Source organism: Elephas maximus, chromosome 20, assembly GCF_024166365.1.
Source record: "Elephas maximus indicus isolate mEleMax1 chromosome 20, mEleMax1 primary haplotype, whole genome shotgun sequence".
NCBI lineage: Eukaryota > Metazoa > Chordata > Mammalia > Proboscidea > Elephantidae > Elephas > Elephas maximus.
In genome coordinates this window covers 20256143-20467991 of record NC_064838.1, presented here as the reverse complement: position 1 = coordinate 20467991, position 211849 = coordinate 20256143, and the positions used below count along the sequence as shown (strand labels likewise).

General features: G+C 41.5%; 1 protein-coding gene across 1 annotated transcript; it reads left to right on the top strand.

Annotated features, from left to right (window-relative positions):
• Positions 1-45795: 45795 nt before the first annotated feature.
• Positions 45796-181416, top strand: SHQ1 (SHQ1, H/ACA ribonucleoprotein assembly factor). The gene is made up of 11 exons (XM_049862428.1): positions 45796-46065; positions 49616-49680; positions 51386-51508; positions 52262-52422; positions 61082-61194; positions 66724-66851; positions 77790-77944; positions 80387-80440; positions 82763-82886; positions 104553-104673; positions 180104-181416. The coding sequence occupies exons 1-11, from the start codon at positions 45923-45925 to the stop codon at positions 180648-180650; spliced, it is 1734 nt and encodes a 577-aa protein (XP_049718385.1). The 5' UTR covers positions 45796-45922; the 3' UTR covers positions 180651-181416.
• Positions 181417-211849: the final 30433 nt, after the last annotated feature.

Below are 211849 nucleotides of genomic sequence, written 5' to 3'. Positions count from 1 at the left end.
GCTCATGCCATCATTCACTCTTAAAACCCATAAACCAAACCCCTTGCAGTCGATTCTGACCCACAGTGACCCTATAGGACAGAGTAGAACTGCCGTCTTAGGGTTTCCAAGGAGCGCCTGCTGGATTCAAACTGCCGACCTTTTGGTTAGCATTCACTAATACATTCAATTATTCCATGCATCTCCCGCTTAGGTTATTTTATCCGTCTGTCTAGGTACTCATGTACGTGGCCTGCACGTGGACCACACATTCACTCAGACAGGAATATTCTGTCCTCTTCGTCCTTTGTTGGGCCCTGCACATGACGGTGCCCTTTGAAATATCTGTTGAATAAAATCACTCCAGATACAGATGTAGTTTAAAGAAATTACAGAATTAATTTCAAAGTCCAGATTTGAAATCTGACTCTGCTATTTATTGGCTTGGTGACTTTGAGCAAGTTGCAAAAATTCCATAAGCCTTAATTTTCTTACCTACCAAATGGGAGTGATAATACTGCCCAATACCCAGGAGTTTTGTGGATATTAAAGTAAATAATGCATTCAAAGAAGCTAGCACAGTGTCCGGCTCCCAGTAGGTGCTCTGTGATAATTAGTGCATTAAAACACAGTTAATCATATATGATAAATGCAAATTCTATTTTTTCTTTTTGACATAGATTTGAGGTAGAGTAATAACTTCACAACCCAGGGTAGGAATAAATTCTTGCACCACCAGAACAAGGTTCCAGAATGTCCCAGCTCTTCTTCCAAGGTGTCCGCATTCACAAATCGGAAGCATTAGGGCAGCTCTCTTACTCTTTACCATGAAGTGTCAGCCAGCATTCTATTAACCAGAGAAGCCATTCTCTTCTCTTTTCAGCATGGCCACAGAAAAAGAACACCGGTTATAACAATGTCCCCCGAGCTTCCACAAGATTCCATGTCACCTTATAAATGATCTGAAATTCAATTACATTCAAAATAGTTCTTGTATTAGCAATGTATTTTACATCTTTGAGAACCCATTGTAGTTAAAGCTCTAGAAATGAAAATATTTAATAACATGGGACATCTTGCCAAGTAGGCATCTAGGAAATGGCAAGGTGCAAGCCCCAAGTGTGGCTGAGTAGATGTTGCAGGTGAGCAACCACAAACAATCCATCGGTTCTCAACTCAGGGAGGAAGCATCTGGAATTGTGGGAAGGCTGTTTGGGTTGTCACATGGCTGGCAGGTTCTACTGGCATCTTGCTAACCCCCCTGCAATGCTCCGGACACTCCAGCATGACACCAAATTATCCTGGGCCAAACGCCAACATGGGGGTCCTTTTGAGAAACACTGTGTTTAGATCTGTCAGTTTAGAAATATGTACTGCTGTACTACAGTTATATTGGTATATGGCCCAGCAAAGCAAGAATTCTAGAACTCTGTCTTGCCAAGAAGGACATATGCAATGTGGATAAAATAAGGCAAAGTAAGGCAAAATAATGTCTAGTTAGTAGCTGGGTTTTGGCCTTAAATACCAAAGTAGAACTCAGGACAGCCAGGCAGGACCAAGCAGAGGGCACAGTTGTCCCAAATCCCCTTGAAGCAAAAGGAAAGGCCTAGTTTACCTCCCTCCCCTGAGTCTAAACTCAAGTTTTGGATTTCACTGCTCTGATTTGTGGAACAGTACAACCATGGAAAAGGGGCTCCAGACTCCTGAATCCACAGCTTACTCAACATCTCACTGAAGCTCCAACAGACAAAATGCTTATTTATCCAACCTCCATTCTCCCCACCCCAGAAATCTCTCTCTCCCTGGAATTTGGACACTCCCAGTCACACAGTTGCCCAAGCCACAAATTGGATGGGAACCATCTTTGGTTTCTGTCTTTCCTTTACCTTCTGTGTTAGTTATCTATTGCTACATAACAAACTACCCCAAGACTTACTGGCTTAAAACAATACACATACAACCTCACAGTTTCTGTGGGTCAGGAACTTGGGCCTGGCTTAGCTGGGCCCTCTGCTTCATGATCTCTCACAAAGCTGCAGTCAAGGTGTCAGCCGAGGGTCTGTGGTCTCATCTGAAGGCTCGATTAGGGAAGCATCCACTTCCAAGCTCACTCACATAGTTGTTGGCAGGATCCAGTGTCTTTCAGGTTGTTGGACTGAGGGCCTCAGCTCCCCATTGAGTGTTACCAGAGTTCCTCCCAGGTAGCCCTCTCCATCAGGACAAGCACACAAGAAGAACCAGAAAGAGAGTGCCAACAAGGTGGAAGTCACAATCTTTTGTAACCTAACCTTGGAAAGGATATCCCATCACTATTTGTCATGTTCTATTTGTTAGAAGTCCACCACCCATGTTTCAGTTTGTCATACCGTGGTAGCTTACATATTACTGTGATCATGGAAGCTATGCCACCAGTATTTCAGTTTGTTTGTGTCTTTGAGTCTGAGCTGAATCTTTTGTAGGCAGCATATAGATGGAGTGTGTTTTTTTAATCCATTCTGCCACTGCCTGTCTCATTATTGGTGCATTCAGCGTAATTATTGATAGGCATGAGTTTAGTGCTGTCATGTTGATGTGTTTGTATGTGTGTGTTGACAGTTTCTTTGTTCCACTTAATTTTCTGTCCTGAGTCATTTATCTTTATGTATTTTCTTTTCATCTTTTTCATTGTTGATTCTGTTTTTGCAGAGTCTTTATGTTTTTATTGTTTTTTATTTTGATGTGTAGGATTGTTAGTCTCCTTTGTGGTTACCTTAATATTTACCTCTATTTTTCTAAGTTTAAACCAATCTTTTATTTCATGATACCGCCTTGACTTCTTCTCCATATGGAAGTTCTATGACTACATTATTTAGTCCCTTTGTTTAGTTTTTTTTTTTTAATTTTTATTGTGCTTTAAGTGAAAGTTTACAAATCAAGTCAGTCTCTAACACAAAAACTTATATACATCCTGCTGCGTACTCCCAATTGCTCTCCCCCTAATGAGACAACCCTCTCCCTCCCCCTCTGTTTTGTTTTAACGGTGTCATCTTTTACATATTAATGTCTCTGTTTCCCTATTTTCAGTGTTTTAGCTTTGATTTATTTTTGTGACTTCCCTATCTGGGTTAATACTTGTTTGTTCTGTCCTGTGCTCTAGTCTTGGGTTGTTATCTGATGTTATTGATTCTCTAACCAGAGGACCCCCTTTAGTATTTCTTGTAATTTTGGTTTGCTTTTTACACATTCCCTAAACTTCTGTTTATCTGGAAATGCCCTAATTTCACCATCATATTTGAGAGACAGTTTTGCTGAATATAGAATTCTTGGCTGGCAATTTTTTTCCTTAAAGGCTTTATATATGTCAGCCCATTGCCTTCTTGGCTGCTTGATTTCTGCTGAATAATCAGAGCTTAGTCTTATTGTTTCTCCTCTGTATGTGACTTTTTGTTTTTCTCGAGCCGCTCTCAGGATTTTTGTCTTTGTCTTTGGTTCTAGCTAGTATGATTATGATATGTCTTGGTGATTTTCTTTCGCAGTCTATCCTATACGGGGTTCATTGAGCTTCTGGGATGGTCAGCTTTTCATCTTTCTTGGTATCAGGGAAGTTTTCTGTCAGCAATCCTTCAATGATCTTCTCTGTGTTTTCCATTTTCTCCTGCTATTCTGGAACTCCAATCACTTGCAGATTTTTACTTTTGATTGTAGCCCACATAATTCTCAGGGTTTCTTCATTCTTTTTACTGATTTTTCCTCAAATAGAGTTGTAGCCAAATGTTTGTCTTTAATTTCACTGATCTTGTCTTCCATCATTTCAAACCTGCTCCTCAGCCCTTCTATGACACTGTCCATTTCTGAAATCTTGTTGTTTATCTTTTGGATTTCTAATTGTTGTTTTTTATGATTTCTAGTTGTGAATTTATTTTGGCAGTTTTGTTCCTGTATTATTTTCCTGAATTCTTCAATTTTTTTGTCTGTATTTTCCATGAATTTGTTTTTTCCTCATTTTTGTCTGCTTTTTGCTTCAACTCATGGATAACTCTGGATATTAGAGATTTGAATTCCCTGTCAGGTAGTTCTAGTGCCTTTTCTTCTACTAGAAAGTCATCTGATATTTTATTTTGGATGCCTACTGGAACCATCCTGTCTTTTTTTTTTTTTATGTTTTGATATTATCTGCTGTCTTCAGGACATTCAGTAGTTATACATATATATAATATTTTAATTGAAATTACTTATACACAGTAAGGTGCATAATTTTTTGAACATCTTACTGTGGTTTAGGTGAAAGTTTATAGGACAAATTAGTTTCCAATCTACACTTCATACACAGCTTGTTTTGTAACATTGATTGCACACCTCTGAATATGTCAGCACTCTCCCCTCTCTCTCCTTGGGTTCCCCGTGTCCATTCACCCAGCTTTCCTGCCCCTACTTTCCTTCTGAACTTTGCTTTTGGGCAATGCTGCCCTTTAGGTCTCTATAGTTGATTGTTCTAAGGTGCACGTTCCTCACTAGTGTTATTGTTCTTCGTATAGGCCTGTCTATTGTATGGCTATGATGTGACCTCCGGGAGTTATCTCAGTTCCAAGTCTGAAGGGTGTCTAAAGGCCATAGTCTTTTGTTGTTGTTCTGTAGGTGAAAATTCACAACTCAAGTTAATTTCTCATTCAACAGTTTATACACATATTGTTTTGTGACATTAGTTGCAATCCCCATGATTTGACAGTGCACTCCCTCCTTCCATCCCAGGTTCCCTGTGTTCATTCAACCAGTTCCCGTCCCTTCCTGCCTTCCCATCCTGCTTTTGGACAGGAGCTGCCAATTTGGTCCCATATATCTGATTGAATAAGAAGCACATTCCTTATGTGTATTATTTTTTGTTTTATAGTACTGTCTAATCTTTGTCTGAAGAGTGGGCTTCATGAATGGTTTCAGTTCTTGGTTAACAGTGCATCCAGGACCCATAGTTTCTGGGTTCCTCCAGCCTCTGTCAGACCATTAAGTCTGGTCTTTTTACATGAATTTGAGTTTTCTTCCTGCTCTGTCCGGGACTCTCTGTTGTGTTTCCTGTCAGGGCAGTCATTGGTAGTAGACAGGTACCATCTAGTCCTTCTGGTCTCAGGTGGAGTCTTTGGTTCATTTGTCCCTTCAGTCTTTTGGGCTAGTATTTTCCTTGTGTCTTTAGTTTTCTTCATTCTCATTTGCTCCAAGTAGGATAGGACCAAGTGATGTATCTTAGATGGCTGCCCACAAGCTTTTAAGACTCCGGACAAACACTCACCAAAGCGGGATGTAGAACATTTTCTTAATAAACTATGTTATGCCAGTTGACCTAGATGTCCCCTGAAGCTATGGTCCCTAGGCCCCAACCCCAGCTACTCTGTCCCTCAAAGTGTTTGAATGTCTCTGGGAAACTGCTTTGCTTTGCTTTGGTCTAGTTGTGCTGACTTCCCATGTATTGTGTGTTGCCCTTCCCTTCACTGAAGTTGACCCTTGTCTACTATCTAGTTAGTGATTTCCCATCCCTCTCCCTCCCCACCCTCGTAACCATCAAAGAATGCTTTTTTTTCTGTATTTAAATCTTTTCTTGAGTTCTTATAGTAGTGGTCTCATACAATATTTGTCTAAAGGCCATTGTCTTGGGGGTTCCACCAGTGTCTATGAGACCAGTAAGTCTGGTCCTATATATGAGTTTGAATTTTGTTTTATATTTCTCTCCCACTCTGTCCGTCACCTACAATTGTGGTCCTGGTCAGAGCAGCAGGTAGTGGTAGCTGGGCACCAGCTAGTTCTTCTGGTCTCGGGCTCTCAGAGGCTGTGGTTCATGTGGTCCATTAGTCCTTTAGACTGATTGTTTCCTTGGGTCTTTGATTTTCTTCACTCTTCTTTGCTCCACAGGAAGACACCAATTGTTGTGTCTTAGATGGCTGCTCGAAAACTTTTAAGACTCCAGTTACTACTTGCCAGGGTAGGATATAGAACATTGCCTTTATGGATTATGATATTCCAATTGACCTAGATGACCCCCAAGACTATGGTCCCTAGCCCTCAAGGCAGTATCTCAGTCCTAGGAGATGTATGGTTGTGGCTAAGAAGTTTTCATGACTGGGTTCCTTGTGCACACAATTGCATACATGGGTTGCTATGAGTCAGAATCAACCTGATGGACACAAGTTTGGATTTTTGGTTTACACACGTATATGTACGTGGATGTACTTCCATATACCCTTCTACCCATGTTCAGCTTACATATCTACCTATGTATCCACTTGTACATTATTTTTATTACTGTTTGTTATGGATTGAATTGTGTCCCCCTAAACTATCTGTTAACTTGGGTAGTCCATGATTCTCAGTATTGTGCATTTGTCCACCATTTTGTCAGCTGATGTGATTTTCCTATGTGCTGTACATCCTACCTCTTTGATGTTAATCAGGTGAAATTAGCGGCAGTTATGTAAATGAGGCAGGACTCAATCTATAAGATTAGGTTGTATTTTAAGTCAATCTCTTTTGAGATATAAAAGAGAGAAGTGAGCATAGAGACAGGGGGACCACATACCACCAAGAAACAAGAGCTGGGAAAATAATGCACGCTTTGGACCCGGGGCCCCTGCGCTGAAAGGCTCCTGGACCAGGGAAGACTGATGACAAGGACCTACCCTCAGAGCCAACAGAGAGAAAAAGCTTTCTGCTGGAGTTGGCACCCTGAATTCAGACTTCTAGCACCCTAGACTGTGAGAGAATAAATTTCTGTTTGTTACAGCTATCCACTTGTGGTATTTCTGTTATAGCAGCTGCTATTGGGGGGTTGCAAGATTGTATATATATTAGTATTTACCATTGTTTCCTTTTACTCTTGCATATCTTTCAGTGTCTTCCTTTACCTTGATTGTGTTGTGCTGACTTCCCTCATGTTGTGTATTATCTCTCCCTTCATCAAAGTTAGTATGTGTTTACTATCTAGTTAGTGGTTTTCCCTTCCCCCCTCCATCCCTGGTAACCATCAAAGAATGTTAAGGTGTACAGTTTTTAAGGGCACAGCTTGATATACCACAAAAATCAAGATCTAGAACATTTCCAGCATCTCGGAAGATTTACAATGCTCTCTCCCAGTGGTTACCTCCAAGTGCAGTCACTTCTCTTTTCTGTAACCGTAGGTTAATTTTGCCTGCCTTTGAACTTTATGTATTAAAAAAAAAAAAAAAAAAAAAATTTCTTTTTTGAACTTTATGTATATAGAACCGTAGAATACATACTCTTTCATTCAACATTTTGTCTGTGAGGATTCATTCATGTTTTTCCATGTATCGGCATTTTTGTTAATTTGTTTTGTTTTTCTAGATAGTGTTCTATTGTATGAATAAACCAGAGTTTATTGTCTATTAATATGTTTTACTGTTGAAGACATCTCCATTGAGATCATTTCCAGCTATTATGAATATGCAGCTATGAACATTCTTGTACAAGTCATGTGGTGAATGTCTTTGGTTATGTGCCTAGGATTAAAATTTCTGGGTGATAATGTAGGCATATGTTTAGTTTTAGATACTGCCAAACAGTTTTTGAAAATAGTCGTACCAATCTTTGATGGTTACAAGGGAGGGGAGAGGTGGGGATGTACCAGTTTACACTTCCACCAGAAGTTGTAAGCATTCAGTTTGCTTCACGTCCTCAAAAATGCTTGGTCTTGTGTGTTGATTTAACTTTAGCCATTCTGGTTAGGTGTGTAGTAGTATCTTGTTATAATTTTAATTCTCATTTCCCTGATGTTCAGTACCTTTTATATAGTGAAGCCTGTGAGAACTGGAACCCGATGGGACTTACTTATTTTGACAAGTCTTGTGAGTTTTCTGCCTTTGACAGGGTGTGGTACCACTTTTCCATCACTCTCTATTTAGTAGAAAATATTTGAGATTCCCTGGCTCTCTGGCAGGTTTCTACCTTACACAGGACCCGGCTTTCACAGGCTTTACTATATTTATTGACCATTTGGATATCTTCTTTTGTGAAGTGCTTCTTCAGATCTTTTGCCCATTTTGGAGTGGGGTATCTGGCTTTTCCTTATTAATTTGTAGGAATTCTTTGTACATGTGAATATGAGTCCTTTGTTTGATGTATGTTTTGAAAATAGCTTCTCTCAGTCTGGAGCTTATCTTTTCACTCCCACTCCATTAATAGCATCTTTTGATGAACAGAACTTAATTTTATGAGGTCCAACCTATCAACCTTTTCTTTTACGGTTAGTATATTCAGTGTTTTGTCTAAGAAATCTTTGCCTACTTTTTAGTCACAAAGAAATTCTCTTATTTTTTTGTAAATAGAGCCGTCCAATAGACCTTTCTGTGACAATGGAAATGTTTTATGCCTGTACTGCCCAATACAGTAGCCAGTGGCACAGGTGGTGATTGAGTGCTTAAAATGTGACTAGTGTGGTTGAGGAACTGAATTTTTAATTTAATTTAAATAGCTCATGTGGCTAGTGGTTGCTGTATTGAACAGTACAGTTCTAGACACTTTATTGTTTTAGTTTTCACAGGTATACCTACAATCCATCATGAATTATTGTTGTGAAAGTCAGAAGATAGAAATCAGGATTTATATTTTTCTAAGTGAGTATTTAGTTGACCCCTTTTATTGAAAGGGTAATCTTTCCTCCACTGAACTGTAGTAGTATCTTGGTCATAAATCAGGTGACCATCTGTGCTTTTTGGAATATTCTACAGCTTTTAAAACTTAATTTATTAGAAGGCAGCAAAGTAGTTAAGAAATGTATGTTCTGGAGTAAAATTTCCTGGTGTCAAATATCAGCTCCATTACATGCTATCTGCACAGCCTTGGACAAGTTACTTCATCTTTCTAAGCTTCGTTTCCTCATCTGCAACATATATTTTGCATGTGAATTGAATAAAATTATTCCTTATAAAACTAGTGGTTAGAGCATAGAACATTCAACATATGTCAACTATTAGGTGTTACCTATATGTACTGACCTGGAGCATTCCAAAATCACCAAACCCACTGCTGTCGAGTTGACGCTGACTCATAGTGACCCGATAGGACAGAGTAGAACTGCCCCATAGAGTTTCCAAGGAGTGCCTGGTGGATATGAACTGCTGACCTCTTGGTTAGCAGCTGTAGTACTTAACCACTATGCCACCAGGGTTTCCTTCTGGAGCATTAGCCAGCTTAAATTGGTTCAATAAAGCATCACCTGAGGAGTAACGTGTTTTTACTGAGCATTTATAATCTATAATTTCTATTTTTTAAATGAAATCATAAATACATAATTAATAATAGTTAACATTTGTTATGTCTTAAAAACCAAACCCATTGCTGTCGAGTTGATTCTGACTCATAGAGACCCTGTAGGACAGAGTAGAACTGCCCCATAGGGTTTCCATGGCTGTAATCTCTTTTCTGTGTGTGTGTGTGTGTGTGTGTGTGTGTGTGCGTGCACGCGCGCTTTAGATGAAGGTTTACAGAGCAAATTAGTTTCTCATGAAAAAAATTAGTACATTGTTGTTACATTGGTTGCCAACCGACGATGTGTCAACACTCTCCCCTTCTAAACCTTGAGTTCCCTATTTCCATTCATCCAGCTTTCCTGTCGCCTCCTGCCTTCTCATCCTTGCCCCTGGGCTGGTGTGCCCATGCAATCTCGTATACATGATTAAGCTACGTGTGTTATTGTTTCTTTTGTTGTCCTGCCTAATCTTTGGCTGAAAGGTGGACCTCAGGAGTGACTTCAGTACTGAGTTAAAAGGGTGTCCTGGAGCCATGCTCTTGGGGTTTCTCCAGAGTCTGTCAGACCAGTAAGTCTGGTCCTTTTTTGTGTGAGTTTGAATTTTGGTCTATATTTTTATCCCACTCTGTCCGGGACTGTCAATTGTGATCCCTTTCACAGCAGTCCATGATGGTAGCCTGTCAGTGTGGTGCAGACCCGGAGAGGCCATGTACCAGAGGCTTTACAGCTCAGCAGTATAGAAAGGTGCACCAAGAAGTTGGGAGCAGTGCATGGGGCTGGGTAGGTGGGAGACAGGAAATGAAGGAAGGGAGAGAGAGAAGAAACAGAAAGAAAAAAAAGAACAAGAACAAAACAAACCAAAATTCACAGCCTGTAAAGGAGAGGGAATGACACACTGGGTTAATTGGGCAGGAGAAAGAAAAGGTGGCTATAGTCCAAGACAGCGAATCTGGCCACATTACCTGGTAGGGGACCTCCACTCTGTAGGTCTCCTTGTTCTCTTTTTTCTGTCAGTTTCATATTCCATTCAGTGCTTGATGGAGTTCCTTATTCCGTCATTTGGTACTTAGAGTTCCAGGATCAACACTTGTATTTGTCTTACTTAGTTTTTTGGGTCTTTGCTGCAGAGGGACGGCATGGTGTTTCTGTCTATAGCACCATATTGGCTCCGCCTCCTGCAGTCCATACTCTTAACCACTGCTCAAGGGTATATATATGTACATGTGTTTGTTTGAGCAAAGAAAAGGGCATAAACAGACATATGCAAGGCAGTAGTCAATGAATGGAGTCCCTAGGTGGTGCAAATGGTTAACACTTGGCAGCTAACTGAAACGTTGGAGGTGGAGGTTCAAGTCCACCCAAAGGTGTATCAGAAGAAAGGCCTGGAGATCTCCTTTCAAAAAATCAGCCACTGAAAACTCTATGGAGCACAGTTCTACTCTCACACGTGGGGTTACCATGAGTTGGAATTGATTTCAGTGGCAACTGGTAGCCAGGGGGATGGGAGAGGAGGTTTTGGGCTATGTCTGTATCAGAATGTTTTCAACTGTACAAAAGTACAGTTGAAATACCTGACTAATTGGTTTAAACTAGGGCTTTTCAAACTTTAATGTGTGGATAAATCATCTTGGGCTCTTGTTAAAATGCAAATATTGATATAGTACATTCGGCCATGATCTGGAAACCCTGGTGGCGTAGTGGTTAAGTGCTACAGCTGCTAACCAAGAGGTTGGCAGTTCAAATCCACCATAGGGTCACTATGAGTTGGAATCAACTTGACGGCAGTGGGTTTTGGTTTGGGGCCATGATCTGAAATGCTGCTTTTCTAACAAGCTCTCGGGTGATGCTGCTGCTGCTGATCTGTGGAGTACACTTTGCGTAGCAAGAACTTAAATGATAATGACACTTTACTCTTTTATAGTAAGAAGCCCAGAGCAGATGGAGGACCAAAACCAATAAAACCCAAACCCATTGCCGTTGAGTCAATTCCAACTCATGGCGACCCTATAGGACAAAGTGGAACTGCCCCATTGAGTTTCCAAGGAGCGCCTGGTGGATTCAAACTGCTGATCTTTTGGTTAGCAGCCTGAGCTCTTAACCACTGTGCCACCAGGGCTCCAGGATGGAGGACAGGATGAAATCTTTCCACTGGCTACAGCTATTAGTGTTCTTGTATCTATCTTTTGGTGAACATATGAATGCATTTCTATTGGATGTATACATACACAGTGTCTGAAAGCCCCGGTTGCTCAATGTCCTCCTCAACACTTGGTATTGTCAGTCTTTTTCGTTTTAGCCATTCTTGTATATATGTAGTGGTATCTCATTGTAAGTTTAATTTGCATTTCCCTGATGGCTAATGAAATTAAGCATCTTTTCATACATTTATTGGCCAATTGAACGTCTTCTTTTATGAAGTATCTGTTCAAGTCTTCTGTGTATTAATTGATTTGTAGGATTACCCAGAATATGTAAAGAACCTCTATCAATAAATACAGTTTCATTTTAAAATTTACAGTCTACATCAAGTTTATCCTTCTTGTGATATGGATCCAACTTTGTTTTTTTTCTAGATGGTTACTTAGTTTGTCTCAACACCAGCACTGAAAGTTCCATCCTTCCTATACCAACTGTAGATGCCACCTTGGTCAGATAACCCATTCCCATGTGTATTTTGGACTATTTCTGGGTTTTCTATTCTGTTCTGTTAGCCTGTCACTCATGTGAGGGTGCAATTTTATTTACTTAGCATTTATGTTTCTATTTCTAATAGGATGCATCCCATCGTTTCAGAGTTTTCCAGGCTATTCTTATTTATTTTTCCATATGAACTCAGAACTAGTTTGTCTCATTCCAAAAGAAGGAAAAAAGTTTATTGGTACTGAGACAAATTTATAAATTAACTTGCAGAGAATTGACATTTTCATGATGCTGAGCTTTTCTATCCCAGAAGATTACTTCTCTCTTATTTGGTGTCCTTCAACAGTGCATAAGTTTCTTTGGATAAGCATGACTGAGCCGGTGGGAAAGTGAGGAAAATTTCTGTGTCCAAGAAACTACAAGGACATTAGAAACCAGAGAGGTTATTCAGTACCGAAGCCAAACTTTTCTTTGAACTGGAAAAAATCTACAGCCCGAGCAAGATGTCACATCAGATTGGAGAACCTCGAATAATGTTGGGTCTTCCCTGCCCCCTCATAAGTGGCAATTAGAATACGAACACAGAAAACAACCTACCTCACAGAGTAAAAAAATGGGAAAGATATTGTCTATGTCAACTGTGTTACTCAGAGGAGGGAAGGATTTGATTGAGCATTCTTAGCAATGCACTTTCACATGGGTTTGTCCCCTGTAGGTCAAAAAAATTCAAGCAGAAATTTTAGTTAACCTAAACAGTCCGTACTTGGTAGTTCCTCCGGGAGCTGGAAGCAAAAGCAAATTCTCTTTGTTGAACAATTTTTAATCCTAGGTGAAGTGGGTTCCTGGTGGTGTAGTGGTTAAGTGCTACGGCTGCTAACCAAAAGGTCGGCAGTTCAAATCCACCAGGCACTCGCTGGAAACTCTATGGGGCAGTTCTACTCTGTCCTATAGGATCGCTATGAGTCGGAATCGACGGCACTGGGTTTGGATTTTTTTTTTTTTGAAGTGGGTTGAATAGTGCTCCTCCCCTAAAAGTTCAGGTCCACTTGGAACCACAGAATGTGACCATATTTGGAAATATAGCCTTTGCAGATGTAATTAGTTAAGAATTTTGAGATGAAATCATCCTAATTTAAGGCCCACCTAATATCCTTATCCATAATAATAATCATCATCATCTAGATTTAGGTGGACCATAAATCCAATGATTGGTGTTCTTATAAGAAGCAGCAGCAATGCAGAGACAGACACACAGGTAAGTAGGCCAGAGGAGGCAGAGATTGGAGTGATGCTGACACAAGCCAGGGAATTCCAGGAGCTACCAGGAGCTGGAAGAGTCAAGGAAGGATTCCCCCCTAGAGCCTTTGGGGGTAGAATGGCCTGTAAGCACCTTGATTTTGGACTTTTGGCCTTCTGAACTGTGAGAGAATATATTTCTGTTGTTTTAAGTTACCCAGTTTGTGGTAATTTGTTACGGCAGTCCCGGGAAACCAATGCACTAGTTTTCAAAAAGTTAACATAGAAAAAATTCCAAGGAATGTGATTTTATAACCCAAAACCATAAAACACACAAAGAAGTGAATTATGATAAGCAATGGTCACATGAATAACAAACTACAGAAAACAACATGAAATGATTACAGGTATTGGAATGGTCAGTACAGAATATAAAATAAGTATTCTCGATAGTTTTAAAGAAATAAGAGAGGTTGTGGAAAATATGGTGTAGGAAAAAAAGACTATCAAAAGTTACAGGGTAGACTTGAAAGGAATATATACCTTCTAAAAATACAAAATATTTAGTGATTAAATTGAGAAACTCAATTTATGGTTTAAATAGCATGTAAAATGTTGCTGAAGAGAAAACTGGAAAAACTGGAAAATGGATCAAAGTAAGGTGCTGAAAATGTTAGCACAAAAAGAAAAGAAAATGTAAAAAATTAAGAGTTTAAAAGACAGCATAGAGTGAGAAGACTTAATATTCCTCTAAAAAATAGAGTTGCAAAAGGAAAAGACTTGTGGTTGGGAAAGGCAATATTAAAAATGAAAATGGGTGAGATTTTACAGAACTGAAAAAAGATACAAATCTTTACATTGAAAAAAGATAAAGCTTATATCATCTAGAGAATACCTATATCTTCATAAACTGGATGTTGTTTGAAACATGAACACTAAAAGTACTGATAGTGAGGGTCTAGAAGAAAATGAGGAACATGTTATTGGAAACTGAAGGAAAGAGGATCCTTGTTATATGGTGTTAGAAACCTGGAATTTCTGTGGTACAAACAGTTAATGCTTGGCTACCAACTGGAAGGTTTGTGGTTCAAATCCACCCAGCAGCACTGAAGTAGAAAGTCCTGGTGATCTATTTCCAAAAGATTATAGAGATTGAAAGTTCTGTGGAGCTCAGTTCCACTTTGACACACAATGAGTCATCACGACTCAGAATCAACTTGGCAGCAACTGGTTTTGTACTTTGGATATTTAGCTGAGAAGATTTCTAAGTAAAGTGTTGAAGGTGAGGTCTGGTTTCTCGTTGCTGTTGTTGTTGTTGCTAGGTACCATCAAGTCAGTTCCAACTCATAGTGACCCTATGTACAGCAGAACGAAACACTGCCAAGTCCTGAGCCATCCTCACAATTGTTGCTGTGCCTGAGCCCATCATTGCAGCCACTGTGTCAGTCCATCTCCTTGAGAGTTTTCCTCTCTTTCACTGATTCTCTACTTTACCAAGCGTGATGTCCTTCTCCAGAGACTAGTCCCTCCTGATAACATGTCCAAAGCTTATGAGGCAAAATCTCACCATCTTCATGTCCAAGGATCATTCTGGCTGTACTTCCTCCAAGACAGATTCGTTCATCCTTCTGGCAACCCATGGTATATTCAATATTCTTTGACAACACCATAACTCAACTACATCAATCCTTCAGCCTTCCTTATTCATCGTCCAGCTTTCGCATGCATATGAGGTCGTTGAAAATATCATGGCTTGGGTCAGGTGCGCCTTAGTCCTCAAAGTGACAGCTTTGCTTTTTAACACTTTAAAGAAGCCTTTTACAGCAGATTTGCCCATTGCAATACATCATTTGATTTCTTGACTGATGCTCCCATGGGCATTGATTGTGGATCCAAGCAAAATGAAATCCTTGACAACTTCAATCTTTTCTCCATTTATCATGATGCTGCTTATTGGGCCAGTTGTGAGGATTTTTCTTTTCTTTATGCTGAGGTGTAATCCATACTGAAGACTTTACTCTTTGATCTCCATCAGTTAAGTGCTTCAGGTCCATTTTGCTTTTAGCAAACAAGGTTGGGTCATCTGCATGTTGCAGGTTAATGAGTCTTCCTCCAATCACGTTGCTGCATTCTTCTTCATATAGTCTGGCTTCTTGGATTATTTGCTCAGCATACAGATTGAATAAGTGGTGAAAGGATGCAACCCTGATGCACTTCTTTACTGATTTCAAGCCACTTAGTACCCCCTTGTTCTGTTCAAACGACTGCCTCTTGGTCTATGCACAGGTTTTGCATGACCACAATTAAGTGTTCTGGAATTCTCATTCTTTGCAATGTTACCCATAATTTGTAATGATCTATATAGTTGAATGCCTTTGCATACTCAATAAAACACAGATAAACATCTTTCTGGTATTATCTGCTTTCAGCCAAGATCCATCTGACATCAGCAATGATATCCCTCATTCCACATTCTCTTCTGAATTTGGGTTGAATTTCTGTCAGTTCTCTGTCAGTGTACTGCTGCAACTGTTACTGGTAGTAAAATACCTGTGAGAGGAAAGAGATAAATTGAGGGAAGAACTGTTAAGCAGAAAGGAACCAGAACTTGATGATTTGGAAAATTCTCAGTCTGCCTGGATTGCAAAAGATGCTAAAATTAGGAGATTCACTGTCAAAAAAGTGTGCTCTGGAAAGAATGCCAAGTATGTGGAGGGACAACCTTTTGCTAGTGCCTCAAAAGGATCAAAAATTCAGAGTATTCAATCACACAGAGGCTCTATGAAGAGATTAGGCATGTGACTCATGGATCCCCTCAACTTTCTCAACAGAAGCGAAGAATAGAGATGAAACTATCTGGAAAAACTTGTGGATGAGCCTCTTGTTTAATGGAGTAAATCCTCATGGTATACATGGGAAACCCACAAGATTTTTGAGAATGCTATAACAGCAGAATCTCTGCCAGCTTGGACTGAGGGGGCAAGAAGAGAAAAAAATGAAAGAAGGCTGTTGGACCCCCAAAATTTGACAAGCAGGAAACAGCCTGTTAAAAACTACTCAGCAGAGAACACATGCTACTCTTCATGAAATAGGAAGAATGACTCAGAGGGCAGAGCTGTGGGCCCAGAGAATGGAGCCAAGAGCTACAGAGTATTATTTTTAGGCCTTGATGTCTAATGGAGTTTGCTCAGTTGGACTTCAACCATGCTTAGGGCCAATGACTCCTTTCTTCTTTCCATTTCTTTTTTCTCTTTTGGAATGGGGATGTCTGTAACTATTATCCTACACCTTTTCCATTGTTGTATTTTGGGAACAGATAACTTGCTTTCTAATTTCACAGGTCCACAGATAAGAATTTTTCCACAGGATGGCTCATACCCAGAGTCTCACCTATACTTTGTTTAGATGATTAAGATAATGGAATTTGGGACTTTTGAGATGATGAGATTTTGTATTCAATGCTGTAACAGGTTGAGATTTTAGGGGATGTTGGCATGGAGTAAGTGCATTTTGAATGTGGGATGGCTGTGAATCTTTGGGGGCCAGAAGTGGACTGTGGTAGGCTGAATGGATAATGCCCCCTCCCAAGGATATTCATGTCCTAATCTTCAGTGAAAGTCACCTTATATGGCAAAAGAGACTTGCAGGTGTGATGAAGTTAAACATCTTGAGATGGGGAGATTATCCTGGATTAGCTGGGTCATCCCTAAATGTAAACACAAGGGTCCTTATAAGAGGGGAGGCAAGAAAATAAAAAAAAAAAGGAAGTAGGAAATATGACGACTAAAGCAAGAGGTTTGAATGATTCAAGGAAGAGGTGACACGCCAAGGAATGTAGGCAGCCTCCAGAAGCTAGAAAAGGCAAGGAGATGGATTCTCCCTTAGAACCTCTTGAAGCAACCATCCCTGCTGACATGTTGACTTTATCCCAGTGAAACTGATTTTGGACTTTGAGCCTTCAGAAGTATAGAAGAATAAATTTGTGGTGTTTCAAGCCATTAAGTTTGTGGTAATTTTTCAGAGCAGCCACAGGAAATTAATACAGAGGGTAAAAGAGACATTTGAAGACATGAAGTCTAAAAGATAACTCCCCACGGAATCTCAGCCAATGAATAGTAAAAGATGTACTTCAACAAGAAAGAAGTTGAGCCCAAGAAGAAGTGGAATGCCAGAAGCAGTGGTGAGTAAATAAATAGATAAAACATATTAACAAATCTAAAAAGATACAAAAAATAACTATTTTGGAGGTTTATAATGAAGATGGGACTACCACTTATATAGCAAAAACGTGGGGGATTACAGAGGATATTTCAGAGGGAAGTTAAAAGGTTATGATCGTTCCTTTGTTTAGAAGGAAGGTAGAAATATCGGTTATATTGTTTTCTTACAAAATCTAAAGTTAGTTTTTTTTTTTTTAAAAACAGAGTCTAAGGCTAATATTAGATGTACAAATTAAAACTTAAGAGTGCGGAGGTGGAGCCAAGATGGCGGAATAGACAGATGCTTCTGGCAAGCCCTCTTTACAACAAAGACCCAAAAAAACAAGTGAAATGAGTATATTTCTGACAAGCTGGGAGCTCTGAGCATCAAAGGCAAGCTTAGACAACGAACTGAGGGGCAAGGGGAGGAAAAGACCGTTCAGAAGCAGAGAGGAGTTTCCGGACCTGAATCGCAGGGAGCCCTCAGGCACCATTCCCTGAGTGGCGGTGGCAGCTGGTACTGGTGTTTGGCCGCAGTTTCCTCAGGGAGAAGCAGCCAGCCACACAGCCTCCTCACACCTCTGGAACCTGAAGAGAATGGCACTCTTGGCAAAAGCTAAGTACTTGTGTATATTTTACCGCTCCCCCCGCCCCAAGCCAGCTTAAGCAGTTGAATCCCTGGGCCTGAGATAGACCCTGGTGAGCACCTACAGCCATCCTCCCGGCCTTGGAGAAGGAAAAAATTTGTAATTGGGGGGAAAAGATAATTTGCTAGCTCCATTAACCAGGGGGGCTCAGGACAGAACAGCTCCTGTCCAGGCATAAACCGTCCATGGACCTTGAGCACCTTTCCCTTCTGCATGGACCTGTATGGGCCTATATTGGGAGAATAGGCCCTTGTTGGCAAACTCCAACCATTTCAGGTGTGCAGTGGAGAAGTAGGTGTTTGATGTTTGACATTGCTTTGCCTATTAAACAAGGTCCTCACCTACCCACATCAGGGACCTAAGGACTGGTAGCTCCACTCAGGTCACCCAGCCACCCATGACAAGGGTCCAAAGATAACTGGTACCTCCCAGTCCTTACACCCAAAAACTTTGGGTGCCCATGGTCCCTTTGCAGAACCCATCTACCAGCACACTTCAGGGAACAGAGATGTGTTTTCCTCAGAGACACTTGGGGGTCAGTTCTCAGCCCCCTGCCTTGTTCAGAGCATGACCCCCTGCTGCAATCAGATACTGGTATATACGCCAATCACCCCTGCCCCTCTAAGACTGTAGGACAGAGCCTGTACCACATACTTGATGATCAGCTACCTGGATACCTGAGCTGAATTCATACAAGAAAACCGAATGTACTTCTAGACTGATATACCTGATAGCAGCTCTAGCCAGCTGGGGACAGGACACCAGAGCTCCAAAGGCGAAAATAATCAAGCTAGCTCACTCAAGCAACCCATAGGGGTATACCAAAGGAAAACAAAGCAAGCAGCTACGACACAGTAAGCAAGCATAAACTAATACAATAACTTATAGATGGCTCAGAGACAACAGTCAATATCAAGTCACATAAAGAAACAAACCATGATCACCTCAACAGGCTCTCAAAACAAAGGACCCAGGGATCTTCTAGATGAAAGTGCATTTCTGGAATTACCAGGTGCAGAATACAGAAGTTTAATGTACAGAACCCTTCAAGACATCAGGAAAGAAATGAGGCAATATGCAGAACAAGCCAAGGAACACACAGATAAAGCAACTGCAGAAATTAGAAAGATTATTCAGGAACATAATGAAAAGTTTAATAAGCTGGAAAAATCCACAGACAGACAGCAATCAGAAATTCAGAGGATTAACAATAAAATTACTGAATTAGACAACTCAATAGAAAGTCAAAGGAGCAGAATTGAGGAAATAGAAGCTAGAATTTCTGAACTCGAAGATAAATCACTTGGCACTAATATATTTGAAGAAAAATCAGATAAAAGAATTAAAAAAAATGAAGAAACCTTAAGAATCATGTGGGACTCCATCAAGAGAAATGACCTACGAGTGATTGGAGTACCAGAACAGGGAGGGATAACAGAAAATACAGAGAAAATTGTTGAAGATTTATTGTCAGAAAACTTCCCTGATATGGTGAAAGGTGAGAAGATTTCTATCCAAGATGCTCATCAAACTCCACATAAGGTAGATGTTAAAAGAAATCCACATAAGGTAGATGTTAAAAGAAAGTCACCAAGACATATTATAATCAAACTTGCCAAAACCAAAGATAAAGAGAGAATTATAAGAGCAGCAAAGGATAAACGAAAAGTCACCTACAAAGGAGAGCCAATAAGAATAAGCTCGGACTACTCGGCAGAAACCATGCAGGCAAGAAGGCAATGGGATGACATACTTAAAAAATTGAAGGAAAAAAATGGCCTGTCAAGAATCATATATCCATCAAAACTGTCTCTTAAATATGAAAGTGAAATTAAGACATTTCCAGATAAACACAAGTTGAGGGAATTCATAAAAACCAAACCAAAACTACAAGAAATACTAAAGGGAATTCTTTGGTTAGAAAAACAATAATATCAGGCATCAACCTAAGACTAGAACCAGAAGTCAACCGAGACAGGGAAATCCAAAAAAACAAAGCAAGATTATTAACAAAAAAAAAAAAAAAAAAAAGCCCAAAACAGGGTAACAGCAATGTTATTATATAAAAGAAGACAACATTAAAATAATAAAGAGGGACTAAGAAATGTAATCATACACCTTCCACGTGGAGAGGAAGATATGGTGATACAAAGAAATAAAAGTTAGTTTTAAATTTAGAAAAATAGGGGTAAATAATAAGGTAACCACAAAGGAGACAAACTATCCTACTCATCAAAATAAAATACAAGAAAAAAAGAGACTCAGCAGAAACAAAATCAACAACAATGAATATGAGGAAAGGACAACATATAAAGAAAATCTACTCAGCACATAAAATCAAGTGGGGAAAAGAAACTGTCAACACACAAAAAAAGACATCAAAATGATAGCACTAAATTCATACCTATCCATAATTACCCTGAATGTAAATGGACTAAATGCACAATAAAGAGACAGAGAGTGGCAGAATGGATTAAAAAACAAGATCCGTCTATCTGCTGCCTACAAGAGACACACCTTAGACTTAGAGACACAAACAAACTAAAACTCAAAAGATGGAAAAAAAATATATCAAGCAAACAACAATCAAAAAAGAGCAGGAGTGGCAATATTAATTTCTGACAAAATAGACTTTAAAGTTAAATCCATCAGAAGGGATAAGGAAGGACACTATTGATTAAAGGGACAATACACCAAGAAGATATAGCCATATTAAATATTTACGCACCCAATGACAGGACTGCAAGATACATAAAACAAACTCTGTCAGCATTGAAAAGTGAGATAGACAGCTCCACAATAATAGTAGGAGACTTCAACATACCACTTTCGGTGAAGGACAAGACATCCAGAAAGAAGCTCAATAAAGACATGGAACATCTAAATGCCACAGTCAACCAGCTTGACCTCATAGACAAATACAGAACACTCCACTCAACAGCAACCAAGTATACTTCCTTTTCTAGCGCACGCGGAACATTCTCTAGAATAGACCACATATTAGGTCATAAAGCAAGCCTTAGCAGAATCCAAAACATTGAAATATTACAAAGCATCTTCTCTGATCATAAGGCCATAAAAGTGGAAATCAATAACAGGAAAAGCAGGGAAAAGAAATCAAACACTTGAAAAAAAAGACTAGATTATAGAAGACATTAAGGATGGAATAAAGAAATTCAGAGAATCCAATGAGAATGAAAACAGTTCCTATGAGAACCTTTGGGACACAGCAAAAGCAGTGCTCGGAGGCCAATTTATATCAATAAATGCACACATCCAAAAAGATGAAAGGGGCAAAATCAAAGAATTATCCCTACAACTTGAACAAATAGAAAGAGAGCAACAAAAGAAACCCACAGGCACCAGAAGAAAACAAATAATAAAAATTTGAGCTGAATTAAATGAAATAGAAAACAGAAAAACAATTGAAAGAATTAATAAGACGAAAGGTTGGTTTTTGAAAAAATCAACAAAATTGATAAACCACTGGCCAAACTGACAAAAGAAAAACAGGAGAGGAAGCAAATAACCCGAATAAGAAATAAGAGGGGCGATACTACAACAGACCCAACTGACATTAAAAGAATCGTATCAGATTACTATGAAAAACCATACTCAAACGAATTTGAAGACCTAGAAGAAATGGATGAATTCCTAGAAACACACTACCTACCTAAACTAACACAAACAGAGGTAGAACAACTAAATAGACCCATAAAAAAAGAAGAGATTGAAAAGGAAATAAAAAAACTCCCAACAAATAAAAGCCCTGGTCGGGAAGGCTTCACTGCAGAGTTCTACCAAACTTTCAGAGAAGAGTTAACACCACTGCTACTAAAGGTATTTCAGAGCATAGAAAAGGACGGAATACTACCAAAGTCATTCTATGAAGCCACCATATCCCTGATACCAAAACCAGGTAAAGACACCACAAGAAAATTATAGACCGATATCCCTCATGAAGGTAGATGCAAAATTCCTCAACAAAATTCTAGCCAATAGAATTCAACAACATATCAAAAAAGTAATTCACCATGACCAAGTGGGATTCATACCAGGTATGCAGGGATGGTTCAACATTAGAAAAACAACATAATCCACCACATAAATAAAACAGAAGACAAGAATCACATGATTTTATCAATTGATGTAGAAAAGGCATTTGACAAAGTTCAACACTCATTCATGATAAAAACTCTCAGCAAAATAGGAATAGAAGGAAAATTCGTCAACATAATAAGGGCATTTATACAAAGCCAACAGCCAACATTATCCTAAATGGAGAGAGCCTGAAAACATTTCCATTGAGATCGGGAACCAGACAAGGATGCCCTTTATCACCACTCTTATTCAACATTGTGCTGGAAGTCCTAGCCAGAGCAATCAGGCTAGATAAAGAAATAAAGGGCATCCAGACTGGCAAGAAGGAAGTAAAAGTATCTCTATTTGCAGATGACATGATCTTATACACAGAAAACCCTAAGGAATCCTCCGGAAAACTACTGAAACTAATAGGAAAGTTCAGCAGAGTATCGGGATACAAGATAAACATACAGAAAATCAGTTGGATTCCTCTACACCAACAAAAAGAACATTGAAGAGGAAGTCACCAAATCAATGCCGTTTACAGTAGCCCCCAAGAAGATAAAATACTTAGGAATAAATCCAACCAGAGTTGTAAAAGACTTATACAAAGAAAACTACAGTACACTTCTGCAAGAAACCAAAAGAGACTTATGTAAGTGGAAGAACATACCTTGCTCGTGGAGAGGAAGACTTAACATTACAAAAATAAATGTCTATTCTACCAAAAGCGATCTATACATTTAATGCAATTCCAATCCAAATCCCAACGACATTCTTTAATGAGATGGAGAAACAAATCACCAACTTCGTATGGAAGGGAAAGGGGCCCCGGATATATAAGGCATTACTGAAACAGAAGAACAAAGTGGGAGGCCTTACTTTACCTGATTTTAGAACCTATTATACCGCCACAGCAGTCAAACCACCTGGTACTAGTACAGCAACAGATACATGGACCAATGGAACAGAATTGAGAATCCAGACATAAATCCATCCACATATGAGAAGTTGATATTTGACAAAGGCCCCAAAACAGTTAAATGGGGAAAAGACAGTCTTTTTAACAAATGGTGCTGGCATAACTGGATATCCATCTGCAAAAAAATGAAACAAGACCCATACCTCACTCCATGCACAAAAACTAACTCAAAATGGATGAAAGACCTAAATATAAAATCTAAAACAATAAAGATCGTGAAAGAAAAAATAGGGACAACATTAGGAGCCCTAATACATGGCATAGGCAGTATACAAAACATTATAAAGAATGTAGAAGAAAAACTAGATAACTGGGAGCTCCTAAACATCAAACACCTATGCTCATCCAAAGACTTCACCAACAGAGTAAAAAGATTACCTACAGTCTGGGAAAAAGTTTTTAGCTATGACATTTTCTGATCAGCTTCTGATCTCTAAAATCTACAGGATACTGCAAAAACTCAACTGCAAAAAGACAAATAACCCAATTAAAAAATGGGCAAAAGATATGAATAGACACTTCACTAAAGAAGACATTCAGGTAGCTAACAGATATATGAGATGTTCACGATCATTAGCCATTAGAGAAATGCAGATCAAAACTACAGTGAGATTTCATCTCGCTCCAACAAGGCTGGCATTAATCTAAAACACACAAAATAATAAATGTTGGAGAGGCTGTGGAGAGATTGGAACACTTATACACTGCTGGTGGGAATGTAAAATGGTACAACCACTTTGGAAATCAATTTGGCGCTTCCTTAAAAAGCTAGAAATAGAACTACCATATGATCCAGCAATCCTGCTCCTGGGAATATATCCTAGAGAAATAAGACCCTTTACACAAACACACACATGCACACCCATGTTTATTGCAGCACTGTTTATAATAGCAAAAAGATGGAAGCAACCATGGTACCCACCAACGGATGAATGGATAAATAAATTATGGTATATTCACAAAATGGAATACTATGCATCGATAAAGAACAGTGAGGAATCTGTGAAACATTTTCTAACATGGAGGAACCTGGAAGGCATTATGCTGAGTGAAATTAGTCAGTTGCAAAAGGACAAATATTGTATAAGACCACTATTATAAGAACTTGAGAAATAGTTTAAACTGAGAAGAAAACATTCTTTCGTGGTTACGAGGGGGGGAGGGGGGGTGGGAGGGGGCATTCACTGCTTAGATAGTAGATAAGAACTACTTTAGGTGAAGGGAAAGACAGCACACAATACAGGGGAGGTCAGCACAATTGGACTAAACCAAAAGCAAAGAAGTTTCCTGAATAAACTGAATGCTTCGAAGGCCAACGTAGCAGGGGCAGGGGTCTGAGGACCATGGTTTCAGGGACATTTAAGTCAATTGGCATAATAAAATCTGTTAAGAAAACATTCTGCATCCCGCTTTGAAGAGTGGCATCTGGAGTCTTAAATGCTGGCAAGCAGCCATCTAAGATGCATCATTTGGTCTCAACCCACCTGGATCAAAGGAGAATGAAGAACACCAAGGACACAAGGCAATTATGAGCCCAAGAGACAGAAAGCGCCACATGAACCAGAGACTACATCATCCTGAGACCAGAAGAACCAGACAGTGCCCAGCTACAACCTATGACTGCCCTGAGAGGGAACACAGCAGAGAACCCCTGAGGGAGCAGAAGAGCAGTGGGATGCAGACCCCAAATTCTCATAAGACCAGATTTAATGGTCTAACTGAGACAAGAAGGACCCCGGTGGTCATGGCCCCCAGATCTTCTGTTGGCCCAGGACAGGAACCATTCCCAAAGCCAACTCTTCAGACATGGATTGGATTGGACAATGGGTTTGTAGAGGGATGCTGGTGAGGATTGAGCTTCTTGGATCAGGTGGACACTTGAGACTATATTGGCATCTCCTCCTTGGAGGGGAGATGAGAGGGTGGAGTGGGCTAGAAGCTGGCAAAATGGACACGAAAAGAGAGAGTGGAGGGAGAGAGCGGGCTGTCTCATTAAAAAAATAAAAAAATTTTATTTTTTTTTATTTTTATTTATTTTTTTTATTAGGGGGAGAGTAATTGGGAGTGTGTAGCAAGGTGTATATGAGTTTTTGTGTGAGACACTGACTTGATTTGTAAACTTTCACTTAAAGCACAATAAAAATTATAAAAAAAAATTAAGAAAACTTAAGAGTGTGGGTGGATATACAGTGTTTACTGTAAAACTTTTTTAAACTTTATGTTTGAAAATTTTTATAATAAAATATTGGGGGGTGGGCCCTCAATGAGATATCCACCAGAATAGCTAAAATTAAAAAGACAGATAGTACCTAGCATTGGTGAGATTGTGAAGCAACTTAAATGCTCCTACAGTACGAGTGGGTGAGTAAATTGTGGTCCAGCCACTTTGGAAAGCTGTTTGGCCGAATCTACTAAAGCTAACCATGTGCATACCCTATGACCAGCCATTCCACTCCTAGATATAATATATATTTAATAGAAATGATACTTAGTTATACCAAAAAACACAGACAAGTAAGTTTGTAGCAGTTTGATTCATAATAGCTAAATACTGGAAGCTACCTAAATGCACAACAGCAGTAGAATGGATACGTGGTGGTATATTCAGGCAGTGAAATACTACCTATCAATAAGATTAAATAGTTTACTGCTACGTGCAACAATATGAGTGACTCTCACTAAGCTAATATTGAAGGAAAGAAAGTAGACACAAAAGACTACGAAGTATCTGCTTCTATTTATATAAAGTTCAAAAACTTAAGCCAAACTAATTGATAGTATTAGAGTTAGGATTGTGGTCTCCTCCAGGGAGGAGGAAGAGGTTTAAAGAAGGGCCTCTGGGAGCAGTAATGCCCTCTTTCTTCAACTGGGTGGTGGTTACATGGGCGGGTTCACTTTGTGAGGATTTGTCAAGCTGTATACTTATGATTTGTGTGCTATCCTAAATTTAAAAAAGATTTCCATTTTTAAAACATTTGAGGATAATTACTGAGTCAAGGAGCTCGTGGTAATTTAAAAAGAAACCTAGCATTATTACCCAAGGTGGGAGGAAAGAACTTCCAGTTATGGAGGGACCTTAGACTAGAGGACACCTGCACTCCACCTTCCTACTGGGACCTTAGGAGGTGGCAGCTTCACAGGTATGCCCTGCACTCCACAGAGCGGGAACAGGAAGTAGAGGTGGACAGCTGAGGACCTCAGAGAGAAGCAGCCCCGAGGCAGCCTCACTGAACTTTCCTTGGCCTCAGAGTGGATCAAAGCACGGTCAACAATGCTATGCCCTCAGGAGAGCACTCAGTTTGCTGAGAGATGGAGCCTATCACATCCACACCCAGTATTCGCAGGGTCCGGGGCAAGAATACAAGTGGAGGTCCACTTTGTGTTTAAATATACATATGTTAAATGTATATACTTTGTATATAAATATAGTTTAAATATTTGGAAGTTATAAATCAAACTAACGACTATCAAATAACATATGTTCTAGCCTCCTACTTGACAAATATGCATTTAGAAGAATCTAGAAGGCCAGAATGAACTGCAGGCATTCTATGCTTGTATGTGGAGGTGGTAAAGAGCCAGTCTTCAGTCCCTGGCCTTGAGCATGTCCCCATTTCCCAAAACCCCTGGCACATGCATGGACAACCCTGCCCACATATCCAAGCTTCATCCGTGCCCTGCTAACAGCTGACCCTGGGCCACCAAGCAGGTCTGAGAGTAGTACATACACCAGAGGTCATCCTGCTAACAGCTGCCCCTGGGCCACCCTGCAGGCCTAAGTATACATACACCAGAGGTCATCCTGCTAACAGCTGCCCCTGGGCCACCAAGCAGGTCTGAGAGTACATACACCAGAGGTCATCCTGCTAACAGCTGCCCCTGGGCCACCCTGCAGTCCTAAGTGTACATACACCAGAGGCAGTTTACCTTTAGGAGGACCACTCAGGGAAGAGGCATGCACCAACCCTGGAAATAGGCTCAGGATCATTTAGCTAGGGAATTATGGAGTCTTGGCTACCCAGAGTGTGTTCTAGAAGGGGGAGGGACATAGGCTATGGGCGAGCACTTTACCTTGGCACCACCTGAGGAGGGCCACAGCCAAAAAAAAAAAAAAACAGTTACCATTGAGTCAATTCTGAGTTATGGTGACCCTGTGTGTGTTAGAGTAGAACTGTGCTCCATAGGGTTTCTAATGGCTGATTTTTGGAAGTAGATTGCCAGGCCTTTCTTCAGAGGTGCCTCTGGGTGGAATTGAACCTCCAACCTTTTGATTAGTAATGAAATGAAGAGCATTAACTGCACTACCCAGGGACTCCAGGGCCAGAGCAGGGCCCTATAAAAACATGAGGTCCAGCAGAGAATCCCCCTCAATAGAGTATAAGGCTAGTATAAGTCCTTGAACTCTTAAGGGAATGCCTCAGCAGAAATTAGAATGAACTATATAGCTACCAGGTCCCTGAGTGGCACAAATGATTTACTTGATTACCAACCAAAAGGTTGATGATTCAAACCCTCCCAGTGGTACTGAGAAAGAAAGTCCTGGCAATTTGCTTACATAAAGATTACAGCCATGAAAACCCTATGAAACTCAGTTCTACTCTGTAACACATGGGGTTGCCATGAGTGGAAATGGACGTGACAGCAATAGGCTTGGTTTTAATAGCTACAGGATGTGAATTTGAATGTCTCTGTAGACACTAACATGCAAAGGTGATCATGTCTGAGGACCACACAGGACAGACATTTCTGCAGGTGCCTGTGTCACAGAGAGGACCCCCAAGGAGCAGATGTCCTATCTGGCTCACTCCATCCTCTTCAATGCCGTGATTCTTTGAAAACTTCCTAAAAGTGAAATGACACCTTGGGGAGAATCAGGGGGGAAGAAACTTAACCTCTTGAAGTTATCCCGAAGAGACTGAAGACAAACTTTGAAGTGACTGAGTTTACCGTGAACCGTCTTGCAAACTGCAACTGGAGAGAGAAATTAAGTTCAGAAGTGGAAAAAATCAAAGTTACTTTTTTTGCACATGAGTTTTGTGGATTGGAAGTTCATACCTAATGTAGATCCTAACTGTACTAGTGAAGTACTCTGTGCTTTCAAGATCCATCTGTGTTGTAGGACTCTGTGACTCACAACTTACGCCCATCTCATCACAGGGATTGGGAGAGAACTCCTGAATTTGGGGCTAAATAGGATATGCTGGTGGAATGGGAGATGGGAAGATGATGGAGAAGGAAAGAAGAAAGTAGACTACAATTCTGTGTACTATAGACAGGTCACCCAAAGCTTACCTTCAGCTAGAAATTCTCCAAGTGTACTAAAATATGATTTTGATATTAAAATATATGAATTCTATCAATTTTTCCAGAACATATATGTTAACTAAAACTAGGCACCCTGAGAATTTTTTATTTGGAAATGAGCAATATGAAACAAGATAATGTTGAAGGAAGACATGCCCTGCTCTGGGTTATAATGCACTAGTTAGCTCTAATAATTAAAACAGTATGGTATTGGCACACTGGAGTAGCTTGATGAAATGCAGTATTAAAACTTGGAAAAGATTCTGGCCAATTTTAGCCTGTTTTGTTCAGTAAAAATGCTTTTCAGATCAGCATGGAACTATAGCTTTGGGGCAAATTTTAGATGGACTGAAAATTGAATTTAAACAAAAAACCATAAGGCAACAGAAAGGTAATACAAGTAAACAGTTTCATAATTTTAGTTTGAAGATTGTTTTTCTAAGCATAGCAACTGTCAATGTTGCTTTTAATGGCAAGTAAATTGGATGTAACTCAATTATCTAATTATTGGGATTAGGTAAGTTATGGTGTTTCGATTCAATAAAATGTTACTGATAAGATTTTTCATGACAACATTAATTTAAAAATAAGCTATCAAAAAAAAAAAAACTTAAAATTTCTACATGTGACCTAAGCAATCCTTACTAATTTTCAAAGTGAAGGGAAACAGGTTTATTCTTAATAGCTAAACAATAGAGCCTGTTGCTGTTGAGTTGATTCCAACTCATAGCAACCCTATAAAATAGGACAAAGTAAATTGCCCTATAGGGTTTAAGGAAGCGGACTGCCACATCTTTCTCTCACGGAGCAGATGGTGGATTCGAACCGCTGACCTTTTGGTTAGCAGCTGAGCACTTAACCACTGTGCCACCGGGGCTCCTTCACTGCTCCATAGAATGAAATACTATTCAGCAATTAAAAAGGAATGAAGCATTGATATGTGGTAAAACATGGATGAATCTCAAAAACATTGTGCTACTGATTTTTTTTTTTTACTGAAAGAAGCCAGACACAAAATACCACATACTGTATGATTCCATTTCCAAATGTTATATGAATCACTGAATGATTCCAGAAAAGGCAAATCAATAGAGAAAGAAAGTAGATTATTGGTTGCCCAAGACTGGGGGTTGGAACAAGAGCTGTAAATGGGCAGAAAAATTTTATTGGGATGATGGAAATGTTCTAAAACTGGATTATGGTGCCAATTGCCCAATTTAAAACTAAAATTCCCTGAATTGTACACATAAAATGGAGTAAATTTTATGAAATGTAAATTATACCACAATAAACCAAACCCAAACCCATTGCTAGCTAGTTGATTTCGACTCATAGTGACCCTATAGGATAGAGTAGAATTGTCCCATAGAGTTTCCAAGGAGTGGCTGGTGGATTCAAACTGCCAGCCTTTTGGCTAGCAGCTGAGCACTTAACTGCTGTGCCACCAGGGCTCCTATATCTCAATAAAGTTGTTTAAAAATTCTTAATGGAGAACTTGGAAGTTCAGGGATTGAAAGTTTTAGAGGAGCTTTTTTTTTTTTAATGAAAGGAGAAAGGGAGGAAAGCGTGATTAATGATTTTAAAACAATAAAAAAATAAAACCGTAGCTATTGAGTCAAATCTGACTCATAGCAACCCTACAGGACAGAGTAGAACTACCCCATAAGACTTCCAAGGAGCAGCTAGAGGATCTGAACTGTCAACCTTCTGATTAGCAGCCAAGTTCTTAACCATTGTACCACCAGCTCCACAACTATAAAATAAGAGAACTGGCTTTAAATCTTACCGTGTCTGTAGGGGTATTTAGCATGGATAGACCATAGTATTTTTGATGCCAGGGGAGGAAATTTATCTAGATTTAAACCCAGAACAGTGATCCTGCTTCAAACCACCCCATAGCCTTGAGTACTAACTTCTGTTACCAACGAGTTGCGTGACTCTCCCCAAATTACTTCATCTCTCTAGGTTTCATTTTATCTGTAAAAGTGGATTGTACTAGATGGTTTTTATAGTTCTGCTCAGCTGTAGAATTATTTTCCTTGGCATTCAACACCCTTAACAATTTACTCCAGACTTCTTTCCAATCCTGTTGCTTGTTTCTTTAGTTCTTTTATCTTTCACATCAGATAAGGTGACCTGGTTCTACCCTGCTTATCTGCATTTTTTTTCCCCAGAGCCTTTGCTCAGGCCCCAGACTTTCTTATCAGAAAGGAGACTTTTTCTGATTGTTCCCACCCCCAAACATCTCTCCATCTCTGGATCTCTCTAACATTTATTTGCATTCTCTTTGTCTTCACTGCTGTTCCACTTATCCATTACCACATGACGAACCTCCCCAAAACCTAGTGTTTTAAAACAGCAACTGTTTTATTATGCTCACAATTTTGTGAGTTAGGAATTAGGGCAGGCATGGTGGGGGTGGCTTGTCTCGCCTTTGACATAACTGAGGCCTCAGATGGGGTGGCCCACATCACTAGAGATGTGTGGGATGGTGCCATGTGTCTGAAGCCTTGGTTCTGTCTGTCAGCCAGATTTCTCTAATCTTCTCAGTGTGGTATGTGGTATCTGCTGGGACTTGAATACCCAAGATGGCTTCCTCACTCACCTGAATGCGCCTGGGCTGGTAGGGCTGGTACAGAAGAGGTTGACTAAGCATCTCTGTCTTTACACACAGCATCTCTATGTGGCTAGGCTGGGCTTCCCACACAGCATGATGGGGTCAGGGGAGGTGGACTTTTTACTTGGTAGCTGGCTTCCCTCAGAGCAAGTATTCAAGAGTCTGCAGTAGAAGCTGCAAGGTCTTTTATGACCTGGCATTCAGAAGTCACACAGCATCACTTCTGCTGCTTTCTACTGGCTTCAGGGGGTCAGCCCAGATCCAATGTGGGAAGGGACTAACCAAGAGTGTGATTACTAAGAGTAATGGCTCATTGTGGGAGGGGACATCATTGGAAACTGGTGATCACACTGCCAATCCTTCTGCGTTTTATTTTCATGACTAATGTCTAAAGTATTTGAAGTTTGTAATTATTTCTTTCTTCTCTTATCTCCACTCTTCTTTCTGTCTTCCACAGCATCAGTGACAGAAACATGCTTTGTAGACAGTGGGCTGGACGCAGAATAAACTCAGGGCGTCCCAATCCTGGCTCTCTCGCTCCATAGCCATGTGACTTGGGGCAATCTCTCAGCCTCTCTAAGTCCAAGTTTCCTCATCTGGAAAACAGGGATAATAGCACTTTCTTCAAAGAATGAATATGGGGATGAAATATTGATTTGGCTTGTGAATCACTCAGCAAAATGTTTCATATACAATAAGCAACCAATAAATAACCAGCTATTAGTGTTGATTGATTGTATGCTGACAGTTTTTGATTTAGGGGAAATGTTGTCCAGAGGAGAGGGAGGGACACAAGCATTATTTTCCAGAATTAAAAAATAAAAGTATTCCTTGGGCTGTTTTGAAAGAGGCAACCAGATCTACAATGTCTGTTCAAGCACAAGGCAGTCTCAAGCTGGAGACTTCTGATGCCATGAAGATACGTTTGAATATTCTCCTTGTCTCTTCATGGTTGTCTAAAGCAAGGATATACCTAAGTGGCAATGAGTAATGGTTTAAAAAAAATCACAATCAAAAGGCTGCTAAATACTGAAATGGCCATGAAAAACAAGATTAAATAAACAAAACTCGTAACAAAAAAATTGATATGAAACAAAATGTCAGTGTTGGAAAAATAAGTATAAGTAGTTGAACGGGCTTCAGCAGAGCTTCCAGACTAAGACAGACCAGAAAGAAAGGTCTAGCGATCTACTTCCAGAAATCAACCACTGAAAACCCTATTGAAGTAGTGAGAATGTTTTTTCTTTAGTGTTTTAATATTAGGGAGAATATATTGTCTCACTTGTTTTAATATATTGTCTCACTTGTTTTAATATACCTGTATAAGCTGTGATTAATCTTTAGTCTTTGGAAAATGGTGCAGGCTCTGTTCAAAATGTAGTTGAGCAGCGTGTTCTGCTCTTAAACATAACGAACACCCTAATACCTTACAACATGTTTTCCCTTATTCAAAATAGGCGATTGAGAGCTTGACATGACTAAAGCCATAATGATGCTCTAAGGAATCTCTAAACGTTTTTTAATTGCACCAGCTGCACTGGTATCCTCCAAAGGGGTGTGGAGCTATCTCAGCTCCTGTGGCCTTGATGTCTCCTTTCTTTGTTCTCTTGAGAAGTGGCCTTCAGCCTGCAAACTGACAAGAAGGTTTGCTTTCTTGCTCTCTATCTCAGCCACAGTGGACTTGGCAAAAGAGCCCCACTAGCCAAGAGATTCTTATGAGAGTTTTTTAGCCTGTTATAAATATACTGATTAGAGTCCAAGGTGCCTGCCATGTTTATCTTTAGTTTAATAAAGAGTTTTTGTAGTTGTTTTGTGATGTATAAGACCATCTGTGGACTACGTGCTCAAAACATTAGGTAACCCTGATCTTTCCTGTATAAAACTCTCCCATCAACCCTTTAGGGCAGACAGAATTTGGGAGAAATTTAACCCCCTCTGTCTCTTGAATACCGGTATTCAATAAAGCCTTCTTACTGCTTACCTCCTCCTGTCTCAGTATTGGCCTTGTGGCAGGCGGCTCCAACCCGCAATTTACGGTAACACTATGGGTCATAATAGTCAGGTCCTGTTGTGCATGGTGTTGCCATGAGTTGGGGGACAACTTGACAGCGGCCAACAACAACAACTCAAAGGATGAATGAACACTTACAAAGAATACACAAAAACCAGATTGGAGAATGGAGCAAAGCAAATGGAAAATATCAAAAGAAGACTCCAAAGCTATGTTTTCATCATGTATGATTGATAATAAGAATGTAATTACTACCTGCATTTTAAACACTAGGGCATCTTATTGAAAGGATTTGTCCTTATTTAGGGAAAAGTGACTGATACCAACTTTTCTGGGAAAACAACATAAAACAAACCAGTTACGCTATTTTAAATTTACAGAGGAGCACTGGTAATGAGTTTATAGTACATATAATCAACAAGAAGTAGCTTTATCTTTCAAATTGCAGCCAGCCTATTTTTTTCCTACTCAGAGCTTATAGAGTTGCAATTCTTGAGCTTTTGTTGAAGTTTTTTTTTACAAGATTGGTTTGCTGCTGGTTGGCTGTCATAATCAGAAGGCATTCAGGAAGACAGAGAGCCCCGGGGATGTGTTTTTAAAATATGGGCAAAATCATGCTTTAAGATGCCTTGGTGAAGACATACCAGGAAATGATGCTGTTGAAAAATCAAGAAGGAGGCTGTAGAGTTAAGTCTGGGAATTTCAATATTGAAAAGAAGGTCAACATTCCAGCCTATTTGAAGGGCAGACCTGTGGAATTTGATGGTACCTTAGATTGGGGTTCCTGAGAACAGAAGCTAAGAAGGAGATCAGACAATTTGGGAAGATGCTCCTGAGAGCATCCTGTAAGAAGAGACGAGGCGGGACTGGGCGGAGGGAGAAGGTGACCCACAATGCAATGGCAACTGAGGCCTCTGTCAATTCTACAGGGAGCTCTGGAGTCGGGGTGGTTGTCAGAGTTATTCCATATTGAGGCAATGGGCCAGGCTTTGGTATCCAGCATTAGACCCCAAGATGGGGGTAACACTGAGCAAGGCAGTTCTCTGTAGCCGAGGGCAATTCTCTGTGGGGAACACACCTGTGGGGCAACAGCACGTGATATCCCCAGCATTGAGGGGTCATCCAGGGCTTCCGATGTTGTCCAGTTATCTGCAGACCTCCTTTTAATTGAGATATACTTTATATACAGCAAAGTGCCCAAATCTTAAATATTACACCTATATAATTTCCTTGGATCAAGATATAGACCAAGATTTTCAGCAACCCAGCAGGATTCCTCATGCCCCTCCCCATCCCTGGTCAATAATCATCCCTATAAAAATCACTATTCTTACATCAATGACCATAGATTGGTTTCACTTATTTTTGACTTTCATATAGATGGAAACATTTAGAGTGTATTCTTTTGGGTGTGGCTCTTTGACTTAATGTGCTTGAGTGATTAATTTATGTTGTTGTATATAGTAGTAGTTCATTCTTTTTATTGCTGTGTAGCATTCATTAAATGAATATACTACAATTAACTTGTCCATTCTATTTGTGATAAGTATTTGGACTGTATCCAGTTTTCGCTATTATGAATAATGTGTCTATGAACATTCTTGTACTTGTCTTTTGGTGGACTTAACCGCTTATTTCTGTTATATATCAAGGAGAGGAATTGCAGGATGTTAGGGCACACATAAGGAGACCTGGTGGTGTAGTGGTTAAGTGCTCAGCTGCTAACCGAAAGGTCAGCAGTTCAAACCCACCAGCTGCTCCATGGGAGAAAGATGTGGCAGTCTGCTCTTATAAAGATTTACAGCCTTAGAAATCCTAGGGGGCAATTTTACTCTGTCTTTTAGGGTCACTATGAGCCAGAATCGACTCAACAGTAATGGGTAAGTAAAAAAATAGGGAATATATATGTTTAGCTTTAGTAGATACTGCCAAACAGTTGTTCGGGGCGGTTGTACCAATGTATAACTCCATCACAATCTCTGAAGATAAGAGTGGGGCGTTTAAATCATTTCTGCAGGAAAGAATAAGAACATGTTCACTCTTAATCAAGAAACTGATTAGTTTGGCTAAGGATGACTAAACTATAAGTCCTTTTAAAAAAGTTACATAAAAAGTTGAGTCAATAAAACAAACTCTAACAGCACTGAAAAGAGAAATAGAGAGTTCCACAAATCCTGGTGGTGTAGTGGTTAAGAGCTATGGCTGCTCACCAAAAGGTCAGCAGTTCAAATCCACCATGTGCTCCTTGGAAACTCTATGGGGCACTTCTACTCAAGTCGACAAATCGACTCAATGGCAACGGGGTAAATGGGGGTGATTTCAATACACCACTCTTGATGAAGGACAGAGCATCTAAAAAGAAACTCAACAAAGATACAGAAGATCTAAAAGCCAGAATCAACCAACTTTGACTTCATAGACATATATAGAACACTCCACCCAACAGTTGCAAAGTATACATTCTTTTCCAACACACACGGGACATTCTCCAGAACAGGCCACATTTTAGGCCACAAAGCAACTCTCAATAAAATCCAAAACACTGAAGTAATAGAAAGCATTCTCTCTGATCACAGCACCATAAAAGGAGAAATCGATAGCAGGGAGAGCAAGAAAAAAAAAAAAATCAAATACATGGAAACTGAATAACACCTTGCTTAAATACGACTGGGTAATAGAAGAAATCGAAGAGGAATCAAAAAATTCCTAGAATCAAATGAAAATGAAAACAGTTCATACCAAAAGCTTTGGGACACAGGAAAGGCAGTGCTCAGAGGTCAATTTATAGCAATAAACACATCAAAAAAGAACAGGCCAAAATCAAAATGCTAGCTTTACAACTCAAACAAATAGGGGACAGCAAAAGAAGCTTGCAGGCACCAGTAGAAAGGAAATAATAAAGATTAAAATAGACATAAATAAAATAGAGAACAGAAAAACAATATGGAGAATTAACAAGACCAAAAGTTGGTTCTTTGGAAAGATCAACAAAATCGACAGAGTATTGGCCAAACTGACAGAAGAAAAACAGGAGAGGAAGCAAATAACCCAAATAAGAAATGAAACAGGGGACATGACTACAGACCCAACTGAAATAAAAAGGATCATAACAAAATACTATGAAAAATTATACTCCAACAAATTTGAGAACCTAGAAGAAACGGACAAATTTCTAGAAACACACTACGTACCTAAACTAACACAAACTGAGATAGAAAATCTGAACAGATGCATAACAAGAGAAGAGATTGACAAGGTAATAAAAATGCTCCCAACAACAACAACAAAAAGCCCTGGCCCAGATGGCTTCACTGGAGAATCTTACCAAACATTCAGAGAAGAGCTCATATCAGTACTATTCAAACTATTTTAGAACATAGAAAAGGAAGGAATACTCCTCCCTATTTGTTCTATGAAGCCAGCATAACCCTGATACCAAAGCCAGGCAAGATACCGAAAAAAAAGGAAAACTACAGGCCAGTATCTCTCATGAATATAGATGCAAAAATTCTCACCAATAGAATTCAGCATCATATTTAAAATATAATACACTGTGAACCAAGTGGGATTCACACAAGGATGGTTCCTTATTAGAAAATCAGTCAACATATTCCATCACATAAATAGAACAAAGGAAAAAAATTACATGATCATCTCAGTGGTTGCACAAAAGGCATTTCATAAAGCCAACACCCATTCCTGGATAAAAACTCTCAATAAAACAGGAATAGAAGGGAAATTCCTCAACATAATAAAGGACGTCTATATTTTTTTATACAAAACCAACTCATAGCGACTCAGTGACTCTATAGGACAGGGTAAAACTGCCCCATAGGGTTTCCAAAGAGCAGCTGGTGGATTCCAGCTGCCAACCTTTTTGGTTAGCAGGGGAGCTTTAACCACTATGTCACTAGGGCTCCAAATGAGTCAGAATCGACTTGACGCAAAGGATTCTGTATACAAAATCGACAGCCAACAGAGAGGCTGAAAGCATTCCCCCTGAAAACACGAATACGACAGATATGCCCTTTATCACTACTCCTATTTAACATTGTGCTGGAAAGTCTTAGCTATAGAAATAAGGCAAGAAAAAGAAATAAATGGCATCTAAGTTTGAAAGGAAGAAGTAAAATTATTCCTATTTGCAGTCTACTGTACCCCAAACGAGTCAGTCATGGTTATAGGCCTGGGGAAGGTGGTAATTATTTCCTGGAGGCACTCATCAACCTAGGGCAGTGGTTCTCAACCCTAGGTGATTTTACCCCCAGGGGACAATTGGCAATGTCTGGGAATATTCATGGTTGTCACAACAGGGGGCTGGTATTGGCTCAAGTGAATAGATGGCAGAGATGTTGTAAACTATTGAATACCCTGCAATGCACAGGACAGCCGCCCACAACCAAGAATTGTTGTTGTTCTTGCTAGGTGCCATTGAGTCACTTCTGACTCATAGTAAAGCTATGTAGGGCAGAACCAAACTGCCCAGTCCCAGCAATTGTCCAGACCAAAATACTGGAGGTGAAAAAACTCTGGGCTAGTGCAATCCTCTGAAGAAGGGGGCAGCAGTGAGCCACCAACAACACTCATTGCATCTGACAATGGTTCCCTGGCTCTGTAAAGGGCATCTAAGAAATATCAAACGGGACCTTCTGCAGATGCCTTGTGAAGTAAGCTTGGAATGCTGTTTGGTTAGCATTACTAGGTAATCCTGCACTTTATCTAATGGAATGGGACTTCCATCTTACAATATATGTGGCTAAGTTCTTAGTTATACCGCACAGTGATGCCGTCATAAACTTTACTGGGGTCAACTGTTGCCATGTTGGATTTTCTTTAGAGCTTTACTGAGCTTGGTTAAAATCGGATATGGACTAAATCCTACCGAAATACCATTACGGCGCTATGTTACTCTCAACACTGTGCTCTTTAAAAAGCTTAGTTCTAACAACTATAATTTGAATGGGCTGAAGGATCGGAGCAAAAAACAAAAATAGCTGTGCTTATATATAACCAGTAATCAGTTGCCATTGAGTTGACTCTGACTCATGGTGACCTCATAAGTGTCAGAGTAGAACTGTGCTCCAGATGGTTTTCAATGGCTGAGTTTTCAGAAATAGGTTGCCAGGCCTTTTTTTTGAAGTGCCTCTGAGTAGACTTGAATCTCCAGCCTTTTAGTTAGCAGCAGAACATGTTAACCATTGCCACCACCCAGGGACTAGGCGCTTAAATATGAAGGGATTTAAAAGACATGGGAGATATCTCTAGTGTAGAACTCACCGTCTACCTAGTCTATATTCTGTTAGGACCATCCTTTAAACCTCTTCTACAATCTAGTGTTGTTGTTGTTAGGTGTTTTCGAGTTGGTTCTGACTCATAGTGACCCTTGCACAACAGAACGAAACACTGCCCGGTCCTGAGCCAACCTTACAATCGTTGTTATGCTTGAGCTCATTGTTGCAGCCACTGTGTCAGTCCACCTCGTTGAGGTTCTTCCTCTTTTCCGCTGACCCCGTACTCTGCCAAGCACAATGTCCTTCTCCAGGGACTGATCCCTCCTGACAACCTGTTCAAAGTATGTAAGACGCTGTCTTGCCATCCTTGCTTCTGAGGAGCATTCTGGTTGTACTTCTAAGACAGATTTGTTCGTTATTTTGGCAGTCCGTGGTATATTCAACATTCTTCACCCCAATTCGAAGGCGTCAATTCTTCTTCGGTCTTCCTTATTCATTGTCCAGCTTTCACATGCATATGATGCGATTGAAAATACCATGGCTTGGGTCAGGCACACCTTAGTCTTCAGGGTGACATCGTTGCTCTTCAAGACTTTAAAGAAGTCCTTTGCATCAGATTTACCCAATGCAACGCGTCTTTTGATTTCTTGACTGCTGCTTCCATGGCTGTTGATTGTGGATCCAAGTAAAATGAAATCCTTGACAACTTCAATCTTTTCTCCGTTTATCATGATGTTGCTCATTGGTCCAGTTGTGAGGATTTTTGTTTTCTTTATGTTGAGGTGCAATCCATACTGAAGGCTGTGGTATTTGATCTTCATCAGTAAGTGCTTCAAGTCCTCTTCACTTACAGCAAGCAAGATTGTGTCATCTGCATAACGCAGGTTGTTAATGAGTCTTCTTTCATCCTGATGCCCCGTTCTTCTTCATATAGTCCAGCTTCTCGTATTATTTGCTCAGCATATAGATAGAGTTGAATAGGTATGGTGAAAGAGTACAACCCTGACACACACCTTTCCTGACTTTAAACCACGCTGTATCCCCTTGTTCTGTCAGAACAACTGCCTCTTGATCTATGTAAACGTTTCTCATGAGCACAATTAAGCGTTCTGGAATTCCCACTCTTTGCAATGTTATCCATAATTTGTTATGATCCACACAGTGGAATGCCTTTGCATAGTCAATAAAACACAGGTAAACATCCTTCTCCTATTCTCTGCTTTTAGCCAGGATCCATCTGACAGCAGCAATGATATCCCTAATTCCGCATCCTCTTCTGAAACCAGCCTGAATTTCTGGTGGTTCCCTGTCGATGTACTGCTGCAGCTGTTTTTGAATGATCTTCAGCAAAATTTCGCTTGTGTGATATTAATGATATTGTTCTATAACTTCCACATTCGGTTGGATCACCTTTCTTGGGAATAGGCATAAATATGGATCTCTTCCAGTCAGTTGGCCAGGAAGCTGTCTTCCATATTTCTTGGCATAGACGAGTAAGCACCTCTGGCGCTGCATCTGTTTGTTGAAACATCTCAATTGATATTCCATCAATTCCTGGAGCCTTGTTTTTTGCCAATGCCTTCAGAGCAGCTTGGACTTCTTCCTTCAGTACCCTCGGTTCCTGATCATATGCCACCTCTTGAAATGGTTGAACATCCACCTCTTGAAATGGTTGAACATCAACTAATTCTTTTTGGTACAATGACTCTGTATATTCCTTCCATCTTCTTTTGATGCTTCCTGCGTTGTTTAACATTTTCCCCACGGAATCCTTCGCTATTGCAACTCGAGGCTTGAATTTTTTCTTCAGTTCTTTCAGCTTGAGAAACGCTGAGCATGTTCTTCCCTTTTGGTTTTCCATCTCCAGCTCTCTGCACATGTCATTATAATACTTTGTTTTCTCGAGCCGCCCTTTTTTGTCTTCCGTTCAGTTCTTTTACTTCATCAATTCTTCCTTTTGCTTTAGCCACTCTACATCTGAGAGCAAGTTTCAGAGTCTCCTCTTTCCTGTCTTTTCAATGACCTCTTGCTTTCTTCATGAATGATGTTCTTGATGTCATTCCACAACTCATCTGATCTTCAGTCACCAGTGCTCAATGCATCAAATCCATTATTGAGATGGTCTCTAAATTCAGGTGGGATATACTCAAGGTCACATTTTGGCCCTCATGGACTTGCTCTAATTTTCTTCAGTTTCAGCTTGAACTTGCATACGAGCAACTTGGTCTGTTCCACAGTCAGCCCCTGGCCTTGTTCCGACTGATGATATTGAGGTTTTCCATCGCCTCTTTCCACGGATGTAGTCAATTTGATTTCTGTGTGTTCCATCTGGCGAGGTCCATGTGTATAGTCGCTGTTTATGTTGGTGAAAGAAGGTATTTGCAATGAAGAAGTTGTTGGTCTTGCAAAATTCTATCGTTCGATCTCCAGCATTGTTTCTATCACCAAGGCCATAATTTCCAACTACTGATCCTTCTTCTTTGTTTCTAACTTTCACATTCCAATCACCAGTAATTATCAATGCATCTTGATTGCATGTTCGATCGATTTCAGACTGCAGCAGCTGATAAAAATCTTCTATTCTTCATCTTTGGCCCTAGTGATTGGTGCATAAATTTGAATAATAGTCGTATTAACTGGTCTTCCTTGTAGGCATATGGATATTATCCTATCACTGACAGCATTGTACTTCACCACAGATCTTGAAACGTTCCTCTTCAAGTTGTCATTCCCAGCATAGTAGACTATATGATTGTCAGATTCAAAATGGCCAATACTAGTCCATCTCAGTTCACTAATGCCTAGGATATCAATGTTTATGTGTTCCATTTTATTTTTGATGATTTCCAATGTTCCTAGATTCATACTTCGTACATTCCAGGTTATGATTATTAACAGATGTTTGCAGCTGTTTCTTCTCATTTTGAGTTGTGCCACATCAGCAAATGAAGGTCCCGAAAGCTTTACTCCATGCACGTCATTAAGGTCGACTCTACTTTGAGGAGGCAGCTCTTCCCCAGTCATCTTTTGAGTGCCTTCCAACCTGGGGGGCTTATCTTCCAGCACTATATCAGACAATGTTCCGCTGCTATTCATAAGGTTTTCACTGGCTAATGCTTTTCAGAAGTAGACTGCTGGTCCTTCTTCCTAGTCTGTCTCAGTCTGGAAGCTCAGCTGAAACCTGTCCTCCATGGGTGACCCTGCTGGTATCTGAATACCGGTGGTATAGCTTCCAGCATCACAGCAACACACAAGCCCCCACAATATGACAAACTGACAGACATGTGGAGGATAATCTAGTACCTCTCTGTAAATTATCCATTAATTCATACAAGCCCTCCTAGAAGCAGTTTATGGCTTGGAATTGTAAAACTGTCAGGGTATCTAGTCCTACTGTATTTACTATTGTCATAATAAAAGGGTAATTTCTTTCAAACTTCAAAACGTGTCATCTAGTTTGTATTCTAACTCCACGTATTTTTATTCTAGTTTTGTGATTTATATCAATGCTTCTACTATTAGTTTTATTTTTTCTCAAAACAAATTATCATCTCATTCAGATTTTTTTTAGTTATGATAGTAATAAGAAGGGTCATCATATGAACCACAGCCTGCACCAGCCTGAGCTCAGAAGAACTAGATGGTACCCGGCTACCACCACCGACTGTTGTGACAGGGATCACAATAGAGTTTCCCAGACAGGGTGGGAGAAAAATGTAGAACAAAATTCAAATACACACAAAAAAGAGCAGACTTACCTGTCTGACAGAGTCTGGAGGAACTCCTGAAACTATGGCCCCCAACACCCTACTAATTCAGAACTGAAGACACTCCCAAAGCCCACTTTTTAGCCAAAGATTAGGCAGGCTTATAAAACAATAACAGACGTGAGGAACATGCTTCTTAGTTCAATCTATTATTCAAGACCAAATGGGCAACTCCTGCCCAAAAGCAAGATGAGAAGGCAGGAGGGGATAGGAAAACTGGATGAATGGACATGGGGATCCTGGAGTAGACAGTGGGAGAGTGCTGTCACATTGCCAGGATTGCAACTGACGCCACAAAACAATATGCATATAAATTTTTTAATGAGAAATAAAAGAAGGGTTAACTTTGGATAAAATACTTATGACAGAGAATGTTATCAGATGGAAATATGGTAATGCTATATTACATGAAAATGAAGAAAATATACAGCATGATTCCATTTGTGCTTAAAAATCTTTCTATATTTTTATGAATAGAATAAAAGCCTGAAAGGATGTACAATAATATAACAATAGTGCTTAAGGTGTAGTCTTTGAACTCTGTGTAAGATCTTAAAAAAAAAAAATCTTAGCACCCCCATAAATGGTTCAGAGAATGAACAGGGCTTAGAAACCGCCAATTCAGCAAGTTACTTCCAACATAGCTTAAAACTGTTGAGATCACACCATTCTAATTGTGTATACGCATGCCACCTTCTGGAAATGAGCAGTATTTCACCATTTAAAACACCAAAAATCCAAACCCGTTGACCCTATTGGATAGAGTAGAACTGCCCCATAGGGTTTCCAAGGACTGGTTGGTAGATTTGAACTGCCTACCTTTTGGTTGGCAGCTGAGCTCTTAACCACTGCTCCACTAGGGCTTCTTTCTAACAATAGAACTCTGAAATAAGGCTGAAATTGAAATGTTTATAAAAGCTAGACTTTTAATTTAACATTTATTTTGAACCTTGAAGGTCACAGTCAAGTTTGCCAGACTGGAAGAGGGGCTAATTTGATATAATATACTCATCATCAATAAGTTGGTGACAGGAAAAACCTATTTTTAAAACACTCAAAGGTCATTCAAAAGTAAACCTTAAGGAAATGGAAGAACAAAAAAATAGTTACTGCAAACTTTGAATGACTCAATCGAAGATGAAAAATTTTGTGAAAGTTTCATTCTGTTCTCCCTCCAAACCAAGATTATCATGAAATGTTGAAATAATATGTTTATTCTAAAGTCATGTCTATATCCAGAAACACGAACGCATTTGGATCTATGAATCAATATAGCTGTGTCTCAAAAAACATACCAAAGTCAAAAAAGCACATTGCAAAATTACATTTATAGTGTGATAATACACCCATGCATGTGAAACCATAAGGTAACAGGGTATATAGAAATGTATGCCTAACTATGAAGAGGCCTGCAAAGATAGAGAAAGGGGTTATTCTTGGGGAAGCAGAAGGGAGGAACAAAGTCGGATGGCAGTCAAAGAAAATTATCATTACCTGTAATATTCAATTTTTTTTAAAGGAGAATGAATTTATAATGTGTTATTTAACATTAATTAAAAATACAAAAATAAAGAGAACTCTTGTTTGCAAGGAGCCCTGGTGGCCCAATGGTTAAGGGCTCGGCTGCTAACTGAAAGTTTGGTGGTTCAAACCCACCAGCCGTTCCATGGGAGAAAGATGTGGGAGTCTGCTTCCATAAAGATTACAGCCTTGGAAACTATGCAGTTCTGCTCTGTCCTATAGGGTTGCTGTGAGTTGGAATGGACTCCATGGCAATGGGTATTGTTTGAAAAAAATTTTAAAAACCAACCCTGTTTTATGGTTGCAACTATCAGTATTTTGTGATGCAGCAGATGCAATATATATTCCTTACAAATAACAGTAGCACTGAACCATGTTGTCTGTTCCAAACACATAATAAAATATCTAAGACGTGCATAGCTCTAGTCTGTAAAGTGCTTTCTGTTTCATTGCTGAGAGTATAACTCCAATCTTAGTTAATTCTCTGGCATTAATAATTTAAAAATATCAAGGCTTGTGACCTATAGGGATGAGGTCCCATGGTAGATGTAAAGGTTCTAGAGAAGCTAATTTGGAATGATTTAGCCAGAGGCCTACCTCAAGGGACCTTTTGAGGGCCTCACTGATTCCGGGTTTGCATAAATTCGTTCTCAGTAGTGGGTTCCATTATTTACAAAGATCTGTATGATCTAAAGCAGGCAGATTTGGGCTGGAATATCTCAGAATGTGAAACAAAGAGGGTAATATTAGAGGGAGTCTACTCCATAGTAGTTCGAACCTTAGCTCGGAATTTTGATTCCCACTGCACTATTACTAGCTTTGTGATCCTATACAAGCCAGGGGGTTATATGATAATACTGTCAGGAGGAGTAAATTAGTTCATTCTAATCAGTTTGGTTTAGTGCTGGCACACACTAAACATTCAATTGATGTCTGTTCCCCTCAATAATTTTTCCACATTCTAATTAATTTCAAGATTGTTTCCTCAGAATCATAAAAAATTGGAAGTTTAAAATGCTTTTACGGTTATCTCATTCACTGTGCTAGGAGATGTTTTCACCCCTTTTCATTGATATTTAAAACCAGGAAACAAGCACAATAACTGGAATATTCTAGTTACTTATTGGGGGAAAGTTGTTGTTAGGTGTGATGGAATAAATTTCAACTGATATCGACCCCATGTGACAGAGCAGAACTGCCCCGTAGGGCTTCCTAGCCAAGTGATCTTCAGGTACGCATCACCAGGTCTTTTCTGCAAAGCCGCTGGACGGGCTTGAACTTCCCACTCTTCAGTTAGCGTCCCAGCACATTGCGCCACTAGGGCTCCACTGGGACAATAACAACAAATTAGAGAGACAGAGGGAGAGAGAGAAGGGGAAAAGTAAGACCAAGCAAAAGGGAATATGTAGCGGGAAAAGAACGTTGAAGAGATGAGTGGGAGAGGAGTTGGAAGAGTACGAGGAGCACAGAGAAAAGGGAGAAAACGCAGGCAAGAGAAGTAAGGAAAATAGAGACAGAAAAGAGGGCCTCTGGCAAAGAGAGAAAACGGACGGGGTGAAGACTACAGAGGGAGTGCAATTCATCGATGCAGGCACTAACGCGGTTTAAGAGTAAAAAGTTCTGGGTTCTGATTATTGTAAAACGCACATAGGTTGCTTAACTTCTCTGAGTCCTGTGCCCCCTCCCCCGGAGTTTCTTGTGCAGATTAAATGCAATCAGTGGGATGAAGGCTTTGTAAAAGAGAAAACTATTTACATAAGGGATTAAGAAGAACAGATGAAGCGACAGATAAAGACAGAGAGGGGTGGAAATAAAAAAAAAGAGTAGGAAGAGAGAACGAAGGGACTGTTGACAAGGCAGGCGAGAACTAAGGAAAACCACAGTAACGACGTTACTGCGGTGGCTGCTCCGCCCCATCGAGCGTTGACAGCTTGCCAGGAACGTTGTTAAAGCTTTACATGCATCGTTTTATACTATCCTCACAGCATTTTCTACTGGGCTGGATTCTAGTATTTTCATTTTATAGAAGAGATAGCTGAAGTATCGAGAGGTTATATAACTTTCCAAAGGTCTTACAGCTGGGAAGTGGCGGAGAAAGCATTTAAATACAGGTCTGTATAACTGCAAAGCTAATACTGTTAAAGTTCATCTCCAAAGCGGACTCTTGTTCTAGTTCCTCCACAAAGTTTACCCTCGGTTCAACTACGGCGCCCAAGTCCCATTCGCCACGCCCTTCTCTTCCGGGCCGTTCTGAAAGCTCCACCTCTTCATTAATAGCGTCCCGTCTCCATGGAGATTGGTGCGCGGTGGGACTTCCTGCCTCACGCGCTAGCACTTCCGCTTCGAGCCGGAAGCGCCTTGAATAACGGGCAACACTCGTGCGCGTAAAGGGTTCTCTTGATTTTGAGTGGCGAGAACGTCGTTGGCAACGGCGGCAGCGTGAGTGTGCCCGACACGGACACCTGCACCCTGAGCAGTGATGCTGACCCCCGCATTCGACCTCAGCCAGGACCCTGACTTCCTGACCGTTGCCATCCGCGTGCCCTATGCTCGGGTCTCCGAGTTTGACGTCTACTTCGAGGGGGTCGACTTCAAGTTCTACGCCAAGCCGTACTTTCTCAGGTGAGTTCTGGGTGTCTGGCCGTAGGGAGAACGAATTGGGGGGCTCATTCGTTCATCATTGGAAAATTGCGTATCGAGGGAGCATGGAAAAGGGAGGGAGGTGTGGGACGTAGCTCTTGGATTATTCCAGGATTTCCGCAGCTGCTTTTGGGGGTGAGGAAGTGGCTTCTTTAAGGCGTGCGTGGTTGTAGATGCTGCAAAATCTCTTTCCCTTCTTAAGTCCCCACATTAAAGAGATTTCGGATCCACTTTAAAACGTGGTATTTGGGACCCTGCCTCCTTTCCAGCTTTGGACCTGTCACCCTAGTTCTCGTCTCTCTCTGCCATGTTCCCTTATCTTCTCTGCCCGTTTGTCCTCCTGCGTCTCCCCTGTATGGCGACGGCGCTCGCTGAGGTGCTCGATGACTTCCCTATCATCTGACCTCGGTCTTTTTGACTTTCTTGAGTCCACGTTCTGTTTACATTTGTCTCCGTGCAGAACCGTAACAATGAGAGTGGTGATAGCTGACACTGATCACCTTCTGTGTGGTGGGCAGGAATGCGCTAAGAGATTTGATGGTGGTACTTGGAGATGGGCACTACTACTAGGCCCATTAACGGAGAGCATGCCAGATTATTATTTCTAAAACATAGTCAATTTCTTGTTCCCCCTTTTCCGACTAGGTAATATCCATTCTCCCAAGCTTTCTCATTCGCGTGTGGCTCTAGCTTACCTTTCCTCCCCAAATAATTGTGTAACACAAATCTTCGCCTCCAGTCAGGCTGGCTCTTTCACTGGTCCTGAACATGTTTGACTCGGTTTTTCACTAGGTCCTAACTTTAATCAGCGTGGTAGCATAGTGGTTAAGTGCTGTGGATGCTAAACAAGAAGTCGGCGGTTTGAATCCACCAGGCGCTCCTTGGGCACTCTATGGGGACAATTCTGCTTTGTCCTATAGGGTCCCTATGAGTTGGAATCAACTCGACGAGAATGAGTTTTTTGTTTTTTTTTTTAACAAGCCTACTTGAATATACCGCACTCGCCTATTTCTTTATTCATTCCTTCAATGTATTTATTGAGCACACAGTATATGACAGGCTGTTCTTGGTATTGGGGATATAGCAGTGAACAAGACAAAGTCCTCCCTCCTGTGATGTAAATTCTAGTTGTGAGAGAAAAACATGTAGCTACAAATTGTGGTAAATGTATGAAGAGAAAGAAGAGAGTGTACCCATAGAGAATAAAAGGGGCCTGTGTTTCCGTAACCACTCCGTGGGAGAAAGGTGTAGCCTATGGGGCAGTTCTGCTCTGTTTTACAGCATGGCTATGAGTCAAAATCGACTCCAGAGCAACAGGTTTGGTTTGGTTTGTTTTTGTTTTTTTTAAAGTGGTCGCCTTTTTCTGAAGAGGTGATATTTAAGCCGAGACATGAAGAAGGGGAAGAAGGTGATGATAGTGGTAGCAAACATTTATTGATATTTTACTCTAGGCTAGTACTTTATGTGGATTATCGCATTTGATTTTAGGACAGTTGTACAAAGTCGGTTCTGTTATTTGTGCTACAGATGAGGGATCAGAGGCTTAGAGAGTTCTTAAGCATAGTCCTTGGTATCATAGAGACTGGATTCCTTCTTTCTGTAAAATAGAATTGTAAAATGAAATAGGATTGTAAAGTTAGATAAAAATTTAAGAATAAATCCACCTGGCTTAAATCTGTGAGTTTTGATAAAGACAAAGATACATGTGAAACAATTCAAAGAGCATTCTTTGTGCGGATTCATCCATCCCTTGGGTAGCAGAGGCTTGGAGGTGGGCACACCTGGGCCTGAGCACACTTAGCAGTTCTGTGACTTTGACCAAGTTGTTGTCATTGTTGGGTGCTGTCCAGTTGATTTTCCACTCCTAGCAACCCCACGGGAAACCCCAGTGGTGTAGTGGTTAAATCCTACAGCTGCTAACCAAAGGGTTGGCAGTTCGAATCCACCAGGCGCTACTTGGAAACTCTATGGGGCAGTGCTACCCTGTCCTATAGGGTCACTATGAGTCGGAATCGACTTGATGGCACTGCGTTTTTTTTTTTTAGCAACCCCACAGAGCCCTGGTGGTGCAGTGGTTAAGAGCTACGGCTGTGACAGAGTAGAACTGCTTCATAGGGTTTCCAAGGCTGTAAATCTTTACCGAAATGGATGGTCACATCTTTCTCCCTCAGAGCCGCTGGGTGGATTCGAACCACCAACCGTTGGTTAGCAGCCGAGTGCTTAACTGTTGCACTACTAGGGTTCCTTTTGGGCAAGTCATTTAGCCACAATTTCTTAATCTGTAAAGTAGGACTTAAGGAGTGTTTTTACATACAAGGAATGTGAATCTTGACGAAGTGAATTAACTTGCCTAGAGAAGGTTACACAGCTGATAAATGGCAGAACTGGGCCTCAGTTCAGATTCTGACTCAGAGTTCCTGCTTGGAGCCATCATCCCAAACTCATTTATCCATAAAATGCTCCCAAATGGATCTTGGTTTAGAACATACATTGTCATTCAAGGAACTGTTAGAATCAAAGGCGGTTAAGTTGGGAAGCACTGGGCCTTTTGGGGTCCGCCATGTTTTGAATTGTTGGGGTAGAAAGCAAGCAGGAGAGGAACAGGAAGAAAGCAGGCTAAAATTCAAAGTTTGGAATGGAATGGAGTGGACCTGATCTGCCGTGCTGGTGAGTTTAAGTTATCTAGTCCACGTCAGGCAGCCATAGAAGCTTTTTGGGGCCTCAGTGGAAGACCGAAAGCAGTAGAATCAGTTCATTTCCTTTTGTATGAAAGGGAAAAATCCCATATGAGTAATAATGAGAATTGAGAAAAAAAAAACTTTTGTTTCTGTTTTTTTTTTTTTCTTTTTTAAACTAATAATTTGCCTGATACAGGCAATTGGTTTTATTTCTTCTTTGTTTCCCATTTTTTCACTTTTTATTTTATTTTTCTATTTTTGAAGCCAGTTAGTAAACTTTTGTTTGAGTATTTGCTGTGTTAGGTGCCAGGTGTACAAGTAAACCTCTTGTTCATTAGAAGGGGTAAAGTACTATAACAATACCGATAACTAACATTTATCGTGTCTTTTCTTTTTAACTATCTGTTTTATTGGTGACTAGGGAGTATTCAAGGTTGCTAGGTGGCAAAAACGGTTTGTGATCGGCTGCTAGCTTAAAAGGTGGCACTTTGCACCTACCCAGTGGTTCCGCAGAGGAAAAGGTGTGGTGATCTGCTTCCATTAAGATTATAGCCAAGAAAACCCTGTGGAGCAGTTCTACTCTGTAACAGGTGGGGTCACTGTGAGTTGGAATTGACTCATCGTCAACTAACAACAGCATGGGAGTATTCAGAGAGAAAGATGGCGCCGTCTCTGATTTCCTTGGCCTGGGAAAGGAATCGGAGTTGTTTAGTTTGTAAAATGTGGAAGGAATACTGAGGAATTTTCTTAAAATGGTTGATAGATTCGCGTAGGTAAATGTATGCTGTCATTGATGATCACTTATGCTGCTTTGTAATTTAAGGACATCATAAGACCTTCCTTTACATCTGCAGATTAACCCTTCCTGGAAGAGTTGTAGAAAATGGAAGTGAGCAAGGATCCTATGATGCAGACAAAGGTATTGTGTTTGGAATGTTTTATGTTTTTTTCTTTGAATTCTTCATGTTGGATGAACTATATCATAATATTTCAGGAAATGATGGGGACCTTTAGATGTATTTCAAGTACAATCTGTCCCTGTCGCATTTTTCTGTTTTTTAATGTTGAGTGTCTGTTATCTGTGGATTTCTTAACAGTTATTATTTCCTCAGGCTTTTAAAATATTTCACAGTATCCTTCAAAGCAAAGTTAAATTAGTTAAATACTCTGGTTCTGTTTTTTCCAGATGTTTTATTTCCTACTTCCCCTACGTTTAGTAGATGTTTAAAAGTAAAAGTTGGAATGTGAAAGGCAATTGATTATAAAATTTGTGGTTGATTTATAAACTATTGAAAGGAATTTTCCTTTTATAATTTCAAACTTAAATTTTCATAACCTGCGAGAGGAACTGTCCGTAGATGGCACTTAAAGGCTGATTGAATTTTCTTCTCATGATTGATAAGCCCCTCATTTTTCCTGGCCATGGAGAAGTTTATTTTGCCTTTATGGAAGCCCTGGATTTTCCATTGCCGCTAGATCCAGAATAAGAATACCTTGCGTACTCTTTCTGGAATTTATTCAGTGAACGTTTATTGACCTCAGTGAACTAGGGTAAGGGAGGGAGGGTGGGAGGAGTTAAATGACAAAGTTCTAACCTGTAATGCAATGTAGTTAATGTGATAGTGAAGTAGAATGAAACTGTCTTGCTGGGTAGTAAATATGCTTTTCATTCAGGTAGGTTGCATACTGAAAGTTATTAAATTTTAAAAGTACACAGGGGCTTAGGAAGATTGAATATGTGGAAATACTTAGGTCGATTTGTGTTTGATATATTAGAATGCACTTCAGTACACTGAGTGAGAGAAAATGTTTTAAAATGTAAGAGTAGTAAATAATGCAGTATGTCCAGAGGGGAGCCTAGGTGAGGTGGATAAACCTAGTCAAGGAAGGAAAAGACAAGCATAGGTAGAATTGGTTTTGAATCTGCCTTAGACAGACTTTGGGAATATATCGCTTGAGATACCGAAGAAATTTTACTAAGCCGTGATTGCTTTGCTTAAGATTTTGTATATTTTTCAAATTGGCTGTTATTCTCTGTTGGATTATTGTGTTGTTGCTGTGTGCTGTCTAGTTGATTCCAATTCATAGTGACCCTATATGACAGAGTAGAACTGCCCCATAAGGTTTCCTAGGCTGTAATCTTTTCAGGGAGTGGCTGGTAGATTCGGACCACCTACCTTTTGGATAGCAGCCTAACCGCTGTGCCACCAAACGTCCTCTCTATTGGGTTAGGTATCCTGATTAGTTTTTTTTTTTGGAGTCCAGAAATATATTTTATTAGTAGTTGTTAGTTCTAAGCTATTACCTTTCAAGCCATTGATTTTTAGAAGTTTTGACTTGGACTCTTAATATTACCAATTGGTTACGGTGATACAACATAAATCATTCCGCAGCCTGAACAGATTAATTTCTTATAGAGGTGGGAGCTGGATCAGTGTTTCTGAAAAACCCAGTTTGAACTTTTTTCTATCTTAATTTTTATTTACTAAATCTGTAATAAACCGATAATTTTGGAGCTTTATGAATTACAATTATGTTTTACCAAAACATGTATTTCTTAGATATATTTGTGAAACCTTTGACTATTTTAATCTATCTGAACATAAAACAAACTTATCTTTAAGGAATTTTTACCATTCAATTGCCCAAAGAAACTCCTGGTCAGCATTTTGAGGGGCTGAACATGCTGACTGCTCTTCTCGCGCCCAGAAAATCTAGGACTGCGAAACCACTTGTGGAAGAAATTGGTATGTTCATTGCAGTTGGGGGGAAATAAAGGTAAAAAGAAATATTTGGAAAGCTATGTGTTTGTAGGGAAAAGGAATACAGTAAATTGGAAATTGGAGAAAATTCTTAATGTGACAAAATCAGGTGGTAGACGCGTGAAAATATTTCATTTGGTGATACATAACTTAAAGGCATAAAGAATCCTATTGAACCAGCAGGTCAATCACATTTTTTGACCAATTGGAACAGCATCTCTGCCTTTGGCAAAATATTAATCTCTCTAGCTAAGATCAGAAATATAACGTCCGATGAGTTAAATAAAGTGACCACCACCTAGATCAAGAAATGCAATGTTTCCAACACACTGGAATTTTGCCCTGTGTCTTCTCCCAGTTATTTCTTCCTTCCTCCTCTCCAAGGGCATCACTTTCCTCAGCTTTGCCTGCTTTTGAATTGTATGTATAATTTTTACATATGTGTTCTTTTTTGTCTTATTTCTCTGAGATTTATCCATATGGTTGCTGAGGTCTAGTTGCTTTCATTGTTATAGAGTATTCCATTGTTCGAATATACCACTTTTATTTATACATCCTACAGCTGATAGACATTTGGGTTTTTTCCATTGTTGGGCTGTTACAGATAGTGGTGCTGTGAATCTTCTTGTTCTTGACCTTTGGTGCTCATGTGCCTGCATTTTTTTTCTACACTACTTCTTAAGTAGTAGCTAGGAAATCTAATACTATTAAAAAAAAATTAGTATTGAACATGTTTAGGTGCTTCTGAGATTTCTGAGGAAGGCGTAGAAGATGATGATGAAGAATTTGACTGGGAGATTGAACAGTCCCCCTATGAGGAGGTATCAGAAGGTGCTTTGAATCCACAGTGCTGCTATGGATTTGGCAACTTACGATCAGGAGTGTTTCAGCGGTTACAGGTACGTTGTCTTTCTAAAAGACCTCGGTCTCTGGCTATTTTAATTTCAGTTCTGCTTACACTTCGAGGTTTGTTACTCTGATCTTTTGTTTTTAACGTTTATCTCTGAACGTCCTTTCCTCTACAGTGAAAATAATGCTAGACACCTCTAATTGTTGTGACTATTTGCTCTTGGTGGAGGTTGAGTAGCATCTCCTGTTAAAACCTGCTTAATTCTCAGTTGGGCTAAAAATGAATGACGTTGCCTTTTCTCTGTTCTTCAGACAGCTTAGGAAATTACAGTACATTTTAGGCTATGTAGGGAGATCGAAATGAATGAAATGGATAGGAGAGATTTTACATTATTTTGTACATATGTCATTTCATCGAAGACACATCCCTTGAAATGTTGTATGAGCAAAGTGTTTGCTCAGCTGCTGACTTGGAGCCTTACCGTTTTTCCCTTCAGAAACAGCGATAAACAGCTCCTTTCACTTCATCCTTAACTGGGTAGGGAGCCCTGGTGGTGCAGTCGGTTTTAGTTTAACTGAATAGAGAATATTAAACTTGTTTCCAAAAGACCTGTTGCCATTGAGTCTATTCCTACCCACAGCAACCCTAAAGGACAGAGTAGAACGGCCCCACCATGGTTTTGAAGGAGCAGCTGGTGGATTTGAACTGCCGACCTTTTGGTTAGCAGCTGAACTCTTAACCACTGTGCTACCAGGGCTCCAATTCAGAATGTGGTATAGTAAGACATTTGTGACTCCACCAAGGAAAAATAAAGGTCCCAAAGCCTGGTCCAACTTCTGCCCCTGTTTAGATTTGTGATGCCAGGTCAATTATTTCACCACTATTAAGTTTCTTCTCATCTTTATAATGGGGATAAATTTACTCATCTACTTCTTAAGATGGTTTTGAAAATTTAATGAGATACTGCATGTAAAAACTCCTGGAAAAGTATAAGATGCTATAAAGACCCCTGCCCTGGAAAAATACAAAGTGCTCTCAAAATTCTTCAAAGGGAACAAAATTGGGATTCCGTAGGAGCAGATAATGCTGATGAAATACTTCCCTCAAAAGCCTTAGATGTTTTTCTGCTGAATTATGGTCTCCCCATATTCTCTCCCGAATCACAGTCCCTGGTGATCTCTGAGGTAGTTAGAATGGAGTCAGCTTTGTCTACAGCAGCCACTTTAGTGAACGGACCTCAGTTGTTTGGCCAAGAGCTCGTTTGTGGTCAGTTCGTTTTGGGCTTGCCGGGTCTAAAGCTGTAAACACAGGACAGTAAATGTCACACAGGCTAAGTATAGATTGTACATTCAGATTAAAAGTGTTTCCTGAGGCAAGGGAATTTGGTTTCTTAATTGCTGCTGGTTTGGGGGGAAGTTCCTTTTGAGGGTTTCTGACTGGTTACTGATAAGATGCACAGTGCCATAAGGTGAGCCAAGCCAAGTTCCTGTTAGGTGGAAAGTTCTTGTATTTCTATGGAAAGTGCTCACTAAATATGTAATATAGCTTTTTAAAAAGGTTATTATGAAATATTCTCTGTATCTTTTTGCATATCTTAACTAATACACCAAATACCTAGATAGCTGTCAGTTGGCTTAAAACCTAAAACGTTACCAGTATAGTCGAAGCCCCCGTGTGTCCTTTCCTGATTGCTTCTGTCTCTTTCCCCATCAGAAACGAACCACTGAATTTAATGTTTGTTATTCCTGAGCATTGAGCTGGATTGTCTAAAATCATTAAACTGTTCTTTAAAATTTAAACGAATGAGGTTTGCCTTTCTAAAACAATCTGAACGCATATTGCCCTTAATGTAGAAAAAAGTAAAGCTGTATCTCTGAGAAACTCTAAGGGGTCGTGCAACTAGTAATACCGGTAGTAAGTAGTGCCGGTTCCCAACCCCATGTGTAATTCCGGGATCACAAAACGTTCTGAAAATGAAAAGTTTTTTTCATATTAATTTGCTGGCCAAACCTGATCTAAACTGATATGGGTCTTTTTTTTTTTTAATCCCACTTAGCTTGCATATTAAAAAATTGTGCTGTGGAAATATTAATATGTTTGAATATGGGGCATTGCCCCAGGCTTCTGAGAGGTTAAATAAAATATGGGTACCACATTACTTTCCTAAACTCTCCAAGGTCTGGATTGTGAAGCTCCTTTGGCTCTAAGGGGTTTGGTTAGTGATGTGGCCCTGCAGGGTTTGCAGCAACAGCAGCTAACAGTTCCCGAGTATAACACCGTGCCGGGCACTGTGCGTGCATCAGCTCGGCCTGCCTATTTCCTTATGGCATCGTTACCGTTACCACTGCACATTTTCCCAGGAGACGAACCAGTACCCATGTCTAGTCTTTGAAGAAAATTGCATTTTTTTGGGATGAATTAAATTTGAGGACTACAGTGTCCTTCGTGACAGCTAGGAAATTATCAGGACTTACGAAACTCATGTGTAAACCAAGATGCTGAGAATGAAAGGGTGCCCTCTTTGGGGTATGAGATATCGCCACAAAAAAAACTTGCATAATTGATATTACTTGTAGAGTTCGTTACAACTACTGTATTGTGACAGTTATACCATGTGACTAGAAACTGGCCATTAACATGACAAGATTAACAATACCATTCTCCTGTGCCCCTGGGTAGTGCAGACGGTTAACGCCCGTGACTGCTAACTGAAAGGCTGGAGGTTTGGAGCCACCCACAGGTGCCTTGGAAGAAAGCCTTGGTGATCTATTTAGAAAAATTCAGCCACTGAAAACCTTATGGAGCACAGTTCCGCTTTGACACGCATGGGGTTGCCATGAGTTGACTCAAAGGCAACTAGTAAGAAGAAATTGTAACAATTACTGTATAAGTAAGAGCTTTGGGAACTGCTCTTCTAATTTAAAATAATGTGTTTAAAAAGCATCAACATTTTCTCAAACTGATGTTTTTCCACAGATATAGGGTTTCTGTAGCTCTGCCTTTGGACAAGATAATATCCATAACGTTTCTTTGACTACTCATACTTCATTAGTATTTTTGTAGCCTCTTTTTTCCCCCAAATGAAAAATAGCTTTAAATTATCTGATGATAAAAGCAATACATAGTCATTATAAAAATATATAGAAAAAAGAAGGTAAAACTCTTTCATAATTCTAATTCATAGTTATCTTAATTAAATAATTTAACTCTTTGTGGCCTTTCATACCTTTTTCAACCTTTTATGCAGGATTTGCTTCAGTAACTTTAGTATTTTATACTGATGATGAGGAGAAAATGAAAGTATTTTTGCGGAAACAAATTCCCTTTCAGCCCCCTTCTTCCCTCCCCCCCCCCCCCCCCCCCGCACACTCTCCTCCTTTCCTTTCTGAAATTGCTGCCAGGGTGCCTCTGGAACCCTGCCGTGGCTGCGCAGAGCAGGGCTTTCCAGCAGAGTCCTGGTGGCCATGGCAGCCAGCAGCAACAGTCCTGGAGCATCTGGGAGCCCAGCCAGCAGGCTCCTGGGACCACTGCCGCCAGCAGCCACAGGACGTCTGGCTTGCTGGCCCTCTGCTCCCTTCATTGCACCAGGAGGCTGTTGTTTCCGGGAGACCCACTGACCAGATACACACAGGGTTCTTCATCTTCTCTCTGGACAGTCACTGCCTTATCTGGGCCTTCTTGTTGTTGTTGCTGCTGTTGCTAGCTGCCGCGAAGTCAGCCTTGTCTCCTGGCAACGCCATGCACAACAGAACATAATGCTGCCTGGTCCTGTGCAGTCCCCATGATTGGTTGTGGATTGGACTGTTGTAATTCATACGGTTTCACTGGCTGGTTTTCAGAAGTCGATCCCCAGGCCTTTCTTCCTGGTCCGTCTTAGTCGGAAAGCTCCGCCGAAACCTGTTCAGCAGCAGAGCAACACACAAGCCTCCACTGACAGACAGATGGTGGCTGTGTATGCGGTGCCTTGTCCAGGAATCGAACTTGGGTCTCCTGCGTGTTGTTGTTGGGTGCCAGTGAGTTGATTCTGACTCACAGTGAGCCTATAGGACAGAGTAGGACTGCCTCATGGGGTTTCCTTGGCTGTAGTCTTTATAGGAACAGATTGCCAGGTCTTTTCTCCTGTGGAGCGGCTGGTGGGTTCGAACCACCAACTTTCTAGTTAGCAGCTCAGCACTTAACCATTTTGCCACCAAGGCTTCTTCTCTTCTGCGTGGGAGGTGAAAATTCTGCTACCAAACCACCGTTGCCTGCCTAAACTTGCGTAAACCTGATTGAAATCCTGCCTGACTTTTACTTGAGGATGCCCATCTTCAAACAGCTCTAATAACTAGTAGCCGAAGCAGTGCTTTAAAAAGAAATCACTCTCTTCTTGCTATGGAAGTTTAGCATTTCTCTTCCTTCCCTTTAGTTAGTTGATGCCTTAGACAGAGTTCTACACCCCAGGCTAGCTTTGCTTTTCAGTTTGTTCCAGTTTCACTTTAGGGTCCACTTTGAACAGGGTGTTTTATATGGCTGTGCCTAGTACAAGCCTGGAGGGTGAGGCGGTACTCCCATTCTGCTTTGTACAAGTTGCACAACTCTACATGAAGGCTCTGAGTGTGGAGGCAGGGAGGGAGAGGAGGCAGAAAGGAAGGATAGCTGCGTTCTTACTGTTTTATTTCTCATTCCTGTAGAGCAGCAGCATTGTCTATGTGTTTAGTATTGGATCTGCAGCTCCCAGAATAGTGCCTAGCACATAGTAGGCCCTCAGCCATTATTTGCTGAGTGAATGATTTAATACTGAAGGCCGGGCACAGTGCTGGGGATGCAATGGGGAAGAAGATGGCGGAGACCCCTGCCCTCATGGAAACCATGTTCTGTTGCGGAGACAGACAGGTGGTAATCGTGTAAACAAAATAATTGAGACAGTGACAAGTGAAGGAAAACGGGGGTGATGTGAGAGACCAGGGGTACCCCTTTGGCTGGGAGGCCCAGAGAAGGTTCTTAGAGGAGGTGGTATTTGCACTGAATCCTAAGCGATGAGAGGGTACTGCCAGTGCAGAGGCTCAGAGTTGGGACTGAATTGGCATGTTCAAGAAATGGAAAGAAGTCTGGTATGTGGTGCGAGTGTATTTGAGCCAGAAGGAGAAGGACAAGGACTAGTTCATGCAGGGCTTTTATTTTGTGTGTGTGTGTTTGTGTGTCTGATTGGTTTTATTAGCATAAACCCCAAACCAAACCCCTTGTCATCGAGTTGATTCCAACTCATAGCGACCCTCTAGGACAGAGTAGAACTGCCCCATAAGGTTTCCAGACTGCCATATTTCTCCTGTGGCGTGGCTGGTGGGTTTGAATTGCCAGCCTTTTGGCTGGCAGCTGAGCGCTTAACCACTGTGTCACCAGGAGTCCTTCACCATCTGCAACCTGTACCAAACCTATTGCCGTTGAGTCAATGCTGACTCATGGCGACCCTCTAGGACAGAGTAGAACTGCCCCATAGGGTTTTCAAGGCTGTAATCTTTAGGGAAGAAGACCAGAGCTCCTTTTTATTAGCATAAAGGTTTTTTTTTTTTTTTTTTTTTAATTGTGGTAAATATTTAGGTAACAAGACATTTGCCATTTCAATAATCTTCACATGTATAGTTCAGTGACATTAAATATGTTCATCATGTTCAGACGTCACCATGAGCAGGTGAGGAAGTGGGGCAAGAAGGGAAGAGTCCAGTTTGCATTGCACAGGGAGGGGATGCTGCTGGTGGACTGTACGGGAACTCTGGAAGTATTTCCCCATGGAAACATGCTGCCTGCTTGTTAAGCTCTTTGTATCATCGATAGCCCATTTCAAGTGTGTTATGGATTGAATACCTTGTGGATTGCCCTGAGACTCTTAACTACTATCAATGGTTGTATTTCAATAGGAAAATACATTCTAAGTCTCTAAAAAGTAAATTGCAAAGGAACTTTTGGAATGCAAATTTTTATGCATCTGGGAACAGACAGTAATCTAGTTTTTGCCCAGAATGTTTGTTCTTAGAAGTGTTAAGATGTTTTGAATGTTTCAGTGACGTCCAAAAAGGCCTCTGGATGCTTTCACTGTATTAGAATGCGCTTAGATGAAATATTGCCAATACAGTAAAACCTGCAAAAGCTGGAACCCATGTAAGGTGGAAACCTGTCAGAAAGGAAAACCAAAATATTTTCCTCTGAAATGAGTGATGCAAAAGTGGTAAGACTGCACCTGTCAAAGATGAGAAACTTGTGAAACCTGGGAAGACAAAGACAGTCCCATCGATTTTGGCTCTCGTAGGTTTCACTGTGTTACTTGATGTCATGGAATGAATTCTGCTTCCCTCTCACCCCGCCAAAAATGTGTGTATCAGTGTCTCAGTTTGCCTGGGCCATGATTCCCGGTATTGTGTGATTTTCCTGTGTGTTGTGAATCCTGCCTCTCTGATGTTAATGAGGGAGGATGGGCAGCGGTTGTGCTAGTGAGGCAGTTCTCAACCTACAAGATTGGATTGTGTCTTGAGGCAATCTCTTGAGATAGAAAAGAGAGAAGCCAGCAGAGAGACAGGGGAGCTCAGATCACCAAGAAAGCAGTGCCGGGAGCAGAGCGTGTCCTTTGGACTCAGGGCCCCTGTGCAGAGAAGCTCCTAGTCCAGGGCAAGACCGATGAGAAGGCCGACAGAGAAAGAAAGGCTTCCCCTGGAGCTGACCCCCTGAATTTGGACTTTTAGCCTACTTTCTCTTTGTTAAAGCCATCCACTTGTGGTATTTCTGTTACAGCCTCACTGGATGCCGAAGACACGTGAACTGTATTGATCCTGGTTGGGATGAGAGGATTTTTTTCATGATGCAGGAATTTTGATTATGTGGAGGAGCATCTGTACCCCAGTGTCTCCCTTCCTAACTCAGCATAGCTCACTTGTAGCGGCCTTGCCTTCAGCAGCCCTGCTGGCATAGTGGTTAAGAGCTCATCTGCTAACCAAGAGGTCGGCAGTTTGAATTCACCAGCTCGAACCCCATGGGGCAGTCCTAGGGCAGTCCTGCTCTGTCCTGTAGGGTCAGTATGAGTCAGAATCGACTTGATGGCAGTCGTTTTTTTTTTTTTTGTTGTTGTTGTTGCTGTTACTAGGCGTGAAACGAGGCAGCGGTGGTTCAGTCGTAGAATTCTCGCCTTCCTTGCCAGAGACCTGGATTCAGTTCCTGGCCGTGCATCTCATGCGCAGCCACCACTCGTCTGTCAGTGGTAGTTTATGTTGCTAGATGCTGAGCGGATTCCACTGGTGCTTCAAGATAGACTAGGAAGAAAGGCCTGGCAATCTACGTCCAAAAATCAGCCAGTGAAAACCCTATGGAAATGAAGTTGTCATGAGTCAGGGCCTACTCTGATGGCAGTTATCAGCAGTTAGACATGAGCTTGAATTCTTTTACAGATCTGTCCTACCAGTTTGTCTCCAAAACTCAACCAAGTTATTCCCCTTGATTTCTTTTCAGTTAATATCCTTTAAGCTTCTTCTAGTTTTTTACTTGCCTTGCTTGGGTGTTGATGGTAGAAGCTGGAGCTGACGAAAGAAAAGAAAAAATAAAAGGTATAGTTTTAGGAATTTTTTTACATTGTGTAAGGCTTCTTTACTTCATAATTCTGATTAAAAAAAGATTATGTAGTTTTCTAGGCAGTTTTCCTAACAGGTATATTGTATATGATTTGGCTTAGGAAACATGGTACATATCAAAATGCATATCCCTTGGTGAACACAGTTTCAGTAGAGTTGAGTATTAAATGCCAAAACCAAAAAACCAAGCCCATTGCCATCGAGTTGATTCCGACTCATAGCGACCCTATAGGACAGAGTAGAACTGCCTCCTAGAGTTTCCGAGGAGCGCCTGGTGGATTTGAACTGCCAACCTTTTGGTCAGCAGTCGTAGCACTTAACCACTATGCCACCAGAGTTTCCGAATATTAAATAGATTGTTTTATAATTTTCAAATGGGAAGTCATATACATCAAAATTGCCCTTGAAAATCCTTAAATCTGCTCATAAAGTAAAATGTACATGGTTTCATATATGTAGTCTTATACGGTAATTCTTATTTGAGGAGCCCTGGTGGTGCAGTGGTTAAGAGCTTGGCTGCTAACCAAAAGGTTTACAGTTCAAATCCACCAGCTGCTCCTTGGAAACCCTCTGGGACAGTTCTCTGTCCCGTGGGGTCTCTATGAGTCAGAATCAACTTGACTGCAAGGAGTTTGGCTTTTTGTTTTTTTTTTGGATAGAAAGAAGAAACAAAAGGAAAGCCTATATATGGATGTCTGATATTCAAACCATTCTGTCTTTAATAACTTTCAAATATCCGGGGGTAAGTGGGAAGTAGATGGAGAATTAGATGCCCCTGCCTGCTGGGTTTTGGGTTTGGGTGGGCCTGCTTGTAGGGGTTTATTCTAGTTTGTCTTTGATGTTAAACTTTTAGAGCCTTAATATGTGCTAATCGGTTTGCTTGTTATACAGATTAAATGAGGTGATTTATCTGAAAGTTTCCAGCAGGGCCTGGCAAGTAATAGGTGCTTACCAAACATTGGCTGGATTTGAATCTAAATGTCCTAGCTAGTATCATGGCTTACTGATCAATTAGATTCTCCCTGTCTTTTTGGCGTTTTGGACAAAATTTGTTTTTTAAATACTAAAGTAGGAGCTAATGATGATTCCCTTTTTTTTTCTGGGTCTTCTCAGGATGAATTGAGTGAAGTTATTGATATTGGGGACCCAGACTCTACTCCTGCAACTGAACGAAGGCAGAAACGCCAGGCTGCTGAGCTGGCCAAATTTGATCCTGACCATTACCTGTGAGTATTGAGTGTTTTCAGGATTAAATAATTGGCTTGAACTTTCTTTTTTAAAAAATTAAGTGTCGTTTTAACTATTCTATGTATGTGCTTTTTGAACTCTAGGAATTAATGATGGCTCAAAGCTCACCTGACATTCTGATGAGCCCATAGCCATTGTATCTGTGTGATATTGCGAACTGTCGCTTCACAGTTGCCCTTCCGAGCAACAGAACTCTTTAAGCATATTTCTTTGAATTTATACTTGCTAGGCTGAAAAACAGAACACTAAGCTCATGAGAGTGTTCGCACTTTTCTTTAGTAGACTTTCTGTCCTGATTAACGATTAAATGAAAATGTTTCAGTTTCTTCAAGAATTTAAATCTGTGTGTACTGTGTTTCCTGGCTGGTCCTGGGTCTTCCTGACACGTAGAATTAACACTAGCACCTGTAATCAAGGATTTGTTTCAAACGTGGTAGAGTTTCAATAAAATCTAAGTTTAAGTTCTGTTGTATTTTCTATATGTTCCTGCATTAATTGTGTCACTAGCGGTGATGCGTCTCTACATAGAGAGAGATTAGTAACTGCTGTCAAGTTGACTCCGACTCATGGCGACCTTACATACAACAGAACAAAACACTGTCTGGTCCTGTATCATCCTTACGATTACCGACGTGTTCGAGTCCATTTTGCTGGCTGTTGCGCCAGTCTATCTCACCAAGGCTTTCCCTCACCCTCACTGGCCCTCTGCTTCACAGACGTGATGTCCTTCTCCAGAGACCGATCCTGCTTGATGATGTGTCCAAAGCCAGCAAGTCGGACAGTGTTCTGTTGTGATCCATAAGGTTCCCACTGGCTAAATATCTGACGTAGATCACCAGGCCTTTCTTCCTAGTCTTCCTTAGTCTGGAAGCTCTGCTGAAACCTGTCCACCATGGGTGACCCTGCTGGTACTTGAAACACTGGTGGCATAGCTTCCAGTATCACAGCAACACTCAAGCCACCACAGTACGACAAACTGACAGATGGGTGGTGTGGAATATATCTCTGCTAGGCTTATATTTGCTTAAGAGGCTTAACTAATTAACGAACAGGTAAATAATCACTTGAGGAGAGACTGTGATGTCTCTCATGGGCCATGATCACATGTTGATGTAGGATCTCAATTATTGTTCTTTCCAAGCTCTGGGCCAACCATTTCTCCTCTGTTAGGTGCAGCCATAACAGTCATATCGCTTCATATTTGTACGGTGCTTTCTGCTTATCAAGCGCTCTCATGTGATTATTTAATTTCGTTTCCACAGCAGAGGAGAAAAGGAAGCTAAGGGACTTGCCCAACTTCACACCACTACTGAGGGGCTTGGCCAGGACTTTGAAAATTTTCCTCATCTGTTATCGTCTGTGTCCTTTCCACTAGTACTGTTTAACTGCAGTTGCTCTTGTGATTAACATGCCGTCTTCTGTGACACAGTAGGATACTAATTGGAATGTCAGCAACATGTCCTGTGATGTGCAGTTGCCTTGAGTGATTGTGGTGATAAATGGTGGGACTGTTGAACATCCTAAGGGAAGCTGGCTAAGAGCAGGGTATGTTATACTTCGGAGGACATCTGAGAGATTCAACTCCATTTATATTGCCATTTCTAATTAGCTTTATCTCTCCAATTGTGGTTTTAAAGGTCCACTGAAGAGTAATTTGAAGAAACCCATTTAAAATCACGCTGAATACTTAAAGTGGAAATTTCCTTGTCAGCAGATTTCTCAGGCAAGCATAAAAACAAAAGGAGCTTTACAAGAGTGAAATTTCAAGTGGGAGGGAGCTTAATTAGGAGAACTACCTATCTCTTCTCTTTTAAAACCAGAAGAATATCTGTATGGCCTGAGAGAATTAGGAAATTGGAATTTATAGTCAGAAGTGTGATATTAGAAGTAGCCTTATTTTTTTCCATCTTCTTTGTTTCGTTATCTAGAACTCATTTTCTTTAATGGTATGTATGACATGTTCTTTCCATTTCTGAAGGATTGGTTTTTCTTACGTGAGGGGTTTACATTTAGTCATGGGCTCCATCGGGAAAGCGGAGTCATGAGGTGCAGGTTCTGAGTGACTTTTTCTGGTAGCCGAAGACTTTGGCTATTTGTAATTTTCGTGTTACTCATTATTTATATTAGCTGACTGACTCACCCAAATGTGTTAATATTAAATGAAGTGCCAGTAAAGTTCTTCTGAATTTTCAATGAAAAAATTTTTTTTAGCTCAAAGCTTTTTTGTTGTTAATGGCTAATACAGTGGAGGAAAAAGGCTTATGTTAAATTCTCTGTAATCTACAATGCATGTGATAAATTGTATGTGTGATATATGTACATATATAAGTGGAATAGCTATATGTAATACATAATACATGATGTATTACATTAATGCAATATATGACATATTTTTAAGTTATTTAATTTCTTACTAGTCAGGATGTCTCCTCATACTGTCAGGTTTTTATTTTTTTTTTTTGGACTTAAAAAAAAACTAATATGAATGTTAGCCTAAGCAGGACACAGTTAGGGAGGTAAATTATATAGAAAATTTATACATTTCAAATGGCCAATGAGAAACATCACAGTCTGCCCTCAAGGATTGTTATTATTATGTTTAAAATCCTCTAATGTAAAATAAATTATTTTTGTTGGGGGGGGCGGCGGCAATATATTCTGCAGCCCAGCAGAGTGCTGCGCATATAATAGATGATTCATAAGCTTTTGTTATTTTTTGATTGTCCATTTCTTGGCTATTTATAATTCCTTTTGGGCATTATTTTTTACACCAGAATATGTTGAAGGGATCTTGAAACATCCCGTAATAATCATTCCTCTTTTGCTTATGATAACCAAGATTTCATATTTCTCTTACTGAGGGTTTTTTTTTTTTTTTCCTTTCCAAGCAAATTGTTTTTTTAAATGGTTGTTGTGTTTTTTTTTTTTTTTAACCCCAGCCATTTCATAAAATCTCACGTATTTCTTTGGGAGGAAATAGGAGAAGAATTTAGTCAATGTTCTAAATTATCTGTGAAGTAAGAAAAGTGACAAAAATGATAATATAACATTGAGGGTACCATTTTAAAATGTGATTTTGCGTTTCTATAAATTCGTAAAAGAAGGTGGTATACTGATAAAGCCTTTGGATTTACCGAGGTGATCATCTCAGGAATGCAAGTAGTAATTAGGGAGATAGGAAGAGGATCATATACTTACATCCAAGGTGACTCTCTATTCAAAACACCAAGCTTAGGAAAAGGCAATAGATAAACTTTCATTTATGCAATTTATTTGTTCAATAAGTATTTCTTTGAATGAATTGTGTGCCAGGCAGTGTTGCGTTGCAGGCACCAAGGATACTGTGGTGAAAACAATAAGGTCTCTTCACTTATGGAGCTTATGTTCTAGTGGGGGAAATAGACCGTATTTCTACTGTGATGATTGCTATGAAGAAAGAGCAGGCGAAGGATGTAGAGAGTGACTGGGCATCCCGCTGACTCCTCTGTTTTGCCATGTCCAGAATTGAACTGAGTCATCTTTCCTGTACAGTCTTCCTGAATTTTCTAATTCGGTTGAATGGCTATTTTTCACTACAGTCACCCAGGTTAGAAGCTGGGGGTTTGTCTTTGACTTCTGCTTTCTTATCCCACACATATGTTATGGATTGAATTGTGTCCCCCAAAATGTGTGTCGACTAGGCCATGATTCCCAGTGTGGTTGTCATCTGTTTTGTGATCTGATTACATATGTGTTATAAGTCCTATTATAAATCCTAGCCTCTGTGATGTTAATGAGGCAGGATTAGAGGAAGTTATGTTAATGAGGCAGGATTAGGTTGTATCTTGAGTCAATCTCTTTTGAGATATAAAAGAGAAGTGAGCAGAGAGGAGAGGGACTTCATGCCATCAAGAAAGAAGTGCCTGGAGCGGAGCACGTCCTTTGGACCCAAGGTCTCTGCACTGAGAAGCTCCTAGACCAAGGGAAGATTGATGATAAGGACCTTCCTCCAGAGCTGACAAAGAAAGCATTCTCTGGGAGCTGGTGTCCTGAATTCAGACTTCTAGCTTCCTAGACTGTGAGAAAATAAACGTTTGTTATAGCCATCCACTTGTGGAATTTCTGTTGTAGCAGCACGAGATAACTAAGACAGCATCCCATCGATCCTGAAGTTGTACCGTTTCTCTCTTTATTATTTCCTTCACTCTGTTTCTCTTCCTTATCTTTGTTTGGCATATTGCAGCTGTCACCTAATTGCCTAATTGGTATCTCTACCTCCAGCCGGGGCTTCTTCAACCCATCAGCCATAAAACTCCTGCTGTGATGTCTTACGTATGGAAAATGAAAATTTGCGTACATCCTTACTTGGTTCTCCTTTTACTTACAGCGTAGCTCCTAACTCCTTAGCATAGCATTGAACGTTTTCTGTGATCTGGACCCTGCTTGCCTCTGTCAACACTCTTCTTTCAGTCTCTGCGTACATTTTATTTTTAATTTACTTATTTTTTTATTGTGCTTTAGGTGAACGTTTACAGCTCAAGTTAGTTTCTCATACAAAAATTTATACACACATTGTTATGTGACCCTAGTTCTTATCCCTATAATGTGACCAAACATTTCTCCTTTCCACCCTGGCTTTCCCGTGTCCATTCAAACAGCTCCTATCCTCCTCTGCCTTCTCATCTTGCCTCTGGACAGGAGCTGCCCATTTAGTCTCACGTATCTGTTTGAACTAAGAAGCACACTCTTCATGACTATTGTTTTATGTTTTATAGTCTGAAGAGTTCGCTTCGGGAATGATTTTAACTGTGGGTTAACAGAGAGTTAGGGGGCCATATCTTCTGGGGTTCCTCTAGTCTCAGTCAGACCATTAAGTCTGGTTCTTTTCCTAGAATTAGAGTTCTGCACCCCACTTTTCACCTGTGCCAGGGATTCTCTGTTGTGTTCCCTGTCAGGGTGATCATTGGTGGCAGCTGGGCACAATCTAGTTCTTCTGGTTTCAGGCTGATGGAGTCTCTGGTTTATGTGGCCCCTTTTGTCTCTTGAGCTAATAGTTTCCTTGTATTTTTGGCGTTTTTCATTGTGCTTTGACAAGGCTTGAATTTTTTCAATTCTTTCAACTTAAATGCCAAGTGTGTTCTTCCCTTTTGGCTGTCTGACTCCAGGTCTTTACACATTTCATTATAATGTTTTACTTTGTCTTCTCGAGCTGCCCTTTGAAATCTTCTCTTTAGCTCCTATACTTCATCATTGCTTCCATTCACTTTAGGTACTCTACTCTCTTATGTATCTTCTATTTAAAGAGATCAGACATGCCAAATATTCCTCTAGTCAGATGCTTAGTTTTTGTTTTATTATGATTAGTAACCATGAAGAAAGTAAATTCAGTGCTCAGCCTTTCCTTGAAATGTACTTTGAATTAAGAGCCTTATTTGTAGTGTTACTGTGATGAGTTGAGGTGAAATTTTAAAAAATGAAAACCAGCCTAGTCCTATATAAGAAGCCCATTCCATTTTTTTCCCCCCCAGAGCTGACTTTTTTGAAGATGAGGCAATTGAACAGGTTTTGAAGTATAAACCTTGGTGGACTGATACATATTCAAAAATGGTGGCTTCTTTGGGAAAGAGCCAGGAGCAAGAAAATCATGCTGCACTAGGTAAGAAATTAAAAATTAGGCTCATTTGTTTAATTCTAAAATCTCACGGACACGGTTACCAAGCTTACCCCTCCCTATTTTGTAAGCATACTTACATGCTTCATCACAATGAGTCAAAACCGACTTGACAGCAACAGGTATTTAGTAAGCATATAGTTGTAATTGCCTCATAAAGTGGTTTGCTAATTTTGGAAATGGGGTCTTCACTCCTGATTGGAAATTGCCACTCAATAATAGACGGATTTTTCCTGGAAAATTCTTTTGAAGTACTTTTTCCTTTTGAATCATTGGGGTCCTTTTTAATTTTTTAGTAAATTTAGGGAAATTAACACATAGACATTTGTAGTTATTGAGTCATCTTCTTGGAAGATCTGAACGTTCCTCTGTGGTAAGGGTGTTTAAGTATTAGTAATGTGGGAAAAGGTCCAGTTCTCTTTGTCTGTTAAATGAATTTGCCTGTTGAATGAATTTGATTTGTCTTCCCCACAAACGGTTTTATGAGGAAGCAGGAATCTTCAGAGCCTTACTTACCTTAGAGAGAACAGGTGGACCAACTTTTACCAATGAAAGCTGAGCTGGGACTTTTATGAGCCACAAGAGATGGCTGAGCCCTGTTTAACGTTAAACCAAATGTTATCCACAAAGAGTCCTTTCTTAGATGGTCGTTTTATTACCACCTTCTCTGAGTGGATGGCTGATGTATTAAGTCTATAAATTAAAAACATAACAGTTTCAGATAGATGAAGAATAGAAGACCTACATTTTCTGTCACACCGATTTAGCTTTATATACTAATAAAACTTTAATGTTTAAGTGAAAGAAATACACACACACTCATGCACACATCTGTACATATACACATATACATACTTTCTGAGGGATATTATGCAGAATATAGGATCTCCTCACCACTGTTGACAACCAGTGTTAACAAATTGGACGTACTTTTTAATGCCTGTTGTTGTTAGCAGCCGTTGAGGTGGCCCCTGACTCGTGGGAATCCCATGGACAACAGAACAAAACGCTGCCTGGTCCTGTGTCATCCCCATGATTGGTTACAAATGGGACCATTGTGATTTGTAGGATTTTTGTTGGCTGATTTTTGGAAGTAAGATACCCACATCTAAATATTTGCTTAAGAAATTTATACACATAAGCTCATATATGTTTTGCCGTTACCTTTTTTCAGTTTGTAGTATATCTTTCAGAGCTTCCATATCAGCACTTACAGACCTCCCCAAGTCTTTCATGGCTGTCTAATATTTTGTTGGATATCTGCATCATAGCCGATGGATATTTGGGCTGTTTACTATTGGTGGACATTTGGATTGCTTACAGTTCTCTGTTACAGGTAATGTCGTGGCCTTTGACCACTCAGTCTGAAGTAACTGCAGGGACTCTATCACATCATACTATTTTGATTCTCTGCATAGCAAGTAATCACTCTTTCAAATTTTTCTTGTTTATTTATTAATTTTTGTTATTTCTCACCATAAGAGGGAAAACATATTTTTTTTCTTGTGCTTTAAGTGAAAGTCTATAATTCAAGTCAGTTTCTCATAGAAAAACTTACACACACATTGTTACATGACCCTAGTTGGTCTCCCTACAACCTGATCACACATTCCTTCTCTCCACCCTGTATTTCCCTTGTCCATTCAACCAGCTCCTGTCCCCCTCTGCCTTCTCATCTTGCCTCCAAACAGGAGCTGCCCACATAGTTGCATGTATCTACGTGAGCTAAGAAGTGCACCCCTCACCAGTATCATTTTATGTCTTATAGTCCAGTTGAATCTTTGTCTGAAGAGTTGGCTTACAGAATGGTTTTAGTATGGGGCTAACAGAGAGTCGGGGGGCCACGACCTCTGGGGTCCCTCCAGTTTCAGTCAGACCATTAAGTCTGGTCTTTTTACTAGAATATGAGGTCTGCATCCCACTTTTCTCCTGCTCCATCAGGGATTCTCCGTTGTGTAAGAGGGAAAACATCTTAAAGGCAGAGAATTTAGCTTGTTATCTGCCATATTTTCAGTGTCTAACATAGTGCCTGTTACATAATAGGTGCTCAATAAATATTTGTAGACCAGATACTGTAGTACACATTTTTGTGGTTACTTTTGAGTAGTCTAGATCATCCAAAATGAATAAATAGATAAATCAACTCTAATGGACAGCAGAAAATCATTTATGATGACTCTTCTTACATTTATGGTTCTCACCAGAATGTGGATTTCATATTTGATTTGTGTTCAAGAATCTTTCAGAGACTTCACACATTATATAGAGAAATTTTCAGGTGTAGGAGGATTGTTAACACAACTTAGAGAGCTGCCTGTTTATGCCATGTGGATCTGCTTAAAAATTTGTTCAAACTTAAGTCATCAAGGATATCAACTGGTCTGAGTGAGTTTCCCGAATTTTAGGACAGTATCTTAACACGGTGGTGTGGGAGGAAATTGGTGGTTGCATAGTTGAGTTTTCCATCCACAAGGGTGAGCTAGTTGCCCTACAAATCAAGAGAAGGCATTACCTTTAATTTAAATTCTACCTTGCTCTACTTGGATAAATTGTAGGTGGTTCTTATTCCTGTTTTTTTTTGTGTTAGCAGCGCTTTCCGTTAGTTCTTCATACATCCCTGTTAACAGGAAATAGAGCCAGTCTGTCGTTTTAAGCACTGGCCCTCCTGACCTTTCATCTGACCTGTGGCATGTATCCAGACTGATGCTTCAGGAGCAGTCGTAGTCTGCTGAGCTATTTTAGTGATTCATTCTAAAAACCAGCTTTAAAAATAGCAGGGGTGTGTGATCTGAGGTAGAATAGAAACTCTTCGAAATATGCCAAATATAGGGGTAAGTATAGGATACTTGGAAAACACTGGTGGCATAGTGGTTTAGAGCTACAGCCGCTAAGCAGAAGCTGGCAGTTCGAATTCACCAGGTGCTCCTTGGGAACTCTATGAGGCAGTTCTGCTGTGTCCTATAGGGTCGCTATGAGTTGGAATCGACTCAGTGGCAACAGGTTTGTTTTGGTTATAGGATACTGGAAACCCTTTTGGCGTAGTAGTTAAGAGCTATGGCTGCTAACCAAAAGGTCAGCAGTTCGAATCTGCCAGGAGCTCCTTGGAAACTCTATGGGGTAGTTCTGCTCTGTCCTATAGGGTCGCTATGAGTTGGAATCGACTTGACGGCAGTGGGTTTGGGTTTTTTTTGGTTTATAGGATACTAGCTAAAAATGGGGCTCCGAGTTTAACTTCCTGCTCCACCACAGACTAGTGTGTGATCTTGAAAGTCCTCTGGGTTGCTGTAGAAGTCCTATAATACCTGTCTTATGGAGTTGTGAGGATTGAATGAGACAATGTACTTAAAATCCTTAGCAGATTGTAAAATCAGCGGTAGGAGAGCCAGGCATCAAATGACTTCCCTGTGAAATTACAATTTTTACATATTTACCAAAGTTTCTAAGTGAAAGTTTTGAATGAGATTTTTCTTTCCTTTTTTTTTTTTCTTTTCTTGTTCAAATATTTGAGACGGTAAGAATTGGAGGAATAAATTAAAGTATGTTGAAGGATAAAATATGTGTTTCCAGGATAAAATATGAGAGAAAAGAAATAAACCTTGAAGTTGGCCATTTAGCCCAGGAGCAGGATACTCCTATTTTTCTTTGTTTTTCCTTGCCTCCCGGGCCCCCTTCTCATCTGTTTCATAGCAGCCGGGCGTTCGCTCATTAATACTCCTTCAGTCAGATGTGGCTAGCCAGATACAGGAGTGCAGGTGAAGGGTGGATTTTGATTCCTCTTCTGTCATAAACTATTAGCCTGGTTTACTTTGAATTCCAGATACTTCTTAGGTGGTGAACTTTTGTCCCTATCTTTGCCTTGGATATGATTCTTGTCATTTTCATTGTAGCCCTGAGTTATAACACTAAGACTTTTATTAACATCTTCAGCTTTATAATGATCCCAACTTTCCTCCCCAGAGGCTTGTAAATGGAAGTGCTAAATGCTCTGTTCCCACTGAGCCCTATCTTCACAAGGATGGGCTCACCACATTTCCCATATTGTCTTTCAGTGGTTAATCTCAGCCCAAGAGTCTTGGCACATTACTACTTGCTCTGACACCACATAGCGTTTATAGTCAGTGAACTTGCAAGCAGGGGCATCCTGTTCAGCACCAATGAGCCCCTCCGTGTTTGTAGAGATAGCTGTCTGTGTCAGCTTTGGAAGTTGTAGCACTGCAGGGCTGCCCATTCAGACTAAAGGCTTGAGTGCCCCGTGCTTTCGTCGGGTTCCTTTGATGTGCATCCAGTAAGGGTACAGTGGAATAGACAGCTTTGCATTATTCTGAGAGGAGCCAGGTTGTGAATGATTTAGTTTTTGCCCTAGAGAAGGCAGGGATGTTTGGGAGTGGAATTTAGAGAGGAAGGGAGAATTTATTTATTTGTTTGAATTTTTTTTTAGTTGTGCTTTAAGTGAAAGTTTACAGTTCACATCAGTTTCTCATACAAAAACTTATACACACATTGTTATGTGACCCTATTGTTCTCCCTGTAACGTGACAGCACGTTCCTCCTCTCCACCCTGTATTTCCCGTGTCCATTCAATCAGCTCCTGTCCCCCTCTGCCTTCTCACCTTGCCACCAAACAGGAGCTGCCCACTTAGTCTCATGTATCTACGTAAGCTACAAAGCACACTCCTCCCCAATATCATTTTATGTCTCATAGTCCAGTCTAATCTTTGTCTGAAGTGTTAGCTTCAGGAATGCTTATAGTTTTGAGCTAACAGAGAGTCCGGGGGCCATGTCCTCTGGGGTCCCTCTACTCTGAGTCAGATCATTACATCTGGTCTTTTTACTAGAATTTGAGTTCTGCACCCTACTTTTCTCCTGCTCCATCAGGGACTCTCTGTCGTGTTCTCTGTCAGGACAGTCATTGCTGGCAGCTGGGTACCATCTAGTTCTTCTGGTCTCAGGCTGATGGGAGGATTTAAAAGTAGCAAAACTAGAAAATAGTCAGGAGAGAAAGAGACCTCTGACTGACATCTTTGCATTCTGATGGGGGCCCCTTTGCAGTTCTCAAAGGTATTGACAGGGTTTTTAATGTTGGGCCATGGTCCTGGGCCAATTGCTTCAACCTGAGGGCAACGGTTTCTTTCCCAAATGAATTGAGTGTTCAGCTGGCTTTTGTTTCACTGTAGATTATTTTTAGAAGTATAATTAACTGAAATGTTGTGAATTACATAGCAAAGCTGCTTTGTAGTGTAGCTAAGTCATACAAATGGTTGACAAATGTTACTTATGGTGGCAATCACCCAAGTATTACTGGCACTGCATCTGTAGCTTTTTCCAGTACTGCTGCTCGGTGAGACCTGGATTGTATGCAGACCTTCCCAAGTCACCCTTTGGGTGCTGTGATTTACGACTCTAATAAAAAAGGCCATGGAGAACTCCGGCATTTGGTTTCTCTAGTGTTTTCCTGGATGGTTGTTGTTTGTCATTCCCTGGTTTCTTTGCTTGAATACAGATTTTAAATATGTTTGTGTATTATGAATGAATGAGGTAGGCCAAAATAGTGCTTAAAAACCCTCAGAAAAAGGTGGTGGTACGTTAAGGACAGGCTGGGGGCACCTTGCCTGCATGAATGCAGAAGAGTACATTCAGGGAGGCTTTCCTGATGTCCACAGTCACTGAACGTTACCTGTAATAGGTGGTGTCACTTACCAGGCGGTAATGTAGCATCAGGACCTGCAGTTCTCAGATCAACCTTTACAAATCATTAAACTTACACAGGTATGATTACTCAGGAATGGAGGCGTAAACATGAGTTGAAGTGTTGTTAAATGGTTATAGGCACACTTACTTGACGACTCACAGTTATGTGGAAGCAGAGATCTTTATTAGTCAACTAGGATGTAAAGCTTTTTCTCTTGTGAGATAATATCATCGTGAACACCTGGCGCTATCCTATTAGCTAAATTAATGAACATCTCAAAAACTATACCTGAGGGAACAGTCTGTCTCTAAACCTTCTTGCTAAATACAAGAGGGTCTTAGAATACTTTGCCAGGTGTACTTTCTTCATGCAATGAATAGGTTCTTGAACAAAAACCCCCCAAAAAAACCCAGACCCATTGCTGTCGAGTTGATTCTGACTCATAGCAACCCTATTAAATGCATTCTTATAGCTATTTGTGGTTTACATAAATATTGTTTGTACAAATACATTTTTTTTACATGGGATTTCTAATGAAAAATGGTTATATAAATATATTTCAAAAACCTGTGTTTTACACTAATATATTCTAATGAAGTAAGGAACATTGCTTCTAGTAATTTAAAATAAGTGTATTTGAGGCTTTTTCCCTGAGGACAGGCAACAAAACTGCTGGAAGCCTTAAAACAAACAGAAGCCACGTTAAATTCAAGGCTTGTAAGAGAGGACAGAAATGAGTTTGGAAAGGGATCCATCATGTGTGAGTAATCATACTCGCTTCCTTCTGGCTTTTGCCAGGTTGTGATGAGCAGAAGGAAACCCTGGTGGCATAGTGGTTAAGTGCTATATCTGCTAACCAAAGGGTCGGCAGTTCGAATCCACCAGGTGCTCCTTGGAAACTCTATGGGGCAGTTCTACGCTGTTCTGTAGGGTCGCTATGAGTCAGAATCGACTTGACGGCACTGGGTTTGGTTTTTATTTTTTTGATGAGCAGAAGGGCAGAGACGGGAAGGAACTGGGTAGCTAGCTATGAAGAGTGGTCTGGGAATGTTCAAAAGGCAGTAGGATACTTTTTGGTCTCTGAAAAGGTGGCAGAGACAGCCTGTTGTCTCCTTTCCTTTTAGTAAGAGGCCTTCCTGCATTATAGCTGGGTATGTGACCACTCTGCTAGTGACCCCAGTTCCTTCCCTTGCTTGTAACTGGGTGTGGTCATGTGACTAAGTCCTGGCTGATGGGCAGTGATACGTACAATTTCTGAATCAGTTCTTTAAGAAAGAAGGTGCTTGTTATCCTCTTCTTATTTTCTGCTTTCCATTTAGTTGGAAAATGGTAAACCCCTTGCTGCAGCTCTCTTGGAGCCAGAGATGGTGGTCATGTGATGGGGATGCTGGTGCCCTACCAGCACTGGGTCATTCCAGGGTCAGGATGGTAGTATGAGAGAGAGACTCATGTCTTACTTAAGTCACTGTATTTTGGGCTCTTTGTGATAGCAGCTTAGCCTGTCATTACCTATATGTGATCAGCAGTTCTAAAAGCTAGAGAGAAAGAGTTGAAAGGTATTTTGACTTTACTTTGATCTGAAGCACCAAAACTGGAAGCTGAATGTTCCTCATACTGTGCTTAAACATTTTTTTAAGTGAATTTGAAAGTACTTCTCTCACGGGGCATGGAAGGAAGATCGTTAGTTTGAGAGGTAATGGATTGAAAACACTTTGACTTAGAGGTAACTTTATATATCTAGATGTTTGTTCCTTTAAAAATTGTGCTAGGTAGTGGGCCATGTTTACTTATAATAGCTAAGAACTAAGCATATTTATGTTTTTAGCTGTTACTTTCTGTAAATCTTCCCCTAAGACAAGATGTATTTAACTTCGTATGTACAAAACCCATTGCCGTCAATTCCGATTCATAGTGACGCTATAGGAGAGCGTAGAACCACTCCATAGGGTTTCCAAGGAGTGGCTGGTGGATTCGAACTGCCCACCTCTTGGTTAGCAGCCGAGCTCTTAACCACTGCGATAATAATGATTATGCTTTGTTAACTAAGATAATACATAATTGAATAAAGCCAGTTGCCATCAAGTTGATTCCCACTCGTGACAGCTCCACGTGTCAGAGTAGAGCTGTGCTCTATGGGGTTTTCCAGTGGCTGATTTTTCGGAAATAGATCATCAGGCCTTTGTTCTGAGGCGTCCCTGGGGGAACTTGAACCACCAGCCTTTCAGCAAACAGCTGAGCACGTTAACCGTTTGGACCACGCACAGACTTGAATAGAAAAACATATCCCATGGTCCTTTATCATCTATAACTCTAAGACTTTATGTGGAGAGAGCAGTTCGTGATGGTGTGTAAATCGTAGGCATCCGTGGAAACCTAGAGGGAACTGCAGTTCTATACTTGCTCGCCTTACCAGTGATGACCTAAAGTGTTCTGTTTTATCACTGGCATTTATTAAGTATTTCAGCTTGTGTTTTAGTCTGAGTAGCCAACATTTGATAAGATGGTTGATAGGAGGAAAAAATAGCTTTTCTCTTTTATATCAGTAAGTACTTGAAAAATGGAAATGGGGAAAATACTATATTTGCAAGAGTGACAAAAACTGAAAATACATCGAAATAATGTTTAATAACAAAAAGCACCAGATCTGTTTGACAAAGGTGGTGGTACAGTCCAGTGGAAAAAGATGGATTACTTAATAAACTGTGCCGGCACAATTAACTATTCATCTGGAATAAACCGAAATCTTAAAACATATGACAAAATTACTTCCAGATGGATTAAAAACCTCATGTAAGAAATGAAACAGTAAATCTTAAAGAGAACCTAACAGACTTCATGTACAATCCAAGGATAGGGGCAACCTTAACCATGGCTATAAAGCCAGACTCTGTAGAATTGTTGTATGTTTGTTGTATATATTGCCACCAAAAAAAAAAAAAGGCCAAGGAGACGGTGGAGGAAGAAAAGTAAAAAAGAAAAGATGGACATGTTTGGCTGCGTAAAAAGTAAATACTTCAATGGCAAAAAATGCTGTAAACGAAGTCAATAGAAAAGTGGTAGATGCGTAGAGACAACTTGGGTTCCTATCTCTAATATACAAAGAGTTCTTACAAATTTGACAAGATAGCCACCCAATAAAAAAGAATGGGCAAAACAAAATGAAAATGGCAATTCACAGGAGAGCAAATCCCCATGGCCAGGAAGCATATGAAATAATGCTGAAGATTTAGCAGTTAGAAAAATATGAATTGAAATAACAATGATGTGTCACTGTGTTAGTTTTCTGTTGTTTCATAACAAATTCCCTTAAATTTAGCACCTTAACACAACATACAGTTATGTTCTGACAGTTTTTGTGGGCCAGGAGTCTAGGCATGGCTTAGCTGGGTCCTCTGTTCAGGGTCTCATCTAATCTAGGTGTTGGCAGCTGTGTTCTCTTCTAGGTTTCTGGGTCCTCTTCCAAGCTCCCATGATTGTAGGCAGAATTCTGTTCGTTGTGGCTATAGAACTAAGGTCTGTGCTTTCTTCCTTAGTCAGCTGGGGGTGCTTAGATCTTAGGGGCCCCACAGTTCCCTACAATGGCCTTCTCACAGGCCCTGTTATAGTAGGACAGCTTATTTCTTCAAAACCAACAGGCCAGTCTCTGGCTCTAGTCAGCTAATAACGTAACGTAATTGTGGGAGTGATGATTCTGTCACCTTTGCCCTATTCTGTTAGAAGCAAGTCACAGGTTCCACCCAACACAATGACATAATGTAACGGGGGCCGTCTTAGAATTCTGCCTGCTACAGCCATGTTACATCCATTGCACTGGGAAACGATTGGAAAAAAAAAAAAAACCTGTTACATTTATTGCTGGAGGGGGTGGAAGGTATGTGTAAGAAGGGGAAGGTCTATGCTGTGAGTTTGGTTTTGGTTTTTTATGCATGACTGTTAGAAGGGAGAGTTACTGCTGCCTTTAAGTAACCCGAAACCAAACCCACTGCTGTTGAGTCGATTCTGGCTCATAGTGACCCTATAGGACAGAGTAGAACTGTCCCATATGGTTTCCAAGGAGCGGGTGGTAGATTTGAACTGCCGACCTATTGGTTAGCAGCCGAGCTCTGGTTACACTGCGCCACCAGGACCCCAGCTTGTAAGTAAAGTATCTTTTAAAAACACATAGACTTTTTGATACAATGAGTCTACTCTTGAGAATCTGTTTTATGGAAATCAAGCCTATAATATCCAAGGGTATAAGACAAAGACATTTATTGCAGCATTATTAGCAGTGGCAGAAAACTGTAAGCAAGGTGAATGCTCATCAGTGGGGGAATGGTTGGATAGAACAAGGTACACCGTGGAATATTATACTCCCTTAGAAAAATTAGCTAAGTACTAATTGACTTGGAGGGATTGGCAAGAGGTATTACTGAGTGAAATAGGCTAGATGCAGAAAAGTGACCTAATTCTTACGGGAGAAAAGGTATCAACTCCCTTATGTGTACATTCGTGTGTCTATATTTGATTACATGAATGTGGCAAAAGTGCGGAATGACGTATACTAAGTTTTTAACGTGGGGGAGGCTGTTGATGAAGATGAAGGTGGGGAGAGGGTGCCAAGGAAAAGCAGGCTGTACTGAAATGTGGGGGAGGCTGCTGATGAAGATGAAGGTGGGGAGAGGGTACCAAGGAAAAGCAGACTGTATTGAAAAGACGCATCTTCTTCCCACTAGTCTAATACGCACAATGTAGCTACTTCATGCATTTATGTGCAACTTTGTGTACATGTATGTAATGTTAAAAGAATAAAGAACATGCCCTTAAAATTGATCAGTATATCAGGACATTCCTGTTTCTTTGTATGGAAATTTTTAAATGGATGATGAGTGTTTTCAGAGTTCTCTACTTAGCTCTTATACTTTTTTTGTTGTCAAAATGTATCATCTTAATTTTAAAGTCAATAACTGGTATTTAGATGTCTTAAATATAAAACGCTAGCAAAAAAAAAAAGGCAGTTGGGAAATAAGGAAAAAATGTTGTTTAGAAATTTTTCCTTTGTACAGCGAGTACATAGTCCTTAACATAACTAAGCGTGAAGTCTAGTTAAAAAGTAGTTTACATATGTAGAGTTAAATAGAAATAACTCTTATTTCAGTTTCTATAATCAAAGTTCAATTTTTGACAAGCTTTTCCACACTGGGGTTTTACAAAACTGAATGAAACATCTAATGTTTATAAGCATTTTCTTCTAGTGTCTTTTTCTGAAGATGAGAAATACCAGCTACGAAAATTTGTCAATAAATCTTACCTGCTGGATAAGAGAGCCCAGCGTCAAGTGTACTACAGTTTGATTGATATCCTTCTGGCCTATTGCTACGAAACTCGTGTCACCGAAGGGGAGAAGAATGTAAGTACATCTGTGTCTGTGCATGTTGGCATGCGTTACAGTGCTAAGGAAACTCTGTTAGAGCACCCGCTGTCTTCCTGAGAGTCCAACCTGTTAGGATTAGTCATTTAGGAGATGCTGCAGGCAGAAGGGTGGGTGTGTGTTGGTGGTGGACAGGACCATGAAAGGATAGTGCTTATTTGGTCGTCTTCTTTTCTCTCTTGACATTAGTCTGTACCAAGTAGCAGAGTGGGGAAGTTTAAGAAATTAAGGCTGAGGGTAGAGAACCAAGATCCTGAACTCTTATCTCTGTTTGTGGGGCACTGGCTAAGCATTTGGCTGCTAACCAAAAGGTTGGCGGATTGAACCCACCAGCTTCTCCGAGGGAGAGAGGCATGGTGGTCTGTTTCTGTAAAGATTGGAAACCCTTCGGGGATAGTTCTGCCCTGTCCTATGAGGTCATTAGGGGTCGAGTTGACTCGATGGCGGTGATTTTCATGTCTTTTAGGAGCTGACTAGCCAAAGAGGAGGGCTGTTGTTACATGACCCCTGTCATTGGCAAGACCGTAAATTTTACCATACCCATCTGTACTCTTTCTTCAAGCTGTCAGTTAGCAAATTCGAGATATACTAGCGTCTTACAAAAAAAGAAATCTTCGCGTTTATCTTCAAGTGAGCTGCTATTCACATAGTGTGTGTGCTTCTGAAAAATTGTATGTAAATCATATTTTTAAAACTACTGAATCACATTTTTTTGCTTTCTAAAGGATTCTTATATAAATCATCTGTAAATTATCATTTTTTAAATAATACAGATTTTGTAATATCCCTTCTTAAACCACACTTGATTTTATAAACCAAGAGCTAAATTTCTTTCTCACCTATATCACGGATCATATATAAACTAAAAACCAAGTCCATTGCTGTTGAGTCAATTCCTACTCATAGCCACCCAGTAGTAAAGAGTAGGACTGCTCCATAGGGTTTCTAAGGCTGTAATCTTTACAGAAGCAGACAACCCCATCTTTCTTCAATGGAGTGGTTGGTGGATTTGAACTACCAAACTTTCAGTTCGCAGCTGAGTTCTTAACCACCGAGCCACCAGGGCTCCTTGATTGTATATAAAAAGGCTGGGAAACCAAGTACTGTATTTTTGTGCAAATAACATGTGCCTACTACATTTGTTTGCCAGCCCTGCCCTCCCCTCACTAAGTATTTTCATAAGTGCCGCTATGCCATTTTTTTTTAACTTGTTGCTATGAAAAATTAGCTTAGTGTGCTTAGAAAATACCTCGTGGGAGGAGGGCATGGTTGACAAACGTAGAAGGCACACATTATTTGTGGAAAAATATGGCAGTCTTTCTAGTTCATGTGTGCCCATACTTGTTTATAATTGTCCTTGCTCAAGAAATTATTTTTTACCTGAGCATATTTTTCCTCTTTTTAAAATTATACAAATAATTAATGTTGTAAAGGAAAATGCACACATGAAGAAAACAATTAAAATTCTTTGAAATGTCAGCCATCAGAAATGACACCTATTATAAGGTGATGTATCTCTTTCCAGTCTTCTTTTAATGGACATATGTATGTGTATATGTGTATTTACATTGGAGCAGGACACATATATATATATATATTAGATAATTTGCTTTCCTCACTCAACATCATAACATTAGCATATCATTAGAATTAGAATTCGATATGTGCCATATTTCTTGTTGTCACGATTCTGAAAATTTCTAAGGTGATTCTTGAGGTTTGCATTTGACTCCAAAATGAATATTAATATCTAATATTATCAAGGGCATAATATAACTGAAAATGCTTTTTTCCACTCATCTTTTAAAGATGCTACAATTGGAGAAAAATTTTTTTTCACAAATAAGATGCTTCATATTATTGCTTGGAGAAAATGGGTGTTCAATTATACTTGATAAAACTTACCATTTGATTCTTGTATTTGCATATTTGAGATCAAGAAGTCTTGCAGCTTTGAGACCATCTCTAGAATTTGCTTATTCTTACAAGCATTTTCTGCAAGACCAAATTTTTGAGCAACGACTTAAGTGCCAGAGACGCACTTCCATACTATCTTTGATTCTTTTGGTAGGTTGCTTACGGAATGTTTGGGAGACACGTAACTTATCTGAGAAGGACAGAAATTGAATAATCTTCACTTTGCTTTAAAAGTTCCACAGCCCCTAGTTATTTGCTCTTTTGTTCTGGCACTCTTATCAGCGAAAAAGCTGTATTTTATGAAATTCCAAGGAGAGTAGGCTGCAACTTGCTTCTGCTAGCCTCTCCATTGGTGAAGCGATTATTTTTCTGCAGTCGTGAACTCCTCTTAGTCCTTACATATGTCAGTACCACTCAGACACTGTTGGAGTAAATAGATATATTTGTTTTCTTTTTAAGTGGCATTACCTCTAATGTGGCGGTACTCTTTTCTCCAAAACAAAGGTTGAATCTGCATGGAATATCAGAAAATTGAGTCCAACACTGTGCTGGTTCGAGGTATGCTTTTCAGTTGCAATTGTTTAGATTTTGTTCACCCAGTTATTCTTCCGTCATTGTTAGTTCATTTTGGGTAGTTCAAGCAATTCCTTGACTTTTTAATTTTTTATGTAGAAGCTTTATTATGTAAGTTTGTTTTATTATGTAAGTTTGTTTTTCGTCTTTTTAATGAAATTCTGATTCCATTTGTTACCCTAATCATAGTGTGCTGATGAAGCCAGGCTGGGTATTTTGGAAGGTGAGGAGAGGGACACAGTTTGTAGAAAGAATGGGGGCGTGGTTTGTTGGGGAGGAGTGGGGGATGGAGTGTGAGGCCTGTTTGTAAGTTGGCCATATATTGGGTCTCAGAGCTCAAAGATGGGAATCAAACCCAAGCAATACTACTACTTGCTGCCACTTATTTGTCTCCAAGGACCGTGCAAAACATTTTGCATATATTGCCTCATCTGTTACCTTTGATACATTCTTGAGGCATTATTGGTATTTTATATGTTAGATCACATAGCTTAAATAACTTGTCCTACATCCTGTGGTTAGTATGGTTAGATCTGATGATGCTCTTCATGTAGTTGTTTTTATATCTGTTTTCTGGAATACAGCTGTGCAGATCTCACCAAAAATATCAAAGGATGGTGTCTTTAAATTTACTAGGTTTGAACAAGCTTGCACATCAAAACAGTAATTGAAAGTTGTTGTTATTAGCTGCTATCAACTTAGCTTCCAACTCATGGTGACCCCACGCACAGTGGAGCAAAGTGCTCCCCAGTCTAGCGCCATCCCCACGATCGATTGCGGATTAGACCATTGTGATCCATTGGGTTTTCACTGGCTTTCATTTTTGAACGTAGATCACCAGGCCTTTCTTCCTAGTCCATCTTAGTCTGGAAGTTCCACTGAAATCTATTTGAAATCATACAACATAAAAACTTAGGAAAAAAAAACCCAATTTAAACAGTTACTAATTGTGTCATCAACTAAGACAACTACTTTTTCTTTCCAATTTAAATTTTGTATACGGTACGTTTTACGTTGTGAAATCGAGGTTGTTTCATGGCATCACTTTGTCCAAATAATAGTAAAATGTAAAGGAACTGAAAGAATTACTTCATCAGTAAGAATCTTGCTGCACTGAAAATGGTCCACGGACCCAACAGCCTGTCCAGCAGCCTTGGCTGAGGGCTTGTTAGAAAGACAGGTTCTGGGTCCCACCCCAGACGCACTGAGTCAGAGTCAGAGTCAGAGTCAGTGGAGACCCCCCGGGAGGGACATAGAGGTGGAGAAGCCTGTTCTCTGGGCCTCATTTGGGTTCTTCAGATTGCTGTGATGAGCACATAATATGTGAACAGGTTTTTGTAATAATCGCATCAATTACTGAGGCTGAACCATAGATCAGTATTTATGATTTTACTTTGAAAAATTTGTATCGCCTTTGAGATAATTTAGAATTACCAGACACGTTAATAGCTCATGTTATACTTGGGTAAATATTTTTTTAAAAAAAGTTTGTAATTCTTTTTGGATATAAACTGTTTTTGGCTAAATATGCAATATTCTTAATCAGATCTCTCATTATGTTAAGGATGAATATACATGGGAATTATGCTGTTCCTTTAGTTTTAATTTTATTTTCAAGGTTTATGTATCAGTTATATTTTTCATACTTTGCTTATCAAAACGCCAATTAAAAACAATTTTGTAGAAGATTGCCTTTCTCTAGGATTTTCAGTAAGTTTTGAATTGGCTATCAGTTTGGTGTACCAGTCAAGATAAAATACTTTTTTTTTTTCCTAAGGAAATCAGTAGGGCAAAAAAAAGAGTCTTTTTGATAAATGAAAGTAAATTACTCAAGTAAATATCATGTATTACTCATGTCCGTAACAAAAAAGGCGGTGACTGTACTTGAGGAAAGAGCTGTACATCCTTCATCTGCAGTGTCTTGAATATTCCTAAACGATACAAACATGAAACATATATCACCTGAAAATGTCCTTTATGTTCATCTGTATTTTGTTAATGCCGTGTTTTAGGTTCCCATTTGTGGTTCTTAAAAGACTTTTTAAAACTTTCTTGCTACATATGTGATATTTTAAGAAGCATTTGTAATATGCTGCTGTAGTTTGAGAAATTACAAAGACTACAATGAATATATTACGGTAAGGTGTACAAGAAGTGTCTCATTTCGTGGTTTTATCTTCTCCGTGGCTTCCTGATGACCCAAATTGATCATTTTTAATTGAAAATAGTTTCATATTTCCTTGTGTGTTTTTTGGTTGTATGATACATTTTGTGGAAATGATTATGTTTTCAAATGGTACTTCACAGGCTTGTACTAACATTCACGAAATCCTGGTGTCCTTTGGAAGAAGAGTTGTGTGCTACCCACTTTATCGCCATTTCAAGCTGGTGTTGAAAGCCCACAGAGATACTGTAAAGATACTACAACTAGGTAAGAGAATGCTGTGCTTACAAACTTGAGAGTGAAAAAGTCGTAAGTTTTTAGGCTGTGAAAATGTAATGATGATTTTTGCTTTTCTTTATATATAAGTGAAAATTTTCCAAAATCCAAGCTCCACCTTGACCTTCAGATATATAATAATCCCTCTGTGTAGATATATGATCACCTAGAGAGGCGTGGTTTTCTTTTCTGAGAGGAGTGGGAAGGATATGTGGTGATGGTACACAGAGTATCTGTAACCATTTTGTAGTGTGGTGTATTGTATCATTCAGTATTTCTTGAATGCCTATAGTTTTCTACGTGCTATACTAGGACTGTCTGGTGGCATAATGGTTACGGCTATGGCTTCTAACAAAAGGCCAGCAGTTCGAATCCACCAGGCAGTCCCTGGAGACCCTATGGTGGAGTTCTCCTCTGTCCTATAGGGTCCCATGGGTTGGAATTGACTCCATGGCAAAGGGTTTGGTTTGCTTTTTTGTTGGTATACTAGGACTGTGGGTATAATAATAAATGAGATAATAAACTCCATGCCCCTATGAAGTTACAGTTTTATGGGGTGGGGGACAGATAATAAGTAAGCAATTCCAACATAGATTGAAAAGTGGAATGCCGGAATTAAGAGATTTCTCAGGGATCATTCAGGAGGAGACACCTAACCTAGGCTTGGGATGTCGGGAAAGGCTTTCCAAAGAAAAGTGCAGCTACGCTCAGAACTTTTGACTCTTGCTAAATCCAACCTGGAATTGCAAAAACTTGCTAACTTTAAAGATGTGGAAAATTCCAGGCTCTGAGAAAAACTCCAAAGTGCACATAACAATGTTACTGGAGTAAGTATATAATTTCCAAGATGATGGCTTTGATGGGGACAACATCCATTTGTATGAATTAGTTCCGGCACATTTATTTAAAAGTCACTTGCAATACTTTCTGGTCATTTCTTATATTCTCCCGTGGGAGAGTCTCATCATTGTTTTGTCCTTAGATAAATGTGCTGCTGGGGCTTAGTTTTTAGATTGCAGGGTAAGAATGGGAAAAAAAGGAAGTTCTTCCTCCTTCTGCATCCAGGTGACTCCTTTGGTTCAAAGTAGAGAATCACATCTCTAATGTTTTGTCCTACCTAAGAGGTACACCTAATTTTGTCCTCTCTGTAACCTGTACAGCCTTCTTGCCCTGGGTGAAAAGTCATGTTTGAAGTAGGTTCTATTAAAGTAAACATTAGTTATGAAAATGAATCATAGTTAAATGAATGATACTATTTTATTCATCAAGCTGGCTGGACTAGCTCTGTTTTATTTCGAAGGAGTGTTGATTATGGGGTAGCGGAACGTCAGCTATTGAGAAATCTGTTGTCTTTAACAGTGGGAAGCAAACTGCTCTGTTTCTTCCCGTGTTATTTCTTCTTGCCTTCCACCAAGATGTTTCTTGGATTGCTAAAATTACCTTGAAAAATCAATCTACTGTAAATGACTGATTGTTGAGCTTGAAGAGTAATCAGTTACACATTACAATTAATTTCTTGTTGAAGTCATGCTGGATTATCTGGGCATTATTCACAGATTTAAAGAGTGAGACCGTAGTTTGCTATTGTCCTGTTACATCATGGCTTCCAGAAGGAAAACTGTGACAGAGCACACGTGCAGGCACGGGCATGTGTACACACATGCACACACATACATGCGTGCGCATGCGTGTACATACCACTACTTGTTACGTTTTATTTTGGGAAGTAATCTAGTCCCCTAGATTTTTATTTGAAGAGTAATCACTTCTGTGATTGCAAAAGTAAATTGGATTGCCTTGATTTACACTGTAATCAGTTACTCAGTTTTATTTAGTAGGTCAGAAATGAATTTAAACTTATTTTTTCATCATTATCAGTCTTACAAGAAATAGTCTTATCAGCTGTGCTGTGATAGCAACAGAAACCTTGAATTACACACTGGAGACCTCTCTGCTGAAGATGAACCTGAGTGCTCTGTCAGGCGTATGCAGTATGTTCTGTGGCTAATTTGGGTTGTGGCGAGTAGGTGCTGAAACAGAGGGCTGGAATTCATGCCATGAGCTATGGGGATGACAAGCTCTGGATGAGGCTTGTAACCTGTGTTTGTGCTGCTGGGTGGTACAGGGATGCCATTTGTGCCACTGAAAAGTCACGTTTGCTTGGGCACCCCATAGTTTTAGTGGGGATAACTCTGATTTGGCATTTAATGTTTTCCAAGAATGAGTTGTGCCTTCTTATAATTCAAAATGCAACTGCAGCGGTCGCACTTTTTATTTTAAAGGTCGGTATAGCGCTTCCATAGTTGAAAGCCATGAATAGCTCTTTCCCCAAAAGAAAGAATTGATCTTACATGGAATCAGCTTCCAAACCAATGTAGGAACGCTTCTGAACCTATGAACTATTTTATTATTACTGATTGACTAAGACTTGAATTTTCAAAAAACCATGAATTTGCTTTACAGTAGCCTTTACAAGGATTGTTTAGTAGGCTTTTGGCTATTTTAAATTTTGTATTCCTTCTCCCACTCTCTCCCTTCTTCCAAAGACTGTGCATTTATCTCTCACTGTTGGTATATCCAAACTCCTTCAAGGCCAGGAAACCCTGCTTGGCCTCCTTAAGTACTGTTTTCATGCTTTTAACCAGGGCCTTGTGCAGGGAGCTGCAGTCCCTGGGTCAGGAATCTTGGGGCACGTGATTGTCCCCCCCTTTTTCCCCAGTCTCTCCTTGTTCTGCTCTCCTGGGAACAGTGGGTAGAATCCTTCATGGAAGCGTCCCTTAGCTGATACTCATTAATTGGGTAGTTAATTAATTAATGAAAAAGGGATAAAGAGAGAGCAGCTTTTCTAGTATGTCTTCAGAAGTTTTATTCTATTTAGAGGTGACATAGTTTAATACTTGATTATACGTTATTTATATGATGTACCAAGTCTTTATTTGTACTAATAGCTACACCACGTTAATCTTTATAAAGGCACTCCACACTCTACTAACATATTCTTACTCTACTAACATATTCTTGCTCTACTGCTGACTGTATTGTAATAATGTAACTATTATAATGAAAGGGCTAAGCATGATGAAGTGGAAGGGAAAAAAGTTAATTTTTCTCCCAGTTCCCCCTTTGAGCTCATTCCGTGGATGCTTTCTTTAACTGCTTCTGGAAAGGGGTAGTAGCCAGGTTTCTATAATTTTATTTATTTTTTCAGATTACAAAAAGTTATCTCACCACTTTTAGTTACAAGCGAACTCTAATTTCAGTACTTTGTGTCCCCTTTGTACATCATTAAAAAAAAAAAAAACAACTTCCATTCTCTAGCTAGGGCGTACCTCAGGTAGGGAAGGCAGCAGTGGGTTGGAGAGAGGGCCCTTTTTGCTGTTGTAGTAAGTACCGCTTGCTTCCAGAGAACTCCCTCCATTTAGCCACCACAGACGGCTCCCTCCAGCTTCTGCAAGGGGGGACTTTTAACAGGTGTGGGCCAGACATCAGTCTCTGTACCCCCGGGTGTGCAGGGTACACTCTCTGAGGGCCTCTAAAACCTGCTTTCTCTTGGTAAGGTGACAGGAGAGTGCCTCGCCCTCCCCGTGGAGGGTGGTAGGAAACCCCACAGCACTCCAACCACTTTATCTAAAGAGATTTCTCTAGACCTCTTGACCCTCAAGCTCCTGGGCTAAGGAATTTTTAGTTACTCTCTCTTGAAGTTCGGTGTGGGGAGCTTAGCGTCACTTCTTAGAAGATGGGATACTTGATACGTATTTTGTTCTTTGTGGACCTCACTGGAAATGGGTCAGAGAGAGTCCTATTATAATAGGCTATCTAGTCACACACAGCTGTCCTGGACTGACCACTTTGTGTGTGTCAGCACTAGGCTCAGTTCTTCAGGCATACCGCCTCATTTCATCCTTACTGCAATCCAGAGAAGTCGGTGTTATTACCTGATTTTACAGATAGCAGGTAGGCTCAAAGAAGCTAATTCTCTTGCCCAGGGTCACACAGTTAGGTAGTTCATGGAGCCTGGATTTGACTGCAAGTCTTTCTGACTTAAAGCCTGTGCCATTTATAGCTATAGAAATAGTTGCAAATGGAATTATAGGAAGCCTGTGATTTGCTTGAAAATAACCTAGAGTAGGCTGGGGGAAAGTGCATAGGGTTCAGATGAAACAAGGTTGGCCATGAGGTGATAGCTGCGGAAGCTGAGTAATGAAAACGTGGGAGAACCATACTGTTCTGTTTTTGTACATGTTGTAAAAACACTGTAAAAAGTTTTACTTAAAAAAATGTTTTTAAAGTCTGGGCTTGTCACAACTGTGCTATATCTCTGTTTTAAATTTCAATTTACTCACCATCTTGGGGAAAACATTGTAATTTTTATTCTGACAATTGTATAAAGCATTTTTTTATGGGGGAATAAAAGCACAGACGTTTGAAGTTAGTTTTTTTGTTTTCCCGTTAAGGCTAATGGGAACCTACCTGTCTATGAACATTCGAAGCCTGTAACCCAAGAAACAGCCTTCTGGAGACTAGTTATTGTCACCAGTTAAAAGCTAGTTTTACTTTAGGTAATTAATAGCCCTACATATCAGGCATTAGCTGACTCAATAATCAATATTTCAGAAATGACTGCTTCACCAACCTCTTCCGTAGATATGACACGATCGATGGGACAGAAGAGAGCCAAGTGCAGGGCTTGGGCTGGTCTTTTTCTTTAAGAAAAATGGCTGTTCAGGAATCTGAGGCATGGCAAGTGTATAGTGTGAGCTCTCAGTTCTGGGGAAACCGTGAAGATGAATTTGTTTTTAGCGTTTGCATTCTTTTTATTGCAGAGTCTGTTCGGCAATTGCGTCGTCTTATTGGATCATAGAGGAGAGTATCCAAAACTTGAAAAGCGAAATCACTAGGATTTTCCAGTGTTGACAAACTAATTTTTATATAAGGAGCCCTGGTGGTGCTAACTGAAAGGTTGACAGTTCAAATCCACCAGCCACTCTGCGGGAGAAAGATGTGGCAGCCTGTTTCCGTAAAGGTTACAGCCTTGGAAACCCTATGGGGGCACTTCTGCTCTGTCCTGCAGGGTTGCTGTGATTCGGAATCAACTCAGGGGCATACGGTTTTGTAGTAGTTTTTGTGTGTTCCTGATTCTGGACATTTTAAAAAAATGTTAGGCTTTTTAATTTCTACTCCTTAAGTACATTATATAAACTATTTTGAGATTTATTCAAGAAGCATCTGTCAAGCACCTGCTATGTCAAAGCTGAGCTGGGCCCTGGAGGCACCATAGTGGATAGGGGAACTGTGACTCATGCTATCAGGGAGCTTACAATTTTAACGGGGGCCACGAGTGTTACACGGTTACCCAGTGTTATTTTACGTTTAAATTGTGGCAAATAGGTAACAAAACATTGCCAGTTCAGCAGTCCTCACATGGACAGTTCAGTGATAATAGATACGTTTACCGTGTTGGTTAATCATCACCATTAACCTTTCTATCCAGGTTATTTTTGTTGTTGTTGCTTTTGTAATAAGCCTCTCAAAGGAGAAATATAGAGAGTGAAAATATGGAACGAGAGAAACTTATGCTTAAGTCATTTGAGGTCTGTAACCTCTTACAGAGGAGAGGTTCTGCCGTATTTGACTTCCCCTTCTCCGCTCCTACTACAGCTCCCAGAGCTCTAAAGTTCACTATTAATTTAGTCAGTCAACAGGTATTTTTTTCAGTACCTACTAAAAAGCTATTATGTGCAAAGCACTCTGTAGCTATCAAGAGCAGTAGAAAGAATTAGACCTGTGTACTCTACTTGGGGAGCGTATACACTTGAAGGGGAGCCAAGATGTCCATCAGTAACACAAAATACGTAGATATTGTAAGTACTGTGCAAGAATGATGGAGCCCTGGTAGTGCTGTGGTTAAGCGTTCAGCTGCTAACCAAAAGGGTTGGCAGTTCGAATTCACCAGCCACTCCTTGGAAACCATATGGGGCAGTTCTGCTCTGTCCTATAGGGTCGCTATAAGTCAGAATCAACTCAACGGCAACGGGTATTTTTCCTTTTTTTGGTGCAAGAATGTACATTGGGTAGTTCAAAAAAGGGAGAGATGATGCTTCACTAGAAGAGGTTCAGGGAAAGCTTCGTGAAGGATGTGATTTGAATTTGGCGTTCAAAGATGGGTGGAGAGCTATGGCTGCTAACAAAAAGGTCAGCAGTTCGAATCCACCAGGTGCTACGTGGAAACCATATGGGGCCGTTCTACTCTGTCCTATAGTGTCACTATGAATTGGAAGCGACTCAACGGCCATCAGCTTTTCTTTAATATTATCAATGAATTCCCTGCTCTCTACCCAGGAGATGAAAGTTCTTACATTCCATTTCCTTCCTTATATTCTAAGTTGTTCTTGAATTCTTTATTTCCTAGTTAATTCCCCATAGCAGTTAAAATGTTTCTAAGAATTGAACAATCGTAGTGCTTTCAGGAATTCAGGTCGACTTTTTTTTTTTTTTTTATTAACTTTCATTGAGCTTCAAGTGAACGTTTACAAATCCAATCAGCCTGTCACATATAAGTTTATATACACCTTACTCCATACTGCCACTTGCTCTCCCCCTAATGAGTCAGCCCTTCCAGTCTCTCCTTTCGTGACAATTTTGCCAGCTTCCAACTCTCTCTATCCTCCCATCTTCCCTCCAGACAGGAGATGCCAACACAGTCTCAAGTGTCCACCTGATATAATTAGCTCACTCTTCATCAGCATCTCTCTCCTACCCACTGTCCAGTCCCTTTCATGTCTGATGGGTTGTCTTCGGGAATGGTTCTTGTCCTGTGCCAACAGAAGGTTTGGGGACCATGACCGCCGGGATTCCTCTAGTCTCAGTCAGGCCATTAAGTCTGGCCTTTTTATGAGAATTTGGGGTCTGCATCCCACTGATCTCCTGCTCCCTCAGGAGTTCTCTGTTGTGCTCCCTGGCAGGGCAGTCATCGATTGTGGCTGGGCACCAACTAGTTCTTCTGGTCTCAGGATGATGTAGGTCTCTGGTTCATGTGGCCCTTTCTGTCTCTTGGGCTCTTAGTTATCGTGTGACCTTGGTGTTCTTCATTCTCCTTTGATCCAGGTGGGTTGAGACCAATTAATGCATCTTAGATGGCCGCTTGTTTCAGGTCGACTTTTGAAGTGCTGTTTGTACCTGTTTTAGCTGATCACTTACATTCCAACCAATCCAGGAAAGGAGAGGGCATCAGAGATAGCAGGAGCTGCTCCTGGAGAGCTCGTGCGGCAGCCAGACTGGGTAGGGAGAGTCAGACACTGCTGAGCCAGGCCTCGGCTGCCCTTTTCCAGCTTCTCCTTCTACGAGGCAAAGCAAATTCTTGCCTGTTCTCTAGAGCCCAAGTCTGTGTTCTTAACGTCTTAAATTGGCACATTCTTCCCATTTATGTGTTTTATTTATCCCCTGAGCATTTGAGATTTATACATATCACTCCATAGGGAAGGATATTGTATATGAGTATAAACATTAAAAAAAAAAAAATTTTTTTTTTTTTTTTAAACATTAAAGGGGAAAAAATCAAGTTCTAATCATCTGTATAGAGTCCCCTTTCCTCCTGGTAATCCTGGTAATCATTAAATATTGTCATTCATTAAAACTTTCCGGTTGCTGTCATGGTAATCTCTAGGTTACCAGTAACCAGTTTACATCGAATTGATCCCGACTCACGGCAACCCCGTGAGTGTCAGAGCAGAACTGTGCTCCACAGGGTTTTCAATACTGATTTTTCAGAAGTAGGTTGCCAGGCCTTTCTTCTGAGGCACCTGTGGGTTGACTTGAACTTCCAACCTTTGGGTTAGCAGCTGAGTGCGTTAACCATTTGCACCACCCAGGCACTCCAATTTTAGGTTGCATTTATGTAAACAATTTGTGTTCTTGAAATTACACTGTAGGGGGCAGCATTTCCTATATGGTTACAAAGAATAAATTGCCTTTTAATACCACAAATGATTAACAGCTACTGCTGCCAGAAAAAAAAAAAATCGCTTAAAATGTTTTTGAAAGTTAGTGTTCTTGGAAGATTTGAGTTATATAACAAGCTTACCTGTAGGTGATATCTCAGCATCAGTGGGCCTTTGAAGTAACTACATGCATATGTAGTTTACGTCTGCATTGCATTTTCCGTACTATTTGTTTTAGAGAGGTTTTGTAAATTTCTGCTGTTTCTGAGCTGAACAACGTAGAAAACCCAGAAGGTTAGTTACATAGTTTGTATTATAGCTTTAAGAGAAAAACAGAAACAAAAGCAGAAAAACTTCTATAGCTAGTGCCTCTTTCAGTGAATTTAGAGTTAGTTTTGAGGTTATTTTTATGAATCTGAATATTTATTTGACCCCAGTGAACCAAGGTCTTGTTGCATATTAATAATGAGACCTGGGTGAAGTACATTGAGTAATAACTTATATGTTGTCTAGAAACTTATGTGGATATTTATTACATTTATGCAATTTAGAGCTGAGGAAATTCATATTGAAAAATAACAAGTGGCAAGCATTTATTCAACAGACATGAATCAGATCCCTTTTCTCCAAGGCATTATAACAGAACTAGTGAGAGTTGTAAGGATAAACATGACTTGGTCTTAGCTCTCAAGGTGTTTATTATGTAACAGGGAAGATGAGACAAAAGACAAAATACAAAAAGAAGGGACAAAAGAGGAAATACCTTACCTTCTGCTCCTGTGCCAGATCCCTTCTGTGTGGATGGCCCAGGAGCTAAGAATGCTTTTTGTTTTTTTAAATGGCTAGAAAAAGAAATCAAAAATATTTGGTGTCACATGAAAATCATATGAAATTTGACTTTTAGTGTCCATAAGTGATATTAGAACACAGTCATGCTCGCTCACGTCTTACTGTCTGTGGCTACTTCTGTGCTGTAATGGCAGAGTTGGGTGGTTCTAACAGAGATCATATGGCCTGCAAAGCTGAAAACATTTACTGTTTTGCTCTTTACAAAAGAAATCTGCTGACCCTTGCCTTAGATGTGAAGGCAGCGGTGGTTCAGTGGTAGAATTCTCGCCTTCCGTGTAGGAGACTCAGGTTTGACTCCTGGCCAGGGCATCTCGTGCACAGCCACCACCCATCTGTCAGTGGAGGCTTGCGTGTTGCCGTGGTGCCAGACAGGTTTCAGAGGAGCCTCCAGACTAAGATGGACTAGGAAGAAAGGCCTGGCAGTCTACTTCCAAAAATCAGCCAGTGAAAACCGTATGGGTCATGATGGTCTGACCCACAATTGACCATGAGGATGGCGTGTGTGTGTGTGTGGTCTTTATGGGTTGGGGGCCAACTTGATGACAGCGAACAACAACGGCCTTAGGTATATGCGCAAGGGTTGGAGGCCCGCTTTCATAGTGGGCCAAGGTGTTTAGCTGCCTTTCATCCCAAATAGTGGCCAGTGTTGAAGTGGGTAATTTCAGCTCTTTTCTCCCTCCTCCCTTCAGGATGAGATGTTGCTAATCTAGTTGATTCACATTACAGTAGGCTCCTCTGCATTAGGAGGAAAAAAACAAAAACCAAACCTTTGCCGGCGAGTCGATTCCGACTCATAGCGACCCAGTAGGACAGAGTAGAGCTGCCCCATAGGGTTTCCAAGGAGAGGCTGGTGGATTTGAACTGCTGACCTTCTGGTTAGCAGTTGAGCTTTTAGCCCCTGTGCCACCAGGAGGAGCAAACTGAAATGCTGACCTGGCCAAGCAGGTAAATGAATGCAGATGGCAGGGTTTAAGGAGCTAGGGAGTAGTAAGGCCTACGTGAACTGAGAGCACAAGTAGCTTGTCACTGCCGTGTGTATATGCAAAATTGCTGATTTAAAGGCCTTTTTAAAATAATGATCTTTAATGTAAAATTTTTCAAAAGTTAAAACATGAACAATGCAGTAAAAGGTTGTAACTAATACAGCAAGAGCCACAGCATGTGAGAGCCCAAGTCAGCCTGTGTGGGCCACCAGTTCTCAGTCTCCATTCTGTAACAAGTAAGTGCCTGTCTTTCGCACACCCTGTTGGACCTGCCAGTTTCTAGCTGCAGTGAGGATTTGCCCCAGACTCTGTTCCTTCTGTCCCAGCCTGAGACCACGGGTCTCAACCCTGTGCAGATTCTAAGATTCAGTTGAGAAAGGAGGTAGGAGATGGCTCTCGATCTCTAATGTAGCTGTGAGCAGAAAGCTTTGACTATGTTTTGAATTTGTGTTGTTGCTCTTCTCGGCCAGACCCTGATCCGGGAGGAGGGAGACGAGCCATAGGATTCTAGCACCCACCTTACTCTGACCCCAGTAGGGTGCTTCTGGGGGGCGGTGAGGGTAGCCTAATGAGTGAGGCAGTAGTAGTTACCATGTAAAGAATGTGTAGGAGTTAGAAAAGGTATGGAGGAAGGGTATTCCCTGAGGAAGTAGAAGGTAGAAAAAATCACAGAGGAAAATAAAAGGGCCATATGTCTAAGAAATGGTAAATACTCTGGTTTTTCTGGAGGCTGGGTATGTGAAGGAGAATCGTAGGAAGCCATGTGGGGATGCCGAACTGTGGAGAACCTGCGGTGGCTTGTTACAAAAATTGAGTCTTATTCAGTTAGGAACCACTTAAGGGCTGGTGTTGAGGTCAGTGATAGGCTCATGAAATCAGATTACCCTGACAGTAGCCAATAGGATAGATTCATCGAAGAGGATGAGATGAGAGGCTGGGAGAAGAGAGAAGTTATTCTTGCCTGGAGCCAAGTGAGGGGACGGGTAATAGTGTGAAGGAGACCAGTAGCTGTGGGTGGCAGAACTTGCCAGGCAGTGGAGCAGGAGCAAGTAAGGGAGTCCTGGTGCCTTTAATGCTGTTAGGCCCTCTTGTCCTCTTTCCTTATAACGAGAACGAGAATCAGATCGTCAGGAACATTTTAGAGTTTATCAAGTGCTTACAGGTTCATTGTCTCATTTAACTCCCACAGCAACTGAAGAACTGCCTCTCATTTTACATGTGTGGACAGATTCAGATTAAGTTCTGACGGACTAAGAAATGACTGGAGGAGCAGGTGGGCTCTGGGCTGCATGACTGGTCCACAGTGGAACACTGATAATTGTTACAGTTTTTGCTTTGTGGAGAAATTGGCGTAGGACAGCAGAAGATTATTTATGTGTAGTTTTTATAGTGATCTTTCCTCGATCGTTTAGAATTTGGGACCAGAATCCCAATATCTTAATTTCATAGTAAAAATTTTCATGTAGCTGTTTATAGAATTCAAACTTGTATTCAGATAAAGATAGCTAATCATTTTTATTAAATTGTATTTACTGTGTATTGATTAAGTCCCTGGGTGGCACAAATGGCTAACCAATTGATTACTAGCCAAAAGGTTGATGGTTCAAAGCCACCCAGAGATGCCTTGAAAGACAGGCCTGGCGATCTGCTTCTAAAAGGTCACAGGCTTGAAAACCGTGTGGAACAGTTCTACTCTGCACACATAGGGTTGCCATGAGTAGGAATCAACTTGATGGCAACTAACAACGGCAACAAGAACACTACCCAAAAGATCGGTGGTTCCAACTTACCCAGCAGTTCCATGGAAGAAAGGCTTGGCAATCTGCTTCCCTAAAGATGACAGCCAAGAAAATCCTAGGGAACAGTTCTACTCTGTAACACATGGGGTCACTGTGAGTCGGAAATGACTTGACGGCAGTGAGTGTACATTGGCTAAAATGTAAAGAAGCACGTTCAGTTCTGTCAGTATGCAAATCCTTTAGCAGTAAGCAAACTCTTTCAGTGTAATACAGTGAGAATTTCAAACGGGTTTGGTTTCTTTCCTTCTGCCTTGACATACTTAATCGGTATTTCCAATCACCAAAAGGGACTCATAAGTCAGGTAGGACTGTTTTATCCTTTTATGAGTCATTTGAGGTATCCACTACCTACTTGTATTTCTTCTTTCTGACTTCATACACAGCTTCAGCCTTCCCAATCAGAAACTAAACTAATTCCAAAGAATCCATCGGCACTCAATATTAAGTGTTATCTGTTGGAGCCCTGGTGGTGCAGAGGCTAAGAGCTCAGCTGCCGACCAAAAGGTCGGCAGTTCGAACCCACCATGTGCTCCTTGGAAACCCTGTGGGACAGTTCTGCTCTATGAGTTGGAATCGACTGGGCGGCAGCCAGTTAGATTTGGTTTTGGTTACTGGAAAACAAAGGAAGGGTCTTAATCAAAACAAAATAAAAAAGCTTTATTTGAAATTGAACTGCCTGACACTGAGACACATGTGTATTCTTAAGGCGGACTATTTGAATTAAAATTTTACCCACAGAATTGAGACTTTTAGATGCTTACAGATGTTAAAAAGTCCCTCAGATTTAGACTGCAGTTGTTTTCAAGAGCTTTTCCCAGGCACCTTCAGCTTCTTAACCTTTCTACTTTTGTACTTACTGTATAGATGAATGATTTTTATGTTCTGCCTTGACCTTGGATGCCTCACTTCTGAACTGTCTAAAGAAATCGAAATTAGTCATGCTGCCATTAAGTAATTTTGATGACATCCGGCCATGTGTTTCTAAACTGAAACAACTACTGTTTTGACAAGTGACTTGAGGAGGAGACAGTTAATGTCAAGGATGTCCTTCCAAACCAGCATATCTTACAGGGATTGTTAGGGCAGAAGAGGCAAAAAGCAGCCTTGGGTTAAACTTATTATTTGACCTTTTGATGAACGATGATGTAAGAAAGTTGGTACAGCTGTGTTCTTGTCAGGGAAGGGATGTAATGAGGGAAGGAGCGAATAAACTGTGTATTCCATGTTTGTCACGACACAATAGCTTCAGGTAAATCTGCAGATCACAGTATTATAACTAGTACATATTAACTGTGCAATTTGGGTGTTTTTTAAAATAATTTTTATTGTGCTTTAAGTGAAAGTTTACAAATCAAGTCAGTCTGTCACATATAAACTCATATACACCTTACTCCATACTCCCACTTACTCTCCCCCTAATGAGTCAGCCCGCTCCCGCCTTCCAGTCTCTCCTTTTGTGACCGTTTTGCCAGTTTCTAACTCTCTCTACCCTCCCATCTCCCCTCCAGACAGGAGATGCCAACACAGTCTCAAGTGTCCACCTGATACAAGTAGCTCACTCCTCATCAGCATCTCTCTCCAACCCACTGTCCAGTCCCTTCCATGTCTGATGAGTTGTCTTTGGGCATGGTTCCTGTCCTGGGCCAACAGAAGGTTTGGGGACCATGACTGCCGGGATTCCTCTAGTCTCAGTCAGACCATTAAGTCTTCTGGTCTTATGAGAATTTGGGGTGTGCATCCCACTGTTCTCCTGCTCCCTCAGGGGTTCTCTGTTGTGCTCCCTGTCAGGACAGTCATCGGTTGTGGCCGGGCACCATCTAGTTCTTCTGGTCTCAGGATGATGTAAGTCTCTAGTTCATGTGGCCCTTTCTGTCTCTTGGGCTCATAATTATCGTGTGACCTTGGTGTTCTTCATTCTCCTTTGCTCCAGGTGGGTTGAGACCAATTGATGCATCTTAGATGGCCGCTTGTTAACATTTAAGACCCCGGACGCCACCCTTCAAAGTGGGATGCAGAATGTTTTCTTAATAGAATTTATTTTGCCAATTGACGTAGATGTCCCCTGAAGCCATAGTCCCCAAGCCCCTACCCTTGCTCCGCTGACCTTTGAAGCATTCAGTTTATCCAGGAAACTCTTTGCTTTTGGTCCTGACTGGGTGTTTTTAAAGTTAGGTTCTGTGTACTCCGGATTGTACATTAACAGCCAGACTTTATTGAATGGGACCACACGATTTGCTAGACATTGTTCTAGACCAGAGAAAAAAGATGAAAAGTCATGTCCTTCCCCTCCACGTTCACCACACAGGTGATAAATACTGACACTGTATTTATTGCGTAGTGACTAAGAGTCAGACATGCTTGCTTTCAGGTCCTGACTGTTGCTTACTAGCTGTGATCTTGGCCATGTTCTTCATATCCCTCAGTTTCCCTTAGTTTCTTCATTTATGAAGTGAGGAATAGAATAAGTAATGCATCGGGTTAAATTATGTAATGTACATAAAGCCCTTGGTGCAGAGTAAGAGGGCAGCTACTAACTGCCATAATGGAAGGGTGTGGCAGGCAGATGAAGGAACCCTAAACCAGCTTGGGGGAAAGTTGGGGTCTGGCCGCTAGAGGAAGTAATGCCTGATTTGAGATTTGGATGGTCAATTAGGGGTTGGATTGAGGGTCGTGCATTGCAGGCAGTGGGAACATCTACAAAATATGTTTGCTTTGTGTTAATTTTATTTTGACTATGTAGATAATTACATATATGGAAAAACAAGAAAGAATATTTTAAAAATTGGTATAGTGCTATAAATTTGGGCTCAAAATAGTAACTCTTACTGCTTCAAGTGTGTGTTTCTTATTACAGCTCAGAAATGTAAAAGGTTAAATGGCATCTGAGAAATGTGAGAGTGAGAAAATTACATGGATTGAGAAACTTCCATGATGATAAATTTAATGTATATGTTTGTGCTGATTGTTAGGGGCTTGTCTTTATGCTACTTCTTAACCGGCCCTTGTATTGATGCAAACTACCACACTTTGATTCTCTAAATTTTGGTTAATTTGACACAGTTTTTCTATCTTATCCTCTTTTATGGACAAATGATCTGTGGAAAATTAATGTTAAAATAATTCATAAGCTATCCCTCCTGATAATATGATCTCATCAAAGTTCTAGAATTCTAGCCAGATATCTGCTAAATTGTGTATTTTAAGATAGCAGTGTTGGCTTATATTTTGAGATGATTTTACAAGGGCAAGTAGTGCTGTCTTTCAGGTATTTTGAAAAACAGCCTCTTTTCACTTTACCTGTTTTTGACTTCTCTTGTGTAGCTCAGAACTCTAAAGGGCAGAACTAGACACCCAGAGAACCACAGCGATGTAGCAGCTATAATGAACCAGTAGTTGAATAGGAATTTAGCTCCTGTAGTATAGAATTAGCAACTTATATTATTTTCCTATACTGGCTTTTAGCCAGCAAAAACTTCCAATATCCTGATAATCTCCTAGAGATGGGAGCCATTTCTTAAGTTCTTCCAACCATGATTTGGTCTGTCAGTGAGAGATTGTTGCCAAACTTGGCTTGCTAATAGGAAAATTTCAAATACAGCAAGTCACCAGGTTATGGACGTCACACTTACAGACAATTCGCACTTGCTCTTTAATGTTACATAAATTTGCGCTCACTTTCAAACGATCGAACCAGCCCCTACTTGCAACATACTCTTCATCTCAATCACCTTCACTTGCTGAACATGCAGGTTTTAAATGATCGAAAATGCTTCCAGCCTTTTCTTGTGCTAAACAGAACCCACTGCCATCAAGTCAATTCTGACTCAGAGTGACTCTATAGGATAGAGCAGGACTGCCTCCATAGAGTTTCCAAGGCTGCAAATCTTGACAGAAGCAGACTGCTACATCTTTCTTCCACGGAGTGGGCTGGTGTGTTCAAACCATTGACCTTTCGGTTAGCAGCCGAGTGCTTTAACCACTGTACCACCAGGGCTTCTCTTGCACTAAAGTAAGCCTAAATAATGAACCATATGCACCTGTTCCGATTTACCTACAAATTCAACTTAAAGGCATACTTAGGAACAGATCTTATTCCTAACCTGGGGACTCCCTGTAGCCAGTTGATGCTAATTTAGAACAGCTCAATCTTGTCTTTGTTTTAGGATATATTAACCCACGATGACACATCTGTCCAGAAGAGGAAAGCACATTGTTCTTAGTTTACCTTCCCTTTAAAGGAAAGCTAGGTCCCTGGTTGGTGCAAGTGGTTTATGATCAGATGCTAACCTTAAAAGTTAGTGGTTTGAACCCACCCAGCAGCACAGCACAAGAAAGCCCTGGTGATCCGCTTCCATAAAGATTATAGCCAAGAAAACCGTGGAGCAGTTCTACTCTTTAACACACGGGGTCGCCGCGAGTTGGAATCAACTCAGTGGCAGCAGAATTAAAGGGAAGCTGGAGAATGAGTAGGTATCTGAGCAACCAGAGGTTGTGTTAAATATTGTTTACTGTCCACTTACTTGTTCCTGTCATTTATATTTTCTTTATGTTGTCATTAGACAGTCATTTTCCCTGAGGTGAAGTATTCATGGCACTTGTCATTTAGAATGCCAGGATACTTATACTGCCTTCATGAGTGAATGAGAGAGCTTGGTCTCAGAAGCCTTTCCTCCACGGATAGGGTTGGCTAAGTGAGGACCAAGTAGATCATAGAGAATCCCTAACTCTTTGAGGGCTGAATGTCTTGGAGAGGCTCTAACCTGTTAGTGCATTCTTGCAGTGAAATAGTTACCGTGGTTACTGTGGAAGGTGCCTTCTTTTTTCCCCTACTTTGGACCAGGCAGTGAAATGCTTGAAATTGGTCATTTTCCTGCAGTGCCTTTGAGCAGAAATAATTTTCTTGGATTTAGACTGTAGTAGTGTTTTATGCCCCTATGATGTGTGAAGAGCCCTCAGCTGGATGCAGCCTCACAGGAGCTGGGTCCGTTGAGTGCTCAGAGGCTTCCGGCCACTGGCCGTGTACCAGCCTGGAAGAGGGCCAGCTTTCTCCTTCACTGATGGCTGCAGATGAGTGGTTGACAACCTGATAGAAAGAGCAGTCAGTTCAAAAGAGACTGGGGAAAAAAATTCATGCTTCATGAGTGTCTTGGCTGTGATGTTGTAGTCATCTATGGTGGTTCACTCAGAACAAAAGAGATCAGATACGACCTCAGGGTAACAATACATATTGTTGGGGAGGGATAGTTTTAATGTACTTTTTGTTGTAGCTTCTTAGCTGCGAGTAACCTGGTTATCGTTTTCCTTATTGGTCACACAGCATACGGTGAAAACAGTTGGAATAAGATGTATAATTAAATCATAGCTTTTGAAGAGAGCTCATAGCTTTTCCTTTCAAAACTGTCTTGCATGTGGTTTTTAGGATTAATTGATATAAAGATTGCTTCTCAGTTGTTCAAAAAATACAGTTTTATATGTGAACTAAAATTTGTTACATTCAGTTGTCAAAATTTAAGGGCTGGCTGTGTAGACGAGCATGTCTACTTTTTGTCAAACAAAAACAATGTTTATGGTAGACTGTTTTGAAAATGGAGAAAATCGCAAAGAAGAATAACCAGTTGTAATCCCACATGTAATGCCTGGCATATGTCGTACACGCACATGTGTGTTCAATCAGTGTAGAGACAAATACCATTAATATCATTCAGGTGTATAATGTTTAATTTTTTTAATCGTGTATTTGTCTTTTTTTAAGAAAATGAATCAAAACATGCAAATACAATATAATTCCTTTTAATTTAAAAAATTTATTTACCTTTTGGCATTTTTATTACTATTATGATGATTCTTTTGTGATAGCTGAAAGTGTTGAATTTGCCTATGGCCCTTAGCGACAGGGCAACCTCACTTTTAGGCATGCCTGTTAAATGACTGTATATAAATTCATTAGGAAGTAGTTGCTCTGGACCCTCACATATGAATGTGACCTTAATTAACTCTATGCAGTTCTTCATAAAAATCTCTGGGGTAGGGTCTTCTGTCCCTACTGTCCACGTCTGAGTGTAGGCCTTCCCCTCGGTTCTGGCTGATTGCATAGCCTCCTCGTCGTTGCAATCTGACTCTTACCAAGCTCACCTGCTCCCTCTCCCACCTTCCCCACATGAACCATCCGCTCCAGCCATGGGGCTTTGCCGTTGTTCCCAAACCTACCATTTTTAAGGCCCACCTCTGCACCTTTTCATACTGTTCTCCTGTCTGACATACGTACCTTGTTCACTCACTGATTTATTTGCTTTGAGGCGCAGCTCCAAATCCTGCATTTTCTATTAGCCTGACCTGCTTATATTAATAAGGTACGTGGTCATGGGAGACAGTGTTCTGGGGCATCACCCTGTGGAGAAGCTTATAGGTAGTTACACATGAATAGACTGTTTTTCTTGTAAAGACCTGTGGTTGACTGTTAAAACTTTAAGTTGATAGTTGTCATACAACTACACTCCTTCTCCTTCTACAAAAACATGGCGAGAGGGAGAAAAAATAAATTGGCATATGTTTGCCCTGACAATTTTCTGCTCTGTTGCAATTGTTGTTGTTGTTAGGTGCCGTTGAGTCAGTTCTGACTCATAGCGACCCTGTGCACTGTAGAACGAAACACTGCCTGGCCCTGCACCATCCTCACAATTGTTTCTATGCTCGAGCCCACTGTTGCAGCCGCTGTGTCAGTCCATCTCGTTGAGGGGCTTCCTCTTTTTCGCTCACCTTCTACTTTACCAAGGACGATGTCCTTCTCCAGGGACTGATCCCTCTTTATAACACATCCAGGGTATGTGAGATGTTAGCCTTGCCATCCTTGCTGTTGCAATTAGAATTGTTCAGAAAACTCTTGCAGGTTAGTGTTAGTTCTCCCCTGATTTTCTGTTTTTGGATAACCTGGCTAACTTGGTTTCATCAGTTTTGTGAGTTTTCATTTTATTTCCTCCTCCTGTCGTCAAACTCTGCCTTCAACCTTAACCAAAACCGGTGGCTGTTGAGTCGATTCTGACTCATGGCCACCCTGTGTATGTCAGAGTAAGACTGTGCTCCATAGAGTTTTCAGTGGCTGGTTTTTCAGAAGTAGATCGTCTGGGCTTTCTTCTGAGGTGTCTCTGGGTAGACTCAAACCTCTGTCTTTCTGTTAGCAGCCGAGAGCATTAATGGTTGGTACCACGCAGGGACTCTGGCCTTCAATATCACTTATGTTGTAATTAAAATATGCCTGTGGGTGAGAGCACCAGCAGTAATCATTTGACATAGTTTCATCTGGGCCACTTTGTTAAGTCACAGTTCTGACCTTAACTTAAGCAAATGTAGTCACATCTTATAGTTTTTAGACATTCTAAGTATTATTTTTTTCTCTTTAACCAATTTATAATGACCAATATAGTAGTAGAACTTTTATTGTCAGCTATTCCCAACCGCATATGAGGAAGCAACATAAATAGTTAAAAATTTTTAAAAAGGCATGGCCCCTGTTTTCTTGGACTTACTGCCTACTTAGCTCTTGAACACTAAGTGTTGTGATACGGGCACGCACAGTGGGTAGCCGCTGGAGCCAGTAAGACTGGAATTTAGGTTCTAGCCCCTCAACTCTGTGGCATTGTGAGCAGGTTCCTTGAGCCTCAGGCTCTCCTGTGAAATGAGCAGGGGGTTATGAGGAGGATCAGCAGAGTTTCCTGCCCACTTCCTTCGTTTGCCAGGTTTAAAGAAGGACTTCCAGGACTAGGGAACTCAGCCCAGGGTTCCCTGAAGGGATGCAGACTTGAGTTGGGCCTTGAAGGCTGGCTAAGATTTCATTAGGTGGAGCGGAGAAGAAAAGGTATTTCAGGTGAAGGGGACCAGTTGCACAAAGGCATGGAAACAAGCCCGTAGGGAGCCCTAAGAGCTTAAGCAGAGTGGAGCTTGACAAAGCAATGCATAGAAACTGAGGCTGGTACTTGTGTGTCAGAAGGGTTAGAGGGGAGAGGGTTGAGTCAGACAAGCAAGAAGATTCTCATACTCTAGCATGAGATGACAGAAGTCTGAGTGAGGGTAGACACTCAGGTAGTGGTACAGAAAGGGCAGATACAAGGGGCATTTTCAAGGAGCAGTCATCAGAACTTGGTGTTTGAGGCTATGAGGCTGTGAGATGAAAGGCATTGCAAGGCTTTATGCTGGGTGATTACCATGTCATCCATTCGTTCTTAAAATACTTAAATTGAAAATCTGCTGCTGTTAAGGTTCCGGTCTGGGTACTGGTGGTTAACCACCAAATAAACCAAAAACCAAACCTGTCCCCATCAAGTCAATTCCGACAGATAGTGACCCTATAGGACAGAAAAGAACTCCCCCCATAGGGTTTCCAAGGAACAGCTGTGGATTCGAACTGCTGAGATTTTCCTTAACAGCCGAGCTCTTAACCACTGTGCCACCAAGGCTCCAACCACCCAATGAAACAGAAGAATTCTTGCTCTTTCTGAAGCTTACTTTCTAGTGTTAATAGTGTCAATTTAGTGGAGCAATTTTGGGATCTTGAGACGTCATTATCTAGTTTATGATTCTTTTATCGTATCATCTCAAAGTCAAGTGAGAAGTGTCAATGAAAGCGTATCCAGCATCTTCTTGAAGCCAGTGTACAGTATTTTCATGTTTCAGGGCTGTAAAGATTAGAATGAAACTGTTAAACTGAAAATGCTGTATTTCACAGATCCAAGGAAGTAGCACTACTCTAGATGTGGTCATTTGCCTCATAGTTAATAAATTTCAAGGCATGTCATGATGTTTGTAGAGTTGTGAAAGGTTCCTTCTGTAGACTTTGGTTGAGATTAAAATTAGGTTTATTTAACAGCCAGGAAGAAGTAATTTGGTTAAACAAGATGTTACTACTTGGTGTTTTTTTTTTTTTTTCAAGTGACTGTATTTGTTGGCTTATTTTTGAAGTAATGGTCTGATATTTTAAAGTTTTCAATCTGAATTTTCTTCATTTTTTTAAGGTGTAAAAATTTGTTAGCACTAGATAATTTCTAATGAACAATGTTGACATAGAAATAAGGAAGTTGGAAAACTAAAACATCTAATTTTTTGTTTTTTTTTTATTGTGGTAAAATATATATAACACAAAATTTGCCATTTTAACCATTTTTAAGTGTACAATTCAGTGACATAAATCACATTCACCATGTTGTGCTACCGTCATTACTGTTTTCAAAAGTTTCCCATCACGTCGATCACAAACTCACACCCTTTAAGCAGTAATGTCTCATTGTACCTCCCCGCAGCCCCTGGTAACCACTTTGGTCTCTATGCATTTGCCTATTCTAGATATTTAAGTGAGATTATATAATATTCGTCCTTTTGTGTCTGGCTTATTTCACTCAGCATGTATTCAAGGCTCATCACTGTCATAGCGTCTATCAGAACTTCATTTCTGGCTGCATAATTTTCCATTGTGTGGACACACCACGTTGTGTTTATCCATTCACCTGTTTATGGATGCTTGGGCTGTTTCCACCTTTTGGTGATGTAAATAGTGCTGCAGTAAACACTGGTGTACAAGTCTCTATTTAAGCCTCTGCTTTCAAGCATTTTGGGTGTATACCCAGGAGTGAAATTGCTGGGTCATGTGATAATCTGTTTAACTTTCTGAGGAAGCATCAAACTAAACTGGTTTCTCTCACGGTATTTTAAAAGCTTGAATTACCAAAACATTATCTAATTAAAATTATGCATTTAAATATTCTTAAAATCCTTTTAGTTTGCAAACCTTCCCTCCCTTATGTTTAATGTGACTGCTTGTGTTTCATAGAGTTTTTGTGGTAACCACAATTAATCAGCTATAGTATTAGTTTAGAGTATAAGGATTTTTCAGAGTTCTTCAGGGAAACAGTAAAGGGTTTTGGACCCAGTAGAACCGATATGTTTTCATGTAATAAAGGATTATTTAAAAAACCCTAAAACAAAGATTAAAACTTTGAGCTGCTTTAAATATATTACCACTCAAGTGTATGAATTTCTCAGTTTAGAAAAATCAGATTCTCTTTTCTTGATGATAACTTGATGTTTTTAAATTTCCTTCAGGTAAAAGTGCAGTTTTAAAATGTCTCCTGGATATTCACAAAATTTTTCAGGAAAACGACCCAGCTTACATTCTAAATGATCTCTACATCTCAGACTACTGTGTGTGGATTCAGAAAGCCAAGTAAGTTTTGAGTTACTTACGAATTTTTACACATCATATTTCTGGAACACTTACTCACCCAGCAGAAAGAAAATAAAATAACCTGGGGAATAAATTTCAATGAGAAGGAAACCCACATAGCTACCAAACACTAAGAAGTAACTTGATCAACATGAGGAGCATGCTGTATTTGCTTTGGGAGGGAGGTGCAGATGGGGAAAATTAATTTTACTAGAAAAAATTGGTATAATTTTTTATACCAATTGCTATAAAAAATTGGTATTGAAACAAACAGTCGTGAGTATTCTTTGCCAGTGCTCTGCCTGTCCGATGTGGCGTCTCAAGACTGGGTATCTGCACTTGTGTTTGTAATTTATTTATAGTGTGGGCATGAGTGTCTCTATGTGTATGAACATCATAGGACACAAACCGAATCAGAACAAGAGCTGAGCATTTGTTGGCTAACCACTGGCTCAGAGTCCATTATTCAAAGTATCAAAAGCAGAATCTTCAGAGCATGCTAGCATGATTTTTGGTGACACATAGATCCAGGAGCCTGTGACCCAGCTCACAGATGAGCTCTTTGCATTTAGTATGTAAATTTAAAAAAATGATTTATCATTGTCTTACTCAGGGAAACAGTAGATTAACTATCAAGTTTAAAAATGCAGTGAATTTTTACTTCGTGGAGGAGTTCTATCGACCTGAGTCTTAGTAGACATGGCCAAATGATCCCTTTCAGTAACAAGAGACTAGGAATTGAGAACACAGAAACACAGTTCTTTACTGGAATGATTCTTAGCTGCTGTGGTAGAAAATGGTGGTGGCGTAGTATCAATCGAAGAAAAATACTCATGACATTTTTACTGTTACCATGATTGGTAAATTGATACTTTGGGACGGCTTTTAATGCCTGTTTTGAGTGAACCACGTAAGAGAATTTATTTTTTATTTCTGTTCATGGAGAAGCAATTATACTGCAGAGCAAAATAAGGAAAAACTTAAGGATATACCTGTTGTATGGCAAATTCTTAGGGACTGTTAAAGATAATTGATAATAACATACAGCAGGTGGTGTCAGCATTTGTATTGGAAATCTAGACTCAGCCAGATGGAAAATTGCCTCTTTAACCCCTGAAGTCATAATGGCATGTCCTCACTTCATTTGATCCTCCTGCTAATTGAGTTTATCAAATACCCTGGTGCCATTCTCTGTTGTTACTTTCATTTTCATAATAAAATTAAATTGAAATAGTCTATTTGTGTGGGTTTAGGTTTTTCTTTTTTAAGGGCAAAGGTTTTTATAAACATGTAGTGAGCATTGAGGTTTGTACTAGGATCCCATTTCCATGAGTGTTTTGATTCTCTAATTGTGACATTCTTTATTAACTACCGAGGAGATCAGAATTCTTTTTTTTTTTGCTGTGAAATATTAATGAATGTAATTTTTTTTGGAGTTTTAAAAAATTGTACTTTAGATGAAGGTTTACAGAGCAAATTAGTTTCTCATTAAACAATGCACATACTGTTTTGTGACATTGATTGCCAACCCTATGACATGTCGACACTCCCCACTTCTCAACCTTGGAATCTCCATTTCTATTCATTCAGCTTTCCTGTCTCCTCCTGCCTTCTTGTCCTTGCCCCTAGGCTGGTGTGCCCATTTGGTCTCATATACATGGTTGAGCTATGTTTATTATTGTTTTATGGGCCTGTGTAATCTTCGGCTGAAGAATGAACCTCAGGAGTGACTTCAGTACTGACTTAAAAGGGTGTCCAGAGGCCATACTTTTGGGATTTCTCCAGTCTCTGTCAGACCAGTAAGTCTGGTCTTTTTTTGTGAGTTAGAATTTTGTTCTGCGTTTTTCTCCATCTCTGTCTGGGACCTTCTATTGTGATCCCTGTCAGAGCCGTCCGTGGTGGCAGCTGGGCACCGTCTAGTTGTGCTGGACTCAGTCTGGTGGAGGCTGTGGTAGTTGTGATCCGTTAGTCCTTTGGACTAATCTTTCTCTTATGTCTTTGGTTTTCTTCATTCTCCTGTGCTCCAGACGGGGTTAGACCAGTGAATTATCACTAAATGGCTGTTCACAGGCTTTTAAGACCCCAGACGCTACTCACCAAAGTACGGTATAGACATTTTCTTTATAAACTGTGTTATGCCAGTTGAGCTAGATGTCCCCCAAGGAGAAGATCAGATTTCATTAAAGGAGATGGGTATGTGCCCTCAAGTTGATGTGGGATTATCAAACTTTCTCTTTCAAAAAAAAATTTTCCCTTGGTTTTAAGTTGTGAGAAATGAAATGAAATTCATAGGTTCTTAATAATTGTGATAATAGTAATTTTTTAATAGGGATAATGTATTGGGCAGTAAGGTAAGAGAAAGAAACCTGCAGGAACTATCTTTGCATTACTCTGGAAAAGTTGTTTTTCAACTTTACCAGTTTGAATATATCGTTCCTTTTCCTAAGTAGTGGTGATGTTTTCACTTTATATCTTAAATTTAACTCTTGTCTAGCCCAGCTATTTTTTCCCTTACTTTTTTTTTTATAATTAAAAACATCATATGGGGAAGAAATGAACCAGAGAGTAAGGAATAAGAAATTAGTTATGAAAATCACGGACATACGCGGCAGTACAATCAAAGCATAACCAAGAAGGTTCACGGTAAAAATAATAGTAAGCTCAGTCATGCCTGAAAAAATAAAGGTGAAATTAGAAAATTTAATAAAAATTAGATAAATGAACAAACGTTTTATTTCAGAGCTTCAATGAAGACTGCGTAAAATTCTATTTAAAATACCAGACAGGCACTACATTCTGACTAGCACAAAGAACAGATAGTTCCTTTGGCAAAAACTTACTGGAATGTGGATAGAAAGTCATTCTTATATGGAATTAATGAAGTTAGGGCAACAGTTAACATAAATTTTGCCTTGGAACCAGAGAGTCATTTTCCTCGTGATAATTGTGTCTCATAGAGTGCATTTGCAAACCGTAATAATCTGAAGCTCCTGAATTCTATTCTGAGTTATAGACTCTGAGTTACTTTTCTGAAAGAGTGTTCTCTCTTCCTTCCCTCACCGTGAGCCTCACTGGATATTTGGAGTATGGTAGCGGATGTTCGCTGGGGTGCAGCATGAGGAAGCGAGTGGCTTGAGGTCATATGAGGTGTGTCTGCGGGAGCCTCAAGTCTTCTGGTTTCAGATGTCATGTTTTTCTACATGCGCCACCTAGACCTAGACAACCAGTTGTCTTCATCCATGGTATGTGGAAGAAAAGCAGAAAAGCAAAGCCCTCCCATCAGAGAGCTTTTCCTGTAGGAACAGGATTTAATGAATCATTTGTCTTCCCCCTGGATGCTCCCATAGCACTTGGTTTAGAGATCATTTGGGCTTGCTCATCCCCTGCCTCATATTGTAGTGATTTAGGTATGCATCTCTTTACCCCCTCTGAAATTTTAAGATCCATAAGAATGAGCGCCAATTTGTGCCCATTAAAGTTCCTTCCGAGCACAATAAATGTTAGCTGAATTGAATGGTATTTATTAGAGCCAATTAAAGGTGCCTTTCTCATTTCATTAAAAAATAGAGGAAATTGTGTTTGTGTGTGTATAGCACTTTGAAATGTATGAATAGGCTGTAAGTTAATTTTTATTGAAATGGTCAGCTACATTCACCATAAGATTGCTTTCTTTTCCTAATTTCCTCTTGGTGGGCTGCCATTGTCAGTAGCAGTGATAGGTCTGATCCCCTGAAGGGTCAGCAGTGCACACCCCTTTATCTAAGCTGGGATGGAAAAGAATGAACTGCAGCTGGTTTTAGCTCTGCCCCTTAACCACAGGACCTCAGCAAGTCGGTTCATCACTTCATCTAATACAACTAGTATTTTCTTTATTTTCCAATGCGTTTGTTTATTTTTATTGTGGTAAATATATATGTCACAAATCCTTTGCCTTTTCAACATTCTTCACATGTACAATTCAGTGATTCCAATGTACTTTTAAACCAACCGAAATAATACTGCACGTGCTATTTTGTAACCCACATTATTCTTGAAATGTTGCTGTCGGTAGTTGCTATCGAGTTGGCTGTGATTCACGGTGACCTTATGTGTAACAGAGGCAAAGATTTCCTGGTCCCGCACCCTCTTCATGGTGGTTGGTACGTTTGAGTCTATTGTTGTGGCTGTCGTATCAATCCATCTTACTGAGAGTTTTCATTGGCTCTCGCCTTTACCAAACATGATGTCCTTTTCTTGCAATTGGCCTTTCCTTGCAATCGGCCTTTCCTAATGACGTGTCCAAAGTAAATGAGTTGAAGTCTCACCATCCTTGCTTGTAAGGCACATTCAGGTTGTATTTCTTTTAACTAATTTGGTTGGGGTTTTTTTTGGCAGTCCGTGGTGTATTCATTATACTTATAATACCTAAAAACCAAACCCATTGCTGTAGAGTGGGTTCCCACTCATCGCGACTCTATAGGACAGAGTAGAATTGCCCCATAGGGTTTCCAAGGAAAGGCTGGTGGATTTGAACTGCCGACCTTTTGGTTAGGAGCCGAACTCTTAACCACTTCGCTACCAGGGCTCCGTATACTTAGAGTAAAAAACATAGTTCCCTATAAATCATTTCCCTTTGTAACAGAATATCCATAGCATAGTATTTTTTGACAACTGATTTATTTATAAAAGGAGTACATGCCTACTGAAGAAAATTTGGTACTATATAGTTTAAATGCATGGTACATTTTTTTTTTTTTATTAACTTTTATTAAGCCTCAAGTGAACGTTTACAAATCCAGTCTGTCACATATAAGTTTACATACATCTCACTCCCTACTCCCACTTGCTCTCCCCCTCTTGAGTCAGCCCTTTCAGTCTCTCCTTTCGTGACAATTTTGCCGGCTTCCCTCTCTATCCTCCCATCCCCCCTCCAGACAAGAGTTGCCAACACAATCTCAAGTGTCTACCTGATATAAATTAGCTCACTCTTCATCAGCGTCTCTCTCTCACCCGCTGACCAGTCCCTTTCATGTCTGATGAGTTGTCTTTGGGGATGGTTCCTGTCCTGTGCCAACAGAAGGTCTGGGGAGCATGGCCGCCGGGATTCCTCCAGTCTCAGTCAGACCATTAAGTTTGGTCTTTTTATGAGAATTTGGGGTCTGTATCCCACTGATCTCCTGCTCTCTCAGGGGTCCTCTGCTGTACTCCCTGTCAGGGCAGTCATCGATTGTGGCCGGGCACCAACTAGTTCTTCTGGTCTCAGGATGATGTAGGTCTCTGGTTCATGTGGCCCTTTCTGCCTCTTGGGCTCTTAGTTGTCGTGTGGCCTTGGTGTTCTTCATTTTCCTTTGCTCCAGGTGGGTTGAGACCAATTGATGCATCTTAGATGGCCGCTTGTTAGCATTTAAGACCCCAGACGCCACATTTCAAAGTGGGATGCAGAATGATTTCATAATAGAATTATTTTGCCAATTGACTTAGAAGTCCCTGCAAACCATGTTCCCCAGACCCCCGCCCTTGCTCCGCTGACCTTTGAAGCATTCATTTTATCCCGGAAACTTCTTTGCTTTTGGTCCAGTCCAATTGAGCGGACCTTCCATGTATTGAGTGTTGTCTTTCCCTTCACCTAAAGCAGTTCTTATCTACTGATTAATCAATAAAAAACCCTCTCCCACCCTCCCTCCCTCCCCGCCTCGTAACCACAAAAGTATGTGTTCTTCTCAGGTTTGCTGTTTCTCAAATCTTATAATAGTGGTCTTATACAATATTTGTCCTTTTGCCTCTGACTAATTTCGCTGAGCATAATGCCTTCCAGGTTCCTCCATGTTATGAAATGTTTCACCAATTCGTCACTGTTCTTTATCGATGCGTAGTATTCCATTGTGTGAATATACCACAATTTATTTACCCATTCATCCGTTGATGGACACCTTGGTTGCTTCCAACTTTTTGCTATTGTATACAGAGCTGCAATAAACATGGGTGTGCATATATCTGTTTGTATGAAGGCTCTTGTATCTCTAGGGTATATTCCGAGGAGTGGGATTTCTGGGTTGTATGGTAGTTCTATTTCTAACTGTTTAAGATAACGCCAGATAGATTTCCAAAGTGGTTGTACCATTTGACATTCCCACCAGCAGTGTATAAGAGTTCCAATCTCTCCGCAGCCTCTCCAACCTTTATTATTTTGTGTTTTTTGGATTAATGCCAGCCTTGTTGGAGTGAGATGGAATCTCATTGTAGTTTTAATTTGCATTTCTCTAATGGCTAATGATCGAGAGCATTTTCTCATGTATCTGTTAGCTGCCTGAATATCTTCTTTAGTGAAGTGTGTGTTCATATCCTTTGCCCACTTCTTGATTGAGTTGTTTGTCTTTTTGTGGTTGAGTTTTAACAGAATCATATAGATTTTAGAGATCAGGCGCTGGTCTGAGATGTCATAGCTGAAAATTCTTTGCCAGTCTGTAGGTGGTCTTTTTACTGTTTTGGTGAAGTCTTTAGATGAGCATAGGTGTTTGATTTTTAGGAGCTCGCAGTTATCTGGTTTCTCTTCATCATTTTTGGTAATGGCATGGTACATTTTTAAATGACGTTTGTATTCTTTTATGTACAACAAAGGAACAAGTAGGGTATTAATTGTGTTTTTGCTAAATGGAAAAAAATTGACGTTTCTCTTTTTTTTTATTTTAATTTTTCTAAATTTTTATTGTGCTTTAAGTGAAAGTTTACAAATCAAGTCAGTCTTTCATATAAAATCTTATACATATCTCGCTGTGTACTCCTAGCTGCTCTCCCCCTAATGAGACAGCGCTCTCCTCCTCTCCACCCTGGATTCCCATGTCCATTCAGCCAGCTTCTGTCCCCTTCTGGCTTCTCATCTCCCTTCTTGATGTTTCCCTTTCTAAACAATAAAATTAACATGTAAAACTATGGCTGTTTTTGATAAAAAATCTGAGCTTGTTAAGGTACTAAATCACACTTTTCTCCTGTTTTTTGAGGTAGGTAGTAGTTATGGGGAAAAAGAAAATATGTATCTTTTGAAATGCTGAACCTTTGTTCATTTAACTGATAAATAGCTAAGTCTGATTACTACTCTTGCACTTTCATTTTTCACTGTTTTTAAGCATACTTTTCTCCTCTAAATGTAATCTTATTTTATGACCTTTGACCACTAATGTAGGAAATATATGTCATTGTTGCTGTTAGTTGCTGTCGAGTTGGTTCTGACTCATAGAACTCCGTGTACAACAGGGCAAAACACTGCCCGGTCCTGCCCCATCCTCACAATTGTTACGCTTGAGCCCGTTGTTGGAACAACCACTGTGTGTAGAGAGAAACACCTCCATCACTAAATAGTTACATGCCATTTGACAAACGCGGGATCTCAGTTTTCTCCCTTGTACATGAACCCCAAGCCGTTTCAGCACTGAAATCTTAAAAAAAAACAAATACTTTAGACCTCGTCATTGGTTTATGCTGCTCCGCTTGCTGCCTGTGTGAATGTGCTTTGATGGGGGGATAGGTTATGCTCCTGAGAACGGCATAGGTACGTGCATCCCTTCTTTTTGGGTCTCTCATGTTCCTGGTTCGTCTGTCAAAGGGGTAGGGGGTGGTTCATGTGCAGAGGTGCAACATCAGCATTGAACAGAAAAGTGGAATAATTCATTGTTTCAACCAGTAATTACTGAGCCCTACTTTGGGCCAGTTCTGCTCTGTCTTATAGGGTCGCTGTGAGTTGGAATCGACTTGAAGGCAGTGGGTTTTTACTATGGGCCAGGCCCTGAAGCGGGTTTTGGTGGTACAGTGGTGAACCAGAGAGACACGACCCTCTTAGAGCTGATCTTCTAGCAGGGGGGTACAGGTGGAAGTGCAGTATTACGCTGTAGCCTGTAGCCTGACAGCGGCTGCAGTGGACGTACCTAGGAAGATCCAGAACCTAGTCTGGGGTACGGGAGAAAGGGTTTAAGGTGAGAACTGCAAGATCAGTAAGAGTTGGTCACATGGAGGTAGCAAAACCAGGGTGAGGAATACTTCAGACAGTGGGGACAAGAGAAAATGGCCTTTCGAAGAGCTCAAAAGTTCAGGATGGATGGTCAAAATACGGGATTGGGGAGGAGAGAATGAGGTCGAGGAGGTTTGTGGGGGCGGGCCTCGCAGATCTGTGGCCGTATAAAGCTGTGTGGACTTTGTCTTAGGAGAGTGTGGAGCAGCTGAAGAGTTTGAAGCTGTGGAGTGGCTGTGTGAGTGATGTGATGAGATTTACATTCTGGGAAGATCTACCTGGTCACATTATAAGGAATGAATTGGGGTGCGGGCAGAGCTCAAGACTGAAGGGCTATTTGGGAGGAGCCCTGGTGGCACAGTGGTTAAGCACTGAGCTGCTAACCAAAAGGTCAGCAGTTCAAACCTATCGGCCGCTCCATAGGAGAAAGATGTGGCAGTCTGCTTCTGTAAAGATTATAGCCTTGGGAGCCCTATGGGGCAGTTCTACTCTGTTCTGCAGGGTCGCTATGAGTTGTAGTCGACTTGACGGCAATGGGTTTGGTTTATTGTTTGGTGATCCAGGCGAAAGGCAATTGGACTGTAGCCTGAGCAAGGGTATGGAGAGTGGGGAAGGAGACTAGAGGTCAGACTTGAGTGGTATATAGCCGGAACTAGGATAAAACCAAAACCAAACCCACTGCCATCAAGTCGATTCCGACTTTAGTGACCCTAGAGGACAGAGTAGAACTGCCCCGTAGAGTTTCCAAGGAGCGCCTGGCGGATTCGAACTGTCTACCTCTTGGTTAGCAGTCATAGATAGCACTTATCCACTGCGCCACCAGGGTTTCCGGAACTAGGATAGGACTTAGTAATTGATTGGATGAGGGGGAGAGTGAGAAGGGGGAGAATCTAAGGTGAGGTCCAGGTTTTGGCTTTACAGTTACCTGGGCCTTGGTGGTGCATTTGCTGAGATTAAAAACGAATGGATGTAGTTCGGGAGAGAAGGGAGAGGGACAGAAGATGAGTTCAGTTTCAGCAATGTTTATTCGAGGCCTCTAAGGAATATCCATAAAGAGGTGGCCAGGGACATTTGGATCACAGCTGAGGAGGATGTATGGAGAAGACTTTGGACAAAGAAGCTGTATGAATTAATAGCAAAACATAAAACATGCTATCTAACTGCATAGTGCTGATTGTAGTTGTTAGGTGCTGTTGAGTTGGTTCCAACTCATAGTGACCCTATGTACAACAGAACGAAATACTGCCCATCCTGCGCCATCCTCACAATTGTTGTTATGTTTGAGCCCATTGTTGCAGCCACTGTGTCAGTCCATCTCATTGAGGGTCTTCCTTTCTTTTGCTGGATCTCTACCAAGTATGATATCCTCCTCCAGGGACTGGTGCCTCCTGATAACACGTCCAAAGAATGTGAGATGTAGTCCTGCCATCCTCCCTTCTAAGGAGCATTCTGGCTGTACTTCTTCCAAGACAGATTTGTTTGGTCTCCTGGCAGTCTATGGTGTATTTGATATTCTTCACCACCACCATAATTCAGAGGCATCAATTCTTCTTCAGCCTTCCTTATTCATTGTCCAGCTTTCACATGCATATGAAGTGATTGAAAATACCATGGCTTGGGTCAGGCGCACCTTAGTTCTCAAAGTGACACCATTGCTTTTCAGCACTTTAAAGAGGTCTTTTGTAGCACATTTGCCTGATGCAGTATGTTGTTTTGATTTCTTGACTAGTTTCCAAGGGCGTTGATTGTGGATCCAAGTAAAATGAAATCCTGGACAATTTCAATATATTCTGTTTATCAGGATATTGCTTATTGGTCCAGTTGTGAGAATTTTTCTTTATGCTGGGGTATAACCCATACTGAAGGCTGTGGTCTTTGATCTTCATTGGTAAGTGCTTCAAGTCCCTTTTCCCTTTCAGCAAGCAAGATTGTGTCATCTGCATATTGCAGGTTGTTAATGAGTCTTCCTCCAGTCTTGATGCCGTGTTCTTCCTCATATAGTCCAGTTTCTTGGATTATTTGCTCAGCGTACAGATTACATAAGTATGGTGAAAGGATACAACCCTGGTGCACACCTTCCCTGATTTTAAACCACACGGCATCGCCTAGTTTTGTTCGGACGGCTGCCTCTGCATCTAGGTATAGATTCCTCAGGAGCAAAATTAAGTGTTCTGAAATTCCCATTCTTCGAAGTATTACCGGTTGTTTTTTCATGTGATCCACAGTCAAATGCCTTTGCCTAGTCAATAAAACACAGGCAGACATCTTTCTGGTATTACCTGCTTTCAGCTAAGACCCATCTGACAGCAGTGATATCCCTCATTCCATGTCCTCTTCTGAATCAGGCTTGAATTTCTGGCAGTTCCCTGTCAATGTACTGCTGCAACTACTTTTGAACAAGCTGCAAAATGTTACTTGCATGTGATATTAGTGATATTATTTGATAATTTCTGCATTCTTTTGGATCACCGTATGTGCTGCATTCCACATATGAATATAATAGTAATCACAAGTGGATGTATCGGGAAAATAACATCATGCAGAGAAGTAGACAAATAAAACCTGTATGCAACATGGTAAGCAGATTTCCTGGTTGTGACTCTGATATGTTGGAAGGGCAAGAATGAATTTGAGGTTTTTTTACATTTGGATCACACTTTACCTATCCTTATGCAGTTGTTGTTGTTAGTTGCCATCAAGTTGCTTCAGCTCATGGCAACCTTGTATATAACAGAACAAAATGTTGCTTGGTCCTGTGCCACCTACCTATCCTCTCAGTACAAGTTTCCCTCAAGTCAGTGCCGACTCATGGCAGTCGTGCGTGTATCAGAGAGAACTGTGCTCCATAGGGTTTTCAGTGGCTGATTTTTCAGGAGCCAATCCCTAGGCCTTTCTTCTGAGGCATCTCTAGGCGGACTGAAGCCTCCAACTTTTTTGGTTAGCAGCTAAGTGCATTAACTGTTGTACCACCCAGAGACTACCTATCCTTATAAAAAAAACCCATTGCCATTGAGTCGATTCCTACTCATGGTGACCCTGTAGGACAAAGCAGAACTGCCCCATAGGATATCCAAGGAAGCAGACAGCCACATCTTTTTCCCGGGAGCGGCTGGTGGGTTCAAACTGCCAAGCTTTCAGTTAGCAGCCAAGTGCTTAACCACTGTGCCACCAAGCCTCCTTTCCTATTCTTATACCCATTGCCATCGAGTCGATTTTTACTTGTAGTGACCTTATAGGGCAGAGCAGAACTGCCCTATAGGGTTTCCAAGGAGCACCTGGTGAATTCAAACTGCCGACCTTTTGGTTAGCAGCTTAAGATAACCACTACGCCACCAGGGTTTCCTCTGTTTGAATAAAAGCATCTACAGCTAGCCTGGGGTCATGATATTTTATTAATGGGGCCAGATACGAATTTCTCATTTCTCCATTCTGCATCCTGGAGACTGTGTCAGTACTCTTGACTTAGAGATCAGTTGGTTACATAAGAGAAACCCACTCAGACTTTTACAGTAAAAAGGAGGGCTGTCTTAGGAGGCTTCAGGGTACCTCTGGAATCCAGAGCCTGGAAGTACAGCTGGATTCACCAGCTCAAGTCACAAGCAAGTGAGGCCGTCAGCTTGCTCCCTGGTCTCTCGTGTTGCTTCTGCAGGTCAGCGCCACTCTTCTCTCTGTGCATGTCCAGGAGGGTGGCTGCCCCACAGCTCCTGCCTTTACCTAGCCTTAGTTTCTTTAGAGATGGACTAGCATCCCTCACTTGGCCCAGCCTGGGCCTTTGTCTTTTCTGGTCTAGTTGGCTTTGCTAAGCATAGGATGGGGGTGCCCCCTAATGGAACACACATGGCCCCAGGGCCTGCTTTGTTAAGCGGGTGAGTGGCATATGTCAGAGAAGAGTGCACATGGGCCACGCAGACACCTCAGGAGAACGCTTCTGTAGTTCTACAGCTGTGGGAGAGCTCATGACACCTCCCATCGCCTGTGTCAACACTAATAGTCATAATAAATCTAAATACTGAAGGTGATTTCAGGCGTCTGTTAAATTCAGCCTACAAGTAAATGATAATCAGGCCCTCTAGGTGGTTTTGTTTTTTTAATTTTATTTTACTTTTGTATCTTTTGTATGAGAAGTTACTACTCTGACAAACGGTGAATGTCAAACCTTATGCTGTTAATGATTAGCATATAGAAATTTCAAGAAACAATTGTGCATAATTTCAAGCAAGTTAAGCCTCTCTTGAATTGAAATGCTTTGTAAGGTGCTTATTCTGGCATGTCAAGTTGCTCTTTAGTTTCACTGTTTATTTTTAATTAAATCCACAAATTCACCCTGGATGGAAGTGAGTTTTATCTCCATAAGAAAAGATTAGTACATGCCAGTATCCATTCACTTGCGTCCTTTCAGTGTGGTTTCATATAGAAAGGATTTACTTACTGGTTCTTTACCTTATCACCAGTAGTTCAGCGGTGCCCACTAGGGACTGGTGCTCTTCATTAGACTTCTCTTACAAGAAATGTGCCAATAAATCATAGGATTACAGATGTTCCTACTGATTGAGGACGAAAATAACCCTTTGTAAAGATGTGAATGCTTCCCGTAACTACGCTTGTTGAGAAAACTGGCAAAGAATTATATAATTGAGTGTTAAAGTTTCGCAGGGTTTTTTTGTGTGTGTGCTTTAGATGAATGTTTATAGAACAAATTAGTTTCTCATTAAACAATTAACACACATATTGTTTTGTGACATTGGTTGCCAACCCTGCATGTGTCAACAGTGTCCCTTTCTTGACTTTGGGTTCCCCATTTCCATTCGTCCTGCTTTCCTGTTTCCTCCTGTCTTCTTATCCTTGCCCCTGAGCTGGTGTGCCCACGTAATCTTGTATGTGTGGCAGAGCTACATTGATAATTGTTAGTTTTATGGGCCTTTCTAATCTTGGGCTGAAGGGTGAACCTCAGAAATAACTTCAGTACTGAGTTAAAAGGGTATTCAAGGGCCATACTCTGAGGGTTTTTCCAGTCTCTGTCAGACCAGTAAGTCTGTTTTGTTTTTTTTTTTTGTGAGTTAGAATCTTGTTCTACATTTTTCTCTAGCGCTGTCTGGGATTCTTTACTGTGATCTCTATGAGAGCAGGTGCTGGTGGCAGCCAGGCACTGTCTAGTTGTGCTGGACTCACTCTGGTGGAGGTGGTGGTACTTGTGATGTTAGCCCTTTGGATTAATCTTTCCCATATGCCTTTGGTTTTTTTCATTCTCCCTTGCTCCAGATGGGGTGGGGCTGGCAGGCTACTTGCAAGCTTTTAAGACGCCAGACTCTACTCACCAAAGTAGGATGTAGAACATTTTCTTTATAAACTATGTAACGACAATTGAATTAGATGTTCCCCGAGACCGTGGCCAACAGCCCTCAGCCCAATTATTTGGTCCCTCAGGGAGTTTGGATGTGTCTGTGAAGCTTCCATGACCTTGCCTTGGACAAGTTGTGCTGACTTCCCCAGTATTGTGTACTGTCTTACCTTTCATAAAGTTACCACTTATCTATTGTCTAGTTAGTGTTTTTTCCATCTCCACTCCTCCCCTCCTAGTTGTTCTTTTTTGTTTGCTTTGTTTCATTTGTAATTTCTATTCTACTTTTCTTTGGTTTTTTAAAAATTAAACTTCTTATTTTATAATAGTTTTAGAGTTTTTTTTTTCAGAGTTACAGAAAAATTGCAAAGAGAGTACAGAGTTCCCATATACCCCACACCCAGTTTCCTCTTTTATTGACATCTTACGTTTGTATGGTGCATTTGTATTGTACATTTGTCACAATGAATCAATATTGACCTATTCTTATTAACTAATGTCCATAGTTTCACATTTCCTTAATTTTTACTTGTGTCTTTTTTCCGTTCCAGGATCCCATCCAGGAGACCACATTTTGTTTTTTACTAAGAACCCAAATCAGTAATCCTCAGTTTCTTGAGTCTTTTAATTATCCAAGAGCTTAAATGCTATTGAAAGGCAGTGAAATATTATCGAGATACGAAGATACCTTTCTGAGGAGCATAATATAGACAAACATTCTAAACATCATGAAGCTAGACTGTGAAAAAATAGGTTTGGCATATTTGAGAGTTTTTATGAAATTTGGAAACATAATTCACTTATCATTTACTTATACCGTGGGCATCATGATTATGATATATTAATAAAAATGGAGAAGGTTCATAAAAATAAATTGGGCAAGGCTTTATATTTTCATACTAATTTTTTTACAGTGGAGGAGGTTAGAAGAAAAGTGCGAATAACAATTCTTTTAAAAAGATAGACTTTTTCTGAGGTGAATAAGTAGCTCAAAAACAGAAAGGATCATGCTTTTATCGAAGAGTATTGTGTTTATCCAGCCCATCTTACAGCTGTGGCTGGGTGGTTACGTTTGCCTCTCTTCTTTCTTGTTTTGGTCCCTGGTACGTGGCCCTAGATTTCTTAGGTCCTGGGTTTTGGCTTTCTGGAGTCATAGCTTTTTACAGGGTGGTATTAGCTACTATGTCAGCAAATTGGTATTTTCTCTGCACCTCCTTGTTCTAATGTATTTTTTGTACCTCAGAGCTCTGCTTCTCTTTAGAGGAGACCCCCAGGATCAAGTGGGTTCCGGTGATGATGGATTTAGTCAGGGTTTTTAAGCCAGCGTTCTCTTACTTCACATAGAATTTCCACAGTGCTTGGGTTGTCTGAACATCTTATTCAGAGAAGAGGCTTACGTTGATAAATGTGGCATGTGTGTGGTTATCGTACTTAGAAAGTGCTCTGTTTAAGGCGAGCTTTGTCAAGAGCGCCCTTTGAATGGAGTCATGAAGCTTTTTTCTTTTAAACTGACAACTTCAAGTACAATTTTCCTTTTCTTCTGCCTGTTATGATTGAAACCCAATCCTTATTATAACATAATTATCTCAACTGAAGCCAGCAGGGAGTCACTGCCTTCATGTAAGGGGTGTGAAGTCCCCTAAATAAACAGAGGATTAATTACATTCGCGGCATGCTGCGAAGGTGATGAAATTGATTGTGATCATTTGACTTGTCTCATTTCCTGCTCTGACTACTTTCTTGAATAAATAGAAGCTGTGAAAATAATAAATAGAGCTACAGAGCTGTACTGGGCGTGGGGTGGGAATGGTGTTGGAAAGGACCTCCTTGAGGTATATTTCCAGATTTTAAGCGATTTACATCATATTTATTTTAGATAATTTTATCATTGATTATTCTTTGACTGTTCTCAGCTTTCCAGTAAATAGTTTGTGCTTCAGAAAATACAGATATTAGCAGTGTGTTGACAGAATTTGACGATTTGTATTTTAATGAACGCGTATCAGCAAGTTTCTGATCCATTTTTAGATGCTTTCATTTAGCGTGACCTTTTGTTTAAACCTAACCAAATTTTAGTTTACACCTAAACTAGGGAAAATGTTGGCTGTTACGTTTGCTGGGTCTTTTTCTCAGAGGAGCTTTACGCTTTTGTTTAAACTTCAGATGACAAATTAGTGCTTTCACAATTCAGATCACGTTTTCAATTGTTTATTTTATGTTTGTTTTGCCTCCTTTTCCTGGAAAGTTTTATAATATTCTAAAATTGTGATTTTTGAATTACACATTTATTCTCTAAATCTTCTACTGCGGTAGCCTGCACAGCAAGGTGCACCCACCCCAGGGAGCACATAAAACCACCTTTTGGAGTGCAGAGACTATAATAGACCTTCTGTCGATGGTTAATTTTTAACAAAGAAATTAAGCTTCGCTAATATTTAACATATAGGTTGACGGGAAAAGTCGTATTTTGTGAGTGTGTATCAAACATGTTACAGTGATGGAATGTGTGATCGGAAGTTTAGCGGCTACACAGCTTCATGGAGCAGCCAACCTTAACTCCCAAGAGAAGCACATTTATTCCCAAGGCCTGAATTATGCCACGGAAGGGTTGTCTCTGAGGAAATTTGGGTTTGGGTTCAGAGACTCTAGTCAGTCTCTGCCGGCTGCCTAAACTAGGTCAAGGACATAGAAATTCAAGTGCTGGAACTTGAGATGTTATGCCAGATGTAAAATGTTCACTTCCTTCTTCCAGTTGTATCTCCCGTCTGCCTAGGGAAAAGAAAGAAGCCTTCTTCTGAATGCAGGGCTTTTGTCATGGTGGCAGTACGTATTTCTTTGGTACAGTCGACTTGGCTTTATTCTTTGTTTGAGTGATTCTTAGGTTTTTATTTACAGTGTTAAAGAACAAAAGCGAACTATCGTATTGAGGAAAAAAGAATGAAATTTGAAATGCACAACATATGTTTGGGGGCGGAGTATGTATAGGTTGAATCTAAAGATGTATGATCCCATGAGGAATGATTTTGCGATTTCATTGTTAATTACTGATTTCACGAAAAAGAGGACCTAAAGAAATCTGGACTGTGAAAGTCCTAGAGGGTGAAGGTCTTATTCAACTTGGTACCCCTGTGCTTAATAAAGTACCTGCCGTGTATTAGGCGCTCCAACTCCGCACTCCAAAAGGTGGTTTTATGTGCTCCCTGGGGTGAGCGCACCTTGCTGTGCAGGCTACCGCAGTAGAAGATTTAGAGAATAAATGTACAACTCAAAAATCACAATTTTAGAATATTACAAAACTTGCCAGGAAAAAGGAGGCAAAACAAACATAAAATAAAAACTGAAAACGTGATCTGAGTTATGAACGTACTAATTTGTCATCTGAAGTTTAAACAGAAGCGTAAAGCTCCTGTGAGAAAAAGACACCGCAAATGTAACAGCCAACATTTTCCTTAGTTTAGGAGTGAACTAAAATTTAGTTAGGTTTAAACAAAAGGCCATGCTAAATGAAAACATCTAATAAATGCTTGTTGAACTGAAAATTTTCCTTTTAATTCAGTAAAAAATTTCAGTGGAAAGAAATGGTTTTACCCTCTCGTTACACAATGCTAACCCTATCCCTTATAGGACTTTTGATGTATGCCCTACTCTTCATTTCCTAGTCTCGGAACAAGGGTATGTGTGCTTATATATGCACATGCTGTGTATCCAGATAAATAACAAAGGAAACATGGAACCTGAGAAAGTCAAACCAGGTTGGGGGTGTGTAAGAGACAGAGGGAGAGGTGTGTATGGATATTTGGATAGTTGTTAGGTGCTGTCAAGTCGCTTCTGACTCATAACCACCCTATGTACAACAGAACTAAACACTGCCTAGTCCTGCACCACCCTCACAATCGTTGTTACACTTGAGCCCGTTGTTGCAGCTACTGTGTCAATCCATTTCACTGAGGGTCTTCCTCTTTTTCACTGACATTCCACTTTACCAAGCATGATGTCCTTCTCCAGGGGCTGGTTCCTCCTGGTAACATGTCCAAAGTGTGTGAGATATAATCTCACCATCCTTGCTTCTAAGGAGCATTCTCATTGTACTTCTTCCCAGACAGATTTGTTCATCCTTCTGGCAGAAGCAAAGTGTGTGAGATATAATCTCACCATCCTTGCTTCTAAGGAGCATTCTCATTGTACTTCTTCCCAGACAGATTTGTTCATCCTTCTGGCAGACTGTGCTGTATTCAATATTCTTTGCCGACGCCATGATTTTAAGGCGTCTATGCCTCGGTCTTCCTTATTCATCATTGAGCTTTCGCATGCATATGAGGCAATTGAAAACACCATGGCTTGGGTCAGGCACTCCTTAGTCTTCAAGGTGATGCCTTTGCTTTTCAACACTTTGAAGAGGTCTTTTGAGCAGAATTGCCCAATGCAATGAGTCTTTTGATTTCTTGACTGCTGCTTGCATGGGCATTGATTGTGGCTTCAAGCCAAATGAAATCCCTGACAATTTTAATCTTTTTAGTATGTATCGTGATGTTGCCTATCAGTGCAGTTGTGAGGATTTTTGTTTTCTTTATGTTGAGATGTAATCCATATTGAAGGCTATGGTCTTTGATCTTCATCAGTAAGTGCTTTAGTCCTCTTCAAGTGAGGTTGTGGCATCTGTATAACACAGGTTGTTAATGAGACTTCCTCCAATCCTGATGCCCTGTTCTTCTTCATATAGCTTCTCTGATTATTTGCTCAGCATACAGATTGAATAAGTATGGTAGAAGGATAACACCCTGACACACAGCTTTCCTGACTTTAAACCATGCAGTATCCTCTCATTCTGTTCGGACGACTGTCTCTTAATCTATGTACAGGTTCCTCGTGAGCACAATTAAGTATTCTGGAATTCCCATTCTTTATAGTATTATCCTTAATTTGTTATGATCCACACAGTCGAATGCCTTTGCATAGTTAGTAAAACACAGATAAACATCTTTCTGGTACTACCTGCTTTCAGCCAGGATCCATCTGACACCAGCAATGATACCCCTGGTTCCACGTCCTCTTCTGAATCCGACTTGAATTTCTGGCAGTTCCTTGTTGATAATACTGCTGCAGCCGCTTTTGAATGAAATTCAGCATAATTTTACTTGTGTGTGATATTAATAATATTGTTTGATAATTTCCTCATTTGGTTGGGTCACCTTTCTTGGGAATAGGCATAAGTACGGATCTCTTCCAATTGGTTGGTCCGGTAGCTGTCTTCTAAATTTCTTGGCATAGATTAGTGAGTACTTCCAGTGCTGTACCCCTTTGTAGAATGTTACAGGGTGAAAAACATCACGAAGTTTAGTAAAGCAAAAAGGAAGTTTTATTCGGCATATATTCAAAAAGGCAAAAGTGGGACGCAAACAAGCATGCTGCTAGAGCGATGTCTGTCTGAATCTGAGGGAATATTACAGAACAGACAAAAGTGGGAAAACGGACAAGCATGCTGCCACAGCCATGTCTGTCCAAGTCCAGAGAATATTACAGAATAGGCAAGAATGGGAAAATGGACAAGCATCCTGCCACAGCCTTATCTGCCCGAGTCCAGAGAATGTTACAGAGTCATCAGAATATATTAACACTACAAAATGGGCAAAACCGTTGAAATCCTCACCTTTTCACAGATTGGCTAGAAACGGTGATCTTACATTCTGGATCATCTTTTTTAGTGATCACTGGTGCAGGTTTCAGTAGCCAAAAGCCAAGAGGGTCTTCATGGGCCCCACAAATTTTCTGTTCACTAAATGCTAATAGAAAAATGTAAGAGTGGAAAGTCTTTTGTGTTCTGGCTTATGTGAAAGGTTCCCTAAAAGATATTTTCCAAGATTATTCTATCTCTTGTCTTTATCTCAGGGCTCAGTTGATGTGTCCTTGTGAGTCCTTGTGAGCTCATCTCCAGCTGGGTCACATTCTCTAGGCTCAAGGACAGAATAATGAGTCCAATATTATTTCCTAAATCAAGAAACATCTCATCTGATATTCTGTCAGTTCCTGGAGCCTTGTTTTTTGCTAGTGTCTTCAGTGCATCTTCTACTTGTTCCTTCAGTACCGTTGGTTCCTAATCATATACTACCTCCTGAAATGGTTAAAAGTTGACCAGTTCTTTTTGGAGTAGTGACTCAGTGTATTCCTTCCATCTTCTTCTGATGCTTCCTGTGTCGTTTAATATTTTCCCAGTAGAATCCTTCAGTATTGCAGCTCGAAGCTTGAATTTTCTCTTCAGTTCGTTCAGCTTGATAAATGCTGTGCCTATTCTTCCCTTTTGGTTTTCTGTCTCCAGGTCTTTGTACATGTCATTATAATACTTTACTTTGTCTTCTCGAGCCGCCCTTTGAAATCTTCTGTTCAGTTCTTTGACTTCATCATTTCTTCCTTTTGCTTTAGCTACTCGTCATTCAAGAGCAAGCTTCAGAGTCTCTTCTGGCATCCATTTTGGTCTTTTCTTTCTTTCCTGTCTTTTTAATGACCACTTGCTTTCTTCATGTATGATGTCCTTGATGTTGTTCTACAACTCATCTAGTCTTCGGTCATTAGTGCTCAGTGCATCAAATCTGTTCTTGAGATGATCTTAAAATTCAGGTGGTATATACTCAAGGTCGTACTTTGGCTCTCGCGGACTTGTTCTAATTTTCTTCCGTTTCAACTTGAACTTGCGTATGAGCAATGGATGGTCTGTTCCGCAGTCAGCCCCTGGCCTTGTTCTAACTGATGATATTGAGCTTTTCCAGCCTGTCTTCCCACAGATGTAGCCACTTTGATTCCTGTGCATTCCATCTGGTGAAGTCCACTTGTATAGTCAGCGTTTATATTGGTGAAAAAAGATATTTGCAGTGAAGAAGCCGTTGGTCTTACAGAATTCTGTTCTGTAATCTCCGGCATTGTTTCTATCACTGAGGTCATTTTTTCCATAGTTTGGATAGTTGGATGGATAGATGTTTAGATCACTTGCATGTCACCTACTGAGTGCTGAGTAGTATTGGTGCTGAGTGTGATGTTGGGGCTGCCAAGCAGCTTCCCAGGTAAGTTGGACTCAAAATTGACCATCTTAGGACGTACTGTTGCCATGTCTAGAGATAAAGAGCGTGAGCTGGTTGAGAAGGAAGTAGGTGCTCCAACCTTCAATTGTAGGCCGTTTCCCCAGGCCAGCATCTTTTCCAAATTATATACCTGAGCAGAAGGCTAATTAAGTGATCTGAAGGATACCATGTGTGGCCATTCGTTTCAGTTCCATTTCTTATTGATGGATACCTATGAATAACAGAGTTTTTTAGATGAAACCATGTTTATCTGAAATATGTATACTTGAAAGCATTTCCTTTGCATGTCGTTTGGTTTGTAAAATGATTTTAGATTCTGATGGAATCCAAAATGTATTGAGCAGTGGGGGAGTATCATACTCAGTTATGGAGGTAAGGTCAGGGTCAAGATTTCAGCCACCTAGGAGCCCACTCTCTAAAAAAAAGAAAAAGGGGGCTAATTGGAAATTGTTGTTTAGGAGGTAACAATACTGTTCTGTCGTGAAAAATCACAACTGGAAAGCTAAATGGAAAAGAAACATGTATATAACTGTATATACTGAACTGGCTCATTCACATTAAAAATATATATGTTCATAGAACAAAAATCCTAGAAGGAAGAGTGTTAATAAAGGTTCTCTCTGGTTTGTGAAATCATGGGCAACTTTTTTATTTTTTACTTTTTTTTTGTACTTTTTACAGTATACATATATTTTAATTTTTTCCCCAGATTCGCATTTTAAGAAATTACAAGGGTGATATAAATGCTGTTATAATTTTTTTCTGAAGTGTAGCAGAATATCATAGAAGTGAATAAAGTAAAAGGTGTTCACTCACTCACAGCCCAGCCAAATGAATAAATGAGTGAAAAAAGAAAGCCCCAAATGAGATGAGATAAACATAATAATTAGATAATTCATCAATACTAATTTGAGTTTGTGCAGATATGAATTTAGCATTTAAATCAAGGAGTAATGGGACACTAGGGCCAATGGAGGTTGAGTGGTAGAGTTCTTGCTTTCCATGTGAAAGACTGAGGTTTGACTGGAGGCCAGCGCACCTCATGCGTAGTCACCGCCCGTCTGTCGGTGGAGGCTTGTGCGTTGCTATGATACTAAACAGCTTTCAGTGGAGCTTCCAGACTAAGACGTACTAAGAAGAAAGGTCTGGAGATCTACTTCCGAAAATCAGCCAGTGAAAATCCTTTCTATTGCAATGGTTAGGTCTGTAACTGATTATGGGGATGATGCAGGGCAGAGCAGCTCTTCATTACCTTGTGCATGGGGTCACATGAGCCGGAAGCTGACTTGGCGGCAGCTAACAACAAACCAAACCCACTACCATCGAGTCGATTTCGTTCAGATTTGCAGTTTCTCTCATTGTGTTGGTGCATCATTTTATTTTTTCTATAAACAGTGAATCCTGTCATTGTTTTGGTACACATTTTATTATTTCTGTAAGTCTCTAATGTGTGTGTGTTCTCTGAGTTTTACAACACATCAAGCTACAGATAGAATGCGCCTCTTCTATCGTAGTATATTTGTCCCTCTTTTCATTGACCTGAAGTCCTGGTGGCACAGTGGTTAAGAGCTCAGTTGCTAAGCAAAAGATCAACTGTTTGAACCCACCGGATGCTCCTTGGAAACCCTATGGGGCAGTTCTGTTCTGTCCTATAGGGTCAGTATGAGTCAGGATCAACTGGAAGGCAGTGGTTTGGTTTTTTGGTTTCTTTGAACTGCTGGTATCTTGTGATGGATGAGATAATCACTTTACATCACAGATTGAGAATTTTGAGGTGTACTTTAAATGACAAAGTCAAGTGTGGACAACCTTGTTCTGCCAACCTTGTTTTCTCCAGACTCTTTCCTGGCCTGTAACCCCAGGCTACGTATACACTCAGAGTTGTCCTCTGGGAATGTTATTTTTGATACCCTACTAGAGCTCAAAGACATTTTTTTTTTGCGCAAAGAATGAAACGGCTCACATACAGTATTATGCACTCTTGTACTATTGCAAGGAAAGCTTGCCAGCCAATTTAGATTTTATTTCTATCCTTAGAATAGAATGCTTCAGGAAAATAAGGGTTTAGTTCTTCCTGGAAAAAATTGACTTCGGTTTCAACTTGTTACTTGGAATTACAGTTATCAGCACCTGTCCTGTCTACCTGTTTTAATGGGCACAACACTTCTAGGGACTTCACTTACGCTGTATTAGCCAAAGCTCCCTGAATAAAAATATTGGCAAAAGATCCGCACTGTATTACATTCTGGATTAATCATTAAAACCAAGCTTTCGAAACTCAAGAAATTGTGTGTCTTTTCTTACTGTAGGACTAAGGCAGCAGAGCTACACATTCTTACTTTTCGGAAGCTTTATTATAATCCATGATTTCAGGTTGAAATCCCAAATCTAAATTTTCACGTGATAAATCCTAGACTCATCTTACCTTTTTATCAGAGATCTAACCTTGTTCCAGGTTTGTATGAGAACAGTTTTGTTGTTGTTTTTAAACAAAAACCACACAGGTCTTCCCATCATTTGTGTGGCTCATCCAAGTAACACTTTTTCAAAGATCACCCAAGAGTATAAGATGGGCTCTTCTCTCAGGCCTGTGCGTGAGAGAGAACACAAGGTACTTATTTTATATCTTTCGAGGTCTTGTTATCCTAAGTGGTAGTAGTGACAGTTTTAAAATTGTGACTGCTTTAGCCTTGAGCATTCATTATTCAGCAAAGATTTAGGAGTGCTTACTATGTGCACGGAGGCCTAGGGCACTGTGGTTAAGAGCTTGGCTGCTAACCAAAAGGTCACTGGTTCAAATCTACCAGCCACTCTTTGGAAACCCTATGGAGCAGTTCTACTCTGTCCTATAGGGTTGCTACAAGTCCTGTGCTAAGGTGTGGGGGCCTGCAATGGGAAACAAAACTTAGAAATGGCCCCTACCCTCATGGAACTTAGGGTCTAATAGAACAGAGAGATTAATCAAGTAATCACATACACAAAAAGTACAATTAAACCATGGAAAGTGCTGTAAAAGAAAAGATTCATGCTGCTATGAGGGCATGTGACAGCTGACCCAGTCTGGTGTGAGGGAAGGTAGGGGGAGTGTGTCAGGGGAGGCTTCCTGAGGAAATGTTAGCTTGGAGTAGTGAAGCAGGAATTACCTTAGGAGAGGGATATAGCAGGCCTTCTGGGTTACCATGTGCAAAGGCCCTGTGGCAGGAGGGAATTTCGCATGTGCTCAAGGAATTGAAAGAAAGCCAGGCTGGCTGAAACACAGAGAATGGGTGTGTGTGTGTGTGTGGGATGGGATGGGGAAGGGTGAAGATGAAGCTGGTGATTTAGGCAGCGCTCAGGCTATACAAAGGGAGCTCTGGTGGTACAGTGGCTGAAGTGCTCAGCTGCTAACCAGTAGGTTGTTGGTTTGAACCCACCAGCTGCTCTGCGGGAGAAAGATGTAGTATCTGCTTCTGTAAAGATTTATAGCCTTGGAAGCCCTATGGGGCAGTTCTACTCTGTCCTGTAGGGTTGCTATGAGTCAGAATTGACCTGACGGCATTGGTTTTTTTCAGGCTGTACAATACTTTACAAGTAACGTTAAGAATTTTTAGAAACTAATTTGCTCTGTAAACCTTCATCTAAAGCACAGTTAAAAAAAAAATTTTTTTTATCTCAATTTTAAGAGCAATGTGAAGCCAGTAAAGGACTGTAAGCGTATGATGAGATTTGCGTTTTGAAAAGATCACCGGGGCTGTGGTGGGATGAGCTTGGTAGACCAGTTTGTAAAACTGTTACTTGAGGGAGGAGTGTACCCTGGACTTGGATGGAAGGATTTGGGAGCTAAAATGGATTTGGGAAGTGTTAGGGATTAAATTATGCCCGCAAAGACTGTGTTGTAAATTTTAACCCCTATACCTGTGGATGTAATCCCATTCGGGAATAGGGTTTTCTTTGTTATGCTAATGAGGTCATATCAGTACAGGGTATGTTTTAAACCAATTACTTTTGAAATATAAAAGAGCAGATTAAGCATTAATGGGGGAAATATAGATGCCAAGTGGAAATCTCCAAGAACACCAAGAAGAAGCTGAGGCAAGGATTTTCCCCCAGCCCAGACAAAGAGAGCCTTCCTCTAGGTCTGGCGCCCTGAATTCACATTTCTAGCCTCCTGAACTCTGAGAACATAAGTTTCTGTTCGTTAAAGCCACCCACTTGAGGTATTTCTGTTAAAATAGCGCTTAGAAACTAAGACAGGGTGAAAGGGAGATGGCCCTATGGAAGATGATACATGGGTTTGTGGCTTGAACAGCTGGATGAATGATGAGACCTAATTTTAGAAAAATTATTCTAAGGCCTGTTCGCTTCTTTTTTAGAGAAATTTTCTGTCTACTTAGCCTCTTAGCCTCTGTTTGGGTGCTCTGCACTTCAGTTCATAGTTCTAGGTAATGGCTACTTTTCTTTCTTTGCCTCTGTTACTGTTTCCTTTATTATTTCATGGAACAATTTGGTTATCTACTGAGGGTTGTCTTTCGGATGTGCTTTTTTTTTTTTCCGTATGTTGATACAGCTTAGTTATTTTCTTAAAATATCTTACGAAATATACATTCAAGAATATAGAAACATGTATGTACAGTTTAAGGTAATAAACTGAACATGTATGTGCCCACTACTGATCTTAGGTAGAATATTACCTGTTTCTTAGAAGCATCCAATGAGACCAACCCCAATTTTATTTCACCCCTCTCTCTGGTAACCACAATCCTGGATTTTGTGCTAACTATTACCTTGTTTTTCCTATGGCTTTCCCATCTGTGTATGTATCCCAAGTTTACTTTTTAGTTCTGCTTGCTTCTAAACTTTATGTAATTGGACTCATACCGTATGCATCCTTCTGTTACTTGCTTCTTTCACTTAATATCATTACTCCTTTTTTTAGGTTTATTTATAATGACATATAGAGGTATAGTTTGTTCTTTTTTTCTGCTGTGTACCGTTCCATTGTCTGCACATGCTAATATTCGTTTATCTGTTGTTCTGTAGATTGTACTGTTGATGAATGATTTCCAGTTTGGGCTGTGAGGAACATGCTGTCCTGAATGTTACTGTACACATTTCATGGTGCACTTAACATAGGAGTGGGATTGCTGGGGTTTAGGGGATGGTTGTAGGTTAAACTTCCCTCAGTAATGCCAGACCGTATGCCAAGGTGGTTGTACCAGTTCATTTCAGTGTATCCTCCCACCAGCACTATGTGGTAATTTCTGTTGTTCACCTTTATGCCAACACATTGTGTTACTCAGATTTTAAGATTTGACAGTCTGAAGGGGTGTGAAATACATCCTGTTATTTTAATTTGCATTTTCCTGTTTACTAATGAAGTCAAGCATCTTTTAATATATTTATGAGCCGTTGGTGTTTCCTCTTCTGTGAAATGGGTGTTTGTTGCCCATTTTTTAATAGGGCTGTCTTTTTCTTTTTAATTGGTAGGATTCTTTTAGTATTCTGGTAACAGTACGTTATTGGTTAAATATGTTGTGAACATTTTCATCCCATTTGTAGTTTGCCTTTTAGTCTTGTAGTGTTGCTATAAGCAGAATTTTAGAATTTAATGTTGTAGAACTTATCAGTATGTTCCTTTATGGTTTGATGTCATGGGTTGAATTGTGTCCCCCTAAAGTATCTGTCAACTTGGCCAGGTCATGATTGGCTTGTGTGATTGTATGATTGTTTACTATTTTACCTTCTCATGTGATTTTGCTATGTGTTGTAAATCCTACCACTATGATGTAATAAGATGGATTAGTGGCAGTTATATTGATGAGGTCTACAAGGTTAGATAGTGTCTTAAGCCAATCTCTTTGAGATATAAAATGAGAATCGAGCAGAGACAGGGGGACCTCACACCACCAAGAAAGCAGCTTCGGGAGTGGAGCCTGTCCTTTGGACCCGAGGTTCCTGCGGTGAGATGCCCCCAGACCAAGGGAAGACTGATGCCAGGGCTTTCCTCCAGAGCCGGCAGAGAGAAGCCTTCCCCTGGAGCCGGCGCCCTGAATTCGGACTTCTAGCTTACTGGACTGTAAGAGAATAAACTTCTCTTTATTAAAGCCGTCCACTTGTGGTATTTCTGTTACAGTAGCACTAGATAACTAAGACAGGTGTGCTTTTCCTTTCTTGTTTCAGAAAGTTTTTATGATTTGATTGTCATAAAGATATTCTATAGTATCTTTTAAAAGTTTTATTCTTTTGCCTTTAGCAGTTAAGTCTTTAATCTACCTAGAACTGATTTTTGAATATGATATGAGATGGGGAATCCAGTGTCATTTTTTCCCATATGGAGAACCTTTTCCTTGCTTCATTTATTAAATAGTCCATCCTTTCCCCACAGATCCTGCGGTGCGCACTCTTTCAGAAATCAAATTCACAAGATACGTGGATCTGTTTCTGGGCTCTTTATTCGGTTCCACTGATTTACTTGTCTATCATCTGCCAATACCATACTGCCTTAATTACTATAGCTTTATATCTTCTTAGAATCAACTTGTCAAGTTCTATGAAAAACATTTGATTGGAATTGCTTTGAATTGCTTTGAATCTATTAATCAGTTTGGAGAGACTAAAACATTAGTCACTTTTTCTGGTAACATAGTTTGACTATATTTAGCTTTTCTTTAATGTTTTTCAAGAAAATTTTGTGATATTTTCCATAAAGAAGTTGCACATCTTTTGTTAGATTTATTCCTTTATGTGTTGTGTTGCTATTGTAAGTAGTATCTTAAAAAAAAAGAAAAATACATTCGAACTGCTTGTTCAGGTATATAGAAATGCAGCCGACTTTTTAATATTGATTCTGTATTCACCTACTTGGTGGAGTCTTTTCATTTTTCTGTATAGGCAGTAGTAACTGCAAATGATGACAGTTTGGTTTCTTATTTGCCGATTTTTTATATCCTTTTTTTCTCTCATCGTGCTGCACTAGCTAGGCTCTCCATAGCCCTGTCTTGTTCTTTAAGGAAATGCTTTCAAAGGTTCACCATTAAATATGGTGTTTGCTGCAGGTTGTTTTAGATAGCCTTTATCAAGTTAAGAATGTTTCCTGTTATTCTTAGTTTGCAAAACGTTTTTGATCCCAAATGATTATTGAATTTTATTGTGTATTTGTTTCTTCATCTTTTAAGATGATTTTAAGGGTTTTCTCCTTTAATCTGTTAATGTAAATGAATGGTTAAAAAAAAAAACAAAAAACCTGCCATTGAGTAGATTCCAACTCACAGTAACTCTATGGGACAGAGTAAAACTGCCCTACAGGGTTTCCAAGGAGTGCCTGGTGGATTCGAACTGCCGACGTTGTGGTTAGCAGCCTGAGCTTTTAACCACTGCGCCACCAGAACTCCAAATGAATGATATTTATGAAATTTCTAGTTTAAATTGGGCCAGACATTCCTGGGATAAATCCATATTGATTATGACGTATTGTTTAAATATGATTCTGGATTTGGCTTGCTAATTTTGTGTGTGTGTGTAAGTATAAGAGAGAGATTGGCATATAATTTTTCTTTCTTGTACTGCCCTTTTTTGATTTCGTTATCAAGCCTGATAAAATGAAGTGGGAAATATTGCCTTTTCTGTTTTCTGAAATAGTTCATGCAAGATCAAAATGCTCTGTTCCTTGAATTTTCAATAGAACTCATTCTAAAAGTTGTGCTGGCTTGTTTTCTTTGTGGGAAGATTTTAAACTATGGATTCAAATTTTCTAATAGTTATGGGACTGTTCTGGTTCTTGTCTTCTCCTTGGGTCAGTTTCCATAGGCTATATTATTTTAGGAATTTGCATCTAAATTTTCAAGTTTTTTTGATGTAAAGATGTTCTTAATATTCCCTTATCTGATTTCTTCTCCACAGCATCTGTAATTGTTTTATTTTACATTTCTAGTATTTGTGCTTTCTTTTTGTTTTTTCTTGATTAATCTTGCAAGAGAATATATTTGATTTGTTTTTCCAAAGGGCCAATATTTGCCTCATGATCCTCTCTATTTTTGTTTGTTTTCTATTTCAATTGCTTTCTATTATTTTCTGTATTTTATTCCTTCTGCATTTGGAGAGTTTGTTATGCTGATCTTTTATCACTTATTATGTAAGTGCATAACTCTTTAACTTTGAGCCTTTCTTCATTTAAGGCTATAAATTTCCCTCCATGTACTGCTTTGTATACTTCTCATAAGTTTTGAAATGCAGTACTGAATCTTCATTGTTATTCTATTCTAAATATTTTTTATTTTACTCATGAAATGTTTAGAAGTATGTTTCCCCTTTTTCAGATATATGAATTTTTATGGTAATCTTTTTGCTATTGATTTCAAACTTAATTATATTGCTGAGACATTATACCATTCTTTTGAAATTTGTTAAGATTAATTTTATGCCTAGCATGTGGTCAGTTTTCATAAATTTTCTGTTTTAAACTTGAAAGTAATGTGTGTTCTTTAATTGTTAGCTGCTGTGTTCCATGTCCTTCCAGTGGATAAAACTTGTCACTTGGGCTGTTTAAGTCTTCTATATCCTTATTGATTTATTTCCTCTATCTCATCTGTCAGTTTTTTTAATTGAAAGAGGTGTGTGAAAATCTTCCACTGTGTTCACAGTCTTTATCAATTTCTTCCTGCAAACCTTTTGATTTTTACTTTATATTCTGAGGCATGTTATTCAATGTTACAGTTTATAATTGTTATAGCTTCCTGGTGAATTGAGCCTTTTATTATGTAGTGACCTTCTTTATCACTAATAAGACTTTTTTTTGCCTTATAGTCTATTAGTCTATTACGTCTGGATTTAAGATAGCCACCCTCGCTTTCTTTTGGGATTTGCCTGGTATATCTTCTTTCTGTCGTTTGAGGGTTTAATTTTTTTGTGAATATTACTTTAATAAATTTTGGCAACCTGTTTCCAGTAAATTCAAAGATAATTACAAAATCTTATACCTTTTTGCATGTGAAAAACATACTCTGAGCATATGGTGTAAAGCTGTGATAAATTAGTAATTTAGGGCAGTGAGTTAGTTATCTACTGCTGCTGTAACAAATACCCAAGTGGATGGCTTTAACAAAGAGAAATTTATTCTTTCGCAGTCTAATAGGTTACAAGTCCAAATTCAGGGCATCAGCTCCAGGTGAAGGCTTTCTCTCTCTGTCAGCTCTGGAGGAAGGTCCTTCTCCTCCATCTTCCCCTGGTTGAGGAGCTTCTCAGGTGCAGGGACCCCGTGTCCAAAGGACGTGCTCTGCTCCTCATGCTGCTTTTTTTGGTGTGAGGTCCCCAACTCTTTGTTTATTTCCCATTCCTTTTATCTCTTGAGAGATAAAAGGTGGTGCAGGCCACACCCCAGGAAACTCTTTACTTTGGATCAGGGAGGTGACCTGAGTAAGGGTGATATTACAATTCCACCCTTATCCTCTCTACATAAGATTACAATCACAAAATGGAAGACAACCACACAATACTGGGAATCACAGCCTAACCAATTTGATACACAGATTTTTGGGGAGATATAATTCAATCCATGACATTCCACCCTTTTGTTGTTGTTGTTGTTAGGTGCCATCGAGTCTGTTCTGACTCATAGCGACCCTATGCACAACAGAACGAAACACTGCCTGGTCCTGCGCCATCCTTACAGTCGTTGTTATGCTCGAGCTCATTGTTGCAGCCACTGTGTCAATCCACCTTGTTGAGGGTCTTCTTCTTTTCCGCTGACCCTGTACTCTGCCAAGCATGATATCTTTCTCTAGGGACTCATCCCTCCTGACAACATGTCCGAAGTATGTAAGACGCAGTCTCGCCATCCTTGCCTCTAAGGAGCATTCTGGCCGCACTTCTTCCAAAACAGATTTGTTCATTCTTTCGGCAGTCCATGGTATATTCAATATTCTTCGCCAACACCACAATTCAAAGGCGTCAACTCTTCTTCGGTCTTCCTTATTCATTGTCCAGCTTTCACATGCATATGATGCGATTGAAAATACCATGGCTTGGGTCAGGCGCACCTTAGTCTTCAGGGTGACATCTTCGCTCTTCAACACTTTGAAGAGGTCCTTTGCAGCAGATTTACCCAATGCAATGCGTCTTTTGATTTCTTGACTGCTGCTTCCATGGCTGCTGATTGTGGATGCAAGTAAAATGAAATCCTTGACAACTTCAATCTTTTCTCCGTTTATCATGATGTTGCTCATTGGTCCAGTGGTGAGGATTTTTGTTTTCTTTATGTTGAGGTGTAATCCACACTGGAGGCTGTGGTCTTTGATCTTCATTAGTAAGTGCTTCGAGTCCTCTTCACTTTCAGCAAGCAAGGTTGTGTCATCTGCATAACGCAGGTTGTTAATGAGTCTTCCTCCAATCCTGATGCCCCGTTCTTCTTCATATAGTCCAGCTTCTCGTATTATTTGTTCAGCATACAGATTGAATAGGTATGGTGAAAGAATACAACCCTGACGCACACCTTTCCTGACTTTAACCCAATCAGTTTAATTCCAATTAAATCCCAATTCCACCTTTTGGCGCCCCCAAAATCACATCCTTGCAATAGGCAAAACATATTTACCCCATCATGTCATAGCAAAAGTCCTAACTCCAAGTCCAAAATGCAAAAGTTCCCCTTTATCTGTGAAATCTAGAATACAAGTTATCTGCCTCCAAAGGTACAGTGGCAGAACAGGCACAAGCTAGACATTTCCATTACAAATGGGAAAAACTGGAGGAAAAAAAGGGATAACAGGTACCAAGCAAGTCAGTAGAACACATTACATTAGCTCTCAAGCTTTGAAAATAATCTTCTGTTCTCTGAGACAATTTACAGTGTCCCTGCCCTCCAGACTCTAGGTATTGGCCACACTCTTCAGATTCTGAGTGGAGGCCCCTCGACCCTGGGCTTCCGCTCAGCCTTCCAGGTCCACTGGAACAGCAACTCTGCTCCCTTGGCTTTAGGCACACCATTCTTCTAGTCCATCTGAGTGGCACCTCCACCCTTAGAAACACCGGGGGCCATGGCTCCACCCTTTGAAACCCAAGGTCATGGCCATATCTTTTCAGACTGAGGCAGCTTGGCTTCTTGTGTTGTCTCTTTAGCCTCTGCTTCCTAGTTTCTTGTCTCCTGGCTCCTCGGGCCTCATGACCCCATCTGCCCTGCTGGGGCAAATGTTCCAAAGCTCTGTAGCTCCACCGATAAGTGCCCGGAGGCACCCACTCCACCAGGAAGCCTCCTGCACACAGTCACTCAGCTCTCTGGCTCTGTGGGTTGGCAAGCCTAGTTCCACCAATAAGTGCGAGCTCAGGGTATGGCCTGAAGGCTTAGTGGAGTAGGGGTCTTGAACTGGGAGCTGGAGTTGGGTAGGATCTGACTAGGAAAAAAGGGGGATGATGTACTGGGCAGGCACACAACTTTAACCCACAAGTTAAAGCAATTGTGGGTGTGGAGCATTGAGAAACCAGTCCCACTTGTGTAGCAGGTATGTGTTGGGATATGTAGAATACGTTAGGGAATTGGGAGATGGAAATAAGTCTGCAGAATGTGAAAGATGCAAACTAGTGGCCCTTGGGTCACATTTGGCTCTCACTGGGTCTTCAAAAACTTTGAATTCGTTGTCAACACTTAAAAATAACATGGTTTTATGTAAAAGTCTGAATTTACAACTGCTCTTGAAATAACGGAAGTTCTGGCAGTTGCTGGGCCCACATCTCACATGGTAACAATTGTCTAGAGCTGGGACCAACTGTCTCCATTATGCAGGACAAGTGCTCTCCAGTCTGCTACATACTGTCCCCCCAACCCCTGTGCCCTCGATACTCACTCCATCTGCTTGGCTTCTGAGGGCAGCAGGGCTCGTAACCTTGGCCTAATAGGTTAGGGCTCTGATCCTGGATCAGAGGATTGTGTACTTTCTTCCTGCCAAACTGCAGCTCCATGCAAGCAGAAGCTATGTTTTTCTTGTGCACAGCTGTATTGCTTATCGTTGTTAGGTGCCATCGAGTCGGTTCCAACTCATAGTGACCCTCTGAAACACTGCCAGGTCCTATGCCATCCTCACAATCATTGATGTGTTTGAGACCATTGTTGCAGTCACTGTGTCAATCCATCTCATTGAGGGTCTTTCTCTTTTTTACTGACCCTCTACTGTACCAAGCATGATGTCCTTCTTCAGGGACTGGTCCCTCCTGATAACATGTCCAAAGAACTTGAGATGAAGTCTTGGCCAACCTCACTTGTAAGGAGCTTTCTGGCTGTACTTCTTCCATGACAAATTTGTTCGTTCTTCTGGCAGTCCATGATCTATTCAATATTCTTTGCCAACACAATAATATAGTTCGAAGGCATCAGTTCTTCTTCAGTCAAGCACTTACTAATGAAGATCAAAGACTGCAACCTTCAGTATGGATTGCATCTCAACATAAGAGGAAACAAAAGTCCTCCCAACTGGACCAGTGAGCAACAGCACAATAAGCGGAGAAAAGATCGAAGTTGTCAAATATTTCATTTTCTTTGGATTCAAAATCAACGCTCATGGAAACAGCAGTCCTGAAATCAAATAACATTGGGCAAATCTGCTGCAAAAGACCTCTTTAAAGTGCTTAAAAAAAAAAAAGCGAAGATGTCACCTCGAGTATTAAGGTGCACCTGGCCCAAGCCATGGTATTTTCTGTCACCTGGTATGCATATGAAAGCTGAACAATGAATGAAAAAGACTGAAGAAGGATTGATGCTATATTGCTATAAAATGCCCAGCAAATACTGGGCACTCAATAAATGTGGACTGAATGACTAAAAAAGGGGGGAGGGGCAGGATGCCCTTGGCACCTGGATGATAGCAGTGACCGCATGATTGTGGAGTCAATTTTCGAAGCTGCAGCAGGCCTCTAGAATGCTTAGGGGAAAGCAGAATGAGGCACACATCAATCAACCTGCTGGCTCGTTTGGAACCTTGTCCTAAAGGCAAAATGTGGATGACCATTAAGCAGCAGGTCGGCCGCTTATAAAGCAGAGAGCAGTCCTAATGTGTCTGTGTACCCACTGCTCAAACATTGCTCTGTGTGCAGCCCCACTTACGGACGTGGATTACAACCCTGTTGTTGTTTTCCCGTTCGGACACACAGTAAACAGCAATAGGAATAGCAAAGGCATAAGTGAGGCTGATGGCACATACTTATTTGCCTCCCTCAGCAGGACAGCAGCATGACAAAGATCACAGCCAGAGCTCCAGGCTCGGTGTTTTTTAGCAAAAACCTGTAAACCCTAGTTGCTTTTAACTAGGGAGATGGTCTTTCTTTCTGGCTGCAGATGGATGGCAGCTCTCCGGCAAGCTTTAGCCTGTGTTCCTGTTTTGCTTATTTATTTATTTCCCTTTGTTCTGCAGTTGGTATTCCTCTAGGCTCCTTCTGCATGCACCTTGCCGTCGGGAGCGCTAGGAAAGAAGAAAGGCAAACTGCCTCTCCCCTCAGGCTCTGGCTTCGGAAAATCAAAGCTGAGCGAGGCAGCTCCTCTCTGCCTGCAGCAGGGTCAGTGATTCGTGTAATGTTCTCCCTGTCAGCTCATCTCGGCTGATTTCTGGTGTTTTTGAGCAAGGGAATGAAGCGTTGTGTTGTTGCGGCTGCCTTTTGAAGCAGGTGGAATCTGCAGCTGTGATCAAAGCCAGGCGCCACACTCCCTGCCAACAGCACACCCTGCTTTTCTGTAAACTGCTCATTGCAGGGCTGGGTTTGTCTCTGTGGAGCAAGGTGGCTCCAAGAAAAACCCCGCCCAGATGCCTTGACAAGGAGTGAAAGGAGAAAAGCATGTGGGAAGCCTTCAGAGAACATGGTTGGAATCAAACCATAATTAGGCTTTGGCATCTCGTTCTTGTAGGAACATGAAATGCTATTCAGCCAACAGGTTTGGTTCTAACAACCATCTATCGCTGTGGAGGTTTAAGTTATACCGTCTGTTCCTTTATCCAAGAAAATAATATCCCTGAGCTACTTTTTTATTCTTATTTTTAGTAATCAGTAATTTTCATAGATAGTAATTCAGGTCTGATTGGGACATTTTGGCAGCTCTTCAGTTCTAATTATAGATGAATTATAAATCTTGAGGATAAAGTGAACATAGAATTTTAAAAAGATGTCCAACAACCTAGTTGAGTCCTAACTTTTGAGGGTCACAATCACTTCATTAAAATATGGGGTAGACAAACTGAACTCTCATTCTGATACAACTCTTCTAGGAGACTTCATTTGCATAAATGTTTGTCAAGGATGGGGTCACATGACATGGGACATTTCCAGTGGTTCTGCTAACAAGATGTCATCTTCCAGCATTTTGTCCAACTTTCCTGTACTTAATAAACTCTTTAAATATGCAGATGGTGTCATTGCTTCAGAGCGGGAGCCACTGTGACATAATGGGTCTGCCAGTCTGGAGCTCTGGCTTTGCCCTGGGTTCACCCTCTGGCCTTGGGCAAGCGTGATATGCCTCTGAGCACTGGGGAAATATGGGGAGTCCTGTCTGCTTAGCCCTTGTTGCTGGCTGATGAAAGGCTCAGACCATGCATACGGAAGCAATTTGAAAACCCTCAAGTCTGGTGCAAATGTGAGTAGTACTACTACTCTGGGTTTGTGGCTAGCCCTGTGGTCTTAGCTATGTCATTTAAATTCTCTAGATCTAGGTTTCTTCTTCCTTTAGGGTTTTAGATTAGATCTGTGTGGTCCCATTTGGCAACCATGGCCACGTATGGCTATTTTAATTAAAATTAAAATTGAAATTCAATTTCTGAGTCACACTGGCGACATTTCAAGTGCTCAGTAGCCACTGTTGGCTAGCTGATACCATTATTGGACAGCAAAGACAGAGAACGTTTCTATTATTATGTAAAGTTCTCCTGGCACCCCTGGGCTCAATGATCTGTCAGGTTTCTTCAACAAAGTGGCTTGTTCAGTCCCTAAAGGAGAGCTGTGCTTTTAACCCTCCCTGGCATTTCCATTCCAGAGACTTTCCTGTGCTGAAATGTTTACTTCTTGTTTCCCCAGTGGCTGAGCCTGAGGCCTGCCTATGGCATCTTTTATAACCTGTTTCTTAGAAGAGATATATTAGTTGTAGATGATACATTCTCAAGCCCTCAAATAGTTTTATCTAGTTTATACTTGTAATTCAAACAATTCTGGCTTGGCCAGAATTTTTCTTCTCTCTTACTAGACCAACTCAACAGCAGTGGGTTTGGTTTGCTTACTAAACCTTCAGGCCAGTCTTGCTTTTCAGAAACAAGGTGACCCGTTTTCATTTTCCAGGGACATGGGCAGCATAGGTTGGGTGTCAGGCTCAGGCACTGATGAAGTGGTGTGAACTTAGGATCTAGGGGCCCAGATTAGCCCACAGAGGTAGGTGGAAGGTACAAGAAGCGGTTGTCTAGGCGTGGATGCATGATCTGGAGACTTGAAATAGCCACGTGGGAAGTGCTGTCCACATGGTCTTTAAGACTGGGAGCAGGGGGTAGATGTGACCATTGTGCGCTAAGGTTGATGGGCCAAAGGTTCAAGCCAGAAAGAGTTGGAATAGGCGAAAAGCAAGATTAAAGCTAGGACCTGGAGTTTTGGCTATTCAGTGTATGTGGTTCCTATTGTCACCTTTCAATGAGACCTTCTCTAAACACTCATAAAAATTTGAACACCCTCTGCCCCAAACACTCTTTGACCTCCTTTTCAGCTTTATTTTAAGCATAACTCTTAGACCATCTAGCACACTGTATACTTAGTTTTTGTTTCTTGTCTTTCTTTTCCTGCACAAAAATAACAAGCTCCCTGAGGACAGGATTCTCGTCTTTTTTGTTCAGTGCCTGGGCACATGGTAGGCTTTCGATACATTTTTATTGGATGGATAAATGAATGAATGAATGAATGAAAATGCAGATCTGGAGGTAAAGACTACTCGTGGAAGGCTAGTGGCATAGATGAGATAAGGAAGTAATTGGTGGAGATCAGGGTGGGGAGGTGAGTTATAGGGTGCAAAAGAACAGAAGAACATTCAGGAGCAGGCATCTCGACCCTGACCTCAGGACAGGTCTCTGTAGAAGTTGAAGATTGTGCAAAAGATGTCACTGTATGGGCAGAAAGCCCATCTTCGCAGTGTCTGGGTCATGAGATAAAACAATTCTGAGAAGGGACCTCAGGATCAAGCTGGCTGTCTTAGGCTGAGTTCTCTAGAGGAGAGCCAGTGGAGCGTGTATACATATATATATATACACACACACACACGTATATATATATATAAATACATAGAAAAAAAATTTTTTTTTTTTTTAAATTCAAGGAAACAGGTCATGCAGAGGCTGGCAAGATCCAAATCTGTGGGTCAGGTATCAGGCTGGAGGCTTCTTCTGACTCACGTGGTTGCAGGGGCTGATGAACCCAAACTGGCCAGATGGCAGGCTCCTAGCTCACGGGCTGTGGGAGCTGGCGAATCCCAAAATCTGCAGATAAAACTGCATGCTGCTGGTTCACATGCATGCCAGAGCTGATGAACCCCAAAGTCTGCAGATCAGACAGGAGGCTGCTGGCTCACTTCTCAAGAATAAGTGATTAGAGGGTGACAAGTCGGATGCAGGATCTAGACAGAGTGAGCCTTGCCAGAACATCTGTGTATATTAGATGCAGGTTACACCCTCGAGGAAACTCCCTTTTCAACTGATTGGCTGCTAACATCAGATCACGAAATGAAGGATGACTACCACACAACCTTAACTGTTACTGTCCACCTCTTGTCAACTTGGTACCTGTATTCATCTCCTTAAACCATACACAATCTCTAAGTAAAGACAATTACAAAGTCAGTCATACTTGTGCCTAACATGGTATAACTCCACTCTTATGATATAACTAACATGCATAAAACTGAAAATGCACCAACCCCATTTACATCTTATATATGCACACATAAAAACATATAATAAAACAAGGAAGAAATACTCATAACAATTAGTCCTTGTGTCTGCACCTGGTCATGTGGTTGTAACTGGTGTTTAGAACTGCCTTTTTCCACCACTCATTCCATATACCTTTTGCCCTCAGCAAGCACCTCAGCTGGGCATGGTTCTTTGCCTGGTGGGGTGACCTAAACCTTCATTCCTGAAAGGCCCAGGCCATTAGTGGTCATGTCAGAATTGGGTTGCTGTAGTTTTCTATTGACTTCAATCACAGGGCTTGGCAGTAGTAAGAGATGCCCTAAGGACTATCTCCTGTATTCCAGGCATACACTGCTTTACCTCCGTTATGTAATATCAGTCCAATTTCCTCTTGGTAATCAGGATCAGTCACAGCAGCCAATATGGTAATTTCCTTCTTTGCCTGATCCAGAGGCATGAGGAGCCCAAAGTGGCCTGGTGGCATTCTTAACTTCCCAGTTCAATGAAATCAGTGTTGTATGCCCTCTTGGGAGCATTTCTCCCTTTGGAGCTAAGAGCATAGGGTCACAGAGACAGGAAGCAAAAATTTTGTGAGTAGGTCACTAGAGGTAATAGTGAGTAGTGACAGTCCCATTTCCACCCTTTGATTCCTGGACCCATGAATCCTGGCTGTGGGAGAAACAGCACCATATATTGGACACTGGTTTAGAGCATATACAACCTCCTGGAGAACATTGTCCCAACCCTGCAAGGTATTGCCATCTAGCTGGCACTGTGATTGTGTCTTTAGAAGACCATTCCATTGTTCTATCAAGCCAGCTGCTTCAGGAAGATGGGGAACATGGTACAACCAATGAATTCCATGAGCATGGGCCCCTTGCTGCACTTCATTTGCGGTGAAGTGAGTCCCTTGATCCGAAGCAATGCTGTGTGGGATACCATGATGGTGGGTAGGGCATTCTGTAAGTCCACGGATAGTAGTTTTGGCAGAAGCATTGCATACAGGGAAGGCAAATCCACATCCAGAGTAAGAGTCTGTTTTTGAAGAACAGAATGATGCCCTTTCCATGATGAAAGCGGTCCAGTGTACTCAGTCTGCCATCAGGTTGCTGGCTCATCACCTCGAGGAATGGTGCCATATCAGGGACTCAGTTTTGGTCTCTGTTGCTGGTAGATTGGGCACTCACCAGTAGTTGTAGCCAAGTCGGCCTTGGTGAGTGGAAGTCCATGTTGCCGAGCCCATGCATAACCTCCATCCCTGCCACCATGGCCACTTTTTTTATGAGCCCATTGGGCAGTGACAGAAGTGGCCAGGAAAAGAGGATGGCTGATTTCCACAGAACGTGTCATCCTATCCACTTGATTGTTAAAATCCTCCTCTACTGAGGTCACCCTTTGGTGAGCGTTCACAAGTGACACAAATACCCTCACTTCTTTGGCCCATTTAGAGAGGTCTGTCCACATACCTCTTCCTCATACCTCCTTGTCTCCAGTTTTCCAATCATGTTCCTTCCGTGTCCCTGACCATCCAGCCAAACCATTGGCCACAACCCATGAATCAGCATACAGTCTCACATCTGGCCATTTCTTTTTCCAAGCAAAGTGAAGGTCTACCTGTGGGGAGGATTTCCCTTTACCACTGTCCTTCAGGGAGGTCCCAGAAAGAGGCTGTAAGTGATGCCACTGTCCACCTTCAAGTGGTGCCTGGATATCGCGCAGAATTATCTGTAAACCAGGCACGAGCTTTCTCTTCCCCACTCAGCCGATCATAAGGAACTCCACATGAGGTCGTACTTGCAGACTGGGAGAGAGAAGGTAAAGTGACAGGAGTGGAGACCATGGGCATTTGGGCTGCTTCTTCATTGAACTTGTGCCTTCAGATCCTGCTCAAGCCCGACTGTGTATATACCACTTCCATTTAATAATGCAGTGCTGCTGTGCACGTCTGACCTTATGACTCTGTGGGTCAGACAACACCCAGTTCATGATGGGCAACTCAGGTCACATGGTGACTTGATGGCCTGTGGTTGAATGTTCAGTCTCTACTAAGGCCCAGTAAAAAACTAAAAGCTGTTTCTTAAAAGGAGAGTAATTATCTGCAGAGGATGACAGGGCTTTGCTCCAAAATCCTAAGGGCCTGTGCTGTGTTTCACCTATGGGGGCCTGCCAAAGCCCGCAAACAGCACGCTGCCAAAGGCTTCAAACAGTATCGCCAAACAGCATCTGCCACTGAAGCTGCGAGCACCACTGGGTCAGCCAGATCATGTGGCCCAGGTGGCAGAGCTGCTTGCACGACAGCTTAAACCTGTTGCAGAGGCTCCTCTGGTCCTGGGCCCCACTCAAAACACGCAGCTGTTCAAGCCACTTGAAAAATAGGCCAGAGTAGCACACCCAGATGAGGGCTATGTTGCCTCCAAAATCCAAAGAGGCCCACTAGGTGTTTGGCCTCCTTTTTGGTTGTAGGAGGGGCCAGATGCAGCAATTTATCCTTCACTTTAGAAGGAGTGTCTTGACATGCGCCACATCACCGGACACCTAGAAATTTCACTGAAATGAAAGGTGCCTCAATTTTTGTCAGGTTAATTTCTCACTGTCTAGCATGCAAATGTCTCGCCAATAAATGTGGAGTCTTTGATACTTCTTCCTTGCTAGGTCCAGTCAGCAAAATGTCACCAATGTAATGGACCAGTGTGACATTCCGGGGAAGGGAAAGGCAATCAGCGCTCCTGCAGACTAAATTATGACATGGGGCTGGAGAGTTGATGTAGCTCTGAGGTGGGCAACTGAAGGTGTGTTGTTGGCCTTGCCAGCTGAAGGCAAACTGCTTCTGGTGGTCATTCGAAACAGGTGTGGAGAAAAAGGCGTTAGCCAGCTCTGTAGCTGCACACCAGGTACCAGGAGGTGTATTAATTTGCTCAAGCAATGAAACCACATCTGGAACAGCAGCTGCAGTTGGATCACCACCTGCTTAAATTGTCAATAACCCACTGCCATTCTCCAAGATCTGTTTTTTGCACAGGCAAAATAAGCAAGTTGAATGGGGATGTGGTGGGAATCACAGCTCCTGTGTTCTTCAAATCCTTGATGGCACTAATCTCTGTAATCTCCAGAAATGCAGCATTGATTTTAGTTTACTATTTTCCTAGGTAGGGACAGTTCTAGTGGCTTCCACTTGGCCTTTTCTACCATAATAGCCCTTACTGCACATGTCCAAATCCAGTGTTGGGGTTCTGTCAGGTGTTGGGTGTATCTATTCCAATTTTACATTCTGGAATTGAGGAAATCACTAAGGATGAGTCCAGGGACCCACTGGACCCACTGTGTGACAGAACTGAGCTATGAATTCTTTAATAACTTGACCTCCGTATGACCCAATCTGACTGGTGGGCCACAGTGACGTTTTAGGTCTCCTGGAATTAGTGTCAGGTCAGAGCCAGTGTACAGTAACCCCCAAAAAGTCGGATTGTATTTTTTTTTTCCCAGTGAAAAGCCACTCTTCTAAAAGGCCATAGATCCCTTTGGGGAAGGCTAGGAGAAAGATTAACAGTATAAATTTTTGGTAGTGTAGTGAGGTGCTTCCTCAAGGGGACCTGGCCTCCTTTTCATTCAAGGGTTGTAGATCTGTAAACTGGCTCAAGTCTGGGAATTGATTGAGGGGTTGTGACTCTGTTCCGGTGATTTTAGTTAGATTGCTATTCACTTGATCTAGAATTCTTCCTCTTATACAGATCAAGTAAATATTTAGTAGGTTTCCCATCTGTTTTACTCCTGGGGACACCGTGACTAAGCAGCGAACGCCATAGGTCCATACAAGTCAGACCATTTTGATTACTGCTTTGACTGCTGTGTTACGGTAACCATGCCCACTTTGGTGATGAAGTGCTGCTGCTTGGCGCCTACCACTCTGGGGTCCAATCAGCTCCATTGTAGTTAGGTGTCTTAATTCAGTTAGGGCACTTCCCACTGGCAAATCTGACTTACATAAAATAACAATCATAGCAGTCTTCAAGAATGCTAGAGTTCCCTTCACAAATTTGTTCCTCACAGTTGTGGTGAAAGGTGTGTCTGTGGGTCTAATCTGATAAATCCAGTCTAACATGCCAGTTTCCCTAAGCCTTTGGATACTTTCTTCTACAGTATACCATTCATCTTGATTAAAAAAAAAAAGGCCCCGCTTAATCCATGCTGCAGTGAACGAACCAAGTTTTAGATCTTTTTCTAGCCTCTCAAGCTGAAACGCTGAATTAAGAATATGTGCTTAGTGGGCCCATATCAGTAAACTCAGACTGATCCAACTTTATGTTTCTCACTATTTCCCCACACCCTTAATAACCATTCCCACACATATCCCCCTGGTTCCTGTTTGTATGTGTTACAAAAATCAAGTAGTTCTCATGGGTCACACTTTGTACTTTGCCTCTTCAGGCTTGCTAGGACTTAAGTCTAGGTATAGGTCTAAAAGCAAAAATGGGTGGTGGCGATGGGTTCTAGGGACATTCATCAATGTATTATAAGGCATCTGCCTCAAGCAATGCCCAAGGCAATGCCCCAGATACCACCCCAGGCGAAATCTCAGACAAAATCTCTTCAAACACAGTTGAGTTAATCTGATCAGATGGCAGTGGAAGGGATAACTGTCTTACCGGGGAGGGTGGCTTAGCAGACATAGGTGGAGTAATCTCTTCAGATGGGTAAAAAGACTGGTTCTACTGGAAGGAGTGATTCAACGGAATTTAGGGCCTCAGCGTCCCCAGCTTTCCTGATTATCTGCCCATATGTCCCCATCCCAAGTTTTAGGATTCCCTATCCTCCCAGTCAATGCCCTCACTGTAGATACCATCTGAGGTTGGGAATTCATTTGGTGTTGTAATTCAGCCTCTCATGATTAGATGCTCCGTTTGGTTTTCGACAATATCAGGTCTGTTACTACAAGAAATAAGGCTTTCTTTCAGAGAACAAGTGGCAACATTCACGTCTTTTATGTGGCTCTTGAGCTGTGACTGTGAAGCCTTGAGCTCATCCCTTTCTTTCATCATTTTGTCCAGCAAAAGTAGGACCAACCAACCAGCTTCCTTATGCTTCTCATTCTGATAAAATTGTAGGAAAGTATCAAATATGCAGCCACCCAGAACACTGCCTCTCACAAATATATGATCCATCAATGGTGATATTTTGCATAATTCTGTTGCCACCTCATGGCATGGATTGGCGGTGCCCCCTTTACCACTGGAGGCAGTCATCAGTGCCTTTAACGTTAGCCAGACTTGAGAAACCAATTCAAAAAATTCATCCTTGTGATTTTGTCCCTCTAGAACTACTCTCAGTACCAAATGTCTTAGACTGGGTTCTCTAGAGGAACAAAACCAGTAAAGCATGTGTATGTGTGTGTATATATATAAAGAAAGAGAGAGAGACAGAGATTTAATTCAAGGAAATGGCTCACACAGTCGTGGAGGCTAGCAAGTCCCAAATCTGTGAGTCAGTCATCAGGCTGGAGGCTTCTCCTGACTCACATGATTGCAGGGGGTGATGAACCCAAATTGGCCAGATGGTAGGCCATTGGCTCACAGGCTGTGGGAGCTGGCAAGTCCCAAAATCTGTAGATCATACTTCACACTGCTGGCTCACACCCCAGGAACTGGAGGTCAGAGGGTGACGAGTCTGATGCAAGATGCAGACAGAGCAAGCATTTCCAGAACATCTGGAGATATTGGATGCAGACCACACCCCAAAGAAACTCCCTTTCCAACTGATTGGCTGTTCAAGTCAGATCACCAAATGGAAAATGACTACATCATTACATAACTGCCAAACTACATCCTTACATAACTGCCAAACCCCTGTGAATCATGGCCTGCCAAGTTGACCCACAACCTTAACCATCACATTGGCGCAGAAGAGAGGCCAAGGAGGGAAATCCTGAGCTAAAGAATCATGAGAATAGCTCCTTGGATCCTTTTACCTCTTGCCAATATTGGGGAGTGAACGTGGGGTGGAGATTCATATTCGTGCTCTGGGTGCAAGAGGGATGGGGCAGAGGCTGGCTGCCCCTTGCAGAATTTGTGAAGTAGTATCAAATGCTTAGATCTCAGAGGTGAGCCAGGAATGGAAGAGAACCTCACTACTACCTTCCCTCCTAGATGTCTGATCAGATTGAGAGGCAGCAATATTGAGAGGCAAAAAAGGGGTAAGGTGATAATAATCACTTCAACATCATCACCAGCACTTCTCAGACTTCACTGTGCACGTGAATCCCCTGGGGATCTCGTTAGAATGCAGATTCACAGGTCTGCAGGCAGGCTCTCAGATAGTCTACATTTCTAACAAGCACGCAGGTGATATTTCTGCTGCTGGTCCTGTGATTACACAGAGTGGCAAACTTTATGGTTAATTAAGGAGAGAACCCAAAGTTCGGTGGTGGTGCTCGTGTCGTTTAGTCAGCTCTGACTCGTGGCAACCTTATGTAACAGAACAAAATGTCGCCCTGTCCTGCACCATCTTCAAGGTTGTTGGCATGTTTGCATCCATTGATGCAGCTGTTGTGTCGGTCAGCCCTACTGAGGGTTTCATTTCTTTTCGCTGACCCTCTGCCTTACCAACCATGATGTCCTTTTCTAGCGAACTGGTCTTTGCGGATGACATGTCCAAACTTTCTGAATAGCCTAGGGATGTCATTTAAGGATGTTCTGATAAACAAATGCTTTTCACTTCAGTTCAGATAGTTTTTGAGAGAGCACAAGCAAGCATTAAGAAAACTTGCCTTTCCTAGTTTTGATTTTCTATAGGTGAACACTTATCAAAACTGTCATCAAGCCTGGCTTTCAAATCCAGGCTTCCTAAGACAGTCATTGACTACTCCAGGCCTCAACAGACGAGTAGGTGGATTTCCTACATTTCAGAGATGGCTGCAGACAGTAGGCTGAGGTATGTATGCTGAGCCACATATCGAGCTGGTCCTATCAGAGACCTGAATCAGGACTCGGGTAGGTCTGTTCTTGTGGTAGCACCAGGTGACAGTGTCTGACTAGCTCATAAGTGGCTCTCTGTGGTTTTTTACAAAAATTACTGTCCTGGAAGATTTACTGGGAAAAAAGGGAAGCTTCAAAACCATGGCCATTTTGGAATTTGTTCTAATAGTCAAGGCCTCTTATAAATAGTTGATCTTATGTGCATCTTTCCTTTCTACCACATTCCAAGATAGAACAAATTAGTCCTTATGGAATGTAGTCAGTAATATGTCCCTGCAGCCTGAGGGTGTAGCCATGTACGTAAATATTCTGGAAACCCAGACTCTAATTACACAGTTCCCGTGTCACTACAGTTTTCTTCCCTACTAGTCCTGTCAGTTTAGATTATCCTTAACCAGAAAGCTTTCTCCACCCCTTTCCCCTCTCCCCAGCACCATCCTATGCCTGAAATGGCTACCCCTCCTCAGTGGCCTCATGGCCAGTACTCAGTTACCTTATGTTGTTATTGTTAGGTGCCATCAAGTTGGTTCTGACTCATAGCAACGCTGTGTACAACAGGACGAAACACTGCCTGGTCCTGCATCATCCTCACAAGCGTTGCTGTGTTTGAGCCCATTCTTGCAACCACTGTGTCAGTCCATCTCATTGAAGGTTTTCCTCTTTTTCACTGACCCTCTACTTTACCAAGCATGACATCCTTCTCCAGGGACTGATCCTTCCTGATAACATGTCCAAAGTACATGAGATGAAGTCTTGCCACCCTTGCTTCTAAGGAGCATTCTGGCTGTACATCTTCCAAAACAGATTTGTTTGTTCTTCTGGCAGTCCATGGTATATCCAGTATTCTTCACCAGCACCGTAATTCAAAGGCATCAATTCTTCAGTCTTCCTTATTCATTGTCCAGCTTTCACATGCATATGAGGTGATTGAAAACGCCATGGCTTGGGGCAGGTGCACCTCAGTCCTCATGCTTTTTAACACTTTAATGAGATCTTGTGCAGCAGATTTGTCCAATGCAGTACAGCATTTGATTACCTTACAGGCAAACTAAAGATTGGTGTAGGAACCTGCACAATGAAGTATGTTCCCTGGAAAAGAATTTGATATTTGAAATTAAAAAAAAAAAAAAAAAGGCACTGAAATAGTCAATGTGGGAAAAATTAGGACCTTGGTGGACTTCTTACCCTCATTTTAAGATTCTTTTAAAATTACATGTGGGAAGGGACCTTCTTGTCAGTATCTGGGCTCCTAAAAACTCTAAGGTGGCCTTGCCCAGGGCATCCTCTGCTCATCCTTCTCAGAGACATCTTTCACTGTGCTATCATGACTTGTTCCTGGCCCAGCACAGGCGGAAAGGATACGATCCTTGAGATCAGTTTGTTTTGTATTCACCGTAACACCAGCTAAACCCAGCACACAACTGGTAATCAATAAGTATTTGTTGAAAGACTCGCGCTGGACCTCTGGCGCCTGTGCTGGAAGCTGAAGCTCAGCCTAATTGCTTGTGGCTCTGGTCCACAACCGCTCCACCACAATCCTGAAATCCAGAGAGCTCCGAAAACAAAAAGTATTTTCAAAGCAACTGGCAGGAAAACCTGGCCGACCTAAACATGAGGCTCTTTACAATCTACTTGGCATGATTAATCATACAATTTGCTACAGAAATATTAATTAGTGTATTTGATTATAGGACACTGCAGGTGGTGGTAGGTAGTATGTGGCAGTTGTCCAGAATTACCTTTCTAAAATGCAAAAGAAAGAAATCAGAATTTTGAAACTCATCTAGGCTGAAGGGTTTCAGATAAGGCATTGTTGATCTATAGCGGAATCCAGTGATCTTCTGTAGAAATTTGATTTGAGGAAATTGAGGGTTTAGAAGAGAATTAGCCAGAGGCATAAATGGTTATCGTCTCTGGCTGAAGAGAGTAGGTTTAAGTGAGATCCAGTAATGACATCGTTCCTAAGGGTCAGACTGTAAGGTAAGGCCCACAGGTTAGCCTGGAGGATGCTGAGAGCAGTGTCCTTTTTATCAGTAAAAAACAAAAGCCAAACTCAGTGCCGTCAAGTCAATTCCGAAGACGCACAGCGACCCTGTAGGACAGAGTAGAACTGCCCCGTAGAGTTTCCAAGGAGCGCCTGGCAGCTTCGAACTGCTGACCCTTTGGTTAGCAGCCGTAGCACTTAACCACTATGCCACCAGGGCTTCCTTTTTATCAACGGGAAGCTTAAGTAATGAAAACAAATCATTTTAAAATTTCATTATAAATTTTAAGAAAATGTTTACTTTGAATCTTTATCTACACATACATGGATCAGCAGGCACACGGGTGAAGTTTATTAGAAAAGATCTCTTGAATTTCAGAGATTTGAAAAGTGTGATCATAATATCCAAATCAACTGTTGTTTCACAGAGAACTGTATTGGTAAACCATGCTTTTCTGCTTAAAAAGAAAAAAAGAGGTGCCAGGAATCCAAGCAAAACAACCCCAAGCAGCTGACATCTGTCCCTCAAAAAGTTCCCAACCTGTTCTTTGCATCGGCAATACCAATAGCCATAATAATAATGATGCCGATGAAGTACCTGCAAACTCGATAAAGGCATCTTTTTCCCCCAGGGGAAGATTTTCTTTTGTTATTAATTGTAGTTGCAGATGAAGAATGGGGTCTTATAAAACCCTTTGCTTTTTTTTTTTTTTACTATCCGTGTTGAATAAGTAAGCTTTACTCTATAGGACATAATTAGATAAAATTGCTCACCTTGAGCAAAATATTCATACCAGTGGTACAAAGATTCCCAGGCTTGTTTTCAGGTTTTTGGTAGATAAAATATTAAAACCTAATATTAGAGGCTTGGAAACAGTTTTTAAAGTAAAAATAATAGTTATCCTTATTTCACGTTTAGTTCAGAAAGTACTAAGTTTGGTCTGTGGGTCATATGTCCTTGGGTAGGGGTCGGGGGGATGATTTTAAAAAAGATATTTGAAATGACACGCAGATAGTGTTTCAACTAATACCTCAGGAATAACCTATATACCAATGAACTCTGTACTTGTGCAGAGAAAAACTCTTTCTATGAGTAGCATGCACTCTGAAACAGATGACTAATGGATCTTTCTCTAGGCATGTTTTGAGGTTCTCTTTGCCTGTGTCAGAACGTGCCATACCTTTTAAAAGGAAGTTTGAGGTGAAGGTTGTAGTATTAGAAGACCTGACATTTTGCTAAGGAGGAATCAGAGATGTCCCTGTGATCCCGCCCACCCTGGGGGCTCTTTCCTCCTCTGTGTGGCTCCACCCCCTTTCCAGAGTGTTCAGAAGCCCTGAGATGCCTTTTCCAGGACTCATATTCTTTTTGTTGTTGTTGTTAATTTTTATTGAAGTATGCCCAGATTATGAGTATACAAAGAGTAAGTTTTAATAAAGTGTAACGCCTGTGTAACCATCACCCAGATCAGGAAATCTTGCCTTGCAGGTACCCCAGAAGCCCCTCGGTGCACCCTCAGTCGCCACCCCCCCTCACTCCCTGACTAGCGCTCTCCATTGGTTTTGTCTGTTTTTGAACTTCTATTACTAGAGAAATACAGTGTATACTCTTGTGTGTTGCTTCATTCAGCATTATTTTTATGCGAATTCTGACTCAACATCAATTCTTAAAGGTTTCTTAGGACATCATTGAAAAGATTGACATGAGCTCATTAAGTCCTAAAAAGGAATACAGCTAGCATAAAAACGGTGTGGAGGCAGCATCTAACCTCTGACTTCCACAAGGGGAAAGGAGAATCAAGATCAACAGCCCAACTGATTCCTTTGAGGCAGAGGTCAGACACATTCCTCTCTCGGCCATCTTTACCAACTCTGACACCAACCATCCCAACCACAGCACCTTCTACATCTCTGCTGGGTTCGGTAATTCATTACAGTGTCCAAAGAGGACCCAGACCATACTCACAGTTATGGGGTTTGTTAGAAAAGTAACAGAATTCAGGCTCAAGAACACTCAGGATACAGTTTATCCATCAGGATATCCTCTCCCCAGCTATGCTCACAGGCATGCCTCTCCCTGGCCCTCAGTCTCTGCCCAAAGGCACTCAGTTTTCTCTCTCCATGGGTCAGGAAGCCCACTGCGCCACCTCCTGCTGCCAGGTCTCTGATGCTGGGTCTCTCCTGCTGGTCTCTCCTTCCTTGGTGGTAGTGGGTTCCACTCTCTCTGCTCTGCAATTGACTCTCTCTCTCTTTTTTTTTTTTTTAATTTTTTATTATACTTTACATGAAGATTCACAGAACAAAGTAGTTTCTCATTAAACAGTATACACATTGTTCTATGACGTTGGTTAATAACCCCACGACATGTCAGTACTCTCCCTTCTCAACCTTGGGTTCCCTATTACCAGCTTTCCTATTCCCTCCTGCCTCCTAGTCCCTGTCCCTGAGCTGGTGTTCCCCTTTAGTCTCGTTTTGTTTTATGGGGCTGGGCCAATCTTTGGCTGAAGGGTGAGCCTCAGGAGTGACTTCATTACTGAGCTGAAAGGGTGTCCGGGGGCCATACTCTCAGGGTTTCTCTAGTCTCTTTCAGGTCAGCAAGTCTGGCCTTTCTTTTTGAGTTAGAATTTTGTTCTACATTTCTCTGCACCTCTGTCCAGGACCCTCTATTGTGATCTCTGTCAGAGTGGTCAGTGGTGGTAGCTGGGCAATATCTAGTTGTACCGGACTCAGTCTGGTGGAGGCTGTGGTAGATGTGGTCCGTTAGTCCTTGGACTAATCTTTCCCTTGTATCTTTAGTTTTCTTCATTCTTCTTTGCTCCCGAAGGGGTGAGACCAGTGGACTATTCTAGATGGCTGCTCACAAGTTTTTAAGACCCCAGATGCTACTCACCAAAGTAGCATGTAGAACATATTCTTTATAAACTCTGTTATGCCAGTTGAGCTAGATGTTCCCCGAGGCCATGGTCCCCACAGCCCTCAGTCCAGCAATTCGATCCCTCAGGGAGTCTGAATGTGCCTATGGAGCTTCCATGACCTTGTCTTAGACAAGATGTGCGGGCTTCCCCAGTATTGTGTACTTTCTTACCCTTCACCAAAGTTACCACTTACCTATTGTCTATTTAGTGTTTTGGAATTGGCTCTCTTTTAAGGCAAAATTGTCCAATCTCCTTAGTGGGTCATAATTACCATATCACGTAGTCCTGCCCAATTACCTGGGTGGGAGTTACAAGTTGACTAGAAAGGCCACACAGAAAAGTAATTAATCGCACCATGGCTAATAATGTAGCTACCTGAGTAGCATGAAATGAGGAAATTGAAGAGGGTTGGATTTTGAATAGATTATACACCAGCGGGTTTGCTTGTTTTATGTATATATATTTACTAGTTGCTGTCGAGTCTTTTCCAAGTCATTGTGACCCCATGTGTGTCAGTGGAACTGTACTCCACAGGGTTTTCAATGACTGATTTTTCGGAAATAGCCCACTAGGCCTTTCTTCTGAGGTACATCTGTGTGGACTCAAACCATCAATCTTTTGGTTGCAGCTGAGTGTGTTAGCTGTTTGCACCACCCAGGGACTCTGAATAGATGATAGGTAGGCCTATGTTCTGAGCACTCTTCTCTTTGCCATTGCTGATGCCTCCTGTGGCACAGCCATCAGGACTCCTGGCAACTGACACCAAAAAAAAAAAAAAAAAACCTATTGCCGTCGAGTTGATTCCAACTCATAGTGACCCTCTAGGACAGAGTAGAACTGCCCCATAGAGTTTCCAAGGAGCACCTGGTGGATGCAAACTGCCGACCTTTTGGTTAGCAGCTGTAGCTCTTAACCACTAGCCACCGGGCAATTGACACAGCTTTCCCCCTTCAACAAGGATGGAACCCAGTTAATTTACATTCAGGAAGGTTGCAAAGATTGGATCCTTGAGTGAACCTCCTAGGCTCAGTTTCCCTACCTGAGGGGAGATACTTAAATAGCTACCCGTATTAAATCAGTGAGCTGTCCTGATTGGTACTTCATGGAGTTGTTATATACAAGAATATAGGAAACTGCAGTAAGTCTGCCCCAGGAGATGGCTACTTAGCATTGTGGCAGGTCCTCCCTTCTCTCTTGCTGTGAAGATACCTAAAAAGGAGGGTCTTAAAAGCTGCAGGCAGCCATCCAGGGCACAACAGTTGGTCTCTATTCGCCTGGAACAACAGAGGATGAAGGACAGTCAGGAATAGGAGGGTGATACGGAATGTGTGGGTACTTACCTCCATGAACAACTGCCTCTGTTGCCATGAGACCAGAAGTACAGGATGGTGCCCAGCTACCATTACTGAACATTTTAATCAAAGATTCCATGGAAGAATCCTAATCAAAAGGGAGAGAATGCAGAACAAAATTTTGAAATCTCATAAACTCCAGACTTACTGGATTCATTAAGGGTGAGTGAACTCCTGAAACTATTGCCCTGAAATAATCTTTAAACCTCAAACTAGAAATATTTCCTGAGGTCTTCTTAAAACCAAATAATAGTTTAGCTTAACTAGTAAACAACATCTGCCTTGAGCAGTGTGCTCTTTTAAGAATTATCTATATGGGATCAAATTGACAACAGCAACTCGAAAGATTAAATAGGAGCCTTAGGGGGCAGTGAATTTAAGTTAATGGATGAGGAACAATTCAGAAAAGGAGGGTGAGAATGGTTACACAACTCGAAGAATGTAATCAGTGTCACTAAATGGTACATGTAGAAACTTGAATTGGTTGGTGTATGTTTTGTTGTGTATATTAACAACAACAAATAAATAAAATTATATATGAAAAAGATATAATTATTAAAATGAGCAAAAATTTACATACACATACACACGTATTTAAAAAGAGATACCAAAGAAGCTGTCCGTACCATAATTGTGTCATAATCATGTCCTATTATATTGTCCCTGTTTTCTCCCTAGGAAAGCAGAGGTTCCAGACTTTCTTTAGAGAGCATATTAACCATGGCTTAGAGTGAGTGGGAAGAGAGGCAAAGGTTATAGAACATGTCAGCCATTTAATAATTCCAGAAAAGTCAAACCAGTGAACAGCTAGTACATTGCTTTCATTACTTTTGTAGAATTGGATTGGCATTAAGAAACCATAGAATGGTTCTGGGTTAACTGATTCATGCCACCGTAATAAGCATTTAAGAAGCCATTTCATTGTGTGTCATAACGGTGATTGACTAAATATTCTGAACTGTCAAGTTTTTGACTGCATCATAATGTAGAGAGCTACATGTTTCAGCTTCTGTGTATCATAATATAGTAAACATACCAACACTTGAGTATTTTCCTGTCTCAATATTGTGAAAGCAACAGTCTGCAAACTTTGTATTGTGTAGCTGTTATGGATTGAATTTTGTCCCCCCAAAGAATGTGTGTCAGCTTGGCTAGTTCCTGATTCCCAGTATTGTATAATTGTCCGCCATTTTGTCATCCATTGTGTTGTAAATTCTACCTCTATGATATTAATGAGGTGGAATTACCAGCAGTTATGTTAATGAGGCAGAACTCAATCCACAGGGTTAGGTTGTGTTTTAAGTCAATCTCTTTTGAGATATAAAAGAGAAAAGCCAGCAGAGAGACGGGGGGCCTCGTACTACTAAGAAAGCAGCAGTCAGAGCAGAATGTGCCCTTTGGACCTGAGGTTTGTGCACCTGAGAAGCTCCTAGACCCTTCCCCCGGAGCTGACAGAGAAAGCCTTCCCCTGGAGCTGGCACCCTGAATTTGGGCTTCTAGCCTGCTAGACTGTGAGATAATAAGTTTCTGTTTGGTAAAGCCATTCATTTGTAGTGTATCTATTATAGCAACACTAGCTAACTAAGACTGTAACCAAGGAAGAATTTAAAATTTAGAGCAAGCACACAGAGAAGTAAACATGTTAAACCACTTGAGCTAGTCTTTTATTTTCAGAGTATGCCGGGAAGTTTAGACGTGATCATTTTAATTCTGCTTTCAAGATGGGAAAGTGTACACAGAAGTGCAAATTTGAAATTTAGCCAGGACTTTCCCTTCTTTTGACCTCAAAACCATCATTTTCCATCTGAGATACAACAATTGGTCTCTACTCGTCTGGAAGAAAAGAAAAAGTAGGAAACCCAAAGACTCACAAAAGAAGCTAGTCTATAGGACTAATAGTCTACATGAACCATGGCCTTATCCACCCTGAAACCAGAAGAATTAGATGGTGCCTGGCCACCACTACTGATTATTTTAATCAGGACCAAAATTGATGGACCCTGATACGATGGGAGAAAAATGTGGAACAGAACCTCAGATTCCTACAAAAAAAAAAAACCAAAAACCCCACTCCTACTGAACTGGTCAAGACTAGAGAACCCCTGAAGACTATTGCTCTAAGATACTCTTCAAACCTTGAACCAAAACTAACCCCTGAGGTTACCTTGTACCTGAATAAGAAATTGGCTCAAAAAATACCACCTGTAAGTACTGTGTGCCTTTAAAAAGGAGACTAAATGGTCAACCATTGCTTTAAAACAAGGATGAGAATGTAAGGAGGCAGGGAAACTAGACTAATGGAAATGGAACAAACAAAACAGAAATAATGAAGACTATAACCAATGTCACTGAGCAACTTGTATAGAAATTGTTGAATGGAAACATAAACTGCTGTGTAAACCTTAATTATTTAAAACAAAAAACAAACCAAAAAAAAAAAAAAGACCCTATTATGCAAAGTTTATAATAGCAAATCTTGGTTTAAGAAGTCGAAGGGCAAGGTGCAGAGTGCCTGAGCTGATGTTCGATGGAATCCAGAAGGGACTACAGGTGAATGGAGTTACTGACCCCTCTGTCTTCGGGATGAGAATGTGGACCAGCCTGGTCAGTTTACCTTGTATATTATGCTAGGCAAATGTCATTTTCTGTGTGTTCCATGATGTGATACAGCTTGGAAGCACTGCTTTAAATAGACTGCTCTTTCAAGGTCTCTCTGAGATGGCATTCTAGCTGAGGAGGAGCCAGCCTGTGAAGATTTGGGGGAAGAGCATCCCAGGAAGAGGGAACAAGTGCAAAGGCCTGGAAGCAATAATGAGTTAGTGTGTCCTAGGGACAGTGAGAAGGCAGTGGAGCTGGTGGTCAGTGACCTAGACACGAATGGTAGGTGACTCCACTGAAGAGCCAGATCTTATGCAGCGTCTTCCTCCATAGGGAGTTTGGATTTTATTCTGAGTGTTCTGGAAGCCATCGCAGATTTTTAAAACAGGGAGTATCATGATGATGATGCAGAAATGTAGAACAATAGCGTTTCAGACTCAGAAATTAGAAACAAAGTAATCCATTCCCCTCGTTATAGAAAGAAAATTCTGTGCCTTGTTGCTCACATTTTAGTGGTGGTGTTTTTTCATTTGTGAAACCAAGGACTTGGATGAGATGCCCTCTAATTTCTGCCCAGCTCTAAAGATCTTGATCCCAGCGTACCCTCCCTTCTCCCACTGCTCTGCTAGTGAAGTCTTCTCCGTCTTTTTGATTGATTTCCACTTAGTTTAATTGAATCCAAAGAACCATTTCATCAGAACGGTTAATCAGTCAAAATACTACACCCTTATCATTAAACAACACTGTTTGCCCTTTCACGTCGATGAAATGTAGAAATGTTGTTAGAGTTGAAGGCTGACATACCCAAGTGTTGTGCTTCATGGAACAGTGATGGAGAAGACAGTGAGTCTCACCTTAGACCTGAAGTCCACATTTCTCCACAGCCTTTTCTGTCCTACAAAGGTTATTCTTGTTGGTTTGTTTGATCACTTACGCAGCTATTTGGTTTCAGTCATAAATTATTTCCTGCTTTGTGCCAGAAATTATTTAAAACGTTTCTCTGTGTGCGTGTGTATGTGTGTAAAACAAGGCAGCATAATAAAAGGTAGGGGTAAAAGAAAAAAAGATAAAAACAAAATGAAAAGGGAGGCAAGAACGAACTACAAGTACATTCTATAATGCTGGGTGGGTCACAGATTTAAATTCTCCAGCAGCCACTGTGGAAAGGGAAACCTTGTGGGTTGCACAGTTCCAAGAGTTTCATGAGGCTGTTTTTTGTTGTTGTTTGTTTTTTAATTTTATTGTGCTTTTGGTGAAAGTTTACAGTGCTAATTAGTTTGTCATTCAAAAATTTGTACACAAATTGCTGTGTGACATTGGTCGCAATCAGCACAATGTATTTCAACCTCGGGCTCCCGGTGTTGTCCATTCATTCAGTTTTTCCTGTCCCTGCCTTCTTAGTGTTTGCTTTTGGGCAGGTGTTGCCCATTTGGTCTGGTATACTTAATGGAACTAAGAAGCACTTTCCTCATGTGTGTTATCGTTAACTTTATAGGCCTGTATAATCTTTGGCTGGAAGGTGGACTTCAGGAGTGGCTTAGTTCTGAGTTAGCAGGGTGTTCGGGGCCCATAGCCTTGGGGGTTCCTCCAGTCTATCAGACCAGTAAGTCTGGTCATGTTTTGTGAATTTGAATTTTGTTCTACATTTTTCTTCAGCTCTGTCCGGGACTCTTAATTGTGATCCCTGTCACAGTGGTTGATCGTGGTATCCGGGCACCATCTAGTTCTGAGTTGAGGCTGGTAGAGGCTGTGGTTCATGTGGTCCATTAGTCCTTTGGACAAATATTTTCCTCGTGCCTTTGATTTTCTTCATTCTCCTTTGCTCTGGATGGGATGGAACCAATAGATATATCTACGGTGGCCACTTGCAAGCTTTTAAGAACCCAAACACTGCTCACCAATGTAGGATGTAGAATGTTTTCCTTATGAAATATGCCAGTTGACCTAGATGACCCCCGAGACTACAGTCCAACAGTCCTCAGCCCCATAATTCGGTCCCTCAAGGTGTTTGAATGTGTCTAGGAAGCTTCTGTGGCTTTGCCTCAGTCAGGTTGTACTGACTTTCCTAATATTGTGTGTTATCTTTCCCTACACCAAAGTTACGACTCGGCTATCTAGTTAGTGATTTCCCCTCCCCATCCTTTCCCTCCCTCGTAACCATCCAAGATTGTTTTCTTCTGTGTGTAAACCTTTTTTTGGGTTTTTATAATAGTGGTCTCATACAATATTTGTTCTTTTTGATTGACTTATTTCATTCAGCATAATGCCTTCCAGATTCATCTATGTTATGAGATGTTTTGTGGATGCATCATCCTTCTTTATTGTTGTATAGTATTCCATTGTGTGTGTGTACCATAGTTTGTTTATCCATTCATCTGTCGAGCACTTAGGTTGTTTCCGTCATTTTGCTACTGTGAATAATGCAGCAATGAGCATGGGTGTGCATATGTCTATTTGTGTGACAGCTCTTATTTCTCTAGGATATATTCCTACAAGTGGAATTACTGGATCGTATGGTATTTCTATTTCTAGCTTTTTGAAGAGGCAGCATATCATTTTTCATAGTGACTGTACCACTTTACATTCCCATCAGCAGAGCATAAGAGTTCCAATCTCCCTGCAACCTCTCCAACATTAGTTATTTTCTGTTTTTTTTTTTTTTAATTAGCACCAGTAATGTTGGGGCAAGATGGTATTTCACTGTAGTTTTCATTTGCATTTCTCTAAGGGCTAATGATCTCAAGCATTTCCTCATGTGTCTTATAGCAGCCTGAATATCTTCTTTGGTGAAGTATCTGTTCACATCCTTTGCCCATTTTTTAACTGGATTATTTGTCTTTTTGCTCTTGAGATCATGGGACTGTTTTTAAAACCAGTCTTGAAACCCCTCCAGCTTTTGGGATTACAGTGAAGCACACTTCAGTGAAGCAGTTCTGCTGTCATGTGGAGGGGAGTACAAAGAGATGTGACAAATTTATGAGGGCCACATTTCTATCTCTGCTAATTTGATTTGGCCCAGGGTCCATGTAAGACTCTTTCAAAAATGGAATGGATTGCATGGCTTGTAAACAGCTCTCTGAACGTTGTACCTTTCTTAACCTGTTTATCACCCCTGCTTTTCCACTTCTCAGAGGGATGTTGCTAATAAGACAGATGATAGCTTCTCTAGATTTGGTAAACTTTCACCTACAGAGTCGTTCTCTTACAGTATGTAGCACTGCCATAGCAACCTTGCTTTTTTTTTTTTTTTTTTTAAATATAAAATCAAGTACTTTGCTCTAAAATTGTGAGAAAGAGAGGTGTACAGGCTGTTCTACAAAGTCACTGCTGGTCCGCTAGCCAGTCTCCTTGCCCAAAGCTCAGCTGCTTTTGCTCCTGCTGTACAGGAAGGGAGTTTTGGTATGTGACTCTTCGTCATCTAGTGCTGCTGTAATAGAAATACCACAGGTGGATGGATGTTTTTAACAAACAGACATTTATTCTCTCACAGTCTAGTAGGCTAGAAGTCCAAGTTCAGGGCACGAGGAGAAGGCTTTGTCTCTCTGTGGGCTCTGGGGAAAGGTCCTTGTCATCAATCTTCCCCTGGTTTAGGAGCTTCTCAGGCTCAGGGAGCCCTGTGCGTACTTTCTTGCTGGTATGAGGTCCCCGTCTCTCTGTTTGCTTTTCTCTTTTAAATCTCAAAAGAGATTGACCCAAGGTACAACCTAATCTTATAGATTGGTTCTACCTCACTAACATAACTGCTTCTACTCCTGCCTCATTAACATCATAGAGGCAGGATTTACAGCACATAGGAAAATCACATCAGATGACAAAACGGTAGACAGTCACACGATACTGGGAATCATGGCCTAGCTAAGTTGACACACATTTTTGGGGACACAGTTCAATCCATAACAGTGACTTTTTAGACATGGGGCCCAGCATTTAATCATTTGAAGATTGAAATAAATGATTCTATATATAGTTGTGTACCAAAAGAAAGCCCTATGTAACTTTACTAACATATTATAGTAAGAAGTATTTTGCTTGGGACCTCTAGAGTTTCTTTCTGATAACTTCTTTGGGGGCCTCCATGGCTCACTTTCTTTCTAAACAAACCAAGAACAAACCCGTTGCCATCGAGTCAATTCTGACTCATAGTGACCCTATAGGACAGAGTAGAACTGCCCCATAGAGTTTCCAAGGAGCCCCTGGTGGATTTGAACTGCTGACCTTTTGTTTAGCAGCCATAACTCTTAACCAGTACATCACCAAGGTTTCCTTCTCCCTTTTAGTAGTAGGGATAGTAATAGTACGTATCTCAGGGTTGCTGTGAGTACTGAATGAGTTAACCCATGTAAAATACTCAGAACCTGTCTGGAGTCAGTATTCAGGGCATGTGAGCTATTACTACTGACTGAGGCTGAAGAGGAAGTTTTGTCCCATTACATAGCATCGAAGAAGTGGTTGAGTCTTTAAAGTAGCTGGTTGCTATACTAATTTGACTGTGTTATTCAAGGAAATTTAAAGATTTTATCCCTCTTTCCCTCCTTTTTTTGATCTGTAGTCTGATGTTTTTATTGGTTGCCATTGAGTCAACTCTAACTCATGGTGACACACAACTCACGGTGTGTGCAGAGTAGAACTGCTCCGTAAGGATTTTAAGTTTCTGACCTTTCAGAAGCAGATGGCCAGGCCTGTCTTCCAGGGTGAGTTCAAACCACCAGTCTTTCAGTTAGTAGTCAAGCACTTAAGCATTTGCGCCCTGCAGGGAACCTGTAGTCCTCTGTATCGTATATATCAATGAACCAATGAACATTCATTTTTATTCTCTACTTAAGGACTGGGAAAAAAAAAAAAAAACCCATTGCCATAAAGTCAATCTCAACTCCTGGAAAGCCCCATGTGTTGTAGAGTAGAACTTCTCCGAAGGGTTTTCCTGGCTGTAACCTTGCAGAAACGTATCACCAGGACTTTTCTTCTGTAGTGTCACTGGATGGGTTTAAACTTCCAACCTTTAGATTAGTAGTCGAGCACATACTCTTTGCCCTACCCAGGGACCTACAAGGACTAGAGCTCATAAACTTAAAAAAGAAAAGAGGAAATGGCATAATTGTAGAATTGTTGGAATTGTCCTTCTAAGAGCATTTATTTATTAATCCAATTGTAAAACACAACTGGCTTAATTTTTGTTAAAAGGGTAGGTCTCTTTTGTGATTTTTATCTTGATATCTTTATAACATTTCAAGAAGAGAAGAGTTATTTTCTGCCAGGGTCTTCTACGGGACGGTCAATATCATTTCCTTAAAGAATGGTTTGACACTGCCTGTTGCGGAGCTTCGGTTTCCTCACACTGCATTTGCCTACGCTCCGTTACATCCCAGCCAAGTTGGCTTTGCCACAGGAGTTAAGTAGCATTGAAATTTTCTACTGTTTCTTTCAAAGATTAAAAAATTCCTATTACTGTCATAACAACTGCCTTGGCACAGGCAAAAGAGAACAGCCTTCTGAGCTTGGAAACCGTGGGATTAAGATCTAATTCCAACTCTTCCAGTTTAAGTCACACAAACTTAGACACTTCCTCAAAGCAGCCAATCATAACAACTTCATTTATAAAATGAAAGTGTCAGAAGAGGTAATTTCTGTGTTCCTTAGAAGAATAAACCTCCGGTGGGTCTCTTTAGGCCAACCACCTGTATGTGTCATGCAGGGTTCTTATTTCTGAATAGTCATTTTTCGGGTTTCTGCGCTTATCACAAAGAGAAGTGATGGTAGCCAAAACACAAAAATAGTTTTTTTTTTAATGATCAAGCCATGTAATAAATTTAGTCTCCATTCTAGCATATTGTTTCCTTCCTGGCATCCCCCTGCTCATCCTGACAGTGTTGTTGTTTGGCCTCTTGTTAATTGTTTACATCATACCAAAACCCCCAAACCAAACCTGTCACCCTAGAGCCAATTCCAACTCATAGCCATCTTATAAGACAGAGTAGAGCTGCCCATAGGGTTTCCAAGGCTGTAATCTTTACGGGGGCAGTCTGCCATGTATCTTTCTCCTGGAGAACCGCTGGTAGGTTGGAACCGCCAACCCTTCAGTTAGTAGCCGAGCACTTAACCACTGCGCCACCTGGTCTCCTTGATACTGTACAGTGCAAATTGCAATATGAAATGGCAAAAATAAAAAAAGCTGCAGGATTTCATGAAGGCAGTGAAAGTAATATGGGAGCCATGCTTGGATCACACACACAGCCTCTGACAGTGAGGCCTGGAAGAGTGAGACCAGTTAAATAAAAGAAAATTGTACATTAATGACAGTAGCCATAGGACAAAAGTCCTTGTTTTGCATATTAAAGGACTTATTTAAGCATCACATGATGAGAGGCCCTTGAGAAAACTGATGATGCCCTTGATTTCTGTCTAAAATTACCCTCTGTGGTTCTGCCTCAAAAGTCGAGTTTGAAGTGGTGAATGTCATATGGTGCTATAATATAATTTTCTTAGAACAATTATAGTTACAACTAATGTTTGGGTCCTCCGTTATTTTAAGAAATAGTATATAGTCGAAGTTATAACCTAAATATAATTAACAATGTCAAATTTACTGTAAACTTATTTTTGTAGTTTGTGGTTTTGTTTCAACGTGAAGCCTTACCCTTTTGTCATTATTTACTGTTAAGTTTTACCTCCATTTTAAGTTGATTTATTTTAAGTGAGCTTTTTTTGGTCTTCATTATCCTCCATTAACCCCTGCTACCTATTTATTATAGCTATAGAGGATTTTCAGAAAATTGCTCCACTGATTTCCATGGAGTGTTGTTGTTGGCTGTCATTGAGTTGGCTTCAACTCATGGTGACCACCTGTATAACAGAACGAAACATTGCCCAGTCCTACACCATGTTCACAATCTTTGGTATGTTTGAACCCAGTCTGACAGTATTCTGTTCTGATCCATAAGGTTTTCATTGGCTAATTTTTGAAAGTAGATTACCAGGCCTTTCTTACTTGTCTGTCTTAGTCTGGAAGCCCTGCTGAAATCTGTCCACCATGGGTGACCCTGCTGGTATTTGAAATACTGGTGGCATAGCTTCCCAGCATCATAGTGACACTGAAACCACCACAATATGACAGACTGGCAGACAGGTGGTGGGTCCATGGACTGGCTGTTTTTTCATAACACAGGCCCACAAAATGGCGTAAGGTTTAGTTGGAAATTGAGAGAAAGGTTATTTCATTGGCCCAAACTAAATATGCTTTAAATAACTCTTACCTTGCCATCTGTTCTGTATTAATACAGTAGTTTCTTGCTCAAAGAGATAGAATCTTTCCTTTAATGACTAGCTTAGAAATGGTTTACATTGTTAGGGAATAACAGCCGACAATCCTGTGTTCATGTGTGCATCAACTGGAGTTTGGTTTTCGTGGTAGCTCTCAGAGAAGATTCAAGATATGAGTTTCACTCACAACTTCTACTCAAAGCTATAATGCTGCCTTTTAGATCAGGCAGCATTAAATGTGTTTTGAGCAGAGGATCCTTAAGTTTGGGACCGGTACTTTCCAGTAGAGAGGAGTGATGACTCTGTCATTATCATTAGTGCCCTTTAAGAAGAAAGTTTGTTCCCAGATTGAACCTGAGACTGTGCGTGTGTGTTGGGGTGGGGGTTATCCTTTGGGATTAAAAGGCCAAGTTAGCCAGTATACTCCATTGTCCAATTTGGAATATTTCTTGAATTGCCTCACTGGAGCCCTCTCTTACACAACCAATTGGTGGCTCTAGTGTCAGTATGTCATGCCTTGCTGGTGAGCAGGTTTTGGCAGAGGAAATGAAACCTAGTCAGTTACTACGAGATTTATAGTAGACCTGTTATTGCAGGAAGTGGTGAAAAGTTGATTCATAGTTTGAGACAAAACTCTACAGCAAGAAACAGGATGTGTGCTTTCTCTTTATACCCAGCTTTCTTTTTCCTGTATTTCAGGGCTTCCTGTGCACGTTGTTTTGGCTGTTTCATAAGGTTATAGATCCCCTTCTCTCTTTTTTTTTTTAACCTAGTCACCAAGTTTTTAATAATTGAGGAAATTTTATATCAGCTTAGCCATGTTAAAGCCGTGTACTTTCAGCTGTCACTATTACTCTTTCACAGTAGTTGTATTTATGTTGACTTGTCAGAACGTAGTCTTTAATTTTAAAAAATCCTCTAAAAAGGATATTGTCTCACATATATAAACAGAATGAAAGGATTTTTTTTTTCTTTCTAAATTACACGGTAGGATTGTAGTTTCAATAACATTGTAAGAAAAACCTGTTTGAGTATCATTTTATTAAAATATGACATTAGTATGATCTTAGTGTCATGTCTCTTAAATGCTGAGTTCTCTTCAATCTACAATTAATACATTCTTAATAGGTAGAAGTTCTTCACTTCTGTAGAACTGTAAGTACAGTGGGTAAACTCAGCATTATATGTTCTTGAGTATATCAAACGGTACCGGGTTTTTGTAAGAGCTCTTGTAAAATAATAATGTCATTCGACAAGGCTTTTTGGTATGATCTCACCTGGTTGGTTTTCAGTATGGCAATGAAAAACTACTAACTTACCCTAAGTGCTTTCTGAAATGGTAAGGTCATGTCTTAGCTATCTAATGCTGCTATATAACAGAGATACCACAAGTGGATGGATTTAACAAACAGAAATTTATTCTCCCACAGTATAGGAGGCTAGAAGTCCAAATTCAGGGCACCAGCTCCAGGGAAAGGCTTTCTCTCTGTCTCGGCTCTAGGGGAAGATCCTTGTCATCAATTTTCCTGTGGGCCTAGGAGTTTGTCAGCACAGGGACCCCAGGTCCAAAGAACATGCTCTGCTCCTGGCTCGTCTTTCTCGGTGGTATGAGGTCCCTCTCCTATCTGCTTGCTTCTTTCTTTTATATCTCAAAAGAGTTTGAGTCAAGATACAACCTAATCCTGTAGACTATATTTAGCCTCATTAACATAACCACCTCTGATCCTGCCTCATTAATATCATAGAGGTTAGGATTTACAACACATAGGATAATTACACCAGATCACAAAATGGAGGTTAGCCACACAATACTGGGAATCATGGCCTAGCCAACTTGACACATTTTGGGGGGACACAGTTCAACCCATAACAGGCCATTACAGAAGTAGATTCTAGAATTTACAAGGAGAGACAGACTTAGAACCAACTCCGATTGTACCAGTGGTTGAAAGAACAAAAATGCTACTTTTTCATGGCTTAAATTTTTTTCCCCAAAGGAATAATTTCCCTTTTTTTTGCAAACAGTGATTGCTGAGTTATCTGTGTAAAATGAATGAATAAAAATAAATCCAGCTTTCATTCCTCAGACTATTGAGCCACATTCTACACCAATGATATCTTGGAAAATTTTAAGCACTTTTTTTTCTTAGCATTTTTTGAGGGGAGAGTTCAGAGTGTGTCTTCTGTAAGCTTCTGGTTTTTCTCAGAACTTTATTATTAATTTCATAAACTAGCCAAGTGGTTTTGGAAACTAGCCAACTAGAAGTGGGATAATACGAAATAGAAATAGATTCACTTGATGAAGGTGGTGCAGTTAATAAGGACCACTTTAGACACAGTGTAATGCTAAAAGTGAGTGTCATGGATTGAATTATGTCCCCCAAAAATGTGTGTATTAACTTGGTTAGGCCATAATTCCCAGTATTCTGTGGCTGCCCTCTGTTTCGAGATGGTAATTTTATGTTAAAAGGGTTAGGGTGGGGTTGTACCACCACCCTTACCCAGGTCATATTCCTGATCCAATGTAAAGGGAGTTTCCCTGGGGTGTGGCCTGCACCACCTTTTATCTCTCAAGAGATAAAAGGAAAGGGAAGCAAGCAGAGAGCTGGGGGCCTCATATCACCAAGAAAGCAGCACCAGGAGCAGAGTGTTTCCTTTGGACCTGGGGTCCCTACAGCTGAGAAGCTCCTTGACCAGAGGAAGATTGAGGACAAGGACCTTCCTCCAGAGCCAACAGAGAGAAAGCCTTCCCCTGGAGCTGATGCACCAAATTTGGACTTTTAGCCTACTTTACTTTACTATGAGGAAATAATTTTCTCTTTGTTAAAGCCATCCACTTGTGGTATTTCTGTTACAGCAGCACTAGATGACTAAGACAGTGAGAAACAAACATTTCCCTGAAGGATAAAATTTACGTCAGCTGGTAATAGACATGATTTCCTGTTGGAGTCACACGGTTCATCCCTGTCACTTTCTACTCTCAAAGGAGGATTACCTTTTGCAGCTGACTTTTTTCCTAAGTCCCACCATATGTGGGTATACGCTTTCTGAAAAGAGGATTGCCAGCGAGAGGCTGTGAAATTCCAAGTTTACACTGTTATAGAAGACAGAGCACAATTCATTTATAGTAGACAACAACGAAGATCTAAGTGGGTTCAGCTTGAGAATCGATGTGTTTAATATACTCAGTAATACAAAAATAATGCAATTTTTCCCCCTTTTATTCCAAATCTCTATAATTAAAGGTTACATCTATACTTCATTTAAGGTTGTTAAGCTAAAGATATTAGTCACAGCTACTCTGGAAATTTCAGGGCCTTGTAGAAGTCAGAACTTGCTCGCTTGAAAGATGAGCAAACTGAGGAGCAGTGAGGAACGTGTTCTGAAGAGCCTGGGTATTTAAGGGAGGTCCTGTGGCGGGATCTACCTGTCTGTCGGTTTGTCGTACTGTGGTGCCTTGTGTATTGTTGTGATGCTGGAAGTTCTGCCACCTGTATTTCACATACCAGCAGTGTCATCCACAGTGGACAGGTTTCAGCAGAGCTTCCAGAGTAAGACAGATTAGGAAGTAAGGCCTGGTGAACTACTTCCGAAAGTTAGCCAAGGAGAGCCTTCTGAATCACCATGGAACGTTGTCTGGACCTGCTTGCTTTGATCATCAGGAGGGATCAGTTGCTGGAGGACGACGTCACGTTTGGTAAAGCAGAGGGCCAGCGAGGGTCAGGGAGACCCTTGGAGAGATGGATTGGCACAGTAGGGACTATGATGGACTCAAACATGCTGGCGATCGTGAGGGTGACACAGGACTAGGCAGCGTTTCATTCTGTTGTATATAAAGTCACTGTGCGTCGGGGTCAGCTTGACGGCGGCAGCCATCGCTGTCTGTGGTGGGATAGGAAGAGGACTGCGATTCCGGCCTTGACTGCCACTTAAAAGCTGGATGAGTTTCAGCAGACCTTTTAAGTCCTCTCAGTTTCTGTTTCCTCATCTGTAATGTAACCAAAACCAAACCAACCCGTTGCCTGTGACATAAGGGTAGTAATAAAACTGACTCACGGAGTTGTGTTAGGAACAAGTGCGGTCATGTTTGTGGGACATCATCTTTCCTATATTGTAGAAGCGTTTGTTGTGGTTATTAAAAATGTGACACGCATGGTCAGGAAGTAAAAGCTTTTATTTTAACATTTTTATTCTAACAATTTACAAAGAGTTCCCCAGTTTATGTCTCTTTATCCCTTAAAGCTGTGTGTCACTGCCCAAAGAGGAACCCCTTCAGCGACAAGTATGGTGGTGAACATATTCCTCAGGTGACTGGGCCTTGGGCCAGAGATGTTTTAAACTGATCCACCAACTCCAGATCCTTTACCTGGTAGTCAGTATTTCAAAATACGTGGTGGCGGCAAATGGGCACGAAAAAAGAGAGTGGAGGGAAGGAGTGTGCTGTCTTACTGGGGGAGAACAATTAGGAGTACATAGCAAGGTGTATATAAATTTTTGTTGAGAGACTGACTTGATTTGTAAACTTTCACTTAAAGCAGAATACAAATTAAAATAAGAACAAAATGCATGGTGGTCTACCTTGGACATGATGCAAATTATATTGCATCTATTTTATTCTCTAACTATGCTTTTTTAAATGTCCCAATGTGATAAAAGTTCATCCTGGGTTTTATAGCCCATTGATGAATCATTAATTAACTCTAGCTGACCTTAGTTTTCCACTGTACCCTAGCCAACCCCCTTTTCTGAACTCCGAAAACTGCTTCACTGAAATTGAGTTTTCTTAAGAGAAAGGTAACCCATCAGCGATGGCTGCTGTCCCTGTCTGATTCACCCCACTGTGCCTCTGCTGCGCCCTGAAACACTTACTGTGGTGGTGCTTCCATGTCCAGAATTGTACTTGTGAAGAAGCAGCAGGAGAATAGCATCCCCATACAGAGGTCAGCCATTGGAGGTTTGAGTCCACCCAGAGGTGCACTGGAACTAAGGCCTGGTGATAGACTTTTGAAAAGTCAGCAGAAAAAAACCCTATAGAGCGCTGTTGTACAGTGACACACAGGGAGTAGCCATGAGTTGGAATCAGCTGGCAACTGGCTGTTATTATTGTTTCCTTGTTTATTTTTTATTGTGCTTTAAGTTAAAGCTTACAGTTCAAATTAGTTTCTCATAAAAAATTTATACACCCATTGTTATGTAACCCTAGTTACTCTATCTGTAATGTGACAACATACTCCTCCTTGCCACCCCGTATTTCCCATGTCCATTCAACCAGCTCCTGTCCCTCTCTGTCTTCTCGTCTCACCTCCAGAAAGGAGCTGCCCATTTAGTCTCATGTATCTACTTGAGCTGAGAAGCACACCCTTCACAAGTACCATTTTGTGTCTTATAGTCCAGTCTAATCTTTGTCTGAAGAGTTAGCTTCAGGAATGGCTTTAATTTTGGGCTGACAGAGAGTCCAAGGGCCATGTCTTCTGGGGTTCCTCCAGTCTCAGTCAGACCATGAAGTTTGGTCATTTTGCTAGAATTTGAGTTCTCCACCCCACTTTTCTCCTGCTCCACCAAGGACTCTCTGTTGTATTCCCTGTCAGGGCCGTCATTGGTGGTAGCCAGGCACCATCTAGTTCTTCTGGTCTCAGGCTGATGGAGTCTCTGGTTTACGTGGCCCTTTCTGTCTCTTGGGCTCATATTTTCCTTGTGTCTTTGGTGTCCTTCATTCTCCTTTGCTCCAGGTGGGTTGGGACCAATTGGTGCATCTTAGATGGCTGCTTGCTAGCGTTTAAGACCCCAGATGCCACTCACCAAAGTGGGATGCAGAACATTTTCTTAATAAACTTTGTTATGCCAGTTGACCTAGATGTCCCTGAAACAATGGTCCCCAGACCCCCGCGTCTGCTACTCTGCCCCTCAAAGTGTTTGGTTGTATTCAGGAAGCGTCTTAGCTTTTGGTTTAGTCCAGTTGTGCTGACTTCCCCTATATTGTGTGTTGTCCTTACCTTCACCTAAGATAATTCTTGTCTATTATCTAGTTACTAAATTCCCCCTTCCTTCCCTCCCCAGCCTCATAACTATGAAATAATGTTTTCTTCTGTGTTTAAACCTTTTCTTGAGTTCTTATAATAGTGGTCTCATACGATATTTGTCCTTCTGTGACTAATTTCACTCAGCATAATACTTTCCACATTCATCCATGTTATGAGATGTTTCTCAGATTCATCGTTGTTCTTTATCATTGAGTAGTATTCCATTTTGTAAGTATAACAATTTGTTTACCCATTCATCTGTTGATGGGCACCTAGGTTGGTTCCATCTTTTCGTATTGTAAACAATGCTGCAGTGAACACGGGTGTGCATATATCCGTGTGAGGGCTCTTATTTCTCTAGGATATATTCCAAAGAGTGGGATTGCTGGATCATATGGTAGTTCTATTTCTAGCTTTTTAATGAAGCACCAAATCAATTTTCGAAGTGGTTGTACCATTTTACATTCCCACCAGCAGTGTATAAGTGTTCCAGTCTCTCCCCAGCCTCTCCAACATTTACTATTTTGTGTTTTTTGGATTAATGCCAGCCTTGTTGGGGTGAGATGGTATCTCATTGTAGTTTTGATTTGCATTTCTCTAATGGCTAATGATTGTGAGCATTTCCTCATGTTAGCTGCCTTCTTTGGTTAAGTGCCTGCTCATATCCTTTGCCCGTTTTGAAATTGGGTTATTTTGTTGTTGTTGTTAAGGTTTTACAGTATCTTGTAGATTTTAGGGATTAGACACTGATTGGATTTGTCATAGCCAAAAATTTTTCCTCAGCCTGTAGGTTGTATTTTTACTCTTTTGGTGAAGTCTTTTGATGAGCATAAGAATTTGATTTTTAGGAGCTCCTAGTTATCTAGTTTTTCTTCTGGTGTTTGTGCATTGTTAGTAATGTTTCGTATTCTGTTTATGGGATGTATTAGGGTTCCTTATATTGTCCCTATTTTTTCTTCCATGATCTTTATTGTTTTAGATTTTATATTTAGGTCTTTGATCCATTTTGAGTTAGTTTTTGTGCATTGTGTGAGGTATGGGTCTTGTTTCATTTTTTTGAGGATGGATATCCAGTTATGCCAGCACCGTTTGTTAAAGAGACTGTCTTTTCCCCAATTAACTGACTTTGGGCCTTTGTCAAATGTCAGCTGCTCATAGGTGGATGAATTTACGTCTGGATTCTCAATTCTGTTCCGTTGGTCTACGTATCTGTTGTTGTAACAGTACCAGGCTGTTTTGACTGCTATGGCAGTATAATACGTTCTAAAATCAGGTAATGTGAGGCGTCCCACTTTGTTCTTCTTCAGTAATGATTTACTTATCTGGGGCCTCTTCCCTTTTCATATGAAGTTGGTGATTTGTTTCTCCATCTCATTAAAAACTGCCATTGGTATTTGGATCGGGTTTGCATTGTATCTGTAGATCGCTTTGGATGGAACAGACATTTTCACAATGTTGAATCTTCCTATGCATGAGCAAAGTATGTTTTTCCACTTATATAGGTCTTTTTTGGTTTCTTGCAGTAGCGTCTAGTAGTTTTTTTTGTATAGGTCTTTTACATGTCTGGTTAGATTTATTCCTAAGTATTTTATCTTCTTGGGGGCTATTGTAAATGGTATTGATTTGATGATTTCCTCCTTGAAGTTCTTTTTGTTGGTATAAAGGGATCCAACTGATTTTTCTGTGTTTATCTTGTATCCTGATACTTTGTTGAACTCTTCTGTTAGTTCCAGTAGTTTTCTTGTGGATTCTTTGGGTTTTTCTGTGTATAAGATCATGTCATCTGCAAATAGGGATACTTTTACTTCTCCCTTACCAATTTGGATGCCCTTTATTTCTTTTTCTATTTCTAACTTCTCTGGCAAGGACCTCCAGCACGATGTTGATTAAGTGTGGTGATAAAGGGCACCCTTGTCTGGTTCCCGTTCTCAAGAGGAATGCTTTCAGACTCTCTCCATTTAGGATGATGTTGGCTATTGGCTTTGTATAAATGCCCTTTATTATGTTGAGGAATTTTCCTTCTGTTCCTATTTTGCTGAGTTTTTATCATGAATGGGTGTTGGACTTTGTCAAATGCCTTTTCACATCAATTGATAAGATCATGTGGCTCTTGTCTTTTGTTTTATTTGTATGATGGATTACATTGATTGTTTTTCTGATGTTGAACCATCCCTGCATATGGTATGAATCCCACTTGGTCATGGTGAATTATTTTTTTGATATATTGTTGAATTCTGTTGGCTAGAATTTTGTTGAGGATTTTTGTATCTAAGTTCATGAGGGATATAGGTCTGTAATTTTCTTTTTTTGTGGTGTCTTTACCTAGTTTTGGTATCAGAGTTATGCTGGCTTCATAGAATGAGTTTGGGAGTATTCTGTCCTTTTCCATGCTCTGAAATACCTTTAGTAGTAGTGGTATTAACTCTTCTCTGAAAGTTTGGTAGAACTCTCCAGTGAAGCTGTCAGGGCCAGGGGTTTTTTTAACTGAAAGTTTTTAAAATACCTTTTCAATCTCTTCTTTTGTTATAGATATATTTAGTTGTTCTACCTCTGTGAGTTTAGGTAGGTAGCATGTTCCTAGAAATTTGTCCATTTCTCTAGGTTTTCAAATTTGTTAAAGTACAGTTTTTCATATTATTTGTTATGATTCTTTTCATTGCAGGTGGGTCTGTTGTGATATAGCCCATCTCATTTCTTATTCAGGTTATTTGCTTCATCTCCTGTTTTTCTTTTGTCAGTTTGGCCAATGGTTTATCTATTTTGTTGATCTTTTCAAAAAACCCAGCTTTTGGTCTTGTTAACTCTTTTAGTTGTTTTTCTATTCTCTATTTCATTTAATTCTGCTCTAATTTTTTTTATTTCCTTTCTTCTGGTGCCCAAGGGCTTCTTTTGCTCCTCTCTTTCTATTTGTCGTAGTGTGAGGTTAATACTTTGATTTTGGCCTTTTCTTCTTTTTGGACGTATGCATTTATTGCTATAAATTGACCTCTGAGCACTGGTTTTGCTGTGTGCCAGAGGTTCTGGTAGGATGTGTTTATGTTCTTATTTGATTCTGTGAATTTCTTTATTCTGTCCTTAATTTCTTCTGTAACCCAGTAGTTTTTGAGCAAGCTGTTGTTCAATTTCCATTTTTTTTTTCCTTTTTCTGTTATTGGTTTCTATTTTTATGGTTTTACGGTCAGAAAAGATACTCTGTAATATTTTGATGCTTTGGATTCTGTTAAGGCTTGCTTTATGGCCTAATATGTGGTCTATTCTGGAGAATGTTCCATGTGCGTTGGAAAAGAAAGTATATTTGGCTGTTGTTGGGTAGAGTGTTGTGTGTATGTCTGTGAGGTCAAGTTGGTTGATTGTGGCATTTAGATCTTCCATGTCTTTATCGAGCTTCTTTCTGGATGTTCTGTCCTTCACTGAAAGTGGTGTGTTGAAGTCTCCTACTGTTATTGTGGAGCTGTCTATTTCTCTTTTCAGTGCTGCTACAGATTGTTTTATATATTCTGGAGCCCGGTCATTGGGTGCGTAAATATTTAATATGGTTATGTCCTCCTGGTGTTATTGCCCCTTTAGTCATTATATAGTATCCTTTCTTATCCTTTGTGGTGGATTTTACTTTAAAGTCTACTTTGCCAGAAATAAATATTCCCCATTCCTGCTCTTTTTTGATTGTTGTTCACTTGATATATTTTTTCCATCCTTTGAGTTTCAGTATGTTTGTATCTTTAAGTCTAACATGTGTCTCTTGTAGGCAGCATACAGATGGATTGTGTTTTTTTAATCCATTTTGCCACTCTCTCTCTGTATCGGTGCATTTAGTTCATTTACATTCAGCATAATTATTGATAGGTTTATGAGCTTAGTGCTGTCATTTTGATGTCTCTTTTTTGTGTGTTGTTGACAGTTTCTTTGTTCCACTTTATTTTCTGTGCTGAGTCATTTTTCTTTATGTATTTTCTTTTCATCTTTTTCATTGTTGTTGATTTTGTATTTTCCTGAGTATGTTTTTCTTGTTTTTTATTTTGATGTGAGGATTGTTAGTTTCCTTTGTGGTTACCTGAATATTTACTGCTATTTTTCTAGGTTTAAACCAATCTTTTATTTCTTTATATCGCCTTGACTTCCTTTCCATATGAAAGATCTGTGACTGCATTTTTTAGTCTATCTTTTTTGTTTTAATGTTGTCATCTTTTACATATTGATGTCTCTGTTTCCCTATTTTCAGTGTTCCAGCTTTGATTTATTTTTGTGACTTCCCTATCTGAGTTGATATCTGGTTGTTCTGTCCTGTGTTCTAGTCTTGGGTTGCTACCTGATATTATTGATTTTCTAACCAGAGAACTCCCTTTAGTATTTCTTGTAATTTTTTTTTTTTTTTTGGCTTTTGCAAATTCCCTAAACTTCTCTTCATCTGGAAATGCCCTAATTTTGCCATCATATTTGAGAGACAGTTTTGCTGGATATATAATTCTTGGCAGGCTATTTTTACCCCAAGGCTTTATGTATGTCATCCCATTGCCCTCTTGCCTGCATGGTTTCTGCTGAGTAGTCAGAGTTTAGTCTTATTGACTCTTCTTTGTAGATGACTTTTTGTTTATACCTAGTTACTCTTAAAATTCTCTCTCTTTCTTTGGTTTTGGCAAGTTTGATTGTAGTATGTCTTGGTGACTTTCTTTTGGGATGTATCTTGTATGGGGTTCAATGAGCGTCTTGGATAGACATCTCATTTTTCACAGTATCTAGGAAGTTTTCTGCCAGCAAATCTTCAACAATTATGTCTGTATTTTCTGTTATTCCCCCCCTGTTGTGGTACTCCGATCACTTGTAGGTTATCCCTCTTGATAGAGTCCCACATAATTTTTTAAATTCTTTTATCTGATTTTTCCTCAAATAAGTTGGTGTCAATTGCTTCATCTTCAGTCTCACTAATTCTGATTTCCATTGCCTCAGTTCTATTTCTGCAATTTTTTATTGAGTTGTCTAATTCTGTAATTTTATAGTTAATACTCTGGATTTCTGTTTGCTGCCTCTCTGTGGATTCTTGCAGCCTGTTAAATTTGTCATTATGTTCTTCTCTAATCTTCTTACATTCCTCTTTTGCTTTGTCTGTGGGCTGCTTGGCTTGTTCTGTGTTTTGCCTGATCTCTTGAAGAGTTGTATATATTAATCTTTTGTTTTCTCCCTCTGGTAATTCCAGGAAGTTCTCTTCCTCTGGAAGATTACTTGATTCTTTGTTTTGGGAGCTTGCTGAAGCCATCATATTGTGCCTCTTTATGTGATTTCATATTGACTGTTGTCTCTGAGCAATCAATAGATTATTTATTTAATGTTTGCTTATTGTGTCCTAGTTTCTTATTTTGTTTTGATATGCCCAAATAGGCTGCTTGTTTGAGCTAGTTTGATTATTGGTGCCTTTAACCTCTCATATCCTGTCACCAGCTGGTTAGAGCTATTACTAGGTATGTGAGCCCAGGAGTCCATTTATTTTTCTTGTATGGATTCAGCTCAGGTGTCCAGGTAGTCGGTCACCAAGTGTGTGGTTCAGACTCTCTCCTATAGTCCTAGATGGGCAGGGGTGATTGGTATAGGCACAGGTTTCTGGCTTCAGTAGGGAGTCATGTGCTGAGCAAGGCAGAGGGCTGATAGCTGCCCCAGAGTGTCTGGGAGGAAAGCATGTGCCTGTTCCCTAGAGCACATAGGTGAGTGGGTTTTGCACCTGGACTGTGGGTACCCAATGCTGTTGGCTCTAAGGACTGGGAGGCACCACTTATTCTTAGACCCATGTTGTGGATGGCTAGGTGTCATGGGTGGAGCCACCAGTCCTCAGGCCCCTGATGTGGGTAGGTGAGGACCCTGCTTAATAGGCAGAGTGATGTTTAATGTCAGGAATCATATATATAGCTGACACATTTGAAGTTAGGCTTCAGGTATATACCCTGTTGTACTGTGTTAATGAGGACTATGCTATTGTGATGGGCCCACACAGGTCCGTGCAGGGGTGAAAGGCATTCAAAGTCTGTGGACCCCTTATGCCTGTGCCTAGGCAAAGGAGTTGTGCCTGCCCTTAGCTCCCAGCTTAGGGGAGCTGACAGGTAATTTTTTCCTGTTTGTTAATTTGTTCCCTTTCCAAAGCTGGGAGAATGGCTCAGGGTGCATGACAGGTCCTATTTCTGGCCCAGGGGACGAAGCAATCTCTGAAGCCAGCCCAGGCCCCAGTGCAGAGCAGGAGTGGGTAGGTAAATGGGAGAGAGATTTTTCCCAAAGGGGTATTTTTTGATCCGTGCATTATGTTAGATGCATGTACTTATCTTTTGCCAATTGAGCACTGCTTCTTACTGGTTGTGGAGGGTTGAGCAGACTCCACCATTTAGCCTCTCCCAGTGTGGAAAACACGTCCAAAGCACCACTGCTTGCCTCACCGGACACGCCAGCTGATCTGGCCTGCAGGGTACCGGTTCCTGCCGGGTCAGGTCTGGCAACTTCTTGCTGCTTCTGAACCATCTCTCCCTCTCCCTGCTGCTCAGTCCAGCTCCCCAACTTTGCCTTTGATGTTTAGGGCTCCTAGACTCTCATATATAATCAATTAACCTGCTTTTTCGGGTCTTTGTTATAAAAAGGACCACAAGAAGCATCTGACTACTCTGCCATCTTGGCCCCGCCTCTTGTTTTTGTTTTTTACAGACTATTCTTATTCTAAATATCTTGAGGAAAAAAGGTCTCAGATACATCTAAGCACTTAGATGAAAAATACCATCTTTGTTTGGTAGTTCCCATTGCACCATCCATTCATATCAGCTCAGTTGAAATGAAGTCTCATTTTCCCAATATTATGGAATGGACTATGCCTGCACTTTGACAAATGGCAATTTATCTTGTGAATTCAGTTTGTCTCAAAGCCGCTACGCATTTTGCATAGTCACTGAATCTTAGAAGTTTGGGAAAACTAGAAGCCATACCTTAGCCCTGGTGGCACAGTGGTAAAGAGCTCGGCTGCTAACCAAAATGTCAGCAGTTGAAATCCACCAGCCGCGCCTTGGAAACCCTATGGGGGAGTTCTAATCTGACCTGTAGGGTCGCTGTGAGTTGGAATTGACTCAGTGGCAACAGCTTTGGTTTGCTTTTTTCCAGAAGCCATGTCAGGAGTCCCTGGGTGGTGCAGAGGGTTAAATGCTTGACTGCTAGTCTGAAGGTTGGTGGTTTGAAACTACTCAGAGGCGCCTTGGAAGCCAGGCCTGGTAATCTGCTTCTGGAAGGTCACAGCCTTAAAAACCCTATACAGCAGCTCTACTCTGCACACACGGGGCCACCATGAGTTGGAACTGACTCAGCAACAACAGAAGCCGCGTTAACATGCTTACATTTTCACTCACTGCTGCATTTTTTCAGTTGTCACATCAGAAGATTTTCCTTTCTAGAACAGTATAGAGATGGTGTTTGGAGACCTCAGTATGGTTTATGCTGCCTTTTTAAAAAACAAAAACAAAACAACTAAATGTATTCAATAGTGGAAAGGTTTACCTATTCAATGCAGTGTCATGTTACAAATCTAGCAGGTAATTCAGAGAAAACTATCCTCTGAAATAACTGGCAATGGCTGTCTGATAAAAAGGAAAAGCATTTTGTGCTGCACTCTAACAGTGCTTTTTTCTTTTTCATACGTTAAAATTTTTGAACAGGTATTACATTTATGTGAGTTAAATACAAAACGGTGTGGGGTGCAGTCTCCTTCTCTCCACTCTCTTCTGTCATCCCCCATCTTTCCAGTGTCTGCTGATAAGTACACAAGCAAATACAAATATTTGTTTTTATTTCTTCCCTTTTTTTTTTAATTCCATAAGAAGCAACATATACATATACTGTGTTTGTTGTTGCTGTCATTAAGCAGTATATCTGGATTAGCCCGTGGAGAGCTTCATTCTTGATACAGCTGTATTCTTTTGTATAAATATGCCCTAACGTATTTAAGCAGTCCCATACTGACAGACATTTAGTTATTTCCAACGTTTTTGGTTTTAAAAGCAATGCTTTAATAAATAACCTTGTGCATAAGTCATATAGCAAGCATATGTGCTAACCAGTTGCCACCGAGTCGATTCTGACTCATGGCGATCCCATGTGTGACAGAGAACTGTGCTCCATAGGATTTTCAGTGGCTGATTTTTTTACAAGGAGATTACCAGGCTTTTTTTCCAAGGTGCCGCTGGAGGGACTGAACCACCAACCTTTCGCTTAGCAGTCTGGTGCAGTAACCGTTTGCACCTCGCAGGAATTTACAAGCATATCTGCTACGTGTGCTAAAGTTCTAGAAGAGGGATTGCTGGGTCAAGGGTATGTACATTTTCAGTTGTGAAAGTTACTGCCAAAATCTCCTTTGTAGGAGTTGTACCTATTTAACCTCCCACAAACAATGTATGAAAGCACCTTTTTTTTTTCTGCACAGCTTTGTTAACAGAGTTATCAAATGTTTGTTTTCTTGCTAATCTGATAGGTGAAAAATACATCATAGTATGATTTTAATTTGCATTTCTCTTATTTGGCTGAAGTTGAGTATCTTTTCCTATATTTAAAGGTGGTTTTTGTATTTCCTTTTGTGAGAATTGTCTGCTTGCATCATGGGCCCATTTTTCTGTTGGATTGTTATTTTCTTATCTATTTTTAGGAAGTCCGTTAGGGAGATTAGGCCTTGGTCTGTGATATGAGTTGCAAATATTTTTAACAATTTTACATTTGTCTTCTGATCTTACTTACAATGATTTTTTGCCCTACAGAACCAGCTCATTTTTTTTTTTTTTTTAGTTGGATTTGTTAGCCTTTTGTGGCTTCTGAATTTTGAGTCATTGTTGCAAAGGCCTTCCTCATTCTAGGCTCACAAAGAAATTCTCCAGTGTTTCCTCATAGTACTCTAATGGCCTCCCTTTTTATATTTGATTCATTTGGATTTTATTCTGTTATAGCATATAAAGTATGGGTCCAACTTTATTTTTTAAAGTAGTGTACCCTGTTGTCATCAGGCCATTTAATGAATAGTCCTAACTTTAAAAATATATATGTATATATTTTTTTCAAGGTCCAAAAAATTGGCAGCTCTTGCAGAAGCCTTAAAGAAGGAGTCCCTTACAAAGGCCCAGCTGGGATTAGAACTGGAAGAACTGGAAACAGCAGCCCTTCTTGTCCAGGAGGAAGAAACGGCATTAAAAGCAGCCTGCTCAGTTTCCAGGCAGCAGACACCTTGCTCCAGTCCTGAGGAAAGTGATTCAGAGGAATCGGACAGTACCTCATCCTCCTCAACCCAAGACTCGGATTCAGAGCAAGACGAGCTCCGAGAGAACGAATCCAAGCCAGGAGGTTCTTTGCAGGGTCCCCTTCTCGAAGAAGGCAGTGCCCTGCTTATTGATGGTGGTGGGGTATGCAGAAACATGACCCTCCTGAAGTCTGAGGGCAGTCAGGGTAAGCCACTTGCCCCTTCTTGTGCTCTGGGAAGGTCTGGGCCTCTGATAGAGGAGCTGGGAGACCAACTGAAAACCGCGGTCCAGGTTTCTGAAGCCGAGGGCTCGGTGGCTGGGAACGACAGCAGTGTGCAGGAAAAAGATGACTGGCAGGCACCAATTAATTGATTCCAAGTGGTCTTATTCATTGTCAAGAATCGTGTCAGATTTGGTTGCGTCCATGAATCAGAATTCCTCATTTTCACCCTGTACATTTTTTTAGGATATATAACATTGTTTTTCAGTGAGCTAATGCTTATACCCTTTGCTTTCCTTGTTGCAGCTTTAAAAATAAAGTTTTGAAGTGTTTTTACCAAAGTAAAACAAAGTATGTACAAAAGTAATTAATGTTCGAGGTGAAAATAATAGTTCTACTGCCAGAATCTCTAGAATGTGGAGTCCATTAATATTTTAAATAGCTTTACTGGGAGGTACTTGACTGCACATACTTCAGTGGTACAATTTGGTAAGCGTTGACATGGGTACACCAAGTGACACTGTCATCACAATCAAGATCATGAATTTACCCGTCATCCCCAGTGTCCTTGTGCTCTTTTGTAACCTCTCCCTCCTGCCCTCCCCACGTGTCACCCACCCCCATTTCCCATGCAAACACCGATCTGCTTTCTGTCACTACACTTTAGGTTGCATTTTCTAGAATTTTATGTAAGTTGAATTATGTAATATATACTCTTTTTTTGTGAGGCTTAATCTACTCAGTATAATTATTTTGAGAGTCCTCCATGTGGTAGCATGTATCAAGAGGGTTTTTGTTTGTTTTTTTAATTGCTGAATAGTATCTCATAGAATAGGTTTATCCATTTGCTTATTGATGGACATCTGGGTGGTTTCCAGTTTTGGGCTCTTCCAAATAAAGCTGTTTTCAACATTTGTATACAACTCTTTGTGTTAACATATGCTTTCATTTCCCTCAGGTAAATGTCTGGGAGTGAAATAACTGACTCGTACAGTAGGTGTACGTTTGACTTTTTAAGAAACTGTCAAACTGTTTTCCAGAGTGGTTGTACCATTTTATGTTGCCACTAGGAGTGCATGAGGGTCCCAGTTCCTCTTCTTTCTTCTCATCACTTGGTATGGCCAGTCTTTTTCATTTTTACCATTCTAAGAAGCACACAGTGGTGTCTCACTGTGGTTTTAATTTGCATTTCTCTGAGACTGATGATGTTGAGCATCTTTTCGTAAGCTTATTTGTCATCCCCACATCTCTGATGAAATGGCTATTCAAATCTTTTGCCCATTTTTCAGGCTGAGTTGTTTCTCATTTTTGAGTTTTGAGAGTTCTTTATCAATTCTGGGTACAAGTCCATTATAACATGTTTTGCAAATATTCTCTTCTACCTTGTGGCTCCTTTTCATGCCCTTAACAGTATCTTTCAAAGAGCAGAAGTTTTTTAATTTGATGAAGTCCAGTTTATCAGGTTTTTCTTTTTATAGACTGTGCTTTTGGTGTTGTATCTTAAAAAGCTTTACCTAATCCAAGGTTACAAAGGTTTTCCCCTATTTTTCTTCTAGAAGTTTTATAGTTTTTGGCTTTACAATTAGGTCTGTGATCAATTTTGAGTTAATTTTTTAATAAAATGTGAGATAGAGGTCAAGATTCATTTTCTTTCCCATATGGGTGTTCAGCTGTTCTGATGTTATTTTTGAAAAAACTGCCCTTTCTGCATTGAGCCTTTATCAAAACCCAATAGACTATATTTTTGTGGGTTTGTTTTTAGACTCTTTATTCTGTTGTTTTGGGCTATGTGCCCATCCTTTTTCCCTTCTGAGTATATAGATCAGTTTGGGGAGAAATGACACCTTAACAATATTGAGTTTTCCAACCCATGTATGTCCTAGTTCTCCATTTATTTAGGTCTTTAATTTCTCTCAGCAGTTGTTCGTAGTTTTCAATATATATGTATTTTATATCTTTTTTATTAAATATTTCATATTGTTTGATGGTGTTCTATAAATAGCACTTTTGTAAATGGCTGTCATCCATATCTCTGGTCTTTTTCCTCTGGCTGCTTTTAAAGTATTATCTGAATCACCAGTGCTAAACAATTTCATTATGATGTGCCTAGGCGTAATTTTCTTCATATTTCATGTGATTGGGGTTTGTTGAGATTCTTGAGTCTGAAGGGTTTATAGTTCTATAGAATTTGCAGAGTATTAAGCCATCCATTATTTTTTCTGTTCCCCCCTCTCATTTTGGAGACTCTATATGTATCACTGTCCTGCAGCTCACTGATGCTTTTTTTTTTTATATTTTTCCATGCATGTTTTGTGTAGTTTCTATTGCCATGCCTTCAGGTTCACTGATCTTTTCTTCTGTAGTATCCAGTCATCTTTCATTCATTCTATCCAGTGTATTTTTCATCTCAGACATTGTAGTTTTCATCTCTAGACATTAGACTTGTTTTTTTTGTTCTATTTTAAAAATATATCTTCTATGCATCAACTTAAGTTTTTGAACATATGGAATACAGTTATTCTAACTTTTAACATTCACTGATTCTGACATCCAGATCAGCTCTGGATCGGTACCAACTGAGTTTTCTCTCCATCATGAGCACGTTTTTCTGCTTCTTTATATGCCGTGTAATCTTTGACTGGATGGATGCCAAGCATTGTGAATTTTACTTTGTTGGGTACTGGATATCTATTCCTATAAAAATTCTTTTGTTTGGAGATGCAGTGAAGTTGTTTGGAAATAGTTTGATCCTTTTGGGCCTTGCTTCTGTAATTTGTCAGCAGGTCTGCAGGAGTGCTCCATCTATAGGAATTATTCCCTAATACTGAGGCATGGTCTTCTGAGTACTCTACCCAGTGCCTGTGAACTAAGAGTTTCTGCAGTCTGGCTGACAGTAATAGGTGCTGTTCTTGGCCCTGTGTGAGTGCTGAGTGCTGTTCCCACTAGCCCTTTCAGGCACTTCTTTCCCTGGCCTCAGATAGTTCCTCACTACATGCCTTGATCAGTAAGTACTCTCTTGAATACTCAAGGGGGACCCTCTGTTTATCTCTGGGATTCTCTGTGCAGCTCTCACCTCTCTGTTTCTCTGTCCTGTGAACTCTAGCTGCCTGGGTTTCCCTAAATCCTCAGTTCTGTCTCCTGAACTCTAGGAGGCCCCTGGGTTCTACCTGGGCTGTCCCTCCCTGCACAGCCTGGAAAGCCTTTCAAGGCAGTAAGCTGGACAGTCATAGGCACACCTTGTTTCCCATCCCTTAGCATCCCTGTCTTTTGTAACCTGATGTCCAGGGTCTTGAAAGCCATTGTTTCACGTGTTGCTTCTTTTCTGGTGTGTCAGGTGGGAGGATAAATCTGGCCCTATGATGCCATCTTGATCAGAAGCATAAATCTCCCATTGATATTTTAAATATAAATTTTTGTACTTGAGTGTAAGGTCCCAGGGGGCAGGGTGTGTGTCTTGTTACCACTGAATCTTGGTTCCCATGGTCTCAGTGCTTCATAAATATTTGTTGAATGAAAGAACATGAAATAATCCAATTTGCCTTGGGAAGGAAATGAAATGAAACCGGTATGTATTAATTTCAGTAGCATTTTTATGTCAAGAAAGGCTATGATCCCTTTTACTTTGGGCTTATAAAGCTTGTGAGTATTTCTATTTCCAATATAAACTCCAGCTTGTATAAGCATGATAGTTAGGGTGACTCTACCATTTGACATGCATGTTAACTCTTGAGCACTACATCAGCATTGTCAGAATGTGTTCAAGACTTTCTCAGGCTCCCCGGAGAGCTTCAGAATCCCTACAACCATTGAAAGTTCATGTCTCCTCAGTACTACGTTACCTGAAGCCAGTTTGAAAAAGCATTATCTGTTACTCCTCTCATTTACACTGATATTGGTGGACTCATCTTGGGTGGAAAAACCTGTTACTCCCTTCCTCAAAGAACGAGCAAACATGATTCTTCCCGGACATCCTCAAAACAAAGGAGCTCATTAAACAATGCTCATGTACATTACAGACAACATGAGTGACCCCTTGAATTTCAGACTCCACATCCACAGCGTTTCCCTTACCCTCTTTGTTCACAGGGGGCTAAAGCTTTGTTATATCACATTACCTTGTTTAAGATGGATGAAGAACACTATACCATGTCTGTAACCCAAAACATGTCCAAAGGTGCTGCCTTTTATTTTTTTTAAACTGGACACCTGCCAAGCAACTTTAGGGATCGCCTGTACCACATGAAGGAGCCCTGGTGGCACAATGGTTAAGTGCTTGGTTGCTAACTGGAAGTTTAGAGGTTTGAACCCACCAGCCGCTCCACGGGAGAAAAGACCTGGTAATTTGATCCAGTAAAGATTTTAGCCTAAGAAACCCTATGGAGCCATTCTGTTCTGTCTTACAGGGTAACTATGAGTCAGAATAGACTCGATGGCACACAAAAACAACATAACCATATGAGTTTCCTAAGCACCCTGGGCGATGGGAGAAACATAAGTTGGGGAAAGCACAGGGAGGAGACCTGAGTGATGCCTAGTCAGAGCACAGTGGGAAGAACCAAGGCTTTAGGGTTGACGACACACAGAGTTGAGTTCAAATCGGCACAGTTGGGACCAGCACACAGGCACGCCAACCTTTGAACTTTTTTCTTCATCTTATGCACGGGACCAGAACTACTTTCCTGCTTGTGTTACAGGATTATGAAACTGTCCAAAACACTTTATAAACTGGAAAGCATTACGCCACATAAGGCTCTATTATTATTGTCTTGCTTCCCAGAACCTAACAGGGAACTACCTGGCAACAGGTCGCTGGGGGAGCTGTGAGTCAGCCCCGCTAATAGTTTCAGAGGCATGCTAGTGTTAAAAGTCTGTACAGTTCAGCAGATTAGATAGAAATATTAATTATATCAGTCAATCACAGCATTGCCTCATCTTCTGGGTTTGCATAATCATTGACCTATTTTTCTCTTGTCCCCTCTCTCCTCTCCCGTTATCCTTGAAGAATAATGCAGGGCCCGACTGTGGGCAGGTCGCATTTAGGTGCCTGTAACTAGGCTGCTATCATCTTTCACGGGCACAAGATTAATTTACAGATGAGACAGGGCTGCTGTCTACCACATTCTAAATGGGTAGAACAGCTGGGGGATGGTTTTCACACCTGCTAATGGTTGTGCGGATCAAATTCTGTTACCAAGAGTTGGGGGGAGGAGAGACAAGGCCAAGTTTTCTCAGGTATAAGATTTTATAAAAATTAGTATTTTAAATCAGAGAGGCTGCTGGATATCTATCTTGTTATGGAGAGATTTTTATATGTTGTAACTGGAACTTGACCTAGTTAGTCAATGATGCCAAAACAGAATCCTCTAAGAGAAAACAGAAATGAGTTAATGACTTAACAACTTAATCTAGGAACAAAAGTATAAAAAATACACCAAATTTCAGGGGATATCTAAGTCAACTGGCATAATAAAATCTATTAAGAAAACATTCTGCATCCCACTTTGGAGAGTGGCATCTGGGGTCTTAAACACTAGCAAGCGGCCATCTAAGATGCATCAATTGGTCTCAACCCACCTGGAGCAAAGGAGAATGAAGAACACCAAGGACACAAGGTAATTACCAGCCCAAGAGGTAGAAGGGGCCACACAAACCAGAGACTCCATCAGCCTGAGACCAGAAGAACTAGATAGTGCCCGGCTACAACCGATGACTGCCCTGACTGGGAACACAACAGAGAACCCCTGAGGGAGCAGGAGAGCAGTGGGATGCAGACCCCAAATTCTCGTAAAAAGGCCAGACTTAATGGTGTGACTGAGACTAGAAGAACCACGGTGGTCATGACCCCTAGACCCTCTGTTAGCCCAAGACAGGAACCATTCCCAAAGCCAACTCTTCAGACAGGGATTGGACTGGACAATGGGATAGAAAAAGATGCTGGTGAAGAATGAGCTTCTTGAATCAAGTAGACACTTGAGACTATGTTGGCATCTCCTATCTGGAGGGGAGATGAGAGGGCAGAAGGGGTCCGAAGCTGGTGGAATGGACACAAAAAGAGAGTGGAGGAAAGAAGCGAGCTATCTCGTTAGGGGGAGAGCAATTAGGAGCATATAGCAAGGTGTATATAAGTTTTTGTATAAGAGACTGACTTGATTTGTAAACTTCCACTTAAAGCACAATCAAAAAAAATACACCAAAGCCTCCAAACTTACTAGGTTTAAAAATGCAGAATGCCCCCCTGTATAAAATCGTCTGTATGGACTGACTGACATTCCACATCAGGTAACTTCAAGTGAAGCTTCATACACACAAACCTCCCTGAGTGTTTAGTCAGGCATCTCCATGAAAGCAAATCAGATATTGCAAATGTTTCCTTAACATCATTCCATCTCAGTCCCCGAGGGAATTTTTGTTTGTGGCCGGCTCCCTTTCCCGCCAGTTTTCTGAAAGTGTTATATATAGTTTCAATCCATACCAAGTGAAGGAAGCATTGATTAGACTTGATTTAAGGCAGCGAGTGATAAATGCAGCTGGGAAATTGATTGATGCCTCTCAAGTGACTAGGGCACAGCCATCCACAGTTGACACAACTCTTGTCTCAAGGCTGGAGAAAACAAACAGGGAAACACATGTCAGACAGATAAATGACTCCGCTGTCTGGGGCTTTCTGCGGAGGCCATTTGTTTCCGAGATAAGGAAGACTGCTCTCCAAAGTCACCAAGAGATAAGCTAGAGGAAAAGGATGAATGTGGAATCAAGATGCCTCAGCACTTGAAAAAATAAAAAGGAAGAAGGGGTTTTTACCTCCGGGAGCGATCTTGTATGTGGGTCTGCTGTTGTTTTGCCTCAGTCATGCTGGGAGCAGCGGTTTGGCCGGGCAGGCTTAGTCCTAGCGAGGACCACGTGCGGAAGGCTCCGTGTCTCCGGTATTTTAAGTGTTGGCAGTGGCATGCTGTTATCGTTGATGGTGTTTCCAGGGAGGCATTTCCCTGGAGTGAGCGAGCTCTCAGGGGAAGGGGCAGCAGAACAGGGCTGACTGAAGACCCACTTCCAGCCACCTGGCCTGAAGTACCCCTGGCTCCAGTAGTTTGGCCACCCGCCCAGAAGCCCTGTGAAAACAGGAGCCCCATCGCAAACCAGTGTCTCTCTTGAGCCTGGCCCACAATACATGCTTAAGTATTCATTGTATGTATGTTTTGCACACATAGTTTGTGTTTTGTGTTTTCCCTCCTTGATGTTTGCTCCTGCCTTGCTTTCTTTCCTCCCTTTGAGTTAGCTTGCCTGAGTTTACATTTCACCCACCCTTAAGGCCGCCGTTCAGACACCACTTCCTCCAGGAGGTCACCCTTCATTCCTCCTGGCTGGAAACATTTGTATCTTCTGAACTCCTGTAACAATTTATAACATTCTCCAGGGTCCTTGTTCCCGTCTCTGCTGCTGGGTGCACACGTTTCCTACCTCCTCTCCCAGAGCACAAGCTCCATTATCTGTCTCAACTCTGAGTCCTGCACAATACCTACCACAATGGTCTGTCCACAGAACGCTTTCAAATGCCACCTGTCGGAAGGAAAACCAAACCAAGCAAATAACCAACAAAGGAGACAACTGAACAACTTAAATGAATAAGTGCCCTCAAACTATCTAGGGATCCCCACTGAGCACAGCAAGACCAAGTGCCTTTTTGTGTTTTCTTGGTTCCGTGAGTCTTAGTTCTCTTGTGTATCTCCTTCTCCGCCAGCCTGGGCTCCTCGTGTCCTGGCCCAATTGTGCACATATGTTCTGTTTTTTCCCTGTTGCTGTCCCTCCCCAACCCGGAGCCCCAGGTGTTCTCAACTCACTGCCCTCTAGGCTCGGATCAGCTGGCAGGTGGAAGGTCTGCTGGGAGGGACCCCCAAAGCCCCACTGGGGGCAGTGCCCCCTGATGTGGCAGGCATCACCCAGTCCTGATGGAAGAGCCTTGAATCCAAGGCATCAGAGCAGGGAAGAGTGATTCCAACCAGGCTATTTCTTAGGGCAGCGAATGCCAGAGTTCTATATTCAGATTTCTATAAAACTGAAATTAGAAACAAAACAGAATCCTGGGGAAAGGTGCAGAGGGCTATTGTCATAAGGCTGTCAACCTGTGATTTTGCACGTACAGCTTTACCAAACCAGCCACCTTCTACCGAAACCATCACTTCAAAAAGCCTGTTAAGATCAAAAATAAAAAGACATTACTTCAGAATAAAAATCCTCTGGATTGAACACATTTAGCTTCAAAAAAACCTCTGTCACCTGAGAACCACAGTTACCTTTTCAGCACCTGTGTTTCCTGTCTTTTTTTCCTGTGTGTGTGTATACATAAAAAAACATATATATATATATATATTTACGCACACAGATTTTTTTAAGCAAAATTGGAATCCCGCGCTACATAAGTTTTATGCCCCTTTTTTCTCCTTACATGAGGTCATGAATATTGTCCCATGTCACTGAAAAGCCTCCCAGAATATGGCTTCTCCTAGCTGCATTAATTTTTTTTTTTTTTTAGCTGCATTTGTGTAGTTTTATCGTAATAGAAGTACAGATTCTCAGAGGTAAATTTGATGTATCAGGATTTTCCTGTGTTGTGTGTTTGCTAAGCACAGACGCCTAGGTTCTAGGTTCTGTAGGCTCCTCTGCTCAGCAACTCTTCCTCAGCTGCACATTAGCGGCTGGTTTGGTTTTAAAGTCAGTTTACCCTTGAGTGGAAACCCTGGTGGCACAGGGGTTAAGTGCTATGGCTGCTAACCAAAGCATCGGCAGTTCAAATCTGCCAGGCGCTCCTTGTAAACTCTGTGGGGCAGTTCTCCTCTGTCCTGTAGGGTCGCTATGAAGTTAAGCGCTCGGTTGGTAGTCAAAAGGTCTGCAGTTCAAACCCACCAGCTGCTCTGCAGGAGAAAGATGTGGCAGTCTGGAAACCCTGTGGGGCAGTTCTACTCTGTCCTGTAGGGTCGCTATGAGTTGAAATTGACTCGATGGCAGTGGGTTTTATACCTTGAGTTAGAGAAGAGACAGGGTTTTAAAATCCCTGGGTAGTGCAAACAGTTAATGTGCTCAGTTGCTAACTGAAGGGTTGGCAGTTCAAATCCACTCAGGAGTGCTTCAGAAGAAAGGCCCAGTGGTCTACTTAAAAAAATCAGCCACCGAAAGCCCTATAGAGCACAGCTCTACCCTGACGCACATCAGGCCACCATGAGTTGGAGCCGACTTGATGGCACCTGGTTTTTTGAGCCACACCTTCTACCAAGCACTGTGCTGGGCTGTCTTGCCCTAAGATGTCAGTCAGGAACATGTCTCCCCTTCAGTCCTCCTAGAGGCACAGATGCTACCACTGGAGGAGGCTTTGGGTGTGTTGAGACCCTGTGGCTCTCCCCTTAGCTGACTGGATCTGGACTGACCTTGACCCAAGGACAGGCTGTGAGGTCAGCTGGTCTGGAGAGCCTGGCCCCATTAATCCAGGGGCTTGCACCTCTGAGTACACACTTGGACCGTCTGACAAAGTTCTAAAAAGGACTAATGCCCAGCCCCCTCTCCCAACATGGGACCAGAGTCTCTGGGGGTGTCTAAACGGGCAAGAGCTGGGATCATCCAACTGGTACTTTCAGAAATCCGAAGTGGGAAATGCAGACAGGGTCAGGCCCTTCCTTGGCAGGAGATGTTGAAGGTGAGGGGATACACTGAGAGAAGTCTCCAAGTAGACCTGGAGTGAGTCTTTAGCAAATGCAATTTAGGAAGGAGAAGAAATGTGAGTTATGTAGTGGAGAAAAGACAGAGGAGGGTGAGGACACCACCTGGTTGTGGAAAAAAGGAGCAGATAGGCACAAAAGGATGCAGACACAGAAGTGAAGTCATATCAATCTCTGAAGTGACAATTCAGACATTTCTACCCTGATGTCCTAAGAGCAGCCTCAGCTTGACTCTATGCCTGTGCTTCCACTTGGAGTTCAGAAGACACCCATTTCTCTTTTTGATGATTAGCTCAGAGGCCTTTCTTGCAAGTACCAAGAAACCTGACACAACTAATGAGGATTTATTAGCTCATGAGCTGAAAAGTCTACTAATAAAGTGGATTTCAGGAGAGGCTTGACCCAGCTGCTCAATAATGTGACCATAGCCCCTGTTTCTTGTGGTTTCCCTACTGTACCATCCTTAATGTTGATTTCATCCCAGTTTGGACACCTTTCATGTCCCAAGATGGTTGCCAGCAGCCCCTAGAGCTACCTACTTTCTTGTTAACATCCATTAGAAAAGAGATTATCTGTGTCCCAGCAGTCCCAGGAAATATCCTCAGATTTACTCTGGATCAGTTTAGATAAAAACACTGAATCATTCAGTTTGCCAGTGTCATATGGCCACCCTTGGAGCTAGGGGCAAAGTCAGGGCTGCTTTGCTAGGTGGGGGAACAATACCAGGAAAGCAACTGTATCAGCTTAGTAGGGCTGCCATAACAAATTACCTCAAATTGGGTGGCTTAAAGCAACAGAAATTTCCTTTCTCACAGTTCTGGAGGCTAGAAGTTCTGGATGCTCTGAGGGAAATTCAGTTTCATGCCTCTCTTAGCTTCTGGTAGCAGCTGGCACTCCTTGGTTGATAGCAGTATCACTCCAGTCTCTGTGACTGTTGTCACATGGCCTTCTTCCTGTGTGTGCCTATGTCTCCAGGTGGCCTTCATATAAGGGCACTAGTTATTGGGTTGAGGACCCACCCTAATCCAGCAAGACCTCCTCTTAACTAATTACATCTGCAGAAAACCCTATTTCCAAATAACGTCACATTCACAGGTTTCAGGTGGGCATGAATTGTGGAGGAATGCCACTCAACCCAGTATAGCAATGAAAATCGCTTGCCACCCTTTTCACCAACCCCCCTGGGGTAGTCATGGGGGTGCACCACTCAGCTCTCCCTTCCCCAGAAAACTCCTGCGAGGAGTGAGGGGGCTGACAGCCTTTAGATGCCACACCTCTGCTCCATGACCTGCCACAGGGTTCAACACAACTCACCCCCAGGCTGCCCCCAGCTAGTGACTGGCCTTTGTAAGGCACTAGAGCTGGGCCATCCTGCCCAACGTGGGACCCCTCTAGCAGGTGGTCTTTGCTCTGGGGCTCCCCATTGGCCCTCTGGGACTTCCTCAGAGCGGCACTACAGGCTGGGACTCTCCCTACTCAATCCTCCTTCCGGCCTTGCTCTCCCCACTCCTGTGTCCTCTCCCTTTATCCTTCACAGGCGAGTTGTTAGCTGCTGTCCAGTTGGCCCCCAACGTATGGCGACCCCATGCACAACAGAATAAAATGCTGCTAGGTCCTGTACCATCCCCATGGTTGGTTGTGGATTAGAGTGTTGTGACCCATAGATATTGCTACTGGCTGATTTTCAGAAGTCGATCACTGGGCCTTTCTCCCTAGTTTGTCTCAGTCTGGAAGTTCTGCTGAAACCTGTGAAGCATCAGAGCAACACGTGAGCCTCCACTGACAGACAGTGGTGGCTGCGCACGAGATGAGTTGAGGTGCACTGGCCGGGAATTGAACCAGGTTTCTCGAACGGAAGGTGGGAATTCTATCATTGAACCACCCACTTCTAATTCCATTTTGGCATCTGCTTCACAGAGGACTGAACTGACACACCCTCGGTCTCTGAGCTACCCTGAGTGAGCCTCTGAGTTTTACCAAGGAGCTCAGCTCAAACATACCTTGTCACACAAATACCTGTGAGGAAAAGATTAGGCCCTTCATATAGGACACCAAGGTTCAAGAGGTTAGGTAACTTGCCTGACACCACACTGCACAAAGGTCAGCCCTGGATTGCAAACCCAGATCTTTGACTTGGAAGCTGTGCTCTCACCAGCTTTATGTGCTGTCCCTTGTAGAAGTCTGGACGCCCAAGGTCACCTGTCTCCTGAAGAGAAAAAAAAAATTTTTTTTGAAGAGAGGAGAGGGTGAATCCCAAGGTGTGGCCACTCCAGTGGGCTTTTCTGGAATCACTTCCCCCATACAGGGCAAGGGAGGGGGTTGTTGATGGGTCAGTCCAGGGCCAAGATGGCCACGGTCCACCCTACCGGGCAGGGGACAGGCTAAGGGCAACTACTTCCCCGTGGAGCGTGGAGACTCCCCGTGGAGCGTAGAGACTTGACAGGGGACACTTCCACATGAATGGCATTGTTGGTGCATAAATCATCTTGGCACGGCCTTTAAGAAAAAAAAAAAGTCAGATGTTGTTTGAGAGGCCCAGAAACCGCAGCTAAGGGAGCAGGCCGGCGGCGCTGGGGCGGGGCTGAGCGCCTAGCTTCACTGCGCCCGAGATAAATGAGAGCGCCTGTTCTGCGTTACGCAAGTCCACCCCCTCTAAGACGCGGCATTGTCCACTGACTTGTCTAATTATGTGTCTTAGAGCCACATCACTCTCCCCAGAGCAGCGGGGGTCCTTCTGGCGGAAGGAGGACGATGATTGCTCCATCTGTTCCTCTGGTGCCATAGGGCGGTGCGAGCCGCGCGCGGGCGACGCCAGGAGGGCGTGCGGGCGTGGGAAGGAACGGGAGGGCGCGCGCGCGAGCGGGGCAGGGTGACTGCCGCGGACAGGTGCCGCGAGAAAGGGGATCCCAGTGGCAGGTGCAGATGCCAGGCTCGCCAAGGTTGTAGAATATGCTTAATTACAGTCAACCAGAGGGTTGTTTTATTTAAGAACTCTAGGAGGCGGGTTCAGCTGACGTTTCGAGCAGAGTTGGAGAGGGTAGCAAGCTGGAAGCTGCTCCTTCATGGGAGGGATCTGCTTCTCAGAATTTCCTGCTATGTGAAAAGAATTACCTGGAATAAGGGGAGACTTTAAGTTTTTTTTTTTTTAAGATAGAAGTCAAGACCCCCTGCCCCACCACCCCCATCCCCAACTGATGAAATTGTTGTTTGGCCTGAAGCAGATACCTAATTCATAAACATATTCCTCCCAGTAACAGTGTTTCTGTGTGGACACCTGCTTCTCAGTACACACTGAATAATCACCTGGAGAGGAGGGCACAGAGGTGATCAAAAATAGGGCTTTTGGAACCAAATGCCACTAATAGCGTCCATGCTTCCTGTCCCTTACAGTTTGCAAAGTGCGTTCCTCTGTGCTGCCCCATTTTCCACAGTGGCAGGCAGCGGTGGTCCCCTTTTAAAGGTGAAGAGCCCGAGGGGCACTTCGGTTTTCACAGGGCAGGCACACAGGCAGTGGGAGCAGAGGACTCAGTCTCCCAAAGGCAGGCTGACCCAAATGGGTGGAGCAGAGGGAGGTTAGAGGGGAAAGGAGCCTGTTGGTGGAGGGATGTGCCCTGTGAGCTGGAGCGCATGGGCAACCAGATTTTTCAGGCTGGCCAGGACAGATGGGGCAAGGGTGAGCAAAGTTACTGGCTTGGTGGTGGTGGGGGAGGTGGGGAGACCTATAAAGTTACCTCCACTTGTGGGTCCTACCTCAGCACGGTATCATACACAAAAAAGCAAGCAAGCAAGAAAATCAGTCTAGTGTCCACAGAAATTGAAAAGCCATTGCGTATTTACTGTAGTCCCTGGGGCATCTAAGCAAATACTGTAAAACCTTCTTTCTTGCCCTCTCGCATTCTTACTCTTACTCTCTGTCTTTCTCTTATCATACCACTGTCCCCAAATCTCACCTTGTCCCCTCCAAACTTCCCTACATTTCTCTTTCAGAATTTGCCTCACAGGTTTCTTCCCTCCTTCCCTTCTCCTCCCTCTCGGTGGCTCTGATTTTGATCCTACAGTACCTGACCTGCCCTTCCTGAAAGAAATATAAAAGTTACCCACCCTGTAGCTCCTCCCACTAAGAGAGTACAGGGCAGGGGTCAGCAAACTTTGGCCTGTGGGCCAAACCCCACCAGCTGCCTATTTTTGTACAGCCTGCAATCTGAGAATTTTTTTTTTTTTTTTTACATTTTTAAATGATTGAAAAAAAAATTGTGGAAATGTGCGTTCTCTCTTGTTACATAAGTGCCTACATAATATCCTTGGTTTTGCCTCTTGGACCACAAACCCTACAATATTTCTCATCTGGCCCTTTACAGAAAATGTTTGCCCACTCCTGCTTCCAGGGAAGAGGGTTATGGAGACTCATGCAGTAGAATTTCGGGTGCCTGGCCCTGGCCTTCTGGGGTTTTCTGTGCTCTTCTGGGCTTTGGGGGAAGCTGGAGTCAGAGGGATGAGGCCCCCATACACATATGCTAGTCTGGGAGGGCAGTCCATGGGTGAGAGGGGCTGCTTTTGAAGCAAACCCACTGGAAGTTGTCATGGGGGCCAGCAGGGGCATATTTGTTTTCCCAGAGTTGGGAAGACTTGCACCTGATCACTCAGGGACTGGGAGCACAGGAGTTCTGTTACAGGTTCCCCTTTATAAAACCTGTGGCCCTTTTGTGATCCTGGGAAAACAAACGAAGACGGAGACTAGTCAGGGTGCAGTAACCTGGGAGATTTCATTATCCAGAGACAGGCGGCCTGGCAGCTCCAGTCTGCCTCAGTGGAGGATATCTTTGAACAAGAAGTAACTGGCTCACCAGAAACACCTTCCCAGAGCGGAGGTAACATGCTCCATGCTCGTCCCACGTGCCAGGACCACCTATATTGCCTTTTGGCTTGGGAGGCTGCCTCCTGTTTTCTTTTTTGAGCATTAATTTATTTATTTATAATATTTTTATCGTGCTTTAAGTGAAAGTTTACAAATCAAGTCAGTCTCTCATACGAAACCTTATATACACCTTGCTATATAGTCCTGGAAACCTGGTAGCGTAGTGGTTAAGTGCTACGGCTGCTAACCAAAGGGTCGGCAGTTCAAATCCACCAGGTGCTCCTTGAAACTCTTTGGGGCAGTTCTACTCTGTCCTATAGGGTTGCTATGAGTCGGAATCAACTCGATGGCACTGGGTTACTGGGATATAGTCCTAGTTGCTCTCCCTCTAATGAGACAGTACACTCCTTCTCTCCACCCTGTATTTCCATGTCCATTCAGCCAGCTTCTGTCCCCCTCGGCCTTCACATCTCCCCTCCAGACAGGAGCTGCCCATGTAGTCTCATGTGTCTACTTTATCCAAGAATCCCAATCCTCACCAGTATCATATTCTGTCTTATAGCCCAGTCCAATCCCTGTCTGAAGAGTTGGCTTTGGGAATGGTTCCTGTCTTGGGCTAACAGAAGGTCTGGGGACCATGACCTCCGGGGTCCCTCCAGTCTCAGTCAGACCATTAAGTCTGGTCTTTTTATGAGAATTTGGGGTCTGCATCCCACTGCTCTCCTGCTCCTTCAGGGGTTCTCTGTCGTGTTCCCTGTCATGGCAGTCATCACTTATAGCCGGGCACCATCTAGTTCTTCTGGTCTCAGGCTGATACAGCCTCTGATTTATGTGGACCATTATTTATTTTTTGATAGACTTTATTTTTCAAAGTATTTTTAGGTTTAGAGAAAAATTGAGCAGAAGGTACAGGGAGTTTCCATACGCACCTTTACCCCCATTATTGTTGTTGTTGGGTGCTGTCAGGTCGATTCCGACTCATACTGACCCCATGTGACAGAGGAGAACTGCCTCATGGATGCATGGAAGCTATTAGTGGCATTTGGTCCCAAGAGGACTATTTCCAGAGCTGTAATCTCTAGGGTCACTATGAGTTGGAACCAACTTGATGGAACCTAACAACAACAATCTTTACAGAAGCAGATCACCAAGTCCTCCTCCCATGGAGCCGCTGGATGAGTTGAAGCTACCAACCTTTAGGTTAGCGGCCGAGAGCTTGACTGTCGTACCACCAACACAGCTTTATAAACAGCTTGCATTCCTATGGTACATTTCTTAGACTGATGAAGAAATACGGAGACATTATTATTAACTAAAGTCCATAGTTTGGGATTGGGATTTGCAGTATACTAGCCCTGTGACCTTGAGGATTTTGCTACACTTGCCTGGGCCTCAATTTCTTCATCTGTAGAATGAGGGTATGTTATGGATTGAATTGTGTCCCTCCCAAATTATGTGTTGTAAATCCTAACCCCTAACCCCTATACCTGTGGTTGGGAACCCTAGTGGCATAGTGGTTAAGAGCCATGGCTGCTAAGCAATTAGACTGGCAGTTCGAATTCACCAGGGGCTCCTTGGAAACTCTGTGGGGCAGTTCTACTCTGTCTTATAGGGTTGCTATGAATCAGAATTGACTCGATGGCAATGGGTTTTATACCTGTGTTTATAATCCCATTTGGGAATGGGATTTCTTTATGTTAATGAGGCAATATCAGAGTAAGATGTGTCTTGAGTCAATCTCTTTCAAGATAGAAAAGGAGAAGATTAAAAGACCAGAGATGGGGGAAGAGGGACACCCTGCCACATGAAGATCACCAAGGATCCAAGGACTAGAAGCTGAAGAGACAAGGACCTTCCCCCATAGCCAACAGAAAGAAAGCCTTCCCCTAGAGCTGGCTCCCTGAATTTGAACTTCTAGCCTCCTAACTCTGAGAAAATAAATTTGTTTGTTAAAGCCACCCACTTGTGGTATTTTTGTTACAGCAGCACTAGATGACCAAGACAGGATGTAAGCTAGTTAAGAGAGAGAAATACACGAGGAATGTAAAGGCCCCAGCACAAATTTAGGCTCACAGTTGGAGCTTGATCCCTTTCACTTTTCCTTCCACAAAAGGAAACAAGATCACACTCATTTCCAGTGATCCCATCCAATAGAATGTAAACTCCAGGAGAATTTGCGTTTTCAGTCTTTTTGTTTTTCACACTGTCTCTCCCTGGCACATGGTAGGCACTCAGCGCATAGTTCCTGAACTGCGTTCTGTGTTTCCATGGCCTGCAGTTCCGTGAGATGACACTTGCGGTGACTTCCCTAGGGCCGGCTAGATTGGGGTGGAGGGGAAACAGGAGCCAGCTTTGCAGGGCGGAGAGGCACCATCCGGTCCTGTCTCCTGCAGCCGCCCTCCAGGTGCCCTGAGTGGCCATGTGGCTTCCAGGGTTGATCACAACTTCTCTCCTGCTGCCAGGGGCGGAGTATCCAATAGCCAAGGTCAGCATGGTGCTTACCTTGCTTATCTGATCATCTGTAGTGAATAATTTCACTTCTTTTTTTTTTTTTTTTTTTTTTACCACATCAAAGATTCTACTTCTAGGTATGGCTGGCACCTGTCTCCCTCCCAGCCCCAGAGCACCTTGCAACAAAATCGAAGCCTCTTTTCAAATTTACAATCCCTGGCAGGGACTGATGACCCAGTAAGCAAGGTAAACACGAATTTACTTGTATTTACTTACTAATCTGTAGTGAACAATTTCACATGGTTTTAACCACATCAGAGATGTGAAATTGTTCAGTACACATGATCTGATAAGCACCGTAATCCGCCCCTACTTGCTGCTCAGTTTAGCAGGACCGCTTGGGAGTTGCTGGAGATAGCGGGCCTAATGTCCTGAGAGGAGATTTGTTGGTGAGGGAACCAGCAGTAGGCTCAGCAATCCCCTCCCTCTCATTCCCTCCTTCCAAGCTTGTCCTGGCCTCTCCCCCACCCCCACCCCCACCCCCACCCCCACCCCCACCCCCACCCCCACCCCCACCCCCACCCCCACCCCCACCCCCACCCCCACCCCCACCTGCCTGCACTGCAGGTCTGCTTAGAAAGGATCCCTCTCTGATGTCAAGTATCAGTAGGACTCTGAGGAGGGCGGGATCAACACATGTGAGGGATCGAAACACTGATCACCTGTGGTGGCCCCGCCTCTGTTTAGTCGTGAATTTGAACAGGATATGTGAGTTAGATATATAAACCAATATATATATATATATCCTGTTAGATATATATATCCTGTTAGATATATATATATCCTGTTAGATGTATACATCCACACCACACATCATGGATGGCTAAGACCCATAGCTATCCGTGATGTAACTTCTTTTTAAATGTGACTGTAATATTAGCGGCTGAACATAAAATCAGCATGAGATGAACTGGATTATAAAATTTTTAGTGGGTGACTGTAGCAAGAGTTAGACTTGACAGCCCATCCCCACCTCTTGCTTATTAGAAAGAAATACTATACTCCCAAGAGACCCGCTGAGATAAGGAGTTTCATTTACACTGGAGGGGACCACAGAAACATGTCAACCAAGGTGTTAAAGTGGTGGGGGCCTCATGGCTTAAACAACCTTGAGTGAGGGTGCCCTTGTGACCCCGTGTGAACTTTATTTCTGGCCAGCACCTTTGTGCCCTGGAGCCAGTATCAGTTTCACTTAGTGCCCTGCCAGTTCCCTTCCACTATGGTTCTCACTTTTCCTTGTGTCCTGTCTGCTTGGTATCTATGGGTCTTTGCTTTGGACAACTGGCACCCCTGTTTTGTTGATGCCCTAAGCACATGCTTACTTTGCTTACTGGGTAATCTGTCCCTGTCTCTGAGATGTGAATTATTCATCAACAAACCCAGCCCCCATCGGTCCCTAACCAGTGTTACTGGCATTTCCCTGGGCCCAGAAGCTGCCCAAGATGCCTCCCGCCCAGGCCTGCACACATGGCTTCCTTGGAATGAAGATGGAGCTGCCGGGAGCATTTCCCCTAATTGGAGAGATGATAGAGCCAACGAGAGGTTCTAAAGTGTGTATATGAAATTAATTTGCTCCTTAAAGTGGCATGAAAACAAAGTCTAAGGGATGCCTGCTGTGAGAGATTTCCTGGGGTGCTCAGCTCACCAGCTGTGCCGATGACCCAGGATAATGGTAGAAGTGGTAATCGGGGCAGTAGGTGGCTTTCGTGGGGAAGAAGAGTCTTTCAGAGGTAGGTTCACCCACTGCTCAGCTGGCGAAGCAGCTGAGAATCAGGGTTGGAAGATGGGATGGCCACCATAACTCACACATTCGTCCTCCAAGGTGCTCCCTGAAGGGGAGGCAGGCAGATTCCAAAGACTTACAAAAGAGGTTAAGTTGGCTGTGAACCTAACCAGCTTCCCAAACCTCTGGCAGCATCCTAGCAATCTGTAGGCCAAGAGACTGGAGGAAGCCAAGTGGGCTGCCATCATGAAGTTTCTTATTTTCAAGGGAACGTGGCCATATATAGGAATCCCCAGGTGGCACAAATCGTTAGACTACTAGCTGAAAGGTTACAGGTCCCAACCTACCCACAGGTGCCTTGGAAGAAAGACCTGATGATCTGCTTCCAAAAGGTCACAGCCTTGAAAACTCTGTGGAGCAGTTCTACTCTGCACACACGGGGCCACGATGAGTCAGAACCGACTGGACAGCACGTAACAACAATAATATATATATGCACGTTTTAAAGAATTTTTAGAATTTGGCTTTTGAACTTACTTGTCCATGGTGGCGTAGTGGTTAAGAGCACGGCTGCTAACCAAAAGGTGGGCAGTTCGAATCCACCAGGCACTCCTTGGAAACCCTAGGGGGCAGTTCTGCTCTGTCCTATAGGGTTGCTATGAGTCGGAATCGACTCGAGGGCAGCAGATTTGGTTTTGGGTTTTGGCTATGAATAGCAACTCATTTAATTTAACATTGGCTCTGCTTTCTCAGCAATCATGCGTACTCAAGAATTCTTGCAAAGCGAGGAAACCAACCCACAAATTGTTTTCAGATGTAATAAAATTTTTATGAAAATGAAATTTAACAATGAGCAAAGTGGACCTACCGTTTTCGGACATTTAATTAAATGTCTATTCATTCCAGTTTCGCAGTTTCTATAAACATTTCGAGCAAATACCTTTTATTTTTTCCAGGTCTCCAACATGTTTGTGAGTCCCTCAAGAATCTGGCTTTGTGTGTGTGTGTGTGTGTGTGTGTGTGGTGTGTGTGTGTGTGTTCCTAATGGATAAAATAGCATAGCCTGGGCTGGGGTGGGTGGATGGGGAGCCTGGAGGAGGGGCTTTCAGGGTCTCCAGGCATGAAGAGTTTTATTTCACGAAGGCCATACTGGCTATTTCCCTGGGTTGGAATATGAACTTGGTAGGGGTTGTGCTTGGGTAAAGACGTCTTTGACGTGCATTGAAATCAGCACATCTAGGTGAGGAGCACCTGGGTGGTGCAAAACCTAGTGGGGACTGTTAGGAAGTCCAGTGACACCCGTGACTATCACCCTCATGGAACAAGAGTGAAGAAATAAAGAGGGAAGGCTCAGTGCCTTCACCTGGCATGGGCAGCTCTCAGGGGCTTTATGTGTTCCTTCACACATCAGTTCATTCAACAAGAAGTAGCTGGGGAACCACTTTTTATGGCCAACCCAAAGTGGAGGGAGGAGAAGAACAGATGGGACTTGAGCTTTGTCACTGTCACCTGAGCCAGCTGGTCTTCTTTCCCATTAACATTTTACATCTTAACAGTGCAGTGAGTATCCATCACCAGCACGAGGTTGACCTGGTTCTCTGAGTGTTAGAAGGCTATCCAGGGGCCACTTTCCCTGAAAAATAAGAAATTTCATGACCAGCAACCCTCTCAACTTCCTCCAGACTCTTGTCCTACAGATTTGCTGTGACACATTCCATGCGGGAGACCCAGGTTCGACCTCTGACCAGTGCACCTCAAGTTACTACCTGTTTGTCAGTGGAGGCTTGACTGTTGCTGACGCCAAACAGGCTTCAGTGGACCTTCTAGACTAAGACTAGGAAGAAAGGCCTGGCAACCTACTTCTGAAAATCAGCCAATAAAAACCCTATGGATGACAACAGTGCAATCCAAAAATGACTGTGGGGATGGCACAGGGCTGAGCATTTTGTTTAATTGTGCATGGGGTCGCCATGAGTAGGGAGCGACTCAGCGGCACCTAGCAACAACAAAGCAGGCTATCTAGGGGTGGGGCAAGCAGAAGTGAGGAGGAACTAAAATGGAAAGAACTAGATCCTATACCCGCATCTGGTATTTGTTCCCTAACTTAAGCTTCTGGCAACCATGTCCAATTCATCAGCCTAGGAAATGGAAGCTACGGAGAGTTGCAAAAATCTACCCAAAGTCACATAGCTAGAAAGTGGCAGTGTCAGGATTTGAACTCAGAGCAGTCACACTCCAAACTCTATGCTATTTCTTCCACACCCTGGGCCGTTCCGCATTTCCTAGGAACATTGAGACCCTCCGGAGTATGTCGGTGGAATTTACGGTACGCTTCAAAAATAGATCAGTTGTTGCTTGCAAATTGATTGCCCTTTCCCTGAAGCTGAGAAGAAAGAGTGGTGAACTTGGCAAGGATGGTGGCGAGGCCTCTATGTAGGATGACGATGCCAGCAGAGGAGCCAGCCCCAAGTCACTGCCTGTCAGTGCCCTGGTGTTGGACTGAGTCAGGCTGGGGAGGATTGCTTGCCAAGCCCTGCACCTTGGGACCACGTCCACCCCTAGGGGTGCCTTTCAATAATTTGCAGAAAGGCCCTGCCTTGTTTGGGCTCCCCCAGAAACATATCCTGAGGCAAACATCAGAGTACAAGTTGTTTATCTGGGAGATGCTCCCAGGAAACCCTAATGGGGGACTAGTGAAGTGCCTTTTGTTTCCTGGGGCTGCATAGCAAGTGGGTGGCTTTAAAGAACAGGAAGTTACTTTCTCACCATGCTGGAGGCTAGGAGTCCAAATTCAGGGCTGTAAAATCTAGAGGAAGGTCCTTCTTTGTCTCTTTCAGCTTCTAGTTCTTGCCATCAAGTCGATTCCGACTCGTGGTGACCCCACGTGTGCAGAGAACTTCACAGGGTTTTCGAGGCTGTGACCAAGCAGATCACCAGACTTGCTCTGAGGTGCCTCTAAGTGGGTTTGAACTGCCAACCTTTCAGCTAGTAACTACTCGCCAAAGTGCTTGGCCTTCTGAGCCACCCAGGGACTCCTTCAGCTTCTAGCAGCTGCACATCATCCCACAATGCCTTGGTGTTCCTGGGCTTGTGGCTACATCTGCCTCCTTCTTCACATGGCGTCTTCCCCGTGTGTCTCTCCCTGTGTCTGCACTCCCCTCATCGGACACCGCTCAGAAGGGATTAGGTTTAGAACCCACCCGATTCTGCTATGACCTCATTAACAAAACAAAAGAAATCCCTATTTCCAAACAGGGTCACATCCACAGGATAGGGTTAGGACTTGCATGTATGTTTTGGAAGACACAACTCAATCCATAGCAGGAAGCCAGGGAAAGGAAGAAAAGCATCTGGGGTGTGTGGTCAAGATGTTATTGTGGATGACTAGAGTGCTGGTGGCGCAGTGGTTAAGAGCTCCGCTGCTAACCAAAAGGTCAGCAGTTTGAATCCACCAGCCATTCCTAGGAAACCCTATGGTGCACTTCTTCGTCCTATAGGGTCACTATGGGTCAGAATCGACTCAACGGCAGTAGGTTAAGGCAGAGCTCTGGGGAACAGCAGAGAACACTCCTCCAAGTCACCCTAACACCCCGGCTGCCAATGGCTGAGGGTGCTCCTGGGGGCACCTCCCACTTGCCCTGCATGCAGACTGGGTTCCATGGCCAGAAAGAAAGCCTTCCTGCGGTGTTGTTCCTGTAGAGTCACGGCTGTTGCTGAAGAACAGTCTTCATCGTAGGTGCCCGTGAAGGGGATATGGGCGGGGCACTGATGAAGTCTGATCCAGGCCCCCTGTAGACCACCCTGGCACCGTTACCAGGACTTCTGGCCATTCCATCCAACGGGCCAAAGTGCTGTGTCTACCCCCGCCTTCATCAGTTGCGATATGAATTTAGACATTTACTGGGATGTTGCCCTCCGACAGTCTCGTTTGTGATTTTTCTGAACAAAACCCACCACTGCTAAACGCCATCATCCCGCAACGCCTCACAGCTGCGTAACAAGTCTGGGCTCTGTTCCTGGTGCGGATGTGTTTGCCGCTTCCTTTGGCCTGTCTTCATTCTCTACCCCTCTCTCTTCCTCTCCCTCCCTCTTCGGAAGTCAATAAGGAAATCCAGGTTTCCTGGCTTCCTGCCTTCCTGTTTTGATCCTATAGACCTCCCGGGGGTTGTTTGGCAGGAGTGGGAGCTGGTGGCCTCAAAACCACACAGAGCTCATACTGACGCTTGGGAGGGTGCCAAAGGGCTGGCTGGGGGCTGGGGACATGTCCTGAAGCCGCGTCTGCAGCGCCAGCACCCCGCTTTTTCTTATACTGTTTATTTAATTGGAGATGGTCCATGGGAGTCACAGGGAGATGAAAGCCACCCTTGGCCTCCCCCCCAACAAGGCTGGACCCTTGCTGTTGCTGACTCCTCAAACCTCAGAACTCACAGCTCCTCCTCAGAGTTCAGCTTCTGTGGCTTTTCTGGTTCTCGCCGACCGCAGGTAACAACCGAAACTAGAGTTTGGTAGAGGTGTGAAAACTTGATTCAGATCCGAAACGCCCCAAACAAAATCGTGACTGTTTTGGTTTTTGTTTCCTCCAACTATGTTGCTGCTGCTCGCGTTCCCTGTTGGGTTTTGATTCTACTTTCCAGTTACCCTTGATGGTCTTTGCCTTATAACAGTAGCAGCTCATTAAGGAGGGGCCCCTGAACCCTGTTGCTTCATTTGGCACCGCTGATCTAATGAGGTGTAAATCCCGCAGATGCCGCTCCGGGCAGCAGACATAGTAATTTATATCAATTGGTATGATTAGAGGAAGCCCTCAATCATTCTGTGGTGTCTCGTCACAATCTGTCATCGTCTTAATCGGGCCAGCTTCACCCTGAGTTTATGCTGGGCTGAATAAATAGAGTGTGTTTCTGGATTCTGCTCAAAACCCAAATATAAGAGTGAGAAATGGGGCCAAGGAGGTAAGACCATACTGCCTCACAGCAGTGAGGATGTGTGCCTTCCACTTGCCTGAGAGGCAGCCTGGCAGAGGGGTTATCGACAAGGGCTCAAAGCCAGACTCTTTGGGCGTGAGCTCCGCTCTGCCCCATACAGGCTGGTGGCCTTTGAAAAGTTATTTCACCCTTGGGTTCCTCAGTTTCCTCATCTATAACATACAGTTGTTGGGAGGATTAAATGTGTTAATATTTGTAAAGTGCTTAGAAACGCTTAGAAATACTAAATTCTAATTTATTATTTCTGCCCACTTCCAGGAAGGCTCTGGGTTCTACTGCCAAAGACACAAAAAGACTGAGAAATTAACAACCATGTTTTAAGCAAACGGCTAAAGACAGAAGCTTGTCCACTGATGTTGTTGTTAGGTGCCATTGAGTCGCTTCTGACTCACAGGGACCCTATGTACAACAGAACGAAACACTGCCCGGTCCTGTGCCGTCCTCATGATCATTGTTATGCGGGAGCCCATTGTTGCAGCCGCTGTGTCAGTCCATCTCATTGCGGGTCTTCCTCTTTTTCGCTGACCCTCTACTGCGATATTAAGCAGGACTTTTTGGTTGCAAGGAATATTTATTCATTTAACAATTATCTATTGAGCACCTACTGTGTACCAGGCACTGTGCCCACTGCCCAGCTTATAGCAGTGACTTCATGGAGCTTACATTTGAGTACAGGGATGCACCCAAAGCACAAGTAAACAAGCAAATAAATAAGGTAATTTCAGAGAGTGATAAAAACTATGGAGAAATAAATGGAATGAAGGAGAAGAGTGGAGTAGGCCAACATTAGATTGGGTAATCAGGGAAACCCTCTCTGAGGAGATGATATGACAAGAAAGGACCAGCTACTTGAGGCTATGGGAGGAGAACGTTCCACACTGAGAGAGCAGCAAGTGCAAAGGTCCTGAGGCATGTGAGGCAACAGCAAGAAGACTGTCATGACTGGAACAGAATGAGCAAAGAAGAGAGTAGAAGGAGGCCAGTTTGGAGAGGCTAGATGAGGCCAGATCACATGGGGCCTTGCTGGCCATGGTAGAGTTCAATTTTCATTCCAAGTACCTTTGAGGGCTTTAAGCAAGCAAATTAGATACCTTGTCTGCTTTACATTTTAAGACGTTTAGAAACCCAACTCAAGGTAGCTTAAATAAAAGAAAAAAGAGTGGTTTCTCTTTTTGGGGGGGAACTTATTAAAAAACTGTGAGAGTGTCTCAGGGAAGTCATGGGCAGGAATAGAGCTGGGCCTTGTGCAATGAAGGGCTGTTTTTCCACCCTCACGATGGTTTTCTCAGCATCTTTGCATGCTGGCCCCTCTGCGCCCAGTCCACATGCATGAACATGGCTGCCAACTGCTCCTGGGTTTTATCAATGAGCTTGACTTCTATAGTTCGGACATCTTGAAGGTGATGCTTCTCTCAGTTTTAACTGAGATTGGATAAAAGGGCTGTCTTGAGCCAAGAGGCATTCCTGGACCAGTCAACTGTGGCCAAGGGCAGAGTTTGGTAAGTAGACTTTACTGCCTCAGAATTGATTAGGTGTCCCTTTCCTGGGCCAATCAGGTATGGCCAGAGTGGGGCAGGATCACGCTGTGCAACCTGGGTGCTTCCGAATAAGGATGGAGGTCAGGGAAGGGGGGACTAATTCTCAGAAAGGGTGCTCAGGGCATAGGGCAGAGTAAATAGTGTGTTCAAGTTACCAGAAAACCTCGACTGTAACGGACAGTAAGCTCAGAACTTAGCTCTGAGCTTCCTAGTTAGGAGCTTCCTAGTAGCCAACACTAAAAAGAAACATAAGTGGACTTCAGATCTCTTGTTGGCTAATAAAATAATGCAGAGCAGATCATTAGGAGAGGAAAGTATTTGCTTCCATTAAAGCTAAGAGGACATTCCTGAGAGATTCTATTTGGAAGGGAAGCTGAGCACGAGGGGTAATTCATTCAACAGCTATTTAATGATTTCTCACGTGATTTACTTTTACAAAATGTGTGGAGACTTCCTTCTGGTGAATTGTTCAAACAAAAGGGGACATTATTGAACTTGACAATGTTGAGATTGTGGTGGTAGTATATGTTCATGGGGAACCAAAGTAATGGTTCTTTCTGATGATCTCATTGTTTCTTGAAGGCTCCAGCAAAAGGTTGAAAACTTGAGTGTCTGCAGGGCCAGGATGATGAGTGTGAAATCCGTTGGGTGTAAGGAAAATGTTATAATAGCAGCTGACGATCCATTGCAGCTAGCAAGGAAGCCTTAGGAAATAGCCGCTCCTTATGGGTGGTGCAAACGGATAAAAGCGCTCGACTACCAGCAAACAGGTTGGGGGCGTAAACCCACCCAGACAGACCTGGTGATCTGCTTCTGAAAGGCCACAGCTTTGAGAACCATGTGAAGCAGCTCTACTCTGCACATATGGAGCCTCCATGAATCGGAATTGACTCCATGGCAATTAACAACACTACCTTTACCTACTTGTTGCCTCTTAAGCCTAATGATTTTCCAAGAAACCAAAACAAACCAAACCCATTGCCGTCGAGTCGATTCCGACTCATAGTGACCCTATAGGACAGAGTAGAACTGCCCCATAGGGTTTCCAAGGAGCAGCTGGTGGATTCGAAATACTGACCTTTTGGTTGCAGCCAAGCTCTTAACCACTGCGCCGCCAGGGCTCCAAAGATCTTCCAAGGAGAATCAGAAACTCTGGATTATTAAAATGTGAAGGCTCCCATTTTAAATGTTGACAGCTAGTTCAAATGTATTTAAAAACATTCCAAGAGCCAAACAAAATATGGGTGAGAGGTGAATGTGGCCCACAGGCCATGTGTGTTCAGCTTCTGGTTTGGTGTCTGGTGTCTTGGCCTGCCCTCTCCTTAGCTTCATGGAACCCAATGGCTCAGCCAGGTTTTTGCCCAGCACTGGGCACATGTGCCTCAAATGCAGGTGCTCTGTGGTCTGAGGAAACCTATTGCCGTCGAGTTGATTCTGACTCATAGCGACCCCCTATAGACCAGAGTAGAACTACCCCATAGGATTTCCAAGGAGGGCATGGTGGATTAGAACTGCCAACCTTTTGGTTAGCAGTTGGAGGTCTTAACCACTATGCCACCAGGTTTTCCATGGTTTGAGGAGAGCCACAGAAACCAAGAGTGTGGCCACCCTCTTTTTTCACTGCCTTAGCCTCTGTAATAATGGCAAGGGGGCAACATATGACCTCCTCTAATTTCACAAGCAGGGAAGGAGAATCAAGATCAACAGTCCAAGGCCGATTCCAATGAAGCAGAGGTCAGACACACCTCCATTCTCTGCCATCTTTACCAACTCTGACACCAACCGTCCCTCCCATGGCACTCTCTACTTCTGTGCTGGGTTTAATAATTTATCACAACGGTCACACAAAACTCACAAATAATACTCACAATTATGAGGTTTATTAGGGAAGTAACAGGTTACAATTTAGGTTCAGGAATGCTCAGAATACAGTTCTTCCATCAGGACAGCCTCTTCCCAGTCCTGCTTGCAGGCACACATCTCTCTGGCCCTTGGCTTGCTCAGGCAAGTGTTACAAACCTAAAAGTGCCAATAAGTGCCCAGAGGCACCCCACCCTGCCAGTAAGCTTCAGCCCAAAGGCACTTAGCTTTTATGCTTTGTGGGCCAGGAAGCCCACTGTGCCATCTCCTGCCAGTCTCTCCTGCCATCGCTTCTCACTGTCTTCAGTGTTACAGCTCTCTCTCTCTGTCTCCTGGTTCCAGGATCTCCTCAGTGCAGGGATCCCTGGTCCAAAGAATGTGCTCCTCTACTGGCTGTCCTTCCCTGGTGGTCATGGGATCCTCTCCTTCCCACCTCTGGGATGGGTCATTTCAAGCCTAGCTGGATGGCAAAACTGACCAATACCCTTGGTGGGCCACAATGACCCTATTTTCACAGTGGGTGGGAGTTACAAGACCATTACTAGAAAGACCACACAAAAGCCATCCATCCCACCACACCTCAATCTTTTAGGATCTGGGTTTAGCCCCAGGTTTCCAGTGGTGAATAAAACAGACCCATCCCTACTCTCAGGGAGTTTATATTCCAGTCAGGAAGCCAGACTACCTAATTACATAATTAGTAGTTAATCAAAGTTATAAGAAGTGCCAAGGGGGAGGCCTACAGAAGGCTGATTAGAGTATTTTTGAGGGGGATCTGTAACTAGGCATAAAAATGGCGCTGTGGGGGAGATAATCATTATCAGCATTAACAGCCCAAAGCCGATTCCTTTGAGGGAAGGTCAAACATGCCTCCACCCTCCAACCTTTTTACCAATTCTGACACTAGCTGTCCCTCCCACAGCACTCTTTACTTCTCTGCTGGGTATGATAATTCGTTGCAAGGGCCACACAGAATTCACAATGCTCACAGTTATGGGGTTTATTAGGGAAGTTACAATTCAGGATCAGGGATGCTCAGTATACAGTTTTTTGATCAGGACAGCTTCTTTTCCACTGTGCCTGCAGGCGGGCTTTTTTCTGGCCCTCAGCCTCTTAGCCCCTTGATCCCTCAGCTTTGCCTCTGCCCTGCTTGGGCAAGTGTTACAAAGCTCTTTAGCTTTGCCAATAGGTGCCTGGAGGCATCTCACTCTGCCAGCAGGCCTTGTCCCGAGGACGCTCAGCTCTCTCGCTGTGTGGATCAGCACATCTGCTGTAACCGCCTTACTTGGTGGGCCAGGAAGCTCACTGTACCATCTCATGCCAGTCTCCTGGTTCTGCTGCTGCCACTTCTCTGCTGCTTCTAGCCATCTTGCACCATCTCTGGTGTCATCTCTGGTGTCTCTCTCTCTGTCTCCTAGGTCTAGGAGGTTTTCAGTGCAGGGACCCCAGGTCCACTCCCATCCCTTCTTCTTAGTAGTAGTGATGTCCTCCCTTTCTGCCTCTGGGGTGGTTCATTTTAAGCCTAGCAAGATGCCAAAACTGACCAGTCCCCTCATTAGGGTTCTCTACACCTTATTTGCATGGTCCCACCCCCCCACAAGGGTGCCATGCACCTTATTTGCATTATTAGTAAGGTGTCCAATCCCTTTGGTGGGCCACAAGCACCTTATTTCCATAGTCTAACCCAATCATTCCGTGGGAGTTACAAGACCATGGTGAAAAAGACCATATAAAAGTGATCCATTGGACCGCACTAGGTCTATGTGGTTTAGGAAAATTCCCTTGCGGAAGTGACTTGAGCTGAGATACTAAGAAGAGTAGGAGTTGGGGAAGGAGAGAACGGATGTGATTCCAGACAAAGGAAGCAACTGTGATGGCCCTGAAATGGGAAGAAACCCGACAGAGGAGGACAGTTGCCACATGGGGCTGGGGGCAGAGAAAAGAGCCAGGCCTGATTTTGTAGACCTTGTTGAAGATTTTCAGTAGTTAAAAAACTTTTTCCAAAATTTAGTAATATGGCAAAAAGGAAGATTGAAGTTTCTTTCAAGGTCGGACTAAAACAAAACGAAAAAACCAAACCTGTTGCTGTGGAATCTATTCGAACTCATGGTAACCTCGTGTGTTACAGAGTCGAACTGCTCTGTGGGGTTTCCTTGGTGTAATCTTAGTGGAAGCAGTTTGCCAGGCTTTTCTTCTGTGGACCTGCTGGGTGGGTTTACTCGGCCAACCTTTTGGTTAGTAGCCGAGTACAAACTGCTTGGGCCACCCAGGCTCCTAATGTCAGAGTAGAGCACTATTTATCAAGCCCACCCAAAGATGACTTAATTCTTTGTGGAGATTGTGCCTTTCTTTGATTTCACTGTTTTCTGCTGATTGGGCCTGATCTCTATGAAATTATGTGTAAATCTGTAGATAATTGTCCTGTGGAGATGAAAGTGATTTCTGTCTGGTAGAGAAAATAACCCTAAAGCTTAATGATTTTATTGCCCTGAAGGACATTGGTCAGTTTTGTTTCTAACTTTAAAAAATAAATACATAAATACAAATTTACTTTGGTACACCTTTCCTGAGGCACCATATAAAACCCTGTCATCAAATTCTCCTAAACCAGCCCTACCACACTGGTGGTCCTCTGATTCATGACTTAAATATATTTTTGACTCATATTTATTCTATATTTGTATAAGAGTCAGGTTTTTGTCTTCTGAACATTATTCATTGACACAATTTTCTCCTCATTGTGATGAGGAACCATGGAGGGCTTTAAGCAGGCAACTAGCATGATCAAATTTGCATGTGGACGCCACTGTTAATGTTCTTCTGGGAAAATTAAGAGACCCAGGCTCCTATTTTTATCTTCCAGTGGGGGGGGGGGTTCACCTCTTGGGAAAAATAACTGGTTTGGTTGAGGATCAATCTGCCGTCATTCTCGTCAAGTATAGGTTTATGACAGGATCTTCCTACAAACACAGGGGACACTAATCACTGCCGGGTCCATTTTGTTAAGGTTTAAAGCAGCAGATGATAATTTATTGTAATGAGAGCTAAACTAATGAACTCCACTTACAATTAAAATGTTTTAGAAAGCTTTCTTTTCTCCTGGGTCTCCCCAGGAGGCCCAGCTCTGACAAAAGCTGGAACCACTCTGCCACTAGGTAGATGAGTCATTGACTGTGTCAAGTGTCAGAAGACGGGCCATCTCTTTAAAGTGCTTAAAAAGAAAAAAAAAAGAGGAGGGGAAAATACCAGCATCCATTTCCATAAATTATTGAATATGAATTTAAAATCATCTTGTTGGAGAAATGTTGAAATTGCATGTGATAATTGGAGCTTCAGAGACAAAGCGTTAGGACCACAGAGAGGAGCCTGGTCACTGTTGCTCCAGAGACTTCTGCAAGCTGGGGAGACACAGAGACCCAGGTGGGGCCTCAGGTAAGCAAGCCAACACTTGGTGCACCCACAGTCATGCTGGAACCTTACCTGTATTACCTTCTTTCATGTTCTTAAGGGGACCATTATCACCTGGCCTCAGGTGAGGAAACTGAGGCTCTGAGAGGAGAGGTGGTGTTCCAGAGATCACACAGCTCATAGGTGGCTGAGGGGAGCTTTGAATCCAGGTGTTTTGGATTTAACATGCCAGAATGCCTTCTTGTGAGTTGCAAACATTCTTCCATTCCATTGTTTTTTTTCTCAGCATTTATACACAAATAAAATCATCTAAACCGGTATGACAGAAAGAGCATGACCCTGCAGAATTAATGCTCAGCTCTAGGCACTTGACAGAGAGTTGGGAAATTATGATTCTTCCCTCTGTCTTTCATTTCTTTCTTCCATAAATATATTTTGCTCAAGTATCATCTACTTAGTAAAACCTACCAAGACCACCCTATTTAAAATTGCAAGCTGCCCACCGCCCTGAGCCTTCTTGGCTGTTAGCCTATTCTAGTTTTTCTTTTTTTCTATAGTACTTACCTTCTAACAAAAGGATCCCTAGTGGCCCAGTGGTTATGTGCTCGGCTGCTAATTGAAGATTGGTGGTTCGAACCCGTCAGCCGCTCCACCAGAGAAAGATGTGGCAGTCTGGTTCAGTAAAAATTACAGCCTTGGAAACCCTGTGGGGCAGTTGGGTCACTATGAGTCAGAATCGACTTGATGGCAGTGGGTTTCGTATCTTC

Excerpts from the sequence above, each read along its gene's own strand:
- SHQ1 (XM_049862428.1), top strand. The coding sequence starts at position 45,923 with ATGCTGACCCCCGCATTCGACCTCAGCCAGGACCCTGACTTCCTGACC. Across the intron at positions 46,066-49,615 it reads GCCAAGCCGTACTTTCTCAG|ATTAACCCTTCCTGGAAGAG; the intron begins GTGAGTTCTGGG and ends TTACATCTGCAG. Across the intron at positions 80,441-82,762 it reads CAACACTGTGCTGGTTCGAG|GCTTGTACTAACATTCACGA; the intron begins GTATGCTTTTCA and ends GGTACTTCACAG.